This window comes from Engystomops pustulosus, chromosome 9, assembly GCF_040894005.1.
Source record: "Engystomops pustulosus chromosome 9, aEngPut4.maternal, whole genome shotgun sequence".
In the NCBI taxonomy this organism is placed as follows: domain Eukaryota; kingdom Metazoa; phylum Chordata; class Amphibia; order Anura; family Leptodactylidae; genus Engystomops; species Engystomops pustulosus.
The window spans coordinates 42,537,568-42,743,944 of NC_092419.1; the positions used below are offsets into that span (position 1 = coordinate 42,537,568).

General features: G+C 41.6%; 2 protein-coding genes across 5 annotated transcripts; one reads left to right on the forward strand and one right to left on the reverse strand.

The window, feature by feature from the left end:
* The first annotated feature begins 29,209 nt into the window (after positions 1 to 29,209).
* Positions 29,210 to 153,440, forward strand: PASD1 (PAS domain containing repressor 1). Of its 4 annotated transcripts, XM_072125628.1 has the most exons (22): positions 29,210 to 29,621; positions 99,614 to 99,670; positions 104,363 to 104,419; positions 106,493 to 106,560; positions 109,551 to 109,705; positions 109,794 to 109,885; positions 116,053 to 116,142; positions 118,482 to 118,602; positions 120,671 to 120,784; positions 125,376 to 125,494; positions 127,037 to 127,119; positions 129,521 to 129,627; positions 134,866 to 135,013; positions 137,111 to 137,192; positions 137,818 to 137,944; positions 139,286 to 139,392; positions 139,561 to 139,647; positions 140,590 to 140,748; positions 142,158 to 142,352; positions 143,180 to 143,595; positions 144,857 to 145,064; positions 147,051 to 153,440. In XM_072125628.1, the coding sequence occupies exons 4-22, from the start codon at positions 106,523 to 106,525 to the stop codon at positions 147,204 to 147,206; spliced, it is 2,604 nt and encodes an 867-aa protein (XP_071981729.1). In that variant the 5' UTR covers positions 29,210 to 29,621; positions 99,614 to 99,670; positions 104,363 to 104,419; positions 106,493 to 106,522; the 3' UTR covers positions 147,207 to 153,440. The 4 variants fall into 4 exon arrangements, with proteins under 4 accessions (XP_071981729.1, XP_071981730.1, XP_071981727.1 ...); XM_072125629.1 differs by lacking the exon at positions 106,493 to 106,560 and having other exon boundaries at positions 29,211 to 29,621; XM_072125626.1 differs by lacking the exons at positions 29,210 to 29,621; positions 106,493 to 106,560 and adding an exon at positions 89,647 to 89,802.
* A 5,403-nt stretch (positions 153,441 to 158,843) lies between these two features.
* On the reverse strand, positions 158,844 to 193,571 carry TBC1D8B (TBC1 domain family member 8B). The gene is made up of 21 exons (XM_072124597.1): positions 193,288 to 193,571; positions 186,663 to 186,773; positions 186,003 to 186,121; positions 183,590 to 183,815; positions 179,267 to 179,507; positions 175,664 to 175,871; positions 174,344 to 174,508; positions 173,358 to 173,498; positions 172,467 to 172,617; positions 171,360 to 171,574; positions 168,891 to 169,008; positions 168,005 to 168,290; positions 166,953 to 167,082; positions 165,795 to 165,893; positions 165,645 to 165,713; positions 164,511 to 164,754; positions 164,362 to 164,427; positions 164,193 to 164,276; positions 162,987 to 163,043; positions 162,699 to 162,796; positions 158,844 to 161,297 (listed from the first exon to the last, which is right to left on the reverse strand). Exons 1-21 carry the CDS (start codon positions 193,412 to 193,414, stop codon positions 160,914 to 160,916), a joined length of 3,339 nt encoding a protein of 1,112 aa, XP_071980698.1. The 5' UTR covers positions 193,415 to 193,571; the 3' UTR covers positions 158,844 to 160,913.
* Positions 193,572 to 206,377: the final 12,806 nt, after the last annotated feature.

Here is a 206,377-nt window from a genome sequence, read left to right on the forward strand (position 1 = left end):
GAAAAGGGAAAAGAACAAGAGGAAGAGGAACCCTCCTCCCCAATTTTGAAGCATCTACCTAGTCAAATTTCGCAGTGTTTGACAGCAGTAGGACATGCACTTGAAGAGTTGGGATCCATAAAAGAGGATAAATGATTACTAGGAGAGGACATGAATAAGTTGCGAGAGAGGTTAGAAGGTAGAAGATACTACAAAAAGAGTTAAAGAGCTTGAGAAGGCTGAAAAGGTCTCGGCACAAAATTGTTGGATTTGGAAGTGATCAGGATAATATCTTGAAGTACAATGAGCCAATTAATCTATAATAATGAATGTTTTCTGTTGTTTCCAGACTGTCCCCAGGAAATTCAAACAAAAAAAGCAACTTTTATTGATTTAAAAAAACAGACTAAAGGATACAGGTATTGTTGCTCTCTGCGTAGTTCACAGTGTTGTATGAGGGGGAAACCACATTTTTTGAAGATGCAGCCGAAGGAAATGATTGGATAGAGGGAGTATTGGGGGTATATGGAAGACAGGTGGGGGACTGTGGTTTCTTCTTCCATATGTTTGCTAAGAGATTAATCTGAGAGGTATTTATCCTTGGGAATTGAAGGCTGGGTCAGGCCGCATCTGCCATGAGGTGAGATGAGAATATCACCTCAGGCGGCAGATGCCCGAGCCCTGAGGGAGGTGGCAAAACATGGGACCAGAATGTGGGCGATTTGGATGGCCATTGCCCCCCGAATCACCCACATGAAAAATCAAGTGCGTCTGTATCTTTAATGTATAGACCCAATAGATGTACAGAGCGGGGCAGACTGTTGCTCTGTTGTTCTGGAGGTCCCAGGCAGCGTGGAATTATTCCACACTGCCTGCTTCCAGATACAGAGCAGAAGAGATGGGAAGATGAAGATGGTGCGGAAAGGTGGTGTGGGAGCGTGACAGGAGTTGAGGTAAGTAACTGTTTTATTATTTTTAGAAATGGGCATATTATAAATGGAGGGAGGCTATATATTATAGATGTGGGGCTGTAGTATTAAATCAGGGGTTCCCAAACTTTTTACATAGGCGGCCGTTCACTGTCCCTCTCAGACCGTTGGAGGGCCGGATAAATAGCGGTACATGTGACCACATCCGTACACTGGGCCCCCCCTCAATTAATTATTTAATATACTGCACCCTCTATAACCATTAGTTATTTTATATATCCCCCGGTCGGCACAATGTTTTTATTGCTGTTTTAAAAAAAAAAAAATCCTATACTCACCTCTGGCTCCAGCGTCTTCTTTCTTCTTGCGGCTGTCGGACATGCGGCCGCGCTTGCAGGTTCAAAAAGCGATGTGTGCCGGGGTGGTTTTCCGACCCCATCGCTCCACCTGCAATAATAGTGCTCGAGCGTCGAGCACTATACAGTGGCAGGCAGGAGCTTCCTGTCCGGATGGACGTAGGCCCCTGCCCGACTGCCGTAGGCCGCGGCCGGATGCGACGGGGGGCGCATAGAAAAGGTCGGTGGGCCGTAGTTTGGGGACCCCTGTATTATATAATAGGGGGGCTGTGTATAATAAGGAGTGCTGTGTATAATAAGGAGAGCTGTATAAAATATAATATTTAAATTTTTGCCTCAGGCAGCAAATAGGCTACAATCGGCCCTGGGCTGGGTAAACAGGTCCATGTAGGATTTTATGGGAGGTTTGTACATTTTCATGGTGCTGGTGCTTTTTAAAAATTTGTCTGGAAATTCAGTGTGCAAATAATGGAGGATCGGGGAAGGCTAATGAGAAGAGGCAGAATCTCAATTTGTGCCCCAGACAGCAAAAAGGCTATAATTGGCCTTGAGTATCTGGATAATATACAATGATTGTACTGTACAGGTTCATGTCACAGTACTGGGGTAATCCCAGCTTCTACGCCGCGTATGATGAATTCCCCTTCACGATAGCAATGTCAGATAGGCTTAGGCCTCCTGATGTATCCTCCAGTAGCAGCTATAAAGTGTATATATTTCTACACCAGATGTAGAAATATATACAGTTTGTGAGCTTTGTGAAAGTTCGATAGCTGCTTCGAGTGGCAGGTGTAGGGCCGTGACCACCTTCATGACTGTCAATGCATCCTTGGCATGGGCATGGCATAAAGGGGATAATAATTGCTATTGTTGGTGGTTCGCTAGCAATTGAGAATATTTCAGAGCTGATAACTGCCCTACTATGTGTGGAGGAAAGCCAACACTGCCCATCTACCCAAACACATCATCCCCACTATGAATCATAATCCACACCACATCATCCCCACCATGAATGATAATGGTGGGAGCATCAAGCAGGGGAACGCTTTACTTCAGCAGGAAAAAATAAATGAAGCTGAACACAGAGCATTTCTGGAGGAAAACCTAAAATGACTTTTGTCTAAGGTGAAGGTTCAGCAGAAGAACAAAGTACTCTACACATCCAGCCAAAGCTACAATATAATGGTTTATATCAAAACATATTCATGTGTGACATTGTGACATGGCAGTCAAATTCCATTCCTAAACCTTATTGAGAATCTCTGTCTTGACATAGAAATTGCTGTGCATAAATGTTATCTGACCAATCTGTTTACTTTAAAGGTTGGGGCTAAAATCTAAATATGGGGAAAGCTTCAAAGGATATGGACAATTTTGCAACCTACTTTACATATTTTCGCTCCATGGAACCAGCAATGTATTTTATTGCGTTCTCGGTGCATAAATGTAATGTAATGTATGTAAAAAGGAGGGGATATGACTGGCAGCCTGATCTATATATTTTACCGCAGACGTGTACTATATACATGTCTTGTGTTTCCAGCGATTAGTCGTGGCTGTAAGGCACACTCATGTGCATCATGTTATTAGCCCATATACAATGAGTCACCGCACTGCACTATGTAACATACTGCCATTTCTATTAATTATTAAAATAATTTCACAACTTCTGAAATTCAAGGTGAGTTATTTATAATGACTAATGTTATCTGAAGGTATTACTATTGTGAGTAGGAAGGAGAGATCCAATGAAGCCATGAATGAAAAGATATATGAAGCTGATTCGGACGCTCTAGAATGGTCACACAGATTAAATCACTTTGATTTATTACTTGGTTACTCACAATACTGTATAAAAGTGTATCCACCAATGTAGAAGTAAATAGCGAGAGAAAAGCATGATCACTACAGCCAGTAGATGGCAGCCAGCAAACCTCCGTTCTTGAGATAGTTGCAGGTACCGGTGTTGGGACGCACATGTCTTCTTCGGATTGTCAGACTGTGGTTACCATTTAAGCAACAATAAAATATGTTTAACTAAATTTTTTAAAATGAACCATAAATCGCTCTGGATTCTTACGTCACACCAGTATTTCCAGCCTGTGGCTGCGATGCCCAGCTGGGTTTTATAAGGGGTCATGGAACCGCTTCAGCAAACCGTGGTCTCATTGGACCTCAGAATGTCAAAGGAGCAAATTTGATTTTTTAAAATTATTTTTGTCCTCTGGACCTCATGGTATTGTCCTGTAGGAGGTCTTATGTCCATATTTCAAACATTAGTCATAAATTTTGTTTCTATCAAAATCTCTTTGTCCAAAATAGCCTTCTTTGCATAAACTGACATTAAAATATAATCTTAGGCCAAAAAAATCCCTGGTCTGGTGCCAGAATGTTATTAATGTTTGATAAGGCACCCCTTTCTCTGATAGCACCCAAAAACCTTTTATATTGGGATATTAAGATTGAGACAAAAGCAATACCTCTTGTAGAAATTGGACAATAATAAATAATGGAATTGTTCTGCCAAATCAGATGCACTACTTTTTTGTTGAATTACACAAATTAATTTCTATATGTGTATTGGGAAGTGAAATCTTTATTTTCCTCTTTGAAGTAGGGACCATTTTACCATCCATACACACATGAGGTATCCGGTATGATAATGAGAGTCTGTATATAAATGAAGGCACTTTGTTTACACTGATAATTATCCCTCAAACTGGAATGACAGGAAATGCAGTTTTACTCATTTATTATAAGGGTTGGGCATATTGGGCGTGTCTTCCATGTTATTGTGCAAGAGTAACAACAAAAAAATACAAAGGTCAGGTAAGGTAAATTGGCTCTATTATTATTTTATAAGGAAGAAAACACCTAATATTTGCCGTCACAGAATGAGTTAATCTGATCTAAATGATAAGCCCTACACCCAAAACCATCAACAGTTAACATAAATATAGAAGGGTTCTTTGCAAAATTGACACAAATCCCCCAAAGCTCATATTTTAGGTGGAATAAGGTAAAACCCTTCTGAATGATTATAAAACTGTCATCATTGGAAAATACGGTAAATTCCAAATATCTATAACTAACAATGAGTAGAAAGAAGAAAAGGAAATAAGGAAAATATACTCAAGAAGATCACATAACAAATAAAAGAAGCAGAAATTCAATAACCCAGTGACCCAATTCCCCCATCTACATTATTAAGAAAATCAAAAAGCTACAATTACAGATAAGTAAAAGGTGTCCAGAAGCAGTGTAGCATGGTGCAGGGAAGGAGTGTTATGTCCAACCTTGAACAAACGTGGAATCCTTGAAGGAGTTAGATTAAAAATGTCATTTAATTTAATCATCATTTCTGCAGATAGACCACCGTGACAAGTGATTGGCTCCAGTGTTAACCCACAAAATACATTTTCTTCTGCAGGACCCGAGTGATCCAGTTATATTAAAGATGTGATTATTTGTGGTCCCCTTTTAGACCAGGCAAACCCTGTTGAAAACAGACTTTGGCTTTTCCCTCCCCCACTTCCCTGTAAACAATATCCCTATGAATATAATCAAGCCCTGTTTATGTCTTGGTTGGGAGTGGCAGTAATAAGTGTCAGATACAAAACACTTCCTACTATTTATAACTAGGATCTGTAACAGCCACAAGGAGGTGGAAGAAAGTCTACACTTCTGTACCTGCAAAATGGCATAAGACACAAAGAAATTCTCTCAGAGAATAATCCATCAAGATATCTAACCTCCATATGGAATATTGTGTACAGTTTTGGGCACCAGTGTATAAAAAGGATATAGTAGAACTGAAACCGGTGCAGGGGAGAGCAACCAGGATTATTAGGGGAATGGGGGGATTAGAATACAATGACAGATTACAGAATTTGGGGTTATTCAGTTTAGAAAAAAGACGACTGAGGGGAGACCTCATTGCAATGTACAAATACCTGAACGGACAGTACAAGGATCTCTCCAAAGATCTCTTTATACCTAGGCCTGTGACCAGGACAAGGGGGCATCCTCTACACCAAGGCGGCTCTACAACGAGGCCTTGAGTTAATCAGCCCGCTTCTTGTTTCCCCTGCTCCTATGTTGTGCTCACTGGGAGTGCAGCATAGGCACAGTGCAACTACAATACTTACCTTTGTTTGCTCCCCAGGAGCAGCAGTTGTCTTCTTCTTTGCTCCAGTAAGTGCCCGCTGTACGTGCCGGCTCTGAAACCTGCACACGTGATGTAATGACATTTTGTTTGTTGGCTTACAAGCTGGCGCATTCAGCGGGTGCATACTGGAGCAAAGAGGAAGACAACTGGTGCTCCTGGGGAGCAAAGAAAGGTAAGTGAATGGAGGGACAGTGTGGCTGCAGGGGGTACTGTTGCTGCTGGGATCACACTGTGGGGGCACTGTGGCTGCTATGACTTTACTGTGGGGCACTGTGGATGTGGCTGTGGGGGCACTCTGATTATTTGTCACTAAGGGGTACATACAAGCCATGCTGGTGTCTCAGGTTATTGTAATTTAACACTATGTTCACTATTGTCGTTACCCTTTAAAGATCTGATTGTAATTGTAACACTGTATGAATGTAACTACTGAATAGTTCAAGTAGATACAATTATGCAGTCATAAAATGATAGTCAGCCCTTATATGGAAACCACAACAACCACAATATGTCCCCCTGTGAAAATTAGTTTAATACCCCTGCTCTACACCTAGAGGAGAGGCGATTCTACCATCACCATAGACAAAGGTTCTCTACTGTAAGAGCAGTGAGACTATGGAACTCTCTGCCGCAGGAGGTTGTTATGGCGGACTCTATGTACATGTTCAAGAGAGGCCTGGATGACTTTCACAGGTTATGGGGAAAAATATTTGTTTAATTCTTAAAGGTTGGACTTGTTGGTCTTTTCCCACCCCTATATACTATGATGATACTATGATATGGTTACTGTATGATATAAATCACAAAAACAAATCATTTGTAGACCCTGAATTGTTTGAAAAAAAAAATAATAACAATAATTAGTCATTTGGTGTTTCATTGTATATAACAGGGCCTCCAACTATCACACACCATGGATTGTATTTGTTGCTTAGTCACACCCCTGTTGTTGGTATACAGGTCTTACCTGTGGGTTTGGGCCAATTGTGTGGAAAGTACCTAATAAACCATATCTGTACTTAATAATATAATAACATAATAAGGTGACTGTGGACAATGTGTGCAGCTCAGTTCCTATCTAGATTGTGCAGATTGTTTAAAGGGGTTGTCCAACAAAAGTAACTACACATCATATTGGGCAAATTACACACCACAGGACCAAAAGTCCAACTTTGTATGGTTCTCCCTCTAAATGAGGATGTTACAAATGCACAGCTGCACTATGCATTTGTTGCACTATATGGTATACGCGAGGAGCAGACTCTATGGTGCAGACTTATCCAGGCTTGTATGTCAGTTTTCTGGCATGCAAGGCCTAAAATAGTCACAATTCCCGGCGTGCTGCCAGTTATAGAAACTATTTCCCCACTCATGTGATCTCCACGCCAAGTGGGCCTGCGACTACCAGCGCACAGTTGCCCGGCAGCGCAGCCAGCTGTCGGAGCCACAGGATGCGGGAGGGCCAGCGTATGTACCATGAACACATGTATGTCATCTAGAGGTTTTCTTTATCTTCATTGTATAGATCTGTGTCGTATAGATACAAAAATATAAAACATAGCATTAATATTGGTTGTACTATATCAGCGTCATGGGGGGGCAACACTTGTAAAAATTAACTTGTAGAATGGTTGAAACAAGTAAAATCCCTTTAATTAACCTCTTAAGCCCAGGTGTATTGGTTTCAGCAATATACACTACTAGCAAAGTTGATGAGGTATATACAAATCTCAAATACATGCTGCAATAATCTTGTGGCAAAAATGAAAGGGATTGTAGAGATTGGGCCAAAATATCAGTGTGTGTGATGTATACAGGAAGGGAGGGCAAGTGGGGATGGGGGATAAGGGGGTGCTATAAGTAAAGATGGCATTTAGATGAGAGACATAAAGGTGTGAGGCTACAGAAAATGGTATGGTTGGGTGTGGTTACAGGAATGGATTTATCTTATGAGTCTGAAAGGCTCCTGGGGGTGTTACTAGATCTAATCTGTGCTGCAGCTTCACAGGCCTTTACACTGTACAGGAGCACTTCCCCCTCCTACTGAAAGTTGCCATGAGATCAGGCAGAGGGGGGGGGTAGTGCCGAGGGGGCAGATGGGAGGGTGAGACAGTCTAACAGCCTGTGAAGCTGCAGCCAGTAGGTGCTTTGGTAACACCCCCAGCAGAATTTTAAAAGTTGATTATAGAAGGAAGGAGATCATGGATGATGAATCTTAGAAGATTCGTTTTCATAGTTACAGTGCCTGGATCAATGAGTAAGTGTAAGTAGATGCCCCATCGTTAAAGGGGTGTTCCCATTAAGACAAATTAATGTTATTGTTTGTGTAATGAAACGTTTTCCAATATACTTTATCACTTTTTTGAGTTTTCTAGATCTCTGCTTGCTGTCATTCTATGGAAAGTTTCTAGGTTTGCATATAAATCTGACCATGGTCACACAGGTGCACAGCTCGTTAGTATCATAGACAGTAATCAGAGCTGTGTATTATAACGAGCCGTGCACCTGTGTGCCCATGGACAGATTTCACTCCACCTTAATACAGAAAGTATATTGCAAAAGTGTATAACGTTTCATTATGCAAACAATGACATTTATTTGCTGAAATGGGAATACCCCTTTAATGAAGTATGTCTGCTTTCTCCTAGATACCAGAGCACCGCTGTCTATGGGTTGGATCTGGCATTACAGTTCAGCTTCATTCTCTTCAGTGTAGCTGTACTGCAATACCAGACACACCTCAGTGACAGGGGTGGCGCTGTTTCTGTCACATATATAGTAAGATGTGAGCACTAGAAGTGCATCCCTTACAAAATCCGGTTTCTATTTCTCGCTTCTCATTTCTAAGCTGCATTTCTAAAAGGATGACAATCCCAGTATTGACACAAATAAATAATCTTATCAGCGTCACCTAGGTGCAACATATGGTGATGCAGGGGGGGAATATGACCCGCTGACACACTTTGCTGCTCTGAAAAGGAATTTAATAAATTTATATAACAAGACACTAGAGGGAGTTTTCATCTCTCATTGTAACATCCATTTTACAGATCTGCTTTCAGTTTTCCTATAATGTTCCTGAACCATCTGGTCTTATGTATCATCACCTCCCTGCAGCTGTACCTATCAGTAACATGCGTTATTGCTTCAGTGCTGTCAGGTGTACAGATTTTTTATTCTTTTTAATATTGTATCCTAGGAGTCTTCAGGTGAGTCAGGTAAAGGGAATTTGCAATCAAAATCAAGCCTGATAAACCACTAGACATGGGTGTTTTCACGCTGGCTCTTATTTTCACTGATCCGTTGTCTATGGAAAAAATTATGAAACATGTCCAATTTTTTTCGTTGATCACGGAATGCAATAGAAATGTATGGGTCCTCAGGAAAACCGGATGAAAAGTCAGTTTTTTTCACTGATGAGGTTGAAAAAACAGGTGTGATGTTTTCAAAGCAAAGTTAAACCTACAGGTTTTTTTTTGCGCCCACGGCGACAAAACGGAAGAAAAACGGAGACACAATGGAGACAAAAACGCAACAGATGCGCAACTGAAGCTGAGCACCGACACCAATGTAAAGGAGCCTTTACTTATAGATCCAGGCACAATAACTGTGGTGATCTTCTTATTTTTATTTCTCTCATCAATCTGACTGCTCCTCACCTGACAAAGACCCCAGCATAGCGTTGAAACGCATTGCAGTTTTTTTTTTATCTGGAATAAAGGAAATTTTTATTTTCTTTGAGAGTTGAGTGCTGAATTATTCACCCATAGACATAGATATACAGGCAGTCCCTGGGTTACATACAAGATAGGGTCCGTAGGTTTGTTCTTAAGTTTAATTTGTGTGTAAGTCGAAACTGTATATTTCATAATTGTAGATCCAGACAAAAAAAATTTTTTGCCCCAGTGACAATTGGAGTTTCCAAGTTTTTTGCTGTAAGTGGACCAAGTATTATCAATAAAGCTTCATTACAGACACCTTACAGCTGATCATTGCAGTCTGGGAATATACTAAAGCTTCCAGAGAGCTTCACCAGAGGTCACAGTGGGCAGAGGGGTTCGTCTTTAACTAGGGGTCGTTTGTAAGTCGGGTGTCCTTAAGAGGGGACCGCCTGTATAAAACCAAAACGTAGATCTATCTATATTAATTTTACTGATTTCTAATTCACCATAACATTAAGTCCGGACTAACATTCTGTTTTTCCGGTTGGGAATAGGCAGCAAACAACTAATTACTACAGAACCCGGACTTTCTTCTCGGTAACTTTCTAGTCACCTTCAAGAAAAATGGATGACATGCCCCTAGACTTTCAACACTCTACATACCACAAAAGGGAGAAAAATGGATGGCAATCCACACCTGAATCAAATATCTGAGTATTTCAAATGTAAAATTATTTAAAATGTAATTAAATATAAGTCCACAAGCAACAGAAGCATTTACAATACAATATATATGTAGTATAAAAACCAGGTAGTGGTCCATGATACAACTCACATAGCAGCGAGGGTGCCCCATTATATAGTAACACCTAACAATATGCAGCTATACACAACAAAGTACAAATAAATAATGCACAAAATGGCACTATATGTAAACCACGAGGAAATAGTAGACATACAGACAAATATAGTAAATCTGCCTAGGTTTGGGCGGCACCACAAAAACACCTTATCCCACACATATCGCCAGCTGTCAGGCTTCCTCAGGGGTAAACCTTTACAACCATTTTAATTCTCACAATGCATCTAATACTGTATATACTTGAGTATGAGCCTTTTTTACAGCACATTTTGGTGCTGAAACACTTGGCTTATACTCTATTACAAAAAAACTAAGTCAATACTTACCTTTCCAACTCTCCCCTTCTTCTTTCTTCCACCAGCAGGTTTGTGGGGCTGGCGGCGCACATGCAATGACGTCAAAGAAAGGAACCTGCATGGGAGCATCGTAAAAGGTGAGTAGTGAGTTAATGGTGGTGGTGAGGTTGGCTGGCGGTATACTATGGGGCTGGCTGGTTAACTATATACTAGGTGGCTGGCTGGCTATATACTAGGGGCTGGCAAGCTATATATTGTCGGCTGGCTATATACTATAGGTGGGCTGGCTATATACTATGAGTGGGCTGGCTATATACTATGAGCGGGCTGGCTATATACTATGGTGCTGGCTGGCTATATACTATGGAGCTGGCTGGCTATATACTATGGAGCTGGCAAGCTATAAACTATAGGACTGGCTGGCTAGCTATATACTATGGGGCTGGATATGTACTAGGGACTGGCAGGCTATATACGGGGGCAGGGGCTGACTATATACTTGGGGATGGCTTTATACTGGGCGCATGGTGGGCTAGCTATATACTGGGCGAAGGCTGCGACCAATGCATTCCCTCCCCTAGGCTTATACTGAAGTCAATGGTTTTCCCAGTTTTTTGTGGTAAAATTAGGTACCTTGACTTGTATTTAGGTTGGCTTATACTCGCATGTATACGGTACATAAAATCCTAAATAATACTTGTTTTTATTAAGTAAAATGCAGTTCTAAGGCAAGTGTCTATAACAGGAATAAATAAAAGTATTTGTTAATATATAATGAGGCTATTGTAAAATACATTTTATGGCTATATTTCATCACACACATGTACAGGAGAGGTATTGTGTCTACACTAGGAACAGCATTTTCTCAAGCTTGCAAACTGCCAGCCATTGTAATTATTTCGATGTAAACCATCTTCATGCCAAGTGAGACATGAGGGGGCGCGGCCGGTGCTGGAGTGGGCCTGCATGGCATAGAATTGTATGCCAGTGCAATCTGCCTGGCATCAGGAGACCTCCCCCAAAGGCGGCTCCGTGCCAACTGTGTTATTCACATGACGTTCACTTACACTGGCTGGGATTGCCATTAACCCTGTAGAGGCCATGTGTCAGGAACCAGGGGCAGTGGACCCAGTGGACCATTGCGGACGATGACGTAAGCCGACACCTGGGACCAGAGTCTAAGTGGTACTCGATTTTCACCAGAGCCCGCCGCAAAGCAGGTTTGACTTGTTGCGGCGTGGTACCACCAGGTCGTTCCGCAGGCGTGACTTTGTCTGCGGTGGCAGCCAAGGCATAGTACAGAGTCGTAAGGCAATCTCGTGGTCGGGGACAGGCAGGAGGTCAAGACAGGCAGCACAGGATCAGAGCCGGGGACGTGGCGGTAGGTCAGGACAGGCAGCACGGGATCGGAGTCAGCAAGGGAATTGAGGTCACAACGGGAAATTAGGATAATCGCAAAGGGCTTGGAATACAGCTTTTTCTTAGGCATAGAAGCACAAAGACATGGGAAGGGGTCACAGTAAGAGGTTGAGCATTTATAGGTTGTCAGGTGACCAGGGCCAATTAGCAGTGTGATGGCCCTTTAAATTTGAGACGGGTGGCGCGTGTGCGCTGGAAGACGGGGACTTGCACGCTGAAGCGAGGAGACCATCGCTGGAGTACGGCTAGGACAGTGAGGCTGCTGGCGGGAGGGGGCACACGGAGTCACACTGGTGCGCCTACGACCCCGAACATGGGTCGCAGGAGCACCGGTGACACCATGGTCAATAGCTACCATGATAAAAGATGGAGAAGAAGGCGTCCCCCGTATTATACCATGCCATAAGGTCTATACAATATGCAGGAACTAACCTTTATTACCAAATTCATATAACAACAAAAAAAGACACTAAAACAGAAGACATTTAATAAATAAACAATTAAACGTATGGCAGGTTCATAATTTGACATCACATCTACATTAAATAACCTTAAAAGAAAACATGCCATAAACAAAAACTAGTCCATGTTTTAAAAGAAGAAATATATTGGTATATAAAATAAAAAAACAGGGAATAAAAGGCAGTAACAGTGCGCCACAAACGACAAACCACTTTATTTTGAGAGGAAACCTAATTACAGTGTGTTTAAATGTGTTTTTTTTTTCTATTTATGTGTAGAGTAACATTCAAAAGAATTATAGAATATAAAATAATAGCTTTTACCCCACTAAAAGTCTGGCCCCCTAATGAAGGATGGAAACATACCGTAATTTAGAATTGTCCCTCTTTTATGTGCAATCTCACCTGTTTACCTAGATTAAAAAAAATCTCCTTCAAAATCAAGTGAATAAGAGCAGAAAACTGTCATATTTAGCCAGCAAAGAGTCAAGCCCCGAGACTAGAGGGGGAAAGTGTCACTTTAGAAACCTAAGGCACCATGGTTCTGGTATCATATTAAAGAAGAGGAAGACGTGTAGTTCTGCAGTTAATAGTTCTGCACCACTTCCTTGATATGTAAAGGTAAGCCTCCTGTATTTTACCTCATCAGCCAAAGATTCCTGTCCATAAAATGGCCGCAGATGGAGAGACATGTGACCTCTGTCCATAAGCAATCGCCCCGCCAGGACCTATGATAGTATTCCTGAATATAACCTTAACAGAGGGCAATTGCTCATGGAAGGTTGGAGTTCACATGTGCCTCCATCTGCAGCCATTTTATGGACTGATGAGGTAAAAGACAGGAGACTTTACAGATCAAGAAGGAAATGCAGAACTTTTTTTTAAGGTAAATGGGCAAGATTTCATATAAAAGAGGCAAAGCTACAAAGTATATTTCATAGCCTACCTTAAGGGATTTGCTTGTTTAGGTGAGAGGTTCCCTTTAAGGCTGTGAACAGTCATCTTTTGTATAATAATTGTGGCAAGTCCAAAGTCACCCAAAATCAATCCTGTTATGGCACAAATCAGGTCCCAGATCAATACATAAAACCGCCCACTACTAATCAAACCTTTTACATTTTCAGAATTACCCAAAATGTCAATATGAGGGCTACAAAATGTAACCAGAATGTTTTTCGGTACCAATTAGTATAGATGTGAACAGAGACAAAGAACATAGATATGACTGATAGCTTGTCACCTGATGAAGTGGATAAAATATGACACTTGCTAAATAGACACAGCAGCAAATAAAAGAATAATTACTGTCACCCCGGGGTGTGTGGGCTTAATGTGAGAAGCATGGTAAGGGGTATTATTTATCACTCCTATTCCTACCCACTTCTATGTCCCATTTATTGTTGTTATGTATTTGAAACACTACCCAAAATTACCAATTTGTACACTGAACAAAAGAGTTATATAACATGAAAAATATTTATTTATGTATTTATGCATGAGCAGACATCAGCCTAAAAAGAGAAGAAAAAAAACAAAGGAAGAAGAGCGGTATGGGTCATAAAATTGTGCTGGTAAGTAACAATGGCATATTGGACTCTGAAAACACCTACTGAGATTCCAATTTTTTTTCTATTATTCTATTTCTGTGTGAAATCAACTTCAATGTTTGTTCACACACTTAACAATTACACAGGAACATCGCGCGCCGGCAATCTGAAGAGCAACACAAAAATACAGATGTACTTTTCAGGCAGTTTGATCCATTAATATAAATTATTAGCTATGGTATTTTTTCTTTGTTATATTTTTGAGCTCACATGCTATACATTGCATACTGTAGGATGAATTATGTCACATTGGATACTTTACTGCTTTTATAGATATTTATTGAACAATTACCATATTTACGCAAGTATAAGCCAACCCGAGTATTAGCCGAGGTACCTAATTTTAACACAAAAACTGGGAAAACCTATTGACTAGAATATAAGCCTAGCCTAGCCCAGTATAAAGCCAGCCAGCCCTTGTCTCTAATATATAGCCAGCCCATGCCCTCTAGTATATAGCCTGCTCATACCCATCAGCTGATGCCCTCTAGTAAATAGCCAGTCCATGCCCTCTAGTATATAGCCAGCCCATGCCCTCTAGTATATAGTCAGCCAGCCCATACATCTAGTATATAGCCAGCCTGCACATGTCCCCACTATATAGATAACCAGCACATGTCCCCAGTATATAGCTAACCAGCCCATGTTCTCTAGCATATAGCCTGCCAGCCCATGCCGAGTAGTATTTAGCCAGCCCCGTGCCCCCACTATATAGCCAGCCATTGCCACCCTAGTTTATAGCCAGCAAACCCTGCCCCCAGTATGCCCAGCTGATAAAGAAAAATAAACTCTGTACCTTTCCAGGGCAACATGCGTGTCGCCATCAACGCACACACTATGTGTCGGTAGCGTGCAAGAAGATGGAGCCGGAGCACCGAAACCTGCGGGAGGCACTGGAAAGGTGAGCACAGAGTATCGGGTATATGCCGAGTTAGGTTATTTCAGCACATATACTCAGCTTTTACTCAAAAATATATGGTAATCACTTGGCAACAACCACTTGTTTCTAGTGTCCAGAAAATTATGTAAATTTTGTGTCACTGTAAAGAGGACAAGAGCATCATTACTCAGCCTTGAGTAAGAGCATTGGTTAAATGAAACCTTCCCAGCACTTCCCCCTCCCACAGTGTAACAACCTGTGAATCTGCAGTACAGAGGGGCTTTGGGAACCACCCCAGTTGCCTTTCAGGTTCATTAGCTTAATAATAAAAGTTGATTTTAGAAGGAAGGAGGTCATGGATAACAAATATAAGAAGATTAATTTTGAATACATGTCCATTGAGAGTCGCCACATATGTATGAGGATTATACCTATAGGGCAGTGTCAAACTTGGGTGGTTTGGGTAACTGTGGGCACTGGACTTTTGCCAAAATTGCCCATATTATAATCCTCTACTGCTGATCAGTGTATATGAATAGCCTTCATGGTTATTATGCAACCTAACATGTCCAAGTAGACAATTAACCTTTTTTGATCTGAACAAAGAACCCATAGGAATAGAAAAGTAATTAGCGTCTTAAGGATTTATTGTTATAGAACATAGAATAATGAGTATCCCTGTTACTTTTTCTAGATATTGCTCCTTAAACCTAGTAAATACCGTATGGAAAAATTAAATTAACTGGACACTGTGGAATTGGATTGGATTTGTTATTAGATCACCAGGAACTTGGCTTTGTAGAACTTTAAATTGTATTTCTTTCACTAGAGAACTAGTACAGTACTAACCAAAGTGACAGAACATATAGCTTCTATGGAGTTCTTGGAGAGATAAAAACTGGTGGGATCCAGGGGTCACGAATGTATATAAAATACATCCAAAGCACTATAATGTCCATTTACTCTCTGCCATAGAGCCACATTTCTTCATTGAACATCAAGACTCTTTTGGTTGGGGCAAGTCATGGAGGTGAAGCTCATTGACTTCATTCTTTGAAGGGGTTAGAAGTATAAGATTCCCCCTGTGTGAGTATTACGGCATCTTTTCCACATAAGCTTCTAATAATAATGTGTTCCATGAGGTTCAGCTTGCCAGGTTTTGTTGTACGAGTAGTCGTAGACATGTTGTATTATTTTTATTGACTATTGGGCTGTGTGTACTACATGACAGCGCATGTTGTCACTAGAAACGGCAATGGCTTTCTGTGCTCTACTGTAAGTAATAGTAATAGTAGGTAATAGTAATCCTATAGATTTGTGACCCTAGGCGAGGTCCTTCATGGAATGTAAGCACATAGAACTACACTACAGAACATACTACAGTACTCGTTTGAAGTGTTGCTACCCCTTTAAACACCTAAGACAGACAAACCCATTGAATATTGATCTTATCATTCCTATTCTATTATCCATCATAGATGCCATAATGTGCTCCCATACTATTAGTACTATACTATTACAGTTCTAAATCCATTATACTGAAAACACTAAATGTGTCTGACAGAAGTATCCAAATATTCCAAAATTATGGCCAAAATGTATTAACCATCCCACGAATGTATAAGATTTCCTCATAATGTTCAATCCGCCTAGTCAAATGGAGTGAATGTGCAGGAACAAAGAATTGTGTATATGTAGCAAACTCTCCATTCCGCCAGGTTGCAGGAATGGACTTGTCAGGATCAGTGGTAGTGGATCCTCTGGACCACCGTGGACAATGACATAAGCCGACACCTGGGACCGGAGTCTCAGTGGCACCTAAGCGGGTTGGACTTGTTGCAGCGAGGTACCACCAGGTTGTTCCAAAGGTGCAACTTTGTTTGCGGTGGCGTCCAAGGCGGAGTACAGAGTCAAGGCAAGATCGTAGTTGGGGACAGGCAACACAGGATCAGAGTCAGGGACGTAGCGGAAGGTCAGGACAGGCACCACAGGAGCGAGGTCAGAAACAGAATCCAGGTCACAATGGGAAAACAGGATAACTGCACAGGGCATCAGGAAAGCTTTCTCTAAGACTATGAGGCACAAAGATCCGGCAGGGAAGACAGGAAGGCTGAGACTTTATCAGAATTGGCAGCCAGCCAGCCCCAATTATCGGCACATGGACCCTTTAAATCTCCAGAAGCCGGCGCACATGCTCCCTAGTAATCGTGAGTGTGCTCGCTGGCTGTCGGAGCCGGTGCTGGGTCGAGGAGAGGTGAGAGGCGCGGCAGGGGCCAGGGGGCACACAGAGGAACCCTGGTGCGCCCGTGACCCAAGTCGTGGGTCACGGGGGCAGCCCTGACAGGACTCAGCAGACTCCATTCTGTAGATGAGGGTCCCAGAGGTGAATATTTTATAGATGCCTGACTTACCAATATTAAAAAGAGCAATAACACTTGTGCAGGTTGTATATATTGTTTTCCTAATCCTTTCCTAATTCCTATGAAGGGATTATATACTTATGTACTCAAATATCAGAGCACAACTGCTAACATGAGCAGTAACTGATTAATGTAAATTGTTGTACAGCCCTTTCCATAGGATAGGTCATTAATATCAGGTTAGTGGGGGGTTAGACCCTCATAACCCCTAGGGATCAGCTGATTCTGCACACTAAAAAAAGAGAATAGCCACTGGAACTGCAAAAATCTTCTATACAAGTGAATATTCTATGATTATACCATCAATATCAGTCATCAGGAAAAGCCTTGTTAGTGACATGGAGTAAAGAGATACAGATCTAGGTGAACAAGTAACATACAGTAAAATTAATAATTCTCAATAAATAGTTCAGATAGCCCATTATAGGACCTGTCCTGTGTCACTGTAAAAGGTTATAACTTTGTAACATATCGGGGGGGATTTTGAGATTGTTTTCTCATCACACATCGGGGCACATTTATTTACAGGGTCACCGGAGTTCACAGAAATCAGTCATCGGACAATGCACTGTGCTGCGATTCGCTCAGATCATGCGCCCGATATCCTGCATGTGTCGCTTCCCCGCTCAGGTCCAACAAAGTTCACCATCTTTTTTTGCAGTGGATGTAAGTGCTTGGGTTTGCAACACAATTTGAATGGTAAATCCCGCGTTCAGTCCGAATCAGTTGGAACATTCGATGGCACGCTCCCTCATTGTTGAATGGAAGCCGGCCCAGCTGCACCACAAAAGGACCGTGTGCACCAAAATCCCAGCGCAGACACTTCTTAAATACCTGTGCAAGCCATGTAATCCCCGTAAAAGGTGCACAGTTCGAAAAACGCGGGCAGCGCAACCTTTAGTAAATGAGCCCCATTGTACTTCAAAGTAGTTGAAAAAATTTGGAAGATATCTTTTATGTTTAATTATGAAAAAAATGAAATTTGGCAAAAATTTCTACAAAGTTTTAATCTTTCTGCTTTTCAGGCATTCATTCTGGTTTAGTGTGTTTAGCTTTCCTTTCCGGTATTCCCTGTATGATAAAAATAATATGTTATTTTTATTCTATGAGTCACCACAAGCTTTTTATGGTTTACTTATACAGCACTCATTTTGTGAGAAATTTGCTTGTTTTTTCATTGTATTAATGGGCAGAACTTTTTTATTGTTAGTTTTTATTGTTTACAGAGCTGTTTTAGGGCTTATTTTTTGCAGGACAAGCTGAAATTTTTATTGGTATCATGTCAGGGTAAAAAGTTCCGATATGAAAATATTATTCTTTTTAGTGAGTTTCTTTTTTCCTTTTTTTGGTATTCACTGTAGATTAGTGGGTCTCGTGCCTTTTGATCATTTGACCACTCGTGCAGTTTAATATACCGCAATACTTTTTGCAGCATATTACATAGTCAGTCTTTGCATTCAACTGAAGGCAGTACTGGGGTCTTTATCGGACCTCAGAGTTGTCACAGCAGCGATTGGTGCAGATCGTTCTGACAATGACGTTGCGGTCACCTTGATAGTCACAATTGCAATCGGCCGGGCTCAGCTTGTGTGCCCGGCGATCACCATCACCTAACTGTACGTAAAGATGCGTTAACTATTCACACCTTATGACGTATTTATGTCACATGCTGGAAGGGGTTAATATAAATGTTAGCACTTCCCTTTGAATTGCAGCACCACCAGCACAAGATTTACTTATAACCTAAATAGGACACAAAGTTTACACCGTCAATAAACTTTAAAGCCATCGACATGGCTCATATATCCCCATCATAAGCAGTGTAAACCGGGCTGCTCTTCCTGCGTGCAGAATTTGTTTGCTTGTTAATATTTTCTGCTGTTCCAGTAACAAACAGAAATAGCCCTGTCACTCACTACCTTCAGATTTTGGATCTTGGACTAAAATAATTTGCAGTTGAACAGTTGATGGATAGGTTTCCATAGTGCTCATGCACACAAATGTGAAATGGACATGTTGGCCGATACTGACCGATTTTGGTTCGGCCAATTTTTTTTTTAATTGCCATAGATGCAAAAGTTTCATCCCCGCGCCAGTCAGGCCACAAACAATGACCCACAGGATAGCTGTTCATCAGTGGTCCACTAAAGGAGCTCTTCTCTATTAATGGGAGTGGAACTGAGATGCAATACCACACATAACCTGTGAATAGGTTTGGCACTGTTTCTGCAGGACAGCAAGATTGCTGCTTTATTCTAATTGTTTATATGAGGGGTTTATACTGTTTGCTGGCAATGTATCTATATCATATCTGTATAAAATACGGTGGGCTGGCAGATGACGGCTGGCAAATGATGGCTGGCTGACTATTGGCTGGCCCACAGAATCCACTTCCCACTGGTTTCCGGTCTCCCTGGATGCTGCACGTAGATACGGCAGCCTATGGTGCACAACTGTATGCAGCACGAAGGCAGCACATATTTTGTATGTTTCCATAGACTTCTATGTGGTGTACTAAACGGACATATTGTAGGAAATAATACCTGCTGTATATATTTTTACATCACGGTGCACAATACGACCATGTAAATAGACGGCCATATTGCCGATTAAACTGAATGTGGCAGTATGCTACCCATATAATAACGGTACGTTACAGGTAGCTTACGGCCATTCTCATCATTCATGGGAAAGGGCCTTAGTGCCGGTATTTATTATTCCATGCCTCCTACTGGGAAGTGGAAAAAAATTTTTTTTTACCATCTTCTGACACTAAGAACTTTTTCATACTTCGGTGTACCGAGCTTTATAAGGTGTGATTTTTTTACGAGATGAGCTGATGTTTTCATTGCTACCAATGGATCAAAGGACTATCGGACCATTTGATCTCTTTTTGTACAATTTTCTACATGTTGCAAAATGATACAAAAAAATGACATTTCCGACATTAGGGAGCTATTTTCTGTTACAGGGTTAACACCCGGAATAACCGTTATTATATTTTGATAGACCGGACATTTTGGGATGCGCTGATACCTAACATGTATATGATTTTACTTATTTAAGGGTAAAGGGGGATGATTTGAACTTTTAGGTTTTATTATTTAAACAAAAATGTTACTATTTTTCACGCTAGCATACTTTAACCCTAGGTTGTCTGATTGATCCTAAAAGTATGGCAACGTATATGGAGTTTCCACATCATCTATTACAATACGTTAATCGCACATTGTAAAACATTGTAAAACAAGACAGCCTCAGGCCTTGTGGAAATCCGAGGCTGTCATGGTAACAGATCGTCACTCCCCTATGACATCATCGGAGTGACAATAATAGATAGTACAAAGATGGCAGCTTCCATGCACTGCCGTCTTTTAAATGCCACTGGCAAAGGGTTAACACAATATGCAGCAAATCCCAATTTACCAATATTAATCTATTATTAGTTCTTCTCGGCTTTCTTGATATGAAATTGAATCCTCCTGTCTTTTACCTCATTCCTGTCCACAAAATGGCCACAGATGGAGGGTCATGTGAACTCTCTCCATGAGCAATCCACCTGACAGAACCTTATGATGGTATTCATGAATATAAAACCAATGTCCGTGCAGGGCGATTGTTCATGGACTGCTAGGGATCACATGACCCTTCATTTGTGACCCTACATCACACACACATAAACAATATATATACCACAATGTGCAGCGTAATATGTATATAATGGTGCACATTCTTCATTCTTTAGTGTCAGGTAGGATGACAGAGCCCCCTGACACTGTGGGCCCCATAGTGGCTGCTATGGCTGCTACTGCTGTAGTCACGCCCCTGACAATTTGCATCTGTATATATAAAGGATGAACATGTTTTATTGATACTTCTATAATGAAACCTCCTTATTTACATGGGTGTAATATATTTTAGTTTATCAGGAAGCAGATTTGCAGTATAACTGGCCCTATATTAACCTGGGTATGTAGGCATTTCAGGTTAAATGCTTATATAACTTTAGACAGGTCTTACAACAATAGCGCAGCATATTAGGGAACCCTCTAGAATGATTTTGCTGGCTGTGAATCGTTGGGAGAGCAAGAAACAGATGAATCATTCATCTGTCATGCATTTCAGTCTGATCCAGTCCGCCCTGTCCCTAATAAGGTCATAAACTACTTAGCTGGGAGAGCACTGACCTAGTTTGTGGAAGAGGTTTGCAAGTTATTTCACGTTATAGTGGATATTGCAGAACAACACGGCCCATTGGCTGCTGGATTGTAAAGTTTAGCAGACATACCGTACTTATGATAACTGGCTCCCGGACACAGAATAACTCATATTAACCTAGTCCGTAAATCTCAGCTTTTCACATGCAAGTTCAACAGTTCAATAGTCCTGGATGTGGCGTCCTTCAGACCACGGCTATTGCTCACACTCTATAATCCTGGCCTTAATTTACTTATGTCTGGATAACACAGCCAAGAAGACATGAGCAAGAATAATGTCATAGGAAAAACTGCATCCTACTTCTCCGAACTTGGAGAAATTACTGTAGTCAAATTTTTATAATCAAAACGTAATTTTTGATACAATGCCCCTACAATTGTGTGCAAGGACACTAATACAATTTGTATCACACCTTTTGATTTAGTTAAAACCAGATCTGACATGTTATCCATGCTCTGGGTATAACGCAGTGGAAACATATGTTCAGACTTGAACTTGGGGTTCCCTCGAGCTTTCTAGTATTTTGAAGGAAAAAATAACCCAGAGTATATCCCAATCCTTACCCCCAAACATTGCAAGGAAGTCTATTAGTATTAGGGATCTGCACACAAATGTGAAAATGGACCTGTAGGTTGGTTCCAACCCACAGACTTTATACATTGCTGGAGTCCTTACATCATTTAGAAATATGATACAAAGACTCCCTGTCTGCTGGACAAACTGTAGCATCGGGAAAGTATTAACTGTTATAGTGCAGGCCAGCAGACAGGGACTCCTTGCATCATATTTCTGTATGATGCAAGGACTCTCACCTGGCCAATGTGTGGAGTCTGTAGGACCAGGCCGACATATGAGTCCCTTCCCGCGGGCTGTATATGATACAAAGACTCCCTGTCTGCTGGACTAACTGTAGCATCGGGAAAGTATTAACTGTTATAGTGCAGGACAGCAGACAGGGACTCCTTGCATCATATTTCTGTATGATGCAAGGACTCTCACCTGGCCAATGTGTGGAGTCTGTAGGACCAGGCCGACATATGAGTCCCTTTCCGCGGGCTGTATATGATACAAAGACTCCCTGTCTGCTGGACAAACTGTAGCATCGGGGAAGTATTAACTGTTATAGTGCAGGACAGCAGACAGGGACTCCTTGCGTCACATTTCTGCAGGCAAAGATGTTTATCTTAAAATGGATTTATTGGAGAACAGATTAGTGACAATATCATGGTTTCCACAGTAAACAGAACCCAAGCAGCCCCCCAGATTTTAACCTATAAGCTCAAACAAGCAAAGTTAAGAGTCAAACCATATGCTCTAAATGTACTGGAGAAACAGCATTCATGCTTACTGAAATCTAATGGTGCCAGTACTGGGACACAAATCACAAATGTAATTGAATATTATTAGATTTTGGCATGTGCTGGACATTTAAGGGACCAAACTCAAAAATTACATGCCGCCACACATGGCATTTGAACCATTATTATGGCACCAAAACTCTAAAACAAGCCCTAAGTCACAGATTATCGACAAAAAAAGGAATAAAAATACACTCTGTAATATTTTCTTGCACATAACATACCACATGGAGACTTAGGTGACATCAAATACTTGAAATTCTTTCCTTATTATGTTCTCACAATGTTCTACAAGTGTCTGTATATTGCATTTGAGCACTTATGTAATGTTTAATATGCAGATTCCACATTATAGAGTAATAATAGTAACGCTGCGTAACATTCACAAATATGTAGCAGTTCATAGCAACCTCATTTAACCCTTTTATGTAAGAGGCAAAAAGATAAATGGGAGCTTCTGCATCGATGCTGTCATGTAGAAAATGCACTTGTTGTGAAATAAACCCATTTGTGGGTTAAAAACCCTCCATAGTCGGGTAATCTAATGAATAACATATTAGTGTCGAGCAGTTTATGCCAGCACGTTAGCCATAATAACTGGAAGCACAGGGTGGATACAGACAAGTCCTGCCTACTCGTCATTACATTATAGTTTTGGCTGTCATCCTAAAGAACATTGGAATAAATCATTCAGGACATGAGAGTATGGAATTATAAAACTGCAATGGAAGATGGCAGAGGATTGTAAGACAGGACAACATGAGCATCTTAAGGGTGTATTACGAATGTCCATCCTTTGATGATTTAAAGGACATCTACCATCAGGATGAAGGATAGTAAACCAAGCACACTGACATACTGATGTGTGCCCCCTATGTCAGGATCTGCTCTTTTTGTAGCTTCTTTTGCCCTTGTTTTAAAAGAAGCAAAGATCCTGACAGAGGGTTCACACACCTGTATGTAAGTGTTCTTGGTTTACAATCCTTCATCCTGGCAATAGATTTCCTTTAAGTTAAAGCAGTGAGTTATCCCCTATCCACAGAATAGGAGATAACAAGGTAATCGGAGAGGGTCACTAACAGGTAGAGCCGCAGGACAAGAATGCACCCTGCTGCTTCAATCACTTGTATTAGAATGTCGGAAATGAATGGAGCGGCAGGGCGAGTGCTCATTCCGCCACCCCACCTAATAGTGAGAACAGGATTTTGGTCTGATCTAGAATATACAGTCGGAAGGAGTATTCTGTGGAGTTCTGTGAATGGGCAGGTCCCACAGTCAGAGACAGTGGACCCTGAGACCAATCCCCTGTCCCACCTGACCCAACCCGATTGCCTCACATATCCTAGGCAGTAAGAGACAATTAGTTGATGTTCCCTTCTTGTGCATGGAGAAAAAGAGAAGACAATACAAATAAAGAATAATCTTCAGAGCTAGGGATAAAACCAAGAGGACAAATGGAGTACAAAATCACAAGGCAGAAGGATAGTCTGAATAAGGGCAGAGAGGGAGAAAATACCAGAATACTGAGTACAGAAAACAAATGATACAGAGAGGCCAGGAGCTTACTACAAACTGAGTCTGTAGCCGAGTCTAAGGTGTCAATCACTGCAGGTTAACTACTGGAAAACCAGAGCATAGCTGCAGGAGACAGATGGGTGTGGTGCAAAATCCATCAAGGCAGCCAGCAAGCATGAACCAATATTCAAATTAAGAATGTCAGAGTGCATCCTCCTATAACTTATAGGTGTCATGTAGGACTTTAATAATGAGGAAAGCGGGATCTTTTCTGTGGCTCAGATCTTGCAGAGATTCAGGCGTGATTCCAGAAGCATCATTTACGTACAGAATGGTAAAATTTCCAAGTATTATTTCTGCAGATACTGAGAGGCTCCACTTTGAAAACATGAGTGATTTTTACTGTATTATAACTATCTGCGACATGTCTTTCGCATAATGGGGCAGATTTATCAAGCAGTCTGAAAGTCAGAATATTTCCAGTTGCCCATGGCAACCAATCACAGCTCCCCTTTAAAATATTCATGAGCACTGGTGAAATGAAAGCTGAGCTGTGATTGGTTGCCATGGGCAACTGGAAATATTCTGACTTTCAGACTGCTTGATAAATCTGCCCCATTATGTGATAAGTTGGTGACTGGCTCCCTGACTGTTTTATAATGACTACAGAATATTCTCTTCTATCTTCTAAGAGGATTGTACACCTTTTTAGGACTTTTTAGGACTTTTTAGGACCTTTTTAGGACTTTTTAGACCTGCCGTCCTAATCCGTGTCTCTCAAGCCCCACCTAGTATACAGGACGCTAATAGAGATGAGCGAGCACTAAAATGCTCGAGTGCTCGTTATTCGAGACAAACTTTTCCCGATGCTGGAGTTCTCGTCTCGAATAACAAGCCCCATTAAAGTCAATGGGAGACTCGAGCATTTTTCACTGTGTCATTTTATTGAGAAATAATGTATTCTGATAAGTTAGCAGATGTTTCCGTACATCTGCTAAGTTATTCGAAGACACGAGTGCCGACCGCAATGTGTTCTTCACACATATTGTTCTTCACATACTATTGTGAAGAACACCGTTCAGCACTCGTGTCTTCGGATAAGTTAACAGATATACGGAAACATCTGCAATGTGTTCTTCACTGTGTTCTTCACTTAAATGATCCTGTGTTCACTGTGTTCTTCGCTGTTCTTCACTGTGTTTCGTTAAGTGAGCGCTCATTATCGAGCAGGTGAAATACTCGTCCAAGTAACGAGCCATTTCGAGTACGCTAATACTCGAACGAGCATCAAGCTCGGACGAGTATACTCTTTCATCTCTAGACGCTAACATGAACAATAGGGAGTGTCTACAGATCTGTTACAAGTGCCATTAGGGCTGTTGCATACTCTCTCATTCATGTAACACAACTTGCATGATACAGGACCCATCAACATCTGAACATTTTAAATAGGCAAAACATTGATCCTCATAAAACACATTTGTCACAGATGTCCCTTTACCTGTAGAACCATCTGGACAACAGCTGCACTCTGATGCCAACTACACTTGGCGCAGGAGCAAAGGACCTACATTTGTGGCACAGACCAAAGAAATTAGTAGTCCACTGGGTCACTTTTACATGGTGGTCACTTCTATATTTACAGAATATCATGTAGCAGTCAGTCTGACCCTGCAGTGACTATATGGGACATGAAGCTGCAGAAAATCTATGGTAATGCACTACAATGAAGAGGATTGACTGCAACTTTTTATAAAACCAGTCCATTATATATACCGCGACATATGTTACAGTTTCTCAGGGCGAATGCCCTCATACATAACATTTTCCCCAAAAAGTTTAACCAAACAAATCCAATCTTTCTCTTGTCCACATGAATGTAAAAAAGGAGAATCAAGTGATAAATAAAAATGTATTCAGAAATTTATTAAGCTCTGCACTTGAGAATTATAGTGTCATTTACTTTTCATCAAATGGTAGAAAGGTTGCACTGATTTAGCAGACACCCAGTTCAAAAACCAGTGGCACAAATCATGGGTGTTATTCTTTTAAACAAGTTCCATGTTTAAACACGACTGGGATACTATACTCGTACTGCAGTATAATTTATAAGCAATTGGATCCGCTGCGTTCAAATACCCTAGAACAGTGATGGCGAACCTTTTAGCGGCCGAGTTCCCAAATTGCAACCCAAAACCCCCCTTATTTATCGCAAGGTGCCAACCAAAAATTATATCAGTAACTTATTGCTCCCTGTACTCCAATAACTTTCAATCATATTGGCCTCCTGAGGACAGCAACACAGTAGAAAGATGGAAAATTTACATCACTTCTTTCCAGTGTCCCTCTGCACAGAGAATCATGGGACCGGCAGGAGGTCCTCCAAAGATAATTCAGCCCTGTCTACTCATTCTCCCTCTTCCTACATTCCCAAGTAGTGAAGTAAGTATCACAATACGACTGTAAGCAGCATCTTTTACATTGCTTGGAACTGCAGGAAGATTCTTTGAATCCTGTCTGGTGTGCTGGGGTGATGGACTGGGTGCCCACAGAAAGGACTCTGAGTGCCACCTTTGGCACCCGTGCCATAGGTTCGCCATAACTGCCCTAGAAGGCTTAAAAATAGAAAAAATAATCATAAACATGTTGGCTATCCCACTTCCTAAAGTGGCGATCTATCAAAATATAAATATAAATATCCCATGTGCTGTAACAGAAAAGAAGCCCTAATGTCTTTATCACCACTTATTCTCCATTTTGATACCCATACAATTGAAAAAAAAAACTGAAGATTGAACAGTTCTAAAATGATATCTATGAAAAAGTCATTTGGGTTAAAAAAAATGACACCTTACCAAGATCTCCACTACGTAGAATAAAAAAGCTACAGTTTTCAGAATCCAGGATAAAGCGAAATCTTGGGAGCAACCTAAAAACCTAAATAAAATTGGTATCTATTACTAGGGGATAAAGGGAATGTTTCAATTGGACTGTAAAATGAAAGCCCATAGCAAAAAGGTTCAACTATGTTTTTTTGTCAGTTGAACTGTATGTGGAATTTGTCAGTCTCAGCTTTCCAGTACATTGCATGGAATTATTAAATGGCGCTACATGTAAGCTCAGTTTGTTCTGCAGATATCAAGTCCTCACATGGCTCTCTAAATAAAAAAGCTTAAAAATATGGTTTTTAGAATGTTGGGAGTAAAAAAAAACCAGAAAGGCAAAAATGGAAAAGGGCATCAGTATTAATGCGTTATGTAGGGGCACATCAGAGAAAAAACACTTTTTTTTAAGTTCCTCAAATTAAGTTGCTTTATCTGTGATCTTCCAGCAGTCTCCATTCCTTTTACCTCCATTTGCAAAAGTTAAAATTAGTGATTGAAACTTAACAACATGTGATGTAATTGTCCGTCATGGGCCCATTAAGGATGTATGAATATGGCTCATGGGTTGACCCCTCTTCATACAAGAAATTGCTTAATAATGCAAAGCAATGTGTAAAGCTGGCATTAGTGCCTCCATGTTGGGGTGAATCATTGCCCCCCCCCCCCCCCCCGAGACCAGGGGCAGCTATCTGGATCAGCAGTAATATCACCATATACTTCAATACAGTTGCTTTGTAGTATATGGTATAATCGATCAGACTTCTTAATGTGAAAGTACCCCAGGCGGCCCAAAAATAAATAAACAATAAAAAATGTCACTAGGACTGATAAAAAAAAATTCACAAACATAAACTTTATTATGTTAGAAATCCTCAGGTCCCAAAATGTCAGATCTATCAAAATATAAAATGATTATTCCTGACAGTGAACCCAGTTATGGATAATAATTACCAAATGTCCAAATCACCAATTTTTAAAAATTGGAATAAAATAAGTGAAAAAGTCATACAGTCCAAACATGTTAGCAAAGAAAATGTCAGCTTGTCCTGCAAAAATGCCACCTATTACAGGTCTGCGTACCCAAGTATTAAGACATTATTGGTGTCAGAATATGGCCAAATAAAAAAAAATTTGTACAAAATTTTTGAATGTATTAAAATCTAATAAAACCTATGTAAATGTGGTGATCTCCGTGATCATTTTGACCCAAAGAATAAAGGGGAGCTGTCATTTGGAGCGCATAGTAAAAGCCATAAAATAAATAGAATCCAAAAGAACATGGCACAAATGCGTTTTTTTGTTAGTTTTTTTTGTCAATGTAACAGCATTTGAAACTTTTTTTTCATAATAATGACAGCAGGAAGTAGAATTTGTTACATGGAAAACAAGCCATCTCTGTAAAAGTAAAAATAAAAAGTTATGTATTTTTAAAGGAGGGCAAAGGAGAAAAAAACTGAATGCAAAATGCAAAACAACGAAAAAGGGGATTGGCAGGAACAGAAAGTTCCTTTTTTTATGAAGTTTGTTGATGGAACTTTCTTAAAGTCAGTTACTAACCTGCAACTATTTCACCTTTTATGTTCCCAGTCTAAAAAATGTTGGGTTGCCCACTGCTCAGACCCCCCCTCCCCTATAACTTCTCCTTAGGGGTGGTCTCTGCTTTATTGATACACAGTATGCATCGTCTGCTCATAGATCACCTCAGAAGTATTCAAATTATACAGATCCATTCTAAGATCAGTGTTATGATTGCTCACTCAGCTTTCCCAGAAACAGATATCACCAAGTAAGTCACAACTGGAGAAAGAGAAGTCAGAAGAGGCTTATTTACTAATATTCTTATAACAGAAATAGAATAAATAAATAAATAAATATGTAAATAAATAAACAAATACAATCAATAGAGGAGGAACCCTTTCTAGAAGTTCTTTACAGTCAGCTGTGTCATCTCATAATGTAGTATTGTATCTCATCCCCATCCTCTCGGAGCTACAGAAATAGAATACTATATGCTGGGTGTAGTGTTGAGGTTGGTACATGTATAGCAGAGTAATGTAGGTCAGTTGCTGTTGCATGGACATTGAGGGATCTTGTGCCAGGACAAGTTAGCAGAGAGCTGGGCAGGCAGGGAGGAGGACCCAGCAGTGTGGCAGCAGCAGGAGCTGGCTGCAGTTGCTAATGATGTGACCTAGTTTCTGCAGGAGTTGCTGCTCTGTGCTGTGTGCTCCAGCCTCTCTGCACTCCCTCACATAGACAGAGGCCGGGGAGGAGGAGCAGGAGCAGGGCAGGCTCATCACAGCTACCACTTACACAATCAGCGCTGCCCTGCACACCCTGCTGCCCTCTCTGCCCTCTCCTGGCACTGCCACAGGTGGGCACTACTCCTCTCCCCCACCTTTCACAGCTCTGGGATTATTACTCTGTGGCTTCTCCATATTACTGGATACTTTGTGGGATACTGAATCATGATGACATGTTGAGATTGGGTTTTGTGCCTTGCTGGCTGTTGGATATTATCATCGTCCTGATACCAGGAGTCAGGATCAGCACTGTCCCAGGGTCCTGGCATGGCAGTGCCACTCACTGACTGCTTCAAGTGATCCAGGGTAAGTGGACATGCTGCAGTATCAGATGTTTCTGTGATGAAGTGAAGGTATTCTGGAGGAGCACATCCCTCTCCTGAGGGTCCTGAGTTTCCTGTTTCAGGTAGAGATACAAAGTAACTTCTTCTGCACAACTTCCACCTGCAGGTTCCATGGTGTCACATAGGAATGTATTGATTGCTATGATGGATGTGACCAAACTACAACACTTCAGCAGGAAAAGTTGTGTTAGACTGAAATGTATGTACATCTCAACTTAATACAGCTGCTCTATGGAAATCAAAGGATCCTATGATGGGACAGTACTGCAATATTGACCTCTATGGCCATAAACACAACAGACTCGTGACCATGTCACGTTTATGAGTCATTTAGTGGTTAATAACATGTAACGTTGTTTTTTCTCTGTCGTATGTGTGAGGCGTTCCCATGGATTTTGTATGTGTGGCCAATTCTATTGTATTGGTTAGTTTTTTAAAGAGTTCCTTCTAATTTGGTCCCAAAGAAAGTGTATCCTTGTGTTGAAATCACTTTAGAAAAACCATCACTTTTCTTGTCCATTGGGTTTAGACACTCAAGCAGTGACTAGAACCTGCATCAACTCAAGGAAGGTCAAGGTAATCTGTAATCAAAAATCAAAATCAAGTATGATAAACGAGCGACGCTTACACATATCTTCATACATGTTATACATGTTCTTATTCCTTCCAAAATCAGTGTTCCTGATATCTGGGAGATGTTACCAGAGATCCTCCGTGCTGAAGCCCCACTAAATGGTACCTTAGAAATTACATTCTTTATCTAAAGGTAACTCCACACATTTAATAACTGTATAGTTACAGATACAGGCTGCTATTTGGTTCCTATTTTTTACTTTAACCTGTAAGCCCACCACCGTGAGATAGTGTCTTCACCTTCCTCAGCACTTCCCCCTCCTTCTGCCTAATGTGATCTCACTGTAGCAGAGGAAGTTTCATCACATAGTGGGAGGGGGGAAGTGCTCCTGCACCCTGTAAAAGCCTGTGAATATGCAGCATGGAGGGGCTCTGGTAACACTTCCAGGATCCCTGATTAGCATAATTTTAAAAGTCGACTTTTGAAGGAAGGAGGCCACGGACAGCAAATATAAGAAGTTTACTACAGTCGCAGTGCCTGGATCTACGAGTAAGTCTCCCTGGTTTACCATGCTTTATTTTGAAGATGGATTTTCATTAAGCCCTCAGTTGATTTCATTCTTTAGCTCAAATATGTATTTTTTTTTTGAAGATAGCGTATTCCTTTAAGAGCAATGGGGGTGTGGGTGGAGTTCTGCGGTTTAAAGTTTTTGGAAGTGAGTGGTTATATATGATGCATCCATTATATCACCAGGAAGCTTGAATCCCTCTCCGTTTATTGGGAATTTTCCACTCCTGAACACATCAGCACTTGCCTTTTTTATATGTCTTTGATGATTATCATTTTCTTTTACTTTGATAAACACTCCTCTTCTTGGACTTCATCCCTGGATCCTGGCATTGACATAAAGATTGTTTTAATTAGTAGAGCTGGTTATAGTTTATTACTAAACAGACATAAGCAAAGCATTGGAAGAGATAGTTTCAGCGGCGGCTGGTATTGGGAAATAATTCTGTTCTACTTGGCAATGTACCTGAGTTTAATTGCGGTGCCAACGAGCCTGAAAACAGAGTACAGAGGGCACACGGCGAGCGCTTCATTTATTGTGCTGCCAGTCGCTTCAGCTTTCTCACTGCTCAAGGGAGATCCGGAATAAAAGAAATAGTATGTGTAATGTTTTCTGCTTTCCTGTTACGTGACTAGGAAAGTGAAGGGACAAGTAGATGTCAAGATCGTCAAGAATAGGCCACATTTTGTGCTGTAACCAAACATAAAAAATGGAACGAACGAAAGTCAAGGTTAAGTTGTAATACGTGAGTGAAATATAATATTACAGTAGAATGTTTTTGCTTCCTATGTGGACATAGTAAAGAGCAGAGGAATTAAATCAAATGTAGACATTACAGGGGAGATTTATAAGGGAGATGAAGGTAAAACTGTTCTAGTTGCCCATGGAAACCAATCAAAGCTCAGCTTTAATTTTATAAATAGCTGTGGGAAAATGAAAGCTGAACTCTGATTGGTTGCCATGGGGTAACTAGAAAAGTTCTGCTCTCACACTTCTGATATATCTCACTGTTAACCCCTTACCGATGTGTGACGTGATAGTACATCACAGGTCAACTGCCGCTGTATGGAGCAAACACCCACCAGTAACACCTGCAGTCAGTGCTGCCACCAATCGAGGGTTTTAACCATGTAAACGTCTATGGCGAAGCTGCGGGTGGCATTTAAATCCTGGCGGCACGTGGGCGCTGCCATATTGGATTCGAACGCTGCCCCTTGTGAGGCCATATTGAAGTATGGCAGTATATAGTAGGATCTATTAGACAACCTACTGTTGAAGTACCCTAGGGGGTCTGAAAAATAGTAAAAAAATAGCATGGTGGCTCAATGGTTAGCACTAAAGCTTTGCAGCGTTGGGGACTTGGGTTCAACATCTGCAAAGAGTTTCTATGTTCTCTCCCTGTTTGCGTGGGTTTCCTCTGGTCCTCTAGTTTCCTTCCACACTCCAAAACATACTGGTAGGCTGATTAGATTGTGAGCCCCTGTTTGGGCTATATAAATACAGAATTATTATTATTATTATTAAATAATTTTTAAAAACCCTAAAAATTCTAATCACCCCATGTCCCTAGAACTGATACAAATAAATATAATAAACTGTAAAAATCAAAAACATGTTAGGTATCGCCATGTCCCAAAATGTCGATCTATCAAAATATAATAACGATTATTCCCGGCATTTAACCCCGTAATAGAAAATAGCTCGCAAAGTTGAAAATGCCACTTTTTTGTCATTTTTAAAAAAATTCAATATTCAATAAAAAGTAATCAAAAGGCCGTACAGGTGGCATTGAAAATGTCATCAAAAGTCGCAAAAAAGGACACCACCCACAGCTCCGTACACCAAAATATGAAAATGTTATTAGTGCCAGAAGGTACAGGAGGTTTTAATTGTTGTAAATGTATGAAAACATTATAAAACCTATATAAATTTGGTCTCCCCGAGATCGTAGCAACACAAAGAATAAAGGAGACATGTCATTTGGGGCGCTCAGTGAAAGCCGTAAAATCCAAGCTCCACAAGAAAATGGCGCAAATGCATTTTTTCACCAATTTCACTGCAATTGGATTTTTTTTTCCTTTTTCCCAGTGCATGGAATATTAAATATGGTCACTATGAAGTGCAATTTGTTATGCAGAAAACAAGCCATCACAGAGCTCTTTACATGGAAAAATAAAAAAAAGTTATAGATTTTTGAAGAATGAGTCTAATGAGTTATGGGAATGACTTTGGTTCATTATGGAAGAGATCAAACTCTTAATCTTTGTCATCTTTAAATGAATTGATTTGAATTGAACCTCTCACCGTGTAAATGCTGTGTGATCTTCATTCTGCACATGTCATAGAGCGGTTTAATGTAAACTCTGCTGCCTGAGGCATGCTATAGAAAAGCACCCCCTCCAGAAGTAATAGATCGGGTGATTTTTTAAAAAAGTGTGTTCTCCATGCAGTGTGTATTTTTAGCTGTCAGGTCAGGCTGCTTCATAGCAGGTGACTGCGCCCCTGATGCTGCCCCCCGTCTTGCTGCAGGTGGTGCTCATGGATGGTGCACCCCCAGGTGCTACACTTATTGGTAAATAGTTTTATAGGAAAACCATGTTAGTTGTTAATTCTTTAAACCATTGTTTATTCTGCTTAGGAATCCATTGGGTGGTCTTATGTTTTAGAGAAGGTTGTCACCCAATGAGTAGCACCAACCAATAAACCCTGTAGCCCAGAATGTGCAGAAATTTAAAGGGAACCGTCCACCAGGTTTTACCCAACTAAACTACTAGTCCTCCCAGCAGGGGCGCTGCTAGGGTCATAAAAGATCCGGGGCACGGGCCCCAATGCATTTTTATTTAATGTTCAGTAGTGTCCATTTGTGTACCCTCAAATGAGCTTCCAAAACCAACTGAAAACACAGCAGAAATCCCTACCTATTGCATCCCGTAGCTGTAGGTGACGTGTCCTCAGACTATAGTTGTTCTCTATCTTCTCCATTAGGGCCTGTATCACCATGTCTCCACTTCGGACACGGGTCCTCCTTGTGGAGTTCACCACACAGACACACGGCCCCGGATCTTTTGTGATGTTTTAAAGCCCCTCTTTCTATGTGCAATCATCTATGTGCAATGCTTTATTTCTGCCTGCAGATAGGACAGTATGTACAATCCACTCAGCTTCTCCTACTCTATAACATGCTGTCTGTAGATAGGCCACTACATACAATCTGCTCAGCTCTTTCTGCTCTATAACATGCTGCCTGCAAATAGGACACTGTGTAAAATCTGTTCAGCCCCTCCTTCTGTATAACATGCTACCTGCAGATAGGACACTATGTACAATCTGCTCAGCCATTCCTTCTGTATAACATGCTGCCTGCAGATAGGGCACTATGTACAATCTGCTCAGCTCCTCCTTCTATATGACATGCTGCCTGCAGATAGGACACTATGTACAATCTGCTCAGCTTATCCTGCTGTATAACATACTACCTACAGATAGGAGACTATTTACAATCTGATCAGCTAATCCTTCTATATGACATGCTGTCTGCAGATAGGACACTACATACAATCTGCTCAGTTTATCCTTCTGTATAACATGCTGCCTGCAGATAGGACACTACACACAATCTGCCCAGCCCCTCCTTCTGCTTCTATATGACATGCTGCCTGCAGATAGGACACTATGTACAATTTGCTCAGTTTATCATTCTGTATAACATGCTGCCTGCAGATAGGGCACAATGTACAATCTGCTCAGCCCCTCCTTCTATATGACTTCCTGCCTGCAGATAGGTCACTACGCACAATCTGCTCAGTTTATCCTTCTGTATAACATGCTGCCTGCAGATATGACACTACATACAATCTGCTCAGTTTATCCTTTTGTATAACATGCTGCCTGCAGATAGGACACTACACACAATCTGCCCAGCCCCTCCTTCTACTTCTACATGACATGCTGCCTGCAGATAGGACACTACATACAATCTGCTCAGTTTATCCTTTTGTATAACATGCTGCCTGCAGATAGGACACTACATACAATCTGCTCAGTTTATCCTTTTGTATAACATGCTGCCTGCAGATAGGACACTACGTACAATCTGCTCAGCCCCTCTTACTGTAAAACGTGCTACTTGCAGATTTGACTCCATGTTTACGAAGACTTGTTCATCAAAAAAAACATTGTAAAAAAAAAACATAACATGGGAAGTTAATTTACATAAACTGTACATTTATTTACTGTCAAATAAATGTGTATTTTTTTCTTTTCCTGTTTTACATAACAATTGTGCTCCGTTTCTTTTTTACTCTCAAATGATAATTAAATCATTGAAAATAATTTGGAGCTAAAATACAAGGCAAACCTTTTTTATGTAGATTTTTTTATTCTGATTTCCAGTGCAGTTTGCTCCCTTTATATTCTTCCTTTTGTGAATGTATGAGGAACGTGTCAAATTAGAATTTCAGCTGCTTCTTTTTTTTCCCCTTTGCTTTATTGAAACACTTAAGCTGTCAGATAGATATTGTGAATCCATAAAGCACTATACAAGGCTACTCCCTCCTTCTCCAAAAGTCAAATTATTTCCGTCTATGTATTTTAATAAGTTTCCAAGAATTGACTAACATGGGCGTCTACAGAGATGTTCTCTGGAGTGGAAGTGTAAACTACATGGCTGTGTTCTCCTCTATCTGCTTTGCCATGAATATTGAAATTTGTACAAAACTAAGTAAACAACTGGATTTTTAGGTCATATTTTTCTGATTTTGTCCTATGCTTTTTCAGACTGGGAGCAGCAGACTTTGAAATGCTTGTGTGAGGTGGCATTGGTCTGAACGTAATGGGCATGCCTCTTAGGTATGCAGTCTCTCTGCCCATGGCTTGGCATGACACAGCAGGGCGTAACAGGCCATTCCTAAGGTGTGCTCTTCTTACCGCAGACAATCGAAATAATACCCTTTTCCTTTTGTCAAATGACATTGAAACACTTCTGTGATACAGTTTCCACACTCCGTGAGAATGATGGGGCAACAACTCCGGTGATAAGTCCCTGTGACTGTAAACATTTTTTCCCACTATGCACTTATTTTATATGATAAATGCATATATTCCCTATAAAGTTAGAATACTGGAGCACCTTTTATTAGAATTTACAATTTTTTCCTCTGTTACCCCCCCCCCCCCCACCCAAACTATATGAACATATTTCATCAGTTATTCCTCCTGGAAAACGGAAATACATTAGTTATTAATGATACATGCTATTATACACTGGAATTTATCAATCTGTGTTGAAAGAATAAAACTTTGCAGACAAAACCCTATTGTCAAGTGTTTTCTAGGAAGAATAGACAGTATTATGTATGTTTGCATAATACATTATTATGCATGTTTAGGTATAAGGGATCAACTAGTAAAGGGGTTTTTCTGGATATGGGCAAAAGTGTTCTCAATAGCGCCCAAGATGGCAGTTCCTCTGACCCCCTGCTCCCAAGGTGGCTTTCCAGGTTATGTCAGGAGCTGGAAGGTTTTATATATTCAGTAGGAGGTATTTATGCATTATGAACCAAACATACCTTGAGACTGCTGTAGCTATACAGATGCAGAAACATATCTTGTTTAATCCCTGAACCAAGTGGTTTTGCTGAAAAAACAATTATAAAATTATGATAAAGAGGCTCTTTCACTCCTGTGGCTGCCCCGGCGCTCTCCTCTTACCGTAATTATGCAGTGCTCCAGCCTTGCCCTGTCCAGCATAAGCTGAGAAAATGTCGTCACTGTGTTTTCAGTGTCACTGACAGGCAGAAGTAATCAGTCGCTGCACTATCCCCGAACTGCTGTGTATGAGTCATCCAGCTCAGGTTTATTAGTCCTGTCTGGACTGGTGTAGGCAGCCTGAATGCAACCAAGCTTTCCCAAGGCCCTGAATTTTAGCATTGTTTTTTGAGCTAAACCACTTGTTTCAAGGATTAAACAAAATATGTTTCTGCATCAGTGTAGCTACAGCATTCTCAAGGCATCTTTGGATCACAGTGCATGAAAATAGATAGTAGATTTCCTTTAAAGAGCTTCCAGGTCACGCATAAGCTAAATATACATGTCCTGCATCATATGCGTCTCTTTGAGAAAATCTATAGCTTGATTGCAGAAAATTTTAATTTATTGAATACAAAAAAGTACTTAGATGCAGCATGGGCATTGCCACGAGGTGCTCAGTTGTACTGTAGGAGCATGGCACTACCAATCAAGACTAAACGGGAGGTGATGGGTGGTATTCTGGCAAAGCAAGGGTGCACTGGTTCCCAGCCGCACCAAAATGTTCATTTCTGTATAAATAAAATTGAAAATTTTCTCTGGACGCACATTGTTGCAGGAAAGTGTGTTTACAATGCAGAGCACTTGAACTTGTGGTGCCAGGACCCTTATGTAGGGATCAACAGATCCAAGACGCAATTTCAGGTATGGTTTTGGCGTCCGAACTAAACCTGCCTATAACATACCCCGTTTGTTAGTGTTTGGTTACCTGAAACAAACCTTTTTTCAATGCTCAACCGAACCCACCCCATCGGGCCCACTTATCGTAAACCTGATGGAATCATTAATGTGAGGGGGCTTGGTGCAAATGTTGCATTGGGGGCAAAGCATCTCTAGGTTGTATCATTAAGGATAAGGAATGACCATCATATATGCTGGGTGTATACATGGCCATATACTGGCAGGAGGCATCCTTTGTGCCTCCTCCTGCACAGTTTATGTTGCATACTGCAGAAAACACAGGATGGACAGACATTCCATATTTCAATGTTCACACTCAGTGGAGGTTATTTGAAGCTATGGGGGGCGGAGGCAACTGCATTGCATACACCCCTGGCCTCCGCTGCTCACACGCTCGCGGACCTAAATGAGTTAATTGTCGATATAAGGACAGTAATCAAAAAGCCAGAAAAAGCAGTGTGTCACTGACATAATGGGTTCAGAAAAACATAACAAATTTTATTTGTATCAAACACTGAACACAAACACATATCTAAAATCAATTAAAATTGTACCGAAGTACATACAATCATCTACCATGTTGTGCACTGTAGTTGGTGCAGAAACAAGACACCTCCTGAATGGGCAAAATATACCCAAGCCACCCCTAAGTATTGAAAAAACAGGTATAAAGTGCAAATGCATATATCAAGCTGCCATAAAGGTAAATGCGAGGTAAATGGATGCCTACAATGCAATCATAGTATACATTCAATACAGGTAATGGAGGCAAACCCTAGTGCAAAATACAGATAACCTGGCAATAAACCAGTAAAATAGCAGCATACAAACGGGGTGGTAAAGTGGTCAGGAGGTGGAGGGCTCCCCACGCGTTACGTCTCCAACTGGAGACTTCCTCAGGGGTAAAAGTTGGAGACGTAACGCGTGGGGAGCCCTCCACCTCCTGACCACTTTACCACCCCGTTTGTATGCTGCTATTTTACTGGTTTATTGCCAGGTTATCTGTATTTTGCACTAGGGTTTGCCTCCATTACCTGTATTGAATGTATACTATGATTGCATTGTAGGCATCCATTTACCTCGCATTTATCTTTATGGCAGCTTGATATATGCATTTGCACTTTATACCTGTTTTTTCAATACTTAGGGGTGGCTTGGGTATATTTTGCCCATTCAGGAGGTGTCTTGTTTCTGCACCAACAACAGTGCACAACATGGTAGATGATTGTATGTACTTCGGTACAATTTTAATTGATTTTAGATATGTGTTTGTGTTCAGTGTTTGATACAAATAAAATTTGTTATGTTTTTCTGAACCCATTATGTCAGTGACACACTGCTTTTTCTGGCTTTTTGATTACTTGTTTTGAGTGTGTCGACCATTACTTTTACTTGGCGTTACACTTTGCTGTGCAAGGTTCATTTTTCTTTGATTGCGATATAAGGACAGTGACATCACTGGGGTAAACACCCTGAACAATCCTTGGTTGCTGCACCTGTTCCTCCTCCTGACCCGGGGGTAGGGGAAGAACAGGACGGTGTATCCAGCATGTGCCCTACGTTGCTACGTATCATTACAAAGGAGAGGTCAAATGAGGCGTGAATGTAGCCTATACCGTGTGAAACACAATCAATTCTAACATGTGGAACATTATCAAGTGAAAATGCATGTAAAGCATAAGGAAGTTAATTATATTATTGCAAAAATAATCCAAAGCATTTCCTGCTAGATCATTCCTGTTTTACCTCGATATTTAACAGTTCCGAGAAATGCAGGGATATTGTTAGTCATTCATTATACCTCCATATAATTGATTATATTTCTCTGATGCAAAGATTCCCAACCCTTCTTCGGCTACAAACCGCCTTCATGATTAGTAAAATCGATTGTCGTATTGTCGTGATGGACGACACGTACATAATGGAGCAGATTTACTAATGCTATCTAATAATTACATTGTGTGATAACATGGGCTGATGCTGAAAACTCAAGCACCTCTTCAGACTGTCTCATCACCTAGAAAAGATACAATTTGACACATTTTTGTCACTCTTCTTTTTGTCAATCTTAGAATTGAATGGGTTGCTATTATTCTATGCTTCCCAGATTTGCATTGCATCTCATTCATGCAATTGGCACAGTTCAAGACTATCTATCTCTTCATACAGGAATCAGTTTTTAATTGTCTGTACATGAGGAGTAACTCAGCTTCTAGTCATTGGGGCACATTTACTTACCTGGTCCTGTCGAGATCCAGGCGGTCCGACGTAGTTGAAGTTCGGCGTGATTCACCAACATCGTGAGTCCGATATCCTGCATCTGTCACTTCCCCGCTGAGGTCCGACGGAGTTCACCTTCTTCTTCCCGGTGCCTGTAAGTGCGACACAATTTATGATGATAAATCCTGCGCGTTGTCTGAATCCGTTGGATTGTCCGACGGCCCACCACCTGATTTGTGCCACGTGAAAGCCTGCGCCAATGCGCCAAAATCCCTTTGAGTGCACCAAAAACCCCTCTTAACTGCGACGCTAATCGGAAAATGCGGTCCGCGGACCCTTAGTAAATGTGCCCCATTATGTAACTTGTAATCTCCATTTTCTAAGTATTTTCCCTTAAATAGGACCTGTCATCTGTAAAAGTGGCACTAAAGTAAGCAGCTCCTAGTGCTACAACAGATGTAGCAGTGTTACACCGCTAGCGTTATTGGAAACATCGGATAACGCTAGCAGACACTAGCGTACTGTACAATAGAAACAATATTCATGAAGGGGCGGTCTCCCCTGCTTCTCCCCTGGACCGCCCTCCCACTCCATAGGCCCGCAGTGACTACTGAATTTCATGCGGCAGTCACCGCCCCTAATCCTGCCCCCTCATGAATACGCCGGACCATGCTCACTCTCCCCTCCAGTCTGCATAGAGCTGCTGGACCCCACCTTGATGGGATAAAGAAATATATGAGAAAACAATATATATCAGAATGAAAAACAAATTAGAAGGGTGGTAATAGGCAAAGTAAGTGGAGAAAGATTCCCTCATATTTATTTCTTACAAAGATGGTTTTATATTAAACCATAAATATTAAGTAAAGTTTGTTGAAAAGTTAGTAAAAACTGGTTAAGGAGGCCACTTTTTCAGGCATTGGATAGCTTATCGACAGCCCTATATAACTAAGAAATTCTAGCTATTACGGTACATTCTTGGTCCCGCTAGTAAACAAGAAAACCTTGGCCACTGCCTCTGATGATTTACAGTACAAATACAGGGATCCGAACAGCCTCAAATGGCCTCTAAGACATTGGTTACAGCTATTCAACCTAAAGCAAAGCTACATTGAGGCACATTTCGATATTAGGAAGACTATATAATATTACACCATTCAATGTTCCTTTATGAATCATTAAAGGGGTTGTCCACTTTTAGCAAATAATTGATATTGTCTGTGTAATAAAAAGTTATACAAATTTTCAATATGCGTTCTGTATGAATTCCTCGTGGCTTTCTAGATCCCTGCTTGCTGTCCTGCTGTAGAAAGCTTCCATGTTTTCTTCCAATATAAAGAAATCTGTCCATGGTCTTGTAATGGACACACGGTGCACGGGACGTTAGTATCGCACAACTCTGATTACTGTCTGTGATAATAAAGGCTCATTCCCCTGCATGTCCTTCCAATAATCATGGACAGATTTCTATCCACTGTAAGTAAACATAGAAGCTTTCTATAGAATGGAAGCAAGCAGAGATGTAGAAAACAATGAGGAATTGAAACAGAAAGTATATTGGAAAATTGTACAACTTCTCATTAGACAATCAATATCAAGTATTTGCTTAAAGTGGACAACTAATTGAAGATGCATTAAAGGGATTGTCTTTAACATTTTTACATTTGTAATATTTCGGAGGCAGATACAGACCTAGATAGACTGTAATCTCTTGTGAGTATGACCCTCACTTCCAAGTCACGACCAAGTCCCATAGGCCTTTAATATCAGTTATGTAAAAGATATCTAACATGCAAAAGAGGTCATCTCACAGGGCCAGAGTAAGGACATCTTATACAAGTAACATATATTTGTATACTTCGGACTAGGAGCGAATGTAGGAGGTCCTGTGAGTCAGAAGAGAACAGACGCGAGGTGCCTGGTCCTCCAGTGACAGATCCTCCTTAATGTAAATCATGCTGCAGTCATGTGTAATGGGGGAGATAAGTCAATGTGCTCAGGGCAAGTGAATTCATCATTTTGTCTGTCATCCTAAATGAAACTAGATATTGTTTCTTAAATTAAACTTGACCTGATTGTCTACTTTTAGTCTTTAGTGCGTGTTTTGTATAGTTGTTGTCATTCTTTAAGTATTAATAGCATGATGTCAAAGTGAAGGGCAATGAAAGTTTACATTCTGTATCAAACCCATTAACAATTTCCTGGATACTTGAAGAACATTTCTCAGTTTGTGTTCACTCATATGGGTAAGAGCACCCATAACATCTGTGCCCATTTACATCCAATGCCATCCTCTGACCATAAAAATGCCCTGATGAATAGAAATTTGTACTTAGTTTGCATTCTGTCCACCACTAGTCTGAATACTGCCTAATTACACTCCTGGCTGTCTTAATAATAATATTAATAATAATTCTTTATTTATATAGCGCCTACAGATTACGCAGCGCTGTACAAAGCACGCAAATCAGTCCCTGTCCCCATGGGGCTCACAATCTAAACAACCTACCAGGATGTTTTGGAGTGTGGGGGGAAATTGGAGTACCCGGAGGAAACCCACGCAAACACGGAGAGAACATACAAACTATTTGTCGTCATAGTATCATAGTTTATACAGTTGTGAAAAGTCACATGTCCTTCAAGTTCAACCAAGGAAAGGAAGCGATTAAGTGAGGAAAGAATTTAGGAGAGACTATTCGATATAACATAACCATCAATGTTATTTTGATGTAAAAAGGCATCTAGACCCTTATTGAAGTTCTGCTGTCTTAATTGATTTCCACCATACCCGTCTGTCCCCTGTTGACATTGTTCTGGGCTGCAGACAGTTAAAGGAAACCTGCCACTTGAAGTGGCAGGTTTCAGATGGAAATACCGAGCACCAGCTCAGGGTGAGCTGGTGCCGGAGCTGATTTTTGTTAGTGTTTTAAACCGCTGTGTTGCGGTTTAAAACACTTTTTAAACTTTATAGCCGGCGCAGGGAGGTACGCGACCGTGCGCGTGGCTACATAGGAAGTGAAGGAGAGTCGCGCGCATGGTAAGCGCCGAGCGCGTACCTCCCTGCGCCGGCTATAAAGTTTAAAAAGTGTTTTAAACCGCAATACAGCGGTTTAAAACACTAACAAAAATCAGCTCCGGCATCAGCTCACCCTGAGCTGGTGCCCGGTATTTCCATCTGAAGCCTGCCACTTCAAGTGGTAGGTTTCCTTTAAGGTGCCTCCACCACTCATATGCCTCCCCTGCTAGTCTGGTTTGTGTAGATGTCCTATCCAATCACTCCCTGAACCGGGACTCTGATATTTCATAAGAAGATTGTCTTACCACTACCCAGTGCTTGTTATAAATCTTACTTGGAGCTTGTTAGCCTTCTCTGGACTTATGTATTTTTTGATCTTTTGCCACATTGCCTCTCATTCTGACCATCCGTTTGTATATTGATTCTGTATTGCATTGTCTTGGTTTCAACTAGTATTTGTAAAATCATTCTTCTGCGTTTATTTGTCCTGTTATTTCTGTACACCTTTGCGCAGGAAGGGATCGTTGATCAGTTGTCACCTACTATCTAGAGAAGGATAGGCTAGTAGGTAGGGACAGCTGGGTCCGAGTCTGTCCTTTCCCTTTCCATCTTATTGCCAGTTCTTAAACAGCAGCATTAAAGTGCCCTAGCGTTGGATCCATCGAGGGATCTGTCAGTGTTTTTGTTGTTATATCTGCATGAGAATAATTAGACATAGTTATACTCAAATCTGTGAATTCATCAGGTGAAACTATACAGAACGCCCTGACCTGGTTTATTTCAATTAGTTATACAATGGCTTGCAGATACATGTATGACCTAATGTAGCCCGGCTCCATGATTATGTGTTCATTGGTTATTGCATCATTTAACTCTTTCTTAATTTGTGGACGGAGCGGGAGTAAGAAATTGTATAAATATTGGAATAGTTCATCAAAAATGTTGCACAGAATTGTAGCACAGAAAATGATCTGGTCTGTCTATTACTTTTATTGTTCTGCTTCTAGACTAAAGCAAAACAATAGGAATCCTCTCTTGCATGTGAAAGAAGTTTTATTGGTCAAAGGCAATTTCCGAATCTTAACCATATCCGCATTTATTTTTGGATGCAAATTTGTAGGCCTAAGACTTAAAGGTTCCCTGTACTTTTAGTTCTGCAGCTATCTTTAGTTTCTAAATAGGATAAAGGCTATAGATAGCTCTGAAAACCCGGCTCATTAGGAACAGTAAACTTTTTTGTAGCACTCTAGAGAATTGTTGGACATCTGCAAGTTGTTAAAGGGAATGTTTTCTTCTTTGTGTCTGCTTTCTTAAAATCCATGATATGTCTAGTAACAGGATGCAGACATCTTGATTCATATTGTGCTGGTATATTCTTTGAATGGCCTTGTTTTAGGAGAAAACTGTATGTTATGATGTCTGTGTAAGGAGTCTGTAATGATTTGCTGCGTTTACAGATAAGATTCACACTTTATTAATGACACCATGGTTCTAGCTGCTAAAGAGACTAAGATTGGGGAGTCTGAAGTGATGCTCTTCTTCCAGCCTCTAAAAGAGACTCATATTAGGCAAAAAATTGACTCTTCTCTGCTTGTTTGTGTATAGATTTTTAAAAAATAGGTAAACAGACGTGTTTTAACATTGAAGAAGTAATTGACATGTCAATGGGGAATACGAACTCCACTGCACTATTAAAGGGTCGCTATAAACTAGAAATTCAGCCTTGTTGTTTTCTCTTGCCATAAAATGTCATAAATTTATTTGTTGTGGCAGAATTTGCCCCCAAAACCTTCTTAAATACCTTGCTACAAATCAAGGGTTTAAAAGTGTTTGCACCAGTTTTCTGTCTGACTTTGCACTGAATGTGCAAACTGCTTGTACTTGTATTTATATAGCGCTTGCATCAGTTTTGTGCTGTGGCTTCTCTGTGACCTACAAGAAAAAATAAAAATATGCACCTAGATGGTCGTTTGCGCCACAATTCTGTCCAATGTGCGGCACGAACCTGCAGCATGAACAAAGTGCACAAAAAAATGGTGCATTCTGCCAGAGCAGTGGAGGAGGCGCCAGATTAATGATGGCCGTGCACCAGTTTTGATGAATCTGGCGCACCCTGCACACTCCAGGTCCAGGAGTTCACATAGTACAAAAGACTGGTGTTTTCTACCCCTAGACTGGCCGGACCTGGGACACATTGATAATTTCCCTCTTTTGATATTGACAGTGGGACAGATTTATCAATGCCTTGCTATTTTTTTTTTTTGGCGCATGGACATTTTGGAGAGAAGCCACTCTCTTTTTCATGGGCCTTGTCCCCTTTTTACTAAGCATATTAGTGCCTGAAAACTGTCTAAAGCCCTTGATAAATGTGACACAGGCAGTTTTTAGTGGAAATTTGACCGGAGAGAAGGACCATTTAAGAAAAAATGACTACAGCTTAAATGGAAATGGAAATGGAGGTTAAATAAATACTGTTAGACCATCTGGCCTGAATGATAATTTTGGATTTTCCTCCTTCCTATAAAGTTTGTGAAACCATCTTACCTTCTTGATATTTTTGAATTTCGCAAATGGATTTTGCAATATGATTTGACTTTGAGAATTCTGATGCAAAAAGATTGAAAAATCTGCCAATTGTGTTTAAACATGATTACCGCAAAACTGTAGCCAAAACACGTGGTTTTACTACATTTTCACTGTAAAATCTCCATGCGGCAGACAAAACTGCTGGATCCCACAGACTGCACACATTGCAAGGATTTCTGCCGGCCCAGAAACTGTATTACATGACATTACATTGCTGCAGTTCAGTAAGCAGTCAGCAAGTCCTCGTATCGTAATAATGTATAATGAAAGGACTACTGTGGCAGTCTATGGGGTTCGGGCCAACATATGGATCTGTTTCCATGGGCTATGAATGCTGGCCTAAAACTGAAGTGTGATAACCCAGCACAAGTTCCACACAATTTGATTTCCCTATGGCGGACACCCACACTGGATTACTTCATAAGCAGACAATTAACCTATTGATCAGTTGTTGGTTGACCCTGTTCTGGTCAGAAGTTAACATTACAGTGCTGTAAGGCATCAGTGAAAGCAGTAAACCGTAAAAGCAGTTGCTGGATAACTCTCAACAATATGATCCAGTCTCCACACAGCTGGGGGGGGGGGGGGGGGGGGGGCACATTCATTTTGTGTTTGTTTTTTCGGTGTTTTCTGTGAATGTAATTTTGATTACCTATCCTTTGGAAAGCTCCTTAATATCACATCTGTGGGGGTCCATCATATAGGGGTCCAATATATTATATAGTTTGTGCCTTGGGGGCAGCCAAGAACAGCTGAAGTAGAGGTGTCAAATGTTACAGTGCTATAGTATATTCAATATAATTATTCAATAGTATAATCTTATCACTCTGAAGGTTGAGTAGATATTTAGGTCTTATCCATAGGCCATCAGTATCAAGTTCCTAGATCCCCATTTTAATGTTATATTGGGTTTAAATTAAAGTTAGAATCTTGATACTGACATCACCATTTATTGGATGGTAAGGTACCCAAAGAAAAGGTTGTGAAGCACTAAATTCGGGAACATAACCATCATAAATGGACTCTTCTGCTCTGGTGAGCTAACATGAGTGGGATTACATGGTCACTTATTGATTTGATTGGATGCCATTTAATATTACAGTTTCTTTGTAGATGAAACGTGTGAAAGCTATTAGTATTCTCCAGTACAGATGATCCCTGTGGGGTTTTTTTTTTTTTTAAATGAATATTTTTTTTTTTTATTATCATATGCAAAGTGTACATCAATACAAAACGTGATAATAATTATCAGCAATTCTTACTTCCATTCTCATATTCCAATAAGTATATACCGAGTTTACAATTTCCATATTAATTACCCGTATATTCCCACCCCTACCCACCCTTGATGATTTATTTACGAAAACGGGAGAGAGACATTCACCATTGTCTATACAAATCAATTTCATATAGGTACGTATCATCACCCGTATATACATCAATAATTCGTATTAAAGTTAATCATCCCCTACCCTCCCCGTCCCTCCCACCTACTGACAGGAAAAAAAAAGGAAAAAAAAAAAAAAAATCGGGGAAAAGTGGGAAATGGGCAGAGATATGGATGAAGTGGAAATAAGGGAAGGGGAAAGGAAAGGAAAAAGAAAAAAAGGGAAGAGGGAGCAATAGTGAACCTAACAAGTACTTCCCCCTTTTTTTTTTTTTTTCCTTTTTTTTATCCCTGTGGGTTAGTGAAATCAGATCTGATGATGAGCTGATAGCTGGGAGACTTTATTTATTGTGATAATTTCCCAAAAGGCTTCTTATAAAAACCAAGGAAGATAAGAGAAAAATGTTTTTGCTAAGATCCATGAAGGCAGCACTGCATTGGTGATTATTGTAGCAGGATCAGAGTCATAGTAGTGGCTATGCAGGATCAGAGTCATAGTCAAAGTAGTGGCTGCAGGATCAGAGTCATAGTAGTGGCTATGCAGGATCAGAGTCATAGTCAAAGTAGTGGCTGCAGGATCAGAGTCATCATCAGAGTAATGGCCAGCAGGATCAGAGTCAAAGTTGAGGCTATGCAGGATCAGAGTCATAGTTGTGGCTATACAGGATCAGAGTCATAGTTGTGGCTATGCAGGATGAGAGTCATAGTTGTGGCTATGCAGGATCAGAGTCATAGTTGTGTCTATGCAGTATCAGAGTCATAGTTGTGGCTATGCAGGATCAGAGTCATAGTTGTGGCTATGCAGGATCAGAGTCATAGTTGTGGCTATACAGGATGAGAGTCATAGTCAGAGTAGTGGCTGTGCAGGATCAGAGTCATTGTAAGAGTAGGAGCCAACAGGATCAGAGTCAAAGTTGAGGCTTTGCAATAACAAAGTCATAGTTGTGGCTATGCAGGATCAGAGTCATAGTTGTGGGTATACAGGATCAGAGTCATAGTTGTGGCTATACAGGATCAGAGTCATAGTTGTGGCTATGCAGGATCAGAGTCATAGTTGTGGCTATACAGGATCAGAGTCATAGTTGTGGCTATACAGGATCAGAGTCATAGTTGTGGCTATGCAGGATCAGAGTCATAGTTGTGGCTATGCAGGTTCAGAGTCATAGTTGTGGCTATGCAGGATGAGAGTCATAGTTGTGGCTATGCAGGATGAGAGTCATAGTTGTGGCTATGCAGTATCAGAGTCATAGTTGTGGCTATGCAGAATCAGAGTCATAGTTGTGTCTATGCAGGATCAGAGTCATAGTTGTGGCTATGCAGGATGAGAGTCATAGTTGTGGCTATGCAGTATCAGAGTCATAGTTGTGGCTATGCAGAATCAGAGTCATAGTTGTGTCTATGCAGTATCAGAGTCATAGTTGTGGCTATGCAGGATCAGTGTCATAGTTGTGGCTATGCATGATCAGAGTCATAGTTGTGGCTATACAGGATCAGAGTCATAGTTGTGGCTATGCATGATCAGAGTCATAGTTGTGGCTATACAGTATCAGAGTCATAGTTGTGGCTATGCAGGATCAGAGTCATAGTTGTGGGTATGCAGGATCAGAGTCATAGTTGTGGCTATGCAGGATCAGAGTCATAGTTGTGGCTATGCAGAATCAGAGTCGTAGTCAGAGTAGTGGATATGCAGTGTCATGGTAGCTGCCAGGAGGATCAGAATTATAGTCGGAGTAGTGGATATGCAGTGTCATAGTAGCTGCCAGGAGGATCAGAGTCAGAGTCAGAGTAGTGGATATGTCAAGGCCTTTTCCATGAAAGGATATTTTTTTACATGTCATTGGGTAGTTTTATATCCTTATTATCTTTAGAGAGGGGCAGCTGCATATGGTTGGTATGAAAATGATCTACATTTAAATGAAGAGACAATACAGAAGAAAACATAACAATAAAAGCTGGTTTTAATACTTGTAACTGTAGTTCATCTGTAGTAGAGTTTCCTTTAGTTGGACTTGACATGTTGGGTAGCAAAGTCTAAAAGATGCAAGTTTTCTGCCTTTAGTCACTGCTTAGACTCCATTTGATTGAGTCTGCAAAATAGTCACTCTGAAGGAGCTATAAGTAAGACAATGCTATGGACATTTCGCCACTGATTCGTCTACTGACTAAGCCTCCTGATAGGCCCAACTGGCGCATGGTGGTGCAGTGATTGGCCAATAGACTGCACACACATTAAAGAGGTATTCCAATCTGTGCATTTAAAGGACACCTGTCATCAGGTCTGTGTCACTAGTCCTGTCACCTCTACCTGTTGGATCAGCTCACAAGGATCCCATCCCAGCCTTTATCTAGTTATTTCATACATTATTCATTGTAAAATCATCTATTTTTTATCATGTAAATGAGGCTGGTCACATGGTCAGAGGCAGTGATGTCACCCCTGTTACTCCTCCCCTCTCCTCCCCCTGCTCATGTCTGTGTGTAATGTATAGTAAAGCATGGCTAGTGTGTGTGCTGCATCTGCTGACATGCTGCATCCTCCTAATATACAGGTGAGAGACACAGACATCAGCTACACATGAATCTGACATGTCCTGCTGTAACATGGCTGCCTGGAGCTGCTGTATCTCTCCTATACACACACAGGCTGCAGGGGGCGTGGCCACCAGCACCAGGAAGCGCATCATTATACAGCCTCACATCATTATACAGCCTCACATCATTATACAGGCTGTCATTCAAGCACTGGGGGTGTTTCTGTGCCTCCCACTCATGAATAGAGTGGACAGCTTGAATATGCTAATGCTTCATTGGACACTTCACAGGTCATTTGCATACAGCTTTAGGACCTCATTGCTTAGGTTTACAGGCATGTAGAGGGACAATGAAGGGATAGAGGCAATGCTCTCTAATGGCAGTTTATGAAAATATATTTAGTTTAGGGGGGTTATTTTGCATGACGGGTTCTCTTTAATTTACATTTACATTTAATTAAATTCATTTGCCATATGTAAACATTTCTTCAATTGGATGTTAATAAAAAAATATTTTCCTGTGTGAAGATAATTTCTCATAAATGTAGTCATGTTGTACCTTAGAAACCAGATAGCTTCCTCGGATACGACCACATCACACTCTGGCAGCGGTGGCCGGACATGCGCTATAGAGTCCTGCCGGACCACCAGGATTCAGCACTGATTGCCACAAGACGGCTGTGGGACATACAGTAACTCCTGGACATTTCATATACAAAAACCTTTTGTTTCTTTGTGCACTCACTCCAGCAGAGGTGGCCGTATCCAAGGAAGCTATCTCGTTTCTAAGGGACCATAAGATTACATTTATGAGAAATTATCTTCACACAGGAACATTTTTTTTTAATAACATCCAATTGAAGAAATGTTTACATATGGAAGATTAATGAAACTGAATGTGAGTGCCCAGATGAGAATACCCCTTTAACACCTCTACTGGCACAGACAGCAGAGTGGCAACAAGTGATGCTGCAGGAATATAGACTGAGACACCTAATACCAATTTTGCCATATTCTCAATATATTGACTTGCCAATTTCATTTCACATTTGTCAATAGCTATGAATCCTGGGTAGTTGCCTTGGGCAACTAAGAATATTCTGACTTTTAGACAGCTTGATAAATCTGCCCCTATATATCTGCAGGATCCACCCATGATTCATAGTTCCAGATAAATGAGTGAGAGCCCAGACATTGACAACGGTAAAATGAAACTGACAAGACTCCTGGGACATGAGCAATGTCAATTTATTACTAGGCAAAATTGGTAATAGGTGTATAATACATACATGTTCAAAATACAGAGATCCCGTATTGTTACTGACACATTCACTTTAAATTATGGGAATAAATCTTATTCAGGTCTGTCTAGTGTACAGGAAATTTATGTCAAACCAGATTCATAAGAAGCGTATAGAAAAGGTAAATATATATACGGTATATCTTTAAAAACACTTAAAGCACATTGTGAATCGACCATGATTTTTTTGTTTTCATTAAAGCTGCATTAGACTTGATGTCTAATGTTTCATTGTATTTGGCTGATCGTTGTTCCATGGTGATAAGACTGAAACAAGAAACAAGAAACTCTTAAAATGAAAAATATAATTTTATGAAAAACGTAGTTGTCATTTTGTGTCTCTCAAATGTTTTTGTGTAGATGATTTTCAAGATTTTAAACTTTTTTATAAAAGGTAAAATTGATGCAAAATCACTTTACTCCGTTTGTGGAAAAATCATTTCCTTCAGACATTGTTGGAAGAGGCTCAAATCCATTTTTGTCTTCAGGATTCAGTCTCAGAAATACCGAGTTGATGCTTTAGGATAATTTTCAGTACCAATATTTTATATATAGGGTATATATATATATATATGTATATATATATACATATATGTAAATGCGGTCCCCGGGTTACGTACAAATTCTGCAGGTTTGTTCTTAAGTTGAATTTGTATGTAAGTCGGAACTGTATACTTTAGAATTGTAGCTCCAGGCAAAATATTTTTTTGGTCTCAGTGACAATTGGATTTTAAAAATGTTGGATTGTCATAAGAACCAGGATTATCAATGAATACCTTTGTTACCTGTTACAGCTGTTTATTGCAGCCTAGGACTAATGTACAGTAAGTTACCAAAATCCAGAGGTCCGTTTGTAACTAGTTGTCCTCTGTAAGTTAGGTGTTCTTAAGTAGGGGATTGTCTGTATATGAGTTAACCATAGATTGCCTTTTTCTGAGCTACGCATTTTTTCTTAATTCTTATCATGTTATTATCCAAGTTATCATTAGTTTCTGTATTGCTACAATACTCGTCATACTGCCAGCCAGAAGCTAAGGAAAAATGAGTAACATACCCTTAAAGGAAATTTACAAATTTTCCATGAAAAATATGATTACTTTTATTTGTAAATACAAAATTAAGCATCCTTGTTAATAGTCTTAAAGGGGCTGTCCACTTTCAGTAAATACTTGATATTGGCTGTGTAATTAAAAGTAGATCAATTTTCCAATATACTTTCTGAATCAATTCATCGCAGGTTTTCTAGATCTCTGCTTGTTGTCATTCTATATAAAGTTTCATTGTTTTCTAATTTACTCTAATTTGAAAATTATGGTTACTTTTCTTTTTAAATGCAACATTAAGGAACCTTTTTCATAGTCTTAAAGGAGATGTCCACTTTCAGTAAATAATTGACTGTGTAATGAAAAGTTGATATGGTTTGTGTATGAAAAAGTTATACAATTTTCCAATATACTTTATGTATTCATTCCTCATGGTATTCTAGATCTCTTCTTGCTGTCCTTTTCTAGAAAGTTTCAGTGTTTACTTCCCAGAGAGTAGTCAGAGCTGTGTGATATATAAGAGCTGTGCACCTGTGTGACATCACATGACCAGAAATTCAAGTTTGATCTTCTTCATCTGTAGGAAATCAAATCAAGTATGATAAACCAGGGACACTTACTCATAGATCCAGGCACCGTGACTGTGGTAATCCGCTTACATTTGTTGTCCATGGCCTCCTTCCTTCAAATATCAACTTTTAAAATTATGGTAATGAGCCACAATGGCTTGGGTGGCCTTACCAGAGCTCTATGCTCTGGCTTCACAGGTTGTTACGCTGTCTTCCTTTCTCCTGCTCCCTTTGCACTATCTCTGTTCCTAGAATATAATAAGGACCAGCACTTCATGAAAGGGTCCAACGATGAATCTTGCCAAAATACTTTTTATTCAAATAAAATGCATAATCCAACACAGGTTTAAAGCGTCTTAATCATAACCAGATTAAATCTGGTGTAATCTCACAGTACCAGAGGTAATTTAATCACACAGTGAGTGGGGAGAAGTGCTCCTTGCACACTGCAACAGCCTGTGAAGCTGCAGCATAGAAGGGCCCTGGCAACACCCTGCCAGAGCCCTTCAGGCTTCATTAGCCTAATTTTGAAAGTTGATTTTAGAAGGAAGGAGGCCAGGAAGAAATGGATAAGAAATATAAGAAGATTTCCACAGTCACAGTGCCTGGATCTATGAGTAAGTGTCCCTGGTTTATCATGCTTGATTTTGATGGTAGATTTCCTTTAATGGGCGGCAGCATTAAAGTTGGGGGGGGTATACCAAAATGTACTGATTAACCTGCAGTAAACTGCTAGGATAGCCATTGATCCTAAGAATGAAGACAACACTGTTTGGCAAAGTTTGCGTTTGGCTTTTGGGTTTTATTCAAAGAAAAAAGGGGGATGCATATGTACAGAGTTAAACAAAATAGATTTTTATTATACAGCATATACAGAGACATACAATTTAAAAACCATTAAAAGAGTCCTAATTCGGACATACATGAAAAAACAAGGTCAAACAAAGGTGTGGGACTTGTGTATACGAATGAGTGTGACAAGAGTGACAGAAGTGTGCTTGAACTATATATGATGTATGACCAGGGCAGTATGTGTATAATGAGTAATCGGTCGGTATAACCAATGATCCCTGTATGAGGTAGGTCTAAATTGCTGGTCTACATAAGTCTACATAAGGTAATGAAGTCAAGCACAATATAAATACATATCAAACTTATAAAAAACAAGTTTTTTGAGGTCCCAACCTGTGTTTGAAGAGGGATGACCCGACGCGTGTCGCCTATCAAGTAGGCTTCATCAGGAGTGAATGGGTAATGGAGGAGGACTGCCCTATATACCCGTAACTGCTCAGCGTGCAGTTCCGGTTCAGATTGTAGATTGGGTTTGGTAAGGTTTCCAGATTGTAATTTCCCTTTAAATGCACCAATGTAATATCTGCACTGGATAAAGTGTAATAACTGATGAGATATAACTCTGGCTATTGTAGTTTTGATGTCCCGCAGATCATATATCAATAGTTACGTTATCATCTCTGTGTAAACATTACCATCATCTGTCCTGATTTTATCGAGATAATCTATGTCTCTGGCTTTATATGGGAAGAAAATAGAGATCCGTTAGAATTCTGCAGAATTTCTGAAATTCTCCCCTTTCTCTTTAGTAACAGATTTGTGGAGTGTTGTGTAATTGTTTCTGAGATTTCTGGCAACTGTAAGCGCCGAGATAAAAATTCTCTTTGATAGTAAAAAAGTTGTTTCTAATAAAAATGATTGATTCGGTTTCAAAAATGAAAACATGTTTTGGTTTTAGAAAGCAAAGCCGTAGATTTATGGGAGGTTTTTCTGCTTTATATATGGCTTTGGTTACAAACTTCAAATGCCGTGAGTGATTACATTTCGGAGACTTGTAGCAGAAGCCATTTGAATATAATACAATTCCATGAGTCAGTGTCTGCATGGAACACGCTCTGCTGCAGTGCATTGTGGGAGATGTAGTATTTAACACATAATGGTCCAGATCTATTAAACTGACTATGTCAGTTTTCGGGCGTAGTTTGCACATATATACATGAAGTATAAAACTATACTCCTAAAGGGACGTTCCGGTGCCAATTTGCACCGAAATCCAACATAATTGTTGCGCATGTCCGTTAAACTGAGTGCACTAAAAAATGGTTTAACCAAGTTTAGCGTGTGCAGGGTGCGCCAGATTCGTGAAGACTGGGCGCCAGTGGTCTTCAATAAGTGTAGCGGAATAGAGTGCAGCAGTAAGTCGGCAGCCATTCTTCATGTGTCAGAAACCAGCGATGTTATTGATGCCATTTTTTGCATTGCCGAGATTGAATTCTTCTTCTGGCATCCGTAGCAGATAAATGACATCCTACAAATTACTAGTCTGTGCCGTCATGGAGATTTTTTCCAAAGTGTATGTATAATATTTGGATAAATCCATAAACTTCACTTCTAGTCTATTCGGGCCATTTCATCCGAACGCGTGCAGCCCGTGTATACGTTCCACTTGGTAGCAGGATCCAACAGGCTGTGCACAGAGCAGAGGACAGGAGTCCCTGCATTATATAGAAATATTATGCAAGGACATTGCCACGCCACAACTGTATTAACAAGTTGGTGTGAAACAGCCCGTAGGTTGTGGAAAATCAGCATGTAACATTTCATGTGTGCGGGTGTTATTTAAGGCTATTCATCTTTTATGGTGTCCTTTAGGTCAGCTATCGTACATTTGTAATATCACTGTATATGGCCTCTTATATGACTAACATTCTGCAGTCTTCCCTCTGCACCCTCTATCTGTCATTTTTAGATGTCTGTGAGCCTTATGGGTCCAACCTGCTATAATGTCTCCCATAGACAGCCAATGAAGAAAACAGCACATTCTGCTCAGTAACCCTCACTCACCCTAAAAGCAGCATGGAGAACACTGGGGCACATTTACTTATCTGGTCGACGGAGCTCAACCGAAGTGCATTGTCCGACGATCATGCACTGTGCTGCGATTCACTAATGTCTTGCACCCGATTTCCTGCATCTGTCGCTTCCCTGCTCAGGTCCGCCGGAGTTCACCATCTTCTTCCTGGTGCATGTAAGTGCATTGGTTGCAACACAATTTGAACACAAATCCTGCCCTCAGTCCGAATCAGTCGGATCGTCCAAATTCTTTCTCACTCAGCTCCTCCATTATTCTTAGAGACCTATCCGAAATATTTTGCAGATAATTCAGCGTTAATAGCTTGAGGGATGGGGGATACTGATGGGTGAAAAAGTTGCATATTTTTCTTATAATATATGTAACAAAGTTTTGGTATTTATTGATGGAATACAATGTATCTGTCGCTGAACATTATACAGGCAGTCCCCGGGTTACGTACAAGATAGGGTCCAGAGGTTTGTTCTTAAGTTGAATTTGTATGTAAGTCGAAACTGTATATTTTATAATTGTAAATCCAGACAAAAACATTTTTGGCCCAGTGACATTTGGAGTTTAAACATTTGTTGCTGTAATGGGACCAAGGTCGTCTGTAAGTCGGGTGTCCTTAAGTAGGGGACCCCCTGTATATTGATTTACAGTTACAAGTCTCGGTATATTTATCCATTACTATATATATTTCTATTGTAAACATTTGAAGAAGTTTGACCACTATTTTAACTCTGTATAGCAGGGCATGCAGGTTCTGCCTAACAGTCCTTTGTATTTTCATTGTCTGTGGCTTGGATAAGTCGCAAACAATCTGTACAATTAAATCTGAGCCCTGAAATAGCAGCGGGAATAGCTCGCTCAGTTTTGGCTTGTGATTCTAAGTGGCTAGTGAACTTAAGTGAGTTGAAAAAAGCGGAGTTTTGTGTGTGTTAAGAGTGAATCTGTTGTTTGGGTGATTGTGGACTGAGTATATAGGTAATAGCACTTTTCTTAGTGTCACAATTTAAATAGATTTTTTTTTTCCTTTCTTTGCCTGGTCTGCTAATTGGGAGGAGGGATTAGTGTTCACACCTGATAAGTTAAGGTCTAGCAACTCACTTTTGAGCTCGCTCAGTTTTGGCTTGTGATTCTAAGTGGCTAGTGAACTTAAGTGAGTTGAAAAAAGCGGAGTTTTGTGTGTGTTAAGAGTGAATCTGTTGTTTGGGTGATTGTGGACTGAGTATATAGGTAATAGCACTTTTCTTAGTGTCACAATTTAAATAGATTTTTTTTTTCCTTTCTTTGCCTGGTCTGCTAATTGGGAGGAGGGATTAGTGTTCACACCTGATAAGTTAAGGTCTAGCAACTCACTTTTGAGCTCGCTCAGTTTTGGCTTGTGATTCTAAGTGGCTAGTGAACTTAAGTGAGTTGAAAAAAGCGGAGTTTTGTGTGTGTTAAGAGTGAATCTGTTGTTTGGGTGATTGTGGACTGAGTATATAGGTAATAGCACTTTTCTTAGTGTCACAATTTAAATAGATTTTTTTTTTCCTTTCTTTGCCTGGTCTGCTAATTGGGAGGAGGGATTAGTGTTCACACCTGATAAGTTAAGGTCTAGCAACTCACTTTTGAGCTCGCTCAGTTTTGGCTTGTGATTCTAAGTGGCTAGTGAACTTAAGTGAGTTGAAAAAAGCGGAGTTTGAAAAAGAGAAGTCCACAGAACTGTAAGTAACCTACATTTTATATCTCTTGATTTATATACTTATCACTGTTTTGTTACTAGGATATGGCTAGCAAGATTGGTGGTATGCTCCAGTGCACACTCTGCCGCATGTATACACTGCTGGAGCAAGAGTTCGAGGGTGAATACCACTGTGACAGATGTGCCCATATTTTTCTACTAGAAGCTCGTGTTAGAGATCTGGAGGAAGATATTGCACGGCTGCGAGCAATTGACAATCTTGAGAGGAGTATGCTGCTCACTGAGCAAGCAATAAGCGGGGTAGAAGTGGAGGGTGGAGAGGAAAGCCAGCAGGGTCAGGTGGGTAGCTGGGTTACTGTAAATAGAGGGGGTAGGAAGGGGTCAAAGAAAAGGAAGGCCAACTCTGACTCTGAACATCCAAGCAAAATTGCAAAATTGTGCAATGATGTAAGGACGTCAGTGTCAGAAATGGCAGCCCTAGCGGATCCTGCTCTCCCTCACAGCCGGGGGAGCAGACCAGCTAGTAGTAGGGTGGATGGGAGTGCAGGTAAGCCAAGGCAGCTAGTGGTTGTAGGGGACTCTATAATCAGGAAGACGGATAGAATAATTTGTCGCCAAGACCGCCTCAACCGAATGGTTTGCTGTCTCCCTGGTGCCAGGGTTCGGCATGTGGTGGAAAGGGTGGATAAATTACTGGGAGGGGCTGGGGATGACCCAGCTGTCGTGGTCCATGTTGGTACCAATGACAGAATAGATGGTAGGTGGAGGAGCCTGAAGAATAATTTTAAAGAACTAGGTTCAAAGCTTAAGGAAAGGACCTCCAAGGTAGTATTCTCCGGAATCCTACCTGTGCCATGCGCTACACAGAGCAGACAGCGGGAGCTCAGGGAGTTAAATGCATGGCTCAGATCCTGGTGTAGAGCAGAGGGATTTGGGTTCCTAGAGCATTGGGCTGACTTTTCACTGGGGTACAAGCTGTTTTCTGCAGATAACTTGCACCTAAGTGGAAGGGGGGCTGCTGTGCTGGGGGAGAAGATCCTAGCAGGGGTGGCGGAGTATTTAAACTAGGATCGGGGGAGGAGGGAAAGGAAGACACTGAAGGGGTAGACAGGTCAGAGAGGGGGCAGATTATGTTGGTGGGTGGTGATGTGGGCGGTGTATGGGGGCCTGAGGCAGTGGATAAGGAGATCCACAAGTTGCAGAACAGTGGTGAGGATATATGTGCCAGTAAAATTACTTTAAATCAGATAAATAACTGTGGAAAATTAAATTGTATGTTCACAAATGCCAGAAGTATCTCAGGCAAAATGGGCGAGCTTGAGGCTCTGATATTAGAGGAACAGTTAGATGTTGTTGGTGTAGCAGAGACATGGCTCGATGCATCGCATGATTGGGTTGTTAATATTCAAGGTTTTACACTCTTTCGGAAAGACAGGGCAAATAGGAGGGGAGGTGGTGTATGTCTGTATGTCAGAAGAGACTTAAAAGCGATTGTGAATGAGTCAGTGGTCTCAGAGTGTGAGGAGGCAGAAACTTTGTGGGTTGAAATTCAAAGCCAAGAGAGCTTTGAGAAAATTATTTTTGGTGTAATTTATAGACCCCCTAACATCTCTGAGGAAATAGAGGGTCACCTATATAAACAGATGGAGCGGGCTGCACAGGAGGGGACCGTAGTGATAATGGGAGACTTTAACTTTCCAAATATAAATTGGGGTCAGGGCTCGTCTTCATCTATGAAGGGGAGACATTTTATCAACTTTCTACAGGATAATTTTATGTTGCAGCTTGTAGAAGATCCCACAAGAGGTGACGCATTGTTGGACCTTGTGATTTCTAACAATGAGGAGACTGTCCAAAATGTCAGTATCAGGGAACCCCTTGGAAACAGCGATCATAATATAATTATTTTCCTCTTAAACTTTAAAAAGCAGAAACAGGTGGGAAAATCGAAAACTTTGAATTTTAAGAGGGCTAATTTCCAAAAATTCAGGGCTGCAATACAGGATACAGACTGGGATCAGATACTGTCACATGGTGATACTAATGTTAAATGGGAGAAATTCAAATCTATCCTGGGTTTTTATACTTCTAAATTTATTCCAATAGGTAACAAGTATAGACGGGCTAGATTACACCCTGCGTGGCTTACAGCTACAGTTAAAAGGGCAATTAATGAGAAAAAGAGGGCATTTAAAAAATATAAATCTGACGGGTCACCTGAGGCTTTCAATACTTACAAAAAACTTACCAAAATCTGTAAAAAAGAAATCAAATCAGCCAAAATACAAAATGAAAGACAGGTAGCTAAAGATAGCAAAACAAATCCCAAGAAATTTTTTAGGTATATCAATGCAAAAAAAAATGGGTCACAACAGGTTGGACCCCTTTATTCTGAAAATGGGGCATCGGTGACTGGAGACCAGGAGAAGGCAGAGATACTTAATAGGTTTTTTAGCTCCGTTTATACAATAGAAGAGAGAACTTCTGACTTGGGTGGTGTCAGTGCGGGTCATGGATCCTGTGATATACTAGGCTGGCTAAATGTAGGCATTATCCAATCTAAGCTCAATAAAATCAATGTGTACAAAGCTCCTGGACCAGACGGGTTACACCCCAGAGTTCTTAAAGAACTCAGTTCTGTTATTGCTGTACCGCTGGCTAAAATCTTCAGGGATTCTGTAATGTCTGGTGTGGTGCCAAGTGACTGGCGCAAGGCAAATGTGGTGCCAATATATAAAAAGGGCTCTAGAACTTCGCCTGGCAATTACAGGCCTGTAAGCTTAACTTCCATTGTGGGGAAAGTATTGGAAGGGTTAGTAAAAGACTACATACTGGAGTATGTGACATCAAATAGTATAATAAGTGACAGCCAGCATGGGTTTACTAAGAATAGAAGTTGTCAAACTAACCTTATCTGCTTTTATGAAGAGGTTAGCAGATGCATGGATGGAGGAGCAGCTGTGGATATTGTGTTCTTGGACTTTGCAAAGGCATTTGACACTGTCCCTCATAGACGCCTGATGGGTAAAATTAGGGCTATTGGTTTGGCAGAAATCATTTGCAATTGGATTGAAAACTGGCTGAAGGATCGTATCCAGAGAGTTGTGGTCAATGATTCCTACTCGGAATGTTCACCAGTTATGAGTGGTGTACCTCAGGGTTCTGTGCTTGGCCCACTACTATTTAATATATTTATTAATGATATAGAGGTAGGAATTAATAGCACTGTGTCTATTTTTGCAGATGACACCAAACTGTGTAGTGTAATACAGTCTATGGAGGATGTTCATAGGCTGCAGGGTGACTTGGACAAACTGAATGTTTGGTCATCCACTTGGCAAATGAGGTTTAATGTGGATAAATGTAAGGTTATGCACCTGGGGGCCAATAATCCAAAGGCAAAATATGTCCTTGGGGGAGTAAATCTGGGTGAGTCCCTTGTTGAGAAGGACCTGGGGGTACTAGTAGATCACAAATTGAATAACAGCATGCAATGTCAATCAGCTGCCTCTAAAGCCAGTAGGATCTTGTCATGTATCAAAAGTGGTATGGACTCTCGTGATAGGGATGTAATATTACCACTATACAAGGCACTGGTTCGGCCACACCTGGAATATGCTGTCCAGTTCTGGGCACCGGTCCATAAAAAGGATGCCCTGGAGCTGGAGAGGGTTCAACGTAGAGCCACAAAAATGATAAGGGGTATGGAGGGTCTCAGTTATGAGGAAAGATTAAAACAACTAGATTTATTTAGTCTGGAAAAGAGACGACTACGAGGGGACATGATTAATTTATTTAAATATATGAATGGTCCATACAAAAAATTTGGTGGGAAGTTGTTTCAGATTAGATCAAATCAAAAGACGAGGGGGCACTGTCTCCGTTTGGAGAAATCAAGGTTTAATCACCGGAGGCGACAGGGCTTTTTTACTATGAGAACGGTCAATCTGTGGAATAGCCTGCCTCAGGCGCTGGTCACAGCAGGGACAGCGGATAGCTTCAAGAAGGGTCTAGATGCCTTTTTACACCTTAATAACATTGATGGCTATGTTATATAGAATTGTTTCCCCTAAATCCCTTCCTCATCCAATCCCTTCCCTTCCTTGGTTGAACTTGATGGACGAGTGTCTTTTTTCAACCGTAGAAACTATGAAACTATGAAATATCCTTAGATCGCAGTCATATTCCAAATATAGCCGCTTCTAGACAAAGTAGCTTCAGTCTGGAGGCGGCTGGGACTACCTGTTTTGTAATTACTAGGTCAAGTTTGTTTTGCTGCCTTCTCTGGCTGTCCTGATAATGACACAGACTACATTGTCTGTCGTCCTATATAGGATGTATTACACTTATCACACCCCTGGACTGCTGGCACAGCAGAATAAAGGCAACAGGGCTGGGTATATTTGGTGAATTGCCACAGTAGTCACAGTAGAGGTTGTTTGGCCACTAACTAAGGTCACAGCTTGCTAGATGTCAGCCGTCCTAAACCTGCTGCCCAGTAATGTTTCCTGTGTTTCCCGCAGTCCTCCTTAGCCCTAGTGTGAACACCTTGTTTAAAGAGGGGTTGTACCAACTTCATGAGATAAGGTATATGTCTGGTTTTTGAGGGTCTGACCTATTGGACCCCAATTATCACAATAGTAGGGGTTCCATGCCCCCCTCTTATGAGTTGTACAATGGCCACCATGTATATCTTAGCTCCATTAATCTATTTTGGACTTCTTAACAAAGTGCTGTACTCTGCATCGCTTCGGGAGACAAATTGGTTTTCCAGGAATTCTGGCAAATTCTTTGGGTCCAGGCCAGGGATGGATAAATAAATCAGTGCTGTGACTGGACAGAAGTGCTGGGATTATGAAACCCGTTTTGGCTAATCCTTAGTCTCGGTGGACCACGGGAAGTCACATCCTCTGATATCGCAAGCGACGTCCCCTGGTCCAAAGGAGTTAAAATAAAATAAAGTGAAGTTATTTTTGGCTGTACAATTTTGGAAAATCTTGTGTATCCATAGAAGACTTTGCTGATTTACTAGAAGTAGGTTACTTTTCTTTGCAAAATAAAAGAAATACAGGAGGAGAGCCCATTATTACATATTCACGTCATCTCTTTTCTGCCAAATGGATGTTGAAATCCTGTTTGCTACCTTTTGATCTGATCCATTTTGAAATAAAGGTAGAACAAATTTTTTTAAAAAATACTGTACAGGCGGTCCCCTACTTAAGAACACTCGACTTACATACAACCCCTAGTTACAAACGGACCTAATATTCATTCTTATGACAATCCAACATTTTTAAAATCCAATTGTCACAGAGACCAAAAAGGTTCTGGCTGGGATTACAATGATAAAATATACCGTTCCGACTTACATACAAATTCAACTTAAGAACAAACCTACAGACCCTATCTTGTATGTAACCCGGGGACTGCCTGTATTAGTAAGGGTCCTATTAAAATTGATATATGAGGTATTTGCTATTATTTTGTATTTATCCTCCTGTCTGCAGTGACATTATTGTGGCTCAGGGTTTATAAATGCCTTGTGGTCATCTACTGTCCTGCATTCACTAGATTCCTACAGATTGATAGTTCCTTAAAGGGGTTGTCCACTTTCATAAAATAATTGATATTGTTTGTGTAATGAAAAGTTATCCAGTTTTTATACTTCATGTATCCATTCATCATGGTTTTCTAGACCTCTGCTTGTTGTCCTTCTATAGAAAGCCTCTATGCTTACTTCCAGTGCATAGAGATCTGTCCATGGTCATGCGGTGGACACACATGTGCACGAGCTGTTAGTGTCCCAAAGAGTAATGAAAGCCATGTGATAATAACAGCTCGTGCACCTCTGTGTCCATCACATGACCAGATTTCAATTCACTGGAAGTAAACATGGCATCTATCTAGTAAAGGACAGCAAGCAGAGATGTTGAAAACCATGAGAAATGAATACATAAAGTATATTGGAAAATTGTGTAACTTTTTCTTACACAAACCATATGAATTATTTTCTGAAAGTGGCCAACCCCTTTAACCTCCATGTAGATTGACACACAAGGTGTCTGTTCCTTTTTGTCTTGAGGCTATTTTATGAAATTGAAGCTTACCCCATGGAATATAATTCTAGATTAGAACCCCTCTTTTATTTCTGTAATATAGTCAATAAATATATATTACATATACTAAGTAAATTGTCAACTACGTGTTACTAGTTAGAGGTGTGTTTCTGCACAGTGTGATGTAGGGAGCACTGATTGGACACTACAAAAATATGCAATGACACAGAAACAACATGGTAGCACCCGATTGGATAACTGCTTATACATTTCTAGAAGAAATAAGCACATTGATTTAAACATTGAAATAAGCAGCGTTGCATTAAAACAAAAAATGGAGAATGATTATATCATGGGGAATACAATTATTTACTAAACTATATATATCAAGATGACAGATTCTCATTAAAGGAAATCTACCATCAAAATCAAGTAAACTAGAGATCATAGATTTCATAGATCCAAGCACCGTGACTGTAATAATCTTCTCATATTTGTTATCTATGGTCTCTTTCCTCCTAAAATCAACTTTTAAAATTATGCTGAAACTTCCTGTGCTGCAGTGAGATTATATCAGACAGAGGACGCGGGAGTGCCAGGGAGAAGGGGGAGTGGGAGACTGTCTAACAGCATGTGAATCTGCAGAATGGAGGAGCTCTGGTAACACCCTCAGAGCCCTTCAGGCTCTATAGCATAATTTAAGTTGATTTTAGAAAGAGGCCATGAATAAAAAATGTAGATAAATTAGCCTTATTTGGTGTAAGATGTGTGAAACATTTTTTGAAAGATGTGTTCGATTGGTTCTGCTCATTTTACCATGTGGATATGTGGAGAATGTAAGAATGGTAATATTGCAATGTCCTTACTCTGCCATCTTGTATTCCCATCTGATCAAGTTAGCTTTAAAAGGGAATCAGATTTTTCCACACTAAACTACTAGTCAGGTAGATTATAAAATGTCCTTTCTTGAATTCCCTCTTTTATGTATAATCCCATATGTTTATCTATAAAAAAAAAATCTCCTCCCAAGTCAGGCAAATATGACGCTTCTGATCCCATTTTCACTTGAGATGAGTCAAGTGTAGAGGTATCAGGGGTATTGTCACTTCTCTTCCATAGTACCTAGAAACAAGCTTTTTATGTAATATTAAAGATGAGAATCTCATCGTGTGATCTCTGAGCTAAAGAACTGGAAATGCAGGCAGTTAAAATAGGAGAGAAATAGATCTTTATCTGCATCTTGCATTTTAAACTGTGTCTTTAGCTGCCAGTTTCTGTGTTCCTGTAGCTCACAAATACATAATGTGATGGAATCTAAAAGATGAGATTCTTATCTTTAATATGACATATTATGTTTCTAGGTACTATAGAACAGAAGATTGGGGCTACTGAAGTGACACTACTCCGCATCCACTAAACTTGACTCGTCTCACCTCATTTTCATATGAGATGAGTCATATTAGCCTGACTTTAGGGGAGATTTTTATAGTTGTGGGGAAGATTTCACATAAAAGAGGGAATTCTAGAAACTACTAACCTGAGGAGACTGTAGGTAAAATCTGATCACAGGTTCTCTTTAAAGGTGTTGTCCAGTTTAAGCAAATAAAAGTTCTTGTTTCTCTAATGAAAAGATGAACCGATTTCTAATACACAAAAGTACCAAAAAGAAAGAGCTGCAAAATTATCAATGAAAATATAATTTTGCAGCTCTTTCTTTTTGGTACTTTTGGCTTTTGTAGTTTAAGAGTTGAATATGATATACCCTAGGTCCTAGAATATAGGGGTTGATTTATCAATTTCTCACAGTTTTCTACATCTCTCTGCTTGCTGTCACTCTATAGGAAGAGTAATTGTTTGCCTCTTGTGGATTAAAACTGGTTAAAGGTCATGTGATGTCACACAGGTGCCCGACTTGTTATAACGCACGGCTCTGATTACTATCTGTGATCTAACGAGCCGTGCACCTGTGTGACATCACATGACCATTGGCAGGTTTCTGTCCACAGGAAATAAGCTTCCTATACAATGACAGAAAGCAGAGATCTAAAAACAGTGATGAATTGATGCATAAAGTATGTTGGAAAATTGAATAGCTTTTCAATATACACGCAATAATATTTATTTGAAGAAACTGGACAACCCCTTTAATTCCTGTACAATCTGGAACTACTAGGCATACAGTACGGTGAGCATGTTATATCAGTTTAAGCACATTTCAAAAAAGTTATAAGATATGTTATGCATTATTCTCTTTGGATACTCTCGTAAGGTGGCAAAGAATTTGAGATGCAAAAACTGTAATCATCCCATAATCTGTAAAATCCACTTGAGCAGAACGTCTCAAGTTCTAAGCTCATAGTAACTCCAGTGGTGCCGAAGGCAGGACTGGATCCAAAGTCCGAGAGACGTATGAAGAAAAGCATCAAACCTCTTATTTTGATTGTATCTTCTCCCATTTATAAAATACATGCAGAACCAATGATCAGATTACAGATATATGACTTCTGGAAACACCCACCAGAGCCCCTCAGGCTCATTAGCATAATTGTAAACATTGATTTTCGAAGATTTCCACAGCCACGGTGTTGGGATCTATGAGTAAGTGTCTCTGGTTTATCATGATGGATGTTGATGGAGATTTCCTTTAACACATCCATGTATGAGGAATCCTACTACAGGCAGTCCCCGGGTTACATACAAGATAGGGTCTGATAGGTTTGTTCTTGTATGTAAGTTGGAACTGTATATTTTATAATTGTAATCCCAGCCAGAACTTTTTAGGTCTCTGTGACAATTGGATTTTAAAAATGTTGGGTTGTAATAAGAATCAATATTAACACTAAATCTTCATTACAGACACCAGTGATAACTGTTACAGCTGATTATTGTAGCCCAGGACTAAAGTACAATAAATTACCAATATCCAGAGGTTCATTTGTAACTAGGGGTTGTATGTAAGTCGAGCGTTCTTAAGTAGGGGACTGCCTGTAATACACGCTTGGTAATATTCTATGTGTAGTAATACAGATGCACCTATAAACCCTATAAACTCTAGACCAACGAACCAGTTTCTATGGTAATGCTCACATAAACAAAGATCAGTAACCTTGTTCTGTGAGAGATTCTCCGAGGCACTGAATAGCAATATAGAAGCACATTTACTCCACACAAATTAATAGAGAAATTCTGTAGCTACACGTTCCTAAGCCCTGGAATTGTATCATTGTGGGGGATTCATTAAGACTGGCATTAACTGTATCCTCTGCACCCCGAATCTATTTAGAGCAGTGGTTCTCAACCTTTCTAATGCTGTGACCCCGCAATACAGTTCCTCATGTTGCGGTGACCCCAAACCATGTATAAGAATATTGTATTTGTGCCAAAAAATGCAATAAAATCGTGGCTCCGATGGCTTTAGACGACCCCCTTGTTTTGGTCGTTCGACCCCCGCCGGGGTCGCGACCCACAGGTTGAGAACCACTGATTTAGAGGCTCCGGCCACTTAGAAGATCCGCAAGCAATCTATACCAGCTTAGACCAAGTCTGACCTTCACATAAAGTCTTCCATTTTTGTGAGGGAGACTATACTAAATACCTCCAGCCAAGGTGTTCATGCCCCACACCCTTTCATGTCCACAGTGGGGTGAAAAATCACCAAAACTGATGGAAACGGGGATTTATACATGCCTTGTCTATCGGAAAACTGGTAGGCAAGACATGTCAAATTTCCCCCTTTGTGTTTAGCACAGATATCAAGTAGGGTCATTTAAGTTTTGCCCCCATCCTTCCCAGGAATACCCCTCTTTTGGTCAGCAGCATTGATGAATGCCAATGTCCCTGACACAAACTATAATGTACTTTAGTTTCATAGATACATCACCAATGTAATGTTTGAAGTATTATAAATTACGGTAGTGTTTTTTTCCAGAACTAAAATATTGATCACCTATAATGACCATCATTCATCTTTATAAGATTGGTGAGAATTCCAACACTCCTACTATTTGAATAGATGCAAGGCTCCAGTGAGCGCACCTTCCACATTCACATAAGGCCTGTTTGCAATACCAAGTACTGCCACTACACAACAGATGGCATCGTGCTAAACAGTGCAGATACCACAACACTCATCCAAACACTGCAGATTCTCGAAACCCCTTTAATCATAAGAACCGTCATCCTTTAAATATGTGTTTTGTATCTGCCTACGACAGCAATCTAAACCAGAAAGTATAGTCATTGACAGCACTGGAAAATACTAAACGATACCACATAATGTTTTAGAGGGGTATTCCCATGAAGACAACATTTTTAAATATATTTAGGATAGCTAAATTCTCTAATTCAATGTCATTAACAAAAATACAGCATTACACAGATATATTTCTAACCTGTTTCTATCAGTCTTGGTGTTTACATTTTGGTTGTCCCTGAGTACGACGATTAACTCCTGACTATGGTCAGCAAATTTCTCTGACATGAATAGCTTCCAGCAGGCAAAGAGTACTTCAGCATACAGACGAGACCAGCACTACAAAGACAGAAACCCTTTCTGTACTACAAACTACAGACAAGATGAGGTCTTGATCAAAGGGGGGGGGGGCATAGCAAAGCCAAGTGTGCTACTGTGTGTTTTATATGTGAGGTAGCAGAGCTGAGTGTGTCATTGTGTCTCATATCCATCTCATGACTCTAATCTGTCTCATCACTCACTGAGTGATAGGACCCAAAACTGAGTAAAATTGTAAAGTAAGCAGTTTAAAAGGATGTTTATTGTGTAAACATCATTAGGGGATTCAAATTGGTCTGATGGCACGCCCCCTGATTTCATGTGACACAATCCCCTGCTAAATCCCTGCCCCAGCGGCGTAAATCCCGAAAACCATGAAAAGTCAGGCGGAAATGCGATCCGCGGACCCTTATTGTGATTAAGTAAATCTAACTCTAGAGCTTTTCCTGAGTCTAGTGATCTATTGATTTTAGTGAGATCATCTGACAACTTTTGACTATCCCAATGGAAGATGTTGAGATGAAAGGATTGGACAGATTTTAATAGGGCTGATCCAAAAAGACGAACCTCTATCAGTTTTGCCTGGAAGAGTATTATCCTCACCCTCTGAAATAAACATATTATTGGGGGAGTCACGGGGGGCAGCTGTCAGCACTACTCCTATGTTATTCTGATTAATAGGTACAGGGTGAGAGTGGAAATGTTTAGTAGTAATTACTGATACTGAGTAGTAAATACTGATGTTTCCATTCATGTAATTTCATACCTATTCAGGGTGAAATGAGCTAAAGATCATTTGATCAATTAATTTCTTTCTGCTAAATAAACACTTGCCGTATATACTCGAGTATAAGCCGACCCGTGTATAAGACCCCTAATTTTAACACAAAAAAATGGAAAAACGTATGAGCCGAGGATTGGTCACAGCCCCCCCCACTATATATCCAGCCAGCCCCTGTAGTATATAGCCTGACAGCCCATGTAGTATATAGCCTGCCTGCCCCTGTAGTATATAGCCTGCCAGCCCCTGTAGTATATAGCCTGCCAGCCCCTGTAGTATATAGCATGCATGCCCCTGTAGTGTATAGCCTGTCAGCCCCTGTAGTATATAGCCTGCCTGCCCCTGTAGTATATAGCCTGCCAGACCCCTGTAGTATATAGCCAGCCAGCCCCTGTAGTATATAGCCTGCCAGCCCATGTAGTATATAGCCTGCCTGCCCCTGTAGTATATAGCCTGCCAGCCCCTGTAGTATATAGCCTGCCAGCCCCTGTAGTATATAGCATGCATGCCCCTGTAGTGTATAGCCTGTCAGCCCCTGTAGTGTATAGCCTGTCAGCCCCTGTAGTATATAGCCTGCCTGCCCCTGAAGTATATAGCCTGCCAGACCCCTGTAGTATATAGCCTGCCAGCCCCTACCCCCCAGTATATAGCCTGCAGCTTCTGCCCCCAATATATAGCCTGTAGGAAAGAAACATAAATTGTTCTCACCTTCCGATGCATCCCCCCTCTAGCCCCCAACCCCCCGTTTGTCGACTTCTATTCATCGCGGCTCCCGCATCGGCTCCGTGTCTCATAGTGTGTGCACACATTAGAATGTCAGCGTGCGGCTGACGTCACAATGTCTGCGATGGACCCCGGAGACACGGAGCCGATGATGGAGCCGCGATGTATGGAAGAGGGGGCATCTGAAGGTGAGTACACTTTTTTTTTTCTTGACTCGAATATAAGCCAAGTTAGGGTTTTTCAGCACATTTTTTGTGCGGACAAACTCTGCTTATACTTGAGTATATATGGTATATAAAGAAAAATTCACATACATTTTATAAGTCAATCATAATTAAAATAACAAATTTCAAGTAAAATTTAGGAAGACATGTGGTGGAACAATGAAAACAGGAGGAATAAATTCCCCAAGAGGTGAATCTGCCCTTAAATAATAAGTAGTCACAACATATAAAAATATGATATAAAAAAAAATATACTTCTCGTGGGGGGGGGGGCAAAGTATGGACCTTGAATGCAAAAACTGCCGTAAAACAATAAGGTAAGGACCCACACCAAGAAGATGAGAGGACATTATACAGAAGGGGGAGACACGTGTTGTGCTTTGTCCAGGGGCTTATCCTTAGTAGTAAACACTGGTGTTTCAATCCGTGTACTTTGCCATGCTTATAGATTACTTTCAGTATATTATTATTGCACTTGTTTGCTTGGCACCCAGACTGGCATAACAGGAATATATCATTAAGCAATAAAGAAACAAGGCAAACATGAGAAAAATAATTATATGAGGCGTAGGAAGATCAAACAAGTGGCCGAGACCTGCACTGTAGATGTGTGTGGGAAGTAGGGGGGAGTTATGGAGATCTTCATCTGGCAGATGTCAGAAATTATTAAAGAGAAATTATTTTACAAATGTATTGAATGTGAAGAATGTGCAGTGACCGCCACAGGCCGGGTTTAAGTCGAGCTTTTTGTTGCCAGTTTTGCAGTTATGAGATCATTGAATGTTACAAATCTGTAGATTTGTAGTAGAACATGTATCACATTCGCATGCAGAGATTTAGGGCACATTTCATGGTTTTTGTATAAACATGCATCATATACTGTAAGAGTCATGTCCTTAGCATGAACACAGTGTTGGTCGGATGTTTTGCGGGGAAGAAGCAATTCCTTGCATCATATATCACCATGATGGATGGAGCCCCATCCTTTGCAGTGTGGCCGGTCAGTGGTCAGTGTATTCCAGCCAGAACACGTTCCATGATTCACGGACCCACCACGGACATTTGCTTTTGGCCTGAAAAAGAGACTGAATGGAGAATATGGTATTTAAATTGGCAAGTGAGACTGACACTCACTGTTCTGTGGTTCTTCTAGTCTGTACTGTTAATGTTTAACCCTTTAATACATTATGACATACAGTATTGAGAGGGTGCATTATGTATGGAGAGGGCTCACGGGCTGATCGCTACATGCACCAATCGGTTCTACCAGTGGCATGGGCACTGCCATCCTGGATGGCATCATTGCTTCCCTTTGCTACCATGACATCCATGTCAAATGACAGGCAGTTACAGATAACCAGCAGATGTGCCATATAATGTAATAGGGATAAGTCCCTAGAAAAATACACTAAAAAAATTACTGTAAAAAAAAGTAAAAAAAGCAGTGGTCTGGATTACCACTGTTTCGCCATTTCGCAACACATAAAATTTTGAAATAAATAAAGTAGTACGGTCCCCAAAATGGTGCCTATGAAAATGTCAATTCATCCTGCAAAAAATTACCAACATACACCACTTTCCAAAACATACTGGTAGGTTGATTAGATTGTGAGCCCCATTGGGGACAGCGACCGATTTGGCAAGCTCTGTGCAGCACTGCGGAATCTGTGTGCGCTATATAAATAAACGAATTATAATTATTATTATTAAAGTATGAAAAATGTATTAGAATCAGAATATGACAAAACCAATCCATTTTTCTTGCACAAAAGGTTCTCATTAATTTTAAGAAACATGAATTAAACAAACAAGAAATATCCATAGATATGCTGACATTGAGATAAATAAGACCAATACTAGATACGGTATATAAGGCACATATATAAGAATATATCTGAAAGTAACAAAGGGGCCTTCCGAAGAAAGAGTGAGCTGGAAGGGGGTTGGGAAGTCAGAGGTGAAAAATGGATTTGTCCAGGACAGTACAATACAAGTGATGAGGAATATGGGGTGTGACTTCTTGGAGTGACGTCTTGGTACCAGTCGGGATTCAGGTATACTTTCCTGTAAGCATTGGAAAATAAGACCACATCTCTCTAAATAGTTATACGTGGGAACACTAAAGGTTGGGGCACAAAACTCTATGTAAGTCTTGACAAGCTCATCAGTGGGTCAGGGAGGAAGAATAAGTAATCCTGGGCTGCCATACCTATACAAATTGCTAATGTGTTTGCAATGCCCAGCTGGATAGTTCTTCAAGGCGGCAAATTTGTGACACCTTATTCACCCATACAGAGACAGGTGGGGCAGTTGTTTGCATCCAATGGAAAGGCATCAACTCCAGACAATCTATCCCCCCAAGGCAATTCAAAGATAATGAAATTATATTTGAAAGGTTGGAGAAAGGATGGTTTGAATTTTCCTCTGTAACTTTAGTTAAAATGTAGTAATCAAGTAACAGGACCACCACACATGAGTATAGGTACCTATATCCTGTCCACATCTCCAGCAGGTTCCAGTTGGGTGTAGACCTCACTGTGCCACAAAGTTTCTCTGGGGTTTTATACACACACCATGATTCCTCATAGTAATATTTCAAGACCCCTATTTTTAGCCTGTCAGACAAGGATATTCCCAGCTCTTTCCCTCATGAGGTAATGTATAGCGGATATGAAGGGGATTTTGAGGACAAAAGGTAGTCGTACCTACTGTATAAGAGATCTTAGTGGCTTTGGGGGCACCTACTACGATTGCTATCTCAATGGGAGTGGAATCCATAGACTTCCCAAATTGCTTTAGATAAGCCTGACAAACCAATCGTAGCTGTATTTATGTAAGGGGCAGGTGTCCCCCACCGTGAACCTTGTGCCCTTATTCTGAGTCTGTAAGGTTGTTTAGCAGTTTAAAGAAATCACATAATGTAGTATCCACAAACCCCCCGCCACAAGCGGGTCTGTCGAGGCCTTAGACACAGTAAGTGGGATGAAGCTGGCTGGCATCAGGGAAGATGGGAATGGGAAAATTCTTGTGAAACATGTCTAGTTACCTTGTTAAGCTATGTAGGTTCTGGTGCCACATTGATGGAATCCATAATCCTCAAGTATCAGTTGTTTCTGCAATGGGGTTTCAAGCAAGAGCTTTTGCCCCGTGGAGCGAATGAGGCCCCCTAGCTGCCTGTGCAGCTGATTAGTAATATCTAACTTCTGGTAATCCTAGCCCTCCCTTCCATTTCTTCCACATTAATAACATATGTGCTAGTCCAGGGTGTTTCCCTCTCCATAAGTATAAGGAAAACATTTTCCTGAACCCTGTAAAGAATTTCCCTGGAATAGTTATTAGTAGCATAATTGTACAAATTATTTTGATATATACAGAACACCGTATGTCTTTTCCTGTTCTTTTTATACGACTGTATTTTGGGACATTTTTCATCCGTATGAAAACATATGGCACCATATCCGTACAGTGTCCGTGAAAAGTACAGTGGACTGGCCAATGATGGTTGGCTGACAGAATGCACCTCTGCACTGGTTTGCACCACTGGTTCTGGTTTGCCTGGATACAACGGTATGCAACACATATGCAACCCGTATCTTATACATTCCCATAGACTTGGGGCATAACAGAAATACATGAAAAAATAGGACATGCTCTATATTTTTTTACATTTTGCTCACGGTACAGTGGACAATGTGGCCATTAAAATGGATAGTCATATTACCCATTGTAATGAATGGGGCTGTATGATACATGTAAATACGGTGGTATATCCGGCAGTTTTCATATATTCGTGTGCCTGAATCCCCAAAAAAACATATGGTTATGTGCATGAGGCCTTACCATGATGGAAGTCTCTGCAGAAATATAGTAATACAGTGTGTTGCCTTCCAAGGGTTAAATGTCTAGGATCTTAATTATCTCTCATCCCAAGTAGTACAGCACGTTGTCTGCAGGATATTACAGATGATACCCACTGCAGATGGCACATGCTTAGCTGGTACTATTGCTGTACCATACCTTTACATCATAAAACTTTAAGCAAATTCCCATTTATGTTTGGAGGGTTGCAAGGGCAAACATCCAGGATAACAGACAAAAAAATTTTAGTTTGCAAAGTGGCTATTGGTGCACATTTACTAAGAACAGTGCAGTCAGTACTATGTGTGGTTTGCCTGTGTAGTGTGCAGGGGGCGCCAGATTCAGGATTTCTGCCACACATTCTTTGTGAATCAGGCGCTTCCTGCACTGCCCCAACAGAGTGCACAACTTTTGATTTTGGTGCACCTTTAACATGGGTTCTGAGGCACATTTCTCTTGGACTTTACATGTTTAATCTGGCGCACGGTCCGACTGAGCACCAGAACACCGGTTTCAGTGCAGAAATTTGTGTTGCATGAAGAATAGTGCAGCTGTGCCACAAAACGGTTGCGTGTGACACAAATGTGGTGCAGACACTTCTTAGATACATGTGCAATCAGGGAGTAGTCATGTCTGTAAGAGGGTAGTAGCAGCGCTTACAGAGAAACCCTTCTTGCTCACAGCGGGCAGCAGTGGGTGTCATACACTCAGTATGTTTTTGATAACATATGTGGTTCCTTCAAAATATCCTGTCCATGAATTGTATGCCAGAGGTTATGGCTCGGTGCTTGGGTTCATCATGAACAAGTGGTGGCCAAGAGCACAAATAACTATTTAACTAGGAAGATATTCTGACAGTAGTAGTTGCCTATAGAAACATAGGGACAGTGCTGCTTAGATGTTATGTACTAGTTGCCATTATATGATGTGATTGACATTTATATTACTTCTTTAGCTGTAGTCCAGTAGGACAAGACAAGGATCTCCACAATGGCCCTATTCAGATTGATTAAAATTTCAGGCTATGAAGGTAGAGAATTTGTCCTAAAATTCTCAACTTTCATAACCAACAGGATAGAATCTTGTCCAAATTAGTCTCTGAAGCTTAAGCCAAGGTTGGTAGGTTTAAGGGAAATGTGTCACCAATATTGTCCAAAAGCAGATAACATATTGTATCCCTTTTTATCAGTCTTTATTTTCTGATGATACTTTTTTCTGTTTAGTCTCCATGCTGTTTAATTTAAGTCTGCCGTCTTAAATTAAGTAAATTAATTAAGTTCTTTAGTAGCCTCATGGTTAAGAGCAGAAATATTCTTGACCTGACTCATTGGGAATCTCGATTTTCTAGGCTTGTTCTGTGCATATATGAGGTGTATACAACGGGTAAACCAGGGGCAAAACTACAGCAGCAGCAGCCATAGAAGCCACTATGGGGCCCGCAGTGTCAGGGGGCCCCATCATCTGATCTGACACACTAAAGAATGGAGGACAGCAATATATATTATGCTGCATATGTGCTGTATATATGCTGTATGTGTATACAGTATACAAGTTTGTATATTTTTTAAGTGTGAAGGGGACCCCATTCAGAAGCCTGCTAGGGGGCCCTGCTTCTCCTAGTTATGCCCATGGGGTGAACTAAGTATTGATCACCAATTTCCTAAGGAAATATATTTACAGTATGTAGGTGCTATTGATTTGAAATTATCACCAGAAGTCGATAAAAGGCACCCATTCCACGCTACCAAAGAAATCAAGCCATAGATGTCCATGCATTATGTGTAATAATAAAAAAGTATTGAACACACTTACTGATTTTTATTTAATACATTGTTAAAATCAGCCTTTGTTGGTGATAACAGCTTGAAGCTGTCTCCTGTATGGAGAATCTAGTCTCCTGCATTGTTCAGGTGAGATTTTGTCCCATTCTTCTAAACAAACACTCTTCAAATCTGGAAGGCTGCGTGGGCTCCTTCTACGTGCTTTAGTTCCTTCTATAGATTTTCTATTGGATTCAGGTCAGGTGATTGGCTGGGCCATTCTATCAGCTTTAATTTATTTCTGCAAAATGGCTGTGTGTTTGGAATCATTTAACAGTTTTCTGGGGTACAAGCCCTGAAATAATCGCAATAACTTGTGAACTGTTAGTAATAGTGATTATTTCCTCCTTCACTCCAGCTCCACGCCAAGTGGACATGGAGTGGTGTAAAGGGGGTACAGCTGGCAACGGAATGTGGGGTGTTCCAACAGCGCTCCTTCACGCAATCTTTCATGGTTGAGCGGGAGCTGTGGCTACTACACGCCTCAGTAGCTTCTTTCGATACCCAGTCTTTTTTCATTGCACAGCTTGCTGTAGCTTCTTACACTCCTCTTCAAAGCCGGAGTTCTGCGCAAGCTCAGAAGCTCCTACTTCCCGGACGAGTGCGCACAGCTACAGCACGCTGCGTGCTGGAGACAGTCTGAGTAGGAGGTGTCGAAAGAGGCTACTAGGGCATGGAGTAGCCGTAGCCCCCTCTCCACGGCAAGACTACGCCCCAGTAACCTTTAGCCAATATTTGCTTATATCAAATAAAAATATTTTTACAAGCTTCTGCTGAACTACAAGTTTACTCAAAATTACCATAGGGCTGGGGCAGACTAAAGGAACCTGCCATTATATCTACTTGATTAGATAGATCCGTGATGGTAGGTTTCCTTTAAATGGAACCTGTCACCAGGTCTAGGACCATAAAGCCAGCAGCATCACTAAAGCTCATAATCTCATTCTCATCTGAAACTGTTTAAAGGGGGTTTTCCATTAAAGAAAATTCTAAAATTGTAACCCCTTACTTTGCAATTCTACTCAGTTTTATTGCTGTTTAAACTCAGTGTAAGATTCCAGAGTGTGGACGGGGACTCTCAAAGCAGACACATTATGATCCATCCAGTTCTGTGAGCTGACAATGTGGTTAGATTATCAGGGTAAAATGTATATACTTTTATTTACGGATTGTACTAATATCTGACACATAGAAACAGAGATGAGACAGATCAGAGATGATGATATCCATGAGATGCCTATTACACACAATGGCACAGTCAGCTCTTGCTACTGTTAGCTACGCACACATTATCAGAGCTGATGTGCTCGCCTTCTCCTCCCCAGATAAACAACTTTACTGCTTGTAGCTTGCAGCTTCTCTTTCCTCAGGCTGTATAGATGCCTGCAGGAAGTAAGTGAGTGTGAATCAGTGTGAGCTCCGCCCTGCAATGCAAGGGGTGGGGCTAGAGTGCAGAGAGAGAGAGACAAGCTCCTTGAAGTCTCAGGCAAGATGGCGCCTGACGTTTAAGTCTGAAGTTACAGGGTTGTGTCTAGGGGCAGGGCCAGCTCCAGGTTTCAGTGGGCCCCTGGGTGACAGAGCCTCAGTGGGCCCCTTAGCAGTGAAATGTGGTGGCATTAAAAACGCAGAATCTTAAGATACAAATATTAATATACAACCCCCCCCCCGGCTCCATTAATTGAGTATATACAGCACCCAGGCTCCATTAAGTATATACAGCCCCCCGGCCCATTAGTATACAGCACCCCAGGCTTCATTAATTGAGTGTATAAAGCCCCCTAGGCTCCATTAATTAATATATACCCCCCAGGCTCCATTAATTAATATTTGCCCCCCGGGCTCCATTAATTAATATATACCCTCCAGGCTCCATTAATTTTTATATACCCCCCGGGCCCCATTAATAAATATATACCCCCCAGGCTCCATTCAGTAATATATACCCCCCCAGGCTCTATTCAGTAATATATACCCCCTTGAGGCTTCATTAATTAATATATACCCCACTTCCCAGCCTCCATTAATTAATTAAATACACATTATTAGTGGCCAGAAAAAAAATAGCCGCTAACTTACCTCAAGCTCTGCATGCGATTTCTTCTTCATCTCTTCTGGAACTCACCGTTCTTCTGCTACATCTGCAAAGCAGCGTCTACTGTGCAGCAGCAGGGACGCTGGCGGCGTGAAGTCATCACGTCGGCCAGCGTCCTGCACAGTGATAGACGCTCTGCTCCAGAAATACATCGGCGACGCCGATGCAATAATATTCTGTGAGTGTCCACTTGCGGTGCCGCCCCCCTGTCAGCTGCGCCGGCAGTCTGAGTGAGGCACTTCTCTCAGTTACATCGGCAAAAAGCATGCTGATGTAATTGAGTATGCCTATCTTGCCAGTGTGTGCTGTGGGCCCCTCTGAGACCTCTGGGGCCCCGACACTTGCCCGGGTAAGCCGGGTGCTGGCGCCGGCCATGTCTAGGGGCAACAAAAATTGTGTACAGCAGGACTGATAGACACAGGTTGGAATTATATCTGTGAAATGTTACATTTTTGTTAACAAGAGAATTAGAGAATGTGTTATTTTGATATCCTGAGTACATATAAAAAACTTGTCTTCGTGGGAATACCCCTTTAACTTTTTTCATTTGAGTTTTAGGTGGTGGTGAATCAGGTTAGCAATATCTTCATGACACATGTACAGTAAACTGGGTTTTCCCTGTTTTGTACCTGATTTCAACTCAAAAAGTCCTGGACTTGTCTGCAGCCACAGGGATAACTTGAAGCTGCTGGTGTCTATGACGCACAGAACAAACCTTATAACAGGTTTCCTATACCTAATACTTTCTGAACAATTCAACAAATCATTTTCATTGCTCTTAATCAAAGAAAACTTACTAAATGCCGAAAATTTACTAAATTAAAAACTAAATGCAGATGATGTATTAAATTATTATAAAAAAAACCTTATATTTACCTGATAAATCTCCAGTCTTAGTGTACGGCACATAATCACTGCTGACCAAATAATAAAAGATTAAAATGAGAAATGCGTGTCATGAGCGTTCTGAGGAAACAGACATTCTTTGGTTGAATCAATGCTCATGACCAATAGACTAGAAATTATTTAAATAGTTGAAAGCGGCTGATGAGTAAACCAAGGCTCGTGGAATAACCCTTTCACATTCACATGGAAAGGCCCTAATATTATCAAGATCTTTATCTACATTCAGTGTTTGATGGCAGCTCACACCCTGTACTTGTAGCTGCCAATTTTCTGGGGTCTAGGGCAGTGGTGGCGAACCTAAGGCACAGGTGCCAGAGGCGGCACTCAAAGCCATTTCTGTGGGCACCTGGGCCATCGCCCCAGCGCACCAGACAGGACTCAAAGAATCTTCCTGCAGTTCCAAGCAACCTAAAAGATGCTGCTTTCAGTCATATTTTGATACTTACTTCGCTACTTGGGACTGTAGGAAGAGGTAGAATGAGCAGACAGCGCCAAATTATCTTTGGAGGACCTCCTGCTGGCCCCAAGATTTTCTCTGCACACTGGGACACTGGAAAGAAGATAAAATGATAAAAAATTTTCCATCTTTCTATTTTGTTGCTGTTCTCAGGCGGCCAATACGATTGAAAGTCGTTGAACAGGGAGCAATAAGTTACTGCTTTCATTTTTGGTTGGCACCTCGCAATAAATAGGGGGGTTTGGGTTGCAGTTTGGGCACTCGGCTGCTAAAAGGTTCGCCATCACTGGTCTAGGGGAACAGAGAGAGAACCTCCGGAACTGTGGGCTATGAGATGTGCATCAGCTAAATGTTAGCCCTTTTCCATTTTTGTGTTTCTTTACTTCACAATTTTCACAAAACATATCTTTTTTATTTTTCTATTTACATATATATATGAGGGCTTATTATCTGCAGGAAACATTGTATTTTCTGGTGGCATCATTTTACATTTTTTTGATCACTTTACAGGGAAGCTGGAAAAAAGTTCCAAATGTAGTAGAATTGGCGCCATATTTCTATACCCTTTGTTTTTACTTCTTTCCCTGTGTAGTCCAAATAACACCTCCCCTTATTTATTGGGTCAGAGATATCAAATTTATAACCGGTTTATTGTTTTAATTCTAAAAAAATACAGTGGGTGCGAAAAGTATTCGGACCCCATTAAAGTGTACTTGTCAGGGCAATTTGAGCCACTAAACCACCCACAAGTCCTTATGTACCGGTGGTTATGTGTCCTACTCGCCCCCTTTTAAGTTCCTCTGTAGCCGCTATTAAAAGTAAAAAAAATTATACTCATTATTGTAAACTGTGCAACCATCTTCACAGAATAAAACCAGAAATGTAGATACTTAACGATTAACCCCTTCCCGACATTTGACGTACTATTACTGCATGGCGGGAGGTGCGTTCCCGCAAAATGCAGTAATAGTACGTCAAACTTCTGCCAGAAGCTGCGGGTGTCGGCTATATATTATAGCCGACACCCGCCTCTAACACCCGCGATCGGAGATTTCTCCGATCGCGGGTGTTAACCCCTAACACGCCGTGGTCACACTGACCGCGACGTGTCAGGGGCATTTAGCTGGAATCGGACCCCCCGGGACTGCCAGTGCCCGGGGCTGCGCGATCTGCTCCCGGGTGAGCAGGGTCCTGCCTTCTGGCGCAGCATGCTCAGTGTGTCACATAATACAGTATAATACATCTGTATTACACTGTATTAAATGAAGAATAGCTTGAACAAGCAATCAGTGGATCACTTGTTCAAGCTAACCTGTAAAAGTAAAGAAAAAAAGTTAAAAACACTAAATAAACACACTTTTTAATAAAAAGAATTAATTAAATAAAGTTAAAGTCCCCTAAACACAAACAATCCCTATAAACATCTAATAAAGTTAAAAAAAAGAAACATTATTGGACCCTTACGGTGAGCGCTGTAAAAACAAAAACAAAAACAAATGTAAATTTTCATAAAATCCCTTCACAAAAATGTTCCAAAAAGTGATAAAAAAAAGTTATGTGCACCAAAATGGTACCACTGAAACACGTAAAAAATAAGCCATAAACCAGCTCTGTCAACCAAAAAATATTAAAGTTATATCTCCGAAAATATGGCGATGCAAAAACAAATGAGATTTTCTTTATATTCGTTTTTTTCCTGTAAAATATATAAAAAACTATATAAATTAGGTATCACCGTAATCGTAGTGATCTATAGAATAAAAATATCATAGTATTTTTAGTGTATGGTGTACGACCCCCAAAATATACAAAATTAAAGAGTTAATAAAATCTCATCAAAAAGCTACATACCCACTAAAATGAAGTATTTGTAAAGTGCATCTCATGTCGCAAAAAATAAGCCCTTATATGTCCAAATTGCCAAAAAAATAAAGATTGTATAGCCATTATAAAGTGACAATGCATAATCTGCTCTGAATGGCGCAGCTCCCCCCTCAATGCCCTGGCGTGTGCCCATATCAGATTTTGTGGAGCGTTTTGGTATTTTATCCACTGAGAATTTGTACATTTTATGAAAAACACATTAATTTAGCCAAAAAAAATTTTATTTCAAAATTGCATCAGATTTAGTTTTAACCCCTGTAAAGGGTTAACAAACTTCATAAAAGTTGTTTTACGTACGTTGAGGGGTGTAGTTTCTATAATGGAGTAATTTATGGGCCTTTACTTTTATTTAGGCCTCTCAAAGTGACTTCAAACCTGAGCAGGTCCCTCGATAGCAGGATTTTGCTTTTTTTATGAAAATGTGAAAAATCGCACCTGACGTTCAAAGCCCCATAACATCTTACAAAAATGACAGTATGTATAAAAAACCACGGAGTTATAAAGTAAACATTCGGTGAATGTTAGTTATTATGTTTTGTGGTGTTATGACTCATGTGTGGAAAAAGTAGAACATTTTGAATTTCAAAAATTGCAAATTTTTCCAAATTTTCACCAAATATCTGATTTTCTCATAAATAAATGCAAAACATACCACCAAAATTTTGTAACTAACATGAAGTACAATGTGTCACGAGAAAACAATTTCAAAATCACTTGGATATGTTAAAGCGTTCCAAAGTTATAACCACTTATAGTGACACAGGGCAGATTTGAAAAAATGGGCCGTGTCAGGAAGGTGAAAAGTGGCTTCGGCATTAAGGGGTTAACAACAAAAACTGAAATATCGCATGGCCACAAGTATTCAGCTCCTTTGCTCAGTATTGACTAGAATCCCATTTTGAGCTAGCATCTTGGGAATGATGCTACAAGGTTTTCACACCTGGATTTGGGGATCCTCTACTTCTTCCTTGCAGATCCTTTCCACTTCCCTCACGTTGAAGGGTGAATGTTGGTGGAAGCCATTTTCAAGTCTCTCTAGAGATGCTCAATATGGTTTAGGTCAGGGCTCTGGCTGAACCAGTCAAGAGTTGTTCTGAAGCCACTGCTTTTCATTTTAGCTGTGTGCTTAGGGTTATTGTCCAATCGGAAGGTGAACCTTCATCCCAGTCTGAGGTCCAGAGCACTCTGGAAGGGGTTTTCATCCAGGATATCTCTGTTCTTGGCCACATTTATCTTTCCTAATAGCATGATGCTGCCACCACTATGTTCCACTGTTGGGATTGTATTTCTCCACACATTCGCTTAGAATTAACACCAAAACGTTCAATCTCATCAGAGAATTTTATTTCTCATAGTCTGTGAGTGCTTCATGTGTTTTTTTTTGCATGCTGCGCACTCTGCCATAAAGCCCTGACTGATGGATGCTGCAATGATAGTTAATTTTGTGGAATTTTCTCCCATCTCCCTACTGCATCACTGGAGCTCAGCCACAGCGATCTTGGGGTTGTTATTTACCTCTCTCACCAAGGCTCTTCTCCCATGATTGCTTACGGTAGTTTGGTTGGAGGGCCAGGTCGTGAAAGAGCTGTGGTCATTCCAAACTTGTTCCATTTAAGGATTGGGTGCTGTACCTTGGACCGATCTGTGCCGTGCCACAATTCTGGCAGTTACCTGCAGGTGTAAACTATGTAAACTGTGTAATACAGCACTTGAGCCCTCTCCATACAGCCCTTACTGCTATGCAACATATTCGTAGTCGTACAGCAGTAAGGAACTGGTTAAAGAGTAACTGTTATTTCAAATAGTTGTTTGCATATTGAGGGGGGTATTGTGAGTATTTTTCTAATATACTTCATTAAGAAATTCTACTTACTTTGTAAAGAAATAGCCTGCAAAGTGCCCCATTAGTAATGGCTTTACGTCTGCATTGTCAAGGCGGATCAGTCTACCAGGCTGAAGACGGGCCTCTCTCTGCTTTCCTCTCATGTTTATTCACACAGCTTTGAGAAGTGCGTGTTAACCCAGGGAGATTAGATGTAAGATTATAGTCAACTCCTAGATAGAAATACAGATCTCTACAGGAGGGAGCTTTGCAGCCTGTTTCATTACAAACTGAGCAGAATTTCTTAATAAAGTAGAGTATATTATACTCCACCAAACACAAAATATTTAAAAGGATCTCATATGATGATTGTGCCATAACGCTATAACAAAAGGTGGACAAACCCTAACTGAAATTATCTGAATTACACATCAGTCATTATGAAGGTGGCATCACAAACACTGGTGTAATCTGGCACAATCTGGTTTACAATGTAAAGCCTGGATAGACTCTCTGGGGGGGGGGGGGTATTGAAATGCAGAGCAATAGTTAACAACAAGTCATAAAGCATAGGGGAGAAACAATAAAATCTAGTCATGGGATGTGCCAGTTGGAGAAGAGATAAATGATGACAGTCTCTGTTGTGCAATCTGGTATTTAGTAATAACCCAACATAAACCATTCATAGCTTTTTATTAAGGCTAATTAATATTGTAGATTTGGATAAAGCAGCCTGTAACTGGTCACGGTTTACAAGTGGTCACAGTCTCTTCCTAAATCTCACACTTCTGTGATTTGAATACATTCCAGAATTTGTATAGGTCCATATTAACTTTTTCAAGAGTAGAGCACATAACAGAAGCTTGTTTTAAATCAGAGATTGGGGTACATTTACTTACCCGTCCCGCTGATGCCGCTGATCAGTTGGGTTGTCCGATGTCCATGCCACTAGATTTGTGTCGCATGCAAGCCAATGGACCCATAGTAAATGTGCCCCAATATGTCTGAAAAGCGAAGGCAGTGCCTTAGTGTGATGCGTTTGTAAGTCTACCTTTAAGATAAGAATACTCCTTATAGTTTGCATGGCCATGACTGAGTCCAACAGAAAGCAACGAGGCTGTGAGTTAGCTGCTCAAAAAAACACGTTAGCTCATAGCCAAAATTAACATTCTTATTCTCTTTGGCTTCCTGAGGTGGTTGGTCTGTGCTATACAACTGGTTATAACAAGGGTCTTTGTCCTCTGCTCTGTTTGAAGTTGGACAAATGTGGAGTTTGGGTTTGCTCCCAGGAACTTGCTCATCGGGAGCAGGAATCGGGACTTCCTGGCATATCCCATGTCTTCCTAGCTTCTGGAGGATGCAGGGGCCTGTGTAGTTAGAACTGTTATCGAAAACCCTTCCCCTATCAATAGTAGAAGCTGTGTGCACATACATCCACATGCCCCTCCAACCACTGACATGGAGGAGGCGTGCAGACAGTAATGACAAGAAATTCCAAGTCGCTGGGGCGGGTCACATAACCTGCAGTAAACCCTGAACTTTAACTGGGTAAGTACTATATGAGTGACTCAATTAGGGTCCTATACTTACCCTGTTAAAGTTTTGGTTTAGTGGCCAATCCCTTTAAGCCCCAACTCATCGAATAACTTTTATGTTTAATGTTGCTAATCAAATGCGTATTTTTTGTTCAAAAAGGAATATATGGTTGGGTCTCTTGTCATTATGAGACACAGCTAAATGCATCCAATGAAGCCAATGTTGGCCTTTGCCGCCAGCTACTTTGCTTGCCACCCACCTGACCATTAGTGCACATTTTACTTAAATTGTGTACCCTTGAACCCAAATTTGCATGGGTTTCTAAAATAGCTCTCCTTGATGGGTAAATAGGCAGAAGTGCAGCTATACCTTATCCAAATATGGCCCTGTGTCTTTATATCATTTCTGAAGCAGCTACTAATGGAGTTTTAGAGTTTGTATGTTAGATCATGACTAAAGCCGATGCGGCTGAAACGCGTTGATCGTTATAGATATATTTATGGGGATCTACTTTGTATACCTATGGATTTAAACAAGGATTAAACAAAAGAATAAGATTATTTTAACCCACCAAGGACTGTGCTGGATTGTTGTTATGTCGAAGGAGTCCAGAGTCTTGGGGTAATCCATGCACAACAGGTGGAGACGCTTAACGAGTGGTAAGCTGAAAATTTATTTTTTTACATTGCTGAAGCAGTGCGACTTGTTGGTGGCCTTCAGGCACTCAGCAACAGGACATATGACAACATTTCGGATTACACCCCAGTACACAATTATCAAAAACATATATGTATTTTTGTAACGTTTCTAATAAATGAAGAGTTTGTTTATGTAAATTTTGATCACTCGACACTTAGTCAAGTTAGTAAAAACCTTTACTCATAAACTGAATATGAACTCATAATTGAGTGTTTTGGCCATATAAACCCAATGGTTTCTCAAGACACACAAGATTTGTTAACAATAAAGGGCATTGTATACAAGTGTATGTGTCACAACTGGTTTACATATTCCCGAAATCACTGGCATTGTGTATCATCTTGCTGGCAAAAGAAAGTGTTGATGTTGGCCCAAAAATCAGGAACTGGTTAAATCCCATCCCCAATCAGAACATTGAAGAATCTACAGTATGTAACCTTGATGGGATTAACGTATTCCACGAGTTACATGTGTATTCCTTTTGTGGGGGTGGTAGATGAGCTGTTGCATAACAATTATAATTACTATTACATGTAAATGGAATTTTGCCTCATTTATAAATCTTTTATTTTATTCTTAACTGTCATAAAATGCAAACAATGAATCGCTGGATTTTCTATTCTCAAAGCAGTTGAACTGATACACGGATTCTGAAACAACTGGTATTTAGGCTCCACCACATCAGATCTTTTTTTGCACCTTGTCATGCTGTATACAGAAATACATTTTCAATAATTCCTTCATAAGTCAACGGGTTTGGTTGGGAAATACTATGTAACAGTTATATTGGTAAAGGCTTCCTTATCATTAGAGATGAGCAGACCCAACTTTTGCTTTCGAGTTTGAGGTTCGGGTTCAGCTGAACCCCAAAGCCGAACGCAAACATAGGGTCCGCTCATCTCAATTTTTAATATGAAAAACATGATGTAATGTGAACAGAGATTGATGAATAAATTGACAGCTATTATTCCACTCAGAGGAGTATACCTCTGCATATACTGATTCTGGCAGTTGGATTGGATCCAACTGCTATCACCCAGTTGACAGCTTCATCACTATAGGGGCTTATTTAAGAATCGAAGAGAGTCTGACTAATACATCTGGCCCAGTCCGTAATGTGACAAATACTCATCACGTGGCTTTTCAGGTAAATGGGGCTGAACTAGTATACCCAGCACAGTCCTTGGTAGGAAAGAAGCCATATCTAGAGATGAGAGAACCCAAACTTTAGCTTCGGCAGCGTCACCTAACCAGACACGTTGCTTGATGGGTTGCAAAGCAGCCAATCAGGCAGATTTAGTCCTCTAAGCAACTAGGTATGGTTGTGATTGGTCAGATGGACAACTGGTGGACACTGTTGGCCAATCACAGCCATGCCTGGTTGAGGCTGTTTTGCAGTCCATAAAGCAACATGCCCAGGTTGAACTGAAAAATGTAAAACTGCTGAATGCAGGACACCGAACCTAGTCCTCTCATTACTAGCCATGCTAGCCAAGCAAGTCCTCTCATCACGAGATTCAGGACCTCCAGAATCAGTAGAACATGTAGAACCCACATCCATCTCCAGAATTGGATCTAAGAAGATTTAGTGGATCAAGAGAGAGGGGGACATTAACTAAGAAAGTTGTAAAATGCACTAAAAGTGCTATTTCCGTGTATAATGCTGCGTGCGGCGATTCGCTAATATTGAGCACCAGAAATCATGAATCTGTTACTTCCTCGCAGTGGCCCCACACAGTTCACCATCTTTTTTGTGGTGCACCTTTAACATAAGGCGTGTGGCACAATTTGCAAGTCCGAATAAGTTGGACTGATCGACTGCACTCTAAGTTTTGTTGCATGGAGGTCAGCGCAGCTGCGCCACAAAAGGGTCGCGTCCAACACAATAGCGGCGCAGACACTTCTTAATTATCTTAAAAGAAAGTGGTCTCTGAAAAACGGTACATGGGCAGATGGCAATGTCCGTTCATTAAAATTAAGATGCTGTGACACATTGTGGTGCTTAATTTCGACATGCTAAAAGACTAGTGTTGTCTAGCTCTAGACTGGCGGAACCTAAAACAAAATGATAAATTCCTCCAGTTTATGTGATCCAAAATATGTTCTATTTTTGAAGCTACAAGTTTCAGCCTGGAACCTGGACCTTTATGATGAGTCTGAGTCTAGTTTGAGTTCCATAGCCTCAATAAAGAACACATAGTGGATCACAAACATTGGGGCAGATTTATCAAGCTGTCTAAAAGTAAGAATGTGCTTAGTTGCCCATCAGCAGGTGTTATCATTTCTATGTGATCAGTTTTTCATTCAAGTGATCTCCAGAAATGGGCCCTGTCTGTACAGAAAGTGACTTGGACAGGGTTGCATATGCATCTCTACATTCACATCACGTCTAGAGCCAACTCATTGAAGTCTACAGAGAGTATGCTGTACATATAGGGGGTATAGAGAAGCTGTGACATCATCTATTGTTATAAGTTCTATTGTAATCATGTATTCCTTTTTTTAAGCTGTAAATGAGTGGACTGCTGCAAAGAGGACCCCTGCAGAATTAGTGGCCCTTATTATTAGACCTACTGGCCAGAGTAAAAAATATTGGGCTACTGAAAAGACGCAAAAAAAAAAAAAAGGTTCTTGTGCCCCATTGCTTTTTTAATGTATATTTTTCAAAGACTACATTATTTTATGATCCCTCAAGTTTAGAGATTTTTGGTCAGATCATGTTCAGAATTCATACAGTGTCTGAACAACCTAGACTTAGCTTTTCTCTATGAAATTTTAGTAATAATCTGTCATCAGTGATCTATAAAAGGAAACAAGCAGGAAAACCGTTTCATGGCACTTATATAACATACCTGTAATGTTACCCGGACAACATGCTGCTGACAAATGGTGACATTAGGTGCCGCGTAAACAATTCAAGCTCCAAACAAATGTAATGTAATGAGCATCTGCACGCAGAGGGAGTCTGAATGCGGGCGGTTTAAATGCTGGCACTCCGGCCTTTTAGTAGAACCTAAGAACCTAACCTCTAGTTTGGACCTAAGCCTGGGGTGTGCTTTAATTCACACGCAGCCCCATAAAATCTTACATGTTTACCTGTAAAAAATCTCCCCCACAGTCAGGTAGATATGACTCTTTTCATTGCATTTTAGAATGAGATGAGTCAAGTTTAGTGGTAGCATGGGATGTGTCAATTATGAAGCCCCTATCGTTTGTTCAATAGCACCTAGAAACATGCTTTCTGTGTAATTTTAAAGATAAGAATTTCCTTCATGTCTATGGTTTTGCAAACTACAGAACTGAAGATACAGGCAATAAAAAAAAAGGCTGGGACTGGATCTCCAGTTCTGTAGATCACAGACCCACAAGCCTGATGTGATCTGAAAGATGAGATCCCTATCTCTAAAATTACATAAAAATAATGTTTCTAGGTACTATAGAACAGAACATCGGGGTTTTTTTAAAATGACCCTCTCCCTGCAACTACTAAACTTGACTCATCTCATGTGAAAATGAGGTGAGAAGACCTGACATTGGGTGATATTTTTTGTATAGGTAAACGGGTGAGATTTCACATAAAAGAGGGAATTCTAAAAACGACATTTCATACCCGACCTGAGGGGGCTGGTAGTTTAGTGGGATAAAACCTGTTGACATGTTCTCTTCGGGGACAGCCTGTATGTCTGGAAAGGGATTACTTTTATAGATAACGTATGCGGCTAGTAGTTCTAAACTGGATTAGGGCAGTGTTATGCTTAAATAATGTATCAATGAATCACAAGTAGAAAACAGTAACATATAATTAAGATATTGTCTTCTATCCAAACAAATATATGATGCAATGGAGGGTAACTTCAGGCTCCACACCTTTGCAGTGGGAACATTGTTGATATTCCACAACATTCTAATTTTTTCAGAGTTCTTTTTATTACCAGAATACATATACGGGATACGCTGAGTGAACGCTCCTCCATTCAGATGGGGTTTCCCATAATATTAGATGAACAATTGAGAGGTTAGTTAAGAATATAAAGTTTGCTGTTGTCATGAGAATGATTTTTTTTGTATGTTCTGTTATCTCAATGAAGAGAACTTGACGTAGGTCGGACCATGGATAAACTACCGTACTACATTTCAGGGTTTTTTTTATAAGTCGTTTTTATTACATTATAAAACGTGGTGGAAAAGTACATTGTTTCTTTATACATACGTTATTTCATACATATTTCACAATAGTCTGTTTTATATGGAACATGAGTTAACTTTCTTAATAGAATACTCTCCTAATAATACACTGGTTATACCAAGGCAACAACCGTCAATGTCCGACTTTACAGACAAAGTAAATTTTTACAAGCGTGCGACTTTTATTACACCAACACATTTATGTTACTTTATGCTTTTTGTCTTATTTTAATGTTACATGTTGCTAATCTCTGCTGTAGTATATTAATAGGGCCTTAAAAGGGTTGGCCACTTTACTTCATGTTTTTTTGTAATTTGCAGGCAGCAAGATTTAAAGTACATCTACCACCAGGATGAAGGATTGTAAAGCAAGCACACTGACATACTGGTGTGGGCCCTTCTGGCAGGATCTGCTCTTCTTTAAGTTTATTATGCCCTTGAGGAATAAAAGGCTTGAAAAAATATGCAAATGATCCTGAGGGGCTCCTAGCTCCATTAACAACTATGCAGCCCAGTGCCCCTAAGACTCATTTGCATAATTGTAAACCATTTTTTTTTAAACAAGGGAATAAAATGCTGTGTGCTTGTTTTACAATCCTTCATCTGTGATGCTGTCACTCTGGTCACATGACCAGAAAGGGGGCATAAGGCATTGGGAGGATTAGATGGGAGGGGCTAGCTGAACAGGACACACCCCTTCTGCTGCCAGGTAATATGAGATAAAAGGTGATTTATGGGGATGTAAGCGAAACAATTTTTTGCTAAAAGAACAGGGGTAGTTAGTTAATTAAGCTCTATAGGAACCTGTCACTGGCTGTATATGTGCAAATGGGGTGACAGGTTCCCTTTAATATAGTATTAATGAATACAAACTTAAGGAAAGTAGATTTGTCATGAACACTTAGGATCACATGACCCTCCATCTCTGGCCATTTTATGGACAGTAATAACATCTGATGAGGTAAAAGACATTTCTGAACTAGGGGCACTTCACTTTACATTTCAAGAAAGCGGTGCAGAACTTTAAATAGATATATATTGGAAAGTTGCCTAAAATCCTTCCCACACATTACAGAATGTGATGTGGCCAACCCCTTTAAACTAGAGACCCACTTTATTAAAGGGGATGTCTGGGATTAGAAAAACATGGCAGGTGTAATTGCAGCTCTAGTCCAGATCTGAGGACAGATGTGGTACTGTTAATAGAAGAAAGCAGCCATATTTTAAAGCCCATTAGACTCAGGCTCCATTACGTTAGGAATCCTGTTTACCTTCACTCAATGAAAGTCATAGAGGTAAAGGTACTACCACCCCACAACGGGTCCTGTTAAGGACTATTTAGTAGAAATAAAAATAGTTCTAGGAACTTTTCTCATGACCTTTTCCCTGATGTATCTAGAATTTGTATCTAGGATAGGCCGCCAAATGTGACTCCTTTCTTAAAGTGATGTAACCGTGCCCTGCTTTTAATTAAGTGACTCATGTTATTACTTTTTATACTCTCCTCCCACCACTGAGCCTTGTCCAATAAAAACGCTTCCACATTTAGCCTGTGGAAACGGCATGACACAGCAAAACCATCCTTCTACAGTATCTGACATGTGACTTGGCACTTTGTATTCGGGCACCTTGGAGTAAGGGTTGGATAACTACTCATCTGGATATACCGTCTATATGTATCCAAAAGAGAGAGAACGATTGTCAGAACTATTTGGAGGATCTACAGATTTATCAATAAAAGACTACATCCCTCAAAGGTAATCATGTAACCATTGATTATTTCGGAAAGGTGTGATGGCTTACACTTTTATCATAGTTTGGGTTCTCCTGGATTCTATAAACAGTGATGACATGTTTAATATTCAATATGCATAGCTCATATGAGGAAAAACATGTTTTGACAAGTAAAGTACTGCTTCACAATGGCCACATTCGTATCTTATTGAATGTTATACGTTTTGTACTCTGAGCTATTAAAAACTAATATTTGTAAGGAAACCTTAATGTTAAAAGGGATGGATGGTTTAAAAACCCATTTTCAGATATCTGATTACAGAGGCAACAGTATTTACAAAGAGCATCTTTAACACCCTATTCTGTATATCCACTGGTAGCCTATATTCATAGGGGGTCATTTACTAAGGGCACGATTCGCGTTTTCCCGACGTGTTACCCGAATATTTCCGATTTGCGCCGCTTGTACATGAATTGCCCCGGGTTTTTGGCGCACGCGATCGGATTGTGGCGCATCGGGGCCGGCATGCGCGCGACAGAAATCGGGGGGGCGTGGCCGAACGAAAACCCGACGTATTCGGAAAAACCGCCGCATTTAAAAACCGAAACTGTGTCGCTTGGGGAGCGCTCACCTTCACCTTCTATGGGATGGTGCATTCCGGGGCGTTAAGATTATTTTCGGCGCTGCAGCGCCACCTGGTGGACGGCGGAGGAACTACCATCTTAAATCCCAGCCGGACCCGAATCCTGTGCAGAGAACGCGCCGCTGGATCGCGAATGGGCCGGGTAAGTAAATGTGCCCCATAGTGTATTGGTATAATGTTTACTTTCATAATCACACTTTATTGGTATAATGCTTCCTTTCAGGGTATTGAAAAGTGCTTACCTTCATAGTCTTACTATAATTGTATTAGTTTTATTTTCAGAGTCATACTTTATTGGTATATTGCTTACTTTCATAGTCATACTATATTGGTAAATTGTTTACATTCATAGTCATACTATATTGGTAAATTGTTTACATTCATAGTCATACTATATTGGTAAATTGTTTACTTTCATAGTCGTACTTTATCGGTATAATGTTTATTTCATAGTTGTACTGTATCGTTGTAATTCTTACTTTCATAGTTGTGCTCTATTAGTATAATGTTTACTTCCATGGTTGTACTATATTGGTATAATATTTACTTTTCCATTTGGTACAATAAAAGTGAACTATTAGCTTTGTTTATGACAAGTTCCCCTATCTATATTTTTTTATTTTTGATAGAAAATATGTTAGGTATAAAATGGCAAACTAATAAAAAGCCAACAAATAGCGATCTATTAAAAATGTGTCAGACCTCACAGCCCTGTAGTCACCCAGCACATGAGTTGTACAACGTATTAAAAGGTTTAGAAGGAACGGATAAGAAATGTTACATCTTGTACACTGTGTCCTCTATTCTATTACTAGCTGTAAAAGCCAAGTTCTATGGAATGGCTATTGTCAAATGATACTTAACAAATCCTAAGTGAGACAAGTGCTGTGGAATATTTTGTGTGAAAATAATAACACTTCGAAAAATTCCAATTCATAGTCTAAATCAATTATTACAGAAATGTTATACTTGTGGTTTGCTCTAAGAATCTGTGAAAGGCATGAGTAACACATGATCGGAGAAGGTCAAATGATTGTGCTGCATAATGTTGTGTAAAGCTCAGTACAAATATCTACATTCAGGTGCCCTTTTTATTTTTTGGTCGTGATCTTTGTGTAAGTGCTTAAAGGAGTATTTCAGCTGTAAAATGTCAGCCTGTCTCAAGGTGATGTGTAACATGGCGGCCTGTCTCTAGGTAATGTGCAACATGGTGGCCTGTCTCTAGGTAATGTGCAACATGGTGGCCTGTCTCTAGGTAATGTGTAACATGGCGGCCTGTCTCTGGGTAATGTGCAACATGGCGGCCTGTCTCTAGGTAATGTGCAACATGGTGGCCTGTCTCTAGGTAATGTGACATGGTGGCCTGTCTCTAGGTAATGTGCAACATGGTGGCCTGTCTCTAGGTAATGTAACATGGTGGCCTGTCTCTAGGTAATGTGTAACATGGTGGCCTGTCTCTAGGTAATGTGTAACATGGTGGTCTGTCTCTAGGTAATGTGTAACATGGCGGCCTGTCTCTGGGTAATGTGTAACATGGTGGTCTGTCTCTAGGTAATGTGTAACATGGTGGCCTGTCTCTGGGTAATGTTACATGGTGGCCTGTCTCTGGGTAATGTGAAACATGGCGCCCTGTCTCTAGGTAATGTGTAACATGGTGGCCTGTCTCTAGGTGATGTGTAACATGGTGGCCTGTCTCTAGGTGATGCGTAACATGGTGGCCTGTCTCTGGGTAATGTGTAACATGGCGGTCTGTCTCTGGGTAATGTGAAACATGGTGGCCTCTCTCTAGGTAATGTGAAACATGGTGGCCTGTCTCTAGGTGATGTGTAACATGGTGGCCTGTCTCTAGGTGATGCGTAACATGGTGGCCTGTCTCTGGGTAATGTGTAACATGGCGGTCTGTCTCTGGGTAATGTGAAACATGGTGGCCTGTCTCTAGGTAATGTGTAACATGGCGGCCTGTCTCTAGGTGATGTGTAACATGGCGGTCTGTCTCTGGGTAATGTGTAACATGGTGGCCTCTCTCTAGGTAATGTGAAACATGGTGGCCTGTCTCTAGGTAATGTGTAACATGGTGGCCTGTCTCTAGGTAATGTGTAACATGGCGGCCTGTCTCTGGGTAATTTGTAACATGGTGGTCTGTCTCTAGGTAATGTGTAACATGGTGGCCTGTCTCTGGGTAATGTTACATGGTGGCCTGTCTCTGGGTAATGTGTAACACGGCGCCCTGTCTCTAGGTAATGTGTAACATGGTGGCCTGTCTCTAGGTGATGTGTAACATGGCGGTCTGTCTCTGGGTAATGTGTAACATGGTGGCCTCTCTCTAGGTAATGTGAAACATGGTGGCCTGTCTCTAGGTGATGTGTAACATGGTGGCCTGTCTCTAGGTGATGCGTAACATGGTGGCCTGTCTCTGGGTAATGTGTAACATGGCGGTCTGTCTCTGGGTAATGTGAAACATGGTGGCCGGTCTCTAGGTGATGTGTAACATGGTGACCTGTCTCTAGGTGATGCGTAACATGGTGGCCTGTCTCTGGGTAATGTGTAACATGGCGGTCTGTCTCTGGGTAATGTGTAACATGGTGGCCTCTCTCTAGGTAATGGGAAACATGGTGGCCTGTCTCTAGGTGATGTGTAACATGGTGGCCTGTCTCTGGGTAATGTGTAACATGGCGGTCTGTCTCTGGGTAATGTGAAACATGGTGGCCTGTCTCTAGGTGATGTGTAACATGGTGGCCTGTCTCTAGGTGATGCGTAACATGGTGGCCTGTCTCTGGGTAATGTGTAACATGGTGGTCTGTCTCTGGGTAATGTCTAACATGGTGGCCTGTCTCTAGGTAATGAGTAACATGGCGGCCTGTCTCTAGGTAATGAGTAACATGGTGGCCTGTCTCTAGGTAATGTGTAACATGGTGGTCTTTCTCTAGGTAATGTGTAACATGGTGGTCTTTCTCTAGGTAATGTGTAACATGGTGGCCTGTCTCTGGGTAATGTGAAACATGGTGGCCTGTCTCTAGGTAATGAGTAACTGTCTCTAGGTAATGTGCAACATGGTGGCCTGTCTCTAGGTAATGTGTAACATGGCGGTCTGTCTCTGGATAATGTGTAACATGGTGGCCTGTCTCTAGGTAATGTGTAACATGGTGGCCTGTCTCTAGGTAATGTGTAACATGGTGGCCTGTCTCTAGGTGATGCGTAACATGGTGGCCTGTCTCTGGGTAATGTGTAACATGGCGGTCTGTCTCTGGGTAATGTGTAACATGGTGGCCTGTCTCTAGGTAATGTGTAACATGGTGGTCTGTCTCTAGGTAATGTGTAACATGGTGGTCTGTCTCTGGATAATGTGAAACATGGTGGCCTGTTTCTAGGTAATGAGTAACATGGTGACCTGTCTCTAGGTAATGTGTAACATGGTGGCCTGTCTCTAGGTAATGTGCAACATGGTGGCCTGTCTCTAGGTAATGTGTAACATGGTGGCCTGTCTCTAGGTAATGTGTAACATGGTGGCCTCTCTCTAGGTAATGAGTAACATGGTGGCCTGTCTCTAGGTAATGTGTAACATGGTGGCCTGTCTCTAGGTAATGTGTAACATGGCGGCCTGTCTCTAGGTAATGTGTAACATGGCGGCCTGTCTCTGGGTAATGTGTAACCTGGTGGCCTGTCTCTATGTAATGTGTAACATGGCGGCCTGTCTCAAGGTGATGTGTAACATGGCGGCCTGTCTCTAGGTAATGTGTAATATGGCGGCCTGTCTCTAGGTAATGTGTAACATGGTGGCCTGTCTGTAGGTAATGAGTAACATGGTGGCCTGTCTCTAGGTAATGAGTAACATGGCGGCCTGTAGGTGAGATATAACATGTAATTTGTAACATGGGTACTTTTCTTTAGGTTTTGTTTTCACACTGTTAATAAAGGGGTCTTTGTACAGCCGCCGTACATTTAGTAGTGTGTGACACCAAACAGCAGCATGTTCAGCTGCTCCCAGTATAACCAAATGCAAAATTGCAAAGATGGCTTCCCACCTTGCAAATTCTTCATTCTCTGTCAGCTTTTGTTGTATTCTCCCTATATGGGAACGGATGTTGATTAGAGTGCAATTTATCGCCCTACAGTGTTTGTATTGTACTTTTACCCGTTATTGAAAATCAATAAATATATGTGTGAAAAAATGCAAAATCGGGCACTGAATATATTGAAACTGTTATACCCTGCACAGGCATAGGACAGGTGTAACAGGGTAGGTACCTACCAGAAGACCTAGAGCTGAAGTCAGATCTGACCCTCTCATCATATAGTGTTAGACATTACAACCTATGGGGATGCAAGAGTGGGTTAAAGAAAGAAGAACCCTACTTCCTTTATCCTCTATGTTCTATGTCTCATAGAAGCCAGTCCCACATTTCCTATTATACAAGCAGTGTTCTGAGGTGACCCAAGGCGTAGTAATCCAACCAGGGCGGGGGTCAGTGTGTGACATCCTGTACTGTGCTCAGAGAGATCATTCTGCTTAGGTTAAATAGGTTAATTCGTCTTCATCTCCCTGGCTTGAGAGGGGGATATTAAATATGATTTAGACCCTTATCCTGTTACAATATGAATATTGTGGGTGCACAATCAGCAGAGGGTCAGTGGATGTTCTGACGATGATAGTGTTCATAACAACCATCTAATTTGTTGTTGTTTTTTTTTAATAGCTTATGCTGTGATTTCAGTATTTTACAGATAAATTTAGCAGTTGAAGGTTTAGCCCTGCAAACCACACATTTTTCCTTTACTTTTGTTACCTTGCTTTATTTTATATTTTTTTAAAACTTGTACTTTATGGGGCACATATGTCCTTTACTTGTCCAACGAAGTGCATTGTCCGACTATAATGCACTGTGCCGCGATTCAATAAGATTGTGTGCCCGATATCCTGCATGTGTCGCTCCCCGCTCACGTCTGCTGGAGTTCACCTTCTTCTTCCTGGTGCATGTAAGTGCATTGTCTTGCAACACAATTTGATAGTTAAATCCTGCGCTTAGTCTGCATCATTTGGATCATCGGACAGCATCGTCCCGATTTCCGCTGCATGGAAGCCAGCGCAGCTGCGGCAAAATCCGATCACGTGCGACACAATCCCAACGCAGACACCTGTTGAATACCTGTCAAAGCCGTGCAATCCCCGGAAACATTGGAAAGTCCGACAAAAGTGTGATCTGCGATCCTCAGTAAATGAGCCCCTATAAGCATTTAAACCTCTCTGCATTTGAAAAATGTTATAATTAACATTTTTGGAGATTTTGTAGAACCTCTTCAAATAGTTGCAAATTGCAAGTTACATTATAAATGTGTCAATATATGATAACAAATGTATAAATATATACATATTATGGCAGATACAGGCGGTCCACTACTTAAGAACACCTGACTTACATACGACCCCTAGTTACAAAAGGACCTCTGGTAATTGGTCATTTCCTGTACTTTAACCCCAGGCTACAATAAGTAGTTATAACAGTTATCAAAGGTGTCTGTAATGAAGCTTTATTGTTAATCCTGGTTCTCAAGACAATCCGACATTTTTGAAATCCAAAAAAAAATTGGGACTACAATTATAAAATATACAGTTCCGACTTACATACAAATTCAACTTAAGAACAAACCTCCAGAACCAAATCTTGTACGTAACCCGGGGACTGCCCGTATTATTATGGCTTTTATATTTTTTCCAAGTCCCAGTTGCAAATGCAGGTAAAGCAATAAAATTACAAACGTTTCAACAATAATTCATTTTACAAAACTTTGAAGCCAAAAAAACCAAATAACCACAACAAAAAAAAAGGAAAAAAACTAATCGGCAGCAAAAAAAAAAAAAAAAGGACTCTTCAGATATCCCGCTGTTCGGAACAAGTTCTTCTGTTGATTTTGATGATTTGCTTTTTGTCTTCACTCAACCTCATGTTGCGACAACTATTACTGTACTTGTTTATCTTGGTGTTATAAACCAGCAATGACGTCTGCGTAGAAATAAGCCATATACCAAGGATTCGCCTTCTCTCTGGTCTACAGATTATGTTCAGACCCTCGTATTTCAGAATGACAGGTTTGTGTGCGCTGCTTATCTGATCGCTCTGTTATTTCCAACCTTTTTAACCAATATTTACACCCCTTCCCGTTACATGGCCTTAGAATTATCCTGGCTATTAAGCAGAAGTGTTGTGTTAATGACTACGGTCACAAAGTGAATTTTAACCCCCAGATAGATATGTCACCATGGAAAAGTCATTTTCTGGAGAGCTTATATTCTTTCACATTCTACAAATAAAAGAAAGGAGACAAAAGCCTACTGCAATTTTCTATTTTCTTTACATTTGTGAAGCAAGGGCCTTAGTTTTTGTTGTTATCTGTTGTAAAATACATGTTGACACATCACTAGTCAGTGGTTATTAGGTGTTTTGCAAGACAGTGGATGGTGTATCTCAATCCTAAGAGGCTTAAAGGGAACCTGTCACCAAGAGACCCATTTTTAGCAGTCCCCTCCCCCACAGAGCATAGTACATACACTGCCAAAGAGTTTTTGTATAAAATATAGGTTTTACAGAGAAAAAGATATGTTATATAGAACCTTTCAATGCCATGTGCTCTGTGACTAGGCACTAGGCACCTGGGAGTGGCTATAGAGGAGCAGTCCCTCCCACCCTTGGGAAACCGCTCCTCCATGTGTCTTTTTCAAATATATGAAAATGAAATCGCTTGGCTTAGCAACAACCCCTGTAGCCTGTCCCAAGTTATGCTGTAATCACTGTATGCAGCCTGCAGTAATCACCATATACAGCACCCAAGCAATCACTATATACAGCCCCCAGTATTTACTTTATACAGCCCCCAGCAATAACTATATACAGCCCCTAAGCAATTACTATAGACAGCTCCCCAGCAATAACTATATACATCCCCATAACAATAATTGTATAGAGCCCCCAGTAATCACTATATACAACCCCTTACACCACTTTTGGTAGCAGAGATGTAGCTATAGAAGGTGCATGGATAAGGATCACTACTGAGCTCCATGTCTGAAGGTTGCTCCACCACATTTCAAGAAGATATATGCATTATAGATGGCGCATGATAAATGCGGGATTCATTACAGATTTCACATTTGGCCTCAAAAACATCAAGTCCCAACTCTGGTAGATACCAACCATACTTGACACATCCCATAAGACTTACTCTTCTGGAGGTGTTCTGACTGTGTCCATCCCAATTTGGCCCCTCATCAAAGTTACAAGATACATCATTATTTCCATTACATCAAGTTAAATCTATAGATAGACAGATAGATATGGGAGCTGCACACACCGACATTAGAAAGTATCTATTTACTTGTAGATAATTCTGTTTTCATTAGGGTGTCATTAAAGTTGGGTGTATACAAGGCATTTTCCTGAAATACTTCTCATCGCCCTTCACAAGATGTGCTCCTTGTATCAGTAAGGGGATGACTAAGCCACTGGAAATCAGTTCTGATCTGTGTTTTATAATGCACTTTACTCGGAAATGAACATAGTGCAGAAAGAAATGGCCACCAAGGACATTCAATCCATAATTAAAAGATTACAAGAAATAAGAATAATTAATTAACACTAGTAAATGATATGAACACTCATAGAGGAGATGCTCATCTGTGATGGTTAAGAAGGTCTGTCATCAATGAGTTCTTACTACAAGTGCTTGTAAACATAGCGATTTTTACATCTAGGTCATAGATTTTTTGGATGTTACTACTACTGGATGTTTTGTTCTTTTTTTTATCCGGGTGTGAGACTTTTGTAGTTTGTGTATGAATGGTCTTGTAATTGAAGTTTTGTACATGTAATTAATTGTGGCTGCATAGAGTCAGCCCTTGGTGTATTTTGTGTAATCTAATTATGAAATTACATTTATTCATTCTTCCTAAAAGCTAAAAATGTAATTAGTTTTGCAGTCCATAGTGACTACATGGTGTACTGTCACTGGACAGTGTGGCACAACCTGTTTATGCAGGTGACACTTTATCTCTTAATGCCCTGCTGTTCTTAAAGGGGTTGTCCACTTTCAGCAAATAATTGATATTGTTTGTAGAATAAAAATTTCTACAGTTTTCCAATATTCTTTCTGGATCCACAATTCCTTGTGGTTTTATAGATCTCTGCTTGCTGTTACTGGATAGGAAGCGTAATTGTTTACTTACTGTTGATAAACACCTCTCCCTGGTCATGTGATGTCACACAGGTGCTCGGCTGCACCTGTGTATATCCATAGGATGTAAACAATTAAAGGACATCTACCATCAGATTTACAGATGGTAGACTGCCCTCATATTCGCCCTCCTGCTCGTTACGTTTTCTAGGGTATTTTGTTAAGTCAGGAATGACCTTATTCACCTAAAAACACTAAAATATGTAAACGAGCCTCTTGGCTCCGCAGGATCATAAAGTATGCACACCTCCAGTCATTATTCATCGCCAACGTCCACCCTGCTATTGCGCATCAACCGGTCGTATGCAAATCACAAGCTCTTACTAACCAGCCGCCTGCGCCAGAGCGCCACAGGCTCATTTACAAGACAACAAGGAACGGCGGCTCAGTGAGAATAGGATACAATCCAATGGGCGCAGGCTAGTAAGGGTCTGACCTGAGACCCCAAACATACATCAGTTGTAAAGGCAAACGCAGCACTCCGTCTCCAATTCAAGGTTTTCATAATTCACATGTGGATAAAAGGCGACGTTTCAGCTAACTCGATGTAGCCATTTTCAAGCAGTGAAAATGGCTACATCGAATTAGCTGAAACGTCGCCTTGTATCCACATGTGAATAATAAAAGACCTTGAATGTCTCATCCTAGGTTCCTTTTGCTTTGATTACTGCTTTGGTGTGGCAAATAATATTCTGGGGATTATTTTTTACTTACTCATCAAGCCATTGCACTGTATTGCTATTTTATGTGGTGGCCAATTGGTTAATAAAAGGGAATGGAATGAGTATGTGATGATATAAACATAGAATATGTTCTTGATATATTTAATATATTTTTTAGATGTGGGTAACATTTCCCATTGATTGTACGACAATCACCATTTATCAGAAATGTGTAGTAAAGGCACAAGAAAGAAAAAAATGAAAATTAATAAAATATGTAATAATCTCAATTTAATTTTCAACAGTGTACAAGAAGAAGAAGCAGAATACGTTGTGTCCAGTCTCACAAAGAACCCTGATGTGTAAGTAGTACAATGGTTAATCTCAGGTGAACAGTTTTTTTAATGGTTTTAAAAGCCAATGGGGGTCATTTACTAAGGGCCCGAATCGCGTTTTCCCGATGTGTTACCCGAATATTTCCGATTTGCGCCGAGTTTCCTTGAATTGCCCCGGGATTGTGGCGCACGGGTTTGGATTGTGTCGCGCGCGCACCAGCTTCCGTGCGCCACAAATAGGGGGCGTGGTTTTCGAGCAACCCGAATTATTCGGACAAGCCCCTGAATTTAAAAACCGAATTGTGTCGCATAAGGACCGCTTACCTTCACCTGGTCCAGCTCGGTGCATTCCGGCGCGATGAGTTTACTTTCAGCGCAGCAGCGCCACCTGGTGGACGGCGGAAGAACTACCTTATTAAATCCCGGCCGGACCCGAATCCAGAGCGGAGAAGCCGCCGCTGGAACGCGAATGGACCGGGTAAGTAAATGTGCCCCAATATGTCAATTAAGAGGCTCTTAAAGAGCATTTACTATGTGCAGCGAGGAACATTGCCCTAATTACAGCCATCGCTGCAATAAAGAATAACTTGGATTGGGATATAGCACCGTTCATGTTTCCTGAGTGTCTCCTCCACAACAACCGGCACAGCATTTCATGCGGTCAATGGGGCAAATTTACTTACCCGGTCCATTCGCGTTCCAGCGGCGGCTTCTCCGCTCTGGATTCGGGTCCGGCCGGGATTTAATAAGGTAGTTCTTCCGCCGTCCACCAGGTGGCGCTGCTGCGCTGAAAGTAAACTCATCGCGCCGGAATGCACCGAGCTGGACCAGGTGAAGGTAAGCGGTCCTTATGCGACACATTTTCGGTTTTTAAATGCGGCGGTTTTTCCGAATACGTCGGGTTTTCGTTCGGCCACGCCCCCCGATTTCCGTCGCGCGCATGCCAGCGCCGATGCGCCACAATCCGATCGCGTGCGCCAAAATCCCGGGGCAATTTAAGTACAAGCGGCGCAAAACGGAAATATTCGGGTAACACGTCGGGAAAACGCGAATCGGGCCCTTAATAAATGACCCCCATTGTGTTTGCACAAAAACTCACAATGAAGAAGTTCCTGACACTGACTCTTTTTTATAGTTTTGGACATACACAACACCCGACTTACAGACGACCCCCTAGTTAACCCCTTAACGACGCAGACTTTACAGCTTAAGGCTCAGCCCCATTTTTTGTATTGCGACATGCGTCGCTTTATATGGTTATAACTTTTGAACGCTGTTACAGGCGGTCCCCTACTTAAGGACACCCGACTTACAGACAACCCATAGTAACAGACTATGACCTTTGACCTTTGGTGAAGCTTTCTGGATGCTTTACTATAGCCCCAGGCTGCAATAATCAGCTGTAAGATGTCTGTAATGAAGCTTTATTGATAATCCTTGGTCCCACTACAGCAAAAAATGTTTAAACACCAATTGTCACTGGGGTCAAAAATTTTTTGTCTGAATCTACAATTATAAAATATACAGTTTCGACTTACATACAAATTCAACTTAAGAACAAACCTCCGGACCCTATCTTGTACGTAACCCGGGGACTGCCTGTACTTATCAAAGTGATTCTGAGATTGTTTTTTCCCCAAATGTTGTACTTCATTTTAGTGGTTAATGTCGGCTGATAACTTTTGCATTTATTAACAAAAAAAAAAGAAAAAATTATGAATTTTTTGAAAAATTTGCCATTTTTGAAATTCAAAATCATCGTGTTTTCAGGCAGATAGATTTACCACCTAAATAAGATGCTAAATAACATTTCCCATATGTCTAAATTACATTTTAATCATTTTTGAAATGTCTGGAGAATTTATTTTGATGTCGAGATCTTCATAGTAATTACATCAAAATGGAGGTGAAATTTAGAATGGTCACATTTTTTCGGTTATATGTTCATTAAGCCCTAAAATTTACACATTTCCAGAGGATAAAAAGAGAAAACCCGTCATAAAATTTGTTATACAATTCCTCCCGAGTACAGAGGTGGGGGGTCCACATGTGGCCGTTACTTATTTTATGTTCGCACAGCAAGATTTAGAAGGGAAGGAGCGTCCTGCAGCTGCCAGGATTTTAGTTTCCTCATTGGCCCATTTTGCAGGCTATAAAATTTTAGCTTTTGAGTTATTGGGGTCATGTGATTTTTTTTTTTCATGGCATTTTTATTGATAAATTTTTTAAGTTTTTATTGTTTCCACCATGGGACATGAACAAGCAATCATCTGATTACTTATTCATGATAATACTCTGCAATACTGATGTATTGCAGGGTATTAGCAGTGCCAACCTATGCACATGACCTATGCACATCACTGATGCCATCTTAATGGCACTGCCGATTGGACCCCAGTGTTGCCATAGCAACGATCGGCGCCCCCGAAAATGGCACGGGGGGGGGGGGGTCGATCGTGGGGGAAAGGCCCCCCCAAATGTAATTTAAATCCGGGTTCCACTCTGACCGCGGGTGTTACCCGGGGATGTTGGTGGTAGATTACCGCTGACATCCCACGACTCCCGATGCCAAATCAACTCCGGTGCAGAGCGGAACCAGCATCGGCTTAGCACTGTGCGAGTACTGCGCTGAGAGCTAATCGTGGGAGCTAGCACAGTACAGGTATGGCACAGAGCTCTCTGGATACTTTACTATAGTCCCAGGCTGCAATGATCAGCTGCCAGGTGTCTGTAATGAAGCTTTATTGATCCTCCTTGGTCCCATTACAGCAAAAAATTTTGAAACTCCAACTGTCATTTGGTCAAAAATCTACAATTACAAAATATCTACAATTATAAAATATACAGTTTCAACTTAAGACATGCAAATTCAACTTAAGAACAAACCTATGGACCCTATCTTGTATGTAACCCAGGGACTGCCTGTAGTGAGAAACTAAATAAAGCATTTTTTGGTTGGAATGAGGAATAAAAATATTATTTATGCTGGGCTCTGATGGATGTTTCCAGAGCCCCTCAGTGATGCCTTTTCACTTGTTGATACAATAAGCAGAGCAAGACATGTACTGCTCATTGTAAAAGTCTGTGAATCTGGAGCACTGAGGGGCTCTGGACAGACCTACTAGAGCCCTTAAGGCTCATTAGCATAATTGTAAAAGTTGATTTTAGAAAGAAGGAGGGTATGGATAACAAATAAGTGGATTACCAATGTCATGGTGTCTTGATCTATAAGTAAGGGTTTATCCATGCTTGATTTTGATGATAGATTTCCTTTAAGTGTTCTTACATTTTTATTTATTTTTAATCCTTTTTTTTTAAATGTTCTGTTCCCTATGGTGCTTAAATCTGCAATGGATTGATATATAGCGGAATCTGTGTGCGCTATACAAATAAAGGAATAATAATTATTATTATTATTAATACGCTACAATATTGCAATTTATTATAAGTGTGAGGTAAAACAATTCCTTATATTACAATGGCAAGTCGTCACAATCCCCCATTGCTCCTACTTGACACCTCATGGGGGGATATAATGTCCAATTTCAGACATCGTGGTCAGCTATGAAATGTATAATACAGCTAGGTGCTGCTGCATACAGCACAGGCTCAGCTTCCCAACTCAGCATGGTGGACATGGGAAATTGTATTGTATTTGTATCGGTTTACCTTGAGTTTGATGATCTGACCAGGGGGCATGCATACAGTAATGACTGCACGACCTTATCCTCTGAAAGCCAGCAGGACACACAACATCACAGGGAGTTCTGGAGTCCTGCTGCCCATGAGTCACATGACCCATGGCTCCAGACAAGTTGAGTTCTATATGGGTGACATTTTAGGGTCTTATACTTACCTTGTTAAAGTTTGGTGTTTGTGACCAACCTATTTAACTAAATAAATAGGGGAGATTTATCAATGTTTCTACACCAGTTTCTGGCTTACAAACAGTAAAGTTAATGCGAATTCTTGTGCAGTGCAAGGATTTGTGATTAAAATAGTAAATACTCCACCTCCACACCATAAAGGGGCGTCGCGGCTGGTGGAGGGTGCGTTCCCGTCTGTGCCAGCGTTCTTTTGAAAAACTAGCAAACTTTGTTTGCTATTTTTCATGCAAATCTATGGCAGGTCGAACCTAGCGTACTTTTACCTGGTGGCTGCTCTGCCCACCAGAAGCAACAGGAGGCCCAAATTTCTTGAGGTAACCGGCACAACACGGGGAAGGGGCGCAATCCTGTGCCAGCGTATAATAAATCTCTCCCATGGTGTTCCGCATCATAAGCATGCATTTTTTGTAAATTCTGGAGATACAGAAAAGTCATAACTTTTGTGAAAACTTCCTCCCTTGTTTAGTTTCATAGAGGTACATAGGCCTCATGGTGGTAATTTGCATATCATTTGCATAGAGACAGGACGTCAGCGCACATACAGGCGGATGAGGGACTACACTACAAAAATGAACATGCTCTGTATCAGGCTGGAAGTCACTGATGGTGGCCCATGTAAAATGACAGTTCTGTTCCAGGAGCAGATGTTTCGATAATACCCCGTTACTCAGCGGCGAATACGGAGAGTCTGTCTGCAGGGAATAGACACAGCTGTGCCAGTAACGTCAATGTTTATTTACACATTAACTGCAAATTTATATAGATTTTTGTTTTAGGTCTTAAACTCAATTTTCAATAATTGCATTAACCAGCGTCGTATCCTCTCCTCCAGAATCCTGTGTTGTCTAAACGAGCTGATGGATGAAGATGAGAAAGACAGAGCGAAGAGGTAAGAGAGGCAACGAGAAGGACATGTTGTAGTATCATGTAGCAGTGTGGGTTTGGATCACTTCATGATGTATATTCGCTCCGGATTTTTCCAATAATTTATGTAACGTGACATTTGTGGACAAAATGGAAATAATTTCATATATAGGCGGTCCCCTACTTAAGAACACCAGTCTTACAGATGAATCCTAGTTACAAACGGACCTCTGGATATTGGTAATTTACTGTACTTTAGTCCTTGGCTACAATGATCAGCTGTAACAATTATTAAATGTGTCTGCAATTAAGCTTTAGTGTTAATTCTGGTTCTTATGACAACCCAAAATTTTTTAAATCCAATTGTCACAGAGACCAAAAAAAATCTGCTTAGGGTTACAATTATAAAATATACAGTTCCGACTTACATACAAATTCAACTTAAGAACAAACCTACAGAACCAATCTTGTACGTAACGGGGGACTACCTGTAATGGTTGCACCAGATGTTATGGCTACATATGGGGCACATTTACTTACCTGTCCCGTCGTGATCCCCGCTGTTCATTGTCCGACGAGGATTCGGGTCTGCCGCGATTCACTAAGATCACGCATCTAATTTCCTGCATGTGTCGCTTCCCACGCTGAGGTCCTCTCGAGTTCACCTTCTTCTTTCCAGTGCATGTGATTGCTGATCTTGCAACACAATTTGCTTTTTAAATTCCGCGCTTAGTCCGAATCAGTCGGGTTGTCCGATGTCCACGCCCCCGATTTGTGTCGCATGAAAGCCGGCGCCAATGTGACACAATCCGATCGTGTGCGCCAAAAACCCGGGGCAATTAAGTGCAAAACGGAAAAAAAATCACGAAACCCGACCAAAATGCTGCGTTCGGACCCTTAGTAAATTTGCCCCCTTATAGTGTGACATGGGAGGTTACAAGACTACGTTGTACTGAATATTGGGTTCTCAGAATAGGAACAATCTGCCATAAGATATCTTTTACAATATGGAGTTCGACTTGAAATAACCGAGGGCTGCTAAAATAAGTTAAATCTTCGTACAAAAATACATGTCTGAACAAGTCCCAATGTTCCCATAGAGTTTATTCAAGCATCATAAGACGTGAGGATTCTTTAAACATTTTGAAATAACAAGTCAGAATTCCAAAATTATGAGCACACTATCATTATTTAGTCATCAAGCCCTATGCCTTCAGAGTAATTAGCGATGATATCATCCATAATTAAATTTTACATTGTCCTGATTTGGCACAGGCGTGCAAAGCGCCAGGTAGGTACTGGTGGAGTTGCCAAAATAAAGTTACGTATTTAGAGATTAGCTTTGCTTGAGATAACCTCTCTCACATACCAGACATATAATCTATGCAGTTTCTTGAAATACTTTATAGACTTCCAAAGATTTAGAATCAGATTTCACAGATTTAGGTCTCAATAGAGAGCAGACAATATAAGAAAAACAGATTAGGAAAAAAAAAATAAAAAAATATATATATATATATACTGTTGCAAATTATGTCTCAGCATTGTCATAAGAAATTGTCATATCTGTCGACCCAAGCAAAGTAATGTTTAGGGGGCCCCCCTTATGCACAGCTTTGATCTGAAGGACAGGACAAGAAGTCTATTACTCCCTGTCCTGCTATAGCTTTAAATTGTGTTGATATCCTCTGGATGCTAATATAGTTTAAAGGAAATCTACCATTTGATTTCATGCATTATAAATCAAACATACCTTGAGAATGCTGCAGCTACACGGATGCAGGCACATATCTTGTTTAATCTCTGAGCTGAGTGGTTTTGCTGAAAAAACAATGATAAAATGCAGGACCTTGGGAAAGCTGGGTAAGGCTGGCTGCCTACATAAAGACATTACACAGGGAGCTTCCTGAACTGTGCAGACAGAACTGATCAACCTGAGCTGGATCACTAATACACAGCAGCTGGGGGATGGTGCAGCGATTGATTACTTCTGCATCATTCTCTGGTGTAGTGCATAAATAACATGAGAGGAGAAGCACGGAGCCCGGCAAAGGAGCGAGAGAGCTTCATCATCATAATTTTATAATTGTTTTTTCAGCAAAGCCACTCTGCACAGGGATTAAACAAGATGAGTGCCTGCATCAGTGTAGCTACAGAATTCTCAAGGTATGTTTGCTTCATAATGCATGAAATCAAATGGTCGGTTTCCTTTAAAAGCACGTGACTAGATTGAAGTCCAGCAACCCCCTTTCTCCGTGGATCATTGAGCAAGAACTTTTTGAAAACCTGTTCATCAATATTGGCTGCATCCTACATCTCTGTTGGGATCCGCTGGTCTTTGGGGGCTCTAAGCAATAGCATAGGTTGCATCATAAGTAAATCTACTCGTTTATCAAATTGAAACATTTATTCACATTTAAGACTATGATAAAACAGCCTAAAGTCACAGGAGATCCATATTTAGTTTTCCTACAAACTGTCCCACACTTCTGCTTCATTCACCCCAAACGCCATCCCCTAGTGTGCCCACAAAGTTTTCATTCCCACACTTTATAATTTTCCCTTTGCCCTTTGGTGGACCCTTTCACTGACATTTCACCCTATATCACTTCCCCTTACATATTATAATAACCCCCAATTTCTAATGTTCATATTTTTGTTGGCCACATCTTTTTAATGCACAATTTTCTGACAGCCACTCCCCTTCTATCCACTTTGTCAACAACAAAAAACCTGTAACTTGCCATTCCATGTTCCACCACAGCAGCTCCTCCCCTTCCCTGCTATGCACAGCTCTAAATTTAGCAGATACAGAGCAGAGGCAGGGGCACAATGCTGGAGCAGGGAGCCGGTGGCCATGGCTTGTGCCAGCATTGGGCATACCCAGGCAAGTGTCGGGGCCCAGAGATGCTGGGGGGGGGGTGCTTAAGGCTGTACATTAGGTATCCATGGGGATGAGGGGGTCTGTATCTAATGAATCCATAGGGGGTGAGGGGGACTTTATATAAAATAAGCATTTGGGGGCTGTTTGATAAACTAGGGAATATTTTAGGACAGGAGACTGTTTAAGTTTTCGAATTTTAAATGCTGCCACATGAGTTCAAAGGGGCCCACTGAGGCTCTTTCACCCAGGGGCCTACTGAAACCTGGAGCCAACCCTGCTGGATATCTCTGCATGATACAGGGAAGAGCTGAACATCCAGGTCTGTCTCTCTCAGTTTGGGACTGTTGGGAGATATACAAACCTCTAGTACAGAGCACATATGGAGGGAAGATAGATGGCAGTATAGTTTAGGGCTGGGTATGAAGCAGTAGGAGCAATGTCATCATATGTCTTTATAATCATCCTCTGTTGCCTTGGACTTTTCACCCAATATGTCTGTGGATGAGGCCAGTAGGCTGACATTCAGGAATATCCTGTCATTAGTCATGTGTTACAGGCGGCTATGTATGTCAGCCAGTGTTACTGTGCGTTGGCTGCGTTAGGCTTTATCCTGTAACTGTGATTTTGATTAACAATGAATTGTGGGAATACTGATGACTAATGCTGGAGCCCTGTAGGCCTGTAGAAAGTCATTACATGCAGACCCGCTGGTACCAATCATAGGTACTTACTGAAATCCACATGACTCAGATTGAAATGCCCTTTTTTTCAGAACACATTTTTGTATGATATGAAGGGTCATTGAAGCAAATCTACCATCAAAATCTTCCTTCCTTGTAAAATCAACTTTGTGAATTATGCTAATGAGCTGGAGGGGCTAGCCTACCCCCCTTTGTGATCTTGCTTTACAGACTGTCTCAGCAGGGTGGTGCTCAATGCACAGGTGCAGAAGGAGCAAGGGGATGGATGAGACAGTGTAACAGTCTGTAAAGCCAGATAACAGAGGAACTAGGGTCATTAGCATAAATGTAAAAGTTGATTTTAGAAGGAAGAAGGTCATGTATAACAAATGTAAGATGATTAACACAGTCACATTGCCTATATCTGGGAGTAAGTGTATCATGATTTTCATGGTAGATTGATGGTAGTGGTGATATGAATGCAATATCTTGTTATTTTTCTTCCAAAATCACCTACAGTATACAAATTTACAGTCTTTGAAGGACACTTGTAGGTCTTGGGTCAAGAATAAACGGTTTTAATTTGTTGTTACAAATATTGTGTTAGTTCAGATGCATTAATCTAAATCTCAATATTTGTGGACAATAACGTAACACACAAGGCACCAAGAGGAAACAGGAGCTGTCCCTTTATTTCTATACCATATTTCCTAAATATTCCTCCTGATGCATCCTGTGACCTGGGTGGTGGGCATTATACCAGGCCAGTGTGGCACTGTGTGGCTGTGTACTGTATAGCAAACTTCTTGAAGTCAGTTAAAGAGGTATTCTCGTCTGGGCATTCACATTCTGTTTCATTAATCTGCCATATATAAACATTTCTTCAATTAGATGTTATTAAAAAAAATGTTCCTGTGTGAAGATAATTTCTCATAAATGTAGTCATATGGTCCCTTAGAAATAAGACTATGTCCTTGGATGCGGCCACCTCTGCTGTAGTCATTGCACAAGGAAACAAAAAGTTTCTGAATATTAAATGTCCGGGAGGTACTACATATCCTGTAGTAATGATCGCTGAATCCAGGAAGTCAGGCAGGGCTCTATAGTGCATGTCTGGCCACCGCTGCCAAAATGTGAGGTGGTCGTATCCGAGGAAGCCATCATGTTTCTAAGGGTCAACATGGCGACATTTATGAGAAATTATCTTCACACAGGAACTTTTTTCTTAATAACATCCAATCGAAGAAATGTTTACATATGGCAAATGAATTTAATGAAATGTGATTGCCCAGATGGGAATACCCCTTTAAGCTACAGGATGTTATTAAATGGTGCTCACCTAAATAGATAGAAAGTTAGTTGGTAATTAGCTAGACAACTTTTTTTTGATCCACAGGATAAGCAATAAATGTATTTAATAGCTGCAGTTCACTATTTTCGGAATTTCTATAGAAGTATATGAAGATCTAGAATGGGAGTCCGCCATTATAGTTCCTACCTAAGCGTGCAGCATAGATTTATACTTTTACTTGATGCAGCATTATTGTTTCCGCTTTAAGTTATTGAACACACTTTTCATTGTGTGGCTTTAGGGCTTCACGGAATAAATCTGAGAAGAAGAGAAGAGACCAGTTTAATGTCCTCATTAAGGAGCTGTGTACAATGCTGCATGGTCATGGACACCCCCTCAAGATGGACAAGTCCACCATCCTCCAAAGAACTATTGATTTCTTGCAGAAACAGAAAGGTATCCCATAATGCTTTGCTATGACATGCTGTAAAGTGCTGCACTTATGTGTATGAATCCATTTACAACATATTTGTCTCTGTCCTAGAAATCACGGCACAGACAGAAGCCTGTGAAATTCGGCAGGACTGGAAACCTTCTTTTCTTAGTAATGAGGAGTTTACCCAGCTGATGTTAGAGGTAAGAAATTATACAATGGGCGAGATTTATCAAGTTCCCTAAGAATAAGAATGTGCTTAACCAATTACAGCTCCGCTTTCATTTTACCAGAGTTAATGAATATTTTAAAGGGGAGCTGTAATTGGTTGCAAAGGGCAACTAAGCACATTCTTACCCTTAGACAGCTTGATAAATCTCCCCTAATGTACTATATATGCATAATGTACTAACAAACTTTCATAAGTAGGGCTAATTTGTCTGATGAAAGCGGGTTATATATGTTTTAGAGTCTGCTTTTCTCCATTGACTTTTTAGGACAGGCACTCATAAAATAACTACACTATTTTCTATTAACAGTAGTTTGTACTGTGCTCTTCTTATCCCCCCATTAAATATATGGATAAATGGACAAGTGTATACTATACCTCTATTGCCTCTGATAAGTGCTGACAATGCAGGGATTCACCCTGTTGGCAATGCCAACTTTTTCATGTCTTTAAACATTTCAAGGAATATCAGAAGAGCGGCACAGCCCAGAGTTCTTAAATACTTTCCTATAAAAAGGGTCCTGTAGCACTGTTTCTAATATACTATTTATGCCAGGAGAGTTGACAGGGCTTATTTAAAGGGATATTCTGGTTGCCACAAGTTATTACTTATCCGCAGGGTAGGGGATAGCTATCTGGTCAGTGGGAGTTGGAAGTCTAGGACCCCCACTGATTTAAGGGATGGGGGACATATGTACTTACTTAAATAGTTGCACATGGGATATTTAGGGAATATTTTCCCAAAACAAAAGAAATTTCCTACATTATATTTGGGTGACCCTGTATAGATTATAGCTTGAGGCCTAGCAGATGCAAATAACACGTCTGCATAAGTGAAAACAAAGCAAATTATTGAGCCCAGCTACATAAGCCAGTCCTGTAGACTTGAATGAATGTGCACATGGGTAGCCCTATTGTCATGATTTGTGAGGGTCCCAGATGTCAGACCTTTGCTCCCTATTCTCTGGATACAGTATAACTTCTAATAACTTGACAAGAAATAGCCAGGACATACTATTCAGTCTATTGGCACAATAGTGTTCAGTGTTCCTGGGCACTTACTTGTTGGGACAGGAACATGGCGTACAGGTGGAGCACCATATAATCAATGCGTTTAAAGGAAATCTACCATCAAACTCAAGTATGAGAAACCTTACTCATAGCACTTACTCATAGATCCAGGCACCGTGACTGCGGTAATCTTCTTATACTTGTTATCCATGGCCTCCTTTTAACATCAACAAAGCTGTAACTTTTGTCCACTGAGGAGATCACGGATAACAAATATAAGAAGATAACCACAGTCACAGTGCCTGGATCTAGTAGTAAGCGTCCCTGGTTTATCATGCTTGTTTTTTGATGGTAGATTTCCTTTAACATAACAATGTGACATAGAACAGAGGCCATAGACACAACTTGTAAGCCAGTTTCTCTTGGCTTGTGGTAACACCATGACAGGCTATGTATATGAATAGCTTAGCCTGAGAAGCCCAGATCTGCTGCGTCCTCCTGTCTATATTAGCAGACTGGATCCTCCGCCTCTGTTACCAATTTGCATGCATTAGAAATCAGTGCCAGCTCCTCTTTAGTCATCAGGCTAATTTATTCGGTGAAACAATGAATCCTGCTCTGCACATAATCCAGCCTTTTTTCTGTTTTTCCACTTGGGCAAGTGGAGGCACAGTGTGTCAAGAGTAAAATGCTTGTTTTCTCTGTGAAGAAGGGAGTGGGTAGAGTTGGCATCTGCAATTCTGCAATTATCATGGTAATAGAGCAAGCATGTGAAGAAGCTGTTCCACAGGCAGCGCTTGCCTGAAGGGTAATACAGGCTTGGCATCACTGTGGGAAGGAGGAAGGAAATGGGAGAGAGGGAATGATAATGAGAAGAGCGGAGGATAAGAACACACTGGGACCCGGTCAGCTTGGCGCCTTTTGGAAAGTGACCAGGACTGACAGGGACCGCTGGCACCTCTATAGAATCTTTATGGCTTGTTCATATACGGAAAATATTCCTGAAGTAGACTAGTTACAAGAAAAAATGAAATCTGGATTAACTCATCATATTACCTAGTCAGTCACACCCTTTATATATTCTGCACTAGATAATGACGGGTGACAGTAAACTTATACCAGGTAAGACTGATGCCAGTATCTCAGCTTAGGTAGAATGATACTACAGAAATGAACAATGTCTGTGTCCAGTCTATCACTCGTAGGCCACGTTCACACATCACGTTTTGAGACCAATATGTGGACGTAACATTGTGTTACACAATGACATATGTTATTGTGACAGAAGCACAATGAGGCAGATGTATTATCGTATTTGCACCTAAAAAATGCCGGGATCTTTCGTTTTTTTTTTTGGGCGCAGAATTGTTGCGGATCATTTATAATGAATTCGCGCAAAAAAGAACAGATGTTTCCGACTATCCCGACAACTCCTTTTTTTTTTGGACTAACTTTGCCACATTATTTGTCACATTTATATGTATTTTGTCAGCATTTTAGGTGCAAATTTTGGCGCACAATAGACCAGGAAAAAAATGGTCAGATAGCAAAATTAAGGCGCAGTCCATGTAAGCTTTTGGCGCACATCTCATTGATGTCGGCATTTTTATGGCGTAGGACTGATTATTACCGTCTACCCATTATTTATTTACAGCTGTGCGCCACTTTAAAACATTGGGCTGTGCCTTCTGGAGACTGATCTCCGATGCCAACAGTCGTGCTTGCGCCAGAATTAGTAAATCCCCCCCCAATGTTACCTCCACATGTGATCACAGGGGAAGCCCTTGGATCGCATCTCAAATGCAATAAAAATGCAATGGGGCACATTTATCAAGCAGTCTGAATGTCAGAATATTTCCAGTTGCCCATGGCAACCAATCACAGCCCAGCATTCATTTGCCCAGTGCTCATGAATATTTTAAAGGGGAGCTGTGATTGGTTGCCATGGGCAATTGGAAATATTCTGACTTTCAGACACTTGATAAATCTGCCCCAATGTGTGTACTGCTAGTGTAACACCGTGCAAAGCCAGATTCATGACTTCCATAAAAAGTTGCATAGTCACTCCTGTCCCCTTCTGGCATATGAAAATACCCAGACAGCAAGTAGAGCATAAGAACATTTATTCAAGGAAATCTACCACCAGGATGAAGGATTGTAAACCAAGCACACTAACATACTGGTGTGTGCCCCCTCTGGCAGAAGTTGTTCTTCTTGTAGCTTTGTATGCCTTTGTTTTTAAGAAAAAGAGGTTTTAAAAATTATGCAGATGAGCCTTCATGGCTCCAGACTCCATTGACATCTATAGAGTCTGGAGACCCTGAGGGTCATTTGCATAATCCGTGAAACATTTTTATTGGAAAAACAAGGTCCTAAGAAGCTAAACGAAAAGCAGAACCTGTCAGAGGGGACAGCCACCAGTATGTCAGCGTGCTTGGTTTACAATTCTTTATCCTGGTGGTAGATTTCCTTTAAAGGTTGCTACTAAGATGAGATATACCCTCAATAGATATGATCATGCTTGATGTCCGCCTTCAGGTTCAGCACCCGGGTTCGGCTGCCTGATCCGAACGTATTGTCGAACGAATACATCAAATGAACACCCCTAGCTACTAGCCATGGCTATGATTAGCGAGGGGAACTTTTGTTTTTTTGAGATTTACTTATATGAAAAAGAAAGAATATCAAAGAGCATTGTGTCTAGTCAACTCCAGTCTCAAAGTTCATAGATTTTAGCAGCAGAGAGACACAAATATCTGCACAAGGGGCTCCACAGGGAAGTTCTCACATGTAATGCGCTATTTTTATGTCGTGAAAAGCCCTCATTTTCCATTACACTGGTAATGTCCTATTGTGAGGATCAACATGCTGAGTCTTTCAGTGGCCACATGTTACATTGTTGGACACAGCAGGACATACCGCCAATAAAGTCAAAATTGCCAGAAGATTTGTTGTAAAAAAATTCCCAAAATGTATTGGCAGTGGACGTAGACTGAGTTGCGTAGTTTTCACATGGAAGCTCTCATAAAGAACAAGTTGTAGAAGCCAATAAATCAATAAAATATGGCAGCTCTAATGTGAATTCTATTGTAACAGTAATAACCAACACAGCACATTTCATAGAAAACAGAAAAATATCATTTATTTACAGCTTATGTATTAGATGTTTGGAAAAGAAAAAAAATATCTGACTCCAAATGATGACCAAAGTATAGAGAACCAGCATCAATGGAGGAAAGTCAATGAAAAGTACTTTGTGTTTGGGAGAGATTGGAAAAATTCTCTAGATCCTGTACTCGTTGTTACAGTGTGTTTCCTTGTAACAACATGCCATAACTTACCATTGCCGTAACTACATTGGTTTTTCCACTATTCGTAGTTGTGTTGTATCACTGAGATGTTACTTTATCTGTGAGGGTCCAACTATTGAAATTCCAGTGGATCCCCAGAATGAATAAGCCATATAGTTTTTGCTCTGATCTCTACACAGGTCAAGGCAGGGCAGTGGCTTAGTATTGATCTGGGAGCCTGGTCATGCTCCAAATATACTGGGAGGCCAGTACCTCTTAGTACATCCGGCATGGGAAGTTCTCCTAAGGATGCTGTCACCCCTCCACTTCTCAGGCGGACGTATACTATGCCTGGGTCCTGGCCCAGTTGTGGTACATGTTCGACTAAAAAGGTGGAGGGGTGAGTGCTCCCCACCCCTCTCCACAGCAAGACATGCTGCCGTGCTGTACATATGGCAAAATATGCACATTGCACTTCTATGGCGGCTGCATGCTATCTGCCGTTTTAGCAGCTAGCATACGGCCGCCATAAACGTTTGTTTGAAAGTGGCCTTAAAAGTCTCCACAGGTGTGCGGAGACTTACAACCATTGACACTCCACTGGAGGATGCTAGGAAATATGCAAATACATTTCCAAGGATGAGATAAGGAAAACATTGCCTTTTTTGGCTGCCTTGTAAGCCTAATTACACATTGTGGGACTACTTACAAGTAGAGATTAGTGGACCTGAAGTTTCCGTTTGAGGCTCAGGTGCGTCCCATGCGACCCAGACATATTGCTGGATTAGCTGTTCGCCTGCCAATTTGGCCATATTTCTGTGTCGCACAGGACACACCCGAACAGGAACGTAAAATTTGAATATTTTTCTATATCCGTCACAACATGCAGGGGAACATTATGAGCTGGCACACAAAGTGCAAGCTCCTGATAAATCACTCCCTATTCGTTTGTACACAACAAACCTCATTGAGGATAATGGCGCAGAGACAAACGCAGCTGAACAGACAGAGCATTCATCTGATTGCCTCAACCCAATTATTATCAATGATCAGCATAAGTTTCAGGACCAGTCCACCACTGGTCAAACCTTCTAGGTGTTGCTATGACATTAATCTGTGATGACGACATTGATGATCTATACATAAGATAGAGCATCAATATCTGTATGATGGGGGTCCTACACTACAAGCCCCTAACGTTTTAAAATATTGTAAAAATCTTTGCATAAATAAGCCCAAAAAGCACAATTTTCTAACTTTTGGTGCCAGAATTGTAGTGTACAAGGCTTGTACATGGGGCCACCTTGAACCTCAGGGAGTTACATTTTTAGAACACAATTGCTGTCGATAGAACTTTGTTCATTGCTTTTTGAAGGCTGCTGACAGCTTTGTTACTAAGTGGTAAGTTCTTGACAATTGTAACAACACAGAGGAGACAATTATGATAAAAATATATGGTGATATAGATCTGACAATTAAGATGATGAGCCTGCTATGACATCGGCTTCTCCTATATGTACAATGTGACATGTAGAATTCTGAGAATCTGACAATAATGATGATATTAATCTGCTCATCCTATAACATTATAGAAGGCAGCGCTCTAGTGATGACTGCGCCGGCCTATGGTATATGTATGTGACATTCATTCTGTGTAATTGTATGGTCGGCTCTGAGCTGAGTTTAGCCTTCTCTAAAAATAGCCTCAGATAAAAATAAATTGAATTGCCATCTGTATGGTCTATAAATACCAACCCTTGGCACTTTCCTAAAAAAAAATCAATGCACGGTTTGATATAACAATTCAATGGAAGGTTAAATTTGTGTTTCTATTTGTCAGGCCCTGGATGGCTTTCTAATAGCGCTGACCACAGACGGCATGATCATATATGTTTCCGATAGCGTTTCATCTCTTCTTGGTCATTTACCGGTAAGTTCTGTCATTTATTCATTTGAGTTTGAAAATAGATTATTATTATTATTATTAGATCCATTAATTTCCCTAATTAATTTTCCCTAAGAGAAAAACACTAAGCTGCTGCGTTGCCTCTTTGATGAATTTCCCTGTACTTGCTGCAGTAGCATTTATCAAAGCAAGCAACATTTTTATAAAAAAACCTATTAGGGAAATTATTTTTAGCTCATAACAGATGTAATGCAATAATAGAATTAATAACCTTTTAGATGTGGTGTGTACTTTCTGTCTAATAGGCCATCACTTTTATCACTTTTACTAACAAATGTATGTAGCGTAAATAAATGACGGACAGTCAGATCTTGACAATCTACTTTTTACATTCTCCCTTTTTTAATGTCACTCTACCATCAAAATTCATCATCACAGACTATAGGCACTTACTCCAGGCACCGTAACTGCAGTAATCTTATATTTGTAATCTACACTCACCGGCCACTTTATTAGGTACACCTGTCCAACTGCTTGTTAACACTTAATTTCTAATCAGCCAATCACATGGCGGCAACTCAGTGCATTTAGGCATGTAGACATGGTCAAGACAATCTCCTGCAGTTCAAACCGAGCATCAGTATGGGGAAGAAAGGTGATTTGAGGCCTTTGAATGTGGCATGGTTGTTGATGCCAGAAGGGCTGGTCTGAGTATTTCAGAAACTGCTGATCTACTGGGATTTTCACGCACAACCATCTCTAGGGTTTACAGAGAATGGTCCGAAAAAGAAAAAACATCCAGTGAGCGGCAGTTCTGTGGGCGGAAATGCCTTGTTGATGCCAGAGGTCAGAGGAGAATGGGCAGACTGGTTCAAGCTGATAGAAAGGCAACAGTGACTCAAATCGCCACCCGTTACAACCAAGGTAGGCAGAAGAGCATCTCTGAATGCACAGTACGTCGAACTTAGAGGCAGATGGGCTACAGCAGCAGAAGACCACACCGGGTGCCACTCCTTTCAGCTAAGAACAGGAAACTGAGGCTACAATTTGCACAAGCTCATCGAAATTGGACAGTAGAAGATTGGAAAAACGTTGCCTGGTCTGATGAGTCTCGATTTCTGCTGCGACATTCGGGTGGTAGGGTCAGAATTTGGCGTCAACAACATGAAAGCATGGATCCATCCTACCTTGTATCAACGGTTCAGGCTTGTGGTGGTGGTGTCATGGTGTGGGGAATATTTTCTTGGCACTCTTTGGGCCCCTTGGTACCAATTGAGCATCGTTGAAACGCCACAGCCTACCTGAGTATTGTTGCTGACCATGTCCATCCCTTTATGACCACAATGTACCCAACATCTGATGGCTACTTTCAGCAGGATAATGCGCCATGTCATAAAGTTGGAATCATCTCAGACTGGTTTCGAGAAAAAGACAATGAGGTCACTGTACTCAAATGGCCTCCACAGTCACCAGATCTCAATCCATTAGAGCATCTTTGGGATGTGGTGGAACGGGAGATTCGCATCATGGATGTGCAGCCGACAAATCTGCGGCAACTGTGTGATGCCATCATGTCAATATGGACCAAAATCTCTGAGGAATGCTCCCAGCACCATGTTGAATCTATGCCACGAAGAATTGAGGCAGTTCTGAAGGCAAAAGGGGGTCCAACCCGTTACTAGCATAGTGTACCTAATAAAGTGGCCAGTGAGTGTATGTTATCAATGTAATCCATTATTTCTAAAATCAACTTTAAAATTATGAGCTTAAAGGGCTCTGGGGGCCTTACCAGAGCCCCTTAGTGCTGCATATTGACAGGGTGTTACAATTTGAAGAACATATCTCATTCAACCCCCTGCATTCTCTCCCAGCAGGAAGTGCAGTGGGAGGTAAAACCTGCATTGCTCATTGTAACAGTTGGTGAAGCTACGGCACTAAGGGAAACACCCCTTGAGACTTTCAGGCTTAGCGCAATTATAAAAGTTGATTGTCAAAGCTGGATTTTAATGGTAGATTTCCCTTAAGTTCTCCCATCTGGACAATCAGTTCAATAAATGAGAACTCACGGGTGATCAGCTGATTGATATTGGTTAAACTGCTAAGGTTTAGCTATTAAAGGGGTTATCCCAAGTTTTATCCATAGGATAGGGGATCCAGTTGCTGGGACCCCAACGATCAGACCATCACAGTTTACAAAAACGGGGGTCCAATTTCAACTAATTGAATGAAACGGTAGGCTTAGCATGAGAGCACGTGGGACAGAGGTGCAGAAATGTTCTCAATATACTGAATTATATATAACTTCATAGTAGTGGATGAGGTTTTCATCTTGCTGAACATGACAAAGCATCTTCTTGTACCAGTCAGATTTGGTGGACCAAAATATATTGAACTTTCTGCCGGAACGAGAACATGGGGAAGTCTATAAGATGCTTGCTCCACACATACTAATGGCTGAACCAATAACTCCAGAATTTTTCAACAGTAAGTTAACTTCTCTTAGTTTATAAATTTATGATATTCTTGTTTTTGTATAAGTTTACCATTGAATAATAACATATGCCCAACTATAGGATAATTACAGTATATATATATATTGACTCAATAGGGCTTATTGGTTATATCTGGCACTAAACTGCGCACTTAGTCATCATCTTGAGTATATTTTCCATCTGTATTTGCTGCTCATTACACAGAAAATGTCCCTTTACTGAGAATATGGCAATATATTTTTTTTTTATTTAATTTTATTAAGACATTAAGAAATCTATATAAAATTTGTATCTCTGCAATTATACTGACCCATAAAATAAAGGGAGTGTTTCATTTCTAGCACACATTTAAAACCATAAATCCAAAGCCAATAGGAACATGATGCACACAGGTTATAGCGCAGTACTACCACAGGCAGGGCCTAGCACAGTGGTGGCGAACCTATGGCACAGGTGCCAGAGGTGGCACTCGAAGCCCTTTCTGTGGGCACCCAGGTCTTTACCCCAGCACAGAGTTTGCCAGATAGGACTCAAGGCTTCTTCCTGCGGTCCAAGACAGCCCAGGAAGTGCCGTGCTCAGCGCTATTTGGCTGCCAGGACTACAGGAGGAGCTGGAAGGTGTGGGTAGAGATGGATTGCCATTGGAGCTCCTGCTATTAGTCCCCTGATTCTGCCTCTTCAGGGGACCCTGGAGGAAAGCTTCAATCCAAATTTCTTCATCATCTTTCTACAGTATTGGTGAACTCAGGACGCCAATACGATTAAAACCTGTGATACAGCAGGGATCAACCACTGGTTCACCATAGTGTTCAGAAACAGCACCACAGTAATGTAGTATTACTCATCATAGATGAGGTTTTCATTTAGAAAATTGTAGACATCATAAAATCATCATGGTGGGAAGGGGATTGGGCCCTATGCCATCTGTGTACTTGGCTTCAGTGTAGCCTAGTAAAAGTGCCCCTAGCATCCTCTAGGACACGGGTGTCAAACACAAGGCCTTATGTTATCCGACTTCCTTGACCCTAGGCTGCACATTTCAGAAGAGCAGCATAGGGGCAGTGTACTCCTATACTCACCTTTCCCCGCTTCCCCAAAGCTACAGCAGTCTTCGACTATAGTCCTGTGTCATTGCATCGCGTCTGCCGGCTTCAGACACAGGAGTATAAATCTTTATTTATATAGCGCCATCAAATTCCATAGCGCAAACAGTCAAATAGAACAATGAGGAATAAAGAAGAAGACAATAGCTTCAGGGAGCGAGGAACGGTGAGTTCATGTTTTTGTTTTTTTCCCCACATTCATCAAGGGAGGGACAGGGGGTGCTGGCTGCTATGAGGGAAGTCTGGATGCTATGTGGGGTACCCTGGCTGCTATGGGGGACACTATGGCTACTATGGAGAACACTCTGGCTGCTGTGGGGGCACTGTGTCTATTGGCTACAGTGTGCAGGACCTTTGACTGTGGGGGCACAGACTTGTCATGGTGGTGTCTCTGGTCATTGCCCTCGAATGGCCAATTAAATATAACTACTTAACAGCACAATTAGATACAGTTATACAGTTATAAAATGACATTTAGCCTCTTTAAGGTAACCACAAGGCTAAAGTGGTCCCTGGGGAAAATGAGATTTTTATACCCCTGCTATACAATGTCTAGGTTTTGGGAACAATGACTGCTCAAAGAAGTCTCGTTTAGCCCATAATTTTACACTTTATTTTCATTTTTTAACACTTTGCTACCATGGAAAACAAATGAAAACAAAAGTACAATCAAATCTAGAAACCAATAGTTGTGTATTTAGATGGCGCTTATACTGCCTGATGAGGAAAGGGCCATTTCCAAATCCCCTTTTTACAAGGTTATAAACTTATACCATATGAAATATATACAAAATATGCAGCTCATTAAATTCATTTCCCAGTCATTCCAGAGCAGATTTCTATGAACATTGTATTTTTCACTGTATTATAAAGTGGGAAATAGGCTTCATGTGATTAGTGGGGAAAACAATGAACAGATATTACAAAGATTTATAATTGACCAATTTCCATTTTCAGATGAGAAACAAGTGGAGTTTTGTTGTCATTTAGCAAGAGGAAGCCTGGACCCAAATGAGCCTCCAACTTATGAATATGTCAAATTTGTTGTAGATTTTAAGTTTTTTACACATGGTGAGTATTTTTCTTCTGTAAAACATTCTTACATCAAATGTACTTACAACAATATTCATACTTACAATATAAAGTCATGAGAAAAGAAAAAAAGAAAGCACACCCTTATTAAATTATTAAATTCCATCATTTTATGTGTCAAGATATAATAATCCAAAAAATTCCATCATTTTATTTGTCAGGATATAATAATCCATAAAAAAAATCTTGGAAGTTGCCTCATGTTCGGCAATTAAATATGTTGGTTGAGTTCATGGTCTCAATGGGGGGATATATCAAACTTTGGCACATTGTGCACCAGCGCTTAATGTTATCCCTGCCCCTCGTGCTGCATTGGATATATTAATAGGCCTGTGATCTGGCCTGCTATAACCAGTGCATCAGTGTGGGGCTGGAACATCCCTTTCCTTTTAGTACTTTTACAAATGTACTGTCATGAACTTGAACATTTAACATGCTAACTGAGGCCTGTAAAGTCTGAGATGTACAGAAGCTCTTGTTTTTTTCTTTTCTAATTTCTCCATTACATGGATTTACCTTATTGTGAATTAAGTATTAAGTGGAGTATCCACTTCTGGAATCTATTTCTGGATTGATTGTGAAGTGTCTTGACAGTTATGTACTGTAGAACGATAAATGAAATCTACCATCAAAATCAAGCATGATAAAACACTCACTCATATATCCGGGCACCGTGACTGTGGTACTCTTCTTATATTTGTTATACATGGCCTCCTTTCTTCTAAAATCAACTTTCAATATTGTTAATGGTCCTGAAGAGTTTCTGGGGGTGTTACCAGAGACCCTTCACAGGCTGTTTAACTGTCTAACCTTCCTTCTCTGCTCCTTCAGCAATTCCCCCTCCCTTTGCCCAATGTAATCTCACTACAGCAGAGGAAGCTCTAGCACACAGTGGGAGGGGGAAGTATAACATCCTCTCAAGCTTGCATGGGCTCTCTTTACACCCCCAGGATTCCTTCAGGCTCATTAGCCTAATTTGAAAAACACATTCACAGTGTCTCGATCCATGAGTAAGTGTCCCTGGGTTATCATGCTTGTTTTTAATGGTAGATTTCCTTTAATAATCCTTATAACCCTTCCCAGATTAATCCACATCAACAATTGCTACACTAAACATAGGCCTGAATGCCCTGGACCATCAAAACTTCTGCTATTATAGAGGTGGTCACACCAGTTGCTGAGCATTTAATTAAAAGCATTTGGGCAGATTTACTTACCTGTCCCTGCGTGTCCCATCCCTGAGGTACGTTCTCCAACTCCAATGCACAGCTGCCGCAGTTCACTAAGATCGTGTGCCCGATATCCTGCATGTGTTGCTTCCCCGCTCAGGTCCGCTGGAGTTCACCTTCTTCTTCCCGTTGCATGTAAGTGCTTGATCTTGCGACACAAATTCAAAGTTAAATCCCGCGGTTCATCTGAATCCATCGGATTGTCCGATGGCCCACCCCCGTTTTCTGACGCATGAAAGCCGGCACCGATGTGCCAAATTCCGATTGCGTGAGACACAATCCCCGGCGCGATCTCCGAAAAGTCGGAAAACTCTACGAAAATGCGGCCGCAGGACCCTTAGTAAATAAGCCCCATTGTGATTAGGGACTTGTGATAAGCAGCATCCGGCTACTACCGATAATAAAAGATAAGTAGACCCTGGGGAGGGTCCTGGGGGGGGTTTCAAAACGCATGTGTACGAGCTGGAGAGATATTTGCCTAATTAAACATCTGTTAACACTTGCGTTTACAAATCGCAAATGTTAGCACCTGCGTTACCACATGTGTTAACATATTAACAAACGTATGAGGTAACGCAAGGTTAGCGCATGCGTTAACATCGCGTTAAGGAATATATTTTGTAAACGCAAATGTTAACAGCCATTTAATTAGGCAAATCTCTTTCCAGCTAGTGGAATGTGTAAGCGTTAGACGCGACATATGACTGCACCCTAAGTTTCAGTTTGGGTTTAGCGTTTGGGTTTGGCTGTATGTCTCGGACATATTGCAGGTTCGGCAGCCAAATGGCCATATCAGCAAATGGACTCCCCTTTGCTACTAACCACTTGTCCAGGATTTGCCAGGGAGTGTGTTTATCCGGAGACATAGCAGAGGTGAAGCTGTTATCCCCTGTTTTATACAGCCGACCACACGTAATAGAACCAGATGTAGCCACTCATCAATTTTATATCTGCATTTACGGATAACATTTTTGTGTAAGCATGCCTAAAATCTAATTCCCTTGACTTTTAAGACTAGTGTGTTATCATAGACGCTCATATATTTTATTGTGTAGATTTTTATGATTCAGTGCATTTTCCTTTTGGACCATATTTGGTGCCAAATAATACGTGTATACATATTGACCTGTACACAGCACCACCTAGAGGTCAACAATGCAATATACTCGAACACTGAAATGACTACTAAGGAATTGTAAGAGTTACCATTCCTATCTGGACCAAAATAATAATCTTTATTTATAAAGTGGCATCAAATAAACCATATGTATTCATTGTATTTATTGTCATAGATTTGTAGAGACATCATTATTTTTCCTCCTCATATCCATTACCGGATCCGTATTCTAGAAAGCATCTTCATTTATATGTGAAAGTGTATTTTTTAAAGACTCCAGTGTTACTCCAAACCCATGAAGAGATGAATAATAAAGCGCAAGTGTCTTCCAATTAACCTTATGCCGGGGCTCGTATACATCCATACATATTCAATGTGTTAATTAGCCGCAGAACATTGTCGCTCTGACTAATATGTCACTATTTGTTATGTGAGTAATTCTGCCATTGTGCTAATTCCACACAAATGGAAAACATCTCTTTATAAGTCCCATCATTACTTGTTCGGATGCTTTATTCTCCTTGTAACACAAGAGTTTTGTCTCATAAGTAATTGGGTTACCAATGGATTACATTGTTAAAATATATATATCCATTGACAATCCCTGTAATCTGGGTATTTGACACCAGTGCATGAATGATCTTTGTATTTTTTTTAATAACAAAGGTGCAGATATAGTAGAGCTGAAGTTATCATTCACCGGTGTCCTTATTCTGCAATCATATTTTGGCCTTGTAAACTAGACCGCTCCTATGGGGGGTAATAATGCTATTGAAATTCCTCCATTTGTATAAACTGGGGCAGATTTATAAAAGTGACTTTACGTTAGATGGATGGTGCCGGATTTATCACAGTGTCTGGTACTGGATCATAAATCTGGTGATTATGACTGTCTAGGCTAAATTTACTCCTCCTATTGACTTAGTTTGTGCCAGAAAAATAAGCCAGATTTTGGTACAATTTAGGGCTCGGCCTTTCTGTCGTACCTGATGGAAAAGCTTAAAAAAACCCGCTTGATAAGCTGTATTAGGCTAGCTGCATATAAATGCGTTCAGCCCATGAAAACTGCCCCGTATGCTGGTCCAAACCCACGGACCGAACACATAGCAGTGCATGGGAACCCTTGCTTTATACAGAAATATTAAGCAAGAATTCCCTGTCTGCCAGCCAAACAGCAGCACTGGTAGGGTTACACTTTTTACAGTGTCTGTACTGCTGTTCAGCTTGCAGAGAGGGAGTCCTTGCATCATATTTATGTATGATGCAAGGATTCACCTTCTCTTCAGTGTCTTCAGTCTGTTGGATTGGACTAGCAAATGGATCAGTTTCCACGGGCTGCACACGCTTTGTATGTAGACAGCCTAAACTGTTGTTTTGCACAAATGATGACATGTTTGTAAATAGATTGATACATCAAACCTGATCTGGTTGGTGGAGACTAAAATCTTTAGAAATGGTTTTGTAACTTGATGAGCCCCTGATGAGCAGGGGCGTAACTTTAGGGGGTGCAGAGGTTGTGATCGCACCAGGGCCCAAGAGGTTTAGGGGGCCCTTATGATGTCACTTTCCCATATGAGAAGGTATTACTATAAATCATACATTATAGTCGGGGGCCTGGCACAGACTTTGCACTGGGGCCCATCAGCTTCTATTTATGCTACTGCTGATGAGCAACATCAACTCATCTCCTGAGGTTGTCAAAAATTGGGATCTGGAATGCACAACTTTTTGTTGTTCTTTTGTTTGTAGGAAAAACATGTTTTGCTACTCCCCAATTCCAAGGGTTTAAGCCTAAATGGATTTGCGATTGGGAGAAGCTCCTCCCCACTGCGTTTGAATTGCGTTTCTAAACACTTCCTGAGAATGCACCTAAACTGTATCATAAAGAACTTTATTCACTCTATTCAGTTATTATGTGATTTTATGAGTTTTCATAATTTCTTATGAATCACGTTGTACTTCAGACAGGTTTTACATAAAAGACATATATGGCATCAGTGCCAGAACGCCTTTCAATGTTATAAGGGTAAAAACTTTTAGGTATAGGGACTCTCAGTAATTTGTCCTTTCCTAAATGCATTTAGCGCAGCAAGTGTACAGCTATGATAAGATCACACCGTGTCGTGTGCACCTGAACTGCTGACAGAAGGACAACTGTGTTCTGATCAGTAGAAAAATCTAATCTTAAAATGCTGATGTGGCCACCTGTCGGCTTCTATTACAGTGCCTACATCGTCATATAATGGCTTTGAGTCAGCTGTCGCAAGGGCGTTCCGGTCAGCCTCAGAAGAACAGATATGTCTCGTAGCTACAGTCCGTCTGGTCACTCCACAGTTTCTGAAGGTGAGTAACATCTTCTTAACATAGCTTTGTTATAAACATAGTTTATTTATTAGTATTAGTATATTTATTAGTTTTTTTATTGCAAAGATGAAATGTGCAGAGCATAACAGCAACCTTTGTCTTATATTTCATAAAAGGGGTTTTCCCACAAAGGAAAGTTAGGTCCATTTCACGGTATAGGGCCTAACATGCTGAGACCCAGATCACGAAAACGAGTGGTCCCTCGTCGCTCCTCAGACTAATGGAGAAGAAGGCCGTGCATGACCGTTCTGCTCCATTAATCTTAATCCGACGGACCCCTCGATTTCGCAATCTGTGGTGTTGCGGTCTAAACACTAGGGACCCCCACTGATCACCAAGTTAGGCCCTAATTATACTTTGTGGGAAAACCCCTTTAAGTATTGCAGCTATTCTGTGCCTTTTTTGTGTTCTTTCTCCTGCAGTGAGCAGTGTATCTGAAAGCCTCAGGTCCACCCACTTCAGACTGATAAGGAGACTTAAGATTAACTCTTTCTGTACCTAGACAATATTTCTCTTGATGACTCTCTGAGGAGATTAGACTCTCCAGGGACTGTCTGTAAACAATTGAAGAAAATCGACCATCAAAATTAAGCATGATAATCCAGGGACACTTACTCATAGATCCAGACTATGTGACTGTAGTAATCTTGTTATGTTTGTTATCCATGGCCTCCTTCCTTCTAAAAACAACTTTTCTAATCATGCTAATAAATCTGAGGGGCTACCCTAGCCCCTCTGTGATCTGGCCTTACAGACTGTTACACTGTCTGTTACTGTTACACCCAGGAAGCAAGAAGTGCTCAACGTACAAGTAGTGAGGGAGCATGGGAGAGGGTGTAACAGTCTGTAAAGCTGGATCACAGAGAGCCATTAGTATTTTAGAAGGAAGGAGGCCATGGATAACAAATATAACACGTTTATCACACAGTCACCATGCCTGGATCTATGAGAAGTGTCCCTGGGTTGTCATGATGGATTTTGATGGTAGATTTCCTTTTAAACATAACTTTTATTTGATTCAGATAAAATTCTATATACAAAGTAGCTGCAAAGTAGCTCCCAATAAAGCATTGAGGAATGAGGCAGTGGGACATTATCCCCTTTTAATTGGAGCTTGGGTATGTGGCAGTGGTGGGACATGATGATGACAAGACCCGGGACGTACCTTGTGGTCAGTGGACTCACTGACCACTCTGTATTCACCATTTATAATTCCTCTATTTACTACGGTGATGTATGTTGAGTGGTCATTTCACCTAATTGGTGTACTTTTTCATTCGATTTTCTTAAAGTCATTAGACATTTAAGGCATTAAAGACGTTAGAATTATACAAGCTGCTGAAGAAAGGCAGGGAAAAAAAAGGACACAAACTTATTTATTGAAAAAAGTATTTCACAAAGTTCACCATTACCCTTGCTATTGCTTTCTGTATTTTTGTTAATAGTTTAGTTATGCTCTGAGATTTGTTGTTATAACATTTATATATTCTTTAGTTAATCTGAATCTTGTTACAATTCCAGGAGCTTTGCAATGTAGAAGAGCCTTGTGAAGAATTTACATCGCGGCACAGTTTAGAGTGGAAATTTCTCTTTTTAGACCACAGGTAAATTCTAAAATACAAAGTAAAAATAAGGCAGATATGAAACACAAATCTTTCCTAAACTTCTCATCTTATTAGAAACACAATTTAGTTAAAACTAAGCTACATCCATTGCAAGACATTGATTTGATTTATATCCCACTAGGTGGGTTATAAAATGGGCCAATTATATCTGAGACATTAATTACACATAATTATAAAGATCGTTCAAAAATGCAATTGAATCACTTATATTCCAGATTATTGTATTTTCGATGAACAATCTTTTCTTTAACCGATGCACTGCCAGGAATGGTGTTAGGCTAAACTTAATCTGGTTCGGTAATGGTACTGCCTCAGGGCCCGGAGTAGCTTGTTTGTATGGGGTTCCTTACATCCCTTACGTTCTCATAGATCTGTAACGGTTTTGGGAGTTACCGGTATATTGTAATTTACTATTGAGTATATTCCGTCAGTTAAAATTTTTTTCACAAAGTAAAATGCTAAAATACATGAAATTCATTGACCCAATTTCAAGATTCTTTAGTATATACAAATGGCTTGTGTACCTGCTATCCACTTTCACTTGCCTTCTTACAGTAATTTGGAAGTGTGTGAAAGAAATAATCCGGCTGAAGATTGAATTACTGACTAGTCACAGGGTTTAGACTTTGGTTTGGGATTAGAAAAGGGATTAAGTCCTGTGCGATCTGCATGTATAAACCATATATACAGCTGTGATTCTTCATGGAATATTGGAAGTTGGAACAACGTATGTTGATTCATTCAATTATATTTCATCTACATTGGACAATCTGCAATCCAAATTTGGAAAGGACTTTATCAAACAGGACAGTCTTTTTAACCCCTACCTTTATCTTAAAATTAAATAAAGAGCCTAAGGTAGGGAACACCTTAGCAGTGCATACTGTTGTTTTATAGTAGAGAAGGCTGGAAAAGGACACCGGTCCATCAAGTGCAACATGTACTTCATAGAATGTTGATCCAGAGGAGGGCAAAAAAAAACCCTACAAGGCCAATGCAAACTTGCCTAAAGTAGGAAAAAGTTACTTCCCGACCAAAACATGCCAGTCAAAAAGATCAAATTAACAAAATGTTTTGTTCACATAATATATGATATTTTTGTTCCCAACAACAATATAATACATTCTATATTCTATTCTATACATTGTTGATACTTTTCGTAGTGAGTGTTCAGTACTGCAGCTCCCTCCTGCCAAATTTCCCATTTTGGGTATAGACTTCAGGAGACATTGGGAGACGAAGGCAGCATCTGCAACATGTACCCCAGGTGTTACCCCTGTTACCACATTTTTCACAAATGCAACTAGTGACAGGTTCCGAGTACAGAGTCCTAGTAACTATCTGACCCCCTGCTTTAAGCTAAAAATTGCTTCCCTCAGATCTCCATTAAATCAGAGTTACAAATCTGCCCTGCGAGCGAGTCGAAGGGTTTCCTAATGTCATGTGATCAGGGTAACATCATCACAGGTCCTTAAGCCTCTTAACATTAGCAAACTGTGCCCCATGCATATATCTGACCACATAAAAAAAATCACAGCATGCCTGCATAAACTTATACTTCTCTCCATGCAGGCTGCTGTGATTTCATGTGATAGGATATGCCGTGATTTCATGAGATATATACTTGGTGTACAGTTTTGTAATGAAGGCTAAAGGACCTGTGATGATGTCACCCTGGTCACATGAGATCATTGCTGCATGCAGAGACATGGGGATGAACTGCTATTTTCAGCCCCTGGAGGTCATGCCCACCTCGACTCACTATAGACATCCTTGGATACCAAGTAACATTCCAAAGTTGAATATATGGGAATCTGAGGGGAACAATTTTTAGCTAAAAGAATGGTTTCACTTACTAGCGCTCTGTGGAAACCTGCCACTACCCATATATGTGAAAAATGTGGTGACAGGCCAACAAGTCGCTGAACCTTGGCCAAGGTATCTATAAAGGTGAAAGAGAGTGGTGTGAACCATGTGAACTGGAGGTGATGGGGAAACTATGACCTAGTATTGCTTTGTCCTTATTTACTGCTGGAATGGCGCCATTATTGTATTCTAAAAAAGAATGAGGAAGTATATTTATAAATCAAGACATAGGCATTTTGCTTTGGGCAAAAATATTGCTTCCTTTCCTTCATCTATACAGTGTCTATTCTCTTGACAATGAATATAGTGATAATCACGTCTTAACAAATGATACTTATTACGGGAAGACATTCCTAGGTAAAACACCATAAAGCTTAACACGGAATAAAGGGAGCCCTCAACCATGTCTCCCAATAAGGTCCCTCTTACAGGTTGCTTTTAGGTTGAACATTATTATATACTGTGGTTGTCGTCTACTGCTGTGCCCATTTACCTTACTCATTTATCGTTCCAGGGCTCCACCTATAATTGGCTATTTACCTTTTGAAGTGTTGGGGACATCGGGCTATGATTACTACCATGCAGACGATCTGGAGCTCCTGGCAAGGTGCCATGTTCACTGTGAGTTCTACCTAGCTAAGACATATATATATATATATGGTTCATCCTTCAAGAACATGTAACTAGAATTGGCAATTATTTACAGCACATTGTCAAGCTTTGTACTGATGTTGGGCCAAAACCCCAAAACTTCTACCAGCAAATAGATGTAGCTGTTTGCATGGTATAAGTTGAACTATAAATACATTTTTTTCTAAAAACTTTGTTTCCTTACCACACTATGGGTATAATTTACTAAGGGCCCGAATCATGTTTTTTCGTCGGGATGCCCGAAAATTCCGAATTACCCCAGGTTTTTGGCGCACGCGCTCGGATTGTGGTGCATTGGCGCACACAACGGAAATCAGGGGTGTGGCCATCGGAAAACCCGACGGATTCGGAAAAACCGCCATATTTTTAAAAAAAAATGTGTTGCTCGACACGCACTTACCTGCACCCAGGATAGCTTGTGAACTCCAGTGAACTCCGACGGAATTCAGCGCAGCAGCGACACCTAGTGGACATCTGGCGCACTACCTTAGTGAATCGCCGGAAGACCAGAATCAGTGCCGGAGAACCCGCCGCTGGATCGCGAATTCATAAATGTGTTTTGCCATGGAGCATGGCATTTGCAGTGTAATACAGTATCAGTGTAGGATTTCTGGTTTCGGTTGCCTCCAGAATGGCTGTGGAAATCCTGGGTAGATTCCTTAGCCGTGTACGGGTACAGATTGCCCAAGCCTTCCAACAGCTAGTAGCAGGTTCCTATAGAGCCCTAGTAACTATCTGACTACCTTCTCTGAGCTAAGAATTGCTTCCCTGAGATCCTCATGAAATCAGAGTTATAAACTTGCAGGAGAGGAGGGGCGGGGAGGGGTGGCCTAATGTCATGTGACCAGGGTGACATCAACACAGGTCCTCTTAACATTAGCAAACTGCCCCATGCCCATATCTGACCACATAAGAAATCACAGCATGCCTGCATAAACGTATATTTCTCTCCCTGCAGACTGCTGTGTTTTCATGTGATATGATATGCTATGATTTCATGAGATATATCCTTGGTGTACAGTTTTCTAACCCAGTAGCCCAATACCTGGCAGCATTACAAATTCCCTTTTCAATTTTGAGGCATTATACAAAAAAAATATAAATCCCACCAATAGCAGTGTCAGAACATGAACCTGGCCCTACCCTACTGCTTAAAGGACATTTATCACCAGATCAAGGATTGTAAACCAAGCACACTGACATGCTGGTGCTCCCTTTGGCAGGATCTGCTGTTCGTTTAGCTTCTTATGCCCTGATTTTTAAGAAAAAAAAGGCTTTTAAAATTATGAGCCTGAGGGGCTCCAGGCTCCATAGTTGGAGAACTCGTTCTTCCTGACCCTATGGGCATTTTATACATACAGTGACAAATATATAGCAAGAGGCATGAAGAGCTCTGCTGCAGCCTCTCATTGTATATCCATCCTCCTCTGACAATGCATGTAGACAGAAAGCTCAGTCCCAGAATAATTCCATTTCAATTATTTTTCGATAAATCACAGCAGCTCTGCAGACACCTGCCAGATAGAACCAACCAAAGCCCCATTAATTCAACATGAGCTCTGACAAGAGAAAATGATTCCAGGAAAATCAATTGGAATTAAGCTCTTGTATATAATCCATTGGAAAGTACTGGAGACTGAGGTATAGGAATGGCATTGCTGTCATTAATCAGGTCATTTGTGTTCTATAGGATGTAATAAGGTTATAAATGTGCTGAATACAATAGTCATTTGCAACATGACTTCAGAAATCACTTTATCACAACCTCTTTACCCAGACGTAATGACAGCAATATTGTTGATATAAAAAATTTTTGGCATCTTCAAAGAAGAAGACAGGTCAAGATTGTGGTCACATTTTTCCAAACAGCAAACCACAAGTGACATATAGGGGAACACTGAGGGTCCGTCGGACGCATTTCTGTTCGGTTTCCCGAATATTTGCCCTGAATTGCTCTGGGGTTTTGGCGCACGTGATCGGTTTTTGCTGCATTGGCGCCGGCTTTCATGCGACACAAATCGGGGGCGTGGCCGTTGCACAACCCGACTGATTCGGACAAACCACGTAATTTAATAAATCAATTTGTGTCGCAAGATCAGCACTCACATGCAGCGGGAAGAAGATGGTGAACTCCAGCGGACCTGAGCGGGGAAGCGACACATGCATGATCTTAGTGAATCGCGGCAGCTCCGGATCCTCGCTGGACATTCCTGATTGGCGGACACAACGGAACGGGTAAGTAAATGTGCCCCATAGCATTGCTGAAGCTGTGCTGCACAAGTATGGACAGGAGTGGCGCTGTTTCTATGCCTAAGGCTGATGGCACACGTGGCATTTTGAATGCGTTTTTAGCCCGTTTTTAAGCAGTCTTTCAAAAATGCATGCGTTTTGAGAAAAACATGCATTTTTTTGAAAATGCATCAGTTTTTGACAGGTTTGACCAATTATCTTAATTGAAACTGGTCAAAAAGGCATGCATTTTTCAAAAGCACATGTGGTTTTTGACGGACTGCTTTAAAATGGGCCAAAAACGCGTTAAAAACGCCACGTGTTCCATCACCCTTAAATTACTTTCCTCATGTCTGTACTATTGTAGTTTGTAATAAACTACAGGCTTATACTCATGTATAAGCCAAGTTTTTCAGCACAAAAAATGTGCTGAAAAACGTCCCCTCGGCTTATACACGAGTCACAAGTTAAAATACAACACTTAAAAAATAATAAACTTATATACTCACCCTCAGGTGGCCCCGATCTGCAGCGGTGCTCCCCAGATGTCCGCGCGGGTCCTCATCTGTTCATTGCGCTGGGCGCCGGGAGAGAGCAATGGCGGCGCCCAGCGCGATGTACAGGGGTCGGCGCGGGAGCCAGAAGAGGACCCGCGCGGACATCGGGGGAGCAGCGCTGCAGGTCGGGGCCACCGGAGGGTGAGTATATAAGTTTTTTTTTTTTTTTTAAGGCTGGGCAGCGCTATGTACTACTGGGGGCAGGCTGGGAAGCGCTATATACTACTGGGGGCAGGCTGGGCAGTGCTGTAAACTACTGGGGGCAGGCTGGGCAGTGCTGTAAACTACTGGGGGCAGGCTGGGCAGCGCTGTATACTACTGGGGGCAGGCTGGGAAGCGCTATATACTACTGGGGGCAGGCTGGGCAGTGCTGTAAACTACTGGGGGCAGGCTGGGCAGCGCTGTATACTACTGGGGGCAGGCTGGGCAGCACTGTAAACTACTGGGGGCAGGCTGGGCAGCGCTGTATACTACTGGGGGCAGGCTGGGCAGTGCTGTATACTACTGGGGGCAGGCTGGGCAGCGCTGTATACTACTGGTGGCAGGCTGGGCAGCGCTGTATACTACTGGTGGCAGGCTGGGCAGTGCTGTATACTACTGGGGGCTGGCTGGGCAGTGCTGTATACTACTGGGGGCTGGCTGAGCAGTGCTGTATACTACTGGGGGCAGGCTGGGCAGTGCTGTATACACCTGGGGGCAGGCTGGGAAGCGCTATATACTACTGGGGGCAGGCTGGGCAGCGCTGTATACTACTGGGGGCAGGCTGGGCAGCGCTGTATACTACTGGGGGCAGGCTGGGCAGTGCTGTATACTACCGGGGGCAGGCTGGGCAGCGCCGTATACTACTGGTGGCAGGCTGGGCAGTGCTGTATACTACTGGGGGCAGGCTGGGCAGCGCTGTATACTACTGGGGGCAGGCTGGGCAGCGCTGTATACTACTGGGGGCAGGCTGGGCAGTGCTGTATACTACCGGGGGCAGGCTGGGCAGCGCTGTATACTACTGGTGGCAGGCTGGGCAGTGCTGTATACTACTGGGGGCAGGCTGGGCAGTGCTATATACTACTGGGGGCAGTCTGGGCTGTGCTGTATACTACTGGGGGCAAGCTGGACAGTGCTGCATACTACTGGGGGCAAGCTGGGCAGTACTGTATACTACTGTAGGGCAAGCTGGGCAGTGCTGTATACTACTGGGGGCAGGCTGGGCAGTGCTGTATACTACTGGGGGCAAGCTGGGAAGTGCTGTATACTACTGGAGGGCAAGCTGGGCAGTGCTGTATACTACTGGGGGCAGGCTGGGCAGTGCTGTATACTATTGGGGGCAGGCTGTATACTACTGGGGGCAGGCTGTATACTACTGGGGGCAGGCTGGGGTGGCTGTATACTACTGGGGGCAGGCTGGGATGGCTGTATACTACTGGGGGCAGGCTGTATACTATAGGGGGCTGGCTGGCTATATACTGGGGAAGGGGGGGTCTGTGACCAATCCATTTCCCACCCTCGGCTTATACTCGAGTCAATAGGGTTTCCCAGTTTTTGGTGGTAAAATTAGGGGTCTCGGCTTATACTCGGGTCGGCTTATACTCGAGTATATACGGGTAGTTGTACCACCATGGCTTTGCCTAATGCCCCCCATGCCACCCCTTTGCTCTGAAGTGGCATGAGCAGTAGAATATGTGTGACAATTTATGGCACATAATTGACTTCGCCAGAATCATGCTACTTTTGGATATTAATAAGTAGTAAGTCTGTGCCAATCTGTTCATACTTGTATGCAAAGTTCTGCACACTTCTGACTTGATATAAGCCTCCAATATATTTATTAAGATGTAGCAGTGCGATTTTATATATTTGGTTATCCTATATATTATATTCTATGGGGGAGATTTATCAGGAGGTAGAACAGTTCTAGTTGCCCATGGAAACTAATCAGAGCTCTGGTTGCCAGAACAGTTCTGCTCTAAGAAACATATGATAAATCTCTACTTGTTTATCTGACGAGGCAGTGATGCGTTTGTCACTTTGTGACTGTGTATTTTTAAGGACTTGAATAATAACTTCCACTCTGCTGTATACTTGATAAGTTATGAGGTGGGTCCTGGTAGCAGAAGAGATTATGTAAAGCTCCCAACAAGGCCTATGTGTTTTTGCTATCCCCGTCCCATTGCATGTTATGTATTGGTATGCAGGGGTGTAACTTTAGGGGGTGCAGAGGTTGCGATCAGACCTGGGCCCAGGAGGTTTAGGGGGCCCTTATGGTGTCACTTACCCATATGAGAAGCCTAGTACTATAAACCATACATTATAGTCGGGGGCCTGGCACAGACTTTGCACTGGGGCCCATCAGCTTCTAGCTACGCCACTGATGATATGAGTCTTCTTTATACGCCTGTCACTTATTTTTTTCCCCTTTTTTGGCTACTAGTGATGCAATACGGGAAGGGAAAGTCCTGTTACTACAGGTTTCTAACCAAAGGCCAACAGTGGATCTGGCTACAGACGCATTACTACATCACCTACCATCAGTGGAACTCCAAACCAGAATTTATTGTCTGTACACACACTGTTGTTAGGTAAGTCCTATTATTACTGTAAAGTTTTTCAGCTTGACAACTAAACAACATAGAAGAAACTGATGCTGTGCCAAAACCTTGCAGCTGCTTGGCCTTGTGTTTTACTGCTTATTGAGTTCTGCCTTTTATTATTTTAGAAGTTTTGTAACTCAATAGGAAGAACTGACCAGGGGTGTACCCGGCAGCTATAGGACCCCCATAGCAAAGCTTATATTAACTCACAATTGTACAGTGCTACTTTTTTTGTTATAAAACCATTAAACTTTCAGATTTAGGGGATATGTGTCAAACCCTGTATGGGGTGAACCTTTAGAAAATATTTGTGCTAGTTGTAAAAAAGTTTTTTTTTAAAAAAAAGAAACAAGACTTTGAAAAAGGTGGTGAAAAATTAATGAATTAATGGAAAAATAGAAGTTAGTGTTTTGGGTTCTGGAGACCAGATACAATATGTGCCACAATTATTAAGAGTAGTATGTCTCTTATCTTTCGCCAGCAGGATTCTTACAAAGGCTACCATTTGAAATGTCAATATTAGAAAATCTGCCCCCAAGTTCCTACAGGCTCCAGCATCACAAAGGGGCGCTCAGTGATATTGCTATAATTAACCTCAATGGTAGCTGTAAAATCCTCTATGCAGTCCAGGTCAAGGACCAGGCATTTTTGGGCTCTAGGCAGACAAGCAAAATTGCACCTAGCCTCCGCATCTCTATGCACCTAGTGGTGGCTGCAGGTATTAATGGGAAACTGATACTAGGACCATTCTCACCACAAGCCCCATTGCAGTGGTGTAATCTGCTTCTACTGAAAGTAGCTGATCATTAGATCGGAGGGTGTCCGCCACCTGTTCCACCACTTACTCTATAGTGAGCAATATTTTAGTTTCGCAGAACAGTGATGTCACATACAATTTTTACGTAGCCTGGTTGGCAATATCAAGTAGAAACCACTACACTATGCACAGCAGTGTGCTTAGTAGGAAGTGCTACAGTCACCTCTCGCTACAGATCGCAGAACATCCCTTTAAAGGAAATCTACCATTTTGAAACACCCATCATTAGGCAAGCACACCTTTAGACAGTTATGCTATTGTTATGCAGGAGTAGGTACAGGTCTTGTATTGGGCAGAAACAGAGGTGTTTCGTCGGAAAATCGTTTTTTAAAATTATGCCCTGCCCGTCCTACCTTTCTCTCTCCCGAGAGCCAGTGACGTCACCGAACTCTCTGGATCTATAACGCAGCCGTGGTGAACTAAGCCGGAAGCATGGGTGTCAGTGTATAAAAGTGCATTATGCGCTGCTGTGCTAGAGCTTCCCAGAGCTCGGTGACGAGCATCAAGCACCCTGTGTTATGAACGCACTTGCGGCGGACAATCATTAGCATAATTTGATAAAAAAAAACTTTTTCTGACCTCCGTTCCAGCCCAATATAAGACCTGCACCTGCATCTGCATAACAACACCTGTCTAAGGGTGCATTCACACGATGCGTTGCGTCGTGCGTGGCGTTTTTGACACATTACACTGGCTTCAGCCTAAGGTTACATTGCGTTTCCACTGCATCTGCTAAAACGCAATGTAACCTTATCATGTAATTAAGGCTGAAGCCAGTGGAATGCGGCAAAAACGCAACGCAGGCGCAACTATTACTTATAGTCACATGCAATGTTCATTTAAGACATGCATATAAAAATCCGGCCCTTGTAAATCTCTCCAAGTACATAAAAAACCTGTGTGTATTTTTATGATAGTTATATCCATTTAAAAACATCCCCTGGTTTTGCATGTGCACATATCCCTCTACATGCTGCTTGTAGATACATGAACATGTGTATAGGGCAGCTTGCTTGCATATAGTGCCCTCTATGGGTCATAGTCAAGTGACTGCACCTAGGGAACTTTTAAGATCTGCAGTGATGTGGGGTTGTATTGTGTTAATATCGATTGATAGTAGTAAAGATATAAAGATATGTCTAAAATACACAGAATTCTTGGGGGGGGGGGGACATTACCTTCTAGAATAATCAATCATATTAATTAGATGCGTGTACATCACTTGATATATGCCATGCATCTTATAATGTCAATGTATTATATTACAGCTATGCTGAAGTCCGAGCAGAGAGGAGGAGAGACCTGGGCCTGGAGGAGTCTGCTCTGGAGATTGCAGACTCATCATTAAAGGTATCCTACACCTAGAAAAACTAATATAAGTTTATATATGGTTACTGTATGTGCAACGGTAATTCCTCTCTGTGTGCTTTGGTGATGTAACTAATTTCTAATGCAATGTAGCAATCATGAGTTCATCCTATGTCACTTGTATACCACCTTTTTGGAGTATTCACGCTCCAGCAAGTCTACTGAAACATACTTAGATGTTTAAAGGGCCCAACAGTGACCCAAGTTTAGGCCAGTTGAACCACAGAGAGGTGTGGGTGTTATAGCTGTAATATGGACTCTATAATGGGAGAATGTTTCAGAATGCCGCCCCCATAGAAGCTCAGTGGTTAGCACTACAGCCTTGCAGCGCTTCCATCCAGGTCAACATATACAGCGCGTTTGTATGTATTCTACATGTTTGTGTAGGTAGGTAGGTTGAATAGATTAGATTGTGCGCCCCCCATGGGGACAGGGGCTGATTTGGCAAGCTCTGTGCAGCGCTGTGGAATAAGTTGCTTTATAAGTAAAGGAATTATTATAGAAGCTGGGAACCACATCTCCAGCACAAATATCCTTCTGGATATACCAGACATCTCTGCATGAATTAAGTTTTTGATTGAATTAAAGTGGCTTTTGTTTTTTAAAGCAGATTCAGAACACCTACCTGGATATAAGACAATGTACAAATAACCAGGAGCCGAGCAGGGAAGGATTGTCCGTGTCATCACAAAGCTCCCGCAGATCGTCTCACACGGCTCTCTCAGACTCTGCTTGTACGTAGACTTCATCATTGCATCAAACATCTTGTTTTGGTCATTTTCATCATATGTATCAAAGAGTTTTATTGTTTTTGATAGATCTTAAACTCTATTCCCAGGGGAATGACAACACCATTGTTGCCTTTAGAATTCAGCCACACGTTCAGTTTTTCAGATGCAGTTCAATATATCATTGTGCATTAAGTAAACAATGCAATAAGACATAGACGTAAACCGGACAGGTATAGCTTAATCAGCATCAGCATGGAGTCAATGCTATGAGCTGGGCACTGCTGTCTCAATAGGGCCTGTATGTCCATAAATACAATGTTAAGTGAGTTTTTGATTGGATTCTGAGTGAGGGAGATTCTCCTGGGACTAAGGAGACTATCCCTGTTACACCCTGTTGATGGGTCCTATAAAACCCTATGGGGGTAATTTACTAAGGGCCCTAATCGATATTTTTCGTCAGGTTTCCCGAAAATTAGCGGTTTGCGGCGAATTGGCCCGGGTTTTTGGCGCACGCGATCAGATTGTGGCGCATCGGCGCCAGCATGCATGCGACGGAAAACGGGTGGTGTGGCCGTCGGAAAACCCGACAGATTCGGAAAAACCATGGTATTTAAAAAAAAAATAAAAATGTGTCGCTTGACACGCACTTACCTGCACCCAGAATAGGAAGGTGAACTCCGGCGGACTTCAGCGCAGCAGCGACACCTGGTGGACATGGGGTGCACTACCTTAGTGGATCGCCAGAAGACCCGAATCATCGACGGAGAACGCACTGCTGGATCGCGACAGGACCGGGTAAGTAAATCTGTCCCTATGTGCCTAAACAGCTTCTGTCCCTAATTTATTGACCCTGTTACGACACTAGCATGGTCAGAGTCCCAAATAAACAATTGCTAGTATATGCGGTCCCGACTTGGCATGTTTCGCCCTGTGGGCTCGTCAGGGGACACCACAAATAAACAGAGTAACGTTTCTTGTAGGGAGCTAAAGTGCTTTTAGATCTAGTCCTAATTGGACTGACCTTGTTATGGTGAGGCCAGTGGCCCTCAGTCCACGTTAGGACTAGACCTATTTTTAAAGTGGGGAGACCTGTTCTATAAATAATACTTTATAGTTAGGTGGTCTGGTCTAGATTTTACCTCTGGCAGTTTCTAGTTACTGTACATCACTAAAGTTCATGTTGTTCCAGATGTTACAAGTGCCTATAATCAGTTCATATTCTAAGAGCTTGTTGTCATCACTAAAATGGTTTTAGAAAATGTATGTGTATAAAGGGAAACTTAAAATAAAATCTGTATAATTTTTCACGGAATGTTCCTAACGCTATTATTGCACATATTTTAGCAACATCATCAATAAGACATACAGAAGCCAGTACTCCTTCTAGACACTCGATGACCTTGAGCCAGCAAGACATGCCCCAAATAAGGATGGCAGCCAGTGCAAACCAGGTAATTAACTCCCCCTCACTATATATACATATATATATATATATATATATATATATATATATATATATATATATATGCACCTAACATACTATATACTTACTATAACTATAATAGTGAGCTACAATTATTAGTATGCACTATAACATTGTTAACCATGTCTTTCTCTAGCCGGTAGTAACTCCTCAACCTCCAGCTGAACATATACCCCAGCACCATGTTGCGCCGCCGACTATCTCACCACAGCAGGCTATCTTGGTAAATATAAAGTCCAAATATGATCACACACTATAAGTTTACTTCTTGTCTGGATGATCTTCATTTTACATGATTGAAGATAAAACATTGGGCGCTACAATCAAATATCATTAAATTATCCATAACATATCATTTATATAAGGACCCGCTGGACCTCTGTGTGCTACCTCCATGATGCCTTCATGAGACCATATAACATATAGCGTGTCATATAGCACCCATATAGCAACTTTTCATCTGGTTCTACACATTATATTCAGTAATATGACGCTGAATGGAGACAGACTATTGACTTAATGAATGGTGCCATCAGCTATCGTCCCCCAAATTTTGACCATATATTAAACTAACATGCCATCTGGAGTAAACATGTAAAATATTTAAGTAATATTTCCAAACACTGCAACCCCACTGCAATTTCTCTATGTGAATAAAGATCTAGAGTATTGGCATAACCAACTGGTTATAAAAGGTCTAATATCCTCATGTCCCATAGAAGTTAATGGCGCATTGGTCATTAACACAAAGGACTTGGGGACACCCACACTCATGATCAGTGAAGGTCCTAGTGGGTAAACCCCCAACAATCATACATTAACCAACTATATCGTGGACCTTGAAGGTCCATGTAAAACACACTGATCATACAGACTGGAAGTAATTGTTTTACTCCATTATGTTTAGGCCTAGTTCACATCTCAGTTAGGTCTTCAGGTATTTCCTTCAGTTTTTTTCCGCCAAAACCAGGTGATGTCAAACACACAGAACATCATTTATACCTTGCCTCTCTAGAGTCACCGAAAAGATCTGCACCTGTTCTGTGTGTACAACCACTCCTAGATTTGGTTCAGAATAACTGATGCAAATAACTGAAGACCTAAAAGAGATGTGAAGATTTTTTGTATCCATGCAGTCAGTAACATCTTTCATCATGTTCTGCAGCCGGTGTGTCATTACCCCAGTCACCTAGGAATGGTGACCCAGCTGAAGGAACAACTGGAGGAGAGGACGCGGATATTACAGGCCGACATCAAAACGCAACAGCAGGAACTAGATGTCTTGAAAGAACAGCTCCAGCTGGTGCAGGACTCCAATTTACAGGTATCAAACATGACGTCCACTAAGTGCGAACCTTTCATAGCTATTAGTGATAATCCAGTTATCTCTTGAACAGGCTAAAATCTGGATTTCTATAAGAGTTGTGTCTCCCTGAAATTTAATCCGGTATTTATTAGGACTGGACACGAGTGCTTGTTTTCTTGTCCAGTCTTTTTTCTGTACATTCTTTGATAACAAATTCAGCAAAGATCAAAGAAGGATTTTTTTTTCGAAGCAATGATGTTTCATCTCCTTTCACTTATAGAATGGTAAATATGATGTCTTGACAGTACAGGACTACATCTAATGGTGAACATCTAAAAGAATTCACCAGATTTCAGATAAAAAAAAAACATGAACACAACATGAATACAACTATTTCTACACCCGTCCTGCCTACAATATGACAGCAATCTGTTATGTGTTATGTAATCACAGAACTTTCACTACTCTATATACAAGACCGTCTGAATGTTTGGGACATAACTGTTAGGACCCCAATAATCACAAGTTTTCAAGTGGTTCATCATTTTCCAATCAATTATTCATTATTCATTGCAGGATTCCTTGTAAAACACAATGCCAATTGCTATTAGACGGGCATCTTCCCCATTATTATAGTCTCTGTCAGCGCTACTTCTTGAGGTAGGACCAGGGCCAGCTCCAGGTTTAAGTAGGCCCCTGGATGATGGAGGGACAGAAGTTGCAGCATGCATATTACACCAAAAAAATCTTGGGTCGTAAACCCTGTGCCGCCCCCTTATATTCCCACACAGTATTAGTGCCCACAATCTCCCTCTCATAATGTACACCCCAATAATCTCCCCCCTCACCACTTAAATTGTAGCACCCTTGTATTGTGGCCCTCCTCCTCCCGTCACTGCTATTACTGAGTACAGCCTTGAGGCCGGTAGGTGGTATGACGTCATATGACGCCTGCTGGACTTTGCTGCAGCACTGTGATGATGCAGGGAGCCAAATTATATTCAACAGTTGAAGTCCCGAGACATCGATCCCGCCACCCTGAGTGGACCCCCCCAAAAGCTGCGGGCTCTGGCACTTGCCAGGGTAGCACTCTCTTTTTAAGTTTGTTTGTTACTATTCCAGCTCAGGATCACCTACCTGACAGTACAGCCACTACCTAACATATACTGTAAGGTGGTGAACATCATTGCTTACTCTGGAATTCTGGAGAAAGCATTAAAATTGCACTTAAATTAGTGGAGCTACAACTGGATAACACAATGGAGAGGTGAAAGGTCCTGCACACAAGTGCATGGTACTGACAAATTCCATAATACATCCCCTGGACAGTGAACAGCAAATTGGCTATGTAACAGTGCGAGGTAGGAATAACTATTTGGTAAATGTCTCTAATTTATGTGTTCTTGTTGTTTCTTTTTTATATGAAGATGTTTATGCAGCAACCAGTCCCAATGGGATTTAATAATGTGCAGCAGCCGGATGCGAGGAGGGTGTCACGCCAGTCTGCAGTGGTGGCCAGGCAAGGTCTGGAAATTGGGAAGAAATCTCAGTCAATGATAAATTCCAAACGCTTTTGTGGATCTCAGATATCCTCCACTCATCAGTTTGTCACACCGAATCAGGTAACTGATAACGTGACCTTCCATTGTCTCATTATTTATTTATGAGGCTTATTGTGGTGATGGAAACTCTTGCTGGAAACTGGCCAGTTATTACTGTATTAAAAAAGGCAACCTCAGTGTTTGCAATGATATTGAAGTGTATCTGCTACGTTTATAGATAGGTCTTTGAAGGGGTCTGTGACTTGAGCACTGATGGATATTACTGCAACTACAAATTAGACATTCTTCCGGTCACAATGCGACCATTTTACACTTGTAAGGGCGAAACGGTGACCTGTAGTTTCTCTGTAGGAGTTGTATCCATAGTATTTGGGGAGCCACACCTTAAGGTCACCCCCATACCTGCCATATTTTATGCAGGTTTATGATCCAAAGCATGTAATTTTATTTTTGTGGAAATCTGCCAATTTTGTCTGTGGAATTACCGCTGGATGTGCAGAAAGCCTTAAGGTATGTTTGGCATGAGGCTTTCCAACATAGATTTTGACCAACATGCCCATGAATCCAAACTGCAGCCACCCAAATATGGCCCCCAAAATATAGGGCATGTTGTTTCTTGATGTCAGTGGTAGACAGATTTTGCCACAGATATTTTCCAACAGAAATTCCCTGTGTGAACTAGCTCTAAGGCTAGGAGCGAGTGTGGACATTAGAGTTTAACTTCTTTAAGATGGTTACACATTTACATTATTGGACTATGTATATTGCCACTTTTCAATGGTATTCAGCTGCAGGACATGTTAAGTCCTATAAATTCTACTATAAGTGGATATAATGCTTTTATCATTGTTTAACCATCAAACATTTATATTTTGCATGAAAAAAAGAATGCAGCTCACCCGCAACATCCCCAAACTCCACAAATACAGCAGCAGGGACCACAACACCAGCATCAACCAGCAGCACAGCACCAGCAAATGCAAGTGCAACAAGCACAACAACAACTACAGCACCAGCAACAAATACACCAGCTACAGCAACAGCACCACCAACAACAGCTGCAGAAGCAACAGCACCTGCAAAAGCATCAGCAGCAACAATTACACCGGCAACAGCGGATGATGAGAGGAAACCAGACACAGCAAGCGGCTGTGCTACAGACTCATGTCATGCCCCTCTATAATAACACCATGATGTTCCCACAGTCTCACACCCCCGCTGCCACTGCTGCTGCTTCAAGGATTTCAACAGATACTGTGGACAGGTCCCAAACATCTGATTTCACTCAAGACAGGCATTTGAGGTATAGAGTGAGAATTTATTATGTTGTGTCAGCTTTTATGGGAGAGCAGCACACGAATATCCATTTCTTTATACAGTGACCATGGCACGAGACCGGGAGGGGGTATGGGAATAGGCAGCATGTCTGAGAGAGACAGTCTCGTACATAGTCATGACCACTGTATTTAAACAATGAAGGAGATTTTAAAGAATTTTTCCACCTTAAAGGTATTGAAGGCCAATTATATTAGACTGAAAAACTGCAACTGAGCTTTAATTGACATTATAGTTCAAACACAAGACCACACTGCCGGGACCAGACTAATGATAGTGATATTTGATGCATGGAGTCGCTTCCTACCCAAACCAAATAGTAGCAACGCTCTGTTATCATGAAAAAAGTTGGTAGCTGATGTTTTGCAGAGAAGAAGTATCACTCTGTCCATTGTGTATCACTATGATGAGTCCCAGTCCTGGGATTGTGTGGTCAGCTCCTGAAACAGGGCACGGCATGGTCCGTGATTCATAGACCGACCACGTCCGTGTGTTTAAGGGTGATGGCACATGTTTTTGGCCCGTTTTTAAGCAGTCCGTCAAAAAATGCATGCGTTTTTGACAGGTCTGACCAATTACCGGTATCTTAATTGAAACTGGTCAAAAACGCATGTTTTTTTTTTGACGGACTGCTTAAAAACGGGCCATAAAAGCGTTCATCACCCTTAGCCCTAAATTGGGGCTCAGCTGCAGTTCCGTTGATCATCAGGAGTCTGAACATGAGGCCTATCTAATATTAAAGACCTTTTCTATCCTACGGATCAATATTTTGCAACAATGAAACTGGAAAGGGTAGTTATGAAATATGCTGAATCTGGAATTGTCTAGCTTTTCTGTTTTTATGGTTGTTATAGCCACAATATGAGCAGCCATACATTTATGCCAATCTAAAAATGTAGGTAAGCAATTTTTGACTACAGTAACTCCTACTAGCCATAGGCCATGCTGTGAGCTGTTGAGATCTATAGGATGTCCTGTTATATTTTACAGTGCTGCTTCCTGCTCTAGATATAAGTTTGCTCCCCTAGTAGCCTTGTCGCTGGTGGTTTGCTACAGTGTATCAGTCTGGTGTATAGGGTTTACAGTCTTTGAATAAAAATATTTATTTCTGAAATACCAGACCCCCCCCCCCTTTTAAAGTTATAAAATATAAATCCTTAACATTTTTGTATTCTCATGTAATTGCACCCAATGTTGTATTTGTTACATGTCTCTTTTGTGATTGGCAGGTTTGTTGCGGACCAACAGATGCGTCCGCCCTCATTACAGATGCAGCCCATCACATGTAGCACAGTGATCGCCGCAACCCCTGCTCCGGCTTACACCCCATCAGTCATGATCCCTTCAGCCAGCTTTACCCCCCAGCAGACCCACGCTGCAGTTCACCTACATCACTGCCCGCAGCAGCCAGTCCAACCACAGCATCTCTATCTTCAGGTAACATAAATAACAGGATGTGTCAGGACAAGGACCATAAGTTATTACATTACAAGAACCTAGGGCAGTGATTGCGAACCTTTTAGAGATCGAGTGCCCAAAATGAGACCCAGAACACACTAGCTTAACCCAAAGTGCCAACACGGCAATTTAGGCAGCAACAAACTTATTGCTACCAGAATGTTTGAGCTCCAATCTGACCCTGTCCACACTCTTTCACTCTTCGGACAGGACCAAGCAGCACAGGATGGGTCACTTTAAAATAGCAGGGCACTACTTGGACTACCTCAGACTGCAGGAAGATGCCATGTCTGGCAAACTCTGTGACTGGGAGACAGCCTGTGTGCCCACAGAGAGGTCTCCGAGTGCCAACTCTGGCACCAGTGCCATAGGTTCGCCACCACTGACCTAGGGGGTTGGTGGCCCTGTGTTTTATTTAAAGGGAACCTGTCATCACGAAAAAGCACAATAAACTGCACTCATGCTACTATGCCTTCGTTGAAAAGTGCATTACAGGCGTCCCAGCTTAACCTCCTTCTCGCCAATGCCCTTTTTTGTTTTTGCGTTTTCATTTTTCACTCCCCACTTTCAAAAATCTATAAATTTTTTATTTTTACATGTACAGAGCTGTGTTATGGCTTATGAGTAACGAATTGCACTTCAAAATGGTGGTATTTAATATTCTATGCCGTGTACTGGGAAGCGGGAAAAATTTCCAAATGCAGTGAAATTAGCCATAGTCTTGTGGGCTTGGATCTTACGGCTGTCACTGTGCGCCCCCAATTGGCATGTCTACTTTATTCTTTGGGACGGTGCGATCACGTGGAATCCGACTTTGTATAAAGTTTTATAATGTTTTCATACATTTACAAAAATTCAAACCTCCTGAAAAAAAAATTGGGGGGATTTTGCCATCTTTTATAGTTTATAAGTAACTTTTTTATACTTTGGTATAGAGAGCTTTGGGTGGTGTCATTTTTTGTGACTTTTGATGACGTTTTCAATGTTATCATTTTAAGGACTGTATGGCCTTTTGATCACTTTTGATGGAATTTTTAAAATATTTTTTAAAATAGAAAAAAATGCCGTTTTCGAATTTGGGTGCTACGGGGTTACGGGGTTAAACGCAGTGAAAAAATGTTATTATATTTTGCTAGATCGGGCATTTTCAGATGTGGCATTACCTAATGTGTTTATGTTTTTTTACTGTTTATTTATATTTATGTCAGTTCTAGGGAAAGGGGGGTGATTTGAATTTAACCCTAGGTTGTGTGATTGATCCTGGGGATTTTCCTCCTCATTCATTACAATGTGCTGATCACACATTGTAATGAAGGGGTTAAATCGAGACAGCCTTGGGTCTTCCGATGACGTCATGGGGGGGGGGGGCAACGATCCTCGCCAAGATGGTGGCGCCGTAACTTTTTTGAAGCGCCGGCGGGGATTGGTGGAGAAACACCCGCGATCGGTGCTAGCACTGACCGCGGGTGTTACCGGTAAGCCTTTGCTGCAATATGCATTTGCCTCCTCCCACCAGTAAAATCGTTCCCCCAAATTTTTCTTCCTTTGTCTATATTGGATCCGTCACTGCCGCCTGGCGCTGCCCATCACAGGGTGACAAGATCTGCAGTTTCCCACACAGTGCTGACTGCTAAATACACCTTGCAGTGAGAGGGACAGCATTCTAGTAAGGACAGGAAGTGAACAGGGAGGGGCTTCCTGTCTGCTCAGGCACTGAGCTGTCAATCAAAATGAGGAGGTGGTGTTTACTGGCAGTCGTTAGAAAACATGACTCTTCTATTCAGAATTTGACTCTTTGTGTACTCATTTGCATATCAGCTGTAATTAAGCTACACTGCCTCAGTGGCAGATAATTGTAGGTGCTATGGGGAGGACTTTTAACTCTTTAGCGGGTATTACTTGTGTAAGGTGTAAAATTCTGGTGTCACCCGGGTATAATTTTTCCGCATTTCTATTGTGTTTCAGATGCAGAATCCAGAATCAATGCAGTCGAGCCAGTCTCAGCGTATATTTCAGCAGCCACACATCCCTCAACAGAATACTATGGCCTATTTTCTGCATCCTCAACAACAAAATCAGTCCGGTAATATATCTGACTTACCAGAGATGCAACTCCCATGACACTAGAGGACCGAGAATGGGACGTGAGGCAGTATGCTTGTGCAGTACAGCATGTGCTACAGTAGTAGAAGACATGGATGGGCCCAGAAGCCCTTTCTCTATAGCATACACAATCCACGTCAGATTGTGCTAAGGGCTGAGAAGGAGACGTATTGGCTGAAGATTGGCTACATAACAACAAACCCATCTAGAATATTGTAGATTCCCAGCTGCCTTCAAGAAGAACCAAGAGTAACTCTGAGTTCTGATGTTACCTATACACCAAAGTGTATGTAAGGGGCTCTCTAATGGTTTGCCAAAGCACCAAATAAGTGACTGCGAACTATATGATGAGTAGACATAGACATAGCCATAACGCTCGTGGTTTTTGGTTAAGTATAGAATGTTCCAGAAGAGTGCTCGATGGGTCAGGTTGGCAGTCTATGGTCACGATAACCTCAGGCACTATTTGTATGTACTATAGAAGCTACATTGCGTAGCCACACCTTTGTACACCTACTTTATGAAGAAATTCAGAGATTTATGCTAATATAGTCATATTCTATAAACCCTTCTATCAATCAGGAGTATAATGCCAAAGTATTCTATATAGAGTTCTATCAGAAAAGTACCTAAGAAGTGCCCAACTGATATCCAAACTGGTCACATTGCTCCAGCCTGGCGCTGGTTGTCTGAAAAGCTCTACAGATGTAGCAGGGCTGAGTGTGCATGTATCAGCACTGCTCTTGTATACGTGTGTGCAAGTCCCTTTATGACACCCTCTATGAACAGCACTGAAAAGACAGCAGCTGGGAGGAGTTTCTAGCGATTAATAATAACGTTTCGGATAAGGGTACAACCTTCTTCAGGCTTGGCTGCAGAATCAGTAAGTACTCTATGTAATAGCGATTGTTTCGAAAGATATATTCAGTTTTTCCCTACAGGCTTTTTCCAGGCACAATTATTAGGGTTATCAGGGACTCAATAAAACCCTTCATAAAAACAATCCAACCTGATGAAGGGTGCATCATTACCGGAGCCATTGCTCAATGTATTGGCTGGGATACATTTTTAATGCAAAAAACTTTTCTTAAAGGAAATCTACTACCAGGATGAAGGATTGTAAACCAAGCACACTGGCATACTGGTGTGTGCCCCCTCTGGCAGGATCTGCTCTTCTTTATGCTTCTTATGGCCTTGTTTTTAAGAGAAAAGGGGTTTAAAAATTATGCAAATGAGCTTAAAGGGCTCCAGTCCCCACTCAAGCTCATTTACATCATTTTAAAACTTTTTTTTTTGAAAATCAAGGGCATAAGAAGCTAAAAGAAGTCCAGAGGGGGCACTCACCAGTATGTCAGAGTTCTTAGTTCACAATCCTTATCCTGGGGGTAGCTATCCTTTAAATACTGTCTTTCGATGCCGTAGAGCTGAGTTTGTCATTCGTGCTGTAGTATCAAACTGTAAGTGGGACTTTTCGCATAACTTGATATCATTCAGCCCTGCTATGTCTGTACATGGATGGAACGTATGGCACATATGTTCTATTCATGATGCCCTTTGGAGTGACTTGTACTGTAATCCAGACTAATGCTGCACGCTTGCTATTCTTAACAGGCAGGCGACATATGCAGCTTCTATTTCCTATGTGCCCGGATATTGGTAGAATAGACAGTCAAATAAGAATGTACAGATGTATTCATTATATTTGTTATATAAATATATTTATTGTATTGGTATGTGTTCTTAAATCTCTATTTTTCGTTGTTGATATGTTCCACAATATTCGATAGTGCCTCCTTTATAAAAGCTATATATATAGTATCTGCCCAGATGCCCATTCTGCCGTGGTGTTTCTACTTCACGTGTTCTGGTCTGTCCTGGTTGTGTATATGACTACTGATATGAGAGTGTACTGCAGAGTGGGCAGCTTGGGGCATGTTATACAGACCTATCAGGTAATGGACACAATATTGTACGAATTGTCCAATTGAGCAGCTTTTTCGGTTATGTCTAGTGCGGCTGACCGAGCTCATGATCACCTAAAATTCACTTTAATGTTGTATTGTTTTTGTGTGGTCTATTATACACCTGCTATTTATGTCATTTGTATATTAAGTAAACACCCAGATATTTATTCTATTGGAATGTATCAAGTGAAAACAATAGGAATACCAAAACGCAGCTACTTATAGCATTCTAACAACTATATGCATGTCAGACCCTTATTTAAGCCATATGATATATAAGGGCTATAATGGATTGTCTATGATTAGAGAGACATGGCTGCTTTCTTCTCATGTGATATCGCATCTAAGCTCCGTGGATTTCAGTAGAGTTCGGCTTCATACAATATCAGACATAACCAATGGATACGTGTTGTGCTGTGTATAAGAATGCAGCCTTGTATTTCTAATCCCGAACAACTCCTTTAAGCACTAGGTTGAAGTTCCTGTGTACGGCCACATTCACACGGAGCTTTAACCTGCAGTTTGTCGCTGCAGTTTGAACATGCTAGTTCACACACGAATAATGTTTGCAGCAGTTTATCTGAGGCCGTTGTAAATAATAGAGCAGTTTTATTCATGCATTTACATAAATATTTAAAATATATATATATAATGTATGGGCAGAGCACCTCTGCGGAGGGTTAAAAGGAAGGGTGGGGCTTCAAAGTTGCAAAGTGTAGCTCATTCATTTAGGATTTCTAGCCAGGGGCAGATTAAGCCTGCTATGAGCCCTGGGCTGTGTGAATATAATAGCCGCCTACAAGTCTAGAATTACTACCTACATATATGGTACAGAATCAGCTCCTTGGGAAATGGAGGGCATATGCCTTCTGCCTGCTTTCAATCTGCGGTTTCAGGACCTTTCAGAAGACTTTCAAAGGTCCTGAAACGGCTCTTGTGTACATGTGTATTGAGAGCAGGAATAGATTTACGAGGATTTATTGGGTGAAAGTCCTTCTCAGTATAAAATTTGGTGGGTGGCCAGGGGCCCCCTAGAAGACTTGGGCCCCGGGCTATGAACCAAATCCCTATATAATAATCCACTACTGTTTCTAGCTAGTAACTAGCTAGAGGAATATATCTCCTTAAGGGATCTTTCAGAAGGCAGCAGTCCGTGAATCCCAGCAATTGGCTGGATTTCACGGACTGAACACAATTCTGAGGACGGGACTCTGAGCATCATAGTGATATATGACGCAAGGAGTCCCTGCAGAACAGCAGCACCAACACTATAATTAATGTTTTTGCAGGACACCTTTGTGTGTGTACAGAGTCTCAGAGCAATGCATGTACCACAGAGAATTCTGGGAAAGGAATACTCAATGCCAAATTAATTGTCCTAATTGAAAGTTAGCGATTGACTTATAGGGAAATACCTTCCGCCTCGCTAGAGATAGATTTTCCTTTTCTCTCCATGAAAAACTATTTTTTTTGTATATTCCTGTATCTAACCAAATAGAAAACCATGTCTGGGGACTACTGGCTCACAAGTATAAACATTCTGTAAGGCAATTCATAAGATTTCCAGAAATATCGTACTTATTTCCCTGTGATCCATCATTTCATCAAAAAATCCAGTTTATACATGTATGTAAATGAGCTCCATGGTGCACTGGGAGAAAGGTGCTGGTCCACTGGTTTCCTCTTCCTCCCATCACGGCCTCTTTGTAAAATGAAGGTTTACATTCCACCCAAAAAGAAGGGGGTGCACCTAATAGCTCATCTGCATCAAGATCAGAGCATTTTAGGAAATTTTGCATATGATAGCTACATACAATGTAATACAGTCAGTCCAATCCTACAGACAGAAGGTGTGGGGAATTTGGGGACCTTACAAGGCACATTGTCCTTAAAAAAGGTTTGCAAAGCTTTGACTGAGTATTTTATATCACATAGTACAGAATAATCGTACGAAAAGCTAAAGACCAAAATTTGGTAAGAGTGGCAGGTACCTGAGGGTACATTGCAGGAAGCCGTTCTGCAGAGTAAATTATATTTATTGAATGGTAACCAACCAAACCTCATGGCACAGGTCACTGATGAGACCAGACATGATTGGCATTAGCTACCAAGATTTTTACGGTGGAGAAAATTCATGTGAATGTCATTACAATATATTATTAATTTCATACCTGGGGAAGTGAAACTTGGTTTCGAGAAAAGTGGAGGCCACAAAATTACCAATTGGTTTATATGCAGTGTACTTAGGTTACGGTACGGGCATCTTTGGTTAGACCGGTCATACTTGGTTTGCTTTATTTCAATGTAATTCTGTAGTGTAGCCTACTTCCATTTACTAGGGACAGGGACAACTCCAGGTTTCAGTAGGCCCCTGGGCGACAGAGACTCAGTGGGCCCCTTTGCAGTAAATTTAAACTTAAGCATTCAAGATTCAGAAACTAAAAAAGTCTCCTGTCCCAAAATATTCTCTAGTTTATCATCCAAAACAGCCTCCTCAAACCCTATGGATTCATTAGATACAGCCCCCTCTTCCCTATGGATTCCTTATGTACTGCCGTATGTGCCCCCCCCCCCAGCAGCTCTGGGCCCCGGCATTTACCTAGGTATGCCCAGAGCTAGTGCCAGCCCTGACTAGGGATGTGTGCTCTCTGGGTTCTTCATATGTCCCCCATAGAACATGGCATGTGCAGCAACACACGTGGCAATGTGAGGCACCGTACCGCTCATACACTCGGAAAAGATAGGACATGTTCTATCTTTCCCTGTGTTATGGGCCCTGCAGAATGGATCGCTGTGTGCCTGCCCAGTTACAGCTTGTGCATATGTTCGTGTGAATGTGGCCTTAGTGTACGATCACATGTGTCGCTAGCGTTGTGTTTACAAACGCAACCAGCACCCAGCCTCTTATAACACCAGGTCCGAGTTACGGGCTGGGGCCCATTCCTGAGCGTTAGTATTGTGTTTGTAAAGCAACGCTAGCGCCACATGCACACGAATTTGTGATTTGGCTGTGAGCTAGCCACACAAACTGCAGCTAACTTACGGCCCGACTCCTATTGGGCACGGTCCGTGTGCGGTGCATGCTCTGTGAGGCTCCAAGCCCGGAATGTACGGACTGCCCCATTCCCGACCGTCTTAGGGCAGTCACTTCTTTTAACATCCACCCTGTTCCTTCACAACCAGACTGAGGTCTTCAATCTCATGAATAATTATATAGTTGGAAAACATGGAGGCGTGACAGTACCAAACACAATCTTCTTAGAGTATCTTCATGTGTGGCGTTTCCAATGGTTTTCCTATCATTTTTACTAAAAGGCGTAACATAGCAGCTTTGGTTTCATTACTGCTCCGTAAAGAAGTTGCATGTTTGGAGTTCACGTTTTGCCCCTGGACAAAAATTTGCATTACAGTTAGTGAACAGGAATAAGCTGCAATACCACATCCATCCCACTGACAAAAGTGGCGCTCTTCTGGAAGGAGGCATGCAGGTTTCTCATCTAACACAGAGCTGTAGTAAACGTAGCCTGTGCTACAATTCTTAAAAATTGCTGAACACAAACCAGGACCCGGCTTAAGCTTCAGTAGAATTAACCCTTTTAGAACCTTTTTTCTTATTTATAGATTATCTATTGTGATGAATATGTAAAAATGTTATAATTTAACATTTTGCAAAGTTATATTATTTAAAAAATCTAATGTCCATATTTTGTCGGTTTCACCGCTGTAACATCAGCACTACAAAAAAAAAAATGTATTATACCACCACTAAATTAAAAAAAAAAAAAATCTATAAAATGTTTATTGTCCTTTTCCATTAACCTTTTGTTTACAGATATGCCCCCCCCCCCATTGTTGGTGTTCCCGTTTTATTTTTTTAATTTATTTTTTTTTATATATATATATGTATAAGGGTAAACTTGTGACTGGCACTTAAAGGGTTAACACGGCCTTGCACTTTTGACCTTTTTCTTGTAAATAAAAGATTTTCTTGTTATATTATTGCAATGTACATAGTGTAAATGTTTCCATGTACAAATCTCGAGTCAGGTATTGAAATTAGTTTATTTTATATGATGTCAAATAGAGGCGTTTATAAATGTTCCTATTGATATAATTTTGTAATGAAATGTGTCTTATAACGGACAGGCTGGTAGATTTATTTTCTGGTCTTGGACAAGCTTTCTTGTTGAGCCTGTTGCAAAGTGAAAAAAAAGCTTTAATAGAGTGCATATAATATTTTGAAAAAAAAAGAGAAAAAAATAAAAGACTACTTTTAAAGCCTGTGGAATCGGAGTGGAATGATTTACATCAGATTCATCTGGATACAACAAAAAAAAAATACAAACAGAAAGTGAACTGGGAATTATGAGTCTCCTTTCACTGCCAGACAATTTTCGTAAGCCAATTCAACAGCTGACTCTTCAGCTCCCCCTAATGGTGGCTATAGACAACCAAAAATGGAACTTTTCACTAGGTTTGGAGCCACTAACCCAACTTCATTTCTGTAAATGGTGTAAAACTTTACGCAGTCCACTTAGAAAAACATTACTGACATCCAGCTTCTGGTGGTGTATATAATAACACTCCATAGGGAGCAGACACATGTTAACATTCAATGCCGTCACAGTGGGCCAATAACAACCGGCACCGTTGCCGTCCACAGTCATGGTACATGGGACACCTTATATGACAAAGTGAGCAATGAAAACCGTCGTACAACAGGAAAGGACTATGGGAGCTGTATCATTCAAGGCTCACAAGTAAAAGGACGGACTCTTACCCTAGTTTGTCCTCATCTTCAACACTATGTCAGGAACCACAATACAAGATTAACGTAACCTCACCCAGATTTTTACCCTAAAAAAATCTATTTTTATGCCCCTAGAACAGTGGTGGCGGACCTATGGCACGGGTGCCAGAGGTGGCACTTGGAGCACTCCTTGTGGGCACCCAGGCCATCACCCCAGCACAGAGTTTCCAGACAAGACTCAAAACCTCCTGCAGTCCCTGACCACCCAGGACATGCTGTGATCAGGGCTATTTTAAAGCTACACATGCTTAGCATGCTTAGGGACTACAGGTGCAGATAAGGCTGCGTTATTATTGCAGCTCCTCCTCTGGGCCCCGCAATTCTTCCTGTTCTGGGGGCCCTGGGAGGAATCTACAATGATAATCTAAATTTCTCCTCTTTCTTGCAACCGTTTTGGTGTCCTCAGGACGCTGATACACTTAAAAGCCTTGACAAAACAGGTAGCAACATGTTACCTCTTGAATTGCAATGTTGGCACTTTGCATTTAAATCAGTGGGTTTGGTTCTAGTTTGGGCACTCAGTCTCTAAAAGGTTCGCCATTACTGCCCTAGAAATACAAGGCAGGTTTCTGTCCACGGGGTTTAGACTCTTAATGGAATAAGTTGTATAAATACATTTGCAAACGAGAATTAAGCAAAAAGAAAACTTATATTAAGAAATATAAGTCCAGCTTTCTAAGGCAACCCTATTTTACCATTTACAGTTATAGGCGACCCTATTTACAGCTGACAAATTCTCCCTAGTGCAGAGTTTTAGGGGGCTCTATTTAAGGCTATTTTAATGGACCACAAACATTAGATACGTGGTCTATTGTTTGTGGCCTGTGTGTCATTGGTGTGTGAGGGCCTTCCACATGCTAATGACAGTAGGAAACACTGCAAACCCAGGCAGGTATCGACCTGCTCCAAAAAAATTGCAGCTTGGACTGAGACAAGGGCGACTATACACCCGAAACGCGTCTGCTGTTTTCCTCTCTATGTTTATGGACTTTTAACAATGACTTTCCAATAAAGAAATATGGATTTTAATAGGATACATATACATGTTCTCTCCATTTGTTTGGGTGGGTTTCCTTCGGGTCCTCCGGTTTCCTCCCACACTACAAAACATACTGATTAGATTGTGAGCCCCATTGGAGACAGGGACTGATTTGGCAACCTCTGTGCAGCGCTGTGTAATCTGTAGGTGCTATATAAATAAAGGAATTATTAGTATTATTATTATATTATTACTACAATACAAATTGCTTAGATTGAAGTCAACAGATTCCTAACAATCATCTTTGATTTCCCTAATTTATTCTAGACTCCAAATTTATCACTTGCAATCCTTTTATTTAGTGGTGGCTACAGTCTATGCAGTAAGAGAGGCTTTAGCTGATCAATTGCTGAAGTAAATAGGGAAACAGTAAGACACAGATGATTATCAACCTAAGATTTTATTAAGTGTAACAACTACATTACTCTTGTCATAGGTATAATATATGTATATATAAAAAAAACATAAAAAGTGCAAATGTAGAAAATAAAGGACAAGAAGCAGAGCATAATCATGTAACACAAGTTAAGCAGCTGTGCCTGGAGATTCCTTCTGGTACTGTCCCATCTTTTTACACAGTTACGACATATAGTGTGTTTCCTATGACAGAAAGCCCCCACTCAGTCTGATGCATATTGATAGACAATTTCCTAGGCCAAACTTTAATAAATGTTTAAGTTCACACTTAGTGAATAAATGAGCAAGCAGCAATACCCAGCACAAAGGAAGGCGGCGCTATCTCATTGCTTTGCCAAAAAGTTGTACTGATTGTGCTTTACACTTACATTACTGTAATAAAAAAGGGAATTCATAAGTTGTGACACCATCTATCGGTTTTAAAGGGAATGTCCCCAATGTATTTTGGTTGCAAACCAGAAGGCGGACCCCCAACAGTTGTACCCTGGTACCCTCAGCACATAGTGATGAAGAATTCCACCATTATACTGGGTCCACGCAAAGCACATTAGAAGACTGAAGCAGCTCTTACAGATTCAAGTTTCCAATACAGGCAGTCCCCGGGTTACATACAAGATAGGGTCAATAGGTTTATTCTTAAGTTGAATTTGTATGTAAGTCGAAACTGTAATAAAGCTTCATTACAGACAAATTACAGCTGATCATTGCAGTCTGGGACTATAGTAAAGCATTCAGAGTGCTTCTCCAGAGGTCACAGTGGGCAGAGGGGTCCGTCTGTAACTTGGGTGTCCTTAAGGTGTAATGTGTAATAAAATGATCTATCCAATAATCCTGGACTTTTTAGAATGACATGAACTGATATTAAAAGTAGCTTTGGGTTAGTTATGCTGTTTGGATCTCTAATCCCTGTATGTTTAAGTTTGGTATTCACGTGTTATCACTAAACATTTAAGGCACCGTCTCATGAAGAAAACTAGACATGAGCGGACTCTATGTTCCTGTTTGGGGTTCGGCCATGAGACCCGGACTTATGGCTGGATTGGTCGGCCAAACAGCCAATCCAGCAAATTGAGGCCCCTGAAAACTGTCCATAGCTATGATTGGTCCCCCCTGGCAATATGTCCAGGTCGCATGACTGAACTCAAACGTGAACAATGGGTCTGTACATCTCCAAAGACAACCCCTGCTTAGATGACCTATTAGTGCATATGGAGCAGATAGCTAACAAATTGTGAAAACCCTTTAAAATTAGAAGTTTATTTAGCAAAACCTTCCCCATAAGCCTCCTCTAATATTCCCCAGGAAATGGGGTGGGGTGACCCTACACATTGCTACTGAAAAGAGTAACCGTAACATCCAGCTGAAAAAAATTATTCAAGCAGGAAGAATAACAGAGAAAACGCACAATGCACGCCTCCATGAGAACATGCTCCAGAACGGTTCATTTCTGAGAGATTAAAGAGAACCCGTCATGCAAAATAACCCCCTAAACTAAATATATTTTCATAAACTGCCATTAGAGAGCATTGCCTCTATCCCTTCATTGTCCCTCTACATGCCTGTAAACCTAAGCAATGAGGTCCTAAAGCTGTATGCAAATGACCTGTGAAATGTCCAATGAAGCATTAGCATATTCAAGCTGTCCACTCTATTCATGAGTGGGAGGCACAGCCACACCCCCAGTGCTTGACTGACAGCCTGTATAATGATGTGCTTCCTGGTGCTGGTGGCCACGCCCCCTGCAGCCTGTGTGTGTGTGTGTGTGCATGTGTGTGTGTTTAGGAGAAATACAGCAGCTCCAGGCAGCCATGTTACAGCAGAACATGTAGGATTCATGTGTAGCTGATGTCTGTGTCTCTCACCTGTATATTAGGAGGATGCAGCATGTCAGCAGATGCAGCACACACACTATACATCAAACACAGACATGAGCAGGGGGAGGGGTAACAGGGGTGACATCACTGCCTCTGACCATGTGACCAGCCTCATTTACATAATAAAGAATAGATGATTTTACAATGAATAATGTATGAAATAACTAGATAAAGGCTGGGATGGGATCCTTGTGAGCTGCTCCAACAGGTAGGGGTGACAGGACTAGTGGCAGAGACCTGCTGACAGGTGTCCTTTAAAGTATTTCCTACAAAAGATAGAGCTTAGAAATCATTAACTAAATAATTTCCATGAGAAGTTCATTCGGAAGTATTGGGTTCCATTAACGGCAGATTAGACAACCCTTTTTGTACTTAATGTCTTGAAGAAAGACAACAAACCCTGAGATTGTACTCCCAATGAGAGTACAGGGAGTGAATTTAGCATTGTTCTACATACATCTGTATATTATATATATATATGTTATTATACTGGGCAATCTGTGAAATTATATAGGAATTCAGTATTGTTTTACATATGTGTGTGTAGATATATATGTATATATGCACACTTACATATCATATATTATATATTCACATACATATATAAAAAAAATCTTATTTTTTTCTTGTATGCATTGTTTGACATATTTTCTATATGTATTTTTTATATGTTTCTGTAGTGTAAATTAATTGGTCCAGAGGAAGAGAGTGGTTCTCTCTCGAAACGCATAGTCCACTTTTTAAGAGCAATAAAATTCTTAATTCATCTGCCTGCTTGTTGGTAGCGTGTCATCTAATAATCCTGATTTATTTCTCTGCCAACTGACCTTTGTTTATATCCCAAGTGAACCAATGGGATCTAGGGTGACGCAGCAATAAGAACTATTGACCCCAAGAATACTTATATCGTTTAGATCCCACGGTGCAACTCCCCTTTTGATAGAAACACGCTATGTGCCTGAAATTGTGGTGCTGCACAGTGAAGTTGCGTGAAACACATGCACCACGCATGCGCCAGCATACAACTTGACTTTATCTTACCGATGTAAGATGCAAAACAAACCCGTTATTGGAAGAAAGGTGTGAAGTATAAAAATCAGATAAGCAGTAACCGGACATTAATAAAGTGAGGAACGAGGTACTGTTGGTGTTTGGGGTGCATTGCCGAAGGGAACAGGCTTGTATGCCATGTCCCATCTGGCACAGAAATAATCCGTAGCTGGCAAACTTTCACTTTGCGAATACCCAATAATTTCGATTATTTCAGGCTTTGTACATCAGAAAACTAGCATCTGAGCCCTGATAAATCTCCCCCATGGTGCGCGATTCACGGATTGACTGCGGTTCGAGTGCTTTTAGCCTTAGAAAGATCTTATGTCTAGGCCCACCAAGTGACGTCAGTCTCAGGTTAATCATATTACATTTTGTACATCGGTGTGTATAGATTAAATAATCCGAGCAATATTAAATCATTAAATGAATAAGATTCAGTACCATGCAACATTGCTGTGACTGCACAGGATGACTACAAGGACGTTATACAGGCATGGCCACGTTTACATCGTTGTTTATGTAGAAAACGAATACATCAGCAACATATAAATAAATATACATCATAACATAAAAGTATACTGTAGCATAGCCATAACAGCTAAACTAGAATGGCTTGGAGAGGTGCACAGGCTGCTGCTCCATGGACGCTCCGTGTGTCCATGGATTTAGTGAACACACTTTTCCACAGTTTTATCCTTCATTTGTAGTTGGTCACAGAACTTCTAATACCAGACCGAGTGTAATTCTAATGCCAGTGAGTGATGGAAGAAAAGCAAAAAGTCGTCCAACCATGAATGTCTAGGAATAATTTAGGATATATTTGTGCATATGGATTTGATTCTAGGAATATACTGCTAGAACTTTTTGATAAGGTTGTGCAAATGAAGCAAGACCCGTTGCGTGTGAGGTACAGTAGTTATAAGCCGCTCTGTAATGCACACAAAAACTTTTAGAGATGTAGACTGCAAAATTCAATGTTAAAAGGCGATCTACCACCAGGATGAAGGATTAAAACCAAGCACACTGACATGCTGGTGCGTGCCCCCTCTGGCAGGATCTGCTCTTCTATTAGCTTCTTATGCCCTGGTTTTTAAGACTTTTAAAAGTTTTTTTATAATTTTAAAAGCCTTTTTTTGTAAAAACAAGATTGAAAGGAGAAACAAGAAGAGCAAATCCTACCCAAAGGAGCAGGTTTCTCACAGGTGTCACAAAGCACAAAATTAGATGGGCAGTCTCAAGAGATTTATCAGCGTGTCTGATGCTGGATGATAAATCTGGCCTAGTTTAAAGGGGTTTACCCAAGAAGTTCAGGTAGGACCCAATCCACGGTGTTGAGACCCCTGCAGACCGTGAAAACTAGGAGTCCGTCGCTCCTCAGACTAATGGAGCAGACGGCTGCGCATGACCGTTCTGTTCCATTGATCTCTATGGAGCTGACGGAAATGGCCGTCTGCGCCATTAGTCCGAGGAGCGACGAGGGGTCAGACGGACCTGCTAGATCTCAGTTTGTCTCAACACTGAGATCCCCCACTGATCAGCAAGTTACGGTAGGCCCTATCCCATTGGCAGGGCCTAACTTTCCTTTGTAGGAAAACCCCTTTAAGACTGTCTAGTTATTCTTTGCACCTTCTATTAATTTTGTCGCAACCTAGGCCTTCAAATCAAAACCATTCTCCCCTTACAGAGGCCACAGTCTCGTAGGTGTCTAAAAGCTGTCTGAAACTCTTTGTGGTGTAAGGAGTATTACACAGCTTTTTAGTGCAAATTGCAATAGAATTCTGTCACAAAAAGCTTTATAAAAGGGTCTGTCCCAATGTGTACCATATCATGACATAAGGGGGGTGTATCAGAGCTCGTATGCTAGAAAACTGGCATAAAAGTCCTGAAGGAGTAGCAATCTGACAAGTGGGCGTGGAGGGGAGTGAAGGGTCCATTCATGGCGTTCCTGCCTGGCACCTATTGCCTGCGCCAGGAACTACATAGCCTGGCAGGACCTGGTGTAGGCCAGTGTGGGGGGTTCTTATAATACACTGGTGTATGATACATCCCCCCCATAGTGCTATAATTGCATCGACTTACAATTGGGGAAATATCTATATTTTATCCCATTCATGGAGTTTCCCTGCAGAAAACACTTGTGGCATCTCCATCAGTGGATCCCACCAATCTCTACATGAACCTCCTAGACACCATCTCATGGCTCCACGTCACTCCTCAATGTGGGTAAAGCGGTTTGGATGAGTAGGGACTACCATATATTATAAACATGCTTATAACAAGTGACTCTGGCTGCCCGTGTATAATGATATTACAGCATTACCTCTATAAGTAGATCTGATCTGAGACCATACATTTGATAGGTACCACCACACAGCAGTAGTGCACGCTCAGCTGGGAAGCACAGTGCACAGTACATCTCAGGTGCAGGCTTTTCACCTTTTTATGAAAAAAAAAAATTGCATATGGCCCTGAAAGCATATAAAAGTGTCATCGGTAAACCATTAAAAGAAAAGTAAAATGTCCGTTTTATGTAGTGGTCTGTGGAGTAGAGATTAGAAGAGGAGTCCCTTATACCCTCTTACTGGCACGCATCTGAGATGTCCGAGCAGTCTCTATCTTGCCTTTAAAATCAGTAGGTTTTTCAAAAAACCTAACGAGAGAAGGTTCATTCAGCAGCGAGGCAAGGATCTGCTCAAATGCAAAGGACCATTCAGTGACTTCTTTGGAAGGGGGAGAAACAGTGTTTTCCGTCTCCTGCAGCTGAATAGGCTCAGTGTCTCCCTCTGGTGGTAGCACGTGGGCCGGTGACGCCGTGTTCTGCAGTTTCCTGCCCACTTCTTCCATACGAAGGAGAAGGCTGGTGACAGCCGCAATGGCACGATATAACAATTCTTCTTCTGGGTCCCCATGAAATAGGTTGTATAGTGTCTTTGAAAACTGAATGAACTGGGTCTGATGAGATAGTTAAAAAAAATTACAATATGATACAAGAACCTTCGTGTTCTTTTTCGACAAGTGAGTGGAGAGAGTTAAAAGAGTTGACCAACTTTAACAGGGTAAGTATAAGACCATAATAGGGTTATCCAAGTTATATTTTCCATCTACCTTGTCACATTTTGTTGTTTACCGCTGGGAGTCGGGGGTCACGTGTCCAGCTGGCCATGCAGTCATTACTCCCATTCAGATACTACTGACTGCACAGCCCCCTCCATTCACCAGAAGCAAGCAGTTCTGCTGTCCAAAGGTCACTTGACCCGCCACTTCAGGCGGTGAATAGAATATAAATGACCCTTATACATATCTTGCTTATCCTAAATTTAGATTAGGGATGATAAAATGTACAGCTTACCTTTGGTAAAAGGCAATACACCGCTCTTAGTACCTGTATTGCAGGACTTTTTTATGAAACCTCTCCCTTAAAACCTGTGCTGCAGACCTGTCATCACTCCTTAACTCACAGGAAGTTATTTTTAGGTCCCATTATGCTACACAACCTACAAATAACTCTCATGTGATCACCTCCTTCTCCCTCAGTCAGGGAGACCAGAGCTAGTATGATTCTGCTTCGATAAGAAATCTGTCTGTTCCATTGGACCTAGAGTAAAAGGCAACAATATTTTGGCTTGTACAGAACACCCATTCTAACCCAAACATTCCTTTAGACAGGTCATGATAAGCAGATACAAGTTCAGGGCTTGAATAGGCAAAGAAATTAGCTGTTTTGCCAAAAAATATGCATGAATATGCACGCCCTCCATTTCATGCTCCCCAGGGCCGGTGACGTCACCTAGCTCTCGGGAGCTGCAGCACATGCACGCTTGAAGTGGCTTTCGCACAACCGGCTGCTTTGCAGTGCAGATGCGCAAACTACCCTGGAAGCCTCATACTCACGCAAGGTTTTGGCAAGGTGACGGTAGCGTGCATGTGCTAAAGCTCCTTAAAGCTAGGTGATGTCATTGGGAGAAAGAAAGGGCGGACAGGCCTTTATGCACGCTATGGGCATGCATAATTATGCTTATACCTGAACGTCCTGTGTGAGGAACACATGGACGCTGAGGGTCATTAGCATAAATATAAAATAAATTTTTCGTTGAAACAGCCAATTTCTTTGCCTATTCAAGCCCTGAAACTGCATCAGCTTATAATCACCAGTCTAAAGGTATATTTGGGTTAAAATGGGCGTTTTAAAGTGGTAGATGTCCTTTAAATGAATTAAAAGCTTGTAAAACGTGTAATGCTGGGCACATGGATATTACTTTATGGTATAATCTTCGCTAGTATCTGATCACAGCATCCTCTGAACCTACAACAGAGTTTTAGTCATATTTATGGTCATTATTATAAAAAGTTTACCTGGTTCATCCGGGGTAAGTCCTTAATGCTTTCTTCTTTACGCACCAGTTCATCTTGCCACTGTTTTAGATAGGCCTGAATATCAATCTTCCCTTTACCTTTTACAGAAAACCCATTTATTATTTCTATATAAATGATTTATTCTTCATGAAGAATTCAGAAAAAAAAATAAGTTGGAGTTACTGTATATAAGATGGGATGGGGTATTTCAGTGGCTTCTATGAGTATAACCAGCTAATTAAATGTTAACTTTTAACATATTTTAATACACTGATGTTTTCTAAATACCTTTTTCCAGACTCTTAGTTTTTTCCTCAAGGGTAGAAAGCTCTATAGGAGACGTCACTGTTAATTAGAAAAAAAAAATTACTTATTTATTAAAAAATATTCACATATATATATATATATACACACACACACACACAAATATATACATATAAAACTCAAATATATATATATACACATATAAAACTCAAATATATATATATATATATATAGCACAAAAAGTTTCAGTCACTATTGGCTGAGCACGGTAATATTTTCACTTTAAATCCTGGACCGTGTCTAGATCCTGGGCTGGCACCTGGATAATATTAATGTGTGCTGCTTGTTTCTTTTTGTTTTGAATAAAATATAATTATATATATATATATATATATATACATACACAAAGTGTTTTCAGTGATAATGGACATTCCTGGCTTAACAAAAAATGTTTCCAACCCATGAGGACAGTCGGCCATCAGTACAGTGATGGTACAGTGGGTTATGGAAAGTATTCAGAACCATTAGCATTGTGTTAAATTGGTTTATAAAGCGAAGGGGGCTCATTCAGACGGGCATTTTTGAGGTCCGTATTCCATTGTTTTTCATTGCGGATTGCATACGGACCCATTAATTCCTAAGGGTATTCTCACAGCATGCGCTAATGTAATCTCACATGCAGACAACAGACTTGATAGAAGTCAATGGAAGACATCCATATGCAGTCCGTTCTTTTTTCAAACATTGCTAGGCAATCAGCAGAGCAGGGCAAAAAGTAGAAGAGTAGAGTAGAAACCCATTCCTTTTAGTTTTTTTTGCAGATGTTAAAAAAAACAGATGAGATATGGATGTGAAAAAGACGGATGAGGATGCAATACTGAATACTGAACACAGACACGACCATCTGAATAAGCTCTTAATTGGCATTATACACCCCTGATAGAAGCCCTACAAAGACAAATGCAGCTTTTGTAGCAGAATTACAACATAAATGAACAAACGTAGATAAGAACGTGGGAGGATACATGTGGGGTATCATTAGACACTTTTATCTAAGTTTACACTAAAGGCTGGCTTACTTTGCAGATTTTTTTGGTTCATCTCAGGCCACACCCCTTTGTAAACCACACCAACTTGCCAAGCAGAGCTCGGAAAAACACAATAAATGTGTAGACAAGTGCTTTGGTTTCCTCCACATTCATCTTAGTAAATCTCCCATCATTCACTTACCATGAAGTTGGCTGAAATGCATCAGTTCCTCTTTGGAAAGTTTGGCTTCTTCTGATGGACTCATAGTGGCCACTTCAGTAAAAGCTACAATTAAAGATCAGTACAACACACTGAAAGTATTGATACTACCAGCTTACACAAGAGAGAAGACATCACTACAAGTACATACCTGGAGGTATATGCATTTTAAATAGTAGCTTGAGTCGGTCGGTCAAGCTGCCATTGAACAGGACATCTACAACATAAACAATTACATTAATTATAATCTGTATTTTTGACCTCAAACCCGGGTTTTGTTTAGAACGATATAAATCTCACCAAAGGCCAATGCAAACTCTTTAAAATTGATAAGACCATCTGAATTCTCATCCAGTAGCCGGAAGGTCCACAGAGCTAGAGAGTCTACGCTTGCGGAGTACGCCCAGGGACTGAGAAGATGGTACAGCGTCCGGAACTGCTGGCAGTCTATGTGATACTGATCAAGATACGGCAAGCTTGGATCATGGTGACTCAATATGCTGCTGTTATTCACACTCCAGTAACACGACAAGAAGTGTTCTCTCTAGGGACAAACAATGATTGAGAAGACAATTACAGCAAAAAACTCCAATGTAAGTGATCATTGCAGACTCATCCTATAGAGCACACTGCACTTATGTCCCAGCTATTGGTCAGAATGACAAGACATTTACTTATAACAGGTGGATAGGGGAAAATTGACCCGACTCCATATACAGACTTTGTCCTGCTTGATAGACGGGATTCACAGCCGGGAATAACTGTTTTTCTATATTGATATATTGTGACTCTTAGGATGCAGTGATACCCAACATGTTCATGGTTTTTATTATTTATATTTATATCAGTTCTAGGAAAAGGAGGGTTTCATTTTTCTTTTTTTTTCTACTATTTTATAGAATCCCTAGGGCACATTAACCCTAGGGGTTCCTACAGTAAAGCAGTATATGGCATATATATTTACACATGATGTGTTACAAATGTGCTACTGGAACATTGTAACAGATCTTCAGAAACGACAATACCTGTAGCCTTGCACAGACTCCAGGCTGTCACGGAGACGAAACGTCACTTACAGGGGACGTCACAAGTGACACCTACCGCTGTGGCTGTTACTTGCCACGTGTAATTGGTGACAGCGGTGTTGGTGCTGGGTGTTTGCAGTCTGTGAGCACATGGTATATTGCCTGGGATTTTGCTACACAGAATTTCCACGCTGCAAAACAGCAGAATGATACAAAAACATTGTAGTGTATGGGATTTGAAACACATTAACGAGCTATTATTTCTTATTGTGCCATCATCCAGCATTAGGTCACAGTGATAGATTTGGCGCCGTGTAAAACCTTTTAGTATCAAGTAGTGTGATCTCACACACATTAAAAGGCAGAGCATCCCATAAATACATGGAAAATATTAATATACACAAAGTACCTTAAATATGTAATACAGTTCCTCTAGATCAGCTGCGCTAAATTTCACATCCTGTGAAACCACTCGGACCTGCATGGAGAACATTGGAAACATTGGTCATACACTACACAAAAAGAGGAGACATCGTAATGTTCGTAGATTACTACATACCACATTCTGCCTTGTGGTATTTTCTAAAGTCTGGATGACGTACAGGCGGTTTCTAGTGCGCATGCTTTCCACATCTTCATACCGGATGGCTCCAAACCTCTGCAGGTTAGATAGAAAAAGGAATAGACATTCTGCTAATCAGAAATTAGTTCTATACACACAGTAAAAACCAGAAGAGGTAAACTAGGCAGGAGAGGGACATCAGACCTAGTGGTCTGGGAATTGCTCAAGCAGGAAGATCTCTCAGCTTTCTGACCACAGGTTTTCTCATGAAAGCCGTACGGCACTTCACCTACAAGACCTGTGTGACTTGGAAGCTGATGGAGACCTTTTAATGTCACCAACAAGGAGCATGTGTTTACATTTTTGTCCACAAAACTCAATCCCCCCTTCTCAAGTGCAATCCTTATCCTCTCCGACTGCTGTAATGTACTTCTGTGTCCTCACACCACAATCCTCGATTAAGGTCTGTCGCTGGACTAAGACCTGGCAAAGAACCTACCTACTACTACTGGGGAGATTCATCAATGTGTTGCACATTAGATCAGTCTTTACACTTAGTTTAAGACTCTGGAGTCGTCCTTTGCACTATATATATTGGTTGGTCTAATTTAATCCCCAAACAAAATTTTTGCTGCGCGTCTTAATTTTTTATTTTTTTGGTTTCACAGACGCTATGACAGTCCTTTTCCGGACACAGCAAAATAAAGTGCCTAAAAATGCTCTAAACGCCTTCATTAAATGTAGCTAAGGCATTTCCGATAGTTGTTTGGCAAAAATTGCACTTTTGTCTTTCTCTCCCTTACACAACCACACTTTCTCCTGCACATCCACCACACTATGAAATCCACTCCTGCTACACATTTGACTGCCCAAAAGAAAAACTTTCAAAAGCAACCAGAAAACCCATGAAACTTTACAACCCATCCCCTTCCCCTATAGGCTGCAAGCCCCGTGGCAGGGCGCTCTCCTCCTGCCATTCAGTTGGTTCTTATTTACTGTATTGTTTTATTGGGTTTTTTCTATTATATTATGTGTGCTGTGAATATATGATTACGATGATGAATATGCGAGATGAGTGTTTAGGTCTCCTTACCCTGATAACATTTGTTCAAATCTGAATGTCTGTAGTAAGATCGGGTACAAGTATGTACGTACCTCATTTGACTCCCTGATAAGTTCGGTGATGTCCACCTTTGTGCTGTCCCTTTTCCTATCCGCCGTAGAGGAGGCTTGTTGTACACTTGAGGGTAGCGGGCTGTCTTTATTTATGACATTGTCAAAGAACCTGCAGATAAATGATAACTGTAAAATCATTAGGAAATATAACAAAACAAAACTTCTATATTCTAACAACAGATTAACTTGTGGACTTTAGCAGTGAAAATTTAAGGGATTGTCCAATGCTAATTAGAATTAGTGCAATTATAGACACAAATACATAGAGATCATTTGTCCTCTCAATAGGAAAGGAATAAGCACACATATACTGGGGGAGATTTATCAGGATTGGAACCGCCAGTAATTGCGATTGTTTTCTTCTTTACACCACCTCAACACCAAGGGGGCATGAAGGGAAGGTGTCGCGGGGGATGTGGCACCAGTAAAAGTTTGGAGGCTGCAAAATATTTTTACACCAGGTAGGACCTGCCATAGAAATATATGCTATGCAGCCTGATCCAGAGCCTCTTGATGTATCTGGCGGTGCCGGAGGGTTGGGATTTCACCATACCTTGGTGCATAAGTGGCGGCATTTGATAAATCTCTCCCACTGTATCTATGTACGTATCCCATCTATATCATACAAAGTATGTGTACAAGGCCCCTTCCAAAAAAAAAAAAATTAACACAAGATCAGCAAAATAGGAAAATCACTAAGAATTTCCAAAACCTGCATAAAGATATAGGAGGTCAATTATCAGGGCTTCTATGAAATAAGCTCTGAGGGTTAAATTTAAGCGTACACAGTGCATAGTACATCGTACATAGTACCGTGGCCGCGCTTGAAATTGCAGCTCAGCATCATTCACTGGAATGGCACTAAGTAGCACACAGGCCACAGAATGCAAGAAAGTGAAGCCACTGGCCTGGAAAGAGAAGGTGGTTAGTGAGCGCCAGGTGTCAGACCTCCACTTATCCGAAGTTGGTCAATTTTTAAAACCCAGACTACCCCTTTAATGGATTCCGTAACATCTCATTTGATCTTGTACCGGTTGAGGATGGTGACAGCTTCGGCATCATCTTTGCAGCCCAGGAGCTTGTCCATGTTAAAGTGCAGCACGGTCAATCCCAGCTGGAGAATGGCTTTTATCCCATCGTAGAAAAAGCAGTCCACCACATTGACAGCACTTTCAATAGGCAGGACACTGATGAAGAGGGTGAGAAACCAAGAGAGGGACACCGAAGAGAAAAATGTCATGTCTGTCATGTGATCAGTCAACTGAGGCAAATAATCCTTGATGAGTTCCTCAAATACCGCCTGATCTACCAGGGCACCTGGAAGACAAAAGATACTCTGTGATTATCCAAAATACTCCATCATTGGTAAAGATATCCACATAGCTAGATATGCAAATTAGCTCTCCTCCGGAAAGAGGAAACCTGTGCAAACTAAAAAGTCACTGGGTAAATCACACATTTTAAACTTATTTGTGTGTATGTAGTGCTGAAGAGGTGTGGAGGTGGCACGAATGAGGCCATCATCCACTGACAGATTTATCATAATTTATACCAGTTTTCTGGAAACCCACCGATGAGCTGATCCAAGCAGAAGCTGAGGATTATAATAACGAGACAGAACAGAATGAGAAACAAAGCAGCTCAGATTTTAGTAGAGTGACCAGCTCCAGGAACTGCAGATGAGAACCTATGTACTAGAATAGTACCTGAGCTGCAGTGACTGAGGCCGGCCACTACATAGAGAATGGCGCTAGACTTCCAGAGGTGGCGAGGATGAGCTAATTGGAAGGGGTCCTTTGCTGTGCACCACCACTGATCAGATACTAATGACCCATCTTGTGGATACTCATCAATATCACAAATCTGGAAAACCCCTTAAACTCTGATAATAAAGAACATTAGTCAAACGGTGGTTACCAATGATTCTCCTGTTGAAGTAATCTGGCAGCATCCTTTCACACACAGCCACTAGCAGCCAAAATGCCTCCTCTTCTTTGGCATAAAGCAGAAGAACTGAAGTCAGGATATTCATTGCCTGCAGAAGCACAAGAAGGTACAAGGGTAACATTTTGAAGCAGAAACCTTCATTACACCATTTGGATGCCCTAGACGACATACAGGCGGTCCCCTACTTAAGGACACCCGACTAATAGACGACCCCTAGTTAAAGACGGACCCTTCTGCCCCCTGTGACCTCTGGTGAAGCTCTCTGGATACTTTGCTATAGCCCCAGACTGCATTAATCAGCTGTAAGGTGTTAGTAATGAAACTTTATTGATAATCCTTGGTCTCAATATAGCAAAAAATGTTAAAACGCCGATTGTCACTGCGACAAAAAAAGACGTGTCTGGATCTACAATTTTAAAATATACAGTTTTGACTTACATACAAATTCAACTTAAGAACAAACCTATGGACCCTATCTTGTACGTAACCCGGGGGACTGCCTGTACTGTAATTTTATCAGGATAGTGTAAGACAGTCTGTCTGCAATACGGCTGTAAGGTGAATTTCAAGGTCTGATGACTTCCAAGATAAAAAAACTCACAATAAACGAACTAACAGTACAATAGGGGAGATTTAGCAAAGTGTCTGAGGTAAAACTGTTCTAGTTACCTATGGAAACCAATCAGAGCTCAGCTTTCATTTTATAAGTGGCTGTGGGAAGATGAAAGCTGCGCTCTGACTGGTTGCCATGTACAACTAGTACAGTTCTCCTCTCAGACACTTCTGATAAATCTCTCCCATTATGTGCCCAAATGTATAAACTCTGAACAAACAATCCCTCTATTAGAGATAGGTATCAATCATTTTACAGATGAAGCTCAACATGAGATCAAGTCAAAAGGGCCATATCTAACAAAGGTGCATTACTTCATGGTTTAGTTGCATAGTCATGGGTTGGGTTTGAGAACATGGAGGCACGATGTCTTTCCTGTCTTGGCATTCACAGTTCCCGGAAATTGGGGCACATTTACTTACTTTCCTCCGACAGAGTTCACTGCCTTTTTAGTGGTGCATCTAAGTGCTTGGGCTTGCGACACAGTTTTTAACTTAAATCCCGCGCTCAGTGAAAATTAGTCGGAACGTCCAACAGCACGCCCCGCAATTTGTGTCGCATGGAAGCCAGCGCAGCCGTGTCACAAAAGATGGCGTGCGACACAATCCCAGCGCAGACACCTGTTAAATACCTGTCCAAGCCGTCTTACGCTCAAAAAAGGCAAACAGTCCGACAAAAGTGAGTAGTGCAACCCTTTGTAAATGAGCCCCATTATTCCTTGGACAAGATGGTCAGAATGGCCACAAGCTTTCCTGTACACTTAGGTACATTCCCATGCAGTAGAATACCCAGACCAAGTGTAAATTATCAGAAGGTGTAAGACATACTAGACCGAAGTGTCTATAGACTAGTCATTCTGAGTACGTAATTGAGACTTTCGGTTGCCAGATATTTAATGGGTATGTCCAACCATACTATTAAAGGAAATCGACCACCAGGATGAAGGATTGTAAACCAAGCACACTGACATACTGCTGTGTGCCCACTCCGGCAGAAGCTGCTCTTCTTGTAGCTTCAAATGCCTTTGTTTTTAAGAAAAAGATGTTTTAAAAAATTACGTAGGTGAGCCTTCGGGGCTCCAAGCTCCGTTGACATCTATAGAGTCTGGAGTCCTGGAGGCTCATTTGCATAATTTTTGAAACCTTTTTATCTAAAATGAAGGTCCTAAGAAGCTAAAAGAAAAGCTGAACCTGCCAGAGGGGGCACTCACCAGTATGTCAGTGTGCCTGGTTTACAATTCTTTATCCTGGTGGTAGATTTCCTTTAATGTTGAATAGACATTAGCATTCGCCTCAGTGCTGAGAACAGAAGTCAGTCATTCACCATTTGTAATAAACATGTTGTTTAGGCACAACGAAAATACTCATCCTCATCAATATCCAAGAGTACAATGGTGCATAAATATTGTTTCACAGTGGTTTATGCCAAAAAACATGTCAGATTTTAGAGAGACTTAAGTCATAACCCTTTTGTAAAAAGCATCTGAAAACTGTCTGAAACCTTGGAGAAATGTGCAAAAGGAGTGAGAGAAATCTTTCCCACACAAATTATTATTATATATTTCTGTCGTAAACAGATTGAAAAATCTATATACAAATAACATAAATGCCAAGTTTCTACCTTCAAGGCATCTCGATTCTTCCAACACGATCCCTTGGACTCCAGGTAGAAGCTTGGCATTTGACTTGCCTCCGAGCCGTAGCTCCCTCGTTGCCACACCAATACATATCGTTCTTTTTAGGTCCATAAACCCAACCCAATGTTTTCTGTGCCAAATGTGCAAACATCTAAAATTCTTATTGCAAATAAAACTGAAATCGGCTAACCTGACAATATCCAATTTTGGGGTTTCTGTAAGCGTATGCAGTTAAGACTCTCCTCAATGCAGAGATGCCGGTGTCACTCTGAAAGGCAGGATGCTCGGGCAATGATCTGCGCAAATCACGTTCAATCTCATCAGTAGCCAATGAGCACGTACCTAGAGACTTCTCCACAATTTCTGTATAGTATCCTGGGTTAGACCCCATGTCATTTACAGCACCTAGCAAGTAATAAGTAAGAAAACTGTATTAAAAAGGGGTTTTCTTACCCCCATTGAATTATTATACTGATGACTTATCCTCAGTTCCTTCACAGTGGATGCAGCATTCTGGCACCCAGAGCTACTTGATCCATCTGATCGGTATGGGTGCAGGGTGTTCTTTCTTATAGAGAAAAGATCTCAGTATTGAGCCATGTTAACATGAATTAGTAATACACTACCTTTTAAACACTTAAAGGGGTTGGCCACTTTAGATCACATTTTTTGTAATGTGTGTGTTAGTTTGGGCAGCAGGATATTAGGTAAGTTACTAATTTATTAAATGATCTGTTCCACTTTCTTGAAATGTAAAGTGAAACCCCCTTGGCTTCTACATCATTAGCTGCCATTCCTGTCCAAAATAGCTGGAGATGCAGGGTCATGTAATCCGAACAGTCCATGACCAAATGTACCGTCCAGGACCTTAAGCTTATATATATGTATACAAACATAAGGTCCGGGAAGGTAAAGCATGGGCACTTAGGATCACATGACAATCCATTTTAGGCCATTTTATGACAGCTGATGAGGAAAAAAAGACATATAAACAAAAGTGGTTCATAACTTTAAACAGATGTACATTAGTACATTGGTGGCCAACCATTTTAGGATGACTTACCAGAAGAATGTCTGTAGAAGGAGTTGCGCCAGTATTATGAATGTAGTTTAGAAATGTACACTCACATTGAGAATTCAACATTACATCTGAGGAATCTAGCAGTTTCTGATAGAGATGAATTGGCCCCTTGGCCAATTGTAGCCATGGCTAGTAGCTAGGAGTGCGCCCGAATGAAAAGTTCAGATCCGCTCGTCTCTAGTTTCTCACAGAAAAGGTTGAATGGTTGTGAGTTACCTGAGAAAAGTAGCCAGAGTTCTCCTCTCAATGTCTCCGGGATGCCTCTGACCACCAAGTTCCTTGAACGCTTTGTGCGAAACATACTAACGCCTCGGCCACATTCTGAGAAAAGGATATTCCAACTCTGCTCCTTCATTCTTTCTTTTAGCTGCAGAAATTAAGAAATATTTATACAGATTATATTACAATATCAACTATATTTGGTCATCTAAAGGGATTGTCCTATCAAATAGCCCTTGTCTATATTCCTAAATATAGTATACACAACTGAAAGAGGGAAGAGGCTGAGAGCCCCTCTCACTAGACTGAAGCAGAGAGCTGAGAACAGCCATTGGGGAACATTTACTTACCCGTCCCGTTGACGGCGCCGATCCGGAATGTCCGAAGAGGATTCAGAGCTGCCGCAATTCATTAAGATCATGCATCCAGTTTCTCCCTTCCCCCGCTCAGGTCCGCCGGAGTTCACCTTCTTCTTCCCGGTGCATGTGAGTGCTGATCGTGCAACACAATTTTGAAAGTTAAATCCTGCTGCTTCTCCTAATTAGTCGGTTTGTCCGATGGCCACGCCCCCTATTTGTGTTACATGAAAGCCGGCGCTGATGCGCCACAATCCGATCGCATGCGCCAAAAACCTCGGGCAATTCAGTGGAAATCAGAAATAGTCGGGAAACCAAACGGAAATGCGTCCAACGGACCCTTAGTAAATGCGCCCCATTTGCTCTCTCTGAGGTGGATTCAGGCCCTATATAAAGTTCTCCCTGCAGAGTAATCAGTTCCATATATTCATCATGTAACATTGCATTAGCCCTATAGCCGTCACTAGAAAAATCAATGTCTTTCGTATTAAGCTGCATTTCATCAATGCTGGAGGTTTTTCATTTTGCTTACCATAATTGGATCCAGGTTTTCAGTGTCTTGAGGATGGAAAACAGTCATTAGCGCCTCTGTGCTCACAGTTTTACTAGAGCCTTTGGAGTCCAGCATGGGGTGTTCTCCCTGGAAGTCCGCTGCATTGTCATTGTAGCCAGTCTGAAATATGGCAATTGGGATGCTTTTTACAATAAAATTTAAGAACCTGAAAACTTGAAAATAAGTGGTACAGCTAGGGAGCTGATTACTTTAGCAGTTCCCATAGGGTTTATTTAAGGTGACAGGTCCTCTTTAAATATATGGATGCCACAGGAATAACAGCTGTACAATCTGCATGTGTGGGTCAGTTGCTATTTTACACGACTAGGTGACCTTTCAAGGTGTTTGGATAAACTATTGACTTCTTTTGCAAGCCTTCTGTATTTTTCGTGTTACCACGACACACTGGTAACATAAGGACCACAAAACTGGACAGTGGCTTGAGAACAGAAAACATTTGTGTATAGGTAGCCGAAATGTGCAGAAAACTTCAGTGGGAACGGTAGTCTGTGCTCTAAGATTAGATCAGAACAGATGAAAATTGACACATTGATGACATGTGACAAACATGGGCAACATAGGGGATGCAAATAGTAGGTATCAGCCCTGCTTGAAAACTCTGAACCCAGCAGTTAAACCGGTCTTATGTTTCAGAAAGTAGCAACCATGGCATCTGCGAAGCTTGACTCTGGCCACCTAGTTCACCTAGTCAGCCTCTTTGGAATAGCGAGATGCCAAGAGGTTTCAATGGTAGCCTGTGGCGTGATGAAGGTTGCCAGGTCTACCCCGCCTGAGGCGGGGTGTAAGCGGTTGACAATGTAGGCACAATACATTTCAATACTAAAGTGACTGCATGTTTGGGGATCATTTGGGGGAAATAGGGCAAAAAAAAAACCTATGCAACCATTCATATAATTGATAGTCATATAAAGATTCTGAGTTTAAAGGGTTAAACAACAACTCACCACAGTGTAGGGAATATGCTGGGGACTAGTCACGGCACATTTGGACCTAAGTCTGGCCACTAGAGAGTCAAAGTCTCGGACATCAGTGAACCGGAAAATGTTCTTCCCCTTGGTGCTGATGGTGACGGCCCTTATGGATGCATCAGACTTCTCTATTCCAACAATCTGCGGAGAGAAGGTGGGGACCTTACTGGAGACACAGAGAGTAAGGAGGGAGGTAGCTTTGGTTTTAACATGCTAGAGTTTTTTCTTTAATATCTTTGGATAGATCATGGAAGAAGGTCATGGCACATATTTACTATCCTTTTGAATACATATGGTCATCCACGCAGTGCACTGTGACCAGCAGAAGTCACACATGCAACCTTAATAATAATAATAATAATTCTTTATTTATATAGAGCACACAGATTACGCAGCGCTGCACAAAGCATGTCAAATTGGTCCCTGTCCCCATGGGGCTCACAATCTAAACAACCTACGAGTATATTTTGGAGTGTGGGAGGAAACCGGAGGCAAACATGGAGAGAACATACAAACTCTTTGCAGATCTTGACCTGGGTGGGATTCGAACCCAGGACCCCAGCGCTGCAAGGCAGAAGTGCTACCGTGCCGCCCTTCACCATTTATTTACTGTCTATGGGGGCACTCTGAGCCCTCTCTATTGTTACCCAGGCCTTCACCCCAACACAGTGATTCCCAGATGAGACTCAAGGCGACCTAAAGGCCAAGGGCATGCCATGATCAGCGATATTTTATTAAGCGACACATCCCAGGCTGCCAGAACAACAGGAGGATGGATTTTCGTTGGAGCTCCTGCTCAGAGTTCAGGGGACTCTGGAGAGAAGCTACAATGATAAGCCAAATTTCTCTATGTCCTATGGACGCTGATACAATTGAAAAAGTGAGAGAGCTGGTACTTTGCGCCAGATAAGTGAATTGTGGGCACTCAATCTGTAAAAGGTTCTCCATCACTTCCCTGAAAGATGAGGGAGAACATTAGTAGTGTAAGAAATTGATGCTAAATAAATCATGCCTTATATTTACAAGATTATCCAACATAAACACAAAGGGGGAGATTTATCACTAGTTTCTGAGGTAAAACTGTTCTAGTTGCCCATGGAAACCAATCAGAGCTCAGATTCAATTTTATAAACAGCTGTGGGGAAATGAAAGCCAAGCTCTGATTGGTTGCCATCTAGAACAGCTCTGCTCTATTTGGGGGAGATTTTTTCAACAGTTTTTTACTCTTTGAAGGCTACAGAACAGTAGTTTTGTGTATTCTAGGCTGGTTATCATGTAGCTTGCACTTTGCATTACCTCTCTGAGTGGAATGATAGTACTGTACAGACTCCCATCATGGCTGGCAAAGCAAATGTAGTTCTCAGAGACACACATCTTGCCCAGTGCGCAGATATGGGTGAAGGGGATCCATAAGAAACATTCGTGCACCTCCTTTAAGATTTCTTCCCTAGGCAGTCTAAAGTATGAAGCGAAATGTTCGCTGTGAGCGCGACTCTCCAGGCCCCTGGAAGGGAGTCAAAAGATCAAGTTAAAAATCTAATCTGCACAATCAAGATTAGGAAATCTACCATCAATATCAAGCATGGATAAACACGGAACACTTGCTCATAGATCCAGGCATTACTGTGGTATTCTTCTTATACTTGTTATTCCCTTCTAAAATCAACTTTTAAAATTATGCTAATGAGCCAAAAGATTTTCATTAAAAACACAAACATAATCCTGATATTATATCAATGGTGGAGCTTTATCTCTTTAACAGGCACCAGAATTGTGCTTCTAGTTGCCACCGTTCCAGAGATATAGCCATTTGAAGTGCACCCCCTCCAAAAAAAATGTTTATAAAAAATTTTAAAATGGAAAACTTATTAAAAAGAAACAAAAGTTTTTTTCTCATTTTTAGTTGTTATTTGTCTGCTAATAAAAAAAAAAAAAGTGTCCCAGCCATCATACCCCCTGAAGGGCAAATGAAACATAGCCCGATAATGCACTGAACAGTCTGTCCATAGTTTCTACTTCACATTAGGGAAATGGTGTAGAAACAATAAAATGTTAATGTTTAGCAACGCCATTGGGTGACAATTTTTCTCTCTGCTCTGATCTAATATAAGACATGTAGGATCACTATTACAGCACTAAAAACAAAGTTTACCTTGTGACCCAGGTGTGAGCAGCTATAAAGCAGATGGCATGAAACAAAGCCTGAGAAGTTAAGGTGACATAGTGTATAATCCTGCAGTATCAGGGAACATCTACAGGGCAATACCGGCGCTCCTGCAAAACAAGTAACCAGATCCCGTCCAGCTGCTAGACGGAAGGGAGAGGAAAACTTACACTTATTAGAGAAACCGGCCAATACAGTTGTATATATCCAAAACGTGAATATACCAGAGCTACATATATAATATACTTCTGACTGCTTGTTTCCATGTGGTATTATACAGAGCAAATGTAAAAACTCAACTATATAACTGTAAAAGAATTTCTGTAAATTCTAGTGCAAACATTTGGTAACAAGTCTTCTTCATGGGTTAGGCCACCAGTTACAAACCTTGGGGCTGAAGACCTGGCAACCTACTTTAGGGGTTGTCCACCTATAGCAAATATTTCATGTGGTTTGTTTAAGTAAAAGTTACACAATTTTCCAATATACTTTCTGTATTAATTCCTCACAGTTTGAGATCTCAGCTTGCTGTCCCGCTGTAGAAAGCTTCTATGTTTACTGCCAGTGAAATCTGACCATGGTCACACAGGTTTCCAGTGCCATCTTTATGCTGATGACACCCAGCTATATACTTCTGCCTTACTACAGAACACTAGGGGTCGTCTCTCACATCATGTCCTTCTCTCTTCTTGAAACTTAATCTTTCTCATCTTTCCACCATCTATTGACTGATCAAACCCTGATCTCTCCATTTCGGTCTGTGACGTCACCCGAGGCAGCAGGCCTGTTGTCTTGGGGTTGTGCTATACTCGGACCTCTCCTTTGCACTGTATATTCAATCTGTTGCTCGCTCTAGCCGGATGCACCATAGAAACATTTCTTACAAAGGAAACCTCTAAAACACGAATTGTCGCTCTGATTTAGTCCCTCTTATGCATTTATTTATTTGCAACACCCTTAAATAATCATAGCCAGCCCCCCAGTATATATCTGCAGCCGTGCAGTATATCCTATATTCAGCCCCCACTACACATCTGTAGCCCTCCAAGCATATACTGTATCCAGCCCCATTATATGCCTCCAGCCCCCAAGTATAAATCTCCAGCCCTCCGTCATATAGCGCAAGCCGTTACTATAGTTCTCCAGACCCCCAGTATATAGCATCTCCAACCTGCAGGCCAATTTATTCAGTAGGTTGTTGCAACAATAACAAAAAAAAAAAAAACTGTACTTCCCTTCTCCCACTCCCCAGAGGTTTGGCACAGTCTCCTCCGCCCCCATAATTGAAACGCCATCTGCGACGCCTGCGCCAGACATCACTGCTCCACCTGCGCCAGGACGACAATATCCTGTGCGCTCTGTGGTATACGGCAGAGCAGGGAGTCTATTATTCCCTCTGTCATAAACACCAATGCAGTGTGTAAAGCACTGCACCAACTGCCGCCCCGTTCTCTGAATGTTCTCTGATAGTTCAGAAGAGCCAGGGAGAACAGGCCAATTTACAGAAGGCCCGGATTCCAGCGGTCACCTGAACGGCCCATATTATAATCCACCTTTGTGCCAGAAGGAGTAGCGGGTCCCAAGGGTGTGTGTTATTCATGGCAGTCACTGCATCTTTTAGCTGCTGGGGGTGTTACCAGAGCCCTTCCTTGCTGTAGCTTCTCAGGCTGTTACACTGTGAAGGAGCGCTTCCCCCTCCCACTGTGTGCTGAAACTTCCTCTGCAACAATGAGATTACATCACAAAGAGCTAGGGGGAAATGTTGAGGCAGCAGAGGGGAGGGGAAAGTCTTCCTGCAGTGTAACAGCATGAATCTACAGCATGGCAGGGCTCTGGTAAAATACCCAGACATCTTCAGGCTCATTACCACAAATGTAAAAATGATAACAAATATAAGAAGATTACCACAGTGATAGGTGCCTGGATCTATGAGCAAGTGTCTCTGGTTTATCATGCTGGATTTTGATGGAATATTTTCTTTAATGGACATCTACCATTAGTTTGACTGATGGTAGATGTCCAGAACTTAAATGCCTGTTCCTTTATGCATTAAGTGGAACTGGTTTTAGTGCATAAAGAAACGGCAAACTTACAAAAAAAAATGTAAATTATCCGGAGGCACAGAGGCTGATGTCACCTGAGCGCCTCTCCGCATCGCTGGACTTTAATTTATTCCGCCCCCGCTGTAATTGTATCTCCCGCCCGAGGAACTAGGAGCTGGGTGCCGGGACTTTAAGAGAGGAAGGCAAGAGATCTTTACTAGCTTCTTGGGTGATGCCAAGAGGCACCCTGGTGACATCGGCATAAACACCTCCGGCTAATTTACATATTTTTAAGTCTTTTTCTTTGTAAGTGTGTGCTTTATGCATTAAAAACTGTTCCACTGTAAGCGCTGGACATCTACCACCAGCGAAACTGATGTTAGATGTTCTTTAAAATAGTTCCTAATCTTTTGCGCAGAAAGAAATCTAGCTACAAGCAGCCACCACTAGAGGGAGCTAAATGCATGCACCAAACTGAACAGGAATACACCATACAATAAGTGCACTTAGAAGTGTCAAGATCACATGTAACCAATTTTCTGAACAAACACATTTTGATCAATTTCTTTTGTACTCCAAATAGTTTGGTTTGCGTAAACTGATAAAATGGAAACGCAAAATTTCCAGGGACCACATCTTCTGAAAAGATTGGCTGCCAAGTGCGAACAAGAAATTCCGATGTCGGATTCTTACCTCTTTGTGATTTGCAGAGGATCATTCAATATTGGGTCATTCTCAAAGGTCTCTTTGTCAAAAAGTCTCTTTATAGCATAACTTGCAAGCTGCTCCATCAACAGAAAAGTCTCATTTATGTGCAAGAACATTGAGAAGTAATGATCCTCCCCCCGGGACAACACATGTATGCTCTCTGTAAGGAGGACGGTGGACGTCTTTTCAAGTCTCGAGATCTCGTCCCAGGAGATGATGAGTTTTACTGGAAGTAATAAAGAAAAATATAGATTATTGGACATTGTCTGTCTACGGATATTTACTTTTCATAAAGATACAGAAAATTGGATCTGCTCAAATTAAAAAAAATCTCACACCGAGTGTCACTTGAGAGGATTATCACCTGAGCTAAAGTGGATTATAACTCTGTGGTATCAGGATCATAATCCGCGTGTCCCGAGGGAGATATTACCGGCGCTACCATTTCATTTATCACATAAACACTCCTCGCTTCAGTCTACAGATAAAGTAACTTCCGTCTTTGCTTAGAATGATAAAACCGCAGCGTGAAATCGTGAAGATAGAATGCAAAACAGTAACATAAAAGATGAAAACAAAAAAAAAAAACTGTAAGTTTGTTGGAAAATCTTTCGAGGAGGAAAGAAGATCGCTTGGAATCATGGCGATCCACCGTGACCTTCCTGACATGTCCGTTTTCACAAATACTTGCATTCCCATGAAACTACAATTGGGTAATCCTCCTTTTAGGTCTATAAATGTGATGTTCCTCTGTATTTCCTACTGGAAAAATAAGAATATGTATGTTTATACAGGCCGGTTTATTCCTACTGATCAATGGCCATTTAAGGGTGTGAACCATGAAGCAAGAAAAAAAAAAAAACCAAAAAAAAAAAAAAAACCCGATAAGCTCACCTTTTGCACATTTTTTTAACTTTCCTACACAACCCCCTACACAGTTTTTGTGGCTAGCACATGTCCCCATGTGTTTCTAAGGGCTTATCCTAAAAGCTTGAGGAGACCTCACACGCCGATGAAACGTGGGCCTATTGATTGCGCATGAGAACACACAACATTCAAAGTGAATGAGGCCCAAGTCATATCAGCAAATTTATGTGGCTATTGGACTCATTAGTAGGGTGTAGCTTTGACTGCATGAAATCACGATACTTATGGACTGTACCCTTCATGGGCCCCATTATTAGATAATTACTATTCCTATGAATGGATGTTCTGATAACTGTCCATTTACAGATCACAAATGAGCATGCAGCTTGTTTATCGAGTGTTTGTACCTTTTATAAACCTTGGTATTCAATGACCTTAAAGGAAACCTACCATCAGGAATCTCCTTGTTAAGGCAGATCCCATGGTGGGTTCCTTCTAAAGTCCTAAGCCCTAAACTATATTTCTCTAATACTTTAACCAGTTAAGGACCGGGCCCTTTCCTGTTTTTGCATTTCCATTTTTCACTCCCCCCCTTCAAAAATCTATAACTTTTTTATTTTTACACGTAAAGAGCTGTGTGACAGCTTGTTTTCTGCGTAACAAATTTCACCTCATTGTGATGGTATTGAATATTTCATGCCGTGTACTGGGAAGAGGGGAAAAAATTCCAAATGCAGTGAAAATGGTGAAAAAACGCATTTGCCCCATTTTCTTGTGGGCTTGGATATTACGTCTTTCACTGAGCGCCCCAAATGACATGTCTAATTTATTCTTTGGGTTGGTACGATTACAGGGAAGCCAAATTTGTATAGGTTTTATAATGTTTTCATACATTTACAAAAATTAAAACCTCCTATAGAAATTTTTTGATTTTGCCATCTTCTGGCGCTAATAACTTTTTTATACTTTGTTGTACCGAGGTGTGGGTGGTGTTATTTTTTGCAACATTTGATAATATTTTCATTGATATAATTTTTAGGACTGTGCGACCTTTTGATCACTTTTTATAGATTTTTTTTAATATTTTTCAAAATGGCAAAAATTGGCATTTTCGAATTTGGGCGCCATTTTCCGTTACGGGGTTAAACGCATTGAAAAACATTAATATATTTTGATAGATCGGGCATTTTTGGACGCGTCGATAGCTAATGTGTTTATGATTTTTACTGTTTATTTATATTTATGTCAGTTCTAGGGAAAGGGGGGTGATTTGAATTTTTAGGTTTTTTTACTATAATTTTTTTTTTACTTTTTTTATTTTTACTATTTTTCAGACTCCCTAGGGTACTTTAACCCTAGGTTGTCTGATCGATCCTATCATATACTGCCATACTACTGTATGGCAGTATATGGGGATTTTCCTCCTCATTCATTACAATGTGCTATCAGCACATTGTAATGAATGGGTTAAAATGAAATAAAAAACCTGAGGCTAGCATGGAGACGAATCGCTGCTCCCCGATGACGTCACGGGGAGTGACGATCCTGGGCAAGATACACTGCCGTCTTTTTGAGGCTGCCGGCAGCTTTGCCGGGAGCGATCACTGTTATAACACCCACGATCGCTTAAATAAAGGCGTGTGAATACAGCTTGTATCAGGAGCTTCACTGAGGACGCCAAAGGAAGTGATACAGCATAGGCTACTGGAACGTGGTGTACCCTATGCTTCCAGACTACTCCACACCCAAGTAGCCTCTGCCGAAAATTTGCATATTAACAAGACAAAGTTTTAAGGGATTAAGGGACAATCCAGGATCAAGGATTGTAAAGCAAACACACTCCCATACTGATGTGTGCCCCCTCTGGTAGGATCTACTCTTCTTTATGCTTCCTATTCCATGGTTTTTTAAGAAAAAAATGATGCAAATTAGTCTGAGGGGCTCCAGGCTCCATTAACGCCTATGAAGCCTGAAGGCCCTCAGGCTCATTTAAATCATTTTAAAATACCTTTTTTGTAAAAAACAGGACATATAAGCTAAGAGATGATTGGATCCTGCCACAGAGGGCATACACCAGTATGTCAGTCTGCTTGGTTTACAATCCTTCATCCTGGTGGTATATCTAAAGGATTAGAGAAAGATAGTAGGGCTTAGGATGTTAGAAGGAACCTACTATCGGATCTAGCTTAACAGGTAGATTCCTGATGGTAGGTTTCCTTTAAAGGGATTGGCCAGTCTTTAACACAAATTGCCTATGTGCCTTTACTGCCTTATTATATAATAATGTTCACCAATTGATTAATCACCCCTGATGCTTCCTTTAGTTCTGTGTGCAGACTCCCTGCACTCTGTAGGATGTTTGTTTACATGTCTGAATACTGATAATAGGGTAATAGGAGGTACTTTCAGCAGGAGATTATAACTCATCCTGTTGCTCCCCCTCCTCTTTCCCTGTGTAAATCAGTGAGAAGGACTGAGAAAAAAAAAGACACACTGGAGGCTGCCATGACAGACGACTGAAGGAGTGAGAAAAAAAAAGTTGTGTGAAGATGCAAAGTGCAGCATGTGGAGAACAGGAAAAGGCTGAAGCTCTCACAGGAGGCAATATACAGGAGGCATATACATGCAGAAACATGTCTGTTAGAAGAGGTGGCCAAAATTATTCCCAATTGAAAAAAGGGCAATATATTAGTGGGAACAGACCACGGTGGCCACAAAGGTATGAGGCAATGTAGAGATTATTAATCTTTTTATGGAAAAGAAAATGTTTCTTCAGTTTTGCGAACAGATAACTTCAAATGCTTTTATTTACTTTCCCTCCTTTCTCAGTTCTAATTTTTGGTTGGGGGAGGGGGGGTATTTTCTTCACAATGGATTATTGTGCAGCTGTGGTGGGAAAAGTGAATCTCCCAAAATGCTTTGCAGCTGAAGTTCTATGTGAGCAATGTGTAATGGAAGGAAACTGGAATATGTGTGGGCATGCAGAATTGTCATCAAGCCAACTCTAAATGCTGTTCAAGGAGATCGGTGCAGAAATACATCAAGGAGTTACTAAATTACTCCATATTACACACAACAACACTTTAAAGGACATCCATCACCAGCATCAGGGATAGTAAATCAAGCACACTGACATACTGCTTTAGGATCTGTTTTAGCTTCTTATGCCCTGGTTTTTACAAAGAAAAGGAGAGTTAATGGGGACCAGAGCCCCTCAGGCTCATTTGCATAATTAAAGCCTTTTTTTTCTTAGAAACCAGGGCATAAGAAGTTTAACGAAGAGCTGATCCTGCCAGAGGTGGCAGACACTAGTATGTCAGTGTGCTTGATTTAGAATCCTTCATCCTGGTGGTAGAGGTTCTTTAAAAACTTGCTGGAAGATACCTTCACAATTACAACTAAAGGAAAACTCGGGTGAACACAATCCTCTTAAAAACTTACACTCGGAGCCTAGAAGAAAGGAATAGAAGCTTAAAAAGTTGGTACTAAGATACAGCCAGCCCTGGCAGGGAACTCTTCCTCTCCAGTAACTGCAGGAGTAATAGGTCACCAGCTTCTCCTGGTCTGGAAGTCCAAAGCATTTCTCAAACTTCAGGAGGGCTTCACGGAATTTCTCAGGGTCCTCTTCTTTAACAAAAGAGCTCTTTCCTTCTTCAGCAATGAGCCCCTTTAATAGAAGCAAGTGGTTACGTTTAGATATTTTATCATGATTTTGGGTATAGGGAGGAAAGTATAGAGGTTAGGTCCAACTAAAGCCAAAGGGGGCAGATTAAAGTAAATGTACCATCAGATTACACATGCACGCTCTTTACCTCTAAGGGTGGATGGCAGAGTTTTTCATTGATTCCTGGACATCTGTATTTCAGAGAAATTAAGTGTATAAAATATGTAGTGTGAGGTTTTCAGGCTGACATCAGTTGAGCGCTTCATGGCTGCTCTGCTCCTTAAATATGAACGCCCCCTCCTACTCTATATACACTGCTGGTACCCTCCGCTTATCGCAGACAGCCGATGACGTCAGACAGCTGTCAGCAAAACTCGTGCATGGGCGAGATGTCTTTCCTTGCACATCTGCACCTGCTGGCTAGAATATAGACTTCTCGCGGATGCTCCAGTTTTGCAGACAGACGCCTGACATCAGCTATCCCCGATAAACGGGAGGGACCGGCTTTGAATATAGAGCAGGAGGGGGCTTCATATTTTAGGATGGGAGGAGCCATGAGGCGCTCAAGTGATGTCAGCCTGAGCACGTCAGGCTCATTTACATATTCTCATAAACTTCTCCAAAATACAGATGTCCAGGAATAAACAATTTCAGAATTATGCTAATGAACCCAACGGGCTCCTGGGGGTGTTGCCAGTGCAACTCCATGCTGAAGCTGCACAGGCTGTTACACTGTGCAGGAGCACTCCCCTCCCCCCCTCCCACTACGTGCTACAACTTCCCCTGCTGCAGTGATTGCCTCAGGCAGAGGGAGGGGGCGGAGAAAGTGTAACAGCCTGTAAAGCTGCAGCATGCAGGGATACTGGTAAATCTCACAGGCTAATTAGCATAATTTTACAAGTTCATTTTAGAAGGAACGAGTCCCTCCCATAAACATGCATATTGAAGCATGTACAGTGTGTGTCAATGAAGGCTACATAAGCTCACATCTAATCTACCTGTGTTTGGTTAAACAGCTCTGAGATGAGGAGGATTAATTCTTTCACATTCAGATTGATCTTTGAAAATACTGCTCATAGTATACAATAGCCAGGGAGAAAGCGGGAAGGGTTAACACACACAGCTGCGTAACCAAACAGCAGAGAAGTGAGAGACCCTCTTCAATCCTGTAGACAGATTTTCCATAGCAAAGTAGAAGTAACATTATAACTAAAGGAGCCCTAAATTACACCTCTACTTTATTATTTGGTTCGATAAATTTTTATTCAATTTATATAATTTTCTAAAAATTAAAACCGTGTGTCTGAAAAAAAGAAATTGTTTGTTTTGCCATATAGATGCCAATAACTTTTTCTTTGGTTTCCAGCCCTGTGCAAGGTGTCCTTTTTTGTGAATTTTTTTACCATTACGGGGTCCGTATGACCTTTTGCTAATTTTTAAATCAATTTTAGATTTCTTGTGAATTGACAAAAAAGTGGCTATTCAATTGCACCCTAGGGGGTCTGATCACTTGTACAATACTGCAATATATTGTAAAAGAGCCTGTGATGTCATCTGAGAGCTCCGTCTGGTTAATATGACTGCCAAGACCTTAACACTGGTCGGCGCTCTGCTACAACGTCACAGGGGGCGCTGGCCGGATACGAACGAAAACCCGACGGATTCGGAGAAACCACCGCATTTTAAAAAAAAAAAAAAAAAAAAAAAAAAAAGTGTCGCGGGACTCGTGCTTACCTTCACCAGGTATAGGCTCGTGCATTCCGGCGGACCTCGGGGAACTTCAGCGCAGCAGCGACATCTGGTGGACAGCGGAGGAACTAACTTAGTGAATCACCGGAAGACCCGAATCCACCGCACAGTACGCGCCGCTGGTTCGCGAATGGGCCGGGTAAGCAAATCTGCTCCAATGGGTCATTTGTGGTCCTATAATTCATTACTGGAGCTTAGCTGCAGTACCAGAAACAACACGTGGACAACAAAAGAGATTTTTCTAGCAAAAGGTAACCCTGGCCAGCGAGTTATAGTTTCCCAATCTTCACCACCTCCCTGATCTATGCAGGTCTCAGAAATGGCGCGCCATCCATGCAGCCTGTGACTGGCCGCAACGTACGACACATCATCCAGTTTACATCACTGCCAAGTTGTTACCTTCTCTTATGCAAATGAATCTCGTATATAAAAAGCACTTACTCTAATTTTCCCTTGAACAAAGCTGGTGATGTCATCGCTGGAGTCAAATACTGACAAAGTCTTCATGACGTTCTGCTCCAGCCATTGCCAGTGCTTGAATATCTCGTCTCTGCTGGCTCCTACCAAAATAAACCCGCTATAAGTAGTAAGATTCCAGTCCGGCAGATTCAGCAAGTGTTTATAAGATGCACAAAGCTATATACTGTATAATGAAAGGAACAGCGTGTGATAATAGAAAGTAACACTGCGGAGGTTAACACCAGCATCCCTGCAGTCCCAGCGGACCCTCCCACACACGGAAAGCAGCTTATATTTCTCCACTATACACAGGCGGGACCAGCGCCATAGTGTGGGTGGATGGCGAGGACACACTATGACCTACAATTACAGATTGCAGGCTTTCTCCTACACAGCAACGAATCCAGAGAAACATAATGCAGAGGAATCATAGGCACTCAATACATAAATCAGATGCCTCTGCAAAATAATTGAAATTTAGGGTCCCCGGTAGGATTCACTTGAGCGTTTTCTCAGTCCCTTCCATTATTTATGGCGATGGACGACTTGTTTCTAGTGAAAGTTGTAATGGGAATGTAAACATGTCCTGGTGATCTATATGGAGGTCATATATGATTAATGAGGAATCGCTGCTGTACTCACCACAAGCGATGGACCAGTAGACCTGAGAGTCAGGAGTTTGGTGGAGAATCCTAAACGGGGCGACTTTAGCCGTAGAATCTAAAACTGCATCAAGAGTTCCCACAAGAAGACCTGGGGAATACAAGAAGAAGCTGTATCATTTACTGACACAATAACCTGTAGTAAAGGGAACCTGTCACCAGATTTTACTCCATTTAATTACTAGTAGGATATGAAATGTCCTTTCTAAAATTCCCTCTTTTATGTGAAATCTTCCGTTTACCTGCTTAAAAAAAAAAAAAAATCACATCCAAAGTCATATGAAAATGAGCAGAGAAGTGTCATATTTTGTCAAGTTTACTGGCTGGATGGGAGATGTCACTTCAGACGCCTCCATCTTGGGTTCTACTTTTTACCATATAATTTTAAAGATAGGCATCTTGTCTTCAGGTCACACTTGTGGTCTGATCCAGGCTTGTAGTTCTGTGAGCTACAGAATCCGAGATGCATGAAATTAAAGAAATAGCAGATCACATTTTCATATACCGTATATACCCGAGTATAAGCCGAGGGTGGGATATGCATTGGTCACAGCCCCCTGTAGTATATAGCCAGCCTGCCAGCCCCCTGTAGTATATAGCCAGCCCCCTGTAGTATATAGCCAGCCTGCCAGCCCCCTGTAGTATATAGCCAGCCTGCTAGCCCCCTGTAGTATATAGCCAGCCCCCTGTAGTATATTGCAAGCCTGCCAGCCCCCTGTAGTATATAGCCAGCCCCCTGTAGTATATAGCCAGCCTGCCAGCCCCCTGTAGTATATAGCCAGCCCACCAGCCCCCTGTAGTATATAGCCAGCCCCCTGTAGTATATAGCCAGCCCCTTGTAGTATATAGCCAGCCCGCCAGCCCCCTGTAGTATATAGCCAGCCCCCTGTAGTATATAGCCAGCCCGCCAGCCCCCTGTAGTATATAGCCAGCCCCCTGTAGTATATAGCCAGCCCCCTGTAGTATATAGCCAGCCCGCCAGCAGTATATAGCCAGCCCGCCAGCAGTATATAGCCAGCCCGCCAGCAGTATATAGCCAGCCCGCCAGCCCCCTGTAGTATATAGCCAGCCCGCCAGCCCCCTGTAGTATATAGCCAGCCCGCCAGCCCCCTGTAGTATATAGCCAGCCCGCCAGCCCCCTGTAGTATATAGCCAGCCTGCCAGCCCCCTGTAGTATATAGCCAGCCCGCCAGCCCCCTGTAGTATATAGCCAGCCCGCCAGCCCCCTGTAGTATATAGCCAGCCCGCCAGCCCCCTGTAGTATATAGCCAGCCTGTAAAAAAAAATAAACTCTGTACTCACCATTCCGACGGCCTGGACAGCTCCTCTTATCATGTTCGCGGCGGGTCTGGAGGGCGTGGACCTGGCGCCGGCCTGAAGAAAGAAGAGGCGCTGTCACAGACCTGCTGCGAACATGGAGATAGAAGAGGAGCTGCCCGGGCCGTTGGAATGGTGAGTTCTCAGTTTATTTTATATATATACCCGAGTATAAGCTGAGTGGGGAATTTTCAGCACAAAAATTGTGCTGAAAAACTCGGCTTATATTCAAGTATATACAGTATATTTCTTTAACCCTCTGTATCACAAACCTGGATCAGACCACAAGATGTGTTCTGAAAGATGAGATTTAATATGACATCAGCATATTTCTAGGTGTTTTTTTATACATAAATGTGCAAAATGAGTCTAGAAAAGACATTTCATACCCTACCGGGGGGGGGGGGGGGGGGTTATTTTGGGAGGTAAAATCTGGGTTCCTCTTTAATAACTTGCATCAACAATTTATCACCTACTCGGAGGATACAATGGGGCAGATTTGTCAGATGTGTCTGGAGGCAAAACTGTTCTAGTTGCTCTTGGCAACCAATCAGAGCTTAGTTGAAATTTTTTAAACTTCTGTTAGAAAATGAAAGCTGAGCTCTGATTGGTTGCCATGACCAACTAGAACAGTTTTGCCCCCAGACACTTCGGATAAATCTCCCCGTGTGTCTAAACTGTGCGTGTCCGACTGCTGGGACCCCCAAGAAAGTGGAGGTCCTTTCACTTCCATTGGAATGTTGTGAAGTTTATGCCAAATGATAGATTTTGTGTATCCATTTCACAGAACACAACATTATTTACCATTTTTTAGAGCTAGAACATTGTGACAATTTGTATTGAAGCCTGGATGTATAAACACCAATATTGTATCCATTATAATAGTAATTACATGATGAAGAAGAAGTGTTCTCCATACAGTACTGTATAGCACATACATCATCTCATCTCAGCCACAGGAAACACCGGGAGCTCCAGTTACTGGAATGTGCTGAATTATTCAACAACTGCTGATCCCTCTGTGCCCGACAGGGAACAAGGCAAAGATAACTTTCCATATGTACGGCTGTTACTGGAGAAAAATGAGCGCACAGAAGCAAACTCTGGAAGCAATATCATCATTAGAACAATGGAGAATTTTGGATAAAGATAGTATTTCATTTGCGACAATGGCAGCGACTAATATACCAAGAGGCATGGCACATGGGAAGACGCGGGCATGGGGGTATAATTAGTGACAAGGAGAAGAAGGGAAACCTATTAGACTCGCACGTTATCATCTTCTTAGTGAGCACCAATACTGATCCCTTCATGGGATTACACAGAATCTAATTCTGCTGTCTGAAGCATTACTAGAACGTAGGGAGCAAGGATCACATTGCTGAGCAAGGGGTCAATATCGTGGCGGGGGTGTAACCCGGGCAATGTATCCCACAATATAAGCATACAGTGGGATACGTCTGCGCCATACATTGTAAGGACACAATGGAATCGCCACAGAAAATAACGTGACGTGAACCAAGCCTTATTTCGATACGTTGGATTTGGATCATTAATCACCCTTACATGTTGTTATTTCCAATAGTCCCTTGCACATATAGATCAAATTCCTTGGATTTTTTCCCTACGTAAATGTGTGCAACATTGACATATCTTCCCTATAACATAAAAGAACCCATGTGATGCCAGCACATCCAGGTCCATGGGTCTCTGTCAGTTGTACAGAATCCAGGTTCTATTATTCCATGTACTGTATTTCGGCAGTATGGATTGTATAGCAGCCTGTATATCACACCTGACCTCTATTATTAGAGCGCAGTCCTATCATTTATCACTGTACATGACTCATACTGGTTATCTAGAAGAAAACGCCAGTGAGAGAGCTGGCATGCCCGCGCTTACATCTGCCAAGTCGTCTTACTTCCCCACTGTTACAGCAGCTCGGCAGGCACAACATTACCAGTCTGTGTCTCCAATATGAACCACCCCCAGAAGCCATCAATAAAAACAAAGGCGCCCACGGTGCCAAATGAAAAAGTAATATAGTTATAAATCACTTAAAAGTGAAACTGCTGCCAATACCATGTGATGGGCAAGTCATTAAAGGGCACTTTCCTCTAAAATCCTAGTAGATATCAATCATGAGTGCCAAAACTCTGTTTACAGGGGCTGGACCCCTGCACCTCTAAATGGATATGCACTTTTTCACCCACAAAGTAATCCAGTGCCCTGGAGAGACGCCTCCTACTACCAAAAAAGATACTTTAGTAACATGATACTTAATAACATCATTTCATAAGGTTCATGTGCCCTAGTACAAAATACCAGCTTCATACATTGTTTAAAACCCCATTAAACTAATAGCCCCCCCCCCCCCCATGCTAGTGGCTCTGCGAGCTACAGAACTGGAAATACAGGCAGTCTCCAAACTTAACACATCTCAGGCAAACATGACTCTTCTCTGCTCAATTACACACGACTTTTGAGATGTACTTTTACAGAGAAAAGGGTGAGATTTCAGATAAAAGGGAGAATTTGAGGAAGGACATTTCAGACCCTAACTGAGAGGGATCGTAGTCTAATGGGGTAAAAGCTGGTGACAGTTTCCCTTTAAAAGAGGAGTTACACCTTGACATGTGTCACTGGTCTAACGGGAATTATGACCTGTTATGATGTCATTTTAATGGCCCTTTTAAATCGCCGACACACTGACAATTATTGTTTGTGACAACATTTTATACACAAAATAAGGCAGGAACTGAATGTCTCAAGTTTACAGGTTTTTTATTTATTTAAGCAGAAGGTTAAATGCATCAACCCGTATCCACAGGAGGGGATCCCAACAATGGACTGTACCTTATCAAAAGAACAGTGTGCCCACCTCCTATAGCCATCTTATGCTGCCCCATTCAGATCTATGAGACTGCCAGGGACAGCCGGGTGCTGATCGGTTCTCAAGATAGTTTGGGGGTCTCAGTGATTGGATACTACCTATTAAACCACCCTGAAGATAGGTGATGAGTAGTAAATTTGACCCAACTCCATTAAATAGGAGCTTTTTTTATGAATTCCAGTATAGTATAACCATAAAGTTATATTATTTTAAAGGGATTCTCCAGCGACATAGAAGTTAGCTCCAATGGACAGGGAGCTAACTTTGGTGGGGGTCTGAGTGATGGGCCCCACCCCCATAGGTCACGAGAATGGCGTACTGGTGATGGCACACATGGCGTTACAAATGTGTTTTTGGCTCGTTTTTAAGCATTATCTTAATTGAAACCAATTATGTTAATTGAAACTGGTCATAAATGCATGTGTTTTTTGACGGACTGCTTAAAAATGGGCCAAAAACGCATTCAAAATGCCACGTGTGCCATCACCCGAAGATGAAGATAGCAACCGGTCGTGTGTATACTGGTTGCTATATTCATCTCTATGGCACTGATGGAGATTACCGTGTAGCTGAGGACAGTGCTCCCTCAGTCCCAATAAGTAATTGGAGCGTGCGCAATGCCCAGGTAACCCATCATCAGCCCACATAAGACCTGCATGATCATATCTCACTCCTGAACTTGTTGGACTTGAGGTCATGTTCACACATTGCCTTTTTTGCATTGTGAAAGATGCTGCCATTTTTATGACATAATATTACATACAGCGTAACAGAAATAATAATGTGTGAATGCAGCCTCACAGGGTTATTACCGGTTACATGCGCTTCTGTAAAAACGCATAAGTGATTGGGACAAGCCTCTCCCCATTGCAATTGAATTGTGTTTCAACCCAAATGAATTGCGTTTTGGTCCATATGTTTTACATATGCTCACTAATCGGTGGAGGAAATCACCAGAAATGATGAAGAGCCGGATGGCTGTAATATCTATAAAACTTTACTTAATAAATAAAAAGTAAATAATGTAACAAATGGTAAATCCAGAAACTGTAGCAAGTACACAGGAAGCAGTCAGTGACATCTGTAGTGATAAGAGCTGCAGTCCATTAACTATTTACAAGCCCAACCAGCAGCTTAGTGCTAGACATCAGTGGCTTGTGCTATGTGCCCATTACACGACGCACTACGCTGTTTCAAGTAAGAAAATAGAGAAAAATGATGGCGACAGTCAGCAGCAATAGTTCACTTCAGTTATGAACAAAATAAATTAAACTATAAAGAAGAAGTCAGATATAAATCATTGCAGAAAGTCAGAAATAAGATTGTCGGATGATCCGGCTGATTCGGACTGAGCGCGGGATTTAGCTCTCAAATTGTGTTGCAAGACAATGCACCACGGAGAAGAAGGTGAACTCCGGCAGGCCTGACGGGGAAGCGACACATGCAGGATCTTGGCCGGATGATCGTAGTGAATCGTGGCACAATACATTATCGTCGGACAATGCACTTTCTGTGAACTCCTCCAGACGGGTAAGTAAATGTGCCCCAATGTTTGTCAGTACTGGGATTCCAAGTGCTCAACAGGTTGCCCTTCCATGTCAAACCCCAAGTGCACCCCTCCCGAGGAGGAGATAACTGAACCAGCATTTAATGCAGAGGGGAAAGGGGCTGCTAAAAATCAGCACAGTGCCCAGAGCACTTGCTCATAAAGGCCCCGCCTCCAGGGCACTTGTGATTAAAACTTTATTCCATTGTACAGCAATGTCATCCTCTGACGACAGACCTGTAAGTGTACCAAATCTGCTGGTTGTCATTGGAAACAGTCAAGAAGTTGGTTGACAGACAACCCCCATCATTAGCTTCTCTGATGTGCTACAATTTATTATCACAGCTCATACGTTATATTTTATATTTATTATAGGTAGCTGTATGCAGACACAGAACCAGCAAAAAAGCCTTCTCCTGCATGTACCCAGGTAATCGTGTGCAATCACACACTCTAGTGACAGGTGCCCTTGAAAGCTGCAGAATTATGAATACAGCTCCGGGCTATAACACAAGGCGGATGTCAGGATCAGTAGCAGACAGGTCAAACTACTTTTATTTGGGCTGAGATTGTACGTTACATGTCTGTAGGAATATGCTGCGCCCTGTCATAGGCTAGAAATGACATCACTTTCCCCAGGCACTTTGCACTGGTGTCAGACTACAATTCCCAGCATGCACTGACCGCTTCAGGCTGTGGTCAAAGAACATTTCACTATATGTGGCATTCTGGGAGTTGTAGTTCTGCAGCAGCTGGAGCACCACAGGTTGTTATCTACAAGCGCTATGTAACAGGAGGCTACGCCTGTCAGAGGATCCCCCAGGGGGGATGCAGCTGCAGCTACTGTACCTGTCAGCCCCCCTCCTTCCTCTCCATAGCCTCTTCTCCTCTGCAGCACGAAGTACGGGTTAGAGATCTCCGTCACCCACAGCTTCAGGGCGTTCTTCAGGAGCACTTCCTCCGGTCTCAGCCACATCTTGTCGGTACCGGTCTCATATCTTCCTCACCATCCTGGACTCCGCAGACACGTAAGCAGCAAACCTGCCAAGACACTGGAGCCGCCAGCCGCCGACGGGAGTTGTAGTTCTCAGGGCGATTGTGGAGAACGGAAGCAGGGCGTGACCAAGACTACAAGTCCCACAATGCACCGCGCACCAGGACGTGTGGGCTACATAGAGGGGATATAAATGTGTGGAAATAAAATGGTTATTTAGGGTCTCTGTAACTCCTGGGAGCACAGGTTCAGGGGGTTCTGCTGGCTCAGCACTTGGGTGCCTCAGTATTTCCTCAAACTGTACAAACACAAAGGTCACCTCTGAGCAAACAGAAACCAAGAGAGGGGTAAACTCTGGGGGGCAAGAGACAAAACTTCAGGCTGGGTGTACATGGCTGTACCAATCATGTGACCCTTCCAGGGGTTGGGACAAGCTAGTGACATCCGCAAGAAGGGATCACATACAGATGACACATAAACCATTTTTGCACACATAAGGCTGAGAAAAGTATTAAAGTGGTGCTCCTATACAGGGTGGTGACACACATGGCGTTTTTAGGCTGTTTTTATTAGTGCGTTTTCAGATCGGGAAAAAATGCATGTGGTTTTTGAGAACGTATGTGTTTTGGACCAGTTTGAATTAAGATAATTGGTCAAACCTGTCAAAAACGCATGCGTTTTTTAAGATATGAAATCGCACTTACTAAAAACGGGCCAAAAACAGCCTAAAAACACCATGTGTGTCACCACCCACACAGGGTAGGAGCTAACCAGCTGATGGGTCTCGGATCTCGAGAACGCCAGAGCTGCAACGTCCATTGTATGGTGCTGGCGGAGATAGCCGAGCGACGCACTCATCTGTTTCCATCAGCAGCGTAGAGATGAGTGAAGCAGCATGCGCATGCACGACTGACCTTTTCCGCTTATCCCAGGTACATACAACAGGGGTACAGTAGATTTTTCTGATGTGCTTTGAGACACATTGGGAAACGCACATGCGTTTTGGTGAAAACAAATCTGATTTCTATAGAATGTGTTTTTTTTACTTAATGTGTTTAAAATATGTTTTAAAAGCAGCAAAAGTGCCACATGTGAACCCGGCCCACCATCGCCCTCAGACGGACTTACGTTGGGGCTGATGTTATCCCGTTAATTGAAGGCCACTCCGAGCTTGATTATGGGTGAGGGTCCAATGCTAGACCTGGCCTCACTATCATATATATACACAACGCCATGCGAAAGTATTCAGCCCCCTGGAACTTTTCACCTTTTTCCACATTTCAGGCTTCAAACATAAAGATATAACATTTTAAAATTTTGCAAAAAATAAAAAACCGCAAAGTGGGACATGCAATATTATTCGGTCCCCCTAAGTTAATACTTTTCAGCGCCACCTTTTGCAGCAATTACAGCACTTGCAGCAAGTTTTGCACATGGAGAGACTGAAAATTCTTGCCCATTCTTCCTTGGAGACTAGCTGGAGCTCAGCGAGGTTGGATGAAGCGTTTGTGAGCAGCAGTTTCAGCTCTTTCAACAGATTCTTGATTGGATTCAGGTCTGGACTGTGACTTGGCCGTTCTAAAACCTGGATATGTTTATTTGTGAACCTTTCATTGTAGATTTTGCATTATGTTTGGGATCATTGTCCTGTTGAAAGATAAATCTCCGTCCTAGTCTCAGGTCTTTTATATATTCCAATGGGTTTTCTTCCAGAATGGTCCTGTATTTGGGTCCATCCATCTTCCCATCAATTTTAACCATCTTCTCTGTCCCTGCTAAAGAAAAGCCCAAACCATGATGCTGCTCCCTCTATGTGTGACAGTGGGGATGGTGTGTTACTTTTATGCAAAACATATCATTTTTGCATTGCGGCCAAAATTTTTAATTTTGGTTTCCTCTGACCAGAGCACCCTCTTCCACATGTTTAGTGTCTCCCAAGTGGCTTGTGGCAAACAAGACTTTTTTTTGGATATCTTTGAGAAATGGATTTTCTTCTTGCCACTCTTCCATAAAGGCTAGACTTATGCAGTGTAGTGAAAAAACCAAGCTACTGCCTCCAATTGCTGTCCAGATTGGACAGCAAAAACACACTGGGGGACATTTACTATGGCGTTTCCCCAGTTTTGTGGCGCTCTCACCACATGTTCTGCTCTCAGACCTATTTATTAGCTGGCGGCGCCTAAAAAAAAAATGACTTTTTCCGTCTGTTTCGACTCTTCTCCGAAAAGGGGCGTGGCTTTGGTGGAGTGGAAACTCAGACACAATTAATATGTGTCGCAGCCCTTTTTGGGCGCTGTAAACTGGCGGAAAGTAGACCAAAAGAAAACTGGTCTAGCAGGGACTGTTGGACACATTTCTGGTGCTCGGGACAGATTTTGGTCCCAGGGACAGAAAATAGTCTCGGCGCCAGAAATGTCTCTGCACAGCTCTACAATATTAAATGTGTATCTTCTTTCCCAGAGCAGGTCGGTAACAAAGCCAATGCAGACACCGACACTTTAAGTAAATGTCCCCCAGTATCTTTTTCATGTTGCAAATAAAGAAGACACTGGGGGTCATTTACTAAGGGCCCGATTCACGTTTTCCCGACGTGTTACCCGGATATTTCCGATTTGCGCCGATTTCCCCTGAATTGCCCCGGGATTTTGGCGCATGCGATCGGATTGTGACGCATCGCCGCTGGCATGCACGTGACGGAAATCGGGGGGCGTGGCTGAACGAAAATCCGACGGATTCGGAAAAACCGCCGCATTTGAAAAAAAAAAAACTGTCGCGGAGCTTGCACTTACCTTCACTCAGCCCGGCCCGGTGAACTCCAGCGCGTTCCGATGCTTTTCAGCGCAGCAGCGCCACCTGGTGGACGGCGGAGGAACTACCTTAATGAATCCCGGCTGGACCCGAATCCAGCGCAGAGAACGCGCCGCTGGATCGCGAATGGACCGGGTAAGTAAATCTGCCCCACTGTGTTTTTTTTTCTGTGATCAATTTGGACACAAATTGGAGGTAGTAGCTTGGTATTTTCACTACACTGACTCTTCAGGTGATTGTTCTGTACTTACACCTGTTCCGTAGCTCTCTCACTAGGACTGGAACTGCAACTATACAAAATTCTACATATAACAGACTTATGCAATGTACGAGTACAACTGATTGTTGTTCTATGGACAGACTCTCCCAGCTCAGCTGTAGATCTCTGCAGTTTTTCCAGAGTGATCACGGGCCTCTTGGCTGCATTACTTATCAGTCTTCTCCCTGTTTGAGATGAAAACATACTTCTCAACTTTTGAGTGTGAGAAAGAGGGACAAAAGCCCCTCCAGTTTTTTCTAAACCACACCCATTGACCCACCTGCAAGCATAGTATAATATGAACCTTAATGGCCCCTACATAGTTTAATGCCCCTTACTTTGGTCACCCCCCCCCCCACACCCATGGAAGCGTAAAATACCCCCTAATGCAACTCTGCAACATATAAAACTCCTCTTTAATTTTATCCTCCTTTTATATTAATTTTCCAATTTTATTTATCTACCCAAACTTGCACATAATACTAGCTGTACTCCTACCCCTATCCCTCTTTACATGGTGTGGCCTCCTGTCCTCTATCCTCCTCTACATGTGATCTCCTCTTCTCCATCCTCTTCATACTGTAGCCTCCTGTCTACCAGCATCCTTCTGTCCTCTATCCTCGTCCTCCAGCCTCCTCGTCCTGTCTTCCAGCTTCTTCCTATCATCCAGCCTCCTCCTTCTGTCCTCCTCCGGCCTCTTCCTAGCCTCCTCCTCCTGTCCTCCTCTGGCCTCTTCCTGTCCTTCTCTGGCCTCTTCCTGTCCTCCTCTGGCCTCTTCCTGTCCTCCTCTGGCCTCTTCCTGTCCTCCTCCGGCCTCTTCCTGTCCTCCTCCGGCCTCTTCCTGTCCTCCAGCCACCTCCTGATGTCCTCCAGCCGCCTCCTGATGTCCTTCTCCAACAGCCCCTGTCCTCCAGCCGCCTCCTCATGTCCTCCTCCAACAGCCTCCTGTCCTCCAGCAGCCTCCTCCTGATGTCCTCCTCCAGAAGCCTCCTCCTGTCCTCAAGCATCCTCCTCCTGTCCTCCTTCTCCTGTCCTCCAGCAGCCTCCACCTGTCCTCCTCCAGCAGCCTCCTCCTGCCCTCCTCCTGTCACCCAATCTCCTTCTCCTGTCCTCATCCAGCCTCCTCCTGTCCTCCAGTCTCCTCCAGCTGTCCTCCTCCAGCAGCCTCCTCCCCCTGTCCTCCAGCAGCCTCCTCTCCCTGTCCTCCAGCAGCCTCCTCCCCCTGTCCTCCAGCAGCCTCATCCCCCTGTCCTCCAGCAGCCTCCTCCTCCTGTCCCCCAGCAGCCTCCTCCTCCTGTCCCCCAGCAGCCTCCTCCTCTTGTCCTCCAGCAGCCTCCTCCCCCTGTCCTCCAGCAGCCTCCTCCTCCTGTCCCCCAGCAGCCTCCTCCTCCTGTCCCCCAGCAGCCTCCTCCTCCTGTCCCCCAGCAGCCTCCTCCTCCTGTCCCCCAGCAGCCTCCTCCTCCTGTCCTCCAGCAGCCTCCTCCTCCTGTCCTCCAGCAGCCTCTTCCTCCTGTCCTCCAGCAGCCTCCTCTTCCTGTCCTCCAGCATCCTCCTCCTCCTCCAGTCTCCTTCTCCTGTCCTCTATTTTCCTCCTGTCCTCCAGTAGCACCCTGTCCTCTATCCTCCTCTTGTCTTCCAGCAGCACCCTGTCCTCTATCCTCCTCCTATTCCTGTGGCCCCATGTAAACAAAAAAAAACCTCTTTCTGCCGGTTTCCGAGCCTGCGACTCACTCTCGGAGGGGGCAGGGCTAACTCCTCACATGACTAGTGCAGACATCTTGTGAGGAGGAAGCAGGGGGTGATCCCACCTCCTTTGAGTCTCTATGCCTCCGCTGTTCTGCAACTCTAGTGAAAGGGACAAGGAGGAAGTGGGACAAACCGTGGAGAGGGGGGGAACCAGTGACATTCTCCTAGCTGCCCGTGACTGCGAGACAGAGCCCTAAAAACGGGACTGTCATGCCAAATCCGGGAAGGTTGGGAGGAATGTGAAAGTATAAAGCAATGATGTCGAACCTTTTAGAGGCCGAGTGCCCAAAATGCAACCCAAACCCTTCTGACTTGAAGCGAAGTGCCAACACAAAAATGTAACTAGAATAACAAGGTTTTAATTGAGAAAACATAGCTCAAACGTTACAATATTTTGTATTACAATAAAAACACTATCAACAGAGCTCAAAGGTTTGCATTTTCTGTGCTTTTGAACAATTAAAATGGAATCTGTCATAAGTTTTGATCACGTATAGAAGTGGTTGAGATCCGAACTTGGTTGCAATTGGTTCTGCTCAGACATTTCGGATAAATCTCCCCCAAGTGGTTTTTTAGACGTAACTCCAAAACATACTGGTAGGATGATTAGATTGTGAGCCCCATTGGGACCAATTTGACAAGTTTTGTGCAGCGCTGCGTAATCTGTGTGCGCCATATAAATAAAGAATTATTATTATATTACACACGCAGCTTGTTTCAAATCGCATCCGTTTCAGGCAAAACGCAAGTGCGAACAGGCCAAGCTCAATGCAAGTCAACCACATTATGTAAACTAAGACTACATGTTTACATTATGTAAACTAAGACTAGTTAAGTGGTTTAAATGATCCCCCCAGAAATATTACTTACATATGTGTAACTTTGTGGGGAACTTTGCAGTTAACCCTGTTCAGGGGAAAGAATGGGGGTGGCAGAGCTCAGTAAACCTGCATCTGATTGGCTGAGGCTGTGCTGTCAGCCAACCAGCATTTTACATTGTGCCAACTAAACTAAAATATATAAAATATTTATTAATCTGCCCTGACACTAATAGGGGTCCGCTGACCCCCATCCTATGTTGTTGGAGCTGCTTTAAAATTGCCTCCTCCCAACCGCATGCATCTACCATGCATGGGTTCTATGCAGGGGTGTACCAAGCCTGTCTGCTGCCTGAGGCGAGTCATAGACAGACGCCCCTGCCCATATACGTAATATATCAGGTAGTGTCAGGACCAGATCCATCATATTGGTTTGGTGTGAAAATAAAGCAATGCAAAATGCATATAATGTACCACCATGTAGTATAAAATGCATACAGAATGCCGCCATGTAGTATAAAATGCATACAGAATGCCGCCATGTAGTATAAAATGCATACAGAATGCCGCCATGTAGTATAAAATGCATACAGCGTGTCGCCATGTAGTATAAAATGCATACAGCGTGTCGCCATGTAGTATAAAATGCATACAGCGTGTCGCCATGTAGAATAAAATGCATACAGCGTGTCGCCATGTAGTATAAAATGCATACAGCGTGTCGCCATGTAGTATAAAATGCATACAGCGTGACGCCAGGTAGTATAAAATGCATACAGCGTGTCGCCATGTAGTATAAAATGCATACAGCGTGTCGCCATGTAGTATAAAATGCATACAGCGTGTCGCCATGTAGAATAAAATGCATACAGCGTGTCGCCATGTAGTATAAAATGCATACAGCGTGTCGCCATGTAGTATAAAATGCATACAGCGTGTCGCCATGTAGAATAAAATGCATACAGCGTGTCGCCATGTAGTATAAAATGCATACAGCGTGTCGCCATGTAGTATAAAATGCATACAGCGTGTCGCCATGTAGTATAAAATGCATACAGCGTGTCGCCATGTAGTATAAAATGCATACAGCGTGTCGCCATGTAGTATAAAATGCATACAGCGTGTCGCCATGTAGTATAAAATGCATACAGCGTGTCGCCATGTAGTATAAAATGCATACAGCGTGTCGCCATGTAGTATAAAATGCATACAGCGTGTCGCCATGTAGTATAAAATGCATACAGCGTGTCGCCATGTAGTATAAAATGCATACAGCATGTATACACATATAAACACCTACATATACACATCACATACATATACACCCACATATGCACATCACATACATATACACCCACATATGCACATCACATACATATACACATTACATACATATACACATCATATACATATACACATCACATACATATACACATATATATACTCAGATAAACTTACTTTATTTTCTTTTATTCTACAGGAAGGCTCTCCAGGAATGCATGCAGGTTACGCTGTATGCATTCTCCACTCCCACCTGGAGCGGAGGAGAGGGGTGCTACGGAGCGGAACGGGACAGAGGGAGCCGAGCAGTGCGGAGCGGCCCTGGACAGAGCAGAGCGGGCAGGGAGGGAGCAGAGCGGAGCGGACCGGGAGGGAACAGAGCGTAGCAGACAGGTGCTCAGGGGGGGATGTGGCGGCCGGTGGGTAAAAGGATGTGCCGGCTGGCGGGAAAGAGGATTTGCCAGCCGGCATGCATGGGGTGTCAGCCATGGCGGTGGCACAGGCTGGCCGGCGGGCGGGAGGCAGCATGTACGGCGGGCACAGGTGCGCTCCGGGTTCTATGGGAGGGGCAATTCAGTCAACGCTCCCTGTCAGTCAGCGTTAATTACTGCGCATGCGTGGTTACTATGGGAGCGACTGAAACTTTCGCATGTGGTACGCGTGCCAACAGAAACGGGTTCGCATGCGTCTGTGGCACGCGTTCCATAGGTTGGCCATCGCTGGTATAGAGGGACGGCCGGGCCTTGGCAGTGATCTGCCATTACAATATAAATGCTTGCACAGGGCTCCTTGGGATGTTTAACGTTTGGGAAATCAATTTGTATCCAAATCCGGCTTTAAAGGGAACCTGTCACCAGGGACTTCATTTTCACTAAAGAGAAGTTGCAGAAGCTTATTACACCTGCAGTGCACATCAGCCTTTTCTAAGCATTTGTATAACAATATAATTGTGTGTTATAACTTACATTACACCCTGACAAAATCCTGGGGTAGTCACAGGGGCTGGACTTTGGTTTGGATGCATTTCAAAAAACAATATGTGCTTTTTCTGTGTTACTCCCTCCGCAGATCTTAGCCCCCACCGTTGTGCTCCTGTACAACTCCACCTCCTGCTCCTTCTCAGAGGTCACAGCCTGGTCAGCCTGACATCAGTGGGAGAGGGACAAGCTGTGCAGGAGCACAAAGATAGAGGCAGCCTGCAGCTCAGACAAGTCACATGTTGTTTTTTGAAATGCAAGCAAACCAAAGTCCAGGCCCTGTGACTACCCCAGGATTTTGTCAGGATGCAAGAGTAAGTTATAACACACAATTATATTTTAATGCAAATGCTTAGAAAAGGCAGAGAGGCAGTTTTGCAGTTGTCATGGGCTTTTACAATCTGTCTTTAGTGAAAATGAGGTCCCTGGTGACAGGTTCTCTTTAAACTTTTCCACAACAGAATCACAGACCTGCCTGGTGTATTCCTTGGTCTTCATGATGCAGGACCCTGAGACTATCACAGAGCAGAGGATCTATATGGAGACTTGATTACACACAGGGGGATTATATTTATTATCATCAGGCATTTAGGACAACATTGGATCATTCAGAGATCAGAGACTGGACTTCTGGAGTGAGTTTGCTGCACTGAAAGTAAAGGGGCCGGATAATATTGCACGCCCCACTTTTCAGTTTATTATTTTTTACAAAAGTTTCAAATATCCAATAAATTTGGTTCCACTTCACAATATATATACACAAACACACACACACACACATTAATGATGGGTCATTTGCAAACAAGCCGACTTTTCCGTGTAAGCGGTGGGAGTTGGTTCCCTGCAGTGAGCCGATGGCTCCCTTAACCCTGCCCCTAATTGGTTAATCACGTCCCCTTCAACCCGTTAAAAATCGGGTTAAAAGTGGTGTGGAGAAGGGTGACTGACTGGCCTGAGGCTCCCTATTATACATTAAATAGGGAGCTGCTCAGGAGTCAGAAGAGAAACCTAATGATCCAGCTCACTAATAAGAGTTGGACTTCCCATCACTAATATACATGTATACAGTATATTTACAACATCCCTTTTGTACATCACTTTAGCTTTTGTTATACCATAGTGCCATCTAGTGGCTGTACGGGGCTATTACATCCTTCACTTTTTTTTTAATAATTTATCTTCACTAAATTTCTCAGGATAACCATACTGGGCCACAAAAGTAGGGCCCACTGCACTAGCTGCAGTTTGCCTGTGGAGTGTGCAGTGCACTAGATTAATCAAAAGTTTCGCACAGTCTTCACCAATTTTTTTTGGTGCAACTTTAACATAGAGTGTGCAACACAAATCTGTTGAGTCACAGTAATAAATGTAGTGCATGGTGTGACTCTGCACCGGAATGCCCCTTTAGGTTCAGAATTTTGTGGCACATCGCACACAGTGCAGCCGCAATGCAATACTGGCGCAGTCACTTTATAAATACGCGTGCAAGTCAGAAAACTGGCACAAACTGTTCATCTTTATAACTAATGTGAATCAGCGCCTTTCTGTCATCGGTCCAAGGACTGCTCAAGCTGCAAACAGGATAGACCATGTATGTCAGTTTATAGAAATAGATGGGGACATGTGCTAGCGGCTTAAAAAACTAAAGGGAAATTACAGGTGCATTTGTAAACTTTTTCTTAGGGCGTTTATTAGCATTAAAACTGGATCTCAAGCTGCTTAATACCCCTTTGGACGAAGGTAGTTAAGTACTATTAACATACTATTATGGCGCACAGGAGGTCCCGGTTCACATTCGTATCTGGCACCATAAGGAACACCCTGCTGTGACACCTGTGACCTGAGATTCTTCCAATCGTGGGTGTCAACCCCTTACAAGCTGTGGCCAAGCATGACGGCCACGTGTAAGGAGTCTCTGAAGTGGTTTGGACCCCCCTGCCGATTACCAGGGTGTGTGTGTGTGTGTGGGGGGGTATCCCTGTGTTGTTCCACATGACAACATTTTCCTAATGAATTCCGCAAATCTTCTTATAAAGGAAGGACTCAGAAAAGAGTCTGTTCCAAAAGGGGGGTTAAGAAGGACTCTATATACTACTACAAGTCCCCTGGTATATTCTACCTCCTTATACAGAACACATTCACAATTCACGTCCAACTTTTGTTGTGAATTCATTTCGGTAAAAGGAATCATTATAACAACTTATGTCAAAATGCTCCCTATACCCCTCAATTATGTAATTGAGGTATGTAGTTTGCAAACTATGGTCACTTGTTGGTTTTATTTACATTTTTTTTTTTTTTTCCCTCCAAGTCTCTGGATTTGTTACCTCATCCTCTGTAAATTCCCCAAGTTCTGCTTGAAATACAGCTGGTGCTTTATCATTGCGGAGCCCTGCTGTATTTTCTGGCCTGTGGTTAGGATCACATGTTGGGTCTTTCTAACATCAGGAAACATGGTTTCCTAATCAGAGAGTTGACATTTCACAGTTGCACAAACTGGGTGTCACATAACGGGCACCACATAACGGGCACTGAACTTTCCAGAAATAATTGTGATTTCCATCTTGGACTCCATTGCACATCATATTTGGAAACCACCTATATGTTCAAAATGCTCATTTTACCACTTGTATTACCCTACACCACATATTACACCTTGCCAAATTCCCCAAGTAGTGTGCATTCAACAATTAAGGACATGTTTTGGGGTTCCCCTCTGTTTTGGTACCACTTGGGTTCTCAAAATGCATCCTGACACATGTAAAGGATTTCTGTCAAATTTGGCTTTGTAAAAGGCCAACATCCCCCTTTCCCTTCTCTGCCCTACTGTGTACCCACACAACATTTATATGCATTTGTGAGGCAATTTTACACTTCAGAGAACTACTTTTACACATTTTGGGGTCATTGTGGCTTACAAAAATTTGGGGTAAAATTTACTTTTCTAGGAAAAAGTAGTAGTGTAGACTACCAACCAACCTGACTACACGGTAATAGTCAAGGACAAATTACAACTGGTGAGTGAAAAAAACATAACCTTTAATTCCTTAGTATAAAAAGGCAAATAAGAATATAAATATGCAATCGAAGCCCACAAATCATAAGGTACATGCTCAAAAATTGACACAGATGAAACTCACATCACCCTTAAAAGGGTCTCTCTAGTGCATCCTCATATCTGGGTTAAGTCCCATACTCCAATGATACGCTTACTGTGTGGATATCAGTATTGGACAAAAGTCCTACCAGACCCTAACAAGATGAGAGGGGCCCTAGAGTACCCCAATATCCTCAACTCTTGCTACCAAAGAGTAGCAAGTTTTAACGAATTACAAAAAATCCACAAATAAACTAGCCCTTTAAAGGGAAGATCACTAGTGGCCGGTGTTCAGTCCTTGGAGGTAATGTCCCAGGGCTCTGGCAGTGTTCCTGCTGTTCCTCCATGCACAAAGGTGAAGGTAAGGGTCCTGCTACTGGGTTGTTGCCCTCCCACGGCCCCCTCCACATCTCCTGGTGTAATGTCCTGTCTCCTGGTAGCGCCTCTAGCCGTTGTAGGTAGATCATATAGGCATGTGGAGGCCTCATTTTGTCTGGTTTTACAGACATTACATCATAGTTGGATCAGTAGTGCGTTTTTCCACTATAATTTTGTGGTACAAATCCAGGCCTCCATTAGGTTAATTGATTGATAATCGATAATTGATCATTTTCAACTTGGTACAGAACAAAGTATTCAATGAAAATATTTCATTCATTCAGATGTCATTTGAGTGTTCCCTTTATTTTTTGAGCAGTGTATACACAGGCAATCCCCAATTTAAAGGACACCTGTCATCAGGTCTCTGTCACTAGTCCTGTCACCTCTACCTGTTGGAGCAGCTCACAAGGATCCCATCCCAGCCTTTATCTAGTTATTTCATACATTATTCATTGTAAAATCATCTATTTTTTATCATGTAAATGAGGCAGTGATGTCATCCCTGTTACCCCTCCCCTCTCCTCCCCCTGCTCACGTCTGTGTGTAATGTATAGTAAAGCATGGCTAGTGTGTGCTGCATCTGCTGACATGCTGCATCCTCCTAATATACAGAGACATGTTCTGTTATAACATATTCTGCTGTAACATGGCTGCCTGTAGCTGTTGTATCTCTCCTATACACACACACACACACAGGCTGCAGGGGGCGTGGCCACCAGCAAGCACATGGAGCCATCACATCATTATACAGCCTCACATCATTATACAGGCTGTCAGTCAAGCACTGGGGGTGTGGCTGTGCCTCCCACTCATGAATAGAGTGCTTGTTTGTTTCTGAGTTCCAGTACTGGAACAGGATGCGGTGGCGCTTATCACGGAATAAACTCCCCGGTAGGTCTTGTTAAAAATGCTTAAGTTTATTGCTACGCGTTTCGGTCCGGTACCCGGACCTTCGTCAGGCATAAAAATACATTACAATTAGAAGGGGTTTATATACATATGAGAAATACACATGAAAATGAGGCTCATAGTGGTTTCCGGTCATGTGATGAACGGGACTCGGCGGGTTACCGGGCGTCGTTCAGTATAATCTATTAGCGGGAGAAATCTACCAAATTATACTTGGGAACACGGCATAAACATATTTCGTAATGAACAGTGTATATTAGGGTTTGTTGTTCCCCATTGTTTGTGTGTGGAGACAGCTACATAACATACCGGGAAATGTGGCATGTCTTGGTTCCCATGGCAACTAGATCCACTCAGGGAGTATCAGGAAGTCAGGGAAGCCCATAGCCCGACTTCCTGATACTCCCTGAGTGGATCTAGTTGCCATGGGAACCAAGACACGCCACATTTCCCGGTATGTTATGTAGCTGTCTCCACACACAAACAATGGGGAACAACAAACCCTAATATACACTGTTCATTACGAAATATGTTTATGCCGTGTTCCCAAGTATAATTTGGTAGATTTCTCCCGCTAATAGATTATACTGAACGACGCCCGGTAACCCGCCGAGCCCCGTTCATCACATGACCGGAAACCACTATGAGCCTCATTTTCATGTGTATTTC

Bases quoted from the DNA above. Each gene is read 5' to 3' on its own strand.
- PASD1 (XM_072125626.1), top strand. From the start codon at position 89,720: ATGTATCCAAAAGAGAGAGAACGATTGTCAGAACTATTTGGAGGATCT. The intron at 140,749-142,157 runs GTATCAAACATG...TTTTATATGAAG, and splicing joins TGCAGGACTCCAATTTACAG to ATGTTTATGCAGCAACCAGT. The intron at 145,065-147,050 runs GTAACATAAATA...ATTGTGTTTCAG, and splicing joins CACAGCATCTCTATCTTCAG to ATGCAGAATCCAGAATCAAT.
- TBC1D8B (XM_072124597.1), bottom strand. From the start codon at position 193,414: ATGTGGCTGAGACCGGAGGAAGTGCTCCTGAAGAACGCCCTGAAGCTG. The intron at 186,122-186,662 runs GTGAGTACAGCA...TTATTTTGGTAG, and splicing joins CTACTGGTCCATCGCTTGTG to GAGCCAGCAGAGACGAGATA. The intron at 164,755-165,644 runs GTACTTTGTGTA...GTTTGTCCCTAG, and splicing joins AACTGTATTACATATTTAAG to AGAGAACACTTCTTGTCGTG.